At 43.4% G+C, this 286,013-nt stretch overlaps 3 protein-coding genes across 23 annotated transcripts; 2 read left to right on the forward strand and 1 right to left on the reverse strand.

Moving 5' to 3' along the window:
• The first annotated feature begins 11,306 nt into the window (after nt 1–11,306).
• MLANA (melan-A) lies at nt 11,307–21,253 on the forward strand. 2 transcript variants are annotated; one of them, XM_007065625.4, is made up of 5 exons: nt 11,307–11,445; nt 12,753–12,851; nt 14,175–14,271; nt 19,828–19,929; nt 21,062–21,253. In XM_007065625.4, the coding sequence occupies exons 2-5, from the start codon at nt 12,778–12,780 to the stop codon at nt 21,134–21,136; spliced, it is 348 nt and encodes a 115-aa protein (XP_007065687.1). In that variant the 5' UTR covers nt 11,307–11,445; nt 12,753–12,777; the 3' UTR covers nt 21,137–21,253. The 2 variants fall into 2 exon arrangements, with proteins under 2 accessions (XP_007065687.1, XP_043403496.1); XM_043547561.1 differs by lacking the exon at nt 11,307–11,445 and adding an exon at nt 12,133–12,167.
• KIAA2026 (KIAA2026 ortholog) lies at nt 20,048–138,215 on the reverse strand. Of its 14 annotated transcripts, XM_037901904.2 has the most exons (9): nt 137,698–137,837; nt 137,282–137,389; nt 127,541–127,741; nt 109,619–111,060; nt 75,131–75,207; nt 59,288–59,377; nt 37,811–37,926; nt 36,085–36,272; nt 30,904–35,207 (listed from the first exon to the last, which is right to left on the reverse strand). In XM_037901904.2, the coding sequence occupies exons 3-9, from the start codon at nt 127,591–127,593 to the stop codon at nt 31,558–31,560; spliced, it is 5,616 nt and encodes a 1,871-aa protein (XP_037757832.1). In that variant the 5' UTR covers nt 127,594–127,741; nt 137,282–137,389; nt 137,698–137,837; the 3' UTR covers nt 30,904–31,557. The 14 variants fall into 14 exon arrangements, 8 of the variants coding, with proteins under 8 accessions (XP_037757837.1, XP_037757832.1, XP_037757830.1 ...); XM_037901902.2 differs by lacking the exon at nt 137,282–137,389 and having other exon boundaries at nt 137,698–138,215; XM_037901903.2 differs by lacking the exons at nt 127,541–127,741; nt 137,282–137,389 and having other exon boundaries at nt 137,698–138,215.
• LOC114020138 lies at nt 138,187–224,838 on the forward strand. Of its 7 annotated transcripts, none has more exons than XM_043547559.1 (8): nt 138,187–138,526; nt 144,197–144,331; nt 201,820–202,041; nt 210,035–210,157; nt 212,314–212,361; nt 214,209–214,321; nt 215,832–215,924; nt 219,164–221,296. In XM_043547559.1, the coding sequence occupies exons 1-8, from the start codon at nt 138,187–138,189 to the stop codon at nt 219,347–219,349; spliced, it is 1,260 nt and encodes a 419-aa protein (XP_043403494.1). In that variant the 3' UTR covers nt 219,350–221,296. The 7 variants fall into 7 exon arrangements, with proteins under 7 accessions (XP_043403494.1, XP_027680862.2, XP_027680861.2 ...); XM_027825061.3 differs by lacking the exon at nt 138,187–138,526 and adding an exon at nt 139,389–140,525; XM_027825060.3 differs by lacking the exon at nt 138,187–138,526 and adding an exon at nt 139,389–140,241.
• Nucleotides 224,839–286,013: the final 61,175 nt, after the last annotated feature.

The following is a 286,013-nucleotide window of genomic DNA, read 5'->3' on the forward strand; positions in this document are numbered from 1 at the left end:
GCACCCACCATTTTTTTCCCCCGTGGGTGCTTGTGCTCCAGCCCCAGAGCACCCATGAAGTCAGCACCTATGGTACCTCTAGCCTTTCTTCTGCTCCAAGGGTTTTCTCAAAAATCATAGCAGCTGTAGCTTCCTACCGCTACTGTCTAGGAATAATACAGTCTTTCCTTACCTCGATGACTGGCTCCTCAAAGGCCGGTCTTATCAGGAAGTACAATTGGCAGTTCAAACAAGAATTTTGCTTTTCCGCAGTCTAGAACTACAAATAAATCTCAATAAATTGACCTGTACCCTTACACAGCAAATACTTTTTATAGAAGTGTTTCTGGATTCAATGATGGGCAGAGCTTATGTCCCTCCTAAAGGGTTCCTTGCTCTAAAGAACCTTATTCAAAGAATGCAGCTCTGTCCTTGAGTCCCAGCAAGTACATGTCTGCAGCTTCTGGGGGATAGGGCAGCTTGTGTTTTTATAACACAGAACAGCAATTTACATCTTCAGTGTTTCCAGGGGTGGCTCAGGACAGTTCATGTACACAAACAAACACAATCTGAACAAACTGGTGTCTATACCCAGACAGTTCTACAATCATTCACCTGGTAGAATGATCCTTTCAACATTTGTGCAGGAATCCTGTTTATCCAGAATCTCCTTACAATCATGATAATATCGGATGCATGTCTCCTTGGGTGGGGAGCAGGTTTGGGTCCTCACGCAGCCCAAGGCAAATGGTCACAACAAGAACAGTGCACTTGCACATCAATCTGCTAGAATTGAGGGCACTCAGAAATGTTTGCTTCCACTTTCTTCCCCTAATCAAAAGCAAGTCAATCAAGATCATGATAGACAACGTAGCTTGTATATATTACATCAATCATCACGGAGGAGCATATTCCCCCTCACTCTACACAGAAGCAATAAAGTTTTGGAATTGGCACATAGGCAACCAGAGAGTCATTTCGGTTTCTTACCTTCTGGGTATACAAAACAGCCTGGCATATATCCTCAGCAGACCCTTTTTTCCCTAAATTATGAATGGAAGTTGGACTTGAGTCCTCAACAAAATATTCCTAGCTCGGGGGTTTCCTGAGGTCAACCTTTTCACCACTGCAGCCAACATGAAATGCAGAAAATTCTGTTTCAGAGGAGGAACACAATCTCTAGGAGATGTGTCATAAATATAAAGGGAAGGGTAAACCTCTTTAAAATCCCTCCTGGCCAGAGGAAAACTCCTCTCACCTGTAAAGGGTTAAGAAGCTAAAGGTAACCTCGCTGGCACCTGACCAAAATGACCAAGGAGGAGACAAGATACTTTCAAAAGCTGGGAGGAGGGAGAGAAACAAAGGGTCTCTGTCTGTCTATATGCTGCTTTTGTCAGGGATAGAACAGGAATGGAGTCTTAGAACTTTTAGTAAGTAATCTAGCTAGGTATGCGTTAGATTATGATTTCTTTAAATGGCTGAGAAAAGAATTGTGCTGAATAGAATAACTATTTCTGTCTGTGTATCTTTTTTGTAACTTAAGGTTTTGCCTAGAGGGATTCTCTGTGTTTTGAATCTAATTACCCTGTAAGGTATCTACCATCCTGAGTTTACAGAGGGGATTTCTTTTACTTCTATTTACTCCTATTTCTATTAAAATCTTCTTGTAAGAAAACTGAATGCTTTTTCATTGTTCTCAGATCCAAGGGTTTGGGTCTGTGGTCACCTATGCAAATTGGTGAGGCTTTTTTCCATACCTTGTCCAGGAAGCGGGGTGCAAGGTTTTGGGAAGTATTTGGGGAGAAAGACGTTTCCAAAGAGCTCTTCCCCAGTAACCAGTATTTGTTTGGTGGTGGTAGCGGCCAATCCAAGAACAAAGGGTGGAATATTTTGTACCTTGGGGAAGTTTTGACCTAAGCTGGTAAAGATAAGCTTAGGAGGTTTTCATGCAGGTCCCCACATCTGTACCCTACCGTTCAGACTGGGGGAGGAACCATGCATGTCAAGGTTCCTCCCCCACTCTGAACGCTAGGGTACAGATGTGGGGACCTGCATGAAAACCTCCTAAGCTTATCTTTACCAGCTTAGGTCAAAACTTCCCCAAGGTACAAAATATTCCACCCTTTGTCCTTGGATTGGCCGCTACCACCACCAAACAAATACTGGTTACTGGGGAAGAGCTCTTTGGAAACGTCTTTCTCCCCAAATACTTCCCAAAACCTCGCACCCCGCTTCCTGAACAAGGTATGGAAAAAAGCCTCACCAATTTGCATAGGTGACCACAGACCCAAACCCTTGGATCTGAGAACAATGAAAAAGCATTCAGTTTTCTTACAAGAAGATTTTAATAGAAATAGGAGTAAATAGAAGTAAAAGAAATCCCCTCTGTAAACTCAGGATGGTAGATACCTTACAGGGTAATTAGATTCAAAACACAGAGAATCCCTCTAGGCAAAACCTTAAGTTACAAAAAAGATACACAGACAGAAATAGTTATTCTATTCAGCACAATTCTTTTCTCAGCCATTTAAAGAAATCATAATCTAACGCATACCTAGCTAGATTACTTACTAAAAGTTCTAAGACTCCATTCCTGTTCTATCCCTGACAAAAGCAGCATATAGACAGACAGAGACCCTTTGTTTCTCTCCCTCCTCCCAGCTTTTGAAAGTATCTTGTCTCCTCCTTGGTCATTTTGGTCAGGTGCCAGCGAGGTTACCTTTAGCTTCTTAACCCTTTACAGGTGAGAGGAGTTTTCCTCTGGCCAGGAGGGATTTTAAAGAGGTTTACCCTTCCCTTTATATTTATGACAAGATGCCTCTCTCATTACATGGACAAAGTTTTTGGTCTTTTTTAATGCATATCCACCAACTCCATTTTTTTTTTAAAGTTCTCAACAAGATCAAGTAGGACCAGACCAGGATCATTTTGATTGCACCAACTTGGCCAACACAGGTTTGGTCTCCTTATCTCAGACTCACTCCTCACCCTCCATGGCAGCTCCCCAGAAATTCTTGACTACTATCTGAGAATGCTGGTGGAACACTTCATCACAATCTGAATGTTCTGAAACTTTAGTGTGGCTTCTCAGTAGTTCTCGGGGCTACAGGCATCCTGTTTAATAGGAATACAATACGTCCTGTTAAATAGCAAGAAGGAATCAAGACTCTTACCTCCAGAAATGGAGAAGATATCATCTTTGGTGTAACTGTCATCATCCACCTGTCCAGATGTCTCTTTCCACAATCTTGGATTACCTGTTGGAACTGAAAACTTCAGATCTCTCTCTGAATTCCATCAAGGTTCACTTAGCATCAATAACAGTGCACTCACCAGTAGATGGTTTCTCAATTTTTGCTCATCCCACCACACTGAGGTTCCTGAAAGATCTTATGAGCCTTTCCCCACAGATTAGGGATACTACTCTACTTTGGGATCTCAGCTTTGTTCTTAATGGTCTCATAAAACTGCCTTTTGAGTTGGACTAGCTGTGTGCTCTCTGTGCTCTCCATTTACTGTGTTCTCCAAGGAGAAGATATCATTACGACTCCATCCAAAAATTTTACATTAGATTTCTTCTGAGTTTCATATTAATGAGACAAGTCACCTTCTAGTTTTGATCTTCCTCAAACTAGCCAATAATTTAGGTAAGGAAATATTTTAATTCCTAGATGGGCCACTACTGTCAGGAATTAGGGCTTGCAGCTGAGCCTGGGACCAGCTAGTTCCATCCCCAAGTAAGCAACAAAGGACTCTCAGCTGAATCCCAGTTGGCTTGCAGCAGAAGCACCTGACTGGCCAGATCTCCTGATTGGCTAGAGGAACCAACAGATGTGCTCTTAAGCCCCGCACAGAAGGTCAATGGCTGCTCAATGCTTATACCCACAGCTGCAATTGCTCCTATCTTATTCCAAGCCTTGCTCCAGTCCACTCCAAACATGCTCCCCTGCTCATTGCCTGACTCCTGGTTCGTGACTCCGGCTATGCCCACTAGACCTTGCAGCCCACTGCTCCATCCACTAGGACCAGCTGCCCATACCTTGCTTCATGACAACTACCAGTGTCATACGTTTTGCAAATACCCATGGGGCTGAAGAGAGACCAAAGGACAGCTTTGTATATGGTTTGTTATACACTGTTAACTATGAACTGAAGAAACTGTTTATGGCCAGAATATATTGCCACATGAAAAGAGGCATCCTGTAGGTCAAGAGCAGCATACCAATTTCCAGGGAAGGGATAATAGAAGCAACAGTGATCATCATTAACTTGATTTTCTTAATAAATCTGTTAAGCATTCTGAAGTACAGAATGAGTCAAAGACCACCTCTCTTTTTTGGGAATCAAGAAATAGCGGGAATAGAAACTTTTCCCTCTGTGGTTGATAAGGAACTTCTTCTATTGCTCCCAGTTTTAACAGAGAATGTACTTCTTAAAACAGTCTTGTGAGATGGGTCCCTGAAAAGGAACATGAGAGTATGTTGGAGAAAGAGAGGGAGGTAAATTGGATAACATATCCCTTCTTTACTGTGCTAAGTACCCAACTGTCCAATGTAATCTCTGTTGATGCACTGTAAAAGAGAGAGAGGCATGTTCCAAATGAGGGAAGGGGTATCTGAATGCAAAAGATGAAACAGGGTTGGTATGTTGTCTTGACAGATATATTAAAACACCTGTTTCAAAGTTACTGAAGACTGGTGAGAAGGACCTGCTACAGACGATGCCGGTGGACAATGTTTAGAAGACCTCCATATAGAGGCCTCTGCTGATAGTAGGGTGTGTACCATGTTTGAGGCTTAAACTGTTTCCTCTTTGCTCCGGAAGTGTAAACACCCAGCAAACAAAAGGGTTGCATGAGAATCTTTCAACATGTGCATCATGTTGGTGGTCTTCTGAGAGAACAGTGTAGCACCCCTTCACATGGTAAATCGCCTATTGCAGCAATTCTCCAACTCTGGGTCGGGACCCCAAAGTGGGTCATGACCCCATTTTAATGGGGTCGCCAGGGCTGGCATTAAACTTGCCAGAGCCCGAGCCCCGCCACCTGGGGTCAAAGACCAAGGGCTTCAGCCCTGAGTAGTGGGGCTCAGGTTACAGGCTCCCTGCCTGGGGCTGAAGCCCTTGTGCTTGGGCTTTGGCCCCTTGCATCCAGGGCAGTGGGGCTTGAGTTCTGGCCCACCCCCACACCCGGGGCAGTGGGACTCAGGCAGGCTCAGGCTTCAGTCCCCCTCCTGGGGTCATGTAGTAATTTTTGTTGTCAGAAGGGGGTCACAGTGCAATAAAGTTTGAGAACCCCTGTTCTATTGTATTTTGCAGCAGTCTTGGAATGCTGAAGGCTTGAAACCAAGAAGAGCATCTCATTGAAATGTGATGCAGTATCTGACATGTCAATCGCTGCTTTGAAAGAAGTGCAAATAGTGAGATGACCTTTTGAGGGAATGGCCAAGAATTGATCTTCGTATTTCTTGGGCAGTTTGTTAGTGAATTCTGAAATTGCTGACTAGTTAATAAAAGTATATTTTGACAACAATGCCAGATAATTTGATACTCTCATGGTGGTATATGCCTTTCTGCTATACACATCCAATCTCTGATAATATTTATCTTTCAGGGTAGCTTTGGAGTGAGGCTGCCTCAAATGCTCGTTAGATGCTGTGACCACTAAGAAGTCTGGAATTGGAAGGGTAAAGAAACACTCAGTCTTGCTGAGGAACCTGGTTGCATCTGTCCACCCATTTGTCAGTGGGTGGGTTGGAGGCAGGTATCTGCCAAAGGGTCTTCATAGCTTCCAGTAAGGCATTGTTAATGGGAAGGGCAACCTTGCAGGAGCAGGAGTTTGCAGTATGTCTAATAATTTGTTCAGATTGTCTGGCACAATTTTTGCTTGTATTTCCAAAGACACTGCTACTCTCCTAACCACCTTACCTTAGACCTTTAGTTTATCCTATGCCCATGGGGCACTCCAGTTCCTCAACTGACTGACCGCTCACTAGTTGTGGTATTTCAGTCACCAGGTGATGGCAGCACATTCAATATCTTCTGTCACTGTCTTTGGCCAGTTCTTCCTTGGCCATCCTCACTTTCTCTTTCCTGCCTTGGGTACCCACTTCAATGCTTGTTTAGCATGCCTCCCATCTTTCATACGATGTACACATCCCAACGGCCTGAGCCTTCTTTCTTTGATGATATTTTTCTAACATATCTTGTCCTACCAGCTTTCTTACTCTCACATTTGTTTTGTCTTTCCATGAAATGTGTAATATCTTCCTCAGCCTACTGTGATGGGCAGCCTCTAGTCGCTCTTTTGTTATCCACTGTCATTGGCCAAGTCTCTGCTCCATATAGTAGCATGCTCACTACAGTGGTATAATGGTCTGATCTGACCTTTGGTTTAGTATGGAGACCTCTGTTTGACCAGATGCTGTTCATCCTTCCAAAAATGGTGTTTGCTTTTCCTAATCTTGTATGAATATCTTTATTACAGGCACCTTCAAATGTTATCATACTCCCCAGTAGCAGAACTCTTCTAACTGTTTATTTTCTTTTCCCCCACATACACTTTTGCATCTGTTGTCCAGTTTCCTACTTTCATAATCTTGATTTTCTCTTCATTTACTTTCAATTCAATTCTTGCTGCATCCTGTTCTACCTCTCAAGTAAGGGAAATTATCCCATTCCATGTCACTTAGTAAAGCAATGTCATCAGCAAAGACAATGAGAGCCTGAAAAACTTAAAAATCCTCAGGAGGAGGCAACGGGGACTTTGGAGACAGCCGCACTCAGAGAAGAGGAAGAAAAACTGGGGGTCAGGGGACATCTACACGTCCCTCCCTAGTCTCCTCTTCTTATGTGTGTTCCAGTAAAGAGGGAAACTGTGAGCCTAGATGTGTGTCATCTCTGGGCACTACAGGGGCAGGAGAAGATGACTTTATCCTGGATTTAGTCACTAATGATGGCCTAGACATTCTAGAAGCAGGCCAACAAGCCCAATAAGGCTAGGGAGCACAGTCCCATAGTGGAGGGCACCAAACTGAAGCATCCTTAGAATAAAGACCTTGCTCTAGAGTTTGGGCATCTCTAGAACATTGACAGTATGGAGACCTAAATGACCTTGTTGGAGATACGGGTTTGCCACAGTGAGAGTAAGAAGAGAAGCTATAACTCTTCTCAGTAAAAGGAGGAGTCCCAGTAGACAGCGGGGCAGGTTTTGGCACTGGAGGACACCTGGGGTATTCTCAGAGGAACTGAAGTCAACAGTGTAGCTGCTGGTTGCAGTGGATGAGGCAGTCAAAATGCAGACAAATGGGCCAACATTCGTGGTGCCAGAGGAGCTGATGCTGTATATATTGATGAAGTGGATGGAATTGCCGGTGCTGTGGTAACTGTAGTTGCCAGTGCCAGTGGTGCCACAGATATTGTGAACAGAGAATCCAACAAAGGATTGTCCAGGAGAGGAGGGAGAGAGAGAGAGAAGGGATTTTGCTGTGAAGAATGCCTGCAACGTCAATGGCCCAATAGCAGAGGCAAGTGCTCAGCCACTAAAGCTAGCACTGCTGGACCTGGCAGTGACAGTGACAACAATCTCCCTGGTATGTGTGATGACACCAGCCTTGACAGCTCCTCTGCTACCAGAATCGATAGTGCCACCTCTGATACGGTCAGTGAGTGTCAGTGCTTACAACCAGACCTCTCCTCAGCGCTGGAGGAGCTTTCAGAGCTTTTTCTGTGAGGGGACTTCAAATGTTGATCAGTCTCCGAGGACAAAGAGGGTTTTGAGGAGGCCACTGGAGATGAAGATGAACAACATTTCTCACCTGATTTTGGCTTAGAAACTGGGACTGTCAGAGGGGCACTTCTCGTGGACAAACTCTCCACTGTCTCATGGTTGGGGGTAGTTTCTGAAGAGGGACACCTTGTCTTCTCAAAAAGAGGTTCCTTGAGGTGGAAATCCCTCTTATTTTTTGTTCTTGTTGGGAAGCAGGCACAAATAGGATATTTGTCCCTCACATACCCCTCACCTAAGCAGATTAGGCAACGTTTGTGCCTGTCGCTGACAGGGATCACAGTCCTGCAAGTGGCATGCTGTTTGAAACCTGGGGATTTCTGCATATTAACCCCACTAATTAGTAACTAGCTTTCTCTAACTAAACTAACACTAAGCTACAACTATATACAGAAGGAGAATTTATCTAAGACTGGTTAATGGAGTGTTGAGGAGCTGCAACTCTCACCATGGGCAGCAAGACGGAACTGAAATGGAGGCAGTGATCTTGCCCTGATTATGCCCTCAGCTTGGTGCACAAAGGGAGCAGGGGCACATGTGTTGCCTTCTGATATGGTTGGAAAAAGTTTCCAAGTCAAATGCACATACAACTACACTTCAGGTGTCATTGGCATAGTGTAAGTACCAGAATCCATACCCCCCACCCCCTCAATAAGGCCTCAGTCCTGTATGGGGAGCTGCCCTAATCTAATATTAGCTGGCTATCTGTTGGGCATTGCTGTAGCACAATGCACTTCAATAATGCCACTCTTCACTCTTTACATATCCCTGTGCTGGAAGCTGCAGTGAGGTGCCACAGGATCTGGCTATGACAGCTCAATATCCACTGAAGAGTCCCCCACCCTTGGGAGGCAGGATCCTTAATTGGGGGAGATCTGGCTGCTTTTTGGCCACTTTGTGGCAGCCAAGTAGCACAAAGGGACCAGAATGTAGCCGAGAATCTGTTGCTATTTTTTCCTAAAAACAATGAAACTCTTCTGGTAGGGACAGACTAATGGTAAATACCCTTTGTAAAATTAACAACTCAATCCTGCACAGTGCTGGGGAGTGCTTCCTCGGAGATTCCAAGTGCCTTGAGTTTGAACTGAAATTATGGTGTATCAGGCACACTCAGCACCTCACAGGAGGCACCAAACACCTTGCATTATCAGGTCCCAAGTAAACATTCCTATTTCTTCCTTACCTTGTTGTGGATCTTAAGTTTCAGTGAAAACACAAACAAAAATCACAAGACCTCATCCTAGAGAGATGAAATGACCCTACGAATAACATAAAGACAATGGGTCCACTGTTTAAAAGGTTAGACACCTTTTCAGTGACACAGAAAGCATTCATTCTCCACCTATGGATGGTCAGGATTTGGCAGACTCTCACAATAGTTTGCCAGAGGCTAATGGATGTCAAAAAAGGTCTGGATTGTTGTTTTCTGAACATATTTTAAAATGTTTCTTTCCAAAATGTGATCAGGAGAGAGCTGAATCTCTAGCTCATAGAATGTCTTTAGAAATGTAATGTAGCTGGTGAGGTGGCCAACTTCTGGGCACAACTCCCTCAAGCTGTGGGTCTTTGCCGGTACATTTCTGCCACACCGAGGAGGTCCAGCATAGTAGTGACTTCAGTCCTTTCAGGTTGTTCAAAGGTAATCAGGAAGAAACACACTATTGAAAACTGGTCATCCCACAAACCTTCAGTAGGGCCCCTCCCTGCTATTCAGCACTTGTTTCCAAAACAATCTCTGCTTCCCCTGATTCCCTTCTGATTCTGGCTGTTCCTTCCAGGATGGTTGTCCCGGCTGGCCAGTGACCTCCATCTCAGGGCTGCAACCAGGCTTCTCTTCCACCATGAGACACATGGAGCTGTGTCCTCCCTACTCGTCAACCCTGGACAAGGCTAGGCCCTCTCCTTTTATCTCTTCTCCCCACATTTGAAGTTGAATGCAGGTGTAGCAGAGCAAGGCAAGGGGGTCCACAGACTTTCCCTAACCCTTTCACTGCCAGTGTGGAGCCGGTCAGCTTCCTTAACCCCCTCTCTGCTGGTGTAGGGCCTCTCTGCCCCAACACAGTAATGCTTACAGAGTCTGCGCTTGGTGTTTTAATGATCTCACTGGTATAAATTGGGAGCAATGCCACTGAAGTCAATACAGATACACCGGTTTGACAACAGTATAAATGAGAACATGACTGTGTGTTTCACCTTAACAACTGTTCTACCCCTTAACAGCAGCATTATGCCTCTGTCTTATAAGGCATTATTTGCACATTTTTTTCTATTCATTGCTATTAACGTCAGCCCATTAGCCAAAGGCAAGATAAAAATACACTGGGTTTTGTTATCACATGGTTTTTTTCATGACTGTTGGCACCGATGAAGAAGAAAAAAACATATCTGTTATTTAGCCTTCTTCTAGCAGTGAAACATTTGTTCAAGGGTGGAGAAAATCCATGTAAAGAATTATATGAAATCTGCCATTATATAAAGTTGGGAAGTGGGAAAGATTGAATTTGAGGCCTTACAAACTTGATATTAGCTCTTTAATGCTATACACAGATCTAAAACCTGATCCTGCAATCCTTTCACATTCAAAACTCACACAGGAGTACAAGTGTAACATGCAGAGGAACCACTGCAAGATCAGATAATTATATAGCAGACATTTATTCAAAAGGGGCCAATTCTGCTCTTAGTTACTGTGTGACCCCACTGGATTTGTTTTATTGTTATGGCTCCAGAAAAGAGGATTTCTTAAGTCCCATGGGATAATGGAAATGTTTAAACAAATAAGGCCCTGTCCACACTGGGAGCAGAACCATGCTAGCTTCAAATGTTTGCCCAGAGGAAAGATGTTTTCCAAAAGTAATGAGTCCTAAACACACTCGTGACTATATTAGGAAATATCCAATGCACTGGTACCAACAGTGGAGGAAGCTGTAGTGTAGAGAAGGTTCAGGTGTTTTTACCACCATTTTATCTAATAAGGCAAAAACAGGGGAAAACACAGAGCAGAAGAAATGTCTTGCTCTCCTGAACCCCACACTAACTAAATCATAATGTAGTAGTTATGGCTTAGGTGGTTTCTTTTTACTAGAGCGCTTGCTTACTTACCAGTACCAAATGAGCTACATTGGTGTAAGGGCTCTTTACACTGGTATAACTGCATACACATGAGGGATTTGCACCTATTTAACTATACAGTATCAGTTTCTAAACTGATGTGGCTATAGTGGTCCAAAAACTGTGTGTAGATAAACTTTCAATTAAACTGGTGCAAAAACTTTGTGTAGACAGGCACTAACTCTGAAACAAAAGCAATATAAACAGTTTTAAACAGGTACAAGTGTGTCCACACTTGGAGTTTTCACTGATTTAGGTAAATTGGTGCAAAACCTGTGTGTGGCCCAGCCCTATGCAGTGTATGGGAGAGCATGGAAAAGTAATAGATCTTGTAGCTGTTTACCGAAAAAGATGGGGGGGGGGGCAGGGAGAGAGAAGAAGAAAGGGAAAAAGCTGTCTCTGCTTGGCCTCTTTCATGCTAATTAAAGAAATCAAAGGCTGCACCATTTGGAATTTAAACTCGTGATAGTCATGAGTGTAGAGACCAAAAAAAAAAAAAAAGATTAAGTGCTAGAGAAAAAAGCTGCCTATGCGTCCACCGAGCAGGCAGAGAGTGTGGATCTGCGAAGAAGGTGAGGCTTGCATGCTTTGTATTCTGCTAGAATTTCCCCGTTTTATTTTAAAACTAAGTTTCAGAAGAGGTTTACTGGCTCATTCTGAACTCTCTGAAAAAGTTATTTAATTCGGTCTGATCTGTTTCTAAAAGGGTCATTTTGTCTTAATTGAATTTGGTGAGAGATTATTTTGGGAATATACAGTAGAATTTGCTCTTCTGCTATTTAACTGAGACCAATGTATTTCCTTATGTCTTTTTCTGTGGTTGTGTCAGATAAATTAGATTTAAACTGTTCTGTCTGATCAGATTTGGATGGTTAATTTCCCTCAGGAACCTAAACTAATGGCAATTAAGCATGCACAGATAGCAAATATAAATTGGTGCAGCTCTCTCCAAATCAATGGAGCTGTGCCAGTTTATGCTAGCTAAGGGGTTTATCTAGACATAGACCACTCCAGTGGCTGTAGCACTCCAGTGAAGACACTACCTATGCTGACAGGAGGGGTTCTCCTGCCAGGAAAGGTAATCCATCTCCCCTGCAGGCAGGCTGGGTCAACGGGAAAATTATTCCATCCGCCTAGTGCTGTCTACACCGGGGGTTTGGTAGGTTTAACTGTGTCACTTGTGGTCTGGATTTTTCACCTCCCAGAGTGACATAATTATACCGACCTTATTTCCTAGTGTAAACCGGCCTAAGTATCTGGCTTTGGTTGTTTAAAGGGAATAGAAACAAACACTGTAAGTAAAATATTCACCTTCTCTTTCATCTACTTCTCCCCTACCTCACCCTTAGATAAAGTGCATTATTAACAGATTATTCCTGTTCTCTAAATGGCTTTCTTAAGAACCGATCATTTGGTCATGAATTTACAACAAACAAACAAAAAATGTATGAGTGGTCTAAAGAACAGAGGTCTCCTCCTACATTGTCTTCAGGGCTGGTTTCAAAATACAGTGGCTTTACCTTGGGTTGAAAGGAAAACCCATTCTCATTCTTGAGAAATTTTATTTCAGAACCCTGTAAATATCTAAAGAGAACAAGCCAAATCCTTCTTTCAGTCACTGTGCAAACCCAGAGTAGCTCCACTAAAGTTGGTGGAGTTATACTGATGCAAACCCAAAGTTATGGCAGTGTAACTGACAGCTGAATTTGATCCAATGTGTTTTGTTCTTATTAAGTTACCACAGCCTTGTGTGTAAATGGAGCTATCTTTTTCTAAAAATATTTAAAAGAAACCCAAACTCTCTTTCTTCTGATAATGGAAATGGTGATAATGTATTATGCCTTAGGAGTATTGTAATGGATTACTCTTGTCCTTGTAGGTGTGACCAAAACCAGTCTTACAAAATGCCCAAAGGAGACCACCAAACAGATGGCATCTTCAGCAGAGGGAAGCGATATACTTATCTTGCAGCACAAGAGTAAGTATAAAACAAAACCCATGACAGCTTCAAAGCTAGTGAAAAGAATTGCATTCAAATTCAGATGTGCCATTCTCTGAAAGCCCACTTATAAATGACTCAACTGAGAGGTTTTCCTCTATCCTGGGAACAGAATTTTACAAAGTAGGATTTTTCTTCCAGGTTGCAACAAAGAAAACAGAACCCAAGATAAATTAATCAGAATTTCTGTGTTCGGGGAAAGTAACAAGGCCTTATAAAGATGAATAAAATCTCACAATTCTTTTGTCTCCTGGCTTCTTTAAATGGTACTAGAATCCTAACCGTCTTGAATCCTGTTCATAGAATGGGAAAAGACAGATGTATGTCTACATATACTGTTAAGCCCATGGTCCCCAAACACAATGTAACTCAAAATTCCCACCCTCTAACCACACAGTTCTTTTGCTTAGTGTGTCATGGTACATGACACAAGTTAGGAAATTGTCTGTGCACAGTTTACAGTCTTCTTACCTCTTTTCTGAAGTTGGGTAATCATTTATAAACCCAGTAATCCTTGTGTCTCTGGCATTTGCTATAACATGGTAGATGTTGGACAGAGGTCCCAGTGTTCTTTGCCTGAAGAGATTCAACTAATAAAAATGGGGTGTGTCTCCACAAGTGAGGCATTTCATTGCTTACATAGCTTCCCCATTATGGGAATGCTTTTTTCAGGGATTGGGGTGCGTTCTATAAGTGGTGGTTCTTTGGAGACCAATATTTGAGGCAATGATTGCATTTTCCCAGTTGTTGAAATAGTCAAGCTTTTGGCAAGGACTTTAGCTAGGTCAGTTACAATGGGGAGGTTGGCAGGAATTAGAGACTTAGACAAGAATGTGTAGCTGCCAACTGGAGTGGGTTGAAGCTAAGAACAAATGTTTTGTCAAATTTTGCTGAAAGGTTTTGGCCAATTCTTTTTCTATGGTTCTCTAGTCCTCAAAAAAGTTGTTTAACATGAAATTCTGAAGGTCCAAAAGGCCCACAAATGAGTGGAAGTCTCATTCAGCGGGCCGGTTGTACAGTGTCCAGCAGGTGAGGTTGCTGTTCAATAGCTATTTTTATCTTTGATGGTCACCATGTGATGCCTCATACTCTGTATATCATCGAACCACTGCAGGATTACTCACTGCCCGGTGGTTCAAGAGCTCAACATATTAATAGTTTTATTTTTTAAAAGGCACAGTATAGTTCATTTGTGTTCTCATAGAAGCCTCTTGAAATTGCTGATAAATTTGAATGCTGTAAACACTTGTGCTAAACACACTCACTTATGGAAAAATTCATCTAGTTTTTCTTTTGCAACAGGGCTGCAGGTATTGGAATCCTTGTTGTGGTTCTTGCAGTTTTACTGATCATTGGCTGCTGGTATTACAAAAGGCGATGTGGCTATAAAAACCTCCGGGTAAGTGTGGCAACTCATATTCTGGCATAACATCATTATTATTACAGTAGTGCCTAGGGGACACAACCAAGATCAGGGCACTATTGACCGAGGCACTGTACAAACACATAATATGAGAGCTTTTAAAATAAGACAAAGGACGGGGGAGAGGAAACTAAGGCACAGGGAAGTGAAGTGACTTGTCCAAAAAAAAAAAATTAAAAAAAATATCCACACAGTAGATCAGTGGCAGAGCCAGGTGTAAAACCCTGTCCTGCAGACTTTCAGTCCAGTATGTTTTCAATTATATCATGCTGCCACTAATATATATTGAACACCCCCAGTCTGCTAAGCACTTTAATAGTTTTCATCTAAGTCTTTGATTTGGCTTAGAGGGAGAGACTAAGGGCTTGTCTACATTACCCGCTGGATCGATCCAGCGATCGATCCAGTGGGGGGACCAGGGGTCGATTTATTGCATCTAGTCTAGATGCAATAATCGACCACCGAGCACTCTCCTGTCGACTAGGATACTCCACCAGGGTGAGAGGCACAGGCAGAGTCAACGGGAGAGTGTCAGCCATCAACTTACCACAGTGAAGACACCATGGTAAGTAGACCTAAGTACGTCAACTTCAGCTACGTTATTCACATAGCTGAAGTTGCGTAATTTAGATTGATCCCCACTCCCATGTGTAGACCAGGCCTAAATAACAAATGGAGTGGGGGTAGGGAAGAGAAGGACAAGGGTTACAGTTACAAGCTTATGTGTTTAATATAGTGGTTAAACAGACACCACAGTGCACATGAACATGTAAAAGGTAACCTGCAAAGGGGGTGTCATAAAAATAAAGGGAAGGGTAATCACCTTTCTGTATACAGTGCTATAAAATCCCTCCTGGCCAGAGGCAAAACCTTTTCACCTGTAAAGGGTTAAGAAGCTAAGAACCTCGCTGGCACCTGATCAAAATGACCAATGAGGAGACAAGATACTTTCAAAGCTGGAGGTGGGGAAACAAAGGGCCTGTCTGTGTGATGCTTTTGCTGGGAACAGATCAGGAATGCAGACTCAGAACTTCTGTAAAGTTAGTAAGTAATCTAGCTAGAAATGCTTTAGATTTCCTTTTGTTTAATGGCTGGTAAAATACGCTGTTCTGCGTGGAATGTATATTCCTGTTTTTGTGTCTTTTTGTAACTTAAGGTTCTGCCTTGAGGGATTCTCTATGTTTTGAATCTGATTACCCTGTAAGGTATTTAACACCCTGATTTTACAGAGGTGATTCTTTTACCTTTTCTTTAATTAAAATTCTTTTTTAAGAACCTGATTGATTTTTCATTGTTCTTAAGATCCAAGGGTTTGGGTCTGTGGTCACCTGTACAAATTGGTGAGGATTTTTATCAAGCCTTCCCCAGGAAAGGGGGTGTAGGGCTTGGGGGGATATTTTGGGGGAAGACGTCTCCAAGTGGGCTCTTTCCCTGTTCTTTGTTTAACACGCTTGGTGGTGGCAGCATAGGGTTCAAGGACAAGGCAAATTTTGTACCTTGGGGAAGTTTTTACCCTAAACTGGTAAGAAAAAGCTTAGGGGGTCTTTCATGCAGGTCCCCACATCTGTACCCTAGAGTTCAGAGTGGGGAAGGAACCTTGACAGGGGGAAAATGAATTTGTGCTCTTGTGGGTTTCATGATTATGTATAAAGAAGATCTAAAAAGGTACTTGCCAAGAATTGCAAAGATACTATATTTGGAGTTCTGTCTTCTCTTAGTTGAGCCAGACAGTAATTTTGAATTTTTAACAATGAGAGCTTTTCTCCAAAATATTTTACTTAAATAGGTTGTGTACAATCTGAATAAAAATCTCCTCTCATCCCAATTAATTAGAAGTTGTACTTCATTACTTGTGGTATCATAATCCTATTATCTCTCCCCTCCAATGGGGCATAGTGTCTTCCAAAGTACACATGACCTGAATTTCTACAGTGTTAAAAACCCACCTTTGGAAAACAAAAACAAAAACAAACACTTTTCAGGCTCTCTTTATACATCACAGAAAATGCACAAAGTAATTTTTCCCTTTGAATCTCCCCTTTAAAAATGTTATTATGAAAATATAATTATGATGTTTGTGCTGTTTGTTGGGGGAGAAACTGGACAGAAGAAATGACAATGCAGGTCTGAAATAGGAATGGAAGAAGAGAGGGGAGAGACTTCCCTCTTAGAGGAGAGTCTATTATAGAGATTCTCTAGGTTTTAGTCAGGAGGAGAGGATGGAAAAGGATAAAGTATGGGCCAGATCAGATAAGAAACATTCACATAAAGAATCTGAAACATCAGAAAAGGGCAGACAAATAAACAGTGACAAGTTTTCAAAGTGCTTGTACACAAATGGTAGAAGTCTAAATAATAAGATGGGTGAACCAGAATGCTTCATGTTAAAGGAGGATATTGATATAGTAGGCATTACAGAAACCTGGTGGAGTGAGGACAATCAATGGGATACAATCATTCTGGGGTACAAAATATATCAGAAGGACAGAACAGGTTGTGCGGGGGGTGAGGGGGGGAAGGGCACTATATGTGAAAAAATGTAGAATCAAATGAAATAAAAATCTTAAATGAATCCACATGTTCCACAGAATCTCTATGGATAGTAATTCCATGCTCTAATAAGAATATAACAGTAGGGATCTATTATTGACCACCTGACCAGGACAGTGATAGTGATGATGAAATGCTAAGGGAGATTAGAGATGCTATCAAAATAAAGAACTCAATAATAGTGGGGGATTTCAATTATCCCCATATTGACTGCGTACATGTCAGGTCAAGATGAAATTCAGAGACAAAATTTCTCGATTCTTTAAATGACTGCTTCTTGGAACAGCTGGTACAGGAACCCACAAGGGGAGAGGCAACTCTCAATCTAGTCCTGAGTTGAGTACAGGATCTGGTCCAAGAGGTAACTAACAGGACCGCTTGGAAATAGTGACCATAATATAATAACATTTAACATTCCTGTGGTGGGAAGAAAACCTCAGCAGCCCAACATTTAATTTCAGAGAGGAGGTTAGGTAAACAGAAATTAAAAGGTACAGTGACTAGAATGAAATCCCTGCAAGTTGCATGGATGCTTTTCAAAGACACCATAATAGAGGCTCAACTTAAATGTATATCCCAAATTAAAAAAACACAGTAAAAGAACTAAAAAAGAGCCACCATGGTTTAACAACCATGTAAAAGAAGCAGTGAGAGATAAAAAGGCATCTTTTAAAAAGTGGAAGTCAAATCCTAATGATGTAAATAGAAAGGAGCATAAACACTGCCAAATTAAATGTAAAAATGTAATAAGAAAAGCGAAAAAGGAGTTTTAAGAACAGCTAGCCAAAAACTCAAAGGTAATAAAATGTTTTTTTAAGTACATCAGAAGCAGGAAGCCTGCTAACAATCAGTGGGGCCCCTGGACAATCGAGATACAAAAGGAGCACTTAAAGACGATAAAGTCATCGCAGAGAAACTAAATGAATTCTTTGCTTCAGTCTTCATGGCTGAGGATGTTAGGGAGATTCCCAAACCTGAGCTGTCTTTTGTAGGTGACAAATCTGAGGAACTGTCACAGATTGAAGTGACACGAGAGGAGGTTTTGGAATTAATTGAGAAACTTAGCAGTTACAAGTCACTGGGACCAGATGGCATTCACCCAAGAGTTCTGAAAGAACTCAAATGTGAAATTGTGAAACTATTAACTATGGTTTGTAACCTGTCCTTTAAATCAGCTACTGTACCCAATGACTGGAAGATAGCTAATGTAACGCCAATATTTAAGAAGGGCTCTAGAGGTGATCCTGGCAATTACAGACTGGTAAGTCTAACGTCAGTACCGGGCAAATTAGCTGAAACAATAGTAAAAAATCAAATTATCAGACACAGAGAAGAACATAAAATTGTTCCTCAAAAGTCAATATGGTTTCTGTAAAGGGAGATCACGTCTTACTAATCTATTAGAGTTCTTTGAGGGGGGGGTCAACAAACATGTGGACAAGGGGGATCCAGTGGACATAGTGCACTTAGATTTCCAGAAAGCCTTTGACAAGGTCCCTCACCAAAGGCTCTTATGTAAATTAAGTTGTCCTGGGATAAGAGGGAAGATCCTTTCATGGATTGGGAACTGGTTAAAAGACAGGGAACAAAGGGTAGGAATAAATGGTACATTTTCAGAATGGAGAGGGGTAACTAGTGGTGTTCCCCAGGGGTCAGTCCTAGGACCAATCCTATTCTACTTATTCATAACCGATCTGGAGAAAGGGGTAAACAGTGAGGTGACAAAGTTCGCAGATGATACTAAACTGCTCAAGACAGTTGAGACCAAAGCAGACTGAAGAACTTCAGAAAAGATCTCACAAAACTAAGTGATTGGGCAACAAAATGGCAAATGAAATTTCATGTGGATAAATGTAAAGTAATGCACATTGGAAAAAATAACCCCAATTATACATACAATATGATGGGGGCTAATTTAGCTACAACTAATCAGGAGAAAGATCTTGGAGTCATCGTGGATAGTTTTCTGAAGACGTGCACGCAGTGTGCAACAGCAGTCAAAAAAGCAAATGGGATGTTAGGATTCATTAAAAAAGGGATAGAGAATAAGACGCAGAATATCTTATTGCCCTTATATAAATCCATGGTACGCCCACATCTTGAATACTGCGTACAGATGTGGTCCCCTCATCTCAAAAAAGATCTACTGGCATTAGAAAAGGTTCAGAAAAAGGCAACTAAAATTATTAGGGGTTTGGAACGGGTCCCATATGAGGAGAGATTAAAGAGGCTAGGACTTTTCAGCTTGGAAAAGAGGAGACTAAGGGGGGTATATGATAGAGGTATATATAAAATCATGAGTGAATAAGGAAAAGTTACTTACTTGTTCCCATAATATAAGAACTAGGGGCCACCAAATGAAATTAATGGGCAGGAGGCTTAAAACAAATAAAAGGAAGTTCTTCACTCAGTGCACAGTCAACCTGTGGAACTCCTTGCCTGAGGAGGTTGTGAAGGCTAGGACTCTAACAGGGTTTAATAGAGAACTGGATAAATTCATGGAGGTTAAGTCTATTAATGGCTATTAGCCAGGATGGGTAAGGAATGGTGTCCCTAGCCTCTGTTTGTCAAAGGTGGAGATGGATGGCAGAAGAGAGATCACTTGATCATTACCTGTTAGGTTCACTCCCTCTGGGGCACCTGGCATTGGCCACTGTCAGTAGTATGGCCATTCTTATGTAGGAAGGAATGATTTTTAAAAGTAGGGGACATCAGAGAGAGGCATAGCAGCTGGGGGAGAACAGGATCCAATAGCAACAAGTTAGTACATCTTTGTCCTCATTTTTGATCATCCCATGATTGGACGTCTCTAAAGAGAGATCATGGATTGCATTAGCAGTGACAGAGTAACAAAGCTTGCACAATGCCTGCTGGCATTATATCCACATTCTTATTGACTTTCACACTTTAAGTGATACATTTATAGTCATACTCAAGGTTTCTTTTTCTGTCACTCTCTCACCTTTCCTTATTGTCTATCAGAGTAAAAGCTTGCATGCTGGCACTATGAGAAGAGCGGCAGGTGAAGATGCCCCACTGGATTGCAAAGCACTTTTACAGGAGTACAGCAACTTTAACTCTGTGGTAAGGTGAAGTCCAAGGTTTCATTTACTTACAACGTTTAGTGAATGCTGCAGTTAGTCGGTGAGATGACTGCTGGTGAAGTAGTAATGATGCACTTTTACCTCTGGTCAATGGTTTCTTTTCTGGATTTGCATTATCTAAGCTGGGTCTGCATCTTCCACATGTTGACCCAATCTGTTAAGAAAAGTACTCTCATGTAATTCTTGTAATGAAAGTGATTTGTGAAATCTAATATTAATAGCTTGTCTTAAAAAAAATTCTCTTCTTCCTCCTCGACTTTACGCTACTTTGATTTAGTTGCAACATGATCATTCCTATTTGATCTACTAGCTGTAATAAAATAGTTATATGCTACAATATCCTGCAATAGCAGGGTCTTCATGTCAACAGCTCTACCATTTTTACGGTGTGTGGGATTCCATAATCGGATATTGATTGTTTATGTGCTTCTGACACGCAGTACCAAAATCCACATACTAGCTAATTACCATAGCACTAATTGGGGTCCTCAGCATCAATCAGAACAGAAAGATGCATTATTGTAACCAATGAATGCCCATCCCCCCAAAATAGTTCAACTTCCAGAAAGTGAATATGAAGAGTTAAATATATTGAGTTATGATGGTGTGTAATTAATTTGAAGAAAGGAGAAAGGGTAATGAAATAATTTATGGTCAATATGCAATAAATATGCTGCTAAATATTGTTAATTTTGTAATAAGATATGTACTTACATCTGCCAAGACACTGTAATGTTTTATTATAAACTACCTGAAATATCAACAACATCTCCCTCCCCCACCTCCTCGAAAAAGCCTATCCTTAAAGTACTGCACATTTGTTCTTTGATAGCAGCCGCATGGACAAATGTCTCATCAAAAAATGAACTCAATCTTATGCACAACCAAGAAAGCAATGCTTAATTTTTTTTAAAATAAATTCACAATCAGTTGTTTCAGCTGTTCTGAACTACAGTATTATTTAAGGACAACCAAGTAATCCGATGTGAAATTCTTTAAGAGGAATACAGAGCCGGCTAGAAGATGAGACTATTTCAGCTTTAGTGTGGTTTGCTTGTCCCTCAATGCGTTCACTCTACTTAGCATCTTCACCCCATTTTTCATTCCCACAGGTACCTGATGCTCCACCAGCATATGACAAAATCTCCGCCGACCCATTGCCACCACCTTATTCACCAGGACGTTGAGTCAGTCTTAAACTCTAAGTACACAAATTGATTCTCTTTGTGCTTTTGCTTAAACTCATGTGCAAACCAAGCATTCTTTATGGGTAAACTGTAATAATAAAGTACACATTTCCATGACTAGTTGCTGACTGTTATTGCCTAGTTCAATTTGCCTTTCATCCACAGATGAAACAGATGAAAGGCTTTTGTATTTCTGCCCATTCCTAGATTATTTTTTCCCCAGCACTTGTAGTTGTGGGTGTATGGTGCAGTAGCTCATTGTGATGAAACAGGCTGGTTTGGTAAGGGGCAATTAATGGGGTGATAGAGAGATTGGCATTCCAAGGGGAAGACTTCAGGCTGTCACGATACAAACTTGCTTGCCCCTCCCTCTCACTAATGAGATGTGCGTGTGAACTTCTTCCCAATTAGTCAGGTTTCCATATACTCAGTCTCCCTATCCACCACCTTTCACATTTATGTGGGCCTAATTTACCCCCTCCATCAGTCACACTTGGGTACACTTGCATCACAAAGGACATCAATCAAGCTTGAGTGTACCCAATCCCTCCTGCTAAGGTTTGTAAGCACCTGGGGCTACCCCTTTTGCCCTCCCCCTACTGCCCCAAAATCAAGCTTGTGTGCTCATGTTCCACCAACCACCAGTTTTATGAGCACCGTGCGTCAAAATTTGAGTTGTCATGTGAATAAAGACTAAAAATTACCCTAAACCCAATAATTAAAAAGTATTTGAAAAACAAAAACAAAACAAAACTAGGCATTAGACCAGACCTAGTGAGGACCTACCTCTCCACCAAATCTTGGTATGTAGATGGTGTTCTGAAGAGCTGCTACTCAAGCAATGCCTAGGACAGATTTAAGCCAGACACTAAATCTGGAGATTTCTTATTTAAAAGTTTGTAAAAGAAGTCAAACAGCCACTACATTAAATGTTCAAATAGTATAAAAACAAATTGTGTGTGAATTCTCACCATGATTGTCAATCGGCCTTTAGGGGGAAAACGGGAACATATTCCCAACTGGAAATCCCTTTTCCAATGCAACCGAAAATAGGAGCTTCTGTACCTTCACAGTCAACAGCTGGTGCCACTGCAGAAGCTGTTGCTCATCTTCATCTCCGGGGTTCTCAGACAGTTCATGATGTGGGCCTAATCTTACCAAAATTGTTCTATGGACCATTTCCCCTCCCATTCGAGATCAGGCAACACCTCTGTGGCAGGTATAGCAAATGCTTACAAATAAAAGTAGTACTAGGAACGCATTTATAGTAATTTCAGTCCTGGGAATGTGGGATCTGCCAGTTCGCTGAAGACCACCATCAGGTCCTCCATGTGCCACCACCGATTTACACTTTACACTGATCTACCACTTCTGAAGTATGGATGATCTTATTAAATTATATCTTTAAATTAATGTATCATGAAAAGCCTGTATGTATGTGGATCCACCATGAGTTAACGGGGCTGTGTATTGTCACTTGTGGTCACTTTCACAAAAATACATATTCCTGACCAGCCATTGTACTGGACAGGCAACCTGGCTGAAGGCAAGTTAAAACAGTTGGCCTGTTTTGCACCGTCACTTGAGCCTCTGGGTCAATGAATTTGGGGTCCACCAGGGATTGGTGGATAGCTGACACCTGTGCTCCAGTGTCTATCCACGCAGTAACCTTCCTCCCACCCACACTCGCAGTTCCCCTTCGCTCTGGGGGTATTTGCGAAGCATCTGGGCCTGAAGGCTCTCGGTGGGACCCCAGGGTGATGAGTTGCAGTCGGCTGGTGCTCTTGGGGCAGTTGGCCTTCACATGCCCCAGCTCATTACATTTAAAGCATCACCCAGTTGACTGTGGGCCTGGGTGAGGTGGATAGTTGGAGAATAGGGTGATGGGACAAAAGGGCATTTGGGGGTCTCCCTGGCTGCATGGAGGGCTCCTCCTTGAGAGGTGGGGTCTTGGGCTGACCCTGATGGTGGGGTGTCATCTCGGGTCGCCCCTTCTGGTATCCCCACTGACTGCTACTAGCTTCCTCCTTCTCCGCCACTTCCATGCATTTGGTTCCCATCTGCCCAGCCTCAATTACAGTTTTGGGTTGCCCACCTAGGATGTACCTTTCTATTTCCTCAGGAACACCCTCTAAGACGTGCTCCATTTGCATGAGGAGAGACAGATCTTCCAGAGACTTAACACTTGCTCCCGATATCTAGGCATCCCAATTTTTTACAATCTGGTAGGCGTGTTGGGGAAATGTTTCCACCTTAGGGCTCTGAACCGCTGACGGGCACGCTCGGGGATCAGCCCCATCCCAGTTCTGGCCTTTTAAAACGTTCGGACTCATTCGTGTGTTCTTTAGGCATTTCAACTGCCACCTCTGCTAGGGGTCCGTTGAGTTGTGGCCTCAGCTCCACTATATACTGCTCTGCAGGGATGTTGTACCCAAGGCAGGCCCTTTCAAAATTTTCGAAGAAGGCCTCTGTATCATCGCCTACCTTCTCCAGCTTTAATGTTACAAGCAAAACAAAAGCACCTGGGGTTCGCACAGAGGACTCAACAAGCCAAAAAGAAATAAAAAGAGAAAAATTGAATTGCATCTTCCTACACATTTCCTGGTCCACTTACATATCTGGGGTCTCCCTCAGTTGGGAGAACAGACAAACAAAGGGAGAGTTTTCCCCACATTTTAAAAGGTTCTAGACAGGAGAGCCCTCACTTCCTTTTACCTGTGCATCACAGTGAGACTTTTTATCCCTTTACAGGTAAAGCAAGTAGAGACCAGCTATTAAAAGGGATGTTATAGCTAACTGTCTGGGTGTCCAGAAAAGAGAGCTACCTCCCCTGCTTCATTTAATCACAACAGCTTTATGAAAGGCCTTGCGGCTGCCGGCGGCCCGGCCCCGCTCCGGCCAACAAGAGTGACCAGGAAAGGTGAGCTATTACTAGCAGGAGAGCGAGGGGGGGGAGGGACCTTTTGTAGTGATAATCAAGGTGGGCCATTTCCAGCACTTTACAAGAACAGTAGGAGGGGAAATAAACAAGGGGAAATAGTTTTACTTTGTGTAATGACCCATCCACTCCCAGTCTTTATTCAAGCCTAAGTTAATTGTATCCAGTTTGCAAATTAATTCCAATTCAGCAGTCTCTCATTGGAGTCTGGTTTTGAAGATTTTTTGTTGAAGAATTGCCACTTTTAGGTCTGGAATCGAGTGACCAAAGAGACTGAAGTGTTCTCCGACTGGTTTTTGAATGTTACAATTCTTGACGTCTGATTTGTGTCCATTTATTCTTTTACATAGAGACCATTCAGTTTGGCCAATGTACATGGCAGAGGGGCACTGCTGGCACATGATGGCATATATCACACTGGTAGATGAGCAGGTGAATGAGCCTCTGATAGTGTGGCTGATGTGATTAGGCCCTTTGATGGTGTTCCCTGAATAGATATGTTGGCAATGGGCTATGTTGCAAGGATAGGTTCCTGGGTTAGTGTTTTTGTTGTGTGGTGTGTGGTTGCTGGTGAGTATTTGCTTCAGGTTGGGGGGCTGTCTGTAAGCAAGGACTGGCCTGTCTCCCAAGATCTATGAGAGTGATGGGTCATCCTTCAGGATAGATTGTAAATCCTTGATGATGCATTGGAGAGGTTTTAGTTGGGAGCTGAAGGTCATGGCTAGTGGCGTTCTGTTATTTTCTTTGTTGGGCCTGTCCTGTAGTAAGTAACTTCTGGGTACTCTTCTGGCTCTGTCAATCTGTTTCTTCACTTCAGCAGGTGGGTACTGTAGTTGTAAGAACGCTTGATAGAGATCTTGTAGGCGTTTGTCTCTGTCTGAGGGGTTGGAGCAAATGTGGTTGTATCGTACAGCTTGGCTGTAGACAATGGATTGTGTGGTGTGGTCTGGATGAAAGCTGGAGGCATGTAGGTCTCCTGCTGGTAATAGCTCACCTTTCCTGGTCACTCTTGTTACAGTCTGTATGGTAACACCCATTGTTTTATGTTCTCTGTGTATATACAATCTCCCCACTATATTTTCCATTGTATGCATCCGATGAAGTGAGCTGTAGCTCACGAAAGCTTATGCTCTAATAAATTTGTTAGTCTCTAAGGTGCCATAAGTACTCCTTTTCTTTTTACAAAGAGATTAGGTTCTTCTCTGCTCCTTTCTACAATTTAATTACATTTCCCAGTAGGCTTTTAGCTTGGTTACAAACACAATTAAGGTCCAATTTACACTACAAGTTAGAACCATGTCTGTGACAAAGGGCTCCCTCACTGGATTGTAATGGAAGGGTAACCAAGGCTTTAGTACCTCGCCTATATGCACATTTTTTGGTAACTCTTCCAACACTGCACTGCCCTGCAACTCCTGCAGGAGTTGCTATGGGCTACTGTTGCCAGGACATACGTGTTTAACGCACTGTGTTGTGAAGCTCTGTCCAGAGCAGGTCTGTATGACATGATGGTAAAAATGTTTGTAGTTGTTTTCTATGATAGCTGCTGCTGGTGCAACAGGAGATTTCCCTAAAAATGCTAGTGTAGGCACAGCTGGTTACAAATATATTGGAATACTTATAACTTCACCAGTGCAGCACAACATATGCTATTTCCTATCTACGTTGGTAGAGAAAACCTGTTCCTCTCAACCTGAGTTAAAGACCTCATCCTAGGTGTTGCAACTATTATAATCAAAGTTTGTAAAATGCCTGGTCATTTTGTGTGGGTGGAAGACTTTTTACAGGTGATGAATAGCTCAAGGGGCTTTCTGTAATGCTTTTTTACCTATTGTAGTCTAGGCACCTTTACCTCTTCATCACCACTACAGCTGAATTCCATCCTTCATTATTCCAGCAGAGTTTTTTATATGTAACTAAGAGAAAGGAAGTGATCTCTCTCTCTCTCCTGATTTCAGGTTCTAACTGATAAACACCAATAAAATACCAATTTATTTTTTATAAAGAGGAAATCTGTGTTTATTCAATGAACACCAGAAAAACACCTGATATGGTTACTTGTATCGAAGGGCTTGTCTACATGGAGCAGTAATGGGGACTACAAAGGTGCGATTTCTAAAGTGAACTGACATGTTGTGCATTAACTGATACGTCTAAATCCCACTGGTGCGCACTAAAGGTTCCCTAGTGTGCTTTAACACAGTACTGTTTGACACATGCTATGTTAAAGTGCGTTAGGGAACATCACAAAGAGATTACTCATTACAGTGCATACTATTGTAATGGGTAATGTATATAATATACATCTATACAAACAGAAATCCCCTGATTCTGGAACTGCTACATAAAACTCAAGAATTGCTAAAAATAACCCCCAAAATATGAAATTAATAAGGCCCCAAAACAGAATCCATAGCTATATAGCAAATGATCAAGAGTCCTTTTCCCCTTTATTTTTAGTTGCTCTAGGGAAGGTTGACTCTGGCTATCATCTCAGTTGTTAGAGAACAATGATGAAGAGAGGAACTGTATTCACAAAATTACTGAAATTACTCTTTGCCCAATTTTATCATTTAGTCATAAAGCTTATTAGGCAGTCAGTCAATCTCAGGTTATTTCAGTTATCAAACAGGACTTCAGATATGTGACTATACATTTCCAATAATTCTCTTTATAAAACAGGTTTCAGAGTAACAGCCGTGTTAGTCTGTATTCGTAAAAAGAAAAGGAGTACTTGTGGCACCTTAGAGACTAACCAGTTTATTTGAGCAAAGCTCATGCTCAAATAAACTGGTTAGTCTCTAAGGTGCCACAAGTACTCCTTTTCTTTTTATAAAACAGGACAGTCCACAAAAACTGCAGACTGCTATGTACTTCTCCAAACAAGCACATTTGCAAACACCTCCATTACAAGCTTATACTTGCCAAGTTATTTTTAATGTAGTCATTTGAAGTTTCATTGTAGTGAAAAATAAATCTGCAGAAAAATTCAAGCAGAACTAATTACTATGTAAACAGTATTTTTTAAAATCTGCTAATTGGGTTTCTCCAGTTTTCTTCCATATGGCATAAATCCTCCTATACCAGCAGGACAAAATAAAAGCTTGTGTGACATTCCCTCTTTAAAAGGAGGCTAAATCTGCTCTCTTAAATCCTCCCAAGCAGTAATGAAAGTCATTCTACTAAAAATCTACCAAAACAGTCTTCAGAAGAACAAAATCTTAGAAAGTCAACACCCAGTTCCACCAGCAAAATGAAAACAACATGCAACGAATGGGCTGGCATATGTGGTCTTGGAGAAATTAAATTATCAGATAAGAAATCACCATTCTACAATGTTCCTTTCTGCCTGTCCAGACATGAGGAACTTCACCTGCAGCACTCAGTTCCAGAACACAGTCAGTACCTAAATTTTTTTGAGTTGTACTAAAGTACAGCATGCAGGCCCCATCTCCAAATGGAGGCATCTGAAAAGGCAGCCACAAGCCTGTAATTGTAAAGGTAAGGCACACATGGTTGCTGCTTTCTACAATTCTGAAGAGGAAACAATCCATCTCAACTCAAGAAGCAGACAGCTCTTATAAAATAACACTTCACTGAAGGCAGGGCCTCTTTCTCCAGGAAGGGTAAACTTCCTTAATGCAACATCTTACTCAGTGAACTTGGAAGTCTTATGAGATTAATAAGCCTTTCTTGGGTGTAAAAAACGATAAACCATTGATCCGAATTCCTACTTTCCAGATTTCTTTTAGATAGATATAAAGAGTCCTCTTTATAGCAGGATTGAGATGGTGCTTTAATTTCTCATTTCAAGGTGCTAGACAAATTATGTTGAGAGAGAATTCTTGGGGCAAGTAGAAAGAGAGAAAACCATCTGGGGAAGAAACTGAGAAACAAGCTTGAGCCTTAACTTGATGAAAAACCAGGCTGAGATGGCTGCAGGATAGAGCTTGAAGCTTCCCACTCCCCTGGCTGTACAAATGACCCACAGAAAAGCAGTTTTAATCGTGAGAACTGAAGATATTTCTTAGGGGCTAGGGGTTTATAAGAAACGTGAGCGTGTTCAGCATCATGCTGGCGTTCCGAAGGTCTCATAGATGGTGAAAATTCAACTTTTAACATACTCTAAAGTAACTCCCTTTCTCCAGATGAGAGTTTATGAATGGACAAACTCCTTCCTTGTTTGATAAAGGCCTAATTAAACTCTCACTAATGTTAAGAAGAGTCTTTCCATTCCCTTCAATGGGCACTAGATCAAAGCCTAGTTGCCAGAAACACCCAGGACAGGATTGTAAAATTTAGGACAGTTCCAGCCAAATTTAGACTGCTGACAGCTTAGGCAGGGTGTAATGTGAAACTTTTCCCAGGATTCCTGCATGATTGCCTGAATGGTTTTAAGATGGGTCTGCTCCGAAAAGTGAATCTTAAAAATGGAATAAGGGTTTTTCCTGTTTATGATAACTCAATTTCTTAATCCAATATGATCAGTTTACAGACTCGGCCTGGGATCTTAGAGTCTTTGCAAAAGAAGGAATAGGTGTGTTAATGACAAGGCTAATGGCTGTAAAAAAAAGTAAAAGTGTGTTTTTCTCACCCATGTCAGCAGATACAACTTTGAATACACAGAGGAAGCAGATCTACTGTGTAGGTATATGACATTTTTTACAGTCACTTTTCATAGTCGAGCCAAATGTACTTTTCTGGTAGGCTTTGGGTCCCCCACGGTCCTCCCCAAATAGACATCCCCAAGTTACACAAACAGCTTAAAGGAGGATGTGAAAGACCCCAAAAGCAAATTGTCTGTCTGGTCAGTGTATTTCCCTTTTGAATGGAACTGGAAAGGACCCTGGGTAAATGAAAAAAGAAGGGCTGAACTTCTGGGATTTAGTTATCTAAACAAATATGGTGATTAGCATATCAAGAAATATGTATTTTATATAGCTCTTGTTCAGCCAGTGGCATCTTTAGTCAGAAGGAAGGAGGGAATCCTAGGAATTGTGGTGAACTAAAAGTTTTTGAGGGAAGATGATGGTAAAAGAAGCCAAATGCACTGGTATGAGATCCACACAACACTAGGGACAAGGGGAGAAAAGCACCTTGAATTTGAGAGAGGGGACTTCTTTTCTGATCTGGAGGAAGGTCAAATTCAAGAAAAGGATTAAAGAGGAGTCCAAAGTGAGCAGAACAAAAAGGCCTCCCCTAATGCAATCATACCTGGCACCTGAACTTGTTGTCAGAAGGGCATCTCATGGAAGCTGAAGTGTCTGCCAAGAGCTGAAGCACTCAAGAGACCTCTTCTCTAGAAGCATGAAGGGGTCCACACAACAAGCGGCACAGAAGGCATCATCTGATGAATTGATTCATCCCTGATCCACAGCTGGAGCTCCTTCTTCTCCTGTTTACTAGAGCAGTCAAGAGTTTCAAGAGCTTTACTTGCTTCAAGAGCTTTACTGTACCCATGCCTGTTACTTTCAGAAGAAAAGAAAATACTGGTCTAACGGAAGGGACACAGGAACTCACTACTGAGTATTCTTGATTTTGACTGGATGGCTATATGGTGATACATGGGAAGGAGAAGCAGTCCACTGGATTTGGATCGGTGGAGCCCTAGCCCAAGCAGAAACAAAAATCCATATGAGTTATATTCTATCCATGTTCGTTGTGCAGAACTTCATTTGATGGCATCCGATGTTATCTCAGCAAAGACTGTGGATATTAGATAGTCATATATTTGCATGTCCAAATAACTAAACATGCTGAAGGCTATATCAAAATTACATTAGTAAAAGTTAAGTTTATGTATTGTTTGGTCTGTTGTCCCACCCCCCAACCACATACTGATAAATATTCATATACATACAAAAATATATGAATCTGCTATAGGAAACAGGAAAAAATAGTTCATCATAAACACATGAAAGAAAAGATTTGACAGAAACATCATTTTGAAACTAATGAAAATTATTTCTTCTGCAACATCAAAGAGAGAAAGCAAAAGGTCAAAAATCACTTCATAGTGAGTAAGACTACGATTTAGTCACGGGTATTTTTAGTAAAAGTCACGGACAGGTCACAGGTGCTAAATCACTCACTAAATGTAATGCATATACACTGTAAAGAGGTGCATGTATAAATTGTTCTCCCACGATGCAATAGATACAGTTTTAAACTACTAAATCTTAGGTGCTGGGGACACTTCAGCGGACGCTGCTGCTAGGTGTGGGGGCGGTGCTCCGGCGGTCGCTGCTGCTCCTGAGGGGAGGGGTGGCCCAGGACCCTGCTGGGCTGCTGATCCGGGTTGGAGGTGGGGCAGCCAGTGGCCCTGCCATTGCTGTTCCTCTGGGCAGGAGGTGGCCCGGAGTCCCGCCACTGCTCCTTTGGGCGTGGGGAAGCCCAGGGGCCCTGCCGCCTCCACTCCTGCTCCAGGCAGGGGCGGCCCAGGGCGGCGGTGCTGTTCCCAGACGGCTGCTCTGGGGCAGCACCCAGGACCAGTTGCTTGGGTCAGCCACACCAGCCGCTGCAGCTGCGGAAGTCCTGGAGGTCCTGGAAAGTCACGGAATCAGTGACTTCCATGACCTTCGTGAAAGACTTGAAGCCTTAATAATGAGAGTTTCTTTGAAATATGAAATCTGTAAACAGGAAACCTGTTCCTAATTATTGAAATCCTATATGTAATGCAAATCACAGCTCAAAGCTTGGTGGCTTAAATAATTCTTTTTGGCAAAGTTCCACTCTGCAAGATTTTTCTGTATTAATGCATGTCTACTGTAAAGAGGTGCATGTATAAATTCTTCTCCCACTATGCAATAGATACAGTCTTAAAATACTGTCAAAACAAAGCAGTACAGCAACATGATTTATTACATGTTATTGTTGCTTAACAGTACACTGGTCCAAAATTACTAAAATACTTAAAAAACTATACATTATGTAAACAAAACATAAATAAGACAGCATAGTTCTTTGTACATATAGTTTAGTACAGATTGTTAGGGATCAGGAATATGTACAATTTTACACCATGGACTGGATTTTTACAATGCATAAATATATTTTTTTACAGAAACAAATCAAACAAAAATAAGATTTGACAAAAATAAAAAAGACACATATTGTTATAAACATGCCGTCTAATGGTTCAAATTGTAAAATGAAACATGTCAATGTAAATGTGCAAAATGCTAGATTCCTTTAAACTAAAATCAAATTTTACATTTTGCTATGTATATTAACAAGTTGGTCATTTTGACCATTTTATTAAATAACCCTTTGAAAGCTTAGCTTAGAGGGAAAACAAACAGATCCTCTCACATCTCCCACAAGCAAACTGAAAACAGCTGCAATCTAATATAAAGATTAGATTTAAATAAATCAACTACTTAAAGTATGTTTCAAACAGTGTAAGAAATGTTCAACAGTTATAATGATTTCCAAAGTCCAAAGAATGCCCCAAACATGTGAAATTGGCTCATTCACTCCAAATTCAGGATGCGGCTTTGTCAGATTTACCTAGGCCAGATGACTGAAAAGCAGGGAAGACATTAGTAGGATTTATGCTTTTGGACACTGCAATGGGTGACAGGGAAGAAGACAGAGAAGAAACCACCTTTGATGCTGGAGTATTTATAGCATTCAAAATGGCTCCTTCTGGGCTGACCAACAGTTTCTTGATAGATGTATCTAAGTGAAATACTGAAGTGCTACTTGGTAACTGAGAGTTACCAGCATTTATGGCAGGAACCAAAGAAGTTTTAGCTAAAACATTAACTGGAGGTTTTATCACTGAAGACATAGACAGTGTTGCTGTAGACGGTGGAGCGCTTGATTTAGCAGCAGTGTTTACTATCTGTGGTGTTGCATGTACGATGGGCAGAGTGTTTGCTGTCCCAAGAGAGTTCACAATTTTTGTAGAGCTTTTCAGAGGATGTTTTGATGTCTGCCAACTTAATGAATTACTTGGTGCTAGTGTGATGTTCTGGGAAATATGATTAACAAATGGTAGACCTCGAGCCCCTTGGCCATTGTTAATAAGTAAAGGAGGCCCATGTTTTGGATTAGCAGAGATGAGAAGAACATGGCTGCCTGCTCCAAGGCCTTGCGGTGGAACAATAAATCGAGTGCCATTAATCATGATGTGAGTTCCAGGTGCCAAAGGCGTACATGTGTTAATAACTATCTTCTGTTGAATACAAGTTTCATTCAACTGACCCATTGCCTGGCTAGTTACAGTTGGTGAAGCAGTAGCAGTCTGAATGACAGAGGCACCTGGAGCACAAGAGTAAGCATGAGCTGGTTTTGTTAAACTAGGAGGTATCTGCTGGCATGGGAGAGAAGCAAAGTTGGAAAAACTAATTATTTTACCTGTAGTTGGTGAAGCAAATGGCAATACATTTTGAGGTTTGTGAAAGTTTGCATTAGTTGGCACTGCAGCTGAAATTCCTGGTGACTGAAATTGTACCAGTGTGGGGGGCTGTCCTTTTGGAAGGGGCAGACATTGTGCAGCAGCTGGAACTGCTGTCAAGCGAGGAACTGTTTGAATGACTTTAGTGGAGGCTGCCACAGGTCCAGGCAAGGTAACTGGAAACTGCAAAGCAGACGGTACACTTTGAGAAGATACTCTTGGTTGTGTAGTTGAAATAAGAACAGATGAAGCAAGATGTCCTGTTTTCACAGTTGATATGGCCATAGTATTTCCAATATTTGATGTACATAGTCGACTAGTTACAACTGGCCTTATTGTTGAAGAAGTGTCATTTCCACTAACCAAAACAGTGGGTTGTGTCCCAACAGAAGTCCCACTTGGTGTCACTGAAACTGAATCTAAACATGCATTTGCTGTTGTTACTATAAAAGCTTTTGCTGCAACACTTATAGATTCATTAACAGATGTAATACTTTGATTCACAAAACCTGAACATCCTGGAACCAAACTACCACTTGTTGACAAAGGCAAAATAAAACCCTTGCTGTTTACGTCATCTATTCCTTTGGGAGCTGCAGACTTCAGTATGTTAATTGGTGGAACATGCTGTGTATTGCCTGTGCTATTTACAATGGCTTGACCTATGTTTAGTCCAATTTTAACATCTTTTATTTGAGACACAGTAGGTGATGAACTTGCTTTTATTGGTGCTCCCATTGTAGATGGAATTAGAAGTAACTGAGGTTGTTCTGGGGTGTTAACATATGTTTTGCTTATGGAGGAAGGCAGGGCCTGTTTTAATGATTCTGCAACTAGACTGGCATTTGATGGACTACTGGGAATTGGAGTATTAATGAAAACCAATTTTTGGGCACTAACACCAGTGGATGTTGGTGTAGGTATTATATTTACTCCTGTAGCTCCACAAGGAGAAAGAATAGGTGGATTTGTGACCAACATAAGTTTTTGAATTGGAGTACCACGGATCACATCTCCATTTGTTGCTGTAGCAGTCTCAGGTTGTGTAACAGGATATTTTTTAGTTTTAATATCAACCTGTTGCTGTGTTGAAGGAGTCTGGGTAACGTCTGTGCTACTTTGTTCAATATTTCCTGAAGAAATGCTAACTACATTAACAGTACCGTTTGGAGTTGCTGGCACCAAAGTGCTAGTTGATGAAATGGAGGACAAGAAAGTAGGAGATGATACCTGTTGAGTTTTCTCTATTACTTGATCCAAACTGCCACTAGTGGGAAGCTGCCCTAATGGAAATTTGAGATTTTTCCCTATTATCTGGTTTAAGCCTGCAGGAATGGCTGGAATGGTAACAGAAGATGTTGTTGAGGGGGCAAACCCAGAAACAAAAGACTGACCAAACAGTGGGAGACTAGATGCGGCCGTCGCTACAGATGAAAAAGTAGAGGTTGACAACGTAGTGGATTTTGGAACCAAAAATGCCTGAAGCTGAGGTGCATAAGTGAAAACTGAATTTGGAGATAAAGTATTAGGTGAAATCTGGTCTGGGTTTGTCTGTACTTTAACAATTCCAGTGTTCCCCCCTCGTGTTGTGACAAGAATGGACTGCGATTCTCTTATACACACTGTTTTCAGCTCCTGTTTAGCTTCACAGGAGTCACTAGCCTGCTGTGGTGCTAGACTGTGAATGGAACAAGTAGTATTTGCAGATCCACTTAGTGTTGTTGCTGATGCCAAAGGCTGACCTAATGTGGAAACAGTGGATGAAGGTAAAGGTACAGAGAATGTGTCAGGTGAAACCGTAGTCTTCGTTTTGCCAGCTTCACTTTGGCTAATTTTAACTGCTGATGCTAGTAAGTTACTTGTTGCAGTTACAGAGGACAAAGGTTGTGGTCTGTTCACTGGACTAGTCACTTGTGACAAATGTGTAACACTCTTGTTAAAAACTGTACAAGACAGTTGAGTGGTAGCATTTACAGTTGGGTTTACAAGAACAGGTGCTAAAGAATCGTTAACATGTGCTGCCTGTGGGAAAGATGTACAGTGCAGCTTTGCCACAGCTTTTCCTTCTTTGTGTTGTATGAGAAAATTTTGGGGTAAAATAAGAACTTGCTGCATGACTTTTTCTCCTGTTTTAGGGTCAATCACAGGCTGCATTTGAATCTTCACTGAGCTGTTATGGACATCTATTGGTACACAATGGCCACTTGGCATTTTGTATACCATTTGTAAAGGACTCTTTGAATTGGTCTGGCAGGGCAATGCTGGCTTTAGTGGGGATGATTCCACAGATGACATAACTGCCTTTTCAGAAGCAAATGTGTCCCTACCCATAGGGGGTGTCAGCTGATTTGTTAAGGTCACTTTGTTCCCAGTATTCTTAGCAAGCAAAGCCTGGATGGGTTTGGTCCCTTTCAGAAAGTTTGATACTGACATTGCAGAATCTGTCAGGGCAAATGATTCTGGAGATGATAGCTCGCTTTGTTTCAGTTCACTCAAACAACTGTTAGTCTGCATCTCACTTTTGGCACTCTGGACTGTAGCCTCACTTGTGCTTAATTTAGCTTTCTTCCTTGGTGAAAGGTCTTTTGTGCTATCATCCAGGGAACTATTTTGCTTGGACTGACGTTTAATAGATCTGGATAGTGTCTTCTGTATTTCTTTAGAAGTCAATTCTTTCTTCAGTAGCCTGCTCCTTCCTGCAGGAAAATCCATTTCTAACAGTTTCATTTCATCTGCAGAAAGAATTAAACAAGTAATTGTAAATATACCACAAGTTAAATGTTTGCAACTGACACAGCTATATGATAGTTTATTAGCGTTTAGCTAAAAGCAATGCAGTAGTTTATAAGTATGCTGTCATGTAAAGAATAGTTTCTGATGTGATGACAGTACTAATCATCCCATTAACTACATGCTTAAACATAATTTTAAAAAACCATAATAACTTAGCCTCGAGCCAATTTACATTTCAAATCCTATTGAGGAGGCATAGAATTTCATTTAAAAAATTCATTAAGTCCCAAATTTGTATTTATGAAGGCATTAAATTACAACATTCTAAGTGACAGCATAGTTTCCAGGATTTGATGTTACAATGCTTTAATTTAAAGCAAATTCATGAATTAAAAATAGAAACCCAGAAGTTTTTATACAAAACCAATAGATAGTTATGGCTCCACTGCCTTTCATCCCAATTCATCCCAACTATTTAAAGAGCACAGGGAAAATGCTAGGGATGGATCAGGAGTAGAAGGGTACATGCCCATAACACTGAGGGCAACAGGAATTTGTGGTGTTGTGCTATCCATAGACAGCCCTGTAGTAGATGCTGTCAGTTCTAAGCTCTAATTCACGTTGGGTGCCATTTCAGCACCCACCACAGGCCAGAATCCAGAGGGTACAAATGTAGCACAAAGCCACCTTTGCCCACCCTTTCTCTCAGCTCTGCTTCCAAGAAGGTCAGCACAGAATCTAGACCAATATAATTCACCATAGTAAAAATGACATGTAATACACAGCTACAATCAAAAAACCACAACACCAAGCACAGGAAAACTGTAGGCCTTGTAGCACGTCCATATGGTCACTAAATCCCAGCTAAGGGCTTACCAAACTCTGAACGATCTTTTTGCAGGATCTCCAGATGCTCTGCAGTTTCTGAAGATTTACTGGCTACTGCATTGAAAGATTCTTTTCCATTATCAACTTCACCTTCTTCATTACCCCACAGTTCTCTGGCAAATTTATCATGGTCTGGCTGTCTTTTGAAATCATCATAGTCCTTCTTCAGTCGAGACCTTGAACAGAATATCAGACATAATGACTAACTTCTGCACTCTATTTTAAATATTTTATTAAGGAAATACTTAACTGTTCATACTTGTACCTATACTTACTGCCCAAAAACTTAATTAACATAGTTAAGATTCCCTAGCACAGGCTTGTGCCCTTCCAAACTGAGCACAGTGACTAAACTTAATCCTCTGAAAACCAGGAAATACAGATCTAAGGTAACGGCTCCCTTCTTGCCACAACCAAAATTCTGTCCCCCTGGAGCTGGCAATAGGTACTGGGACCAAATCAAATCTGACCTATTGCTAACAGTATCTGCCACTTTTTGTGTTGTATCCAACACAATTCTATGCCATCATTCCTTTTCATACTCTCTCAGAGACCTTCACTGTATTAGGTGCAGCTGTATTGGTTCAGGAATCAGTTGCAGCAAGTTCCCTGAGCTCACCCTGACATCTGAGTTGAGGCACAGCTGCAGCTAGAGACATGAGGGATCTCTGCTTTTGGTCTGTGTTATATACTAGCTCCAATTAGATGATCATAATGTTTTCTCTTGGCTCTAAAAATCTAAGAATGCCTGAAAGAATTTTTAAAATGTCTCAAGTCTCAGGGCTGCTAGAACAGCTGCTATTTACCTTCAGTGCCTGATATTCCACTAGGTATGTCAATAAGATGGGACCATAAGAGTGCTTCACCCCATTTTAACATAATTTTACATATTCTCAATGCCCACCAGAATTCCACATCTGTCCTAGCATTCACACACTACCAGACACTCTCTTTGTCCTCTGTTCTGCACTACTGCTCTGAGAAGTTCTACAGTTTGTTGGAATATATCAAAGTGAATCAGAAGGATAAGACATCGGTAACTGAAGGTGATGACCGAGAGGGAATCCTTAGTACAAGGTGTTAACAACTAGCAAGTCTTTGGAGATTTGTCTAGAACAGGTAAAGTGGTCAAGTGTAATTTACAGAGCTGGAAAGACCTATTAACAACATTTTAAATACAGCTTCCTTGATGTGGATCTTGGTGCTGATCTGCAGCTGATGTCAAATCTGACACCAGCTGAGGTCAGTCCAATCAGGTAATCTCAGTTTTGTGCAAATCAGTGCCAAAGTTTGAGCAACAAGTGGGTGCAGAAAAATTTGTAAGAACAGGAACATTTTATTCACAGTTAAAAGGTGTTGTATCTCAGGACCCCTGGGTCCAAATGAATCCAACTTTGCATAATTAACTCTACTCTGGACATTGACTTGGCAGAGTAATTCTAAAAACAATTGGAGTATGCATGGGAATTTTAGGGCATTTTGAAAAATCAGTTGTTAAACAGAAAGCTCTGCTTAATCTTATCTATGGAGTCGTTAGCACTCCTGCATAACATTAAAACATCTAGCTCTTTAAACTGAAATACTGTCTATACCTCACACATAACCTTAAAGGATTGTTGTTACTAGGATGTTAGCATCAATTATTACTTTAAAAAATGTAACTTTTGTGTTTTGTTCATCTCTCTCACATTGTTCCAAAGAGTACCCCATTTACCTATTTCTCTGAAAAGCCTTCATTAGTTTTGGTTCCCATGGTAACAATTCATTTAGCAGTCGTACCAATGTACAGTGCAATTCCTTTACTGCTTGTTTCCGATGGTACCATCTTCCCTGCAAACATAAAAACATTTATTTATTATTGCATTATAGCTACATCTAATAAATATATTAATCTGACACCAATGTCAGTGTACTTCCATGCAACATATAAAAAAGAAAATACAAAACTAAACATATATTACATTTGACTTTATCAATGCAGTCCAGTCTCAGCTTTAGTAAGGCAAACTCTAATCTTATTTAGAATACTTTTATTGAAAACAAACCCAGAAACAAAATCCTCATAAATAAAGGTCTCTTACCAAAATGTTTACTTTTTCAGGGACTAAGGTCCACTCCTGCAAACATTTAAACATGTGCTTAACTTTACTTCCATGAGTAACTTTAAACATGTGAGATAATCCCATTGGGCTCAAAGGGACTAGACTCAAATGTGTAAAGTTTCATGTATAAATGTTTACAAGATTAGGACTTAAAATTGTATTACAGCAAACCTAAACACTATTTTTAATTAGAGGTACATATTTTATGAATTATCAGATTGAAATAGACACTTTACAAAAAGAAAAGATATTTTATAATTTTCAAGACTATAAACTTCCCAGAAAATTACTTTTGGGGCTAACGTGTCTTACAATTGTATTTTATCCAAAGGCGAGTTTCTTGGGAAAGTTCTATACGTGGTGAGATTAATCATGATTCATGTTTTTAATTGCACAATTTATCGTGATTCATGTTTTTAATTGCTTGACATCCCTAGAAAAATTGTAAAAATCTGTCACAAAAAGAAAGTGCTCCTCCTTTTATTTTCTGATAACTCAGATATATCCCAGGTATAGAAGGTTTCAGAGTAGCAGCCGTGTTAGTCTGTATTCGCAAAAAGAAAAGGAGTACTAGTGGCACCTTGAGCATAAGCTTTCGTGAGCTACAGCTCACTTCATCGGATGCATGCTCAAATAAATTGATTAGTCTCTAAGGTGCCACTAGTACTCCTTTTCTTTTTGTGAATACAGACTAACACGGCTGCTACTCTGAAACCTTCTATACCTGGGATATATCTGAGTTATCAGAAAATAAAAGGAGGAGCACTTTCTTTCTGTGACAGATTTTTACAATTTTTCTAGGGATGTCAAGCAATTAAAAACATGAATCACGATAAATCGTGCAATTAAAAACATGAATCATGATTAATCTCACTATTAAACAATAATAGCATACCATTTATTTAAATATTTTTGGATGTTTCTACATTTTAAAATATACTGATTTCAATTATAATACAGAATACAAAGTGTACAGTGCTCAGTTTATATTTATTTTTTATTACAAGTATTTGCATTGTAAAAAAACAAAAGAAATAGTATTTTTTAATTCACCTAATATAAGTACTGTAGTGCAATCTCTTTATCATGAAAGTTGAACTTACAAATGAAGAATTATGTACAAAAAAACTGCATTCAAAAATAAAACAATGTAAAATTTTCGAGCCTGTAAGTCCACTCAGTTCTACTTCTTGTTCAGCCAATCGTGCAGACAAACAAGTTTGTTTACATTTGCAAGAGATAATGCAGCCCACTTCTTGTTTCCAATGTCACCTGAAAGTGAGAACAGGCGTTTGCATGGCACTGTTGTAGCCGGTGTCGCAAGATATTTAAGTGCCAGATGCGCTAAAGATTTGTATGTCCCTTCATGCTTCAACTGCCATTCCAGGGGACATGCGTCCATGCTGATGATGGGTTCTGCTCGATAACAATACAAAGCAGTGCGGACTGACACACGTTCATTTTCATTATCTGAGTCAGATGCCACCTGCAGAAGGTTGATTTTCTTTTTTGGTGGTTCGGGTTCTGGAGTTTCCGCATTGGAGTGTTGCGCTTTTAAGACTTCTGAAAACATGCTCCACACCCCATCCCTCTCAGACTTTGGAAGGCTCTTCAGATTCTTAAACCTTGGGTCAAGTGCTGTAGCTGTCTTTAGAAATCTCACATTGGTACCTTCTTTGCATTTTGTCAAATCTGCAGTGAAAGTGTTCTTAAAATGAACATGTGCTAGGTCATCATCCGAGACAGCTATAACATGAAATATATGGCAGAATCCGGGTAAAACAGAGCAGGGGACATACAGTTCTCCCCCAAGGAGTTCAGTCACAAATTTAATTAACGCATCATTTTTTTAACAAGCGTCATCATGGAAGCATGTCCGCTGGAATGGTGGCCGAAGCATGATGGGGCATACGAATGTTTAGTATATCTGACATGTAAATATCTTGCAATGCCAGCTACAAAAGTGTCATGCAAATGCCTGTTCTCACTTTCTGGTGACATTGTAAATAAGAAGAGGGCAGCATTATCGCTCGTAAATGTAAACAAACTTATTTGTCTTAGTAATTGGCTAAACAAGAAGTCGGACTGAGTGGATTTGTAGGCTCTGCAGTTTTACTTTGTTTTGTTTCTGAGTGAAGTTATGTAACCAAAAAAAATCTACATTTGTAAGTTGCACTTTCATGACAAAGCAATTGCACTACAGTACTTGTATGAGGTGAACTGAAAAATACTACTTCTTTTACTATTTTTACAGTGCAAATATTTATAATAAAAATAATATATACTAATTTCAATTACAACACAGAATACAATATATATGAAAATATAGAAAAATATCCAACATATTTAATACATTTCAATTGGTATTCTATTAACAGTGCGATTAAAACTGATTAATCACGATTAATTTTTTTGAGTTAACTGCGATTAATCGACAGCCGTAATTTTTCCAGTTAGATAACTCAAAAACGGTTTTCTTTTCCAAACTGAACCTTAGTTTGTATAATCCTCCACGAAGAATGCATGTTAAACAGAGTAATGTGCATGTACACTACATTATTTTCCTTACTAGTTATTTAAGTGGGCATCGATTGTGATTATTAAAAAAAATTAGTAATTTAACACTATACATTTACATGGCACTTTACAAAGCAGGACATATATGCTTCATATATATTTGCCACAAGAGCTTAATTATTGAGGTAGTCATAAAAATGAGTCTGGATATCCACACTCTGCCCTCATACTTTTGCCACCTCACTAAGTTCAGTGTACTAGAGGAACGAACTGGACTCAGTGGGCCAAATCCTAGATTCGCTCTTGCCATAGATGATGTTGAGACAGGGAAAGACGGCATGGTTCTGCTGCAAAAACAGGGAGAGGAGTTGGTGGGAACTCATCTCCACATTTGATCTGCACCCTTAGTTTGCTGCAGAGCTCTGCTCTATAAGGGCTACCTGTACCCCAGAACGCATGGAATTTTTGCAAGAAGCGTTGCATTAGGGCCTGAAGTTACAGCCCTTCAAGAGTCTGCAGTAGTTTCCATGGCTTGTTGGAAAGATTCCTTTCCACCCATCCCCAGGAGACTTCCCCAGTGCACAGCATGATCACTCAGGTTGCTAGCTTGTTTGAAAACAGTCCACTGTTTTTACTATGATGTGCAATCATTTGCATTTTATACAGCAGAATGAATGACTACTTATTGCTTATTCTTTAATTAAAATTACAAAAAACAAGGTTCTTGAATGAAAAGCTATACATTAATGCCAAATTATGATGAAGATTTAACACACAGAAAAGTCAGGAAATTATGTGTTTTAATTCCCTCATGTGTAAATTGGTCACATTGCTCATATTATATATTGAAGTAAAAAACTGTCAACAGATACTATAATAAAAAGTTATATATGTGCAATATAGCCTAATTAGAATCCTGCTATTGGTTACTCATAAGAGTAGTCAATAGAACTATTTACAGTAGAAAACAATTAGTTTGAGCAGATTTATTTCATTTTAAAGAGTATATTTAAAATTCCACATAGAGAATTACAGACATAAATGCATTTGTATATCATATAGTACTACTGGAATACATAAAATGGATAATACTGAAAACAAAACATTAAAATAAGTAAACAGAATCTGACTGACTTCAGGACACTGAGATATTGTACATGTCTTCAATTCAGCACAGATTAAGACACATAAAAGTAAGATAAAGATGATGGATTAATATGTGAAATGTAGCTTGGGTGGAACAAAGAATGAAGGAATAAACGGATTTTTTTGAGACTCTTTTACCTCTAGAGATGACTGATACTCTGATTTGGGCAGGGAAAGTAGAATTTATCTTAGGTGGATTGGGCCACTGAATAAACTTTAAAGTAAAAAGCTGTAGAATGTGCTGACCAAATTGGCACAAGCATAGGCTTTAGTGTAAGAATGGACTACGAGCTTTTATTAGATTAAAATCACCTGAGGAGGGAACATCAGATGTGTAGAGGTCACATTCCTCTAATTTAAAAAGCAAGATGGGAAATTCTAATTTCAATTTCTTAAGAAAATTCATGTCATCCAGATTAAAATCTCTGGACAATTCCACATTCTGTTTGTTTTCCCAATCATTTCTGTGCGACTATGATACAAAATATCATGGCTTATTTGAAATGTAATTATGTTCTTGAATCCCAACTGTTCATTTTTCTCAGGATCCTGGAGTACAGCTGTTGGAGCTAAACCTACTGGTATTAATGCATAATGACAAGTAGAATAGAATGTGCAGAGTACTCTTTCCTCACATATGTTTAAAGCACACAGTAGATAAGAAAAAAAGGTACAAGGCCATTTGTTTTACTGGGCCAGGTTTTTTATCAGTGCAGTTCAATGTAGCTTTCAAGACAGAGAGTGCGATTTGTGAGAAGACCCTTTGTGGAATAAATGATCTGTTAGCAAACTTCAGACATAAAACTAGTCAAAAACAATGAAAATAGAAAACATGTTTTCTGAGGTACATTACAAACCCCAGCATTTTACTTCCTACACAAGTGCAAAATAACCAGGACTCTATTTCACACCTATGATAGAACATATAGCCTTGTATTCTTTATTACAGAGAAAACTAAATCACAGTTAAAGACAGGGATCGGATTGGGTCAGCTCATGGTATTACGCCTATATAAGCAATTCCTTGGTGGCCCACTAGTTTCTACAGAAATTCAGCATTCATTTAAAAATAATTATTTCTAGTCCCTGTTGTCTCAAAGATAATGTTCTGAATGTGACTTGATGCAGTGCCGAATCTACAGACAAATGGAATGAAAAATTACTGTTACAACCAAATGCTGCTCTTCTTCCGTGGGCACAGAAAGGGCCAAATGCAGTGGACCAATTATGATTCTACTGCACAAAGAAAGAGGGTTTGGCTGCTCAGGGAACTCTACAGAAGCGGTTTCATGGAGTGACTAATAAATCTGTCACTTTATGATTCCATGCACAACTCCTTCCCTCAATGAGGGGCATATTGTGATAAACAAAGTGGGGGAATAGCTCCCTTTGATGGTCACCCACAGCCAGGCTAAACAGGCCTCCACACCTAACTCCATTCCTGAGCCTCCTACAGGAACCCAGCCAGAGGTGTTGAAACCAGACCCCAGACCAGAGTCTATGACAGAGTCTATAACGGATCCAATTCCTGGGACCCAGCCCAAACCAGTCCAAGGATCGGAACTGGTAGAGCAGTCAGCACCAGCGCCCATGCTTGCAACCCCATCAGAGTCAGGGAGCCAGCACCAAGGGGTGCCACAGAGCCTGCACCCGCAGCAGCAGCTAAACCGGCACAAGAGGCTCAACCGGAGCCTGAAATAGCATCTAGTGCACCAGCGGAGAGTGGTTCACAGTCAACAGAAAAACCTGCATCACTTCCAGGGGGACCAAGCCCAAGTCCACAACCCAGCGAGGAACTAATGTCTCCAGCATCAAGGGAGCAGTTCCAGGCAGAGCAGGAAGCGGATGAGAGAATCAAGGGAGCTTGCACAGCAGAATGGAGTGACCCATCGCCTCTCAGCTCTTCTAATAGGTCCAGGTTTGTTATAGAAGGAGGACTCTTATACAAGGAGACTCCTTCTGGTGGCACAAGGAGGACTGGCATCCTCAGACAGTTGGTAGTTCCAACGAAGTACAGGGAAAAGCTCTTGAGCTTAGCCCACGACCACCCTAGTGGCCATGCTGAGGTGAACAGGACCAAAAACCGTTTGGGGGTGTCCTTCCACTGGGAGGGAATGGGCAAGGATGTTTCTACCTATGTCCAGTCTTGTGAGGTGTGCCAGAGGGTGGGAAAGCCCCAAGACCAGGTCAAGGCCCCTCTCCAGCCACTCCCTATCATTGAGGTTCCATTTCAGCATGTAGCTGTGAATATTCTGGGTCCTTTTCCTAAGAAGACACCCAGAGGAAAGCTATACATTCTGATCTTCATGGATTTTGCTACCCGATGGCTGGAAGCAGTAGCTCCAAGCAATACCAGGGCTAAAAGCCTGAGCCAGGCATTGACAGACATTTTTGCCAAGGTAGGCTGGCCCTCTGACATCCCTATGGATTTGGGAACTAACTTCCTGGCAGAGACCATGAAACATCTTTGGGAAGCTCATGGGGTGAACCACTAGGTGGCCACCCCTTACCACCATCAAACAAATGGCCTAGTGGAGAAATATAAAGGGACTTTGGGGGCCATGATACGTAAATTTGGGAACGAGCACTCCAATGACTGGTACGATATCACAGTCTGGGATTTTCACCATTTGAACTCGTTTATGGCCATGAAGTTAAGGGACCATTACAACTGGTGAAGCAGCAATGGGAGGAGGTTACATCTTCTCCAGGAACTAACATTTTGGACTTTGTAACCAACCTACAAAACACCCTCAAAGACTCTCTAGCCCAGTGGCTCTCAAACTTTTTTTTTACTGGTGACCCCTTTCACAGAGCAAACCTCTGAATGTGACCCACACCCCTTATAAATTAAAAACATTTTTTATATATTTAACACCATTATAAATGCTGGAGGCAAAACGGGGTTTGGGGTGGAGGTTGACAGCTCACGACCCCCCATGTAATAGCCTCGCGACCACCTCAGGGGTCCTGACCCCCAATTTGAGAACCCCTACTCTAGCTCTTGCTCGAGAAAACCTACAGGATGCTCAACAAGAGCAAAAGGCCTGGTATGATAAACATGCCAGAGAGCGTTCCTTCAGAGCAGGTGACCAAGTCACAGTCCTGAAAGCACTCTAGGCCAATAAGATGGAAGCGTTGTGGGAGGGGCCATTTATGGTCCGAGAGCACCTGGGAACTGTTAATTACCTCTTGGCATTCCCAGACCCTACCCTAAAACCTAAACTATACCATGTTAATTCTCTAAAGCCCTTTTATTCCCGAAAAATCAAGGATCTCCAGTTTACCACCCAGGAGAGAGACAATGCTGAGTGGCCTGAAGGAGTACACTATGAAGGAAAAAGCAATGGTGGTGTGGAAGAGGCGAGCCTTTCCATGACCTTTGGACATAAGCAGTGACAGCAAATCCAGGAGCTGTGCACCAGCTTCGCGCCAATGTTTTCAGCCACCCCAGGACGGACAGAATGGGTGTACCACTCCAGTGACGCAGGTGATGCTCGCCCAATTAGAGCCCAACCCTACCGGATGGCTCCTCAAGCCAAAACTGCAATAGAAAGGGAGACCAAGGACATGTTACATATGGGTGTAATCTGCCCCTCTGAAAGTGCATGAGCCTTTTCAGTGGTTCTGGTTCCCAAATCAGACTGGGAAATCCGTTTTTGTGCGGACTATCGTAAACTAAATGCTATAACTTGCTTAGAAAACTATCCAATGCCATGCAGAGATAAACTATTGGAGAAACTGGGACGTGCCCAGTTCATCTCCACCTTAGACTTAACTAAGGGGTCCTGGCAAGTGCTGCTAGATGACCCAGCCAAGGAAAGGTCAGCCTTCATCACCCATGTAGGGCTGTATGAATTTAATGTGCTCCCTTTTGGACTGCGAAATGCGCCCGCCACCTTCCACAGACGGGTAGATAACCTTCTGGATAGATTTGGGGAATTTGCAGTTGCCTACCTCAACAGTGTGGCTATATTCTCAGATTCACGGGCAGAACACCTGGAACACCTCCAAGCTGTCTTCCAGCGCATAAGGAAGGTAGGATTAACCGTTAAGGCCAAAAAGTGTCAAATAGGCCTAACCTACCTTGGACCTACCTTGGACACCAGGTGAGTCAAGGTACTATCAACCCCCTACAGGCTAAGGTAAATGCTATCCAAAATTGGCCTGTCCTCACCAGTGGATTTATTGATGTTCACTAATAATAATCCTGGTGGATGCTCCATCACTGACCATTTTTAAATCAAGATTTAAAAGCTCTGCTGTGGGAATTATTTTGGGGCAGTTCCGTGGCCTGTGTTATGCAGGAGGTCAAACTCACTCGATGATCACAATGGTCCCTTCTGGCCTTGGAATCTATGAATGAATAAGCAGGTCCAATCCTTCTTGGGCTTGGCCGGGTATTACCGACGATTTGTACCACACTACAGCCAAATTGCTACCCCTCTGACAGACCTGACCAGGAAAAAACAGTCAAATGCAGTTCCGTGGACTGACAAGTGTCAGAAAGCCTTTAACCAGGTTAAGGTGGCCCTTATGCCTGACCCTGTACTGAGGGCCCCGGACTTCGACCAACTGTTCATCATAACCACAGATGCGTCCGAGCGTAGAGTAGGAGCAGTTTTAATGCAGGAAGGACCAGATCAACAATTCCATCCTGTCGTGTTTCTCCACAAAAAACTTTCTGAGAGGGAAAGCCACTGGTCAGTCTCAGAAAAAGAATGTTACACCATTGTGTATGCTCTGGAGAAGCTACGCCCATACATTTGGGGATGGTGGTTCCACCTGTAGACTGACAATGCTGCACTGAAGCGGCTTCACATAGTCAAAAAAACTAACAAAAAAACTTCTTCGGTGGAGTTTAGCTCTTCAAGACTTTGATTTTGAAATACAACACATTTCAGGAGCCTCTAACAAAGTGGCCGATGCACTCTCTTGGGAAGGTTTCCCAGAATCAGCTGCGTAAAAATGTCCCTGCATTCTAAGTCATTGTAGTCCTTGAAATGTAAAAAGTACTGTTTAGTTCTTCATGTAATTATTAGTAACATTAGAGGTGCATGTATCTTATTAACTCTGTTTTCTAAGCCTCCAGGAAGAAATCTCAGCTGACCTGAGCTAGGCTAGACAGCACCGTATGTGATTTGGGGGGCATGTAACAAATAAAGTGGGGGGATAGCTCCCTTTGATGGACACCCAGCCAGCCAGTTAGCTGTAAAATCCCTCTTGATAGCTGTTCTTTACTTGCTTTACCTGTAAAGGGTTAAAAAGTCCCCGAGGTAAAGAAAAAAAAAAGTGGGCACCTGACGAAAAGAGCCAATGGGAAGGCTAGAACTTTTAAAAATTGGGAAAGAAACTTTCTCTGTCTGTTGTTCTCTGGGCTGCAGGGACATGGAGCAGCAACGCTATAAGCAGAAATGCTGAGTCAGGTTTGAACCAGGTATGAAAAAGTATCTTCCAAACCTAGAAGAAATTATTTGGACAGGGAATGTTTATTTAGACACAATCAGGTTTATTTCTTATTTTGGCTTGTGGATCTCCTCTGTGCTAACCCCTTATGCCTTTGTTTGCTTGAAACCAGTGGCGTATCTAGGTGGAGCGAACAGGACACAAGAAAAGGTGCCACCCACTTGTACTCGCCAAGCGGCGCTCCGGGTTCTCGGCGGCACTGAAGGCCCCCGCCGCAGAAATGCTGCCGAGAACCTGGAGCGAATGAAGGCCCCCGCCGAGGACCCAAAGCATGTGAAGGCCTCTGCCGAGAACCCGAAGAGCGTGAAGGCCCCCACTGCCGAGGAGCTGGAACGCGTGAAGGCCCCCGCCGCCGAAGACCCGGAGCGCTACCAGGTGAGTAAAAATTAAAAAAGGAGCCTATAAATTAAAAAGGCGCCACTTGTGCTCAGAGGGGGAGCAGCCGCCCCCGCCCCCCCTCCCGGCTATGCTACTGCTTGTAACCTTTAAGATGAACCCCCAAGAAAGCTAGTTTGGGTGCTTAATTTTTGGAATTGCTCTTTTAAAATCTAGCAAAAGCCTAAGTTCTAGATGTATTTTGTTCCTTTTTGTTTTTAATAAAATTTACCTTTTTGAAGAACAGGATTGAATTTTTGGTGTCCCAAGAGGTTTGTGCATGTGCTGTTTGATTAGCTGCTGGCAACAGCTAATTTTCTTTGTTGTTGTTTTTTCTCAGCTCTTCCCCGGAGGTGGGGTGAATGGGCTTGAGGGTACCCCACAGGGAGGAATTCCCAAGTGTTCCTTCCTGAGTTCAAGGGGTTTTTTTGCATTTGGGTGGTGCCAGCGTTTACCAAGCCAAGGTCAGAGAAAAGTTGTAACCTTGGGAGTTTAATACAAACCTGGAGTGGCAAATACTAATTTTTAGAATCCTTGCAGGCCCCCAGCTTCTGCACTCGGAGTGCCAGAGTGGGGATTTAGCCTTGACAGATGGGTATATGGGTTTCAACATTACCAAATCCTATGGGTTGTATTAGTGGAAGTGGAGATGCTCCACATCAAGCCACTGTACTGGAGGGGTAAGGATCCTTTCCCCCAAACACTTTTTGAGCAGAGGTCCAACATTTATTCTTAAGAGAAATATGAACTCTTACAATTTGTTTCCTTGAGCTTACTGTAGAGCATGAATATAACACTTTACAATCAACATTCTTAACTATTTCTCTGCTGATCATTTTAACATAAATATCAGCAACTTTGGGATTGTAGGCAGAGCTTTAAACTGGGGCAGAGCTGGAAGAGAGTACCAATACGACTGCTTTTCTCCCCAGTGTGACTCCTAATTATAGGTAGTGGCAAAAAATTAGTATTTTTGTTCTGGTAGCAATAAGTTATGATATTTGGACTTTTGAACAAATGATCAAATATTTGTATAAAAGAAAGTGTAAAATCTGCTCTTTATTGGTGGTTTATAACTATATTAAACAAAAGGAAAATACCATTTACAATTATGTGCTGAATGTTCCCATATGACTATGGTTAGAGAGACAGTCAACAAATTCTGAACTTAAAACTTACCTTTTTAAAAAAAAATTAGGATTCCGACATCCAGAGCAGCCATGGAATGCTGACTCCGCTCTCCGTGATGCCCCAGCATACACTAGTCTGATAATGGCATACTCATCATGGAACCCCAAAGCAGACTGGAGCCAGGATATGTATACAGGGGGTAAGGACTAAACTTTTATTTTTTAAATAAACACACACACACAACCACAATATTATGCAGTTTTATAAGATTTTTAAAAATTCTTATTTTATATCCTACGGGACATAAAATAAAGAATATTAGGAATCTTACAAAACCATGCAATATTGTTCAAAAAGGGTGGTGGTGGAAGGAGAAAACTTACCTTACCCTTATAGGCCTGCTCCATTCTGCAGCGGGGTTCGGTGGAATGTGTGACATCACCAGTCTACCGTGTTCTAGTGATGTTACACGGAGAGGGAGCTGGTGAACTGCAGCTGCTTTGGACATCAGACACCTAAAGAAAAAAATTGGTAACTTTTAAGTTCAGAATGTTTTGAATGCCCTTCTTACCTTAGTTACGGGCAAAATCCTACAACAATTCTTACTCAGTCCCACTGGCTTCAACAGGCATTCTGAGTGACTAAAAATGCAGGATTTGACCTTATGGGGGCATTCAAAATATAAAACACAGGTGCTTCCATTTTAGTTAACAAGAAAAGTGGCTGCATGTCAATGACATGCATTTTAATGTCTGCAACATAATTTCCAAATAAAAATTATGTATAAAATATGTGGCTTTAGTTGTCATCTGAGGAACAGAACTGGAAACAAACAAAAATCTGTGAACGGTCTTTCATATTCAGAAAGGAGAACTTCTAAAAAACTCATTGCACATCTCTGCATTAATTATATAGTTAAGAATTTATTCTGTGGCTATGGAATTGGCAGGGAAATGATCAGACTTCAGCTCAATATGCTTCTTTAAAAATATCTGGTTGGGACTTCAAGACGTGCAGGGAGAGCCTAGAAAACCAAGCTGTTCCTACAAATGAGGCCTCAGCCTTTCAGTGGCTGTCTACTAATATTAACAGTACTTCCTTTAACAGAAAATAAGACTTAATTTCTAATACAAAATAAAAATAATTTGTTTCTCTTAGCTCTCATGCACTCTCTTAACAGGCAAATGTGCCAGACTACAATAAAAAACTTCTGTAGATCCTCACATAATGGTTAACTGTTCTTTTCCCCATCAGTGGCACAGCCCAATTTTACCTGGTTAGTTACAACAATGTTCTCCACATAACAGAATCCTGAGAAGAGTACAACTACCAACAAAGTGATTGCTGGACTATCTGGAACAACCAAACCTCAACAGTGATCTCCTCAGTGAAGATAGCGCTATACATCCAGAGGTTCTCAAACTTCATTGCACTATGACCCACTTCTGATAACAAAATTACTACATGACCCCAGGAGGGGGACCGAAGCCTGAGTCTGCCTGAGCCCCGCCATCCCAGGCCACTGAGGGGAGGAGGGGAAGAGTCAAAGACTAAGCCACACTGTGGGGGAGCAACACCCAAGCCCCATCACCGAGGGCTGGGAGGTGTGGGGGGAAAAGCCCAAAGGCTTCTACCCCAGCTGGGGGGCCTGTAACCTGAGCCCTGCCACCCAGTGCTGAAGCTCTCAGGTTTTGGCCCCAGGAGGTGGGACTCAGGCTTTGGCTTCGGTCTCAGGACCCAGCAAGTCTTAACACCAGCCATGGCGACCCCATTAAATTAGGGTCGCGACCTACTTTGGTGTCCCAACCCACAGTTTGAGAACAGCTGCATGAGACCTTTGCTATACTAAATCCTTAAACAACTACTGCCAATTATGTTTTATCATGAAAGATCAACAAGCTAATATACTTTCAGAAATCATGCAAAATACAACTGATTACATCAGCACTTTTCTTTCAGAAATTGGTCTTAAAAAACAGTATCAATGAAAATAAAGAAATCTTGTTTCTGTTTTCAGAATACTGAGGCATCACAAAATGAAAGCAAATTAGCAATAAGACTTCTAGCTGCTGATAATGTATGTCTTCATTTTGTGGTTTAGTCTTTCTTACAATATGCCTAATCAGAGAGATACTGTCAGCCCATTCAGCCAAGTGTTCTACTTTCCCTTACGGAAACAAAAATTATCATTTCATTAGCTAATTTACAGCATCTTATATTTTAAAGAAAATTTGGAAAAGCTTAATTCAAAAATAGCAGACATTTTTTCTACTCTCAGTATGAGCTCTGTAAATTTTATAAGCCAGTGGCTCTCAACCTTTCCAGACTCCTGTATCCCTTTCAGAAATCTGATTTGTCTTGCGTACCCCCAAGTTTCACCTACTTGCTTACAAAATCAAACACCAAAATACAAAAAAGTGTCACAACACACTATCACCGAAAAATTGCTTTCTTTCTCATTTTTACCATATAATCCTAAAATAAATCAATTGGAATATAAATATTGCACTTACATTTCTGTGTAGTATATAGAGCAGTATAAACAAGTCATTGTCTATATGAAATTTTAGTTTGTATTGACTTTGCTAGTGCTTTTTATGTAGCTTGCTGTAAAACTAGGCAAATATCTAGCTGAGCTGATGTACCCGCTGGAAGATCTCTATGCACCCCTGGTTGAGAACCACTGTTATAAACTAACCTGAGACAGTAAGATTCTTCAACACTGGACTAGTCATTTGTTGCTCTCTGTCAAAAGAAGCTCCTGGTTTTTACCAACATTCATTTTCTTAACACATTACAACATATACTATATGCCATCTCTTGAAGATTTACAGGGTTTTCCTTTATAGATACTAACAAACCTGTTAAATTCCCTTCCAGTAGTTGAATCTTCCACCCTCTTAACTGCTGATAACCAAACATTTCCCTACCTCTTTTCATGCCAATATTTTAAAGAAAAGTTAGATATTTAATTATAACTACTGCTGATGTTTGGATATGTTGTCTTAACTACTTTTGAAGATTAATATATACCTTCAGATACATAAGGCACTTTAGAACAGGTGTGGGCAAACTATGGCCCATGGGCCATATCCAGCCCTTCAGATGTTTTAATCCAGCCCTCAAGCTCCCGTTGGTGAGCGGGGTTGGGGGCTTGCCCTGCTCTGGCACTCCAGTCAGGGAGCAGGGTTGGGGGCTTGCCCCACTCTGTGTGTGCCGTGGCTCCGCACAGCTCCCAGAAACAGCGGCATGTCCCCCCTCCGGCTCCTACACATAGGGGCAGCCAGGGGTCTCTGCACACTGCCCCTGCCCCAAGCACTGCCCCCTCAACTCCCAATGGCTGGGAACCATGGCCAGTGGGAGCTGTAGCAGTGGCACTTACATACGGGGCAGTGTGCAGAGCTGCCTGGCTGTGATTCCACATAGGAGCCGGAGAGGGGACATGCTGCTGCTTCCGGGACATGCTGCTGTAAGCGCCACCTGGAGCCTGCCCCCTGACTCCCTTCCATATCCCAACCCCCTGCCCCAGCCTGATCCCCCTCCTGCCCCAGCCTGATCCCCCTCCTGCCCTCCTAACCCCTTGATCCCAGCCCAGAGCACCCTTCTGCACCCCCAACCCCACTGCAGAGCCCACACCCCCAGCCGGAGCCCCTCACCTCCCTCCCTGCACCCCAACCCTCTGTCCCAGCCCAGAGTCCCCTCCCGCACCCTGAACTCCTCATTTCTGACCCCACCCCAGAGCCTGCATCCCCTCTCACACCCAACCCCAATTTCATGAGCATTCATGGCCAGCCATACAATTTCCATACTCACATGTGGCCCTTGGGCCAAAAAGTTTGCCCACTCCCGAATAAGAGGTTTCTATAGATACATTAGGATATGTCTGTACTGCAATAAAATACCTGTGGCTGGCCCATGTCAGCTGAAAACAAAATGGTGCTTATTGCTAATGTATCTGAGTGCGTCTCAGACATTAACTAGGGATAGATCTGTATGTACAGTGCTGTAGCAGTAGGGTTGCCAGGTTTCTGGTGTTTGACCAGAATGCCTGGTCAAAAAGGGACCCTGGAGGCTCCCGTCAGCTCTAGATGTAGAGTGAAAATAAAATGTTTCAAGGGTGTGATAATTTTTACAGTTTTTTTTATTCTAATGGAAAGTGAGTTGCATGTATAAATCCCTGTACATTAAGAGGAAAACATATTCCTTACTCTCCACCACAATGTAACCCAAAAGCAAGCCCAGATTTTGCCCTTTGTGGTTCTACTTTGTTAGTAGATCATCTTAATTTTCAGTTTGTTACAGCCTGCTATTTTTAAGAGGGATAAAAGTCCATTCACCTTTCCAACTATTTACTTTTCCATATTTATCTCAGGCAATAGCTTTACCTATCTTTTAAGTTTCACAAATAATACAGAAGAAAATTAAGAAATATAACAGGCAACTCCTTATGGCAGTGTTTCTCAAAGTATTGTGCATGTATGACTGGCAACATGTACCACAATCAATAGGTTTATCAAAACGAGAACCTGCTATAACTACATTGACCAAATATTATGGAGGTGGTACTCAAAGAACAACTGTGTTTCATAGGTTATAAATGTTATGACCTAACATGTAATACACAGCTCACAAAAGTAAATCAAAGAGAATGAAACTAAGAGGCAACTGAATGACAACAAAAGTATTCTGACCGCACATTCATAAAAAACAAGCAACAATTCCACGTGTGCTGAATGAGAAGACTCCATAGGCTTCCTTAGTTTATCAGTTAGGGAGCTTCAGTGAATTCACTAAAATTTTGGTAGGACCCCAATCAATTATTTAGGATTCCAAGAATTTCAGCAAGCAAGATGTAGCAAGTTAGTTACAAAACGGAATGTCTTCCCCTCTGTAAAATTTGGTTACTTAAATGTTCCATGTATAAGTGTGATAATACATGGCCTGGTGCTGGAATCAGAGAGGTAGGAAACCCAGTGGTTCTGCTTTTCCCAGTCCTCTCTTCTGGACAGAAACTAGTTATTGTAAATGGACCTGAATTCTGAACACCACATGCTTTACATTAACTGGCCAAAGTAAAATCACAAAATCTACATCAGTCATGTCTGCCCTTTTCATCCTGAGGGACAAACATAGTTTCTGAAAGCTCAAGGGGGCAAAATCAATATTTTGAGGCAGGTGCTTTGCCCTATTCTACTCCCTTTATACCACTCAGACAAAGAAAGTGAGGAGAAACCACCCACTAGCCTCAACCTGGAGATTCCCCTGGAGCTACAGCTAGTATAGCCAGCTCCTGTGCCTCCCTTTTTACATCCCCTGGCACAAAGTGTGTGTTGGAAGTGAGAAGAGGAAATGGGTGGAGTGCACTGTGCTCTTGCTATCCCTAGCTGATGTATGGTCCCTCCTAGAAGATACTGCCAGCTAGCATGAGTCAAAAGCAGCCTCAGGATGCACCAACCTGGGCTGGGGCAGAGAATTAGGGAGCTGTAACTGGTTGATAGTTTTCAGCTTCTCCTCTTTTTACCCTCTCTGGGGCTGCCCTGGCCTATGTGGGGAAGGGGAGCCAACATCCTTTGCTAGCTACTCCCCTAGGCTCAAGCTGATTTGTTCAAGTTCCTTTTCCTGCATCTCTTTGACTCCCACAGCCCAGCAAGAAAGCAAGCAATGAATTAGCCAGATTTATTCCCTGCAGTGCAACAGGTAAGCTAGTAGGGGAGCTGCTGGCCAGCTGCAGCAGGGAAAGGACAGCAGCTGCTCAGGGAGCATCTAGCTCACATCAGAGGTACTGCTGTGAAGGGCTGGGGCAGCAAGGAAAGTGGTGCGCAGCAATTTGGCAGGATGCAGCGATGGGGCTGATTCAACTCCAGTTTAAAAATGAATGGAGTAGCTCATTTGCAATTCATAATCAAATACACATTTTCTTCCTAACAGGTCATCCTCAAAGGCCACATGTTGGACACCAATGATCTATGCCATTAGGCTGCTACAAATCTAGCAGTAATCAGGAGATTGATCTTCTTCTGCACAGTTTTTCTTGATGGAAGAACATTACCCACGACTAAAGCAAAAGATATTAAATTGTACAGAGGAGTCTAGGATCAAGCTGCTTGATATATCCAGACACAGAATGAGTGAAAAACTTTTTCAATAGGTCCATTGTTTTCATTATTGCAGGCGCCGCTGATAGTAACACTGATAGCTAAATTAAGGTTGCCTAACACTTTCCATTATACAAACCCATTTTCAGTTGCTTATAATTTTGTAACACTTAAAAGCATAAGGGCTGAAATTTTCCATGCCACAAGTCTAACTCAGGCTGAACTGTCTTGGAAATTTCAGATACAATTGTTTAGCCATTTCAGAAAATGACATCTGAGTAAAATATGCTGTTTTTCCTATGTTAAAGAAATCTTACAACTGTTTAATTAAGAGGCTCTGGCACCTCCATGTTTTTGAGCAGGGACTTGAAACTTGGCAGCACAGTTACCTTAGTATCAAGGATGTGCTTATTTGCTATTCCTGTGAAAATCCACCCAAATCTGACCAAACTACAAGACTCTAAAAACTGTAGTTTGCATGTGCTCAGAAGTATGCTAGCTTAGCAACTAAATTCTCTGAAGATTTACTCTGCACTGAGCATGCTCCATCTCCTTACAGTTCCTAAGTGCTGACAGGGGGTCAGTTACTAGGAGTACTGAGAGTAGGAGTACTGTCTCTCCTGTGTTCTGAATGCTCCTGTCACTAGCACCCAAGCAGCAAGGAGAGGGAAGATGTATGAATGTATTGATGTATGTATGAAGTATGTAAATATGAAGAAAGAAGTCTGGAATGACTAAATATCAGGAATAAAAATCCCTGGCCTAGTTAGGCTCTGGCATCAATTCTGCAGTTTCTAAGAAGTTAACTTCTTCTGATAACAGTCTCTCATGAAAAAAATCTCTTAAGATATGAGGAAGCTGGTTTTGAACTAGAGGGTGTGCTCCTCCCATCATCAGATAAACTCAAGAACTCTCTGGTCCTAAGAAACATTTCCAAATCTGGCAAAAATGAGGACAGATGGTCCCTAAATGGAAGAATAAGGGTAAGGCTACCAAAGTCCTCTGGTAAATCTTCATACTAGCATTTTAGCCAGCATTACAAAAACCTGATGGCCCTGAGACCAATCAAAAAGATTGTTTATGCCTCCAATAGCCCTTATCTTTTCCAGCTCACTAGCCCTAGATCCTTCGTAAGACTGGAATCCACCTAAGGAGGAAAAGCAACTGATGGAATTGGCCCTTCTGATACACCTTTTCTTCCCTTCAAATAGCAGGCCTATCACCTTTGCCTGCATCTTTATTGACAGACCAGAATTTCATAGTTGTGTGCCTACAAGCAGCATTGATTACAACCAAAAAGAAGTGAGTAGACAAAATCCTAATATTTACAAAAAGCAGTAACCTGCACAACTATGGACTACGCAACACGCTGTAGCAGTGACCAAGTTTTAACAGAGTAAGATAAGAAAAATCTAACTAAATTTAATACAACAACTACACAGGGAGAGAGTTATATTACATGACAGAACAGATTAGTGTAGAGAAACTGAGGGATGACTTGTGGGTAGGAGATTTTATACACTGTTTTAAAACAATGGGTTTGAGGGACATACATCCTCCCCCCAGCAATGTTTCTCTGTGGCAGGAAAAAAACTCCTACAGTGGGGATCAGCAGGGGGAATGTCATGAAGGAGAGAGAAATTCCAGTTGCTTCAAAGGGGTCATAACTCCAAAAAAAGGCCTCTGATAATTCGCTTCTTCCAATGATCCTGCAAGAAGAGTTTCAGTGTCACTCTTTGGACTGCCACACAGAGGGAGGCAAAAACAAAACAGGCCTCAAGAAGAGTACAGCTCATCCCAAGACCATCAGATATAAAAAGCTACTGAACTTTTTTTGGGCAACAAATTAAAAGAGTTTGTTCTAAACTATCAAGACGTGATAACACGCAATATAACATAGGAACTGACATACCATATCAGACAATGGTTCAGGTAGTGCAGTGTGCTGTCTCTGAGAGAACTAGATGTTTTAGAGGAAGTTGCAAGAAACCTCATGGCAAACACTTATGGAATTGCCTCCCAAAAAGGGAATGTTATTCTTAGGGTTTATCCACAGGAAGACTTAGTGGCACTAGCCTGCCATGCAATAACTGTCTCTGTAGATTCTGCTACTGCATATTAGAAGTCCAATAGTACACTTTGACCTACGCACTACAGAACTTTTAGTGCGTGGTAACAGGGTTCACAAGGCCAGTTAGTGCATAGCAGGCCAGTGTGCTGTAGATTTACACTCCAGCTTGCCACTCACTAAGTTTCCATGTGGATAATCCCTTAACTTCTGTCAGACAGAGACTGGCCCATTACCTGAAGAATTAAAATTTATATCAATTCTATTTTTTAAATTTCTTATCTAATTTAACTGTGGATGTTACAACTGTGCCGGTCTTATTAGCAACATAAATCTATTTGACGCCTCCTAACCTCTTAGTTGCAATGACATCTCCTGGCAATAAACTCCACAGGTTAATCATGTGTTGTAAAGAATTACTTCCTTTTATCAGTTTTAAATTTGTTGCCTTATGATTTCACTGAATATCTTTTTGTTCTCGCATAATGAAAAAGAGTAAACAGAGCATATGATTTACCTTTTCTATCGCATTATTTCGTATCATTTCCGCTATTGTTTATTAATTCCCCGTTTAGTAATCTCCTCTTTAAATGAAACTAAATGCAGTCCCAGTCTTTTCATGTTCTTAAATTTTTATTTTATTTTTATGTAACATTTACATTGCTGTAGTCCCTAGAGACCAACCGGATCAGGTCCTCATTATGGCAGACCTTTACAAACATATGGAATGTGATGGTCCCTCCCTCAGAAAGCTTTACATGGAAGTCTTTTCCTGACTCTGTGCATTATTTGTATCGGTACTCCCCAGGATTTATGCTATATTCTTTTAGAGACAGGGCGACCAGAACCGGGCATATATAAAGGCATTGTTACATTTCAGCTTAATGAGCAATTATGAAAAATTTAGATATTTACATACCCTTCTAAAAGCCTTGCTGTTATTAGATAATCCATTATAGGAGGAACATCAGCAGAATTCACATATAGCTATTAATCTGTACTGGTGTACATAGATATTACTTCTATATTACTAATCTCTGCCATTCTGGTAAACCTCTCTCGCATTATTAGTCTTGAAACCAAGCTGCAGTCCTGCAGCTGCAAAATAATTTCAAATGGGGTCCATAACTCCGCTTTGAGTGTTGTTCTAGGCATCATTCTGAATTTTTAAAGTAAAGTCTCTATTTTTCATAGTCCAGGTTAACATTTAATACCTCTTCCATTTCTCTAAACCTACCAAATCCACTTTTTTTCTTTTTTTTGCAAATAGAATATTTGTTGTATCAATAACCTAAGGGGACCTGAACATATGTCTTCAAGCACCTAAAGCAATATAGGCTGAATAGCCTGATTTTCCTTCTAAAATACAGAGACAAAGTCATTTAAAATTGTTAGGCATTTCCGTGGCATTTTTAAGAACTCTATCGATCACAGTTGCCATAGATGAAACTTTTATCAAGAGGCGGAAAGGAGAACAGAGATCAATAGTAGAAGGGGTTTGAGCCAGAGAGTCAAGAAAACAAATGGGTTCCACCACTTATGCTTTTAAAAACATTCATCTTGGTGGGAGACTCTCCCTCTTTGCCACCGCACCCAATATCTGCTGGATTCTTTGGTCCAATGGGTCTGATTTTGGCTTCTTGGCAACAGAGTCTTGGGTTATGTGGCCCAATGTCCGCTAGGTATGAATCTGTCCCTCAATCCCCACTCCAAGGCCAGATGGAATGATCGTGATGCGTTGCCTCCCGTGAATGAACACTTCAGCAGCTGACTATAAATACAAAAGTCAGGCTAAGCTGAATCTGACTACAGATTTGTGGAAGGGGAGGAGTCAGACATCAGCATAGACATTATGTGGCTACATCACAGGGCCCTGTGTAACCATGTATGTGGCTGGAAATCTAAGCATGACCACAAATATGTGAGGATTCCATACACTGAAGTAGTATCAGAATGTGGCCCCAAGAAAAGGTGCTCACAGAATAAGTACAAATAAACCTACTCTGTCTAAGGTACTATTGCCCTGCCCAAGCTTTACTGAATCAAAACCATGAAAAAATATTTAGATTGCTATATACTTATTAATTTCACTGATTCTTGACAGTAATTGTGAACTGAACACTAATATAAAGATATGATGGAAATAAAAAATAAAATCTTTCTAGCTAGTTAACTCTAGAGGCTTCCATACAGCTACTCGTAAGACACACATTCTAACAATTGACAGGCTCCAGAAAATAACTGGAACAATTTTATACCCATAAAAAAGAAAGTTTTTGAACATCACATACCGATTTCTTTCTAATGTTCTCCAGATCTTTGAGTTCATTCTCGATTTTTGTGATTAATTCCCTGAGTTCATCAAGATTAGTGCAAATAAGCTAAAAACAAACAAACAAACAAACAAACAAAAAAAGACTTGGTAATGCATCATTTAAAAACACACACTGAAGTTAAAAAAAAACTCATCTAAAAACACATTTTAATGCTTAAGTTTACCACTTGATCTTTTCTTCACTTCTGCAATTAATATATAACAAACAAGGAAAAAATCCCCATAACTTTTAGAGAAAAATCTTATTAGACAGACGTCAGTCTTCAAGCTTACATAAAGATGGAGTAGCTGAAATTTTGATACCGCTGGCTGCGTCTCCATATGTTCTTACATAATTTACACTTCCCCGCTTGTAAATGCCTGCGTCAGAGTCCAGGTACTTTCTAAAAGACAAACTTGCAGTGCAGAATGACACAGATCAGGAAACTTGCCCTAGTTTTAACTGTGCCTCTGAATACCTTTATGCATGCTCCAAACGATTCCTTAGCACTGAGCTGCAATTGAGCTAGTAAGGTCATTACACCTTATTTTTGTTTGTTTATACAAAGTACCAGTAAATAAGTGTAACTATCATTTAAAATAGAAAGTCAACAAAAGACAATGGGTCAAATTCAGCCTTGGTATAAGGAAGTACAATTTCACTGATTTTAATTGAGTTGCACATGTTTACACCAGACACCTATGAAAGGTAATCCAGAAAACACGGCTGTTTTCACAAAGTAACATGATTTGAACAAAAATAAAGCACTCAATATATCGTCACCGAATATTCTGTATACATTCCTGTTACTAATTTCTTCAACAGATGGCTTGTTTTCTTAATATTTCCTTTCAGACTCTGGCTGTTAACTTCCTGATTAACTGAGCTTGTCTACATTAAAGAGGCTGTGCGCTGCTGAAGTGGCTCTGTAGATACCACCGACACCAATGGGAGGGATTCTCCCACTGGCAGAGGGAACCCGCCTCTCCAAGAGGCAGTAGCTTGCGCTGTCTACATGGGGATTTAGGTAGGTTTAACTATGCTGCTAATTAGCGTGGATTATTCACATCCTAATGTAGTTAAACCAACCTAATTTTCTAGTGTAGACCAGGCCTATGAACACAAACATAATGTGAGCAACTAGCAGAAGAATTCTGGTTTACTAACATTTATGTCAACAATAGGCTTTTAATCTAGAAACCATAAAACTATAATTTTTTTACTCATATAATTGAATTTTAAGAACTCTAGGTCTTGGTGGAGGGGGTGTGTGTGTAAGATATCAGCTGACAACAACTTTTTTCCAGAGGCTATAACCCAGCACGGTTGGTCACTGGATTTAAAATATCAAAATAAGTGATACCAAAAAACATTCAAGTCTGTCTTCAAAATGTTCACTAACGATTACAAACATAATTAAATCTTTTAACAACAGAACACAAAATAAAAAATGACAGAAGACAAATACTAATATTTATGGCAAATCATCAAATTATTCTAACGCACTCTGATTTCAGTTGTTTTAACCCAGGAAATTTTACAATGGGAACAAGTTAAAATAAAATTTATGTACACTGATTTGACTATTTTAGGCTCCAAGTGTCCATATGCCTACTTTCTCCAATACAATTTTTTGTTGTTGTTTCTGATACTTCCCTTCTCCAATTCTATTTTTTTAAAATAGCTTTGTTAATAAAATACAGCATAGACTCTTTTGTCAAGATACCGAGGTTTAAAAGACAGCTAATGCATATAGGCAATAATTACTTTCCATAACATTTTACTGAAAAAAGAGAATTTTTATACACACTTCAGTGGGTCTTTTTAAGAAAGTGGAATAACTCTAACTTTATTAAACAAAGTAGAAATGAAAGAATAAGTGAGCAAATGATCAAGCTATCTTAGGCTTTTTCAAAGTATTCCTTTTTTACTGCAAAAACAAAAAGTATATGTTTGCACAATCTGCTCTTCAGGTAGCTAGCAGCATGAACTATTCTTAAGTTGCCCAACTCTTCCCATTATAAAACTATTTTCAGTTGCTCATAACTTGGCCAAAACTTGAACCATTTGGGCTGAAGTTTCCAATGCCAGGTTTCTGCCTCAGGCTGATGATTTTTTTTTAAGTTTCAACAAAAAGGGTCCAACCATTTCCACAAATGAAAATAGGGAAAATACATTGTTTGGCCCATGCTGAACAAATTAACACAACTGTTTTGTATAAAACTTTGGCACCTCCATGGTTGGGAGCAACAGCTTGAAATTTGGCAAGGAGATTACTTGGAGGAAGATGGACTGTGAGGGAGAAGGGATAACTGGAACTCAGATCAGGAAGTTAGAACTGGGTGGGCATGGAGACTGGAAAAGGGAAAAGTTACCCACAGTTGGAGACTGGGATTAGCTAGATGAGGACACTGGGATGAGGAGCTGTGGAGTTGAGAAAACAGACTGGAATGATGACTGGATGAGGGGAATGGGGCAGAAAAGGTCAGGCTTAGGGAGAACAGGAGCAGAAGGGTCTGTGACTACTAGAGGGCACTCCCCTTTAGAACCTGGAATGGAACCCAAGATTTCTGAGTCTCACCATTACTCAGCTGTCTGAAAATATCTGTGGAACCCATTGGCAAAGTGTGCATCTAATCCCCATCTAGTGCTAGTCCACGTAGAGGATGACAACCTACTACAGCTACTACTACCACCACCAGTTACTATACTAGCTCAAGTAGTGAAGATCTGTGCTGTGGATCCAGGGATGAAAGTAACTTAAAGGACTTACCAGTACTTCTGGGTTGGCTCTGGGCCCCCGGAAGGTGCGGGGCCTCGGGCAGAAGGGGTGGGGCTGGGGCCAGATTCCCCCAGCCAGCTCTTCAGCAACTGCTAGACCCATGCCACCTGGGGCTCCAGTGGTGATTTAAAGGGCCTGGGGCTCCGGCCGCTGCCAGGAGCCCCGGGCTCTTTTAAATTGCTGGGCCCCAGGGCAGCTTCCCCTTCCCCTCTCATCAGAGGCCCTGCCAGCATGGTGCTTAAAGTGCCGTGGCAGCACTTTAATGAAGGCCATGTACCGGCCCATACCGGGAGCCACTTACTTACTGGTACGGCGTACCAGCCCCGTACTGGCTTACTTTCACCTCTGTGTGGATCTAAAGAGAAGGTTACTCACCTTGCAGAACTGAGGTTCTTCGAGATGTGTGTCCCTGTGGGTGTTCCACTCCAGGTGACAGTGCATCCTGGTGCTGTTGATTGGAGATCTTCGGTAGCAGTGCCTGATCGGGACGCACGTGCTCAGCTGCTGTCTCACAGCATCATTAGAGTCTGCCTGAGCACGCACGTCCCGCACCCCCCTCAGTTCCTTCTCTACCGTAGAGATATCAGAATAGTACTCCAAAGTAGAGGGGAGGAGGGTGGGTAGTGGAACACCCACAGGGACACACATCTCAAAGAACCTCAGTTACTGCAAGGTGAGTAACCTTCTCTTCTTCTTCTTTGAGTGCTGTCCCTGTGGATGCTCCACTCCAGGTGAATGTGAAGCAGTTGGTTGGTGGGACTTTGGAGTTGCAGCAGTGACAACTGTAGACAGTACTGTGTGGCCTACTATGGTGTCTGCCGTGGTATCCTGTGTGATAGCATAATGTTTGGCAAATGTGTGGTCAGATGTCCATGTGGCCACTTGGCAGATGTCAGTAATAGGTACGTTATGGAGGAAGGCAACGGATGTTGACATTGCCCGAGTAGAATGAGTTCTGATGCCCTCAGATGGTTGGGCATTCTGAGTTCGATAACAGGATCTGATGCAGTCAGAGATCCACTTGGAAGGTCGTTGCTTAGAGATGGCCACCCATTCGATCTGTCGGTAGTGGAGACAAATAGCTGAGGGGATTTACGAAATATTTTAGTCCTGTCTAGATAAAAGGCGATTGCCAGTCTGACGTCGAGGGTATGTAGTGCCACTTCTTGTGGAGCCTTATCAGGTTTGGGATAGAATGCAGGTAATTATATTGGTTGATTAAGATGGAAGGTAGACACCACCTTAGGGAGAAATTTAGGGTGGGATCGCAAGGCAACCTTATCTTTAGAGAAGGTTGTGTAGGGAGGGTAGGCCATCAGGCAATTATTTCCCTACTCTTCTCGATGACGTTACGGCAACTAGGAAAGCTATCTTCATAGATATCAAAGACCACAAAGGGCTCGAAGACCAGCTAAGGGCTCGAAGACCACAAAGAACTAGGTTGAGATTCCAGGTGGCTGCCGGTGGCTGAATCTCAGGGTAGAGATTTTGCAGGCCCGTGAGAAAGCGTTTTATTGTGGGGTGGGCAAAAAGTGAATATCCGTCCAGTAAGTCACGGAAGGTGGTAAGGGTCACGAGGTGTACTCTCATGGAGCTGAGCAAGAGCCGGTTATGTTTTAGTTTCAAAAGGTAGTCTAGGATGTTAGGGAGGGTCATGGCATGGAACGTCAAGCGTTTATGGGAGCACCAGACAGAGAAGCATTTCCACTTTTGCAGGTAAGTCTTACAAGTGGAGTCTCTTCTACTGTGCAGGAGGACATACGGGACCTGCTCAGAACAGGCTAGTTCGTGGGTTTGGAACCATGAAGGAACCACGCCATCAGATGAAGTTTCTGGAGCTGCGGATGAAGAAGTTGGCCCTTGTCCTGAGACGGCAGATCTGGTCTGTTGGGGAGAGTCCTTGGAGGACGGATGGACATGCATAGCAGGTAAGGGTACCATGTCTGTCTGGGCCAAGCCAGGGCAATAAGTATGACCTGGGCCTTGTTGTTTCTGATCTTGCAGAGAACCATGTGTATCAGAGGGATCAGTGGAAAAGTGTACACAAGTGAGTTGTTCCACAGGATGAGGAACATGTCTCCTAAAGATGCAGTACCAAGTCCCACTCTGGAGCAAAGTAGGTGACATTTGCGATTCTGGGTTGTGGCAAAGAGGTCTATCGACTGGGTGCCACAGCGGGAGAAGAGCTGTCGTAGTATCATGGGATGTAATTCTCATTCATGTTCCTCGGAGAAGTGTCTGCTGAGTGTGTTGGCAGTAGTGTTGTGACAGCCGGGTAGGTATGAAGCGGTATTTTCTATGTGGTGTTGTATGCACCAATACCTAACCGGATGGCCTCCATACATAGGGAGCGCGATTGTGCTCCCCGCTGTCTGTTGATGTAAAACATACATGCTATATTGTCCATTAGGACCTGGATGGATTTGTTCTTTACAAGGGGGAGGAAGTGAAGACAAGCATGTGTGACTGCTCTGAGCTCTAGGAGATGTATGTGCAGACACGTCTCTGACAGGGACCAACGGCCCTGTGCCCTGTGTCCCCACAGGTGCGCTCCCCAACCGATCAGGGAAGTGTCCGTGGTGAGCATGAGTGTCGGGGAGCGTTGCTGGAAGGGAACGCCCATGCATAGGTTGTCTGATTTTGTCCACCATTGTAGGGAGGCTAATACGTTCGCTGGAAGAGTTAGCATCATGCAGAACGTGTGTCTGCTGGGTTTGTAGTTGGAGTTTAGCTAACCCTGAAGACATCTCATGTGCAGCCTGGCATACTTGACCACGAAGGTGGTGGCTGCCATGTGGCCAAGAAGCTGTAGGCAAATACTTGCTTGTATCCTGGGGTGAACGGAAAGCATGTATGTGAGATGTGTAATAGCTAGGAATCTGTTGTGTGGGAGCGAGGCTCTGGTTTGAATTGAGTCCAGGTGAGCTCCGATGAATTTGATCCGCTGTGTGGGTGTCACGGTGGATTTTTGAAAGTTTATTTGTAGATATAAACTGTGGAAGAGGGAGATGGTGAAATGGGTAGCTTGTAATGTCTCGTATGAGCTGCCTTTGATGAGGCAGTAGTCTAGGTAGGAGGAAAGTATAATCCCGTGCCTGCAGAGGTGGGCCACAACTATGGCTAGGGTCTTGGAGAATACCCTCGGTGCTGTGGAGAGTCCCAGTGGGAAGACCCTGTACTGGAAATGGTTGTGTCCGAGTGTGAATCGCAGGAAGCATCTGTGTGCTGGATGAATGGATATGTGAAAATAGGTGTCCTGTAGGTCAAGAGCTGTGAACCAGTCCCCTTGTTCCAGCGTGGGTATTATTGGGCCCATGTGACCATCTTGAATTTCTGGACACGTACAAATTTCTTCAGTCGGCATAGGTCTAGTATAGGTCTTCATCCCCCGCCCTTCTTTTGGGTCAGAAAGTAGTGGGAGTAGAACCCTTTTCCTCAATATTGTGTCGGCATAGGTTCCATTGCACCTATCTGTAGAAGATGAGCCACTTCTATGCGAAGTAGGTGCTCGCGAGAGCGGTCCCTGAAGAGGGACGGGGTAGGAGGAAGGGTGGGCGGGTAGCATAGAAAAGGGATGGAGTAATCTGACTGAACTATTTCCAGGACCCAACGGTCCTGTGTGACCTGCTGCCAAGCATGGTGGAAAACCTGGAGGTGGTGGCCAAATGGGCAAATAAGCAGTGGAGTCAAGGGGTGGTCGCTCAAACCCTCAACCAACACTTCAAAATTGCTATTTGTTTCCCGATGGGTGGGAGGTAGCTGGTTGAGCCTGGTTTTGTCTGCACCTAGGAGGTTTAGCATGATTCCTGGCTATATCATATGGTCTGGGCTGGGGCCGGTGATATTGTTGTGTGTGTGGCCTCTGATAAGGTTGATACCGTTGTCTCCTGGGGAGGGACAAGTATATGCCCAGTGTGCACAGGGTTGCTCTAGAGTCTTTCATAGTGTGAAGGACTTCGTCTGCCTTTTGGAAAAAAGCTTATCTTTATCAAAAGGTAGGTCCTCCACTTTGGTCTGCGGGTCTTTAGGGATACCGGATGCAGACAGCCAGGAAGATCTGCACATAACCACTGCAGTTGCGGTAGTGCGGGCTGCTGTGTCTGCCATGTCCACAGATGCTTCTAGGGCCATCCTGGACACCAATTGGCCCTTTGACAAGAACTGACTTAAAGTCTGCTCTCCTGTCCTCGGGGATACAGGAGGTAAAATCAAAGAGCTTACTGTAATTGTCGAAGTCGTAACTTGCAAATAGCGCTGAATAGTTTCTGATTCTGAATTGCAAAGTGGAGGAGGTATAAACCTTGCAGCCCAAGAGGTCAAGGAGTTTGAGGTCCTTGTCTTGCAGGGTGGGTCGGTATTGTGGCTGTTTTGTCCTGTGTGTCGCTGTACCCACTACAAGAGAATTCGGTTGTGGATGAGAAAATAAGAAGTCTTTAGCAGGAACATAGTATTTACGTTCAGCCTTTTTGCAAGTTGGTGGGATAGAGGCTGGGGTCTGCCAGAGGGTACCAGCTGGTTCTAGGAGCACTTCATTTATGGGGAGCGTGATCTTTGAGGGCACAGAGGGTTGGAGGATTTTGAGGAGTCTGTGTTGTGACTCCTGGACCTCCACTACAGGGATGTCCTGGCTGAGTGCCACCCTTTTGAAAAGTTCCTGGAATTTCTTAAAGTTGTCCACATTTTGTGGAGGAGGAGGCGTGAGGGCTCCGTCTGGAGCTGATGGAGAGTTAGGAGTCAGTGAATCAGGGTATGGTTCATAGCTCACCTCTTTGGGGGGGGGGCGGGGGCGGCTTCAGGCGATCTAGATGAAGATGGAGCTGGAGACAGAGGCACAGAATAAGCTCGTGGTCTGGTGGAAGAGTCATGAGGATGAGTGGCAGGAAGAGCCGGCCAAGGGTACAACTGAGGCCAAGGCATAGGATAAGAGAAGTGAGGTCCCGCCCACGGGGGACGAAGTAGAGAAACTGAGGCTGGTGCTTGTGAGCCATGTCCTGAGGTATAAATGGTTCTGGTGGAGGAGGAGAGGCAGGCTGGGAGAACTCTGCCCGCTGCTGCATATTGGGCTCGCTGTCAGTGAAGGTAGCCAGGTCAGGTGGGGAGAGCGGCTGGTCAAACAGTAAGCACTGGTGTCAAGGAGCGGGGAGTCAGGCTTAGGGGCCACTGAGATGTGGTCCTGATTTAAGAATTGCTGCTGCTCCCTGGGCTGTGATCCAGCTGAGCGAGATATGTGATCAGAAGCACGTTGACTTCCGCTTTGCTTTTGTGGGTACCGCGGGCTACAAACCGTGGGCTGTTTGTAGGCACCCTGCAGGTCTGCTCCTGCTTCTGGAATGATAGGCAGGCTCAGTGCCAACGTTCTTGTTGACACCAGGGCAGAATGCACTGTCGGCACCAGATCTATTTTTGGTGCCAAGGGGACCGGTGCCGAGGAGACCTTCCTGCTACGGGAAATCGGGTCCCTGCCTCTGTGTTCCGCGGGAGCTGTGGCTGAGGTGCTGGGATGGTTGGAGGCGCCTGTCTTCGGCGCTGTCAGCACTGAGGGTAAGGATCTCACAGGAGACCCTTTACCCTTTTGAAAGTCTCTGCAAGGAGACAGTTGGGCTTCCTGCCTCTTCGCCTGAGAGGGTGAAGCCATGCTCCCAAATAGTTCCGACCTGGCCGGGAAGCATGAGGGAGAGGGTTTGCTATTGCCCGTCTCCATAGGCAGCTGTAGGGATTTCTCCATCAGGAGCATTTTCAGCCACAGGTCTCTGCCACGACGAGGCCCTGGTTTTCAGGCTGGTATAATGGACACACTTGGCAGGGACGTGTGTCTCGTCGAGGCACTTCACACAGCGTGAGTGTCCAGCAGACCATGGCATAGGCTCCTGACAGGAGTCACATTTCTTAAATCCTGAAGACCCTGGCATTATTGCACTAGGAATGCTTGGGTAGAGTGTCTCAATTGGAGACAAACTTGAGGAAAAGAATAAAGTTTTTTGTTTTTTTTTTAAACTAATTAACTATTCTAAAGGAAGGGAAATAACTGGGACATTTCTAACTAACTATTTCTATGTCTTTGTACTTACTTCCTTTAGTGACCAGGGAAGAGGATCAGAACTGTCCCGAGTCCTGTCTTCAGCCGAGGACGGTTGAGAAGGAACTGAGGGGGGTGTGGGACGTGCACGCTCAGGCAGACTAATGATGCCGCAAGACAGCAGCTGAGCACGTGCATCCCAACCAGGCACTGCTACCAAAGATCTCCAATCAACACCTCCAGGATGCACCGTCACCTGGAGTGGAGCACCTACAGGGACAGCACTCGAAGGAGAAGTTTCCAACCCTGCTGATGAACCATGTGGGTATCAATATGGTTCCACATGATTAATTCTATTTTTTCAGTTTTCTTTTTAAAAACCTAGGAAATTACACACAAAAAAAACATGTTTAAGGAACACTGAGGTTCCAAATTCAACCATTCAAAAATTAAGAAATGCCATCATTAAGATTGTCCATGCAGCCTCCTTGTGCATATGCACTATGATACAGTTTTTAATTCCCTGATCATGTACTATCTCTTTCACAGGATTCCTGCATCATTCAATGTACAGGATGTACTGTGTTCTCAGGATGAATCAGAGTTATGTAGTGAAGGAGGCTGTAATACCCCTATCTCATTTGTTGCAGAAGTTGAAAGATGTGCAGTGAATGAGGCAAGGAATTGCAGGAAGAGAAAAGATGGTCTCGTGATTAAGGCATGAATGTTACCCTAGAGAACTGGATTCTATCCATGCCTCTGCTGCAGAGTTCTTATGTGATGCTAGTCAAGTCACTTCATCCAAACTTTTCACAGATGTTCACTAACTGTGTGTTCTTGGATGCCCAAACTGAGACCCTGGGGATTGATATACAGAAATACTGAGCATTTATAGCTGCACGCGAAGTCAATGGGAGATGTGCTTTGAATATATAAAGGGCTGTATAAAGCGAAGTAGTCTGAAAAATCATATCTTAGGTGTCAAGTTAGGCACCCAAAGTGGATACTTTTGATTTTAATCTCTAGGTATCTCAGTAAAATTGGGATTATACCATCCCCTCATCTCACAGGTGTACTGAGAAGGTAAATTAGTTAATGCTTGTGAAGCACTCAGATACTATAGTAATAAATGCCTTTAAAAGTCCATGAAAATATCAGTAATTCTGTATTCACAACAGGATTTAAAGAATGTGCAGTAAATAAAGCCTGAGGCTACACACTGAATGAGGATACAACAAAATATTGAAAAGCAGCTCAGTCAGTGAACACCATCAATTCTGTGCACTGAATGAAAACAGGATTCTATGGAGGGAAAAAGTATGTGATGATGTAATTATAGACTGTATCATGATGTATAAGCGCAAGGAGGAAGAATTAAGGTTGCACAGGCTACTTTAATTTTGAAATTTCCTACATTTTGGGTACTTGACTGCATAAACAGCATAAACATCACCGCAGCATTCTCTTTAAAAAAACCTCAGGTGGAAGGGCTAGTAGGCTTAATTCAGTGTTTCATTTTTTGTGATAATATTGCATTTTAAGTTGTTGCAAAGTTTTTGCCACTCAGCTTAAGGGAAAATGCCACTAATGAAACCAGAATACCTATGTTTTGATTCATGTTGTCACATCCTCATAGCTAATTGCTGGTTCTTTTTCAAGAGAGGCATGTAAAACAACACACTTTCTACTACTAAATATTTTGAACAAGAAAAAGAATGTGGGAAAAAAGCTGTGCCCCTTATGGTTTTTGCAGGTGGTGACTGAAGATAAAATTTGGGTCTTTCAGGCACCTGGTCTGCAAATATTTATGTATGTGCTGAAACTTTAAGCGGTGTGAATAGGTCCACTGAAGTCTATGCACACTGAAGTTAAGTATGTACGTAATTTGGATTTGGGATTTGGGTTGGTTAACATATATGGGCCTGATTTTCAGAAGTGTTGACCAATTACTGTGGCACTCTGTACCTCAAAGCAGCACCCTGGAACCCACATATTCACGCCATGTAAGGTTTCATATGAAAGGTCATGATCTGCTGAAACCCATTTTTCTGCCAAAATATGTATATCATTAGTGTATATGAAGTTATGAGATTTTTCTGTATGGTTGTTACTGAAATATGCTATAAGTTTGCTCGTGACATACAGAGGAGGTGACTGTGACATTATATAATTAAAATATGACCATGTAGATCAGCGGTGGGCAAACTTTTTGGCCTGAGGACCATATCGGGTTTCGGAAATTGTATGGAGGGCCAGTTAGGGGAGGCTGTGCCTCCCCAAACAGCCAGGTATGGCCCGGCCCCCGCTCCCTCACCCTGCTTCTCAACCCTGAACGGCCCCCCCTGGGACTCCTGCCCCATCCAAGCTCCCCTGTTTCCTGACAGCCCCCCCGGGACCCCTGCCCCATCCACCGCTCCACCCCCACACTCCCTGTCCCCTGACTGCCCCCAGAACCCTTGCCCCTGACTGCCCCCCACCGCCCCATCCAACCCCCCATCTCCTTCCTGACTGCCCCCATTCAACCCCCTGGTCCCCACACTCTGACAGCTCTGACCCCATCCACACCCCCGCCCCCTGACCACCACCTTGAACTCTCCTGTCCTCTGTCCAACCTCCCCTGCTCCCTGCCCCCTTACCGCGCTGCCTGGAGCACCGGTGGCTGGCGACACGGCTACACCAGGACAGGCAGCCATGCCACGCAGCACAGAGCACGGGGTCAGGCCGGGCTCTGCGGCTGCGCTGCCCCAGGAGCTCGCAGAACATTGAGCTGGCAGCGCAGTGAGGTGAGGCTGCAAGGGAGGGGGAACAGCGGGGGAGGGTCCGGGGGCTAGCCTCCCCGGCCGGGAGCTCAAGAGCTGGACAGGAGGTGGGATGTGGCCCGCGGGCCGTAGTTTGCCCACCTCTGATGTAGATCATTGTTGCTACCACTGTTATATAATTGCAACACATCTTATACAAAGTGTGTCAAGTAAGGTGTTTATGGAAAGGTTCTGATTTGTTGATTATGATTATACTATTTGTATGCATGTATCATTTTGTATTTGAAGTTATGAGTATTGGCTGTATACCTATATTTCAGATACGTTTGCTCCTGTGGTAACACTCATAAGGTATTTATCCTGCACTTCTTGAAGGGACTATACAAGTTAAATGGCTCATCAAGGAACACTTAACTCACAATGGACCATGGAAGATGCCCATCCACACCTGATGGACTTCTAACTAGAGTACCAGTAATGGCTTCTGCTATGACTGAGTGACAACATGCATGGATATGTGACTTGCCCTTGTGACTCCAAACACCATCTTGTTACCTGTAATGTTCCACAGTGAGAACAATGGGTTTCCCTTCAATTGCCAAAAGCTATAAAAGGCCCTGGAAATATCTCCATTTTACATCTTTCCTGCTCAATCCTCTGAACTATGAACTTATGCTAATGGGAGCATTCTAACCAAAGGACTGAGGACCTTCCAATGATTTGGAATCAACCAGAGACTTAACAAGCCAGCAGTTTATTCCATCACTGCTACAAGACTGATCCAAGGACTTGGCAATTATTGTGTGTATTTGATTTCTTTAACCAATTTTAACTCTCACCTCTCTTTCTTTCTTTCTTTCTTTCTTTCTTATAAATAAACCTTTAGATTTTAGATACTAAAGGATTGGTAACAGCGTGATTATTGGGTAAGATCTGAGTTACATATTGACCTGGGTATGTGGCTGGTCCTTTGGGATCAGAAGAACCCTTTTGTTTGATTAAATGGGTTTTAAATAATGATTCATCTTTAAGTCTAGGGTCTGGGTGTTGAATCCAAGACTGGAATGTTTAAAGAGACTGCTTTTTTGACTTATTGTTAGCCAGTGTGGTGACCCAGAAATTTACTTTTGTTGCTGGTTTGTTATATCTTATGGGAGAATAACCAGCGGTTTTGGGGGGGTGTCTGCCCTATTTCTCAGCAGTTTGTCCTGAATTTGGTATTTTCAGTTGTGACCCACGGAGGCATGGTGACAATGACCTCCGCCCAGCTAGGGTTGCCAGGCATCCGGTTTCCGACCGGAAGGCCCAGTCGAAAAGGAACCCTGGTGGCTCCAGTTAGCACTGCTGACTGGGCTGCTAAAAGTCTGGTTAGTGGCGCGGCGGGGCTAAGGCAGGCTCTCTGGCTCCACGCAGCTCCCGGAAGTAGCTGGCATATCTGGCTCCTAGGTGCAGGGGCGGTCGTGGTGGCTCCATACACTGCCCCTGCCCTGAGCTCTGGCTCTGTAGCTGTGGGGGCAGCGCCTGTGGGCGCAGGCAGCATGAAGAGCCCCCTGGCTCCTCTGCCTAGGAACCAGAGCCTGGGACATACTGGCCACTTCCAGGAGCTGTGCAGAGCTGGTCCTATGTTCTTAAAATAAAAAATATTTTATACAAAAAATTGTGTAATGGAAGGTGAACATATTTTATTTACATGAGAAAACAATGTCTCCTTCCTGTTTAAGCTATTTAACTATTGTAATTTCTCTGAAACAAAATTATTCAAGCACAATTTTTACTAGAGTAATTATGAATTTAGGACTCTTGCTCTAAAAGTTGTTGAAAAAAATGGGACATGCAATATCTAACTTTGAATCTCATGATTTATGGCATGTCAAATTTGCTTTATCAGATCTTAATATTCAGAATTCATAAAAGCATGTTAAATAATTGACTTCTATTTATATGCACTATTATGAGAAAACAGCTGAATGCATTCCCCTGCCTACTCTGCTCTTGAAGCTTTTAATTTTTTTTTTAAATCAGCCCTGAGCTCAAATCTTATAAAACAAGTACTGTAACAATCCAGAGCAAATCTTTTCAGGCAAATTAAAAACTTCGTTTATTTCAAACTAATGATAAGAAGATTTATCACTTACACTGTTAAGAAAAATTGAGTTGGCAAATCATTACAGATGAGGATTTATGTTCACTGACTTGAAAGTGTCTTTATGTTCTGTTCTTCATTCTTTTAAATTATATTTACATGTCTGGCAGTAAATTTTATGAAATCTGTGATTTCATACTCACTTTGGTATTAAAACTATGAAGAGAGAGCAGTGAAACTGGGAAACATTTTCTCATGTTGTTCCTCCTCATGGTATTCCCTCCAACTTGATGTTAGAATTATGCTTGAAATATTTACCAATATGTATTTGTAATGTATAGTTTGGGTACTTGTTTGTATTTTGGGCAGGTTGTGGCTTTTACAAGGTATGAATAATAATTTGCTCAGCCACTGAGATTCTTTTTAAAGCATCTCCCCAATAAGATCTATCCTGATAAAATAAAGTTCAATAAATAATACTGTAATTCCTATGTCCACATTATGGTTTTGTACAGCTTGAAGTGTTTCTATATTGCCAGATATGTCTCACGTATATTAAGCAACTTCTGAAAAAAATTCTGAACTTTATGTATTTATTTTACAATAGATCTATGTGCAAGGATAACAATACTCTTATGATTATCAAAGTGCCTCACTTTGCATATTTCATACCCTAAAAACAGGATTGCAGAGCCTCACTTAATTAAAAGACTACCACTATATTAATGAAATGCTATAAATATTTCTTAAGTACATATTTAGAGCACAGGGCACCAAGAGAGCATTATAAAGGCACACTTTACCCTGCCATATCCAAAAACTTTAGCAGTATTTCCACTATACCTCCTTTCATATGTACGTATTCTTGGACAGGACTCCTCTTTTTCAGCCCTGCCTGCATACTGATATTAAAAAAAGATTTCCTAGTAAGGTTGTACTGCCAGTATTGACAGGTCATAACTTAGTTAAAATAGTTTTAAAACTCATTGGGGCTCCACATTATCTGGAAGACATTTTAGATAACTTATGTCTTGTCTACACTGGAATCAAAACTTGACTAGCTGAAACCGTTTTTAAAAAACAATAGCGCAGGCAGGGCCTTATTAATATTTAATTGTGAATTAATATACATGTGGATAATGTGCCAAGAAAATATAATTTTTGTGACATACTTGACATACTCCCCCCCCCGCCCCGGACTTTTATCAGTACCCTTTCCTCCTCCATAATCTAACACTTCTACACATGCTAGTTGCAATTCTAGTACCTAATACTAGGAGCATAACAAAAATGTTTAGATATAGGTAGTGATCTAGCATCTAGGGTTAGTTACTAGGCATTACCATTTAGAAATTCTATCTGTGACCCCTTCTGGGACACTGCATCTTCACAGAAGAAATGGTTCTATTTGTGGGTTTTCCAGAATGATTATAACTTACGTAAGGCCTTAGTGCTAAGAATACTATTGATGCCTTTCTTTAGGTAAGAGATATAAAAGAGTAAAAAGACAGTCTTGTAGTTACAGGAGCACTCCAATCCAAGTGAACATGCATACATAAATCATGATCTATAATAGAAATGCTGAAAGACTTTAGCTGTAGTAGCACAAGAAAACAACACTATTATAGTTAGCATTCTCTTTGAGCTCTCCAGTCTAAAGTTCATGTACAGATAAGAGTTAAAACTTAAAAAAAAAAAAGATTTCACAAGTCTGGCTTTTTTCAGACTCAGAGTAAATCAAGCAAGGTCTCCCTTATACAAGGATATGCAGTGTCACACAACATGTAAAAATGCAACTAATTATACCCATGGAAACTACAGGTTTGTTAATATGTACACAGTATTACCTGTTACATGAATCACTATTAGTTTTTCAAAGCATGTTCTGTATTTTTTCCTTGACAATCTTACTTAAGTATCTCTTGGCAACACTATGTAAGGCTGTACATAATTAAATATATATGAAAACATTTACTGCTACAAAAAGCAGCACACACATTTGAGAATTCTATCAGATTAATTCTTTGGATCTGCTTGTCTGTGGTGGGAAGAAAATAAGAAAGTCACTCCTCATTAATTGCAAGCATAACTTCTAGAGTCACAGCCAATTGCAGTAGGAGATACATGCTCTAAAGACATTTAGATTTCAAGTATATAGAACAAAAATGGAGACATTTACCTGAAATTCTGGCACCGTAGGCTTTGTGACAGCTTTCCTCTTCTTTGTAATTGCTTTTTTAGATATGGATTTTTTTCCTTGTAAGATTAAAAGAGAAAAGCTTCATAATGCTGTTTATTGCACTTCATTAATAAAACCAAATTACATACAACCTTGAAAGTTAAATTATAACTAACAGATGGCTGATGGTGAGTCATGTAAACATAATGAATCAGAACCAGACTCAGCAAAAGCAAACATTAAACTACAAGTACTTGTGTGCGGGGCAGCCTTATTTCAACAATGAACAAAACCACTATAAATGCCAACACACACCAAATGAAAATTAAGGTATTACTGCAAGAACATCAGTAAACTATGAAAGAAACATTCACACTACCATTGTGAAGGGGGGGGGGGGAAATCCATAATTTAAACCAGAAACATAAATCAAAAAACAAAACAAAAAAAACTTACCTACAAAAACTCTTCTCTGATGTTAGTATCCCACATTGATCCACACAGTAGGCCTGGGGCCCTGGCGTGTGATATTAAGTGTGCTCTCAGAGCACAAGTAATTTCTAGAAATCACCTCATGGATACACTGGAGTTACCATACCAGAAGAGACCACTGCTCAGTCTAGTCTAGCAACCTGTACCTGGCAGCAGCCAAAACCTAATCTTGCTTTAGAATAAGGCAAACACATTCCCCACAATGCATTTCCTGCCCAACTGCACAATGTAATGATATGGAAGAAAAATTCCTATTCAACTTTAAAGGCAATCAGTTTACCCTTGAAATATCAGGGATAATATTCCTTGTAACCTCTCAATCTAACAAAATAGCTATAAATGTTACATGTGGGCAAGATACTCAGGGCTAAATTTCTTTATTTCTACAATCACACACAACTGTACATATTTAACATCTCTGACCTCTTCATTTGCACTCTAACCATTAATCCATCTCTGCCAAGACTACTATTACTATTCCAAACCTCAGAGTAATTTCAAAAAGCTGCAAATGAACAAAAATAACCAAATAATTTAAGAACAACCTACCACATAAAGTTCCCTTTTCCCCCCTCTAGTATGGATCAGGTAAAAAATTACCAAATTCTTCTCATTGACTTGCCTGGAGTAAGTGTTTCGGGTTTTATTGTGAGGTGATTAAAATTTCATTACCCATATTTTGGTCCATATTTTTCCAAATTTGGTTTGATAAATTTTAATTACTATTTTAGTGTGCAATATGCTTTGCAGTACAAATACAAAGATATGGCTCCTGTTACGATGTATCCAGAACAGCATAGAAAATAATAGTGAAAATATTATTTATATATATCAATGATAAATTGTCACCTGGAATACTCTGTTAGGGAATATTCTGTTCTCATCACATTATTTCAAAAAAGATATAGCAGAAACAGAAGTGGTCTAGAGATGGGAGACAAAAATAATTGTGGACGTGGAAAGACTTCCATCTGAGAAGCAGCTGAAAACTGCTGGGATATTATAATTTAAAAAGAACATGAATAAAAGAGGACATGACAGACGAACACAGAATAATTAACAGTATAAACAAAGACTAAGCACTCCTACTTGCTATAGCAACATATGAACAAGGGGACATTCAATTAAACTGAAAGGTGACAAATTACACAACTATTAAAAGGAAATCCTTTTTTTCAAAACACATAAAGAATATGTGGAATTCATTGTCACAATGTCTCATCGTGGCCAATTGCTTAATAGGATTCAAAAACAGATTACACATTTATATGGATAATGAGAACATCTACAGTTACATAAAAATTATATATATTTTAATATGAGGGATTTATAAACCTTGTGGAATCACAGAAATGTAACACTAGAGGGACCTCAAGAGGTCATCTAATCCAGTCCCCTGCACTTAGGCAGGACTAAGTATTATCTAGACCATCCCTGTTAGTCTAACTTCTTCTTAAAAACCTCCAATGACAGCCATTGCACAAACTCCCTAGGTAATTTGTTCCAGTGTTTAACTACCCTTACAGCTAAGAAGTTGTTCCTAATGTCTAACATAAACCTCCCTTGATAAAATTTAAACCCATTACTTCTTGTCGTGTCCTCAATGGATAAGGAAAACAATTTATTATCTTCCTGACAACCTTTTATGTAACTGAAGACTGTTATCATGTCCCCCTCAGTCTTTTCTTCTCCAGACTAAACAAATCCAATTTATAAATCTTTCCTCATCGGTCATGTTTTCTAGATCTTTAATTAATTTTGTTGCATTCCTGTGGACTTTCTCCAATTTGTCCACATCTTTCCCAAAGCGTGGTGCCCAAAACTGAACACATTACTCCAGTTGAGGCCTTATCAGTGCTGAGTAGAGTGGAAGAATTATTTCTTGTGTCTTGCTTACAAGACTCCTGCTAATACATCCCAGAATGATGTTTGCTTTTTTTGCAACATTATTACATTGTTACCTCAGATTTAGTTTGTGATCCACTATAACCCCCAGATCCTCCTCTGTAGTACTTGTTTCTAGGTAATCATTTCCCATTTTGTATTTGTGCAACTGATTATTCCTTCTTAAGCAGAGTACTCTTCATTTGTCCTTACTGAATTTTATCCTATTTATTTATTTATGTCCAGATCATTTTGAATTCTAATCCTATCCCCCAAAGTGCTTGCAACCTCTCCAAGCTTGTATTGACCACAGACTTCCATAGCGTATTCTCTATGCCATTATCCCAATTTATGAAGATGTCTAGAACTGGACCCAGGACAAATCCCTGTGGGACCCTATGATGGGTCCCCCCCAGGGTGCCACCTGGAACTGGTGTACCGCTGAGCCCCCTGACCCACCAGCCTGGGCTCCCTCTCACACTGTACTGCTATGACAAGCTGCAAAGCCCTCCAGCCTGCACTTTCACCAGCATACATACAGGTAGGGACACACCCAGCTGCAGTTGGGGCTCTCTGCAGGCTCTCTGACCAGCCCCTGCATAGGAAGGCCACAGCTAAGGCAACTCCCAGCTCCCAGGCACGCACCCCCTCTTGAGTATAAACCCAAAATTATACCGTCTTGTGTTGCAAGGGGAACTGTACAGCTTAAACTCATAAAGTTTGCCCCCTCCCTCAATGTGGAGAGGAATATGCAACAGCATTTACCTCTTCAGCTAAGATTCCCATACACTTCACTCCAACTCACTGGTTAGATAAAGCAAAAACAAGTTTATTAACTAAAAAAGATAGGTTTTAAGTGATTATAAGGTATAGCAAACAGATAAGGAGATTACATAGCAAATAAAAAATGCAAACTAATCTTAATATACTAAATAGATTGCATACGAATTAGCAGATTCTCGCCCTAAGAGATGATACAAGCAGGCTGCAGATTCTTTAGGGGGCAAGCTGCACTTGCTTTACAGCTTGGAATCCCCAGGTGTTTCATTCACAGGCTACAAATCCCTTTAGCTTCGGCCCAGCACTTCCCCAAGTTCAGTTGTTCCTCAGGGGTTTCCAGGAGTCTTCTTCTGTGGGGAGTGAAGAACCCCAGATGATATCACTCCTTGCCTTATATAGCTTTTGCATATGGAGGGAACCTTTTGTTTCAAAGCTTGGTTCCCAGACCAGTCTGGGGAAAAATACTAACATCCCAAGATGGAGTCCAGCATCATGTGGTCTGATCACATGTCCTTGTAGATTCATAGCAGCCATTATTCACAGGCTGTTTGGAGTGTTCTCAGGAAGGCTTATATGGGAGATAAGCTTCTTAATGGCCCATTGCCATGAATAGGCCCTTCCCCACCCACTGTCTACACCAGTGGTTCCCAAACTTGTTCCGCCGCTTGTGCAGGGAAAGCCCCTGCCAAGCCGGTTTGTTTACCTGCCGCGTCCACAGGTTCAGCCAATCACGGCTCCCACTGGCCGCGGTTCACTGCTCCAGGCCAATGGGGGATGCTGAAAGCGGCAGCCAGTACGTCCCTCGGCCCGCGCCACTTCCAGCAGCTCCCATTGGCCTGGAGCAGCAAACCACAGCCAGTGGGAGCCGCGATCGGCCAAACCTTTGGACGCGGCAGGTAAACAAACCGGCCCGGCCCAGCAGGGGCTTTCCCTGCACAAGCAGTGGAACAAGTTTGGGAACCACGGATCTAGACTGAAAGCATCTTGTGTACTGGATATTACCCGGGTTTAACGACATTTGAAATACAGATACATAGTCAATATGCATAACTTTTCCAATGACACCTCACATGACTTCTCTTGCATAAAATCAGGGTGGATAAAAATCAATGATCTTTTATATTTAAATCGGATTTTTTTTTGATAAAATGGTTTTTGAGGAAAAAACCTATCTAAAGAGAGTTTTAATTAAGATACATTATAGCTCAAAGATATCTCATCATGGAATAGGGATTATAAATTCTAATTCTATAGTATGAGACAATATATTCATGTAATGTTTAAGAAAAGTTTTGTAAATGAGTTCCAATAGTTCATGGATTAATTTTACGGCGTTCCAGGAGCTTCTGTATGGATTATTTAGGTTAATCTTTCTATCTACCCAATGGGACTCAGTGCTCAGTCTAGAAGATACCATCAGAGATGCTTAGTTTTGCAGTTCTCAAACTGTAGATTTGTGTCTCCAGAGATAACATGCTTGTTAACAGCAAAAATGTTTTAAATAAATAAATAATACAGAGAGGTGAGAAATAACAGACCTCAACCCTACTGTCCCTCTGCAATTTGTGTACACACAGTCAATCTCTTACCTCTCTCTAAAAGTGCAAAGTTTCAAAAAGTTCAATGAATAGAAGATTGTTGGGGGTGGAATACATGTGGACAAGGAGAAGAAGTCTGAAGATAAATGTGAGAAGGGAAGGACAGGTAGTAGAAACAAAAGTGAAACTGTTTGAGCAGCATATTCCAGAAATCTTGAGGTCTTTCTGAGTGTAGCCTTCATTGATTTGAGATCTACTATACCTTCTCTCACTAGAAGGGAAAACCTATAATGGCAGCAGGCTGTAAAGAGACCCAGTTTGGGAATATTTTAATGAAGTTCCTCTACCTGTGGGTAAGACAGGCATGCATGCAAAATGCAAACAGTGCAACAAAGAAATGCAAGGCCTGGTTGCCCGAACGAAACAATATCATGAGAAGTGTTCCTTCTCAGGAGGAAGCTGCGTTGAAGATGATTCATAGATACTAAGGTCAGAAGGGACCATTATGATCATCTAGTTCAACCTCCTGCACAACGCAGGCCACAGAATCTCACCCACCCACTCCTGCAAAAAACCTCTCACCTATGTCTGAGCTACTGAAGTCCTCAAATCGTGATTTAAAGGCTTCAAGGAGCAGAGAATCCTCCAGCAAGTGACCCGTGCTCCATGCTACAGAGGAAGGCGAAAAACCTCCAGGGCCTCTTCCAATCTGCCCTGGAGGAAAATTCCTTCCCGACCCCAAATATGGCAATCAGCTAAACCCTGAGCATATGGGCAAGATTCACCAGCCAGATACCCAGGAAAGAATTTTCTGTAGTAACTCAGATCCCACTCGATCTAATATCCCATCACAGGCCATTGGGCCTATTTACCATGAATATTTAAAGATCAATTAATTGCCAAAATCATGTTATCCCATCAGACCATCTCCTCCATAAACTTTTCGAGTTTAATCTTAAAGCCAGATAGGTCTTTTGCCCCCACTGCTTCCCTTGGAAGGCTATTCCAAAACTTCACTCCTCTGATGGTTAGAAACCTTCATCTAATTTCAAGTCTAAACTTCCCAATGACCAGTTTATATCCATTTGTTCTTGTGTCCACATTGGTACTGAGCTTAAATAATTCCTCTCCCTCTCCGGTATTCATCCCTCTGATATATTTATAGAGAGCAATCATATCTCCCCCAACCTTCTTTTAGTTAGGCTAAACAAGCCAAGCTCCTTCAGTCTCCTTTCATAAGACAAGTTTTCTATTCCTCGGATCATCCTAGTAGCCCTTATCTGTACCTGTTCCAGTTTGAATTCATCCTTCTTAAACATGGGAGACCAGAACTGCACAAAGTATTCCAGATGAGGTCTCACCAGCGCCTTGTATAACGGTACTAAAACCTCCTTATCTCTACTGGAAGATGATGAAAGGAACGTGTCTGAACATGCAGGATCTTCAGGTTGGTAAACTTTTTTATTTCATACTTCTTTATTAAGGACTGCCTGTATTCCTTCTGGACTATTCTTGAATTCTCATGTTTGAGCAAAAAATATAGTTGGTACTATCTTTTTAAATGCAGTTGTGATAAAAAATGAAGAGCAGATCTTCCTTTCACAATTTCACCTTTAAAGTAGTATTGAGTGTCAGTGAATGCAATGAGTAATACTAAATGAGCAGTATGGTAACAATAATTAAATAACTACATTGACTTATTTTGTTTAGGAGAATCCACCCTCAATATACAGGATTCTAAAGACTATCCACCTTCAAGATCACCATCATTTTCTATAGTTTCAGAGTTATCTGCCAATGATAGTGTTTCAGTCACATCATGTATGTCATATAGCCACAGAATATCACCTGTAGCAAAAAGAAAAAAAAATCATCATCCAGAAACAACCATAGATAAGTTTGTTATAAGACCCAGCAGATTACAAAACGAGGTAATTGATGAAAAAATTGCCTGGTTTGTTTATGCAACAATCTCTCCTTTCTGTATGATTGAGAACCCACACTTCATTAACTTGGTTAAGTCATTAAGACCAGGATACAGTTCACCCAACAGAGCAGATGTTGCAGGCAAATTGCTGGATAAAGTGTATGAAAGAGAAACTGAGCAGTGTGCAAAAGGTCTAGAGGGTAAAATTGTTAACCCGAGTCTTGATGGGGGTAGCAATGTCCACGATGATCCTGTTGTATGTGCTTGTGTGACAACAGAAGAAGGGAATGTCTTCCTTACAGAAACAATTGATACATCAGGAAATGCACAAACAGCAGAATACTTACAAGTAGTAGCAGTAAAAGCCATAACAAACTGTGAAAAAATATTCAAATGTCTAGTACACAGCTTGGTCACAGACAATGCTGCAAATGTATCCAAGATGAGAAGAAATTATTTAGAAGAGAGTGAAGAGAGTCTCAAGCTAATAGCATACGGTTGCAGTGCTTATTTGATGCACCTCCTAGCCAAAGACTTCAGTGTTCCAGAAATAAAGGCTAATGCTGTTGAAATTTCAAAATACTTCCATAACAACCACTTTGCAGCAACTGCTCTGAAAAAAGTGGGAGAAACCAAGCTAACACTCCCACAAGACGTGTGATGGAACTCAGTAGTGGACTGTTTTGAGAACTATATCAAGAACTGGCCTAATCTGATGACAGTTTGTGAACAAAATCGTGAAAAAATAGATGGAACGGTCACAGCCAAAGTTCTCAACATTGGGCGTAAGAGAAATGTTGAACACATGCTGAGTACCCTGAAGCCTAGTTCTGCAGCCTTGAACAAAATGCAGGGAAATAGCTGTTTTATTGCTGACACTGTTGAAATCTGGAAGGAACTCAGTGAGATCTTAAAAAGAGAAATATGCAATGACAGAGTTAAATTACAAGCATTAAAAAACTGAATGGGACAAGCACTGTCACCAGCTCATTTTCTTACAGTGATTCTCAATACTCGGTACCAGGGTCAAACCTTAACTGCTGAAGAAGAGGAGTGGACTATGACATGGACATCCAGCAACCATCCCTCCATAATGGCAACTATAATAAACTTCTGAACTAAGGGTGAACCATTCAAGAAATACATGTTTGCGGATGATGTTTTAAAGAAAGTCACACCAGTGAACTGGTGGAAGTCACTTAAGCACTTGAATTCAGAGACTGCTGAAGTGACAATCTCACTTTTAACAGCAGTAGCTTCTTCTGCTGGTGTAGAAAGAATATTTTCTTCCTTTGGGCTAATTCATTCCAAATTGAGAAATCGTTTGGGACCTGAAAAAGCAGGAAAGCTTGTTTTTCTTTTCCAGATTATGAACAAACAGGAAAATGAAGGTGAAGACGACTGAGTTAGCTGCAGAAGCCAATATTTTAAGTTTCTCATGTTGACCTGGCTGACATAGTTGATTTCTGTTGTTGTTGTTTTTTTAAATATTTCATTTAACTATTTTAGTTAAAAACAATTTTAACAAAAACAAACCTGATTTTTAAAAACTTGAATGTTTAACTAAATTCAGGTTTCAGAGTAGCAGCCGTGTTAGTCTGTATCCACAAAAAGAAAAGGAGTACTTGTGGCACCTTAGAGACTAACAAATTTATTTGAGCATAAGCTTTCGTGAGCTACAGCTCACGTAGCTCACGAAAGCTTATGCTCAAATAAATTTGTTAGTCTCTAAGGTGCCATAAGTACTCCTTTTCTTTTAACTAAATTTAAAATGTTGAATATTTGTTTTGTTAAAATATTATGTTTGCTGTTGAAGAAAAAAATCCGAAATACATAACATTGTTGTTTTAGTTAAATAAAACAATTTAAATGTCTGTCTGGTGATGTTCTCCTCCTAATACACTATGGCAAGAAAATCCTCCAAATATTAATGATTAACCTGTTGAACTGGAGATAGTTCACCTCCCAATGATTTCATAAATATCTGCTTCAATTACCTTTGGGAAATGAAATAACCAAATAATCATTCATTTTCTGATATAGCGTAAAACTAATCTGAAAAGTTTTCAAAATAAATCACTTTAAAAATGTACAGTGTATACCCTCTAAAAATGAAACCTACATCTATCTCTGAGTTGTGAAGAATATGTATTAAGGTTAAAACAACCAACAAGAATGCACTTTTATGTAGAAATCCATGATTAAATCGAGTCTTCCTGATTAGATTTAAATCAATTTGATTTAAATCAAATCAACCCTGCATAAAATGCATCATAATTATGTCATAATCATATCATATCATCTCTGTGAAGAATATGGGGTGCAATGTCACAGACCCCACCCATTATTGCCTTCCACCTTGACTGTGAACCACTAACAATTACTCTGAGTACGGTTTTCCAACCAGTTGTTCACCCACCTTATAATAGCTTTGTCTAAGCTATATTTCCCTAATTCACTTATGAGAAAGTCATGTGAGACACTATCAAAAGCCTTACTAAAGTCAAGATTTATCACATCTACTGCTTTCCGCTTTCCCCTCCTCACCACCCCCTGCCATCCACAAGGCTTGTTGCCCTGTCAAGGAAGGATATTAGGGTAGTCTGACATGATTTATTCTTGACAGATCCATATAGAATGTTACTTATAACTTATATCTTCTAGGTGCTTACAAACTGATTGACTGATTATTTGCTCAATTATCTTTCAGGGTACCGAAGTTAAGCTGATTGGTCTATAATTCCCTGGGTTGTCTTATTTGCCTTTTTATAAACAGGTACAATATTTGCTCTCTTCCTGTCCTATGGGATCTCTCCTGTCCTCCACAAGTTCTCAACAATAATCACTAATGGCTCAGAGCTCTCATCACACTGTTAAGTATTCTAGGATGTATTTTGTCAATCCCTACTGACTTGAAAACATATAAGTTGTCTTAGGCTATGGCTACACTACAGCCTATGTCAGCATAACTTATGTCGCTCGGGGGTGAATAAACCACTCCCCGGAGCAACAGAAATTACACCGATATAACCACTCGTGTGAACAGTACTATGTCAGCAGAAATGCTTCTCCCACCAACATAGCTTCTGCCACTGGCTGAGGTGGGGGTTTTTTTAATGCCGATGGGAGAGCTCTCTCCAGTCGGAATAGAGCGTCTTCACCGGACAGCTGCGTTGCTGCAGCACTGTATGTATAGACATGGCCTAATTAATTCTTAACTTAGTCTTCCCTATTTTAGCCTCAGATCCTACCCCATTTACACTGATGTTCACGATGGTAGTCATCTGATCACTGCTCACCTTTTTAGTGAAAACTGAAAGAAAAAAAAGGCATTTAATACTTCAGCCATTGCTACATAGTCTGTCATTATCTTTCCTTCCTCATTGAGTAATGGGCCTACCCTATCTTTGATCTTCCTCTTGCTTCTAATGTATTTGTAAAATGTTTTCTTGTTACTCTTTATGTCCTCAGCTAGTTTAGTCTCGTTTTGTGCCTTAGCCTCTCTAATTTTGTCCCTACATGCTTGTGTTGTTTTTTTTATATTCACCTTTCATAATTTGACCTAGTTTCCACTTTTTGTATGACTCTTTTTTTATTTTTATTTTTTTTTGAGTTTCCAGTCATTGAAGATCTCCTGGTTAAGCCAGGTGGTCTCTTATTGTACTTTCTGTCTTTCCTATGCATTGGAATACTTTGCTCTTGTGCCCTTAATAATGTCTATTTAAAACACTGCCAACTCTCCTGAACTCTTTTTTCCCTTAAACTTGCTTCCCACGGGATCTTACCTATCAATTCTCTGAGTTTGCTAAAGTCTGCCTTCCTGAAATCCATTGCCTTTATTGTGCTGTTTTTCCTCCTGCCATTCCTTAGAATTATGAACATTATCATTTCACAATCACCTTCACCCACACTGCCTTCCACCTTCAAATTCTCAACCAATTCCTCATTTGTCAGAATGAAATCTAGAACATCCTTTCCCCTAGCCACTTTCTCCAATTGCTGTAATAAAAAGTTGTCTCCAATGCATTCCAAGAGCTTGTTTGATAATCTGTGCCTTGCAGTATTATTTTCCCAATAGATATATGGGTAGTTAAGTCCCCCATCACCATCAAGTCCCGTACTTTGGATGATTTTGTTAGTTGTTTAAAAAAAGCTTCATCCATCTCTTCTTCTGGTTAGATGGTCTACAGGAGACCCTTAATCAACATCACCCTTGTTTTCTACCCCTTTCATCCTTACCCAGAGACTTGCAGCACCTCTGCCTCCCACTTCTATCTGAACCTCAGAGCAAACATATACATCTTTGATATATAAGCAAAGGGTTCCTCCTTTTTTTCCCTGCCTGCCCTTCCTGAATAAGCTGTACCCTTCTATACCAATATTCCAGTCATATAAACTATCCCACCAAGTCTATGTGATGCCAGTTATGTAATACTTGTGATTATTCACTAGTCTCTCTAGTTCTTCCTGTTCTTGCATTGGTATACAGACATATAAGATGTTCATTAGATCTGCCCTCTATATTCTCTCATCTCTCTTTTGTCCCTGCTGTGATTGCCCATGTTGCTCCCAGATTCCGATCCTTCACCTAGGTCTCCATGGGCTCCTGTCTCCTGCTCCTGTCAAACCTAGTTTAAAGCCCACCTCACTAGGTTATCCAGTCTATATCCAAAGATACTCTTCCTCTTCCTTGATAGGTGGACCTCATCTCTGCTCAACAGTCTTTCTTGAAACAGCATCCAAAATTGAAAAAGCCAAAGCCCTCATGGTGACACCACCTGCACAGCCATGCATGCACCTCTAGATGTGCCTGTCTCTGCCTGAGACCTTACCCTTAGCCGGAAGGATCAATGAGAACTCCACCTGCACCTCCAACTCCTTCATCCTCATTCCCAAAGCCCTGTAGTCACTTCTGATTGGCTCAGGATCATACCTTGCATTATCATTAGTACCCACATGGATGAGCACCATGGAGTAATAGTCAGAGGGCCAGAAGATCCTCAGCAATCCTTCTGTAATGTTTTGGATATGGGCCCTGGCAGCAGCATACCTCCCAGAATGCCATGTCAGGCCAGCAGATGGATGCCTCTGTTCCACTTAGAAGGGATTCATCAAACCTTGCCTTTGTTTCCTCTTGGGAGCAGTGGCTGCAATCCCCCCAACCTTGGGGGGTACACAGCTTCTTCTCCTCCACCTTCAGGAAAAATTCCTTATGCCTTATTGTCAGGGCAGCATCCTGTCTCTATGGATGGTAGGTTGGCAGCAGGGTAGAGCACTGCCTGCTGCCAGAAGTAACCAGCAGCCTGCTTCCTCAACCTTTGAAGGAGCCATTTCCTCCTCCAGCTGAATTGCTTCCTCAACCTTGGAGGACTCTGCATGCATATTTTCAATGAATTCCTCATGTGCACAGATGCTCCTCAACCTAGCCACTTCCTCCTGTAGCTCTCCCATCTGCTTCCTGAGAGATTCTACCATTAGGTGCCTCTCACTCTGGTGGTCTCCCCAGCCTGGTTATCTATATGACAAGGAAATGCAGGCCATGGATGCTTCTGGGCAGAAGCATCCACGGTCGGGTTCTGTGTCTGTCTGTGCTGGTGGAGTAGCCAGGAGCAATGTTGGCATTGGCAACGTGGCCTTTCCAAACCATGGTGATTTTATTCTTTCTCCCTCCTACCAACGCCCTCGCAAACTCCCCTGTTCGCTAGTTCCCATAGTCTCTCTCTTCTAGGTCAGCCCTGTCCCCTCTAACACACAGGAGAAAGGTGATCAAGGATCAAAGGACAGGAGGCTAGAAACTTGCTAGTGCACTCTCAGCTAGCAGGCTTCTGGCCCCCACTCCCACACAGCTCTCAAACACACAATCCACAACAGACCATGTAACCACACTATAAACTTTAAGCAAGTCAAAAGAAAAACGAAACAGACAAACTCACCCAAGAATTAGTCCTCTCTCCTTTTTCACCAGGGATTCTCCCTCATGCTTCTGGATATCTGGATATATGCCAACCAACAACTGATAGAGGAAAATTCTTCCTGACAAGTTTAATGAGCCGTTTATTATGTAATTGCCCACTGTACAGTTTCTTGCACCTTCCTCAGTAGCAAACAATAATGGCCACTGTCAGAGACAGGATACTGGACTAAACAGACCACTGGTGTGATCTATTAAAGCTATTCCTAGATCTGAAATTGCACATGCTGAATTTATAGCTACGTTTTAGGAGTCTTACATTACCAAAAGTAGAACTTTGGCTGGCACCTCACCCACCCACCCACAGATATGAAGAGGAGAAATTTTCAAAAGCACAAAGGGCACACAACTCCCACTGAAAATCAGTAGTTAGCATGTTCTCATCAGGAAATTTCCAGGACCAGAAGGGTTTCCCTCAAATTTTTATAAAAATATAGACATTTTAAAAAACCCTAAATATTCTGGATATTCTCCCATAGAATGAAGATAGCACTTCTCTTATTTATCTTTCAAAAAGATAATCCAAGCCTGGGCTGTAGAGTATAGCAGCCCATTTTACTGATTAACATAAAGCCCAATCCTCTGAAATGATGCAACTTGAATGCTGCATACATTATCTAATATACTTAGAAAAAACAGTATTGGAGAATGAAAGATACGCTAACCAAAAGCACAATGAGATTTCTGATATACTGACACTGAGCTAAAAAGGCTTAGCACCCTGCTGTACCCCTTTCCCTTGACATGGAAGGACTGAATAACATGTTCTGGGGTTTCTGAACTATTAATTGGGTTACTCCTCATGTTTCTTTTAAATTAAAACATGTCATGTATGTTCTCTCTTTATTTTATATTTTAGCAGCTATTAAACTGGTTGCTAAAATCTAGATATATGTACATTGAAGGAGTGACTTTTGGCAATTTGCAAAGATTATGCTATAGTTCCCAAACCATAATATTTCAATCTCATGTGTTATAGAAATAATTGAAGATTACTCTAATTTTGAATCCAAAAAAACTGATTTGCTGATATTCAACCCAATGCTGTATAGGGCTTGCCTTCAAGCCATTGTTGCAATGTGACCTCTCTTGGCAATCTGACAAAATTAAAAATGTGGACATTATGATCACTGATGAATAGAGTAACATTGTGAAAGAGAACTTCCTACCCTATTTGATAAGGGCATAAAGCGATAAGAAAGATATGTTTTTATGAGAGAAGCACATGAATACTATTAAAGTGAATAAAAAGACTTAAAAAAAAAATCTACCTAATTAACATGTTGCCTTGTCAATCTCTGAATCAGTCTCTAAAAAGGAAGATAGGTTGTTTATTCATTTCTTTATGGGGCAGAAAGAGATCCTGGATGGCCCTTAACAACATCAACCTCTTCTAGCTCTAGGTGACTTTAACCTACTTGAGCCTAATCCCAGGCTCTCTATTACATTTAATCTGAGGCTACCCATGAAATGCCAAGTGAACTACACCAAACCACTCTAAGATTAAGTCTGTCAAATCCAGTTTCCCTTCAGTACATTTTTACCTGAAATCCATACTAAAAGATCCAACTTTATCATGCACACTTGTAGAAGACTAAGGGTTTCAGCTATAACTACTAAATTTTATGTAAAACTCCCTTTTACTTTAATCCACGTTTGTTTCAGAAAAAAATATCTTCTAGAGTGGGAGTTCTCAACCTTTTTCTTTGTGAGGTTCCCTCCCAAACATGCTATAAAAACTCCACGGCCCACCTGTGCCACCAAAAGTGTTTTTCTGAATACAAAAGCCAAGGCCAACATCAGTGGGTAGCAAGCAGGGCAATTGTCCAGGACCCCACAAAACTCAGTTGCTCAGGCTTCAGCTTCATGCTCCAGGCCCAAGCGGGGAAGCAGGACTCCAAGGGCTTCAGCTCTAAGTCCCAGTGAGTCTAACCATGGCCCTGCTTGGCGGACCCCCTAAAATCTGTTCATGGCTTCCCGGGGGCTGCGGACCCCCAGTTGAAAATAGCTGTTCTAAAGAGCATTGTTTGCTTCAAGCACTTAGACACTGGATGACATAAATACAGGGGTTGGACAAAAAACAGGAGCTAGAATTTACTTTGAGAAACTGACCTAAAAAAATCCCTTAGAAACTGATTAGAATATTATCACTGATAGTAAAATATCAAAGGAAATGCTCTTCTATCTAAAGCTATTCAATATTCTATAAGATTTACTGAACCCCCACTTCAGTACAGAACAAGGGATTATTACCCAAAGACAAATGTTTGGGATGTGGTTAATTATAGGTGGGGCTGGCAGCAACACCTATTGCTAAGGTTGTCCAACACTTGCCATTACCAGACTCTGTTTTCAATTGTTTATAAAACTTTGTTCAACTTTAACCACTTGGGCTGAGGCAGTGGGTTGGGAGCGGAAGGGGGTGAGGGCTCCGGCTGGTGGTACAGGCTTTGGGGTAGGGCCAGAAATGAGGGGTTCAGGGTGCAGGAGAGGGCTCTGGCCTGGGGCAGGAGGTTGGCATAGGGGTGTAGGAACTCTGGCTGGAGGTGCAGACTCTGGGGTGGGGCTGGGGATGAGGGGTTTGGAGTGTAGGAAGGTGCTCTGGGCTGGAATCAAGGGGTTCGGTGGGCGGGAGGGGGGATCAGGGCTGGGGCAGAGAAGTGGAGGGGTGAGAGCTCCGGCTGGGGGTGTGGGCTCTGGAATGGGGATGAGGGGTTTGAGGTACAGGAGGGTGCTCCAGGCTGCGACTGAGGGGTTTGGAGGACAGAAGGTGGATTAGTGCTGGGGCAGGGCGAGCGGCACGGGAGGTGGTACAGGCTCCAGGCAGCACTTACCTGAGGCAGCTCCTGGAAGCAGCAGCATGTCCCCGCACCCAGCTCCTATGCGGAGGGGCGGCCAGATGTCTCTGCGCGCTGCCCGGTCCGCAGGTGTCGCCCCGCAGCTCCCATTGGCGATGGGTTCCCAGCCAACGGGAGCTGCAGAGCTGGTGCTTAGGGTGGGGGCAGAGCACGGAGCCCCCTGGTTGCCCCTACACCTAGGAGCGGGACGGGAGGACATGCTGCTGCTTCCAGGAGCCGTGCAGAGCCAAGGCAGGCAGGGAGCCTGAATTAGCCCCGCTGCGCCGCCGACCGGACTTTAACAGCCCCGTCAGCAGTGCTGACCGGATCCTCCAGGGTCCCTTTTTGACCGGGTGTTCCAGTCAAAAACCGGACACCTGTCAACCCTACTGCTACAGCGCTGTACGTACAGCTCTATCCCTAGTTAATGTCTGAGAAGCACTTAGATACATTAGCAATAAGCACCATTTTGTTTTCAGCTAACACGGGCCAGCCACAGGTATTTAACTGCAGTACAGACATATCCTAATGTATCTACAGAAACCTCATAACTCGGGGTGGGCAAACTTTTTGGCCTGAGGATCACATCTGGGTATGGAAATTGTATGGCGGGCCATGAATGCTCATGAGATTGGGTTGGGGTGTTGGAGGGGGTACGGGCTCTGGGGTGGGGTCAGAAATGAGGAGTTCAGGGTGTGAGAGGGGACTCTGGGCTGGGACAGGGGGTTGGGTTGCAGGGGGGGAGGTGAGGGCTCTGGCTGGAGGTGCGGGCTCTGGGGTGGGGCTGGTGGTGCAGGAGGGTGCTCCAGGCTGGGACCACGGAGTTAGGAGGGCGGAAGGGGGACCAGGCAGGGGCAGGGGGTTGCGTATGGAAGGGGGTTGGGAGGCAGGCTCCAGGTGGCGCTTACCTCAAGCAGCTCCCAGAAGCAGCAGCATGTCCCCTCTCCGGCTCCTATGTGGAATCACAGTCAGGCAGCTCTGCACACTGTCCCGTATGCAGGCGCCACCACTGCAGCTCCCACTGGCCGTGGTTCCTGGCCAACGGGAGCTGCAGGGGCAGTGCTCAGGGCAGGGGCAGTGTGCATAGCCCCTGGCTGCCCCTATGTGTAGGAGCCGGAGGGGGGACATGCCGCTGCTTCTGGGAGCTGTGTGGAGCCACGGCACATGCAGAGTGGGGCAAGCCTCTAATACCATGGGACAGCCTTGCAATTGTGCTGTCAGAGCCAAGATGTTTAATTTGCAAATCACTCCTTGCATTACACACTTATTCAAACACAAGTGTATAAAAATTATATATGGTTTTTGTTTTAAATATCTGAAAAATGTAAACCAATGAGATGACTAGCAGACACATTATTTCAGTAGTGGTCAGACCAGTGCCAAATACAGAAGTAATATAACCTCCTTACTACTCCTATTCGATATTCATCTGTTCATGCACCCAAGGATAGCATCAGATCTTTCGGCTACAACCATAGGCACCGACTCCCTGGGTGCTCCGGGGCTGGAGCACACACGGAAAAAAAATAGGGGGTGCTCTGCACCCACCGGGATGACCAGCTGTTGGCAGCCAGGAATCAACTGTTTTGCGGGTGCCTCGACTTATGAGCTGTTTCCTAGGGGCAGCCTGCACGCAACTGCGATCAGCTTTTTGGTGGGCAGGCTTAGATCAGCTGTTTCTCACCTCCCTGCTCCCACAGGGGCTGAGTGAGTCTCACAAAAAAAAAAAAAAATCTTAAGGGTTAGGTGTGGGTGGGAGTGCTGGGCTATCAATAGCAGCACAGCCAGCCCCTACTCACCTAGGGTTGCCCCACACCTCTTGGGCTGATGGCCATGGCGTCTATGTATATGGTTGCTCCCTACCAGCCAGGCTCCACTCCAGCCACAGCAGGCATCAGGTGACCCAAGGGAGCCCAGCTAGGCTAGGGCTGGGTGCAGTGGTGGATTAGGGGGAGGAGAAGCCTCAACCCCGGCAGGAGCCACGCTGGGGAACAGAGGAGGAGCCCTGACCCCAGCAGGAGCTGCACTGTGAGGGATGGTGGGGGAGGAGAAACCCTAGACCCCGGCAGGAGCCGCACTGGGCGGGGGGCAGGGGAGAAGCCCTGGACCCAAGCAGGAGCCGCACTGGGGGAGGCGGGGGGAGAGAAGCCCCGGACCCCGGCAGGAGCTGCACTGGATGGGGGGCGGGGAGGAGAAGCCCCAGACCCTGCCAGAAGATGTGGGGCTGAAGTCCCCAGCTCGGGAGCCCCAGGCACCCTAGTGGCAGAAGCTGCAGGGCTGAAGCCCCAACCCCCTTCTGTGTGGAGCTGGCCTGAGCTCCTCTCTCCCCCATCCCTCCTGCATGGAGCTAGCTTTCAATCCCAGGCTGTGGAGAAATTCAGCCCAAATCTACCCACCTTTATATCTCCATTTCCCCCAACATTACACAGCCATGAATGGATTTAGCCTAGGAGGCAGGGTTAGCATTAGCCCCATTTGGCAGGTAGGATCTAGGGGACACAGAGGTGAAGTGACTTTTGCACGGCTAAGCAGGGAGTCTGTGGCAAAGCAGACCCAGAACACCTGAGCCCGAGGCCTGTGCCTTAACCACTAGGCAACCTTCCCACCCAAGGAGGGGGAACCTCCTCTGCCACTTTGAGTGTGTGGGTGGGAGCAGGCACTAGACAGAGCCACCAGGAATTGGGGAGGAGAGATGGAAAAAGGGACATGGGTGGGAAGCAAGAATGGGGAAACATCAGGAAGGGGAGCAAGGACTTAGAGAAGAAACAAGAGAAAGGGAAAGGGGCAGGGAGAGTGAAAGAAAGGGAGAGGAGAAAGGGGCAGGGAGAGGGGAAAGACTCTCCACTGCTTGTCCCTCTCATCCACCTTCTTCCCACAGCCAGCAGCGGCCCTCAGCTCCCAAACAGGACCTAAGCAGGTGTGAAGCCCAAAGTGAACATAATGTCTTTAAACTGGGACGTTAGTGAAGACAGCTTGTAGCTGAGTGTAATGATTTTAATATACTGTAATTCATGATAATGTAATGATATATTTCATTACTATTTTAATAATGATTACATTGTTAAGATGCCAATGATAGACACACATTCAATAACAGAATATGGAACAAGTGTATAAATATGCTGAACACTGCCAGTTTTGGGGGGAGGCTGAACCCACCCCCCCCAAACACATACACCTCGCCTTCAAGGCGGGAGAGGGCAGAAAGGAGTGAGCAGTGGATAGGAGATGCTCTGGGGAGAGGACTTAAGGGGAGGGGGCAGAGCAGGGGCAGGAAGAGGTGGACTGGGGCAGAGTGAGGGTAGGGCCTTGGGGAAGGGGGCAGAGCCGGGATGGGGCACCCACTGGCGAAACCGAAACTATGGCTACAACCTCACACTGGGAGCTCATGTTCAGCTATTATCCACCAGGACCCTCCCAAGTCTTTTTCCAGAGTCATAGCTTCTGTGTCCCCCATCCCATAAGTATGGCCTGCATTATTTGTTCCTAAATGTATGATTTTGCACGTGGCCATAATAAAATGGATATTGCTTGCTTGTGCCAAAGCTGACCAAGCGATCCAGATAGGTCACTGATCCAGAACAATCTTCTTCCTTATTTACCATTCCCACAATCTTTGTGTCATCTGCAAACTTTATCAGTAATGATTTTATGTTTTCTTCCAGGTCATTTGTAAAAATAACTAGCATAGGACCAGCACTAGAAGCACAACTGCTTCTTGATGATTCCCCATTTACATTTTGAAACCCTTCCAGTTTAATCCATTTAATGTGTGCCATGTTGATTTTGTATCATTCTAGTTTCTTAATCAAAATGTTGTGCAGTACCAAGCCAGAAGCTTTTCAGAAGTCTAAGCACAGGCAATCCTTGACTTTACGACGTTCAACTGACGACAAACAGCACTTAAGACGCTTCTGAATTGACACACTGATTCAACTTACAGCAGTTGGTTTCAACTTTACAACGCTTGGTCCCACAAGGGAGTGGGTTGCAGTTCTGAGTTACAACGTTTTGACTTACGACGCAATTTTCAGGAACCAATGACTGTGTCCTAAGTCTGAGGACTGCCTGTATATTACATCAACACAGCTATTTTTATCACCCAAACTTTATATCTCAAAGAGTTAGCTTCACAAGATTTACCTTCCCTAAATTCATGTTGACTGGCATTAATTTTATTACCTTTCTTTAATTCTTTATTAATCAAGACCCATATCAGCCATTCCATTATTTTGCCCAGGACTGATGTCAGGCTAACCGATGTATACGTATCCAGTTGGTCCCGTTTACCTTTTAAAAATATTGGCACCACATTAGCTTTCTTCCAATCCTTTGTAACTTCCCAGTGGTAACAATATTTTATTTTATTTGAGAGAATGAGACCAAAGCCCAACAAACGGGAAAAACAACAACAAAAATTCTTGTTGGACTACTAAATTTGAAGTCTGAGGTGCCTGTGGAGAAATCATCAGAATTCACTTTCCCCAGCCTGGAAACATCTAATTGCAGCTCTCTCTTTTCTCCAATAGACAGAGAGAGTTTTCCTTCCTTATTCTGGAGTAATATGTACTATATAAAGTTCCACTCGTCTCTTCTAAAACAAGGACCTTATTTTTTCTTAAGTTTTAGTGCTTAAATTACCATATTGACAGCCCTGGGGACTACTACACAAATCGGGCATTGGCAATAAGAGTACAAGTTTCCTCCGTAATGCCATGTCCATGGGCCTCCACTCTGACCTAGAAGAACACCTTTAAAATGCAAGAATATAGTGTAGTCCTATACTTGATATACCTTGACCTCTCTGCAGAGGTCCAGTAAGACATAGTAACAAGATAAATTTATAGCTAGTCTAAGCAAAAAAAATTTATCAAATACCCAAATAACTTCTACATTCTGTAGGTTTTATATTCTGATATTTTAATCCCTTCCTGAAAGCACTCTTTGATGAGCCAAATTTCCAGGTTTGAAAATGTACATTCTCACTCACTGAATAGATGAGATAGAGCTGACACTAGCCTGGAAGGGAACTTTATCAAGTGATGCACCACTAAAATAATATCTGATAATTAAATCATGTGTTTTTGAAAACCATGATTTATTTTAACAGGGACAATGGAGATCATATTTACCATTCTGACCTATTTTTAAGAAGACTACTTGTATTTGTAAGTTTCACAGTAAGCTGTCACTGATGCAATTCTCTCAAAATCTCTCACAATGGCAAATATAGTAAACATCCCAGAAAGATTTTTTTAACTGAGACTCTTTAACAATGCTCAAAACCTAGCTTTTGGAAAAGGTTTTTAGACAAAATGTTGCAAATGCTATTCACCTGTAACCTGTGAGGAATTCCTCTTGACTTGAAATTGTAATGGTTTACAAGATCTGGAACCTCTTATAATAACAAAGGGTGGGGTGAGGTGAAGGTCTGCTGCATAGAAAAATATGGTTTGAGACCTGAAGTCCAGAAAAGGAGGGACTAAAAACAGGAAGTGTCTTAAATCACGCTAATTTTTGCCATTAGCCATGGCAAAATACAGGCTTATCTACACTTAAAATGCTGCAGCTGAATTCTAGCACTATCTAACCAGGGGTTAGGTAGGTTTAACTGTGTCATTCAGGGGTGTGGATTTTTCACACCCCTGACCAACACAGTTACACCAACCTAATTTCTTAGTGTAGACTAGGTCTAAGGGTGAACTCATACAGCCACCTGGTCCTCAGGCCTCTTTAACTCCACGAATTCTAACATTTTCAACCAAATTCCATCAAAAAATTTGATTTGCCCTACCAGATCTTAAATTGAATTGTAAGCCTGAACTATCTGTTAACAGAAATAGTAACACCCAGTTACCTTTACAAGGGCATAGGACACACTTTATCCCCTCCTGTTGTTCCCTGAAGTTCAGAGGGCAACTGAAATCTCATATTTGTTAGGTGCTTATTTTTAAATGTAGACTATTCTATTCCCACCCAACAGCTCCTCATCTAGAAATACACAAGGTTCAGGAATCCAGCAAATCGCAAGACAGAGTGCACGTCAGGGGTTTCTGTGCTGACATGGTCTGCATCTGCCTTGTCTCAAAACAGCAGAGGTCTTACAACAAATGAATAATTAACTGACTCACAACACAGAATGATGTTAGCAAATAAAATGAAATCTCAGTGACACATATTTCTGAGGACATTGGTGCTGAATGACAAACACAGAGGCCTGATGCTTCAAGAACTCTGTTACAACTTAGAAAAATAAAGTGGTCCTACAGTATTTCATTATATGCTCATAACCTAGTTGACAGGCCTTTCTAAATCTAGACCAGTGGTTTTCAAACTTTTTTTTTGGAGACCCAGTTGAAAAAAACTGTTGATGCCTGCGACCGAATGGAGCTGCGGATGAGGGGTTTGGGGGGTGTGGGGCCTCTGGGCTGGGGCAACAGATTGGGCTGCGGGGGTGAGGGCTGCAGGGTGGGGCGGGAATGAGGGGTTCAGGGTGTGCTCTGGGCTTGGTGCAGGCTCTGGGGTGGGGATGGGGATGAGGGGTTTAGGGTGCAGGAGGGGGCTCCGGGTTTGAGGGGGCTCAGGGCTGGAACAGGGGGTTGGAATGTGGGAGGGGGTCAGGGCTCTAGGCTGGGGGTGCAGGCTCTGGGGTGGGGCTGGGGATGAAGGGTTTGGAGTGCAGGAAGGGGTTCGATGGGGGGCTCAGGCCTAGGGCAGGGGATTGGGGCGTGGACTTACCTCGGGCACTTCCCGGTCAGCAGCACACCGGGGGTGCTAAGGCAGGCTTCCTGCCTGTCCTGGCACCAAGGACTGCGCTGTGCCTCAGAAGCAGTCAGCTGCAGGTCCAGTTCCAAGGCAGAGGTGCGCAAGCAGCTCCGCGCAGCTCTCGCCTGCAGGCACCAGTAACCGGCCAATGGGAATGTGGAACCAATGCTTGGGGTGGGGGTAGCGCGTGGAGCCACATGGCCCCCCCACCTAGGAGCCGGATCTGCTGCTGGCCGCTTCTGGGGCACAGCGCAGTGTCAGAACAGGTAGGGACTACCCTGCCTTAGCTGGGCAGTACCACCAGCGGGACTTTTAATGGCCCAGTAGGTGGTGCTAACCAGAGTCACCATGATCCAGTGCCTTACATTCCGCAACCCACTATTGGGTTGTGACCCACAGTTTGAAAACCACTGATCTAGATGACATCTGATGCTATTGTAACAGAATTTTTACAACTCCGAGAACATAGTTGAGGATGTGGATGGAATTTATACTGAACACCACCAGATTAAGTACATACATGTTAAAAGGAATTAATACTTCAATCTCAGAGTCTGAATTCCATACCAAACACAAACCATCTTTATGTTCTACATAAGTATTTGCAATTTTGACTGCTGTCAGGGTTCCCTCCCCACTCTGAATCTGGGATACAGATGTGGGGACCCGCATGAAAGACCCACTAAGCTTTCTACCACCTCAGGTTCAAACTTCCCCAAGGCACAAATCCTTTCCTTGTCCTTCGACGATATTCCTGCCACCATCAAGTGATTTAGCCAAAGATTTAGGGAAAGGGCCACTTGCAGTCCCTGTTTCCCCAAAATATTCCCCCAAACCCCTTCACCCCCTTTCCCGGGGAGGCTTGAGAATAATATCCCCACCAATTGGTACAATGTGAGCACAGACCAAACTCCTTGGGTTTTAGGACACTGAAAATCAATCAGGTTCTTAAAAGAAGAATTTTATTTAAAAAAAAAAAAAGGTAAAAGAATCACACCTGCAAAAATCAGGATGGAAGGTACTTCTTACAGAGTAATAAAAAGATTTAAAACACAGAAGATTTCCCTATAGGATCAGATTCAAAGTTGCAAAAAAACCAGAAATAAAACTCACTCTTAGCACAGGGAAAATTCACAAGCTAAAACAAAAGATAATGTAACGCATTTCCTTGCCATTACTTACAATTTTTGTAATCTTAGATGCTCATTTCAGGTATGTTTTCAGGAGATATATTTCCTGCCTGGTCTCTCGCTCCCCATTCAGAATAGGGAACAACACAAAGAGAGCACACACAAAACCTACCCTCAGATTTGAAAGCATCTTCTTTCCTCATTGGCCCTTTTGGTCAGGTGCCAACTAGGTTATTTGAGCTTCTTACCCCATACAGGGAAAGATTCAGTACAGCTACCCAGGAGGGATTTTATGCTACCCGTAGCTGTATGTTTATGACAACTACAAAGAAGGGAGAAACAGTGAATACTCAGCAAGTGTATTAGTTTGAAGCTCTTAGAACATTATTACGAGGTTCAGGATTTATATCAAAGCTCCTTTGAAACAAATTATTTCAGGGAATCTCTTGCATTCTGACAGAGCTGCCACACTATCCCAGAATGGGCTTTCTACATCAATGAATCAGATTGACAAGAATCAAAATAACAATTATTTTAATCTCTACTTTAGCAGAGTTGTCACGGTACTGCACCTCTAATCTCTCCTGGTCTCTCTAAGCCCTTCTAGATCTCAAGCCACAGGAGCTGTCACCACTTAATGTGGATTCACACAACTGTCCCACACTCAGACCAGGCCCTGAGTTGCAGTCTCCTGTATGATATATTTTAGCCGGTCTGACTTGTGTGATTATTCGCGCTGTTAAACAATAATAGAATATCGTTTCTATAAATATTTTTGGATGTTCTCCACATTTTCAAAGATACTGATTTCAATTACAACACAGAATACAAAGTGTACAAAGCTCGCTTTATTTTTAATTATATTTTCACTGTAAAAATAAAAAACAGTATTTTTCATATACTGTAGTGCAATCTCTTGATCATGAAAGCTGAACTTACAAATGTAGAGTTATGTACAAAAAATAACTCCATTCAAAAATAAAATATAAAACTTTAGACCCTACAAGTCCACTCAGTCCTCCTTCTTGTTCAGCCAATCGCTCAGACAAACAAGTTTGTTTACATTTGCAGGAGTGTGACAGGGTGCTAAGCAGAAAACTGCTTAGCCAACCCTCTGTCACTCCAGCTCCAATTAAGGGAGGTGAATTGGAGCTGGGCAGACCACCTGGCCCTGATTGAGGAAGCTTGAACAGCTGCTGCCTCATCAAGTTGGGGCTGGATAAGAGCCCCAGGGGAAGGAAGGCCAAAAGAGGAAAGCTGCAGCAGAGGAAAGACAGTGAGGAGAAGCAGAGAGAGATAGCTTGCCCCCTCTCTCCTGCTGGTGGACTGCAAGAAGAGGACTACTTGTAGGTGGTGGGAGCACAGCCTGTAAATAAAAGCACCAGGTGGGCACTGCACCAAAAGGTCTCTTTGTGACTTTCTCAGCCCAGCGGGGGCAGGAGCCAGGAGGACCCTGCAGGGACACTGTTACAAGGAGATAATGCCCACTTCTTGTTTATGTCACCTGAAAGGGAGAACAGGTGTTTGCATGGCACTGTTGCCGGTGGTGTTGAAAGTTATTTATGTGCCAGATGTGCTAAAAATTCATATGTCCTTTCATGCTTCAACCACCACTCCAGAGGACATGCATCCATGCTGATGATGGGTTCTGCTCAATAACGATCCAAAGCAGTGCAGACCAATGCATGTTCATTTTCATCATCTGAGTCAGATCTCACTAGCAGAACGCTGATTTTCTTTTTTTGTGTGTGGTTTGGGTTCTATAGTTTCCGCATTGGAGTGTTGCTCTTTTAAGACTTCTGAAAGCATGCTCCACACTCCGTACCTCTCAGATTTTGGAAGGCACTTCAGATTCTTAAATCTTGGGTCAACTGCTGTAGTTATCTTTAGAAATCTCACACTGGTTCCTTCTCTGAGTTTTGTCAAATCTGCAGTGAAAGTGTTCTTAAAACAAACAACATGCTAGGTCATCATCCGAGACTGCTGTCACATGAAATATACGGCAGAATCCGGGTAAAACACAGAGCAGGAGATATCCAATTTGCCCCCAAGGAGTTCAGTCACAAATTTAATTAACGCATTATTTTTTTAACAACTGTCATCAGCATGGAAGTACGTCCTCTGGAATGGTGGCCAAAACATGAAGGGGCATACGAATGTTTAGCGCATCTGGCACGTAAACACCTTGCAATGCAGACTACAAAAGTACTATGTGAACATCTGTTCTCACTTTCAGGTGACATTGTCAATAAGAAGTGGACAGCATTATCTCCTGTAAATGTAAACAAACTTGTTTCTCTTAGCAATTGGCTGTGTAAGAAGTAGGACTGAGTGGACCTGTAAACTCTAAAGTTTTACATTGGTTTGTTTTTGAGTGCAGTTATGTAAGTGGGGGTGCAATATATGAGTGGGGACACAAGGCCACATGGGGGATGGAATGCAGGGACACATGAGTGGAAGGGATGGCTGAGTGGGGGTGCAAGGACACATGGGGACAAGAGGAGGGGGTGCAGGGCCACCTGGGTATGGGGGAGTAGGAATGGCTGAGTGGCGGTGCAAGGACGCATAGGGACAGGGGAGATGTGCCTGACTGAATGAGAGAGGCTCAGGGCCACCCAGGGTCTGCCTGGTGGAGGCTCCCTAACAATCCCTCTTCCATACTTCTCCCACCCACACGCAACAACCTTCCAAGTTCACATCCAGGCTCCTTCCCAGCTATTACTTCCCTCTTCCTCAGCTCCTACATTATCCCTGACTCCCCCAAGCCTTTTCACTGCTTCTGAGGAGTGCAGGAAACACATTTCTGTATTGTAGTTTAAATGAATTATTACTCAAGAGTTCTGTATTAATATGCCTAGTAAGAAATCTATTTGTCAAAAAACATTTCTTGAATCTTTTTTGCTGTCTGTATTGGTACAGACATAGATGCTGACAAGTATTTTGAAATAAATTACCAAAATAATTGAAATTGGCATGATTATATTGTGTTATTTTGACAAAATATGCAGTATTTTAAAATACTGTACACAGAATTTTTCATTTTGGCACAGAATTTCCCCAGGAGTAAACAAGCCATATCTGAGGCTCATTAAAGGGCTGACAGTCTGAAAGAGCTGTACCAGCAGATTTTACAGATCCACTCTGCATCTGCCTTTACCTACTATTCTCCATTCTTTCTGCCTTGAAGTAGCTACAAAATCTGCTGTGGCAGAGCATCCTGACTGCGTATCTTCACTTCAACAAACCTCGGGTGGTTCATCAGAAGCAGAGCTCTGCAAGGTAGATTTCACCCTACCCTCCCTCTCTCAAGCACCTCTAGTGTTGATGGGGTGAGAGGGATGCCAAATATCTCCTTCACAGTTTATTGTAACCTCTTCTCCCTCCCCTGTTGATGGGGTGAGAATGGGGTAAGTAAGGGCTGTTAGTGCTGGGAGCAGATGGAGAAGAGGGAGCCAGGGAGGTGAGCCTACCAGTGTTGGAAGCCCATGTATCTACCACTCTGGGCCATAAATCCTGAACGGGCTAGGGCAGAAACAGGACAATCTCTCATCTCATTCACTCAAGCTACCTTCCTGATCCTATATGTCCCTCATCATGGCCCGTGGTCATGTATTCCATATTGTGCCATATTCCTAAGGCTAAGGAGAAGGGGTTTTCTTACTGCTTTGAGATCCGTGTTTCATAGAACAGTATCTCCACAGCACCAGTTCCTCTGTTTATGAAGATGAGGATTTTCACCGTACAAGAGAACAAGCTGAGAAAAAATGTAGGTCACATTTCTCCCCAAACCCAGCTAGGATGATCCCTCCCGTCTTTTCCTTCCCTCTTCCCTGCCACGTCAAAATCTGGAATTTAACTTCAGTGAGTATCTCTTCCTCTATGTTTCTGTCAGACACTGGCTGGGGTGAATCTTTTTTTCTCTCTAGGTTCTTACATCAAACACATCAGTATGTGGATGCCTTGATTTGCTCTTGGCCTTGGTCTACACTAGGAGTTGAGGTCGAATTCACCAACGTTAAATCGATTTAACCCTGCACCCGTCCACACGACAAAGCAGGTTTTTTTTCGACTTAAAAGGCTCTTAAAATCGATTTCCTTACTCCACCCCCGACAAGGGGATTAGCACTGAAATCGGGCTTGCCGGGTCAAATTTGGGGTACTGTGGAGCAATTAGACAGTATTGGCCTCCAGGAGCTATGCCAGAGTGCTCCATTGTGACCGCTCTGGACAGCACTCTCAACTCAGATGCACTGGCCAGGTAGACAGGAAAAGGCCCGCGAACTTTTGAATTTCAATTTCCTGCTTGGCCAGCGCGGCAAGCTGCAGGTGAGTGCAGAGCTCATCAGCAGAGGTGACCATGCAGAGCTCATCAGCAGAGGTGACCATGATAGAGTCCCAGAATCGCAAAAGAGCTCCAGCATGGACCGAACGGGAGGTACAGGATCTGATCGCTGTATGCGGAGACGAATCCGTGCTACCAGAACTCCGTTCCAGTTTTCGAAATGCCAAAACCTTTGTCAAAATCTCCAAGGGCATGAAGGACAGAGGCCACAACAGGGACCCGAAGCAGTGCCGCGTGAAACTTAAGGAGCTGAGGCAAGCCTACCAGAAAACCAGAGAGGCAAACGGCCACTCCGGGTCAGAGCCCAAAACATGCCGCTTCTATGATGAGCTGCATGCCATTTTAGGGGGTTCAGCCACCACTACCCCAGCCATGTTGTTTGACTCCTTCAATGGAGATGGAGGCAACACAGAAGCAGGTTTTGGGGACAAGGAAGATGATGATTATGATGATGAAGTTGTGGATAGCTCACAGCAAGCAAGCGGAGAAACCGGTTTTCCCAACAGCCAGAAACTGTTTCTCACCCTGGACCTGGAGCCACTACCCCCCGAACCCACCCAAGGCTGCCTCCCGGACCCACCAGGCGGAGAAGCGACCTCTGGTGAGTGTACCTTTTAAAATAGTATACATGGTTTAAACACATGTTTAATGATTACTTGGCCCTGGCATTCGTGGCTGTCCTGGATGTACTCCCAAATCCTTTGCAAAAGGTTTCTGGGGAGGGCAGCCTTATTCTGTCCACCATGGTAGGACACTTTACCACTCCAGGCCAGTAGAACGTACTCAGGAATCATTGTAGAAGAAAGCATTGCAGTGTATGTTTGCTGGCGTTCAAACATCGGTTCTTTATCTCTCTGTGTTATCCTCAGGAGAGTGATATCATTCATGGTCACCTGGTTGAAATAGGGTGCTTTTCTTAAGGGGACACTCAGAGGTGCCTGTTCCTGCTGGGCTGTTTGCCTGTGGCTGAACAGAAATGTTCCCCGCTGTTAGCCACGGAAAGGGGGGAGGGGGGAGGAGCTAGCCACGTGGTGGGGGGAGGCAAAATGCAACCTTGGAATGAAAGCACATGTGCTATGTATGTAACATTAACAGCAAAGTTTACTGTGAAAGAGTGTACCCATTGTTCTATAAAATGTGTCTTTTTAAATACCACTGTCCCTTTTTTTTCTCCACCAGCTGCATGTGTTTCAAGGATCACAGGATCTTCTCCTTCCCAGAGGCTAGTGAAGATTAGAAGGCGAAAAAAACACACTCGCAATGAAATGTTCTCTGAGCTCATGCTGTCCTCCCACATTGACAGAGCACAGACGAATGTGTGGAGGCAGACAATGTCAGAGTGCAGGAAACCACAAAATGACCGGGAGGAGAGGTGGTGGGCTGAAAAGAGTAAGTGGCGGGCTGAAGAGAGGGCAGAAGCTGAAAGGTGGAGGCAGTGTGATGAGAGGAGGCAGGATTCAATGCTGAGGCTGCTGGAGGATCAAACTAATATGCTCCAGCGTATGGCTGAGCTGCAGGAAAGGCAGCTGGAGCACAGACCGCCGCTACAGCCCCTGTGTAACCAACCACCCTCCTCCCCAAGTTCCATAGCCTCCTCACTCAGACGCTCAAGAACGCGGCGGGGGGGCCTCCGGCCACCCAGCCGCTCCATCCCAGAGAATTGCCCAAGCAACACAAGGCTGGCATTCAATAAGTTTTAAAGTTTTAAACTTTTAAAGTGCTGTGTGGCCTTGTCCTTCCCTCCTCCACCACCCCTCCCGGTGCTTCTCTCCCCCACCACCCCTCCTGGGATACCTTGGCAGTTATCCCCCTATTTGTGTGATGAATTAATAAAGAATGCATGAACGTGAAGCAACAATTACTTTATTGCCTCTGCAAGCAGTGATCGAAGGGAGAGGGGAGGGTGGTTAGCTTACAGGGAAGTAGAGTGAACCAAGGGGCGGGGGGTTTCATCAAGGAGAAACAAACCAGAACTTTCACACCGTAGCCTGGCCAGTCATGAAACTGCTTTTCAAAGCTTCTCTGATGCGCACCGCGCCCTCCTGTGCTCTTCTAACCGCCCTGGTGTCTGGCTGCGCGTAATCAGCAGCCAGGCGATTTGCCTCAACCTCCCACACAGCCATAAACGTCTCCCCCTTACTCTCACAGATATTGTGGAGCGCACAGCAAGCAGTAATAACAGTGGGAATACTGGTTTCGCTGAGGTCTAAGCGAGTCAGTAAACTGCGCCAGCACGCTTTTAAACGTCCAAATGCACATTCTACCACCATTCTGCACTTGCTCAGCCTATAGTTGAACAGCTCCTGACTACTGTCCAGGCTGTCTGTGTATGGCTTCATGAACCACAGCATTAAGGGGTAGGCTGGGTCCCCAAGGATAACTATAGGCATTTCAACATCCCCAACGGTTATTTTCTGGTCTGGGAATAAAGTCCTTTCCTGCAGCTTTTGAAACAGACCAGAGTTCCTGAAGATGCGAGCATCATGTACCTTTCCCGGCCATCCCACGTTGATGTTGGTGAAACGTCCCTTGTGATCCACCAGTGCTTGCAGCACTATTGAAAAGTACCCCTTGCGGTTTATGTACTCGCCGGCTTGGTGCTCCGGTGCCAAGATAGGGATATGGGTTCCGTCTATGGCCCCACCACAGTTAGGGAATCCCATTGCAGCAAAGCCATCCACTATGACCTGCACATTTCCCAGGGTCACTACCCTTGATATCAGCAGATCTTTGATTGCATTGGCTACTTGCATCACAGCAGCTCCCACAGTAGATTTGCCCACTCCAAATTGATTCCTGACTGACCGGTAGCTGTCTGGCATTGCAAGCTTCCAGAGGGCTATTGCCACTCGCTTGTGAGCTGTGAGGGCTGCTCTCATCTTGGTATTCATGCGCTTCAGGGCAGGGGAAACCAAGTCACAAAGTTCCATGAAAGTGCCCTTACGCATGTGAAAGTTTCGCAGCCACTGGGAATCATCCCAGACCTACAACACTATGCAGTCCCACCAGTCTCTGCTTGTTTCCCGGGCCCAGAATCAGTGTTCCACCGCATGAACCTGTCTCATTAGCACCATGATGCCCACATTGCCAGGGCCCGTGCTTTGAGAGAAGTCTGTGTCCATGTCCTCATCAGTCTCGTCACCGCACTGACGTCGCCTACTCGCCCGGTTTCGCTTTGCCAGGTTCTGGTGCTGCATATACTGCTGGATAATGTGCTCCTAACTGCCAAACTGATCTGAGCAGGCTCCATGCTTGCCGTATGGCGTCTGCACAGAAAAAAGGCGTGGAACAATTGTCTGCCGTTGCTCTGACGGAGGGAGGGGCGACTGATGACATGGCTTACAGGGAATTAAAATCAACAAAGGGAGTGGCTTTACATCAGGGAGAAACAAAAACAACTGTCACACAGAATGGCTCCCTCAAGTATTGAACTCAAAACCTGGGTTTAGCAGGCCAATGCTCAACCCACTAAGCTATCCCTCCCTCTGGTATTTCAGGCAGGACTGTATCTCCATTAAAGTTTTCAAGGTGCCCCAACAGACCTCACCCAAACGACTGTCAGCCGTTGATTTCACAGAGGGAGGGAGGGAGGAGCAAATGAATACAAAACAAATCTGATCTATTTCTTGTTTTGATCCACTCCATCTATCTTTTACATCTTTGGCTGGCAGCAGGCGGTGCAGTAGGACTGCAAGCCATCCACATCTCCTGGCTGCTCGGTAGAAGATGGTGCAATCAGACTGCTAGCCATCCTCATCTCCTGCCTGCTCACCATAAGATGGTACAATAGGACTGCCTGCAGGACTAAAGAGAATGACCTGGTCGAGTTACTCCTAATTTAGTCCCTGTGCCCACGTCTGCCCAGGTGCTCCTGACCGACCTTACCGAGGCAGCCAGGAGCACCTTGGACACAATGAGGATGGTTTTCAGGCCTATTGCACCATCTGCTGCCACAAGGCAATGGGTTGCAGCTGCTGTGTAGCAATGTAGTACCGCGTCTGCCAGCACCCAGGAGACATACGGTGACAGTGAGCTGTGCGGGCTCCATGCTTGCCATGGTACGGCGTCTGCACAGGTAACTCAGGAAAAAAGGCGCGAAACGATTGTCTGCAATTGCTTTCACAGAGCAAGGGAGGGCCTGACGACATGTACCCAGAAGCACCCGTGACAATGTTTTTTGCCCCATCAGGCATTGGGATCTCAACCCAGAATTCCAATGGGCAGCGGAGACTGTGGGAACTGTGAGATAGCTACCCACAGTGCAACACTCCGGAAGTTGACGCTAGCCTTGGTACTGTGGAAGCACTCTGCCGAGTTAATTCATTTAATGCACTTACAGCATTTTGTGTGGGGGGACACACAATCGACTATATAAAAACGATTTCTAAAAAACCAACTTCTACAAATTCGACCTAATTTCGTAGTGTAGACATACCCTTAGTCTCTAGGTTCAATCAGGGCAAGGCTGTAGAGAAGTTTCATGTCTGTCTGAGGGTCTCAACTGTGGAAATTCCTCCTAGAAGAGGTCCACAGAGCACCTCACTCACTCTCTTTAGTGCAGGGGTCTCAAACACGCGGCCCATGAGCTGCATACGGCCTGCGGGGTTATTTCCTGCGGCCGCCAAGCTGTCCACCAAGCTCCCCGTGCCCCCCCTGGAGTTATGTCCTGTGGCCAGCCAGGCTCCCCTCCCTCCAGCAAGCCGCATCCCCGCTCCTCTGCCTACCTGCAGGCGCTTCCACCACCAAACAGCTGTTTGGCAGCGCTTAGCGCCTTCCAGGAGGGAGGGGGGAGGAGCAGGGAGCTGCATGCTCAGGGGAGGAGGCGGAGAAGAGGTGGGGCAGGGGCGGGGATTTGGGGAAGGGGTGGAATGGGGGCGGTGAAGGGGTGGGAAGAGGCAGGGCCTCATGGAAGGGGTGAAGTGAGGGCGGGGCCAGGGGCAGCGTGGGGGGCGGGTCAGTGATGCGGCCCTCGGGCCAATGTACTAGTCCTCATGTGGCCCTTTAGTGCATGCTAGAAGTTTCATGTACTTATGTACTTCAGCTGACCCATTCTTTTAGTCTTTGGATTCCTTCCTTGAGCTTTGTTTTTTTTTTTTTTAAATTAACTGTCTACCTTTTATCTATTCCTCTTACCAGTTCGAAACTGATCCTTTGGAGGTGTTCTGTTTTTTGGGGTTTTTTTTTTATGCAGCACATTGTACTCTTAGCTGATTTCGCTTTCGTATTTTTTGTATTTGTCTCCTTTGCATGGTACTCAGATGCCTTGTGATAAGCACATTATAAATGTATTACACAAACAAAACATATGGAGACTCTGTACACTCTCTCCCACATTCCCAACAGTCTCTTTGACACAGGAAATTCTGAAAAACTCTTAATGTGTGAGAGCATTCCCAAGACATCTGCTGGAGCCCACAATTTAAGAGTGGGAATCTATGAAGGGAAAGTGTAGATACTAAACTAGAATTACAGGGAAATGTATTTTTTAACAAATCATTTATATTCTTTAATATTTCCCTTGACGAATTCACCATAACAATTCCAGTGTGAAACTAGGATTCCTTACCACACAAGTGCAATTTGATATAAATAACCAGATACTTCCATTAGCTTACTGCTAGATTTACTACTTAGTTACAGAAGCTCATTTTATGACTAATATAATACAATTTCATTGCCCACTTTTTTTTTTAATTTGCAGCCTAGCATACTTATTTCTGTTATAACAGGCTCTCCCAATATAACATGCTTGGTACCCAAAATATACCTTAATAAAGATTAGTAGAAATAAAGAAGCCCTTAAAATAGAATCAAACAAATTACATCAACTGTCTGCAGACTCATCTGACAGCAGATCCTAGTTCATGAAGTTGCCTTAAGCAAGATAATGTTGTTTATGTTTTAAGCATTAAAATAAAATGAAAAGTTAGTATGTTACAAACATTGGGAATCAAATTACAACTATAGCAGCTAACACAGATGAGGAATTTGTGATAGTAAGATTTTTAATGCTCAATGCACTATATATAAGATATACAAAGTGAACAAACAGAAAATTGCAATTTTTCCCTGATCTCTCTTTTACAGTAATCAAGTAATCATATTAAAAATAGTATTACTTGTAACAATAGTTAGTTAAAAAAAATCAGAGAGAATAATTTTTAAGGGCCTGCTCCTGCTCCCTTTGAAGTCAATAGCACTATTTCCACTGATTTCAATGATGCAAGGTCAGGCACTTTTCTCAGCCCAACAATCTGAATGTTGAAAATGTAAAAAACTTTTCACTATGTACACATGGCAAAATAGTTTGTAAAATCATTTCTTTAAAATACAGTTGGTATTTCTGAGAGCACGGCTAGTGATGACCACCTTGCTAAAGAGTTTGACAAATATAAGTATAGCAGCACCATGTAAAACAGCTTATACAATTTATATCCTGTTTAAATACCACACTGCTATTTTACCTGTGGTAGGGAGCGTGTGGTATCTGTGCTCTACACGCCGCCCTAAGTGTAGATATAGCCTCAGATGCCTTTTGCGTCAAGTAAAAAGTCTCACAGCAAACTACACTGACTAGAGGCTACCCTGAAAACTGTACATGAATCATATTTTGTCAAGTTTTATCAATTGACGGACCTGCTCTGTGCATACCACATATTGGATGTGAAACTCTTCCATCTAAAATTAATATCAGAAACTTAAAAGGCATGATACTGTTCCCATTCACAAAATAAAATATAACAAATACAGCTACAAAGTCTATTTTAAGAACACGCCACTATCACCCTCTCTCTCACTTTTAGTATAATCAAATCAACTTACCAGATTTGTGCTTCTTGTGTTTTGCTTTCTTTTTGATGATAAACAACTTATTCTGGATCTCAGGTTTGTAAGTCTTGAATGGGTGAGGAAGAATCTCACGCTTTCTTTGCAGGTCATCACGTTTTCTCTGCAGATGTGCATTCAAAATGTCTTTCAGTTTCTTTTTTTTCTTTTTCTTCTTTTTTGCTCGCAACTTAGTAAGTTTTAGTTTCTTATTATTCCATAGTGAATTCTCCAGAAACATTTCTCTAGCAACTTTGTGGCAATTCATGTCTGGATTGTTGCTATGACTCCCATTCACATGCACTTGGCAGGTTTTAAGGGTATTTGTTTTTAATGGGCTGGGCTCAGTTTTTATTAGGGAAGCTTCATGACGTTTCTCTCCATTTTCTACAACCCTGATTTCTCCTGGGCTGAGAGGTTCCCCAAAGCCAACAATTTCTCCTGGACTAATTGGCTTCTCCTGGTTCTCTTTACAGCAGCCAGTTTTTTTTATGTCACAGGCTCTATGCATTTTAATTTCACAGTTGGGTTTCATTTCTTTTTCTGTGGTGATACTGAAACTATCCAAGTGAATTTTTGCTGGACAACAAATAAGAGAATCCATACTTTTCCCTGTTTCTATTTTACAATGAGGTAGCAGCTCTTCTCTACCACTAAATCTGACTTCCCCGTTGCTTTTGCTGACATACTCACATTTCACTTTCTCCAATTTAATCCGTGGTACTTTTTTTACTTTGATGGGTGGAGCTGGAAATGCAGGAGCTTGAAAAGGCTTCTGTTTGTAAATCCGTACATCAGCACCACAGAACTGTGGAAAATGAACATAGGCATTCTCCAAGAAATCATAACCAAGGATCACTTCCCTGCACTCATGGATAGGCTGCCCAAGCACAGCATCTTGAACATCTTTTTGTGTTTCATATACAAAGTCACAGAGGCCTTTTAGCAGCCATACTTTTTGGTAGAATGGGAGCTCATGAAATGGTGTTCCCTCCAAAGGATTAACTTCCCCAAGGACTTTAAAAAACTGGGGGCATAGCCCAAGCTTTTCTGCACAGCCATCAGGGTTGTCAGTTTGCCCTACAACAGTGTACCACTGTTGCACTTTCTGTCTAAGTGCTGCTTCCCAAGTCCTGTAAGGAAGAGTTGGTCTTCGATGCAAGGTAGATCTTCGATGAGGAGGACTTAACAAAGAAGTCATTATTTTGGATAAAAAAGCATTACACTGAGGCATTAGAAGACAACGTTCCAACTCATAGAAGACTATTTCAGGCAAGTTTAGAATTTGTTGTGCTAAACAAAGGAAATGACCAATAGCTGGAATTTCCCACATGGTCTCCATCCTTGTAGGTGCTGCTTCAGCTAAAAGTGACTTTTCCCATTCTTCTATTTCTTTCTGACTAGCTTCTTCTGCCTCTTTTCGTTCTTGCTCTCGTAGCCTATTGAAATAAAAGAAATGTCACAAAAATTAAGATATCTGATTTACCTTAAAAAATAGTGAAGGAGAAAAGTCAGAAATACAGAATGAAAAACCAATAGATTTTGTTTAAAGCAACAATAAACACGGCATGTAAAATCAGAATTCAGTTGGTCTTTAAGATGGATTACATAAAACATCAGTACTCAAAATGGGAACGTATAGGTGATTATATCTTACCTACACTTCTTACTGCTGCCACTTGGAAAAAGAGGTGAGGGGATGAGAAAATCTTGGCAGATACCATCAGGTGTTCCCCCAATAACAGCCCTTTTATCAGCAGACACTGTTTTCTCATCAAGTATCCAATTAAAATCCTATTCAACTGCATACCTGTTGAGACTTTACCTTCACACTGCTGTACTGTGACTTCGAACAGCTATCTTGTCTCTTGTTTTCATTTAACATCTTTCTGATTTATACACAAATATACACACTTAACAAAAGGTATTCTAGTGTATACATGCCCTTTTTCCATGTGTGTTTTTCTAATCAATGTGCAATGTGGGTTAAAAAGAGCAAATAAAATGTGAGGACGCATAAAGAATGAGATGGAAAATAACACTGAAAATATAATGATATTACATTTACAAATGGTATGCCCTCAGCTGGAATATTGTATTCAGTTCTGGTGCCACACCAAAAAGGATACAGCAGAAATAGTGCGTATTCACAGACAGGTGATATAAATAGAGACCTACCTAGAAAAATTTCGATAGGTTGAAAAGAGCAAAACTACTTTAAACAACACACTAATAAGAAGGAATTTGATAGATGTATACAAAATAATAACTAGTATAGAGAAGACAGACAGGGCACTTCTATTTACCTTTTTCATAATGCAAGTATATACGTACATTCAATAAAATGCAAAGGCAACACAATTAAAACTGATTGAAGGAAATGTTTTCACTACACACAAAACTGGCCTGAGGAACTAATTGCCACAAGATAGGATAGAGGCCAAAAGGTAGCAGATTTCAAAGAAGAACTGGACATATATATGAATAATGAGAACATCCAGAGTTTCATTAGTAAAGTTTTTTTTTTTTTTTTTTTAATTTGAATGGGGTATAAACCTTCTTGTTTGAGGGCATACACTAGACTAACTCATAGGTTTAGGAATAATTTTTCCCCACGGAAAAGTTATTCCATAACTGCCTACTACAGAGTTTCTTACACTTTCCCCCTGAAGCATCTGGTACTGACCATTGTCAGAAACAAGGATATTGAGCTAGCCCGATCTCTGGTCTGACCCAATATTGCAGTTCCTATTATCTTATTTATTTTCAAACTATTTGCCCCAATTCTCCCTCTTACACACAAATAAATTAATATGAAATATAAATTGAAAGGATAAACTCCTCCCAATTAAGCCAAAAGACCCTAACCAAACACAGACTTCTCCATTTGATGACAGAAAGCTATTAATGAGTACTAGCCTCTAAAACAGTGGTTCTTAACCTTTACTGCAGCCTGCACCCCTTTGGTTCTCAAAATATGTTCTCTGACCTCTTATCAAAAATCATTGAAGTAGGTCAGTTCTTTAAACCTAGATATATTTTTTGTTTGTATATTACAGTAATCGTTAAAAATATATAATGTTAATAAATACATAGTTTTGATGAAACAAAGTAGTTGTACTTAGGTGCCTGTGCTTAATTTGTGTTTTCGATGATTTACCTTCTAAAAAAATCTGGCATGTCTCGCACTCCCAGAAAGAGCATCTTGCACCCCCAGGGGGTATGTGCACCCCAGGTTAAGAACCACTGCTCTAAAATAGACATTACTCTGCCACTTTATACATTTTTATGTATATGTATTGCATTAATAGCCTAGTTTACATTGTATCTTTGTCGCAAAGAGGGAGTAATATACCACAGACCAGCACTTTTCACTGAGTGAGTGTGCTATATGTATTTATGAATGTGCAAGAACTACAGAGAAGTAGCCATGTGACATCAAAATGTAATTCCAATGAAAGTTTAATCTGACACAAATCATGAAGAAAGTCCAAATGGTTTGTAACTGAAACCCCAAGATGAAGTTTCCTAATACTATATTGTTGGGTATTTGTTATTTATTTACCTATTAAATGCAGAAAGATATATTAATGCAACACCAAAAAATTTAAATTAAAAATATCAGTAAATTCAAAAGTTGATGTTTCCACATCAGCGTTAATACAGCCACATTATACATATGAGGTCAAATCTTGCTTGCCTTACTTGGATGATTAAGTCCATTGAAGTAAACAGGACTACTTACATGAGTAGAGTGAGCTGTATCTCTCCTGCATTATATTTCAAGGTTAGCAATTACAGGCAGTCCCTGACTTTACGACGTTCGAATTACAACACTTACAACGTTTCTGAATTGACCCCCTGATTTGACTTACAACAACTGGTTTCGACTTTACAACCCTTGGTCCTGCAATGGAGTGTATTGTGGTTCCAAGTTATGACATTTCGACTTATGACGCAATTTTCAGGAACCAATTGTGTTGTAAGTCCAATGAGTGCCTCTATTAAGTTGTTAAATATATGCCATTAACAAACACACATGTACAAAGGTGTCCGAATTAATTGGGAACCTTCACGTCTACAGTTTCTAACTTTTGTCCACTGAAATGTTATACCTCAATATTGTATTAACATAGGATTTTTTCAGTTAATTTCCTGAGGGTGGGCAGTGGAATAGAAAAAAGAAAGTAAAAAAAGTGACAGGTTTCAGAGTAACAGCAGTGTTAGTCTGTATTCGCAAAACGAAAAGGAATACTTGTGGCACCATAGAGACTAACCAATTTATTTGAGCATAAGCTTTCGTGAGCTACAGCTCACTTCATCGGACGCATACTGTGGAAAGTGTAGAAGATCTTTTTATACACACAAAGCATGAAAAAATACCTCCCCCCACCCCACTCTCCTGCTGGTAATAGCTTATCTAAAGTGACCACTCTCCTTACAATGTGTATAATAATCAAGTTGGGCCATTTCCAGCACAAATCCAGGTTTCCCCCCCACACACGCACAAACCCACTCTCCTGTTAGTAATAGCAACCTGGATTTGTGCTGGAAATGGCCCAACTTGATTATCATATACATTGTAAAGAGAGTGATCACTTTAGATAAGCTATTACCAGCAGGAGAGTGAGGTGGGGGGAGGTATTTTTTCATGCTTTGTGTGTATAAAAAGATCTTCTACACTTTCCACAGTATGTGTCCGATGAAGTGAGCTGTAGCTCACGAAAGCTTATGCTCAAATAAATTGGTTAGTCTCTAAGGTGCCACAAGTACTCCTTTTCTTTTTAAAAAAAGTGAAGTGCTCCCATCCAAACACCCACTCAATTGCCACGCACTACTAAACCTCTCCTCCACCTGCGAGAAGCCTGCTGTTCCTTCGCAACTACATAAGGCGGCTTCCAAATGCCTTATTTCCAAATGCCTTAGGCAGCTAAATACTCTAACCTATGGTAATGTGTTTATTTGAATATACGAACTTTACACTGAAATAAATGTACAGGTAAGTTGTGTATATTAGAGCACTTGGGCTTAAAAAAAGGTAGGACCAAAAGGGTTTCTGCACCTTGGAGATGGGAGGGGAAGGGAATGGTCTGGTTTAGCAGATGGTGAAGGGGGCCAATCACTAAGAATAGCTATTAATAACCAAAACCAATCCTTAATTTATTAAAGATGTTGAAATTACAGCCAAAGATTGCATGCAGGCACACCCATGCAGAGTATAAATAATAAATTTGGCTATATAAATTTTTTTAGTATATCAGTAGGAAAAAGCACATTTAAGGTTTTTTTATTTTACTGTTGTGATTACTAGATTCAACAGAACTTTGAAAATATTTTTGAAAGTAATTAAAGTAATTAGTAAAACATTCATGCAATTAGTACTGCATTGGTGAAATGTATTGGCATCAATATTCCCTCAATTATTATTATTATAATTTTGTACTGAGGGGGCCACAAACTCCATTGAACATTACATTTTTGTCCTCCAGCCAAAAAAAAAAAAAAAAAAACCAAAGCGAGGGGTGAGCATGGGAGGGGGATTGTGTGTGTGCAGTGAGGGGTATGTATAGGAGGGGTTGTGTGTGTCTGAGCTACGGAGTGTTTAGGAGAGGTTCTGGGGGGCAGCCGGGAGAATAGGGTGTAGGGAGGGCTGCTCCAGGGTGGCTCCTCCCCAGTCTCACACACTAGTCTCTATTACCACCATTCATGATGTCCCAGAGGGAAATGATTTGCTATGCAGCAGCTGTCTTAGGAGCCTGGGAGAGGGAGGGACAGGGAGAGACAAACCCACACACCCCCCGCAAGTTCCCTGGGCCAGGGGTTTCAGACATGCCCACTGGGGACTCCCAGGAAGGGGGCTGGGCTGGAGCTCACTCCCCTGCTGCCTCTTGGCAGCAGCAACTGGACACGAACTACTGTGCAGACGAGATGTGGGTATGCGGTCAGGGGTGTGTGCTTCTGCCCCTCAGGCCACAGCTTTGGAACTTCCGCTAACCCAGGCCAGCACTACAGAGCCCAGACAGGCCCCATCTGAGCTCCTGCCCAAGGGGCATCCCAGAGCCACTACCTCCTCTTGGCTCAGCCAAGCATGACACAAAAACAGAAGGGCTTGCATTCCACTGCAGTAAGGAGAGAAGTCCAAACCCACCATCACGGGGGAGGGAACAAGCAGATTCTTAAAAGAGCCACACCACAGCCTTGCTGGGGCCACACAGAGGAGAAACGAGCAGTGTGATTTCTGATCTGCGCTGTATATATAAGATTCCTGCAGGGTTTACACGGAACTATGATGGGTTTTATTAAAACAAACTACAAAAAGTATGCCACCGTGTACTTGTTAGTGCAACGTTTATATTCTAATTCCACTAAACTATATCATTTTTGTCAAAATATTTTCCCTTTATTACTAAAAAAAATCCTAAAGACACCTTTGCTTACTGCTTGGCAAAAACCCACGAAACTAGTGTAAATTTTATTGTTTTTAAAACCTGTTCTTGAGAATGAATCTACATAATTTAATAAATATTTATTGCACACAGTCTTTCCATATTTTCCACCATTGCATGTTATCACACAATATTTTGCTGTGGCCATATTTTATCTCCAGTCTTGCATATCTAGTTTGGAAAGAAAAACATAAAATTAAAACATGATTTCAATACTTGGTGTGTGATTGTGTGTAAAGTAACATTTAAAAAGGAGTCTGTATTTTATATTTTTATTTGCAAATCACATTGGTAACAAAACACTGACATGATGAAATCACTGTAAAGAGTGGCTGCAACAAAACGATACTATTATCTGACAAATAAAAATATCTGATCCAAACATATTTCTCTGAATGACATGTCCGACAAACTGTCAAATAGATTTCCTCATCTTATATTGGAATCCTACATTCCTTAGACAAGCAAAAATTCCCACTGACTTCAACTGGATTTACACTGAATAAGGGCTCTAGCTGAATTTTAGCGGCCATATGAACTTGTCAACTCTGGGTCTTGCACCTATAGATTCCTCTTATGCTTTGTGTGGAGAGAGAACTTTCAAAATTTTAGCTATTTGAAATTAACATAAAAATAACTGCTGGATGGTAAACTGATCTGAAACAAATTAAGAAAGCAAAGCATTAAAACTCTATATGTGGAAAAAAATAATCACACTCTCCCTGAAAATTATTTACCTGATACTTTTAAAAGTAACAAAGTATAACAGAAAGCAATTAAAAAACTATTTATTTTTTTTCTGTTTATTTTGTGCACTTGATTGCACCTTCTGTAGAGTCAGCTAGTGCAGTGGTCCCCAACTTGGTGCCCACGGGTGCTATGGCACCCGCCAGGGCATTTATGCGTGCCTGCCTAGTGACACGGTGTGAAAGGTAATGCCCAGCAAGGGAGAGAAGCCGCGGCCCCGCACCTGCCGGGGACAGAGAACTCTGGGGCTGCAGGTGCTGGTGTTCTCTGTCCCCGGCAGGTGCGGGGCCACGGCCTCTCACTGGCTTCTCCCTGCGCTGCCCAGAACTGCCAAAAAAAAAAAAAAAGTGTCTCGGACTGCCACCGCCCAAACTGCCAAAGCGCAAAAAAACACCGCATCACGCCCGAACTGCTGAAACAGAAAAAAAAAAAAAACGCACTCAGACTCTGCCACCACAAGAATGGACGAAATGCCGCCCCTTAGCATGTGACGCCCCAAGCACGTACTTGCTCTGCTGGTGCCTGGAGCCAGCCCTGTGAGTATTCTTCCGCTGCACTCATACTGCTGTTTTCTTGTGCTTTGCGATTTATTATTGTTTTAACATTTTGCCCCAAAATGAGTGGTTCAAATAAAAGACAACGTACGCATTATTTAAATGCAGAGTGGGAAGAATCCCATTGTTTTATTGAAAATAAAGGGAAATATGTTTGCTTATTGTGCTGTGGTACTGTTGCAGTGCCAAAAAAACAATGTTGAACGCCATTTCCAAACTAATCACGGCTGTTTTGACATTAGACATCCATTTAAATCTGAGTTGAGAAAGAAGAAAATTAATCAACTCAAATCAAACCTATCTGCCCCGCAATCTGTTTTCACTAGACAAGTGGTAAAGTCTAAAAGTGCTACTATTGCTTCCTTTAAAATTGCTCATCTGCTTGCAAGAAGAAAAAACCCTTCGAAGATGGTGAATTGCTGAAGGAAGCATTTTTGACTGGTGCCGATTGCCTGTTTCAAGGATTTCCTAATAAACGTGAGATTTTGTCGGTAATACAAGACTTGCAGTTATCAGACAACACAGTTACGAGGAGGATACATGCAATTTCAAGTGACATGCAAACTCAGCTAAAGGATGACTTGGAAATATGTGACTGGTTTTCACAGCAGTTCAATGAGTCGACAGATATATCAGATACAGCGCAGTTGGCAGTTATGGTGAGGATGGTATTTCGTGACTTTACCATAAAAGAAGAGTTACTCAGATTATTGCCTATGACAGGGCAAACAAAGGGTGAGGACATCTGTAATTTATTCAAATCATATGCAACATCAATTAGTATGCCACTACACAAGCTGTCTGCAATCACCACTGATGGGGCACCAGCAATGATGGACAGCACCAATGGATTCATTGCACTCTGCAAGAAGAATGAATCCTTTCCGAACTTTATGTCCTATCATCGCATTATCCACCAAGAAGCTTTGTGCGTCAAAGTTCTTTCTTTTCAACACGTCATGAATGTCGTTGTTAAAATAATTAACACTATTCGAGCTAAACCTTTGCAACACCGACTTTTTAAGGCCCTGTTGGAAGATGTTGATGATAAACAATCTGATCTTATCTTGTACACAAAAGTATGATGGCTGAGCAAAGGTAAAGGTCTTGCATGTTTTTTAAGCCTAATTGAAGAGATCAAAGAATTTCTGAAGTCCACAGATCAGAACTTTGAGCAACTAGAAGACTCCAGCTGGTTAATGAACTTGGCTTTTCTTGCCGACATCACTGACAAATTGAACATTTTAAATCTTGAGCTCCAGGGAAAAGACAAACGTGGCTCAAATGATAGGTTCTGTAAAATCATTCAAAGCAAAACTGATCTTGTGGATGTCACATATGAAGACGAAGTCTCTCATACATTTCCCAAGTATGAAGAAAGTGGTATGTGACAGTGATTTTAACCCATCACCATTTGTTATCCACATTCAAACACTTCTAGAACAATCTGAAAAGAGATTTCAACAGTTCACCACCATTGAGCCTGTAGTTGCTTTTCTTGTGAATCCTTTTACTTGCCAAATAGAGGTAACAGAAATGGCTACATCAATTGTGAGTCTCATTCAAGAAAGAACAGAAGACGTGGAACGGGAGATTTTGGACCTTCAAAATGATATTGTTCTAAAATCCTGCGCAACAGATGAAAACTTTGACCGAAAAAAGTTTCCTGCCTTAAAAAATGTAGCATACAAAATAAAATCTTATTTCGGTTCCACTTATCTATGCAAAGTTCCGTTTTCAACAATGAACATCATAAAATCAAAATACAGATCTCGGCATACAGATGCCCATCTTGATGATTGCTTACAAATGGGAATATCATCCTACTCTCCCAACTACGAAAAATTGGCTGAAGAAATGCAGTGCCAAAAATCACATTGACTTTATTAGAAAAAAAAAACACACATGAATTAATGATACCTATTTTCCATTAAGTGCTGATGAGCGCATATGATTAACTTGTATTTAACTTTTTTTTAAAATGTTTGTTTATTTAAATCCAGATACAAGTAACAACACAAAGAATATTTTTTAATTAACCATAACTGGCTATCTATGTTAAAGTAAGAATAATAAATATATCTGGACCAGCAGTCAACAATGTTTTATATATAGGACTGAAATATTACTAGCCTCACTTTCTGCTTCAGCTAGTCTAAATTTTTCCAAAAAACTGTCCAATCAAAAATAATTTTACTTTTTTAAAAATAAATAAGATGAAAACTGTTACGGAGTTTTTACAAAATAAATCATAATTTTTTCTTACAGGTACATAAAAAAGAGCAAATTCACATGGTAAGGTGAAAGTAATTGCCGCATAATTTAATTAATACCTTTTACAAGTAAAATTACCTTTTTTATCTTATGGATTCATATATTATGTAATATTAATATATTATTTAATGTACAAATACAAAATAAGCCTTGAAAAATTTTGGCGCCCGCCACACTCTTCTGAAAACATGAATGTGCTATTGGCCACTAAAAGGTTGGGGACCACTGAGCTAGTTTAATGCATGGCCCTTAAACTGGTACATAGTGCAAGTTGGCACAACAAACATGTGCCATGCCCATGCCCCATGCATGTTATAGTTGTACAGAATACATTTTATTGGATGTTTGTTCTTTAAAAATACAAATTAGGAAATTATATTCAATATTACTACGTTAAACGTTGTTTATGTTGCTCAGTCAAGCACTCAATAGTTCTGAAATACTAGAATTATGATTGACCACACCACCTTAATTCCGCCACCTTGTTCACTTACCTTATGATATAGTCTTCAATTATATGATCAAATACAATATTACTCCAGAAGACCCCTGCCTCATTCAGTATACAGAAAGGACATGCGGGCTCAGATTTAAGATTGTCTGAGCAAACCTAATTCCGTCATTCCTGAACTTTTGAGTGCTTGATTTTGCAACCTAAATTATGTTCTCTTAACATAGGGTTGGTATGATGTTGCACCCCATAATGCTTTATGGGAATATGCTCATTAATGTATATATGACATAACTGGCATATGTTTTATGCTACATATGCCATGTAACATATCTCTATAAAGGTTATGATCTACTGCACATATTCATCCTATTTGTATGCATGTATCATTTTTGTATTCAAAGTTATGAATACTGGCTGTTTACTTGTTGATTTTAAGGCATTTGGTCCCCTTCTTTAGAAAGGAATGTGCAAGTTAAGTGCCCAATCAAGAAACACTTAAGCTGACAATAGACCTTGATAGACGCCAATCCACATCTGAGCTTTCCTGGCTATGTGGCTTGGCCTGTAAAGTTCTGAGTCATGCATGGACATGTGACTTGCCCATGTGACTCCAAAACTCCATTTTGTAGCTGTAATTCTGCACAGGTGGAGGAAGGGGTTTAGAGCCACAAGGAGACACTATATAAAGCCTTGGGAGACCCCCTCCATTTTGTCTTCAATTGGCTCAAGAGATATCCTCTCCACCCCAAAGGATCTCTGAAAGAAACTGGAACAAAGGACAGTAACCACAGGGTGTGTGAGTGATTGCTGGACCCAGACTAGGAGACTAGTCTGTAAAAGGAAGCTCACTGGAACACCTCTGAGGGTGAGGTTTTATCTGTATTCAGTTTTCCTAGTGGATTAGGCATAGACTTGCGTGTTTTCTTTGGTAATTTACTTTGTTCTGTCTGTTATCACTTGGAATCACTTAAATCCTACTTTTTGTATTTAATAAAATCACTTTTTACTCATTAAGCCATAATATGTATGGGGGGGGGGGGGCAAACAGCTGTGCATATCTCTCTATCAGTGTTATAGAGGGCGAACAATTTATGAGTTTACCCTGTATAACGCTTATACAGGGTAAAACTGATTGATTTGGGGTTTGGACCACATTGGGAGTTAGGTATCTGAGTGTGAGGGACAAGAACATTTCTTAAGTTGCTTTCAGTTAAGCCTGCAGTTTGTGGGACATGGTTCAGACCGAGGTCTGTGTTTGTAGCCGGCAAGCATGTCTGGCACAACCAGGCAGGGTTTTGGAGTCCCAAACTGGCAGGGAAGGCAGGGGCAGTAGTAGTCGTGGCACATCCGTTGGCAGCCCCAAGGGGGTTTCTGTGATCCAACCTGTCACAGTTGGGTTTTTTAAAAACAATTTTCTATAAAATAGCTAAAGGTCAGATTTTGAAAAAATACTAGGTGTCTAAAATGCAGACAGGTGCCTAGTGGGATTATTCCACTAGGTGCCTAAATACCTTTGAAAATCTGGCTCTACATCTCTAAACCCAGTTTTACAACTTTTATTCTTGTTAATTCTTAATTCAAGCAAGCTGTCAATGGGGTCTTACAAAGCTCCTACAACACGGAGCTGATAATCCACAGAATCAGGAAGATGGGGAAAACTGAACACAAGGAGACTAAAAAAAAAAAATGGTCAGAGGTTATTACATGTATATGCACAATTGAAAACAAAATATAAATTTGATGCTAATGTAACAAGAACACAAAATATCACTTTTAATAAAGTAAAATAAACTACTGTAAATAAACACATTCTATTAAAAATGTTCACATCCATTGGTTCTTCAAGGGTTTCTTTTCAGATTGGGTCCACACTGGTAAACATGCCACTCGGGGGGGGGGGGGGGGAATACATTTCTTGCCTGCTCATTTCTTTTCTTCCTCATGGCTTATCTGTGAATACATTCTAAGTGGGAAGTGACCAAAAAAAAAAAATCACTAAAAGGAATGGTAGTATTGTATGAATAACCTTAGAAAACAAGAGACACATCACAGTCTGGTGTACTCATCTCCCAAAAGATGCATTCAAAGACACTTGTAAAGGCAATTTGTAACATTATTCAAAATCACAAATGGAAAACCAAGCTGCTACTTTATATATTTCTTTCACTGAAGGAAAGGTTCTTACTGCCCAAAATAAGACTGAGTACATTAATGCCTGATTGAGTAGGATTATCCATAGATTATTATACTTCTGACATACAACATCTGATCCATCCTGTGATAACAGATTTTGACAATTTCATTCCTTTTACACCTTTAATGAAATGAAATAATCAGTAACAATGGCTAGCTGAATCCCCCTCGAGTAGACCCTGAGCATTCTTCAGGCATCCAGTTTTATACCATGAATGTTCCTTATTAGCATACTTAACATTGCATGGGGGGAAAGGGATGGCGAACTAATTTTCTGTGATCTGAAAAAGACTGATTAATCTTTTGGTAAAAATATCAATGATCTTTAATGTTATTAAATTGTTCTTAATGTAAGCAGAGTCAGAATGAGCTCTACCCTGACTTCTGGGGGTGAGCTGTGGAAAAGGACTTCAGAGGCTAACCTCATTTCCATGGGCACACCCACCCTGCCTAGCATGATGGGACTGCTTGCCCAAATGGTCACTTTGGCTGCTGTGGGATCCACGATCTCTTTGTTATTAGGGAAACAGAAGTAAAGTGGTGTTATTCTGGTTATGTGAATCCAGGACAGTAGAACTGTACTTAGCATTTTATGAGGGATTTACCCTCAACTAAGTAGCACTCGCTAGGCAAGGGACATGGGTTCCAAAACCCAGTGAATTGAGAGAGGCTGGGAATAGATATGTGTACCTGGTTGTATGGGCCCCAAACAGCACTTTGACCCCTCCTCTCTCCAGGGTCTAACAACAAAGCTAATTTTGACTCCATTAGGATAATCTTGTCACATGCTGCAGAGCTGAAATCACTAACTCCTAGGTCTAAGCCTTCCACCTACTCTGGGCTAGTAGTTCTGAGTGTGCCATCACTAAGGTTCCCCTACTAATAGTGAAATCATTAAGAGCTGAAAGCTGTGTTAAGTGGAAGGGGAGGCTGAAGACATTTTGGTGAGCAGTGAGAGGAATGGCTAGCAGGACAGCTGGCGGAGAGGCGTGGCTGGTGGTGAAGACTGCAGCAGAACCCCACAGAGAGGCATGGCAATCAGCCGGTGACCCAAGCAGTGGAGCGTGTAAGATGCCCCCATACCTCCCCCCCACTTTCACCCAGGCTGGGGGATACATGCTGCAGATGAACTTCTGAACTCTAGGGGCTGCACTGACCAAGGACAGAAACTGTGGGAGGGGTGCCTTTTAGGTTGCTGGACTTAAGACCCTGAGGGGAAAATGCCACTTGTTGGATCATATTAAAGAAGTTCTGTATTAAAATCACAAATGAGTTTGATTCCCCATAGTTTAAATTCCAGGGTATTACTAATTAAGAGGTCTCTTGGTTTTTGGTACTGTTTCTCTCCCTCTCTGTGTGAAACTTGCAAGCTGCTAATTGTGTTAGTACATGCTAAGACAGAGTCTGTTCTCAAAGCAATACTTTGTAACAACTACTCACACAGAGAGAGACTCAAAGCGATACTTTGTAACAACAGAAACAGCACCCAGAGACTCCCCGCCCTTTTGTTGTATTTATCTCGCTTTGTTAACAATTGTGATTAAAATAGAGATAGAGGATGTATGTGGATGGATGCTTGGTGTGGATAATAACTGAATGATCAGGGAGGTGCAGCCTAAGAATCCAGTGTCCATCGGCTGAAGAAGGCATCAAGTGGAAACAACCAGAGGACCCCCGGAGGGCAGACTGGAATCCACCCAACAGCCTCGAGGATGGGAGAACCAAAGAATAAGATAACATCTGGCAGCACGGAGCCATCAGGAATGTGCCATCTGCTGATTGATTCAGCAACAGCATGATGAAGCAATTCCCATAGACTGGCATAGGAAGAAATTCCTATAAAAATGGACTCTAGAAAGTGAGAACTTTGGGGTCTGATTTTGCAAACCAACTTCCAGGAGCATCAGATGAGCATCTGACAAGGCCCTGCTCCCTCCTCATGTCCAGGCCACCTGGGCAGCGGCTTGGCATGAGCAACTCTAAGGCTGGTAACTATGATAACAACCTTGCAGAACTTGTGTGTATATGAATGTGTGAATAAATATGAAATTGAATGGAATGTTATAGCTATAACTGCTTACTATGCTTCTTTCTGTATTCACAAATGTGGCATTTTGCCTTTTCCTCTTTAATAAGATCCTGCTTTTTATTTTATTGGTACAACACATTGCCAAACTTACTTGAGGGCGGATCTTTTGCTCATGGTTTGCGTTATGAATCCTGTTTGTGGTATTTCCCCAGATAATGCCACATTGTTTCCCTCCTCTTTAAAAGGCTTTTGCTACACTCAGACTCACTGCTTGCAAGAGGGGAAGTACTGCCTCTTAGAGGCACCCAGGGGGGTGGTACATAAGCGTCCCAGGTCACTGGGTAGGGGCTCGAGACGGTTTTGCATTGTGTTATTGAAAAGGAATCCCTAGATACTGCACCCAGCCCTTGCTGCTGCCAACTCTGACTGGCCGAAGGGTTACATTAAGATGAATTTTTAGCTTTAAACAAAGTATTTCCCATCTAGCACTTTTTCTTGATGTGATTGCTGTTTACATGGATAAGTAGCAGATGTGGCAATATCCTGGGAAAACCCTACTGAATTAAGTTTTAGTATCTTTGGAGTCCATCCTATTAAATGCAAAGATCATATATTATTGTGGATATGGATTACCAAAAAACTATAATGGGCTTCTGGAGGATAATACACGTGAAGTAGATTTCCTGGGAAATACCTAGAGGGAGTTGAATGCAAATTCCTTCCACCCCATCTTCAGTTAATCAAAAACCCAAAGTTTTTGATACTACACCCTGAAGAACGAACCATTTTCTGCTGGTTACCTGTTCCTGAAGGTTGAAAACAAAGCTCCAAGCTGCATGAACAAACAGGATGATCTGCTTGTTCTGAGCTAAAGCCGTTATTAACTAGTAACCACAGAAAAACTCCATGGTTTGAAGGACTGACTCCTACGAGAGCCCCTACTGGAGCTGGGGAAGGGTAGAATCGCTGGTAAGGTTATTAGCATGCATGCAGGTTTTATTTTTTTTAGTATTTTTTTTCTGTAGTGCTTTCATCTTTAGAGTTAGGTTGACATAAGGCAACTTACATTGACCTAACTCTGTAAGCGTCTACACTAAAATGTAGCTCCAACCGATAAGACTCACCCACTACATTTACTTAACTCCTCCTCCGCAAGAGGCGAAGCGCATAGGTTGATGTGGTTAGGTTGACTCAATGTCAGTGCAGACACTGAGTTGCTTAAATAGACTGTTGCTTCAGAAACCGTTCCACGAATGCCCTACACTGACAGTTAAATCAATCCAAGCACTCCTGGTGAGGCACTGCTGAGACAAAGAGCGTACTGTGGACATGCAGAAGCAATTTAATTACTCCAGTGGCTGTAGGTCGATGTAACTTAGGTCAACTTAATTTTGTAGTGTAGACTTGCCCTCAGATATTTAAGGCCCGAAACTGGTGTTTATAAACAAAACACCCCCATCAACCTTAACTACCCAAGAAGTTAGAGTCAGAGAATAGCCACTTGACACAGCATACTCTACTCCCAAGGAGGCAGAAATGGGGACTAAGCAACCACAGAAGTTAATGTGGTTTGATGTTTGAAGCTTCATTAGTTTCTCCTAATGGTGGTCCCCACTAAAAAGTCATATGCAATAGATGTGAGCCAATTCCAGCATAGATAACCTTAATGGTCATGCTGCCATTGAGGGATCTGGAGAAGAGAATTGGGAACTATGCAGAGGCATCATGAAGGTACATGAGCCAAGATCCTGCAGCTCTCCGGCCTAGTTCCTTTCCAATCTACTGTTTTCACATTTGGAGCAGAATGATAGCGCAGAAATAGGCTCCCTAAGAAGACTTCAGATTTAATAAGTATGTTCTCCCTTTCCTCTATTTTCTTTTAGTGGATACTATGACCTTGAACTACTACACATTATGACAAATGAAAAGGAGAACAAGCGATATGCCCTATCAACATACAGTCCTTTTAAGAATGATCCTCAAACATAGTTCACAGAGCCCCAGAACAGAAAAAGAATTCTGTGGGATAAGTTAGGGATTGATAGGAGACAGTCCATAAGTGGACCTCTTTCAAAATACGCCACAGAATGAAATATTTATTGAATACATTAAAACATCCTATACAGAACACACAAATGGACATACACACACCATACAGAGAGAATAAAAAAAAGGTGATTATATGCTATTGGTATCAGGATGAATATAACTTCTCAAAATGTATTTAATTAAGAAACAACATACTCTTCCATTATAAGGAATGTGTTGTTCTAGACTAAAAATTATATGTAGTATTTTATTTCTACAAACGTGGATTAAGAATGTTTCAAGTTACTTGTTTTCAGTACTTCAGTCGTGACTTCTTATAGTGACTGCTTATAGTCATACAAAAAAAAATGGTCATGGGGAAGTATGGTAAATCAGGATTCAGCAAACAAGGAATATGTCCATAGACTACTACATTCTGGCTTTCAAATGCTATTACAAATTTTCTGATGTTAAAATATCAGAAGTTTTAAAATTATTTACACCATTACGGTGTTTGGGAAATTTTCCAATAACAAAAGTGAATCAAGACTAACTAGAGTTTTGCGGATACCTTCTAATGGTAAAAGCGTGTGTAATTCATTGCACAGTCGCAGTAAAAAAAACCAAACAATTTCACACTATGGTCACAGTAACCTTGTGGACCCTGCTGTCACACATTAACAGTTTGTTAGTTCACTTTGATCTAGTTCTCTTTGAAATGGGACTAGAACAAGGTGAACTAATCAACTGTTAATGCACAGCAGCTGATCAAGGCAAACTTATGACCTGTTGTTGTGCAGCAGCAGGGTCTACATGAACAGCTTATTAGTAAGCACTGACCATCTGCCGTATATGAACTGTATGTTAGTTTACTTGGATCTGGCCCTTTTTCACTGAGAACTAGACTGATTCAAAACTAACAAATTGCTAATGTGTAGCCACAGGGTCCATATAAATGGTCACCATGACAGTGGTGACCTTTTAGAGTCAAGTCCAAATATATGGCAAAATTCATGGGTTCTGTGACAGTAGCAATCACCATGATGTAATTGCATTCTTAACTATATTGTAGTCCAGGGTTCAAAAGTGAACTCTGTATCACAAAACAATAGGTGATGTATTTGGTGTTCCAGAAGAGAAACATTTGAGAAATGGAAAGGCAAGACTACAAAAAAATTAACTTTTTCCTTTTACCTCTTTTCTTCTTTTGCTCTCTGTTGTTCTTCTTGTCTCAGAACCTGAACCATTATGGACTCAAAAATGCCTGTTGCCAAGCCTGCTAAACTGCGAGGTGTGGAACGACGCCTTGTTGAAGTGCATGCTGTTCCTTTCTCATCTTCCAACCCATAGTACCCTTTGGATGTTACTGCTATTGTTGTCTTCTCTCTCAAGTGCCTTGCAAGAAAAAATAGATCAATGCACAATAATTTTTCCTGACCAGCAGTAATCCACTACCTACACCTCTAAAATGTACAACTGGGTTAGGTCAGAAAAAACTGATATTGTTAGAGTGTCATTACGATCCTCAACTGAACTGCCAAATTCTTCAGAGATCAAACGACCACTCCTTTACAAAATATTAAACTTACATGCCAAGACCTACACTATTAAAAATGGTGAATAGCTATCTCCTAAATAAATAATAATTAGATTTTCAAAATTAATTTCTACATTATATATTTTGTAAACATCTAGACACACAAATATTATATACTTGAGCTCAGATAAGGCCATTTTCAGAACACACAAAAGCATTCTGAAACAAAAGATTTGTTGCAAACTCAACATGACAGATTGCCAAAATTTGAAATTTTAGATTACAAAATTGGGAATCTTAGACTTTGAAATATTTACAAAATGAAATAGCTGAAAACAAAAGAATAATCTTTTCTTGTTTTGGATCTCTCTCTTACACTGTGTTAGGAAACTCAAATGAAGTCATGAAGTTTAATGATAAAAAATACTTTTCACAACATTGTATTTTTATTCAATTAGTCATCATCTTAGATTGTCAAAAAATCAAGAAAAATTACACACACTTCCTGGGTTACAAAAGGTAAGAACCCAAACCACCACCAATTTCCCAGACTGGACCTAACAAAATAGAGAATGTCTTTCTCTACTACAAATGAATAGAGAAAATATATACACAAGATATTAGAATTGTTAAAGACTGAAGAGTTAGAGGTTGTTTTGTAATGAGTATTAACAGCAAAACAGAGAAAACAAGCTACAAGTTAATAAGACTAGGCAATTATATTTTGTAAGTTAAGATGTAAATAATAGTAATTCAGGTTGTAAAATTTTATGAAGGCAAAAAATACAGATATTGGCTGCCAACATATTTGAGGACCTTTTATTATTATTAATTTAATATATTCCCTAACATACTGGTGCAGAAGTTTTGAGCAAAAGAATGCACAAAAGGGCGCTATTGTCAACAACAACAAAAATCAAACTTCTCACATTCAGGTTCATAGGGTGTGCAAAAGCCACAATGCCATTCCAACATCACTCATCACACTCAGGATGAACAGGAGAGCAAGAAGCAAAATATAGGTATTTATATAACACTCATGTTAAAGCAATGTCTCCCCACTATCCCGGCCCGAACATGAAGCAATTAAAAGTGTAATCCTGGGAAGTGTCAAGAACGGAACATTCCCATCTGTACTTCTACACTACATTTACTTGTTCCTCTCCACTGTGAGCATAATAAAAAGATCCATATATTGGTCATTTATAGACAATACTGCAATTTACTCGGAGGATGTTGTTAAGGCCCACCTGCAAACAAACTGGATTAGCATGCAGCAGGCAACAACAGGGTACCGCTGGCTGATGCAATCACCATCACACAATGCTTCATAGTCTGCACTGGTTCCCAAATGCATTTCAGGTCCACTTCATGCCCTTGATTCTCATTTAAAATGCCCTAATTTTACTTTTTAGATTGCCATCTCTTTTTTAGGATGTAAGCTCTGCAGAGCAGGGAACTTGTCTTCCTATAGGTCTGTACAAAACCTAGTACATTCTAGGCCAGTGGTCACCAACTGGTTGATTGTGATCAACTGGTCGATCCTGGATGATCTCCAAGCAGGGCTGCCGCTCAGACAGGCTCCCTGCCTGCCCCGGCCCCACGCCGCTCCCGGAAGTGGCCACTGCGGCCCTAGGGGTCGTCCTCCACATGCTGCTCCTGCTTGTAAGCACTGCCCCCGCAGCTCCCATTGGCTGGGAATGGGGAGCCGTGGCCAATGGGATCTGCGGGGGCAGTGCTTGCAGAGAGGGGAATTGCATGGAGCCATGCGCCACCCGCCCCCTCCCCTACAGGGGAGCGTTGGCCCTTTCTGGGAGGGGCGTGGGGCCAAGGTAAGCAGGGAGCCTGCCTTAGTGGCAGCGACACTGCGCTGCCAACTGGGAGCCAAGGGAAGTAAATGCTGCCAGGTAGGAGGCCACACCCCAACCCCGTGCCCTGAGCCCCCTCTCGGAGCCAGCATCCTGAACCCCGATTTGTACCCTGAACTGCCTTCTGCACCCCAAGCTCCAGCCCTGAGCCCCGTCCCAGAGCCAGCACCCCATACCCCCTCCTTCACCCCAACACTCTGCCTCAGCCCTGACCCCCCTCCCAGAGCCAGCACCCTGTACTCCCTCCTGCACCCGAACACTCTGCCCCAGCCCAGAGCGGCCTACTGCACCCAAACTCCCTCCCAGAGCTTGCACCCCTCACCCCCTCCTGCACCCCAATCCCCTGCCCCAGAGCCACCTCCCGCACTGTGAACCCCTTAGCCCCAGCCCAGAGCCCACACCCCCCTCCTGAACCCCAACCCCCTACCCCAGCCTGGTGAAAGCGAGTGACGGTGGGAGAGAGCAAGTGAGGGAGAGAGACAGGGAGGAGCGAGTGGGGCGAGACTTTGGGGGAAGGGGTGGGGTAGATCCTCAGTTGCCCTTAAATTCAAAAAGTGATCCTGGGCTTAAAAAGGTTGGAGACCACTGTTCTAGGCACTGCTGTAACAAAAATAATTTATCAGAATGGTTGCCACTTGCTTTGCAACTCCCACCCCACTTGTTATCCTCAGTAGTAATCCTTTGGCTGCTGGAATCCAAATCTGAGCTCGGGAAATTTGGGACAAGACTATCCTTGGTGAGGAGCCCACGATTATGAAATGCATATATACAGGAGATAAAGCTGAGTCCAATTCTAACCATATTTAGAGTAGTCCCCCAAATTACTCAACACAAAAGGAATGAACCACCAACCCAATAAACTGGCATAAAAAGAGAAGAAAGATTAGCTCTACTTACTACAGGGTAAACATTGTGAGCAACAAAGGAATCATCAGCATTTGTTAATTTGCTCCCTACCCCAACCTTGCCAGAACTTCTGTAGTTTCACCACACAATGTACCATGAGAAAAACCATGTACATTTTGTGGCATAAAAAACAGGTATCATTCTTGAACAATAAATGGTAAAATGAAGGCTGTGCTGCACCATGGGATGTCTATCCAGAATACTGAGTGGTTAACTCTAACAAGCAGAGCTGCATGGACACAATGATTAGCAAGGAAAGTACCTTAATCTGGAATAACACAGTGGTGTGAACACACTTCAATTCAATGGAGTTAAACAGCTTCACTTACAGCAAACAAATTAATTGGATATAACATCCCCATATAGATGTGGCCTAAGAGCTTGTCTACGTGAGAAGCTATGATGACTTAATCAAAACTGAAGTTAAGCTAAGGCACATTAGTTTCAAAACTTTAGTTACTTCATCTTAACTTTCTGGACTGTCCCCATGTACACTAACTCTAATTATAGTCTGATCTAGAGTGGTGAAAGGAAGGAACAGAATTAGGTAGCAACTAGGCTGCCTGGCAATGAGATGAGTGCACAGGTGATTAACACAAGGTAATCTCTGATACTCCACCTTGCACAGGTGCTAGAATGCTTAGCAGAAAAGCAATCCAGCACCTACCGTTTGTATATATTTCACAGCCAATGCAGTACCAGAAGAAGGAACTAGTTATTAGATTTTTAACATCTTTAAATGCAGAGATGTGTGTATAATTTGAGTTGGGGATTGGATTACTGCCCACTGCCCTTATAAAAAGATTGTTCTTTAATCAAAAGTCATGCTTTCATACCCAAAGAATATTTTTACAACACATTGTGTGTTTAGGTTAAAAAACCTTTACTGCACAAGATCTTCACCACCTGTTTATCTGTATATTCACATGCCAGACAACTAGTAGGCAGCCTTCATTTTACCATTTATTGCTAAAGAATGATACCTGCTTTTTATGCCACAAATCTCAACAAAAATCCTTGTTAGTGTGATGGTACTGACAAGTTTTTTCCTCCTTGGTTGCAAATCTTATGAAAATTTTCATATTAAAGCAATATGAATTTTCTTCTTTTACCTTCTTTTGTGTTCCATTCAAATATCTTTTGCAGCTGTGCTGTTTTCTAATATTTTATGACCAGTTTCTTCTCACTTTTACCTGATTTTTTGGGGACAGGGGGCTTTTGTGTTGATTTTAAATGTTTTGTATTTCATCAAGTTCAGCTGAAGCTTTAAAATTATACACATTTTCATCAGCCCCTAACTCTTAAGGATATTAAACAGTATGGTACCTCATTTAGCCAGTTACTGAGTGATTGCCAGTATTCATTTATGTTCAGAAACAGAATTCAAGGTCAACAAATTCACTGCGTCAGTTTGTTTAGGAAGTGGTTTTCAGCGTATCTTTTAGATCTATAGAGAATTTGATTCTAAAATGCAACCTTATATACCAAAGGTTCCCAAAACATTTTTTGCTGAACCACTTTTCCAAGATTAGTGTTCCATGAGTACCCGCTTGTTTATAAGAAACAGATGGCCAAGGGGTCACCGATAGTCATGGGGGCTGGTATGTTGTGCCCCACACTTAGAAAACTTCTGTTACAGAGTCACCTCATTTCTTCACAGATATGAACTAATTTTTCTCTTTTTAGATGTCCCATATCTGACTGGAAAAGCCTTCTAACTGCGGAGAGCTAGACACAGTGCACCCCAAAACCAGTCTCCTGTGTTGTCTAAGGGGAGCTGCTTCAGATAATCACAAGCAACTAAGCCCCAATCCCACTAATGGCATTGGTGCAACCAAGTTCCCAAGCCAAGGGCTGAAATACACCAGTTAAAAAGCAAAAAGGTTTCTGGAGTAAATCATTGTCCCTGTAGTTGACCACCTTCCTACAAGCATTTCTTTCTACATGCTATTTTATCAATCCCAACCAAGCTGACTACAAAAATCCTGTACATATCCCTGCAGTTCAGTCCTGAAATATTTAATACAAAGATTCAACTTAGTGTCTGTTCATACCTGTGCTACTTTTAAAGAGTACAATACGTTAGAAGTTGGCATCTTTCACCACCCAGACAAAACATCTGATTATATTGGTGAGAACACCCTCAATGGGCTTTTTTATTACTTCATCTTCTTGTAAACCTCAGGTCCTATTCTCACACCATTCTCGTGTACACATCACTCAGGCTAGATGTAGTAATCTAAAGGCATTCTTCAATTCCTGTTCTAGAGATGCTCACAGTCCATTGCAGCAGGTGAGAAATCCAGGACTCAGCACTAGAAAAGTTTCTATATAGCTCTGTTAGAGTCTTCTGCTATATTTGCCATTTTGGATTAACTGGGTTCCTATTTTTTCATCAGCAGTTTAGAATATGAATTTAACTAGATGTTGCAGCTATACTTTTATAACAATTATAGAATTAGGTCCCTCTGAGAAATTACTAACGTCCAAGTCTTCACTTATTACCCATATTCAGCTTTCTTGAGGTTCAGTCATCATCATAACAACTCAGATGGCCTAATTTGAAGCTAATGTGATTACTCTTAGTACTAACACTACCTGTTTTTTCAAAATAGAGAAGTATAACATCCCTCATGATAAAACTCATTTGTTATCATTCCATTATTGTGACACTCTGTACCTCAAATTAGCATCCTGGAATGCCCATACTCACAGTGTCATATAACTAATATATGTTTTGTACAATGCATGCCTTGTGAGGTATCATTTTAAAAGTCTTGATCTGTTGAATCTTAATATCCTGTTGAATTGTATGTAATATCATTGTATGTTAAGTTATGAAGTATTGCTGTTTGTATTACTGAAATACTTTATGAGGTTGGGAGATGCCCACAGCTGGCCCTTCATAGGGACAAAGGAGCAACCATCACTGGCCAGACTGGGGTTAATGGCCCATCACGAAGAATCCACGATCCCAGAGAGGATACATATGCAATGGGGACTCCCCCAGGTCAGGGCAAGGATCTTTCTAGCAGCTGGAAGGAAGTATAAAAGAGATACAATGACATCACTTGGCCTCTTCCCTCCCCCCACCCCAAATCTCAACACCTGAAAGATCGTCTAGAAGACAAAGACTCTGAAATAGGAAGATTGGTCCCAGGCTGGAAGGGAGTTCAGTATGAGTATTGAGAAGTGTAAACTGCCTGTAACTTCTACCAGGGTGAGAGATTGTTTGATTCAAATTTTGCTTAGTCTGTTGAAGTTAAAATTTAGACTGAATTTCTAAGATAACCAACTTTGATCTCTATGCCTGCTACTTACAATCACTTAAAATCAGTCTGTTTTATATTTTACCTAAAACAGTGTGGTTTTGGCTGAAGTGCTTGGGGAATCTCAGCTCAGATTACAAAGGCTGGGGCAGGTCCACTTTCCTCTGAAGAAGTGGCAATCTTATTAATGAGCTTGCACTGTCCATGGGAGTCTTGAGCAGTGTAAGACGGTATATTCCTGGGGTGCAAGGCTGAGGTGATTGGCTGGTGCCTCTTTCTGTATGATTCATAAGTGTTTCAAGGAGCATTCATACAATTTAGCTAGGTGTGTGGCTCCAGATGCTAATGGCCGAGTGATTACAGCGCTTGAAGGGGTGTTTCTTCTTGTCACTGGCATAGCTTTGTGAGAGACAAGCCAGGCTACAGAGCTAAGGAGGCACAGTGGTCCCACAGTTCCAGATTGTACCCTGGGAATCCCTGTCACAATTATAAAGCCATTTGTAAAGGTATAACTGTGTAATCTGATTTGGTTAACGGGCCAAGCTTTGAAGGCCATACACTCAACTGGGTGGCATTTCTCTGTTTGTCTATCCACCTCAATGCCACATCTGATCAGTTTTAGGCATCAGTGGCCAGAAGCCTGGAAAAATCAGAAAACTGCAAGAGTGAAAATGGAGGATTCATCTCTGCAATTGCCTATAGATCAAACAAATGGCTGATGGCACTAATGCCTTCCAGCACAACAATACCTATATTTCTTCTATGCCCAGCATCCCAATACAGTTTAACCTTGAATGACGTATCTCCTAGACAAATAATAATGATAGGGGAAGGTGGGATGTGACCGTGTACTCAGCCCCTTTGCATGGGAGAACATGGGGCCCTGAAATAGCAGGAAGAGGGAATGGGAGTCATACAGAACCCCTGGTGAAGAGGAAACTGGGGACTCTTATGGGGTGAGGGGAGAATAGGGAGCACAAGAAGCCTCATGAATGGGAACCTATACAGAGACTTTGGCATGAGGGAATGGGAGGTGCACAGAGTTCCAGGCATAAGGGAAAAGATGAGGGGAAAGTTCCTGAAAGAGGCCAATGGGAGGATGGCACACAAGGACCTTTTGTGTTACAACAGAGGGATGCAAGAAGTCCCTGATGTCCAACGACCTCAGCCTGCAGAAGGTACAAAGTATGTTACACCCAAGTAATGATTTATTTACAAACCATTATTATTCTAAACCATCAATAAATCTGAAGCTAGTCCACACACACAGTCACCAGGAGCTATCCACTTGCACCTATCTGAACTAATACTTGTATTGCAGGAGACACCCATAGATGTTCCCACTAAGGACTGATTCATCTTCCACTGTCTGACCTGCCCAGCAGTTTCAGATACCGATTAGGAAGTCTAGCCTAAACTCTACTTTTGCTGATAAAGAAACTTCTGAGAATGTGAAATGAAGAGGACAAAAAATTATTATTAAATTAAATCACTTTCTTCAGTTGTCTTGACTAAAGAAAGATGCTACTAGGGATATATATGCCTATCAATATTAAAAAGAAATCTGCTAAGGATCTATATGGTTATCGATATCATTGTGTCTGTTTCTCCTCCTTAGATTAGGGACTTCGGAGTAGGTACTGAATCCTCCTCTGCTTTTGTGGCACCAACCACAAAATTTATGGACCAAATGAAGTGAGACAGGAGCAGCGGAAGCACCCTGAAAGTGGGGGGACCAGAGGCACCCGAATGGTGGCCCCGTCCTCACACCACCTCTTCCCTCACCTCCCCCCAAGGTCCCGCCCCACATCTTCCCCCCCCCAGCCCCCGAAGACCCTACCTCTCCACCCCATCCCCATCGCTTGCCCTTACATCCAGTAAAAAGTGCAGGGGCTATGGCACCATCCATTCCAGCACCCCTGAAGTGAGGTCTAATGCAAAGTTTTTATTTTGGTTCTATTCTTTGGCCCAGATCCACAAAGGGACTTAGGTATTGCAGCACCTAACTTTTAGGTACCCAGAAAAAAATCCATGGAACAACAATGGGAGCCACAAAACCTGATTTAGTTGCACCCTAGTCTCCCTACAAAATGCATAAGGAAAGACAGGCACCTAAGAATGAGATCACAAAAGTCAACATGCTAGGCAGAGTGTGCCTAAACTAGCCAACAGGAGACGCCACGGAGAGGGCACTCAATCTCTTCTGTTGAAGATGTTCCACTGCGTATAAATACTTAAGAGTCACTGGGACAGAGAAAGAGTGAGAGTGACTCTAACCCGGTGAAAAGGGCTTCCACCCAGAAGGTAGGAGACACAGGCTCTATTCCCCCTGCTCCAATTACTATCTAAAGTAGAACAGCTTCAACAGGAAAGACTGAGGGGGATTCACATCAGACTATCCTACTGTCCAGTGGCTGAGGCACTCTCCTGAGAGGTGGCAGATCCCTGTTCCAACCCTTTCTCCATCACAGTCCCATCAGGAACTGAACCGGGTCTCTCACATTGAGGTGAGAGCTCTAATCACCGGGATAAAAGATATGAAGTGAGCACCACCACTTCTCCCACCCCCAATTTTGGCTCCACCCCAAGACACCCTCCTGCTTGCCACTTCACCCTTGACCCCAGCCCAGGAAAGCAGATCCTCTTCCAGGAAGACTTGCACTGGGGGGGCCCCCAGGTGCTGGAGCCGTGCTGCCTGGCACTCACGCCACCTAGCACTGGTCTACGGAACCCGGCTCTCCAGGGCTGGGGCCCTGGAGCCTGGAGGCTCTGCGGCTGCCCACCCTGTGCTTCAGGGAGCTGGGGGCACTGGGACTGGGAGCGCTGGGACCGCAGCGCCCAGGGTTGCGGGTGCTTGGGTCACCCAGCAGTGGGGCCATGACACCCCGGGGCTGCAACACCCTGGGTTTGGGACCTAGAGGCACTGGGGTTGCAGCACCTGGCACTCAGGAGTTAGGGGCACTCAAGTGGGGCAGGCAAGGGCTGGGGCAGCATGGCTGGGGAAGCAAGGCCGGTGGGCACAAGGAGCAGGGAGGGGTTCGGGGTTCTGGTGGGAGCAGAAGAAGCAGGGAGGGTGGAGAGGCCTTGGGCTGAAGGGGCGGGCCCAGCCTCCCCCAAAGTTTTCGCACGCACAACCCATGGAATTTTTATAGCAGTAACGTAGGCACTGACTGAATTTAGGTGCCTATCACATTAGACAGCAGCCAGGCAGGGGTTTTGTAGATCGTAGTAGTGCCTAACATTGAAGGTTTATGGATCTTTATGGATCTTTAGCGATATCTGTAAGTAAAATAACATTAGAATGCTTATCACTGCATCCTAAGTGCCAAACAAAATTAAAAGATGCATCATCTACCTCTAGCAGTAAAGCTCTCCTTTCACAAGGAGTTTCTCCAGTGGCTGTGCACTCTTTCTTGGTTCTACCAGTATCAAATATCCAAGAGGAAGTAGCTTGAAGGCAATACTAAAATAAACAAATACATTTTTTAGCTGTCATTAAAGGTGAGAGGCTTGGGCTTAACCCCTCCTTCAGAAACAAGTTTCCTAAGCACAAAGCGTTGAGCCCTAGTGTGCATGTGGTTTTCATTACATATTTGGGTCACAAAAACAAACAATTTAAGGAAAGTGAGGCAGAAAGTGACTTTTCCCAGGAGTTAGTCCTCAAACCCTATAAGGCTCCCACACAGGAGTATACCCCATACCCACATAACTGGCACCTGTTAGAATCTCTTTGGTGTCTCAGGAAGACAGACAAGTGTTTGCTATACTTACCGGGACAGCAACGCCAGCTTCTGTTCTAGCATCATCTCCAGCTTCTGGGCCTGTTTGGAGAGCCAGTGATCCACTCCGTGCAACCGGTAACACGTCTCAAGCATTAGTCGAAAATCGGCGACGAAATCCGTGATCGCAGTGTACTGCCCACTGGAAAATCTCTCTTCCATCTTCAGCAGCCACATCCCGGCCGCTTGCTGTGGAAAGGAGTCGCTGCCGCTGCTACCTGCCAGGGAGGCCGTTCCTCCTTCCTCCGCGACCGCTGCCTGGGGCTTCAGAAAAGGAGCCGTCAGTGGCCGGTGTTTCTCCAGCAAAAAATCACACAGGATCCGGTAACCCTGCTGGAGCTCCGGGCTCAGGTTCTGCTGCCAGCGGTAGCGAGGGCTGCTGTCCCCCGCATTCTCCTCCTCTGGCTGCTGCTCGTTCTCCTCTGGCGGGCCGCCGACTGGAGCTGCAGCCTCTGAAGCATCTCCGGCGGCCGGAGACTCCATGTCCCCCTCCGGCCGCGCAAGGCTCATGCACCCCACACACGCTGGGCCCGGGTTCCGCTGCTACCCGCCGGCGACCGAGCCTGGGAGCGGACTCCTCAGCATCAGCCAGAGCCCCCTCAGGCCAGTCACTCAGCGGCCGGGCGGGAAGGCAGGCTCACCTGTGCACAGACACACCGCTCAGTCCGGCCCTATGCCTTGGGGGCCCGTCCGCCCTCGGTGCCAGCCGGAGGGAAGGTGCTGCCTGCTTCCGGCTGTCTCCCATTCACAGTTCACCGAGAAGTTGCCGCGGTCTGTACCCGCACCAGCCTCCCTCCCTGCCGGGGTCTCCGCCCGCCCTAGTAAGCGCCGAGGCAGCCGCTTTTGCTCTTTGTGCCTGGTTCCGTCGCCCGCCAAAGGGTCCGTGGCCTCCCCTCTCCCGGGTAACACGGGGGCTATGGCACATATCCGGGCATGTCTTCTGCCCGTATCGGCCTCCCTCCGTCGCGGCTCTGTCTTCCCCCAGCCAGCTACGCGGGAAGGGGAAACCGCCCCCGCCAGCAGCCGCTCGGGTCTGGCCGGGCTGACCCTACCTTGGCCCCGCGAGAGAGCCGAGCCGGCCCAGCTCTCCCCTGGGCCCGGCAGAGGCTGCTGCCCCGCTCCCAGGCTGTGTCAGCTCCCACGGGAGCTGGGGAAGCGGCCGCTCTCCGTGCCCGGCCCAGACTCCGCAGCCAAGCCCGGCCGGGGCCCCCTCTCCTCAGCCGCGAGTCGCACGGCGCCTCGGCCAGGCTGCGGGGCCTGGGTGCGCGGCGGCGGCCGGAGCGGAGCCCTGTCTCCGCCTGCAGCTGCCTGCGGGGACCGTGTCTGCGCTCCGGGAGCGGCTCACGGAGCGGCGGGGACCGGCCGAGCGTCCTGTCCCTCTACCCGCGGAAGGACATGGCGGCGGGCGGCGAGGCGGCGGCGGGCGCCGGCAGCGCTGTCAGTTAATGGCCGCGGAGGGCATCGGCTCGGCCCCCCGGGCAGGTTGGGAAGGGGCGAGAGAAAGAGAGGAGCCCCTCCAACACGCATGCGTAATGGCAGCGGCGGCCGCGAAATAGTGCGCTGGTTGTTTTGGATGCCAGCTGAGATGCCGTCATTAAACAGCGACTTATTGTGGGACGGAGTGCGAATCTCAGGCGCATGCGCAGTCTGGGGGCATTACCCACGGGTGGGTAAATCAGTGCGCATGCGCAATCTGAAGACGGCGCTGTGTGATGGCACTTGCCAGGGGAAGTGGGGCTGACCTCAACCTCAGGGTAGAGCAGCTTGGCATCAGCCAGGGTGCTGCTGGAGACAGGTGCACCAGAGCTACCCCTTGCTGAAGTGGTGGTGTTTGCAAGCTACGGGCCAGACGAGTATACTGCTGTCATCATTTTGCAGCTCAGCCACTGCAATGCCCTCTGCTCTGGCTTTGACAAATGCAGCCTTGGCCTGCTCGTCTCGCCTCAGCATGCTGCTGCATCGATCATTGTCGCTTTATATCCCTCCACGAGCTTCCCCCTTTACTAGCTCATCAAACGGAGCTGCTGCTGTTCACTGTCAAGGCCTGTCTCACCCCCAGCCCATCCTCTCTTGTTTGCTGTCAAAGCATCAGCACCCATTTCTGCTCAGCTTGCTAACTTTAATCTTCCACTTGTTGCATTCTCGAACAATTTTGTGCTTCACACTTTGTTCTATAATGGGCCTGAGAACAACAATATGGTCTGCAAACTATATCCGCGGTCTAAATCCTGCTTGTTTCTCTCTGTGTTGCAAGTCTATTTGTTTCTTCATACATTCCAAGATGATGTTGCACATGATTTTCCACGCATTAAGAGTAATCTGATTCCTCTCCAGTTTTTGCAGTTGGTGAGATCAGCCTTCTTTGGCTATTTTACAATACGGCCCTCCCTTCCTGTGGGTTGGGTTCTTTTCTCCATTCCATGTTCTATCCAAAAACACAAGGAAAGTCTGGAGGGTTGTTTTGTCACTTGTCTTGCAAGAGGAGATGCGGATTGGTTGGAAGGGAGATCAGGGTGTACGTCTTAAGCTGCATCAGGTAAGGGTACCAGGTCTGTCTCGGCCAAATAGGAGCAATCGTGAGCTCTGTACTTTTTTATTTTTAGCAGGACCTTCAGTAATAAAGGATTAGGTTTACATGTACTCCCAGTTCTAGTAGCTACTGAAGCACTCCTCTTTGAACATGCTGAACAGTCACCATTTTTTGAATCAGCAATCTGAAGGTTAGCTACAATTACAAGTGTGCTTGTAAAAGCATTTGATTTGATTTTGAGAAACTCCATGAGGAATGAGGAATGTCTATGCTGAAGTCAAGCTAAAAAGGTAAGTCATTTTGTGACTCTGTCAAAGGAACAAGGATTTCATGTTTGACAACCCGATACTAATTTGAGGACATGACTGTGCATTTTGAAAGTCTAATACATTATGATTACTTCTGGGGGAATTCTGCGCCACTGCACAATGCAGAATTTTGCAAAAATTAATGGGTTTTTGCACAGAATTTCCTCCCCCCCCACCCCAGAAATGGGCTGAAGTGCTACTGGCTGCCACTAGGGGCCGCTGGACCCGGCAGAGCACATAGAAGACACTGTCAGGGGGAGGGGGAGGGGGAGGGAGCTACAGGGTTTCTGGCAGCTGCGGTTCCCCACACGCCCTGAGGGAAGGAGGTGGCAGTGCGCAGGAAATGCCACACAAGCCTGGTGCTGAGCATCAGGCTGTTTCTCCCTCTGGATCCCTGGGCCCTGAGGAGTAGGGGGGTGGGTGTCTGGGCTGGGTGTCCTGAAGCTGAGGCTTGGGTGGGAGGGGTGCAGGTGTCTGCGCAAGGCGGGGCCATTTGACTGGGCTCTGGGGGAGAGGGGTTGTGGGTGTCTGCCCCCCCATCTAGGCTCTGGGGGCAGGAGGGGCAGCAAAGCAGTAACTGGGTTTCTTTAACTCTCTACTCCTGGGGGTATTTTTGTGTGTGTCTGTATTGTTACAGACATACTTGCTGACAGGTATTTTGAAATAAATTACCAAAATAATTGAAACTGGCGTGATTATGTAGTGTTATTTTTGACAAATAAAATGTGCAGAATTTTAAAATGTTGTGCGCAGAATTTTTAATTTTTTTATGCAGTATTCCCCCAGGAGTATATGATGTTAGGTTACCTGCTGCTGTCAAGGTTATAGGATCTCACCAACGCGGGGTTCAATTGCCAGTGATTTGAGTTTTATTGACGGAGATGGTTGTCACTCCACAATCAACAGGAGAGATTAGCGGGGGGGTGGGGTGGGAGGATCATCTGGGTGATACTAGGTCTGGCTCAGTCAGATGTCCTTGCGGGAATGGGTAGAGAAGACACTGCCACAGCGTAGGGAGTTTGATTTGTGTGCCAAGATATCAGCTGGACTGAGCTGGGAGCTGCAGTGGAGGGGTTTGATCCAGAGAACAGGTGGACTCAAGTGGCAGGTGAAGACCAACCCAGCAGCAATGAGGATGATGGTTCAGCCAAAAGGAATCAGAACCCAACCCTCTATTACTTTGCAGCACACACAGCATCAATGACTGCAGTAAATGATTAGTTCTTACTCCACAGGGAACAGAAAGGTTGGACAGGGGTTATTGGAACTATTAATTGGGTCAGAAAGCATTAATCTGTACATTTAGGCTGTGGAAAGAAGTTACTCACCTTGTGCAGTAATGATGGTTCTTAGAGATGTGTGTCCCTATGGGTGTTTCGCTGTAGGTGTGTCTGCGTCCCTGCACAGCTGATCAGAGAATTTTGGAAGTACTGTTTGTTGGGCCCACACATTTGCTATCTCGCCTCATGCTGCACCATGAGGCTAGCTAGCGCACATGACCTAACCGTCCTCAGTTCCTTCTCCACCACAGAGTCATAAACAAGAGCTCTGAAATAGAGGGGAGGAGGGAGGGTTGTGGAGCACCCATAGGGACACACATCTCGAAGAACCATTGTTACTGTACAAGGTGAGTAATTTTTTCTTCTTCTTCTTCAAGTAATGTCCCTATGGGTGCTCCGGGATAAGTGACACCTGAGCAGTACCCCTCCTGGACAGCTGGGGCTTCGGAATTGGCATAGATCACATGTGCCAGCAATGCCCCTCTGCCATGTACATTGGTCAAACTGGACAGTCTCTACGTAAAAGAATAAATGGACACAAATCAGATGTCAAGAATTATAACATTCATAAACCAGTCGGAGAACACTTCAATCTCTCTGGTAACGCAATCAGAGACATGAAGGTCGCTATCTTACAACAAAAAAACTTCAAATCCAGAGTCCAGCGAGAAACTGCTGAATTGGAATTCATTTGCAAATTGGATACTATTAATTTAGGCTTAAATAGAGACTGGGAGTGGCTAAGTCATTATGCAAGGTAGCCTATTTCCCCTTGTCCCCCCCCCCCCCCCCCCCGACGTTCTGGTTAAACTTGGATTTATGCTGGAAGTGGCCCACCTTGATTGTCATGCACAGTGTGGGGAGAGTGGTCAGTTTGGATGAGCTATTGCCAGCAGGAGAGTGAGTTTGTGTGTGTATGGGGGTGGGGGAATGAAAAAACCTGGATTTGTGCTGGAAATGGCCCACTTTGATTTTCATGCAGGTTGTAAGGAGAGTGGTCACTTTGGATAGGCTATTACCAGCAGGAGAGTGAGTTTGTGTGTGTGGTTTTTGGAGGGGGGTGAGAGAACCTGGATTTCTGCAGGAAATGGCCCACCTTGATTATCATACACATTGTGAAGACAGTGGTCACTTTGCATGGGCTATTACCAACAAGAGAGTGAGTTTGTCTGTGGGGGGGCGGAGGGTGAGAAAACTTGGATATGTGCTGGAAATGGCCCAACTTGATGATCACTTTAGATAAGCTATTACCAGCAGGAGAGTGGGGTGGGAGGAGGTATTGTTTCATGGTGTCTGTGTATATAATGTCTTCTGCAATTTCCACAGTATGCATCCGATGAAGTGAGCTGTAGCTCACGAAAGCTCATGCTCAAATAAATTGGTTAGTCTCTAAGGTGCCACAAGTTCTCCTTTTCTTTTTGCGAATACAGACTAACACGGCTGTTACTCTGAAACTTGTTTGGAAAGGTTTCAGAGTAACAGCCGTGTTAGTCTGTATTCGCAAAAAGAAAAGGAGTACTTGTGGCACCTTAGAGACTAACCAATTTATTTGAGCATAAGCTTTTGTGAGCTACAGCATCCGATGAAGTGAGCTGTAGCTCACAAAAGCTTATGCTCAAATAAATTGGTTAGTCTCTAAGGTGCCACAAGTACTCCTTTTCTTCTTGTTTGGAAAGAAAACTGCGTAATGGGGATGCGTCATCAAAGCTGCTATCGCCCCTATTCTTCTTGCTGAGGTAATTGCTATCAGGGAGGCCGTTTTCATTGATAGGTTAATGAACAGGTGGCCATGGGTTCAAAGGAGGGGGCCTAGTCAGCACTTTCAGAACCAGGTTTAGGTGCCACAAGGGGGTAGGACGTCGAGGTTGTGGGAAGATGTTTATTATACCCTTAAGGAACCTTTTAGTGGTTGGATGTGATAGTACTGAGTACCCCTCTATGGGTTGGTGAAACGCTGTGATAGCTGCTAGATGGACCCTGAGAGAGCTTAGGAGTAACCCCAATTTTTTAAGGGTCAGAGCATATTCCCAAAACTGTGGAAGATGCTGATACTGGAGCGATTTGTTGGGACGTGCACCAAATCTGAAACCTGGATCATTTCTGCAGAAAGTAAGTCATGTGGAGGACCTTCAACTGTGTAATAGAACCTTTTGTAATTCCCTTGAGTATGAACTTTCTAGGTGCTGGAACCATGCTTTGAGGTAGAGAATCCCCAAGTTGGGATGTAGGGTACACCTTTTGTCTTGCAAGAGGAGATGCGGATTGGTTGGAAGGGAGATCAAGGTATATGTCATAAGCTGTGTCAGGTAAGGGTACCAGGTCTGTCTCGGCCAAATAGGAGCAATCGTGAGCTCTGTACTTTTTTATTTTTAGCAGGACCTTCGGCAATAGAGGAAATGGGGGAAAGATGCAAAGAAGGTCCTTGTCCCAGGGGAGAAGAAGAGCATCACCAACAGAGTGCTATCCCATCCCCGCTCTGGAGCAGTAGAATTGATACTTCTTGTTCTGGTAAGTGGCAAACAGGTCTGTGGACGATGTTCACCATCATGTGAACAAGTCGTGGACTATTGGCGGGTGCATTTCCCCTTCATGATCATATGTGAAAATAGGCGGCACAAAATGGAGGCTGGGGGAGGCTAAGCCTCCCCAAACTTCACACCGTGGGGTGGGTGGGGGCAGTGACAGGTTTGGAGCCCCCTGGAAAAATCTCCCCCGCCACAGCCCTGGGGCTGGAGGAACTCTCGCTCCACACCACAGCCCCAGAGCTTTTCTGGTCTGAGGGCTGCAGCCGGGGGGAGTGAGCCTTGTAGGGGAAGAGGCAGAGTGGGGGTGGAAAAAGGGCAGGGCTGTGGGGGAAGGAGCAGAACAGGGACAGGGCTGTGGGCGGAATGGGGGGTGGGGCCATGGGGGAAGGGGCAGAATGGGTTGGGGCCATGGGCAGGGCCACTGGCAGAAGGGGCAGAACAGGGGAGGGGCTCCAGGCTCAGAGCTCCAGCCAGGGTAGAGAGAGCTCCACCGTGCTCCCAGCCAATGCTGAGAGCTTGACCCTGACCGCGGCTGAGCTCTCAACCCCCGCCTCGCCATGGTCCCAACTGAGCTCTCCGCAACCATGGGGGTGCTGAGAGCAGTAAGCAGGGGTCTGGCCTTGGCCCGAAGAAGCAGGTCAGGGAGCTAGGGTCCCCAAGGGGAAGTTTCACTCACCGCCAGGGTGCGGGAATTTGCAACTGAGCTTGTACAATATTGAGTGCCCGGGACATAAGCCACGGACAAGGTGACGTTGTGAAAGATGCACCAGTTCCATAGCCTCATTGCTTCCATACATAGGAAAAGTGACCTGGCCCCTTCCTGCCAGTTGATGTGGTACATGCAGGCAATGTTGTCTGTTCGGATCTTTGTATGTGATCCTGCTATCAGCTGGAGGAAATGGCCGCAGGCATTCCTGACTGCTCCCAGTTCAAGGAGATTGATGTGTAGAGAGATCTCCTCAGGTGATTATTTGCTTGGCGTTATGAGGCCGTTTAAATGTGTGCCCCATCCTATGAGTAGTACGTCAGTGGTAAGGAGCAACGATGGTGATGTGTGCAAGAAGGGGATCCCTTTGCATATATTGGCTGGGTTCTCCCACCAGTTCAAGGAGTTTTTGATCCTGATAGGTAGTGACAGGGGTTTGTCCGACTGTCTCTGTATGGTCTGTAAACTGAACTGAACCATAGTTGGAAGCATTGCATGTGGCGTCTGGCATGCGGTATCACAGCCGTGCCCACCATCATATGCCCCAGCACTTGGAGGCAGAGTCTGGCTGGTACATGAGGACTGCACTGAGCTGTGTCTATGAGTGAGACCAGGGATAGGAACCTGTGTTGAGGTAGGAAGGCTTTGGCCTATACAGTGTCCAGGTTGGCCCTTATGAATTCCAGCCATTGCACTGGCATAAGGGTTGATTTCTGGGTGTTGATCTGGAGGCCCAGTTCTGTAAACAAATGTATCATGGTGTCGATGGCTCAATCAGCCTCCTGGAGCAACTGCGCTCTGAGGAGACAATCATCCAGGTAAGGGTAGATCATTATCCCTTGTGAGCGTAAGTGAGCGGCTACCAGAGAGAGAACTTTGGAAAATACTCTCTGGGCCTCTCAGGGTTCCCTCCCCACTCTGAACTCTAGGGTACAGATGTGGGGACCCTCATGAAAGACCCGCTAAGCTTATTTCTACCAGGTTAGGTTAAAAATTTCCCCAAGGCACAAATTCCCTTCCTTGTCCTTGGACGATATTGCTGCCAGCACCAAGTGATTTAGACAAAAATTCAGGGAAGGGGCACTTGGAGCCCTATCCCCCCAAAATATCCCCCAAGCTCCTTCACTCCCTTTCTTGGAGAGGCTTGAGAATAATATACCAACCAATTGCCTTTAATATAAGTACAGACCAGACCCTTTATCTTTAGGACACTAAAATCAATCAGGTTCTTAAAAGAAGAACTTTATTATAAAGAAAAAAGTAAAAGAATCACACCTGCAAAATCAGGATGGAAGGTAACTTTACAGGGTAAATAAAAAGATTTAAAACGCAGAGGATTCCCTTCTGACTCTGCTTCCCAGTTACAAAACAGGAATGAAATTACCTCTTAGCATAGGGAAAATTCACAAGCTAAAACAAAAGATAATCTAACGCATTTCCTTGCCTTACTTACAATTTTTGTAATCTTAGATGAATCATTTAAGGTATGTTTTCAGGAGATGTTTTACCTACCTGGTCTCGCCCTCCATCCGGAGAGGGAACAAACAACCCCGCCCCCGATTTGTAAGCATCTTCTTTCCTTATTGGTCCTTTTGGTCAGGTGCCAACCACGTTATTTGAGCTTCTTAACCCCTTACAGGTAAAGATTCAGTACAGCTGCTCAGGAGGGATTTTATGCTACCCTTAGCTGTATGTTTATGACAGGACCAATGAGAGTCCGAAGGACTGTACTGGTAATGGTCGTGTCCCAGAGTGAATCTGAGAAATCGTCTGTGAGTCGGTAGTATTGAAATACGAAAGTCGGCAGCCTTTAGGTCGAGGGCCAAAAACCAGTCTCCCTGTTCCAATCATTGAATGATTGTTGATAAGATGATCATCTTGAACTTCTGAGCTTTGAGGAACTTGTTGAGAGCTCTGAGGTCCAGAATGGGTCTCTAACCTCCCTTTCTTTTGGGTATTAGGAAGTAACAAGAATAGAACCCCTTGCCTCATAGATGATGAGTTACTGGTTCTATAGCGCTTAATTTCAGGAGTCAGTCTATCTCCTGTCGCAGTAAACTCTCGTGAGAAGGGTTCCTGAAGAGGGACGGGGAAGGGTGTTGTGGAGGAGGTAGAGAGGTGAATTGGATGGAGTACCCAGATTGGACAATCTCTAGGACCCATCTGTCTGACATTGCAGAATGCTGCCAAGTGGTGGCCAAATAGGTGCATGGTCATAGATAGCAGTGGGGAGTGGTCTTGTGGTTTCTCAATCTGACCATCAAAAATGGTGCTTAGAGGCAGGGGCTGGGTTGAAGACTGTGGAATAAACGGCTTACGTTTTGGGAATTTTCCCCTTTTTCTTTGGGGTTCATAAATGGATCTGTGATGGGAATTAGGACAAATAAGGCCTGTGTTGGGATTGCGGGCTGAAAATCTCTTTTGTTCCAGTGTATAGATTCCCAGTGACCTGAGGGTGGCCCTAGAATCCTTCAAGGTGTGGAGGAAGGCATCTGTCTTCTCAACAAAGAGCCTCACACCCTCAAAGGGGAGGTCTTCCACCGTGGTCTGCACCTCCTTCTGGAATCCTGATAAGTGGAGCCAGGATACCCGTCTCATCACCACAGCTAGGGACATGGATCTGGCTGCCCTGTCAGTGGCATCAAGGGCCGAGTGATGTTTTTGCCACCAGTTGACCCTCCCAAAAGATGCCTTGAAGGATTCTCACCCTTCCGGCCGCTTACCAGTAAAGTCATTCTGTTTACTGTAATTCATGTAATCGTATTTGCTGTGAGAGCCTTGAGAATTTACAGCATCCAAGAATTGGGTGGCAGGTGGGAGAAAAGGAATTCTGATTCATTGGCGAGAACATAATATTTCTTGTCGGCAGGCTTGCACGTTGGGGCTACCGATGCCAGGATTTGCCACACTGTTGTAGCCGGGTCCCTCGTTGATTGGGAGGGTAGTTTTTGAGGAGGTGGTGTGTGTCTTTGACCTCCTCCAGTATGTGGAGGGTATCTGCTACTCTTTTTGCCAGCTCCTGGAACAGATGAAAATTGTCTGACATGGATGGGGGTAAGGGCATGACTGTTTTGTCTGGGGCAGAGGAGGATATGGCTTTAGGTGTTACCTCCTCCTCTGTGTCCCATTCTTGCTCCTCCGTTTCCCAAGGCTCTGAGGCCCTCGATGCTGTGGCTGAAGGAGCGTGCCTGGAGGGTTGTCAGGCAATGCTTAAAGCTCATGAGGCAGGCTGGCAGTGTGCTACCCAAGGGTCCCAGTATGGTTATTGCGGTGGCATAGCACCTGGTGGAGGTGCCCATGGATGGCTGTACCAAGATGGTGGTGGTGCCACCATCTGCTAGTACATTCCTGGACCCTCTTAGTAGTGGGTCCCATATGGAGCTTGGAAGGAGTACTGTGAAACCTCCTCAGGCTCACTATCCGACCCCTGACTTGACAGTGGAGGGCCGTGGCATGATTGCAGGGATATGCCCCTTGCCCAGCCAAGGCTCAGTGCCATGATCTCGGTACTGAGGGGTGGAGAACTGGGTGTCTCCGTCATGCCCAGGTCACTGGCCTGATGGAATTCCACCGATGCCAATTGTCGTGGTAGTGGTGCTGGGGAAGATGGAGACCTCATTTGTACCAACCTCTGCGGTGCTGGGTGGGCTATTGTCACTGGCAGTACCGATGTGGATTCGCGTACTGGGAGCGTCTCCTTAGGGTGTTTGCCCTTATCTCTCAGTATTGAAGATTCGGTGCCCATGGCCAAAGAGTCTGTGGGCCCATCAGTGGCACCGGATACTGACGATCGCTGTGAGGCATGGGTACCAGATTGTGGTCCCAGTGCCGGCAGTGCTGAGGATACCGAGTTAGATGGTGATCGCTTACGGCTATTCCTGGGCTCACTGAGGGGACTTCCCACTCTATTTTTTTACTTGTGGGAGGAGTCCTCTGTCTGTTTCGTTGTCCCACTGTTCTTCAAAGTTGAAGGCTGAGGGGAAGACTCATACCCACCGGAAAGTTGGGGTCAGAATACTGCCTCCATAAAGACGATTTTTTGGCAAAGCTCTCTGTCTTTGCGGGATCTTGGCTGGAGCTGCTGGAAGAGGGAGCACTTTTGTTGGATGTGGCCCTCGCCAAGGCAGCGGATGCACTTGGAATACTTGTCCGCAGCTGGGATTGCCTCACTTCAAGTGCATCTCTTCTTAAATCCCGAAGAGCTGGGCATACCCTTGTCCAGGGGGGTGTCCCGTCCCCCCCAGCACCGGTGGTTGACAAAGGAATGAAATCCTTCCTTCCTTCTTTTTTTTAGGCAACAGCCAAATAAAAGTAGAATGAGGAAAAGAAAAAAAGAGGCTTCAAAGGAAGCTAAAAATCGAAGTTCTCCGATCAGCAGCACAGGGATGCAGACACACCTACAGTGTAGCACCCATAGGGACACTACTCAAAGGCTACGTCTTCACTACTCGCCGGATCAGCGGGTAGTGATCAATCTATCAGAGATCGATTTATCGCATCTTGTCTAGATGTGATAACTCAATCTCCGAATCAACGCCAATACTCCACCTCGGCAGGAGGAGTAAGCGGAGTTGACGGGGGAGCCGCCCTGGTCAGCTCGCCACCGTGAGGACTGCTAGGTAAGTCGAACTAAGATACTTCGACTTCAGCTACGCAAATAGCGTAGCTGAAGTTGCATATCTTAGTTCGAACCCCCCGTCCCAGTGTAACCCAGGCCAAAGAAGAACACTGTATAACTGTTGGGGACTGTGCATTTGTAACTTCCTGTAGGGTTGCTCCCTGGTATTATCCCTTGATATGGACTGAGCACTTGCCCTACTTCAACAGAATTATCACTTTGTCGGGAGCACTGTCCATTTCTGGGGCTACTTCCGACCTCCCTGGGTCGCTGGGGTAGTTTCAGGTGGATGGGCTGGGACATGGGATCCCCTCAGTCAACACCAGGGTCTCCTGCCTGCCAAATATAGTATTTTGTCCAAAAGAAAACAGCACCAACTTAGTTCAGATTGTTTTATAAGGTACTTTTCATCTGTCCAAGGAAGAGTGAAGTGGCCACACATTTCACTGTAACTGAAAATCATTCACTTTCAAAAATAGGTTTTCTGATGCTAGAACATACATACATGAAAAATATTTCAAAGGTTCCCAGAATCATATCATGGTTCCTAGGTTCTCAGTAAGTTCACTCAGGGAATTAAATTTTATACTAGTCAAGCCAAAGCCAAAGGGCAGCCTGTTGGATAAGTTATAGAATCATAGAAATGTAGGACCGGAAGGGAGATTGAGAGGTCATCTAGGCAAGTCCTCTGAAATGAAGCAGGACCAAGTATACCTAGACCAGGCCTGACAGGTGTTTGTCTAATCTGTTCCAGTAATGGGGATTTCACAACCTCCCTTGGAAGCCTATTACATTGCTTAACTATCCTTGTAGCTAGAAAGTTTTTCCTAATATCTAACCAAAATCTTCCTTGATGCAAATGCAGTAAATTTCTTGTCCTACTTTCAGTGGAAATGGAGAACAATCACCATACTCTTTATAAAATACTTAAAGACTGTTATCAGGTTCCCTCTCAGTTTTCTTTGCTCAAGAAGTTTTATGTATGGTTTAACAAAATATTTCTAAGATGCCTATAATTTTGGAATCTAGAAATTGTCTTGATAATTTTGGTAGACCTTAGTTTGGGAAGAGCTTTTACTCCCTGCTGCATAATCCCTTTGCTCTTCTCAAAACAGCTGTGACTAGAGGACACATTGTGTAGTTCTTGGTGAGGGGAGGCTGTAGAGAGGTTAATCTAGTGTCTGTTTCAGTAGAGGCCTGTATAGCTGCAATAGGCAGTCTTCTGTTGGCACATTTCAGACACCACACACAGTCTCAGCCTCCTAGTCATGGACCCAGACCTCTTATCTCCACTCACACTAGTGATCCCAGTTTACTCACTTTACAGTTGTATAAGTGGCTACACAAGGTTAATGGTGATGGGAAATTAGACCGATGAAATTTTAAAGTTCAAGATTTGGTTCTTTCAAGGACTCTGTTTGTCAGGTATGCATATTGAAACACCTACCATATCTGTTGTATAGGTCTGATTCCTTCCTCCTGAGAACCCAGTCTTCGACAGCTGGACTCAGATCAGTTATTGCAAGATTGGGCTCCGTGTTCACTGGTGCATCTGAGGAAGCATGCAGCCTCTTTTCTATATCTGTCCCTGTGAGGGCACACATAGAAGGGACTGATATATCAATTATTCTGTGAAGATTTATTGAAAGAGACTCCTTCCAGTACTGCCCATCTCTAAAGGAGTATAGTATCATGACAATAGCTCAGAAACCACTTTGTCACTTACTGAAATTAGTGATGTAGCCTGAGACTCAGGAATGCATTTTTATAAATATAAATAAGTCTCAACAGCTTTTGTTGACCTCAGTACAGCCTTAATCACTATTGGCCATTCAGCATCCTAAAAAAGTCTCCATAGCTGTGAAGGCATCTATAATTACTTATAATTGTTTCACAAACAACAAGTCTGTCTCTTTTTCACCCCCATCTGTGCTGGCAGTTCCTCTTGTTCACCATGACCCCTTCCCTAGGAACTAAAACACAAGTTGCATTCTTAACCCTCTGCTCTCTTCTGTGTACCATATCTTCTTCTGACTGGTCATTACTTTTTCTTGTAAGGTTAACTACCACGCTTATGCTGATATTCAGCTATCCAGATCTTTCTCACCCCTTTAATGACACCCCCTGCTCACAGTGACCAAATAAATGTATAGTTTTGTCTCCACTTTCTTCAGATGCAGTAAGAGTCTCTAACATAGAGGTGATTCTTTAATACAAGAGTACAACTCAATCTCTTAAATTGCCTCCATTGTCCATAATCTTGGAGTTTATTCTTGACCCTGAACTTGCTTCTCCTACATCAGTAAATATACTGATAATTATTTCTTCCTTAGCCATTTGTAATGCTGCTTTGCTTACATCTACTGGAACTCTCTTCCATATAAGTACCTACCATACATTTAGGCAAAACCAAAAGTCTCCTGGCTTTGACACTATGAATTCATACACTATGGATTCCCAAGTCCTGGCTCTCCAGAAACACAGAATGCTACTTCTCAACTTCTCATGTATATGAAACAATGCAAACATATAATTCCATCCTCAAAGAACCCTGTAGTAAGATGAGGCCCTGAAACATAAACCCTTGATATCAGAGGCCCGGTATGAGGCCTGAGGCCTGAACTAAAGTAATGGTCAAGACTTTGCTGACATAAAGCAAAGTTAAGCTGTGAGCCACAGGCAGGCCTTGCTCACAGAAGTTGGCAAGAAGAAGGCTGCTAATTGGACGTATACACATATCTAAAGGGTATCAAGTACTAATAGGATAAACATATTCTAGGATGGTACCAGAACACTCCGATACTTGCACATTTCACACAGATAACAAGGAACAGGTTGACCCATCCTAAAGACAGGGGCAAAAGGGTAATATGCTGGATAGAGTTGTTTTGTTCGAACCAACATGTACAAGGTGAGAGGCGGCACCTTACTGCGTAGAGAGCTTGTACCTTGCTATCTAGAGGGGTTGCACCTCGATAAGTCAGGAGTGATGTGTAACTTGTTTGTACCTGCGTAAGAATGCATCCCTGGGGCGGTGTCTTTGTCCAGCCGAGGGGGCAGTGAAGTGTCCCACTACTGACTGAGCTGTGTCCATTGTCAGGGAGCACATGTACTAGCAGAACTGTAGACATCTAATCCGGGTAGCTAGAGACTGTGTTTCATTTTGGCAATAAACCTGGCCAGGTGCCTTCATACCTTATCGGAGTCTGTGGTCATTGGGGGTTCTCTCGGGGTCTACTGTCAGCTATTTGCAGAGCCGGGGCAGCACACAGGGGGAACACGCCCATGCAGCCAACTGTTCTCAACATTGAACGGAGCAGAGCACCACACCGGTGACCTCTGACAACAAACCCTACTGACTTCTCTTCCATTTCACATTCCAATTTACAAACTGTACCAATATGATCGATCTCTCTCTCTCTCTCAATATAAAGGAACAGCCGCCCTCAGCACAGTCCCAGTGATAAAAGAAACAGGCCAACTTCTTTCAGCCTAGCCCAGATTTAAAAAAAAAAAAAGGAAAAAAAGTTGAGTCTCAGCTTCCATCTGGCATATCTTCTCTGAGGAGCAAGGAAGTAAGTTTCAGAGATTTTCTTCCCTGACTCTAAACTAGTTCTTTACTTCAGGAACCCTGCTCCCTAGTTCCCAACCAAACAGGAAGAGGAGAGATTTTGTCCATTCAGAATCCCTCACTGTAACAATCTCATCACTTCTTATGATTTTTCAGCTGAGGCAGCACAACTGTAGACTCTACCTCCCCGCTGCATAATTGGCTCCAACTGTTTATTCCTTTCTCCAGGTTGACACCTCTCTCTGGAAGAGGCTTTACCTCTCCAACAAGTAAGAGGGTTCAACCTCTTCTAGGTTCAATTAATGATAGGGTATATACATCCCAGTACCATCCCGCCTAATTCAGCAATTACTTGCCTCCCTTATGCAATTCCTACCATCTGCAACAGGCTTCTTGTATCTTTCTCTTTCTGCCTTATCAGCTCTTCATCTCTTTTCAAGTATCTGCTGAAAACCCTTTTCTCCCCGCTTACCTACACTTCATTTTCCCTACTTCTGGCATCCTTACTGTCCCTGTTGTATATTTCTAATTCTATTTAGGTCAGTAAATATTAAATCCATAAAACTTGTGATACATCTGTCATAGGTGGAATATGATATGGAGTAAAGATTATTAACATCCTGGGTAGATACCAGCAGTGTGCTATTATCTAACTCAGAGTCCTGATGAGAGGGGCCTGGTTGCTTGTGAAACATGGAATGTGAAGGAGATTCATACTGGTGCTCTTGAAAGCATGTCACCTGTAATCAGTGGAAGCAGGAAGCTTCAGGAAGGAAAGTTTGAAGTAAATATGATTTAGCCATTTGCAAAACAAAAAATGGACAAGCTCAAATGAGTAAAGGGGGAAAAGAGACCTAACTTTACAACAACTTGAGAGAGTAATTCTAGATGGATGGAACCAGCTAACTCCAAGCATAAAACCTTAACGGAACTATAGGGATTGCTTTAGCTCCTGTGGTGTACTGAAATATCATGTCCTCCATCTCTGAGGTATTCTGTAAAAGATGGAACTAATTGCTGATGATTTGAGCTGAAAATGATTCATTGCCTCAATGAAAAGCTGCAGGGAGAGTGAAGATGTGGGTACAACTGCCATTCCTGAGGGACCATACAAAGATAAGGAGTGGGAAAGAGAAGCTGCTGAACCTACCCCTTTGCAGGATGATAAGGCAGGAGGAAGAATAGAAAGAGAAAGTCCCCAGAAGAGAGTTGAACCCCACACTGACCTGTGCCAACAGCTAGGAGGAATGCAAGTACTATCCCCCTTCTAGGGCTGCTCCCCACGTTCTTTAGCAACAGACTGAAATTCTGTAGCATAATTCCGAGTTTTATAATAAAATTCATAGAAAGGTTTTTAATAAAACAAACAAGATTTATTATTAATTTTAGTATTTCTGACTTGTTTCTTCCTGCCACAGAATTCAGTACTGTCTACAAGAGAAAACAGGAACACTTACTGTAGAATTTCAGTCTGGTGTGCTGCAGAAAAACACAGAAGGAGCTGCTCCTATTTCTGTGATCTTAAACACATATATGTGTTTTGTATTACTGCTTATATGTTATGTGACTCCATACCAAGATCCAACTTGGATGCATATACCCAATGGAAGAGTGAAATCTGAATTTCCTGTTTGTAGCAAGGGATAAAAGTTATCAGGTATAGTTAGGAATAAAGGTGAAAAATAAGAATTAATGTTGTAATACTGGGCCAACAGGCCTCAGGCTTGTAAGATATTTAGCTTAGCCAAACAAGGCCTCAGGCCTAAACAGAATCTCACATGAGTAGCTAACTGATAAGTGATCCTATATTAGTCACAGGAATAGAAGTGTTAACTGCTAATATTTAAGAAATACATATCGCAGTGTACCAGTTAAAGTCGTTTAGAGTATTTTGCAAACATAGAGTGTCTACAGTGTGCTAACCACAAGTTGTTATGGTGACTGGGTGATGTAAATGTTAAGAGTATAAAGGGAGATAATAAGAGTCTATGAAAACTGGAGCACCCAAAAAATAGTGCGTGATTCACAAAACTGGGTGACTGGGCAGCAAAATGGCAGATGAAATGCAATGTTGATAAATGCAAAGTAATGCACATTGGAAAACATAATCCCAACTATACATATAAAATGATGGGGGTCTAAATTAGCTGTTGCCACTCAAGAAAGAGATCTTGGAGTCATTGTGGATAGTTCTCTGAAAACATCCACTCAATGTGCAGCAGCAGTCAAAAAAGCAAACAGAATGTTTGGAATTATTAAGACGGGGATAGATAATAAGACAGAAAATATCATGTTGCCTCTATATAAATCCATGGTATGCCCACATCTTGAATACTGCATGCAGATGTGGTTGCCTCATCTCAAAAAAGGTATATTGGAATTGGAAAAGGTTCAGAAAAGGGCAACAGAAATTATTAGGAGTATGGAACGGCTGCCATGTGAGGAGAGATTAATATGACTAGGACTTTTCAGCTTGGAAAAGAGACGATAAAGGGGAGATATGCTAGAAGTCTATAAAATTGTGACTGCTGTAGAAAAAGTAAATAAGGAAGTGGTATTTACTCCTTCTCATAACACAAGAACTAGGGGTCACCAAATGAGATTAATAGGTAGCAGGTTTAAAACAAAAGGAAGTATTTTTTCACAAAACGCACAGTCAACCTGTGAAACTCCTTGCCAGAGGACGTTGTGAAGGCCAAGACTATAATAGGATTAAAAAAGTAACTAGATAAGTTCATGAAGGATAGGTCCATCAGTGGCAATTAGCCAGGATGGGCAGGGATGGTGTCCCTAGCCTCTGTTTGCCAGAAGCTGGGAATGGGCGAAAGGGGATGGATTACTTGATGATTACCTGTTCTGTACATTCCCTCTCAGGTACCTGGCATTGGCCACTGTCAGAAGACAGGATATTGGGCTAGAAGGACCTTTGGTCTGACCCAGTATGGCCGTTCTTATGGGTGTGGAAGTTCAAGTGAGAAAAAGGGGTTAAAGCCTTCCTAAATATGTATGAACCCATAGGGTGTCAGCATACCACATTATAAAAGTTCACACTTCACTCAGATACTTATCCATCCTATACTTATATAATCAATGTGTGATAAATAGATTTAAACTCCATAGGATTATAGATGAAATAGCATATGAATTGACCATAACCCCACATAATATGTTAAATGGATGATAAAATGAACTAACCTGGTTACACTGCCGTTCCTAGGTCTGGATATCTAAAGCGCACTCCCAGCTACAGAATGCCACCGTTCCATGGGATGTGCCACCCTTCCATGGGATGTGGGGCTCTACAGGCCATCCCTGTTTGAATTTCCTAATTTTAATGCACATAGAATGTCACAAATACCTTAATGCCATAACACTTTTTTTTGCTTTCATCCTTCCCGCCCTTTTTGTTTTAAAAGAGACAATTATGCAAGCATATAAATAAAATTTACTCCTGGACAACCAGAGGAAAAATAAGTAAGTAAAAAAAGTGTTCGGCAGCATAATAAATCCAGCTCTTAGTTGTGTTCTCTCTTCTAAAAACAAACAAAGACAAAAAAACACAAGCCAAAGAAACAACAAACCCACAAAAAAAACAAAACACACCCCATACACAGGATAAAAGAAGTGTATTTTGTGCTAAATGCAAAAAATCAAAACAAATATATTTTTTAATGCAATTTGTAAGTCTTACCACAGGAGAGTGATGTTGCATAAAGACCAAATCCTGGTTCCACTGAAGTTAAAGGCAGAATTCTCATCAATTTTAAACGAAACCAGGATGTGGCTCTTACAGCATAAAAACTACTAATGAAATATGAAACAAAGTGATAAGATACCGTTTGTTATACAGAGCCATGAGGGAAAGTATTTGTGACATGCCATGTCCAAGAAGGTGGTATGATATTTTAATACCACAAGTAAAGATCATCCAACTATCAGATTAAATATAATTTATAAATTTAATTCCTTCATAGGCCTTGTGTTAGCTTTCTATATAGGGATGAATTTCACCCATCATCTTTTCAATATGTCAGTATATATTGAGTGTGACTTTTTGGAAAATAAATGTCAGATCATGGTAAACTTTTTCAGCCTATAATTAAACTGAGGTTAAAAAATTCCTGAAGAATGTAACTGTTTAAAAATATTTCAGATCAGGCATTTAGGCATATTTCCATAGAAAATATAGCTGAAAGTATATTATATTTAAGACAATTTTCTACATTTTGGAGGGGAGGAAATATATTATGCTTCTACCTGTGAAGAAGAGGCAATCATTTCATTTTTGGTTTCAGAGTAGCTGCTGTGTTAGTCTGTATTCGCAAAAAGAAAAGGAGTACTTTATAAATTTGTTAGTCTCTAAGGTGCCACAAGTACTCCTTTTATTTTTGGTTGTTAAGATCCTTGTGGCAGTAAATGGAAAGATTAAGTTATAAGAAAGGTACATATTATAGTCCAGTAATATGAAACCCAGGATCTCCCTGTTGCTATTAGTTACATTTATCTTCAGGCACAGAATCATCAGCTGCATAAAACCTTTCAGTTGAGAAAAAATTGGAGCATAGATAAAGTATCACGTACCAACAATTATATTTCATGTTCTGAGTCCATTTGGAAGCTCAGCATAGCCATGAAATTAAATTTTAACCACATTAAAACTTTTCTATCATATGCAGAGGCTTTATCAGACAGATTTTTGTTGCCAGACTTCCTTCCACCACTTTAGAATTTTATATCTTTCCTATTCTATTTAGCATACATTAGCCTTTCTGACAAGTTATCTCCCGGTCTCCTTCTGCTACCTATTATTATGAGTCACACAGAAGGCATCAGCAGTGCCTCTTTGGTAGCTAGTACTTCATAATTTGTTTTTTTCAGATTTATTAAAGACCCTCCTAGCAAGCTGTCATGGTCAAAGTGAGTTTGAGGAGGAGCTCTCACTCCCTAGAAAATGCCTCATGCAGCTAGCAAAATATATTAGCCTCTCACAGCTAAACTCTGACCTTTTGCCTTCTCTTGGCAAAGGTGTTCTGAATTGAAAAATGAGAGTGTGAAAGACGGGTGGTCTGGCACCTTGTAACCAGATTGTTCTGGGCAGGTAGAACTCATTAGCCATGGTAGGCAGTCTACCTAGGAAAAGTGACTGATTTCAATTCAAGAAGGTCAGGGTTGACTAGCCAGTTTGTAAAAATTGCACCAATCACACATGGGTTCTTGTCTTCAGGGAGTGTATCACTACATACAAGGGTGTCCCCTGTAAGCAATGCACAACAGCTTTGCCTGATGGCTGTGGAAAGTGGGAAAAGGCTACCACATTCTGGGTACATGTAGTGAGAACTACATTTGGCTTCTGTGAACATGGGAACAATAATTGGGAAATCAAGAAGTAAAAGATGTTGAAAAGTAGTAAAGTGCCCATTGAATGTATACAAGAGACAAAATGGAAAGGGAGTCAAAAATCCATGAACATAATATAATGAGTCGACATAACAGTTTGCACTTCCCAAGGTTGACAAAGAGTGTTTTGCAACATCAGCGCTGTTCATTAGCTTCATCATAGCTTTGAAATTTCCTCTTATATCATGTTTATAAGATCTCTGAAATTCAGAAGCTAAATGTTGTGCTAAGTCTTCTGTGAAACAGACACCAGCTATACCATCGTCTGTGTTTGTGGCAAGAACACGATATATACCCCTATTTACTTCTATAACTGTCACAGAAAGCGATGCTCCATTCAAGCTTAAAAACCAACACATTGCTTTTCCCAGTGGGTGAATCTTGTCCAATTCCATATGCAAAGAGAGGTGCAGATGACTCATGAATTAATCTCAGAACATTAAATCCAGCTGCCCAAGCTACTTGCCCAAGGGCATTTTTCTGGTTCTCTCCAAACTCAAATGGTACAATCAGGGCTGGTGTAACCATGAGGCGAACTAGGCAGCCGCCTAGGGCACCAAGGTTTGGGGGCACCGAAAAGGGCTCCGGCAGGATGAGCGGCGACGAGCTCGCAGGTGGAAGGCGGCCGGGCGGAGGGGGGGTGGGCTTGGGGTCACCCCCCCATACTGATCACTCTCCCCCCACTTCTCTCCCTGCAGGTGCCAGCCCCGTGCCGGGGGGGAGGAAAGGCGGGGGGGCTGTGTGCTGGGGTGGGAAAAAGCGGAGGGAGGTTGAAGGGGGCTGCATGTCTGGCTGGGCGCTCTGAAGGGGGGGGTTGTGTGCCTGGCTGGGGGGGCTCTTTGTGTGCTGGGCTAGGCTTTGTGGGAGAGGTGGAGGACCAGCGGGCCAAGCCGGCCGAGGAGGGGGCTGTGGAGTGAGGCGGAGTGTGCTGGTTTGGGTTTTGGGGGTTGGTGGGAGGGACACTGTGTGCCTTGCCAGGCTCCGGGGAGAGGTACGGGGGTTGTGTGCCGGGGGGCTCTGGGGAGGGCTGTGATCCTGGGAGAGTGTCGGGGGTGGGTGGGATAAGCGCACTGCTTCACTACGGTACAAAGTGGCAATGACGTCATTTTTCTTGTCACATGCAGCCGTTACCCGTTCTGACAGGCTGTTTATAATGCTAAGTTTACTAGTTTTCGGAGGTTGTCGACTGAGGCTAACTATTTTTGTTGAGTTGTTTCAGATCTAAGACTCTGGCAATTGCTGCTACATCATTTCGCTAATAATTTGTGTCAATTGGTCTGTGAGTCCAGGGGGAGGGGAGAATGGGGAAAGGGGAAGGGCGGCGCAAGGTGGAAGTTTCGCCTAGGGCGCAAAATATCCTTGCACTGGCCCTGGCAGTAATAACCACATCATTGACATTGGAACCCAAAGCAGACTGAGCAATTTCTTTCATTTTACTGAATATGAGTTTTGCAACTTCTTCCGGGCAAACAAGTTTGTTATCTGTTTCATACTGGAGTTTTCCATTCTTCTCAGTGACTGGACATTTGCTTTCTGCAATATATTTCTCAGCTTGTGGGTCACCAGAGCTTCTCCCAAGAATCTTCTTTACTTTCACTACTGTGTTAGCAATATTTCTTCCTTTACTTTGTTTTGCTGTCAAACCAACAACCTCTTTGTTTTTTGAGTAAGCAACAACAGCTGGCGTGACTCTGTCACCTGCATCACTGGGAACCACATCTGCATGGCCATCCCCTGTATAACCTGTGTGCCACAAAAGCATCTTCCAGATGACTCAGGAGGAGTCAACATGGTTTTAGTAAACGGAAATCGTGCCTCACCATCTACTAGAATTCTTTGAGGGGGTCAACAAGCATGTGGACCAAGGGGATCCAGTGGATATAGTGTACTTAGATTTTCAGAAAGCCTTTGACAAGGTCCCTCACCAAAGGCTCTTATGCAAAGTAAGCTGTCACGGGATAAGAGGGAAGGTGCTCTCATTGATTGGTAACCAGTTAAAAGATAGGAAACAAAGGGTAGGTATAACTGGTCAGTTTTCAGAATGGAGAGAGGTAAATCGTGGTGTCCCCCAGGGGTCTGTTCTGGGACCAGTCCTATTCAACATATTCATAAATGATCTGGAAAAAGGGATAAACAGTGAGATGGCAAAATTTGCAGATGATACAAAATTACTAAAGGTAGTTAAGACCCAGGTAGACTGCGAAGAGCTACAAAAGGATCTCTCAAAACCGGGTGACTGGGCAACAAAATGGCAGATGAAATTTAATGCTGATAAATGCAAAGTAATGCCCATTGGAAAGCATAATCCCAACTATACATATAAAATGATGGGGTCTAATTTATCTGTTACCACTCAAGAAAGAGATCTTGGAGTCATTGTGGATAGTTCTCTGAAAACATCCACTCAATGTGCAGCGGCGGTCAGAAAAGCGAACAGAATGCTGGGAATCATTAAGAAAGGGATAGATAATAGATCAGAAAATATCATGTTGCCTCTATATAAATCCATAGTACGCCCACCTTTTGAATCCTGTGTGCAGATGTGGTCGCCCCATCTCAAAAAAGATATACTGGAATTGGAAAAGGTTCAGAAAAGGGCAACAAAAATTATTAGAGGGATGGAATGGCTTCCATATGAGGAGAGATTAATCAGACTCGGACTTTTCAGCTTGGAAAAGAGATGGCTAAGGGGAGATATGATTGAGGTCTATAAAATCATGACTGGCGTAGAGAAAATAAATAAGGAAGAGTTGTTTACCACCCTTAACACAAGAACTGAATGAAATGAAATGACCAAATGAAAATAGGCAGCAGGTTTAAAACAAATCAAAGGAAGTATTTCTTCACACAATGCACAGTCAACCTGTGGAACTCCTTGCCAGAGGATGTTGTGAAGGCCAAGACCATAACAGGTTTTTAAAAAGAACTAGATAAACTCATAGAGGATAGGTCCATCAATGGCTGTTAGCCAGGATGGGCAGGAATGGTGTCCCTAACCTCTGTTTGCCAGAAGCTGGGAATGAGCAACGGGATGGATCACTTGATGATTACCTGTTCTGTTCATTCCCTCTGAGGCACCTGGCACTGGCCACTGTTGGAAGACATGATACTGGGCTGGATGGACCTTTGGACTGATCCAGTCGGTCCACTCTTATGTTCTTATGTTCTCCTCCAGCATTTATAATAGTGTTAAATGTAAAAAAGTTTTTTCAATTTATAAGGGGGGTCGCATTCAGATGCTTGCTATGTGAAAGGGGTCACCAGTACAAATGTTTGAGAACCACTGGCCTATCCCCATGATACATCATACCCTCTGTTGTTCACGTGACCAGGATACATCAATTTTTATGACAAAGTAAAAGTTTTGGGCTGTGTGAGAGAAGATATTTATTTCATATGAGTCTACCATGTAATGACATTTAGTGCCAGTCTAGTGATGTTTTCTATAGAGTTAATCTAGTTGCATTTTTATTTCTCTTTCTTACTTTGGTAGTTGCCAGTAGACGATATTTTTCCATTTAAGACCTATGTCGTTGGGTTTAGAGACTGGTGCTAGGAGCAGTTAATTAGAGAATTTCATGCACAGAATTTTTTCACATGCTAATGTTTTTGCTGGCCTGGCAGCACAATACCTTTCAGCATGCATATGCTTTAGTTGTGCTGTGATTGGCATGTACTGGATTAAAATAGCATATACTTGCAATTTAAAAAAAAAAAAGGCCTGAATCTTTTAAATTAAAAATAAATGAGTTCTGGTTTTAAGAACATTTTAAAGAGAAATTCTTTACCAGATCTTGAACTCTGGTGTAGAGTTAACAACACCATAGTAAGAGTGAAGATTTTGTAATCTTTAGCCACTCTTACTTCAGAACTGGTTTAAGAAAAGAAACTATGATATGCACCAGGCAAAGACCCAAGGAGGAGAACTTGAATCTATCGTATTAGCTGGGAGTAATATTGTTGAATGCTCTTTTTATATAAAACAACAACAAATATTCAATTTGGTGTCAGTTTATGAGTGGACAATGTAGAGAACGTGGGGTGAAAGTATGATCATGGTTGCTGAAGCCAGTGAATAAATATGCTGCTACATTCAAAGCAAGCTGAAAGTATAGGGAAAGCCCTGCTAAAAGGGAGTTACAATAGTTGAGCCTTTTGATCATGGTCTGCTGTAACAGTTTTGTTAGGGGATAAATAAGGGTGCAGCTTGTTCTGTTTTTTAAATAAAAACTTAAACCACTTTCAAATAATGTCCAATCCATGGAGCAGTATCAAACCATGTCCTTTTCCAAGGAAAAAAATTGGCCAAGAGTGATGCAATAATTCTCAAACTGTTTCTCTGCTTCTGAATGAGTCTTTGTCCATAAACTAGGACACTGAGAAAGAGAGTCTCTTCACAGCAAAGGCTTTTACCTAGCAGAAAGACTCCTACTTTTACAGAGTGCAGTACAAGGTGACTCTGAAGCATGAAACTGGCAATATTATCCAGGTATTCTTCCGGATTAGGGACTGAACTTTCAGGTGTCAAAAGTGATTGCAAATGATTGCAATATCTGAGCCTTTAAACAAAGGAGAGGGGAGAATATCTCACACAGAGCGGAGTGCCATTTATAGGAGGAAATATTATAGCTGCTAAATACAGTACATAAGAACATAAGAATGACCATACTGGGTCAGACCAAAGCTCCATCCAGCCCAGTATCCTGACAGTGGCCAATGCTAGGTGCCCCAGACGGAGTGAACCTAACAGGTAATGATCTAGTGATCTCTCTCCTGCCATCCATCTCCACCCTCTGACAAACAGAGGCTAGGGACACCATTCCTTACCCATCCTGGCTAATTGCCATTAATGGACTTAACCTCCATGAATTTATCCAGTTCTCTTTTAAACCCTGTTACAGTCCTAGCCTTCACAGCCTCCTCAGGCAAGGAGTTGCACAGGTTGATTGTGCGCTGAGTGAAGAACTTCCTTTTATTTGTTTTAAACCTGCTACCCATTAATTTCATTTGGTGGCCCCTAGTTCTTGTATTGTGGGAACAAGTAAATAACTTTTCCTTATTCACTTTCTCCACACCACTCATGATTTTATATACCTCTATCATATCCTCCCCTTAGTCTCCGCTTTTCCAAGCTGAAAAGTCCTAGCCTCTTTAATCTCTCCTCATATGGGACCCGTTCCAAACCCCTAATCATTTTAGTTGCCCTTTTCCAAACCTTTTCTAATGCCAGTATATCTTTTCTGAGATGAGGGGACCACATCTGTACGCAGTATTCAAGATGTGGGCGTACCATGGATTTATATAAGGGCAAAAAGATATTGTATGTCTTACTCTCTATCCCTTTTTTAATTATTCCTAACATCCCGTTTGCTTGTTTGACTCCTGCTGCACACTGCGTGGATGTCTTCAGAGAACTATCCACGATGACGCCAAGATCTTTCTCCTGATTAGCTGTAGCTAAATTAGCCCCCATCATATTGTATGTATAATTGGGGTTATTTTTTCCAATGTGCATTACTTTACATTTATCCACATTAAATTTCATTTGCCATTTTGTTGCCCAATCGCTTAGTTCTGTGAGATCTTTTTGAAGTTCTTCAGTCTGCTTTGGTCTCAACTATCTTGAGCAGTTTAGTATCATCTGCAAACTTTGCCACCTCGCTGTTTACCCCTTTCTCCAGATCGTTTATGAATGGCTTGAATAGGATTGGTCCTAGGACTGACCCTTGGGGAACACCACTAGTTACCCCTCTCCATTCTGAAAATTTACCATTTATTCCTACCCTTTGTTCCCTGTCTTTTAACCAGTTCTCAATCCATTAAAGGATCTTCCCTCTTATCCCATGACAACTTAATTTACATAAGAGCCTTTGGTGAGGGACCTTGTCAAAGGCTTTCTGGAAGTCTAAGTACACTATGTCCACTGGATCCCCCTTGTCCACATGTTTGTTGACCCCCACAAAGAACTCTAATAGATTAGTAAGACACGATCTCCCTTTACAGAAACCATGTTGACTTTTGTGCAACAATTTTATGTTCTTCTATGTGTCTGACAATTTTATTCTTTACTATTGTTTCAACTAATTTGCCCGGTACTGACGTTAGACTTACTGGTCTGTAATTGCCAGGATGACCTCTAGAGCCCTTCTTAAATATTGGCATTACTTTAGCTATCTTCCGGTCATTGGGTACAGTAGCTGATTTAAAGGACAGGTTACAAACCATAGTTAATAGTTTCACAATTTCACATCTGAGTTCTTTCAGAACTCTTGGGTGAATGCCATTTGGTCCCGGTGACTTGTTACTGCTAAGTTTCTCAATTAATTCCAAAACCTCCTCTCGTGTCACTTCGATCTGTGACAATTCCTCAGATTTGTCACCTACAAAAGCTCAGGTTTGGGAATCTCCCTAACATCCTCAGCCATGAAGACTGAAGTAAAGAATTCATTTAGTTTCTCTGCAATGACTTTATCGTCTTTAAGTGTTCCTTTTGTATCTCGATCTTTCAGGGGCCCCCCTGGTTGTTTAGCAGGCTTCCTGCTTCTGATGTACTTAAAAAAAACATTTTGTTATTACCTTTTGAGTTTTTGGCTAGCTGTTCTTCAAACTCTTTTTTGACTTTTCTTATTACATTTTTACATTTAATTTGGCAGTGTTTATGCTCCTTTCTATTTACCTCATTAGGATTTGACTTCCACTTTTTAAAAGATGCCTTTTTATCTCTCACTGCTTCTTTTACATGGTTGTTAAGCCACGGTGGCTCTTTTTTAGTTCTTTTACTGTGTTTTTTAATTTGGGGTATACATTTAAGTTGAGCCTCTATTATGGTGTCTTTGAAAAATGTCCACGCAGCTTGCAGGGATTTCACTCTTATCACAGTACCTTTTAATTTCTGTTTAACTAACCTCCTCATTTTTGCATAGTTCCCCTTTCTGAAATTAAATGCCACAGTGTTGGGCTGTTGAGGTGTTCTTCCCACCACAGGAATGTTAAATGTTGTTATATTATGGTCACTATTTCCAAGCGGTCCTGTTATAGTTACCTCTCGGACCAGATCCTGCGCTCCACTCAAGACTAGATCGAGAGTTGCTTCTCCCCTTGTGGGTTCCTGTACCAGCTGCTCCAAGAAGCAGTCATTTAAAGTATCGAGAAATTTTGTCTCTGCATTTCATCCTGAGGTGACATGTACCCAGTCAATATGGGGATAACTGAAATCCCCCACTATTATTGAGTTCTTTCTTTTGATAGCCTCTCTAATCTCCCTTAGTATTTCATCGTCACTATCACTGTGCTGGTCAGGTGGTCGATAATAGATCCCTACTGTTATATTCTTATTAGATCATGGAATTACTATCCATAGAGATTCTATGGAACATGTGGATTCATTTAAGATTTTTATTTCACTTGATTCTGCAGTTTCTTTCACATATAGTGCCACTCCCCCTTCTCCCCTGCATGACCTGTTCTGTCCTTCTGATATATTTTGTACCCCGGAATGATTGTGTCCCATAGATTGTCCTCACTGCACCAGGTTTCTGTGATGCCTATTATATCAATATCCTCCTTTAACACGAGGCACTCTGGTTCACCCATCTTATTATTTAGACTTCTAGCATTTGTGTATAAGCACTTCAAACACTTGTCACTGTTTATTTGTCTGCCCTTTTCTGATGTGTCAGATTCTTTATGTGAATGTTTCTCGTCTGATCTTGCCCATACTTTATCCTCTTCCATCCTCTCCTCCTGACTAAAACCTAGAGAATCTCTATCAATAGACTCTCCTCTAAGAGAAGTCTCTGTCCGATCCACATGCGCCTCTGCAGCAATCGGCTTTCCCCCATCTCTTAGTTTAAAAACTGCTCTGCAACCTTTTTAATGTTAACTGCCAGCCGTCTGGATCCACTTTGGTTTAGGTGGAGCCCATCCTTCCTGTATAGGCTCCCCCTATACCAAAAGTTTCCCCAGTTCCTAATAAATCTAAACCCCCCCTCTCTACACCATTGTCTCATCCATGCATTGAAACTCTGAAGCTCTGCCTGCCTACCTGGCCCTGCGCGTGGAACTGGAAGCATTTCTGAGAATGCCACCATAGAGGTCCGGCATTTCATTCTCTTTCCTAGCAGCCTAAATTTGGCCTCCAGGACATCTCTCCTACCCTTTCCTATGTCATTGGTACCTACATGTACCACGACCACCAGCTCCTCCCCAGCACTACACATAAGTCTATCTAGATGCCTCGAGAGATCCGCAACCTTCGCACCAGGCAGGCAAGTCACCATACGATTCTCCCGATCATCACAGACCCATCTATCTATGTTTCTAATGATCGAATCTCCCATTACTAACACCTGCCTTTTCCTAATGACTGGAGTTCCCTCCCACAGAGAGGTAACGTCAGTGCAAGAGGATACCCCAACATCATCTGGAAGGAGGGTCCCAACGATGGGAAGGTTTCCCTCTGTTCCCGTTGACTGCTCTCCTTCTCTGGGCTTTTCATCCTCCTTAACAGCGCAGGGGCTGTCCGACCAGAGGTGGGACAAATCTACAGTGTCTCGGAAAGCCTCATCAACATACCTCTCTGCCTTCCTTAGCTCCTCCAGTTCCGCCACCCTGGCCTCCAAAGCCTGTACACGGTCTCTGAGGGCCAGGAGCTCCTTGCACTGAATGCACACATACGCCACCCGCCCATAGGGCAGGTAATCAAACGTGCTACACTGAGTGCAATAAACAGAATAGCTCCCACTTTGCTGCTGGGCTTCTGCCTGCATTTTCTCCTACAGTTACCTAGGTTAATGATAGGGTTTTTGTTAAGTCAAGGAGTTTTGATTATAGTTTAGTGTAAAGGTTTTAAAGAATGGCAAGTGTACCTCGCCCCCTTCCCACTCCCCTTCCACACTCCCTCTCCAACCTCCCTGTTAGCGGCCCCTGTTTGCAAAGCTCCCTGGTCGCTTGCTCACTGCTTTATAAAGCCCTGGCCTCCTTGATAGCCCCGCCCCCTGATGAAGGCTCAGCCAATGAACACAGGCTTCTAGATTTCAAACCTTGTTTAGAAGCTCACAGCTTTGGGAGAGATTCCTGGTTCTGAGGAGCTGTTGTATTAGCTGCTTACTACCGCATCTACTTGATATTATGGTGACAGGCACTTCAGAAATATTTACTGATATATTAGCCACCATATCCCAGATTCTGAAAAAGCAGGAATCTGCACTTACAGGAAGTGTGTAAAAACACCACATTGGGCTGTGGAGATCAAGGAGTAGTAAATAGATTTTATTTGCTCTACACAGTGTTTTTTGCTTTGGGAGGGAGAAATTGTCAAGCGGTGTGACAGCTATGACAGCACTCAGCCCGCCGCTTCCCGCAGCTCCCATTGGCCAGGAATGGCAAACTGCAGCCACTGGGAGCTGCAGGGGGGCTGTGCCTGCGGACAGTCAATGTAAACAAAAAGTCTCGCGGCCTGCCAGCGGATTACCCTGATGGGCCGCGTGCCAAAGGTTGCCGAACTCTGGCATTGTGAGAGGTAAACATACGCACCAATGACCAAGTTGCTGCCCTGCAGATCTCTTGTATAGGGACCTAGGCCAGGAACGCAGCTGACAAGGCTTATGCCCTTGTGGAATGTGCCATAAGAGTTGGGACTGGGACCTGGGCTAAGTTATAGTATGTGCAGATGCAGGATGTGATCCAGGAAGACATTCTTCGAGATGAGACCGGGAGTCCTTTCATCTGGTCTGCTACCACCAGAATAGTTGGTTTGACTTACTGAATGGTGTCGTGCGCTCGATGTAGAATGCTAGTGTTCTCCGAACATCCAGTGAGTGCAGCCTCTGCTCTTGGGTACTGGTGTGAGGCTTAAGATAGAAGACGGGTAGAAAAATGTCTTGACCAGTGTAGAATTGTGACACTACTTTGGGAAGGAAGGCTGGGTGAGGCCTGAGCTGCACCTTGTCCTTGTGAAAGACTGTGTAGGGTGGGCCGGAGATCAGAGCCTTTAATTCAGATGTCTGCCTGCCTGATGTCGTGGCTACCAGGAAGGACCCCTTCTATGACAAATAGAGCAGGGAGCAAGTTGCCAGTGGTTTAAAAGGGGGCTCCAGGAGCCTGGTGAGGACCAGGTTAAGGTCCCTTGCAGGAACCGGTCGCCTAATCTGTGGATATAGGCATTCCAAGCCCTTGAGGAAACGGCCTACCATGGGATTAGCGAACATGGAGCATCCAAACGTTCCCGGGTGGAAGGCTGAGATACCAGAAAGGTGCACCTTGATGGATGTCGCAGCTAGGCCCTGCTGTTTGAGATGCAGAAGATACTCCAGGATGAGTGGTATAGATGCCTGGAGTGGAGGTGTGTTGCCGGGCACACAAGCAAGTGAATCTCTTCCACTTGGCTAGAATCGTAGCCCTGGTGGAAGGTTTCCTGCTGCCAAGTAGAACCTCTCTTACCAGCTCCGAACATAGGAGCTCCATGGGGTTTAACCATGAAGCTTCCAGACCGTGAGGTGGAGGGACTAGAGGTCTGGGTGGTGGAGGCAACCGTGGTCCTGAGTGATCAGATCGGTTCAGAGTGGTAGCACGATCGGGGTGTCCACTGACAGCTCTAGAAGCGTGGTGTACCAATGTTGACGGGGGCCACGCTGGGGCCAGCAGAATCACCTCCACTTTGTCCCTGCAGATCTTGAGCAGCATCTTGTATACGAGTGGGACCAGTGGGAACACATACATGAGGCTGTCTCCCCAAGGTAGCAGAAACGCATCCATGATTGAATCCGGGCTGTGTTTCTGGGAGGAGCAGAACATTTGGGCACTTCCTGTTTCTCCAGGTGGTGAACAGGTCGACCTGGGGAAATCCCCACCTTTGGAAGATGGGGTGAAGAACATCTGGACAGACAGACCATTTGTGGTTGCAGAATGATCTGCTGAGGTGATCCACCAGCTCGTTCTGCGCTCCTGGGAGATAGGACGCCTCCAGGTGAATGGAGTGGGCTATGCAGAACTCCCATAGCTGGAGGGCTTCTCAACATAGGGGGAAGGAATGGGCTCCACCCTGCTTGTTGATGTAGAAAATAGCAGTGGTTTTGTCCGTCATCACTGCCACGGTTTGTCCAGCTGGGACTGGAAAGTTTAGCATGCTAGTCGCACTGCTCTGAGTTCCCTGATATTGATATGAAAGGAGAGCTTGTCCTGTGACCACAGGCCCTTTGTTCAGAGATCTCCCAGGTGTGCCCCCAACCCAAATCTGACACGTCCATTACTAGGGACAAGGAGGATGGTGCGCTGTTGAAGGGGACACCTTCACATACCATCTGAGGTTGAGCAACCACTGTAGGGACTCAAGTATGTGTCCTGGCACCATCACTACCAAGTCCAGCCTATCGCGCCCTGGTCGGTATGTCTGTGCGAGCCACGCTTGAAGGGGTCTGAGCCTCATTCTCACATGCCTGACTACATTCGTGCAGGCTGCCATGTGTCCCAGGAGACTCAGGCATCCCCTTGTGGTAGTGGTCAGGTACCGACTGAGGCTTTGAATAATGTCTGTCATGGCCTGGAAACGGGTCTCTGGCAGGAACGCCCTTGCCTGTACCAGGTCCAGCAGCACTCCGATGAATTCTGCTCTTTGGGTCAGTGATAAGGTTGGCTCGTTCACGTTGGGGACGAGTCCCAATCTCTGGAAAGTAGACCTGACCAATCATACATGAGACTCTACATGCTCCCTGGTTTGGCCCCTGAGCAGCCAGTCGTCTAGGTGGGGGTATACCTGCACCTGCCTCCTCCAGAGGAAGGCTGCTACAACCAACATGCACTTGGTGAATACTCGGGGGGCTGTCGACAGACCAAATGGGAGGACTGTGAACTGATAGTGTTTGTGGTTGAGCACAAACCAGAGAAAAGATCTGTGTGCAGGTCAAATGGCTATGTGAAAGTACGCGTCTTCATATCGAGGACAGTATACCAGTCTCCTGGATCCAAGGAAGGGATGATTGTGCTAAGGGAGACCATGTGGAACTTAAACTTTACCATGAACTGGTTGAGTCCTCGCAGGTCTAGAATGGGTCTGAGACTCCCCCACTTTGCCTTAGGGGTAAGGAAGTATCAGGAGTAGAATCCCTTCTACTCTGAGGAACCTCCTCCACTGCCCCTATGGTGAGGAGCACCTGCACCTCCTGGTTAAGGAGTTGTTCATGAGAGGTGTCCCTGAAGAGGGACAGGGAAGGGGGGTGGGAGGGTGGGGAGGAGCAGAATTGGAGAGAATATTCCACTTCTACCATGCGAAGAACCCAGCAGTTCGATGTTATTTGGGAACAAACACGTTAGAAGTGGGATAGAGGATTCAGAAAACATGGGTATGGATCCGACGGTGTGGTGGGTGCACCGTCCTTGGGCGCATCTTCAAAAGGCCTGTTTAGAGCCTGATGGAGGCTGAGATAGGCCATGACCTTGCCCTGAAGGGGATTGGAAGGTTTCTGCCTGCTATTCCTGCCCCTTCATCTATAAAAGTCCCTGCCTCAGCTGAGGAGGATATGAGCGTTGTTGTTGTGGTTGGGACTTAAAGTGCTTGCGTTGGGTTGCTGACATATTCATTCCCAGCGACTTCACGGTCGCTCTGGAGCCTTTCAAGCTGCGCAGCTTGGAGTCCGTCTGCTCCGAAAAGAGCCCCTTTCACTCCAAGGGAGGGTCCTGCAGGGTTTGCTGCACTTCCGGGGGTAGCCCAGATGCTTGAAGCCATGATGTTCTCCTCATGGCTATGCCTGAGGAGAGGGTATGGGCGGCCGAATCTGCTGAGTCTAGAGACGCCTGCAGAGAGGTCCACGCTACCACCTTCCCTTCCTCTATGATGGAGGAGAATTCAGCCCTAGAGTCCGCAGGGATCAGTTCTTTGAACTTGAACATGGAGGACCATGAATTGAAGTTATACCTACTGAGGATAGCTTTCTGGTTAGCAATCCTCAGCTGGAGGCCCCCGTGGCATAGACCTTTCTAGCAAATAGGTCCATCCGTTTTGACTCCTTAGATTTGGGGGCTGATCCTTGCTGTCCCTGACGCTCTTTCTTGTTGAGTGCCGACACTGCCAGAGAGCATGGCTGCAGGTGTGAGAATAAGTATTCATAGCCCTTGGAAGGGTCAAGGTATTTGCGCTCCACGTCCCTGGTGGTCGGCGGAATTGAGGCCGGGGTCTGCCATAGGATCTTTATATTGTTTTGAACAGTTTTGATCAAAGGCAGAGCTACCCGTGATGGACCTTTGGGAGTGAGAATATCCACCATGGGGTCCTCGGCCTCGACCACCTCCTCCGCTTGCAACCCCATGTTGCGGGCAATCTGCCTAAGGAGGTCCCTTATGGTCAATTGGAGGAGGGCCCGAAGCTGATGCCCCTGCCACAGCTTCATCAGGGGAAGAGGACGAGGTGGACAGAGGGTGTACCGGGTCCTCCTGCCCCTCCGGCTCCCTGACCTCCTCTTGGTCAGTGCAAGCCCCTGTGGCGGTTACATCCTGGGACGCTGTAGCCTGACTCTGCAGCTGGTCCCGTGTTGGGGTCGCCTCGGCCATGACTGAAGCCTGAAGGGGAGGTTGGGACAGAGTGACCTCGGATCCCCAAGGCATAGGCCTGTCCCTAGGAGAGTGGAGTAACTGGTCTTCTGAGACTACCAATCTCGACCCCCCCTTGAAAAGGTACCCTTGGCCTGATGGTAAGCCACTGCATCGGGGGTTGCCACTGTGGCTGCCAGGCCAGCAGCGCCCTCCTTTGTTGCCTCTCGGACCTATGTCGACTGCGCCTCGAGTAGTACAAGTCGGCATCAGAATCCGAGGAAGCAGATCCTGATCGCGAGGACCATGGTGGCACCAAGGGCCCATGCACCGACAACCAGTGCCACGAAGAAGCAGGAGACCGGTGCCGGGATGATCTCACTGGGGTGACCGGTGCCCGGGATCCGGCGATGGGGACCAATAGCGGGTATCCAGTGCCGGCGATCAAGAATGAAGGCCCGGTGCCACAGGTCAGTGCTGATCCTCTGATGTCACCGTGGATCGGTGATGGTCCTCTGCTGGCACTGGGGATTGGTGCCAGTCTGGCTTTGGTGCCAGGGAGGGAGAGTGTCATGTCGCCAGTGCTAGAGGGGCTCTTGTGTGGCTTGGTGCCAGGGAGCAGTGACACGGCGAAGGCGACTGAGAGCAGTGCCAAGTATGGTGCTGAGCCGGGGACTGCGAGTGCCGCATCATAGCGGGCTTGCCTCTAGACCAGTGATGTGCAATCTGCGGCCCACGGGCTGCACGCACCCCGTCAGGGTAATCCGCTGGTGGGCTGCCAGACAGTTTGTTTATATTTTCACGGCCGCCCGCAGCTCCCAGTGGCCGCAGTTCGCTGTACCCAACTAATGGAAGCTGCAGGAAGCAGTGCGGGCCACAGGGATGTGCTGGCCACCGCTATCCCTGGGTTCAGTGCCGGGGAGCACCAGTGCCAAGGGTCTCACGTGGTAGAGTCCTTCCTCAGCACCGTGTCACGTATGGATGCCGGAGCACTCCGTACACACGCACCTGGTGCCGGGTTCTGGCAGACTGCAGCCGGCTGTGGGTGGAAAGCGGGTTCCATTAACAGTTGTTTTAGTCGGAAATCACGCTACTTTTTGGTTCTTGGCTGAAAAGCCCTGCAGATTTTGCATCTTTCTGTTTGGTGCGCTTCCCCCAGACACTTTAGACAACAGTTGTGGGGATTACTGAGGGGCATAGGTTTATTACAAGCACTGTAGGGCTTAAAGCCTTGGGCTCACAGGATGCCCCGGAGCCCAGCGGGGGGTTAAGGATTGGGGAGAGACCCTACTCCCAACCTACTATCTAAACTATCTATACTAAATTAACTATAACACTAACTATAAACTGTAATGACTAACAGAAGAACACTAAGGGAGCACTTGCTGAGCAAGTGAGTACTGTTCCAATGGCCGTCATGGACGGTAAGAAGGAACTGAAGGGGGGTCGGGTCAGCAGGGTCATATATTGAGCACCATGAAGGTGCCACTCCAGGGGGCTCCACAGCCATCCCGACCGGAGCTGCTAAGGGAAAACTTTCTGACAACCGTGCATGCAGCACACACACAGCTGATCGGAATTGATATGAACAAGTACTCGAAGAAGAATAAAGGATAGTGACAGAGGCTTGTGGATAAAGAAATTAGTATGAAATTTGAGGATGAGGTTCTATGAAGGTTGAGCAACAACCAAACTGACCACAATAATATCAGTGAGGCTTAGGGGGAAATATCCAAATTTATTACAGAAAGTGCAGCTGTGTCCAAACCAATGGTGGGAAATTTCATGACACGGAAATGTGGTGTAGTCCAACGATGTGTAGGAGGCAATAAAGAATAACTAAATGTTTAAGCAATGGCAGAAAGTAAGAATGGTGGGAAGTTATGAGAAATGCAAGGTAAAGAAGATAGCCAAAAGAGCAGTTGTGGTGTTACTCACATAATTTAGGGCTCTCACCCTCTACCCTCCCTGGGCCCGGGATTCCAATGGCCCTCTACAGGTTAGCAGGACCTTTTCCCAATGAACAAGCCTTCACACAGTGAACATCCTTAAACATGTACATGTATGTATTATCAATTAATCAGCAGAATCCACCCACCAAGCATCTAATGGTCACCACTCCCAGTAAAGCAGCCAGACATCTTCCGATGGCCAATCAGGGTCATATCTCATCTAGGGCTCCAGCCTCTGCACAGTATGGTCATGCAGGGGTTAAGATTTCTAGCAGCTTTGGTCTTGAGCTGTGTCCCGGAGTTAGGTTCCAATGGGCCTCTCTGCTGACCTTCATTATATAGTTAAAATGAGAGTCCTTATTTACACCTTAACCAACTATTTTAATCAAACATAACTATACAGTAATGCTAACCAATCATAACACCTGTTGAGCTAAAACAATATTCCTAGCAACAGCACAACCTCATAATTTCTACTTATCAGCAAAAGCAACTTTTTACAAGAAATTAACACAGACATCCAGTAAGAAACTTGCAGAAACTCACGGTTAGCTGTCCATTCTCCCTGCCATTCCCATCAACCTGTGATTTTACTGAATCTATCCCTGTTGGTAAGCTGCAGCTGATACGTCTCTATCTGTCTAAGCAAAGGCCACATGGCGGCGGGTATAATAGGCTGGGGAAGGCTGTGCCTCCCCAAACAGTCCCTTGTGGCTCTGCCTACGCTCCGCCCTGAGGCCCCCTCCTGCTTGCCCTTCCCCCTTGGCCCCAGCCCAGGGAGGCTGCTCCTCTTCCAGGGAACCTGCTGGGACTGGGGTTAGGGCAGCTGGGACGTGAAGTGCTCGAGGCTTGGGCTGCCCAGTGCTGGGGGAGGTCCTGGTGCTGGGGCTGCACCACCCAGCGCTCCAGGGCTAGGGGCACTGGGGCCATGCAGCCCGACACTCTGGGGCTGGGGGCGGGGCCACACACCGGCCACCAGCCCACCCAGTGCTCCAGGACTGGGGGGGTGGAGGGAGCATGCACTACCCACCCTTGCCACCCACCCTCCTGCCTAGGGTTGCCAGGTGTCCTGGTTTTCAACCAGAACACCTGGTCAAAAAGGGGCCCTGGCAGCTCCAGTAAGCACCGCTGACTGGGCCGTTAAAAGTCTGGTTCGTGGCGCAGGTAGGCTCCCTACCCGGCTCTGCGAAACTCCTGAGAAGCTGCCCACATCTCCCTCTGGCTCCTAGGTGGAGGGATGGCCACAGGGGCTTTGCACGCTGCCCCTGCCCCCAGGAACCGCGGCCAATGGGAAATGAGGAAGCAGTGCCTGCAGGCACGGGCAGTGTGTAGAGCCACGTGGTCGCGCCTCCATCTAGGAGCTGGAGAGAGATGTCGGCAGCTTGCCGGGAGCTGCCTGAGATAAGCACTGCCCAGAGACCACAACCCAAATCCCCTTCTGCACTCCAACCCACTGCCCCAGCCCTGAGCCCCCTCCTTGTAGCCCATAGGATTATTTTGCTAGCTATTATATCCTACTAATCCAGCCAGCTGTATCAAATAATATGTTTCTTTTTCTGAAATTAATCTATTTCATTCTTATATTTTATCAGTATTAATTCCTTGAATTTAGAATGTGTTGAGGCATGTGTTTCCTAATAATAAGTTTTACTGAAATGCTAAAATGCAAGAAGCCTACCGGTCTGTAAGATCCGGTAAGATCTGCTATATAGCAAAAAGTATAATCAGTTAAGAATATGTCAGTATAAAAGCTGGCAACTTTTGGCACAGATAAGAATGGTCCCTGAACTTTGGGGAACCAAAGGGAGGAACTATCCACATCACTTAGCAGATTTATCCGGCATCTACAACCGGTTGGTAACCGCAGGGTACACCACAACTTGGAGGTCACCAAGAGAGCCTAGGTTGGCAGTTTTGGAGTGAGATAATCCTTATTAATATATTTAGAAAATAAGTGTCATAATCCACTAACTAACGTATAGGAGAAGGGTACCCATAAATTTCTTAGGGTACGGAAGTAAGCTAAGGGTACAGTAGGTTGGGCCTGAATTACATAGTCTCAGGATCCTATAAAATACCTTGTAAGGAAGAGTCAGGAGGTTCTTCTAGGCTCTTGGAACTCCTGAAGCTTCATTTTCTTGGAGTGCTTTTTTCAGTTTTCCTATATTCTGTAGACTATCTTCTATCGTACTATCAGCTCAGCTTGTGTAGTATAGTATAACTATTCAACATTCCTAACTATTGGGGAAGCCAGCACCATCGTGTTTTCGGGCATGCCAGGAGTGAGGCTGGTCCTTCACCTCCTATTACAGCTCCTCAAGAAAGGGTGTGAGTATGTTAGGTTAAGGTACTTATAATAGAAATGTTACCACCAGGAGTTTTTGAATTCTTTTACTGTTTTGGAGTTATAAGTTTCATAGCATTTACTGTTCTTATGTTAATTTCAATAAAGTTTTTAATCAATTTGGTATTGTCCTCAGTATATGTGTTCTTGCCAAGCACCCCGAGAGTCCTCTCCCAATATAGAACTCTCTGAGTTCTTGAACTCTGTAGTCTGAATTGGATAAGAACCTATAAATCTTCTGGTCAGATGCGATCAGTGGCGAGCCATAACAACTAACCCATCAAATTCAGGAAAACATCCTGCACCCCAAACCCCGACCCCACCCCAGAGCCCATACCCCCAGACGGAGCCCTCACCCCCTCTCGCATCCCAACCCCCTGCCCCAGCCCAGAGCCCCCTACTGCACCCCAAACCTCTCATCTCTGGCCCCACCCCAGAGCCTTCTCCTGCACCCCAAGCACCAGAGCTCACAGCCGGACCCCTCACCCCCTCACCCGCACTGCCCAAACCCAGTGAAAATGAGTGAGTGAGTGAGGGTGGGGGAGAGCGATTGACGGAGGGAGGGGGGAATGGAGTGAGCTGGGGGCGTGGCCTCAGAGAAGGGGCGGGGCAGGGGCGGGGCAAGGGTGTTTGGTTTTCTGCAAATAGAAAGTTGGCACCCCTACGGCTGCCTGGTGTTCGGAGGCTGATCGCTCCAGGGCTGGAGGTGCTTGGGCGGCCCAGGGCTTGGCGGGGGCTGGCAGCCTTGGGGGTCTCTCGGCTTTGTCAGGGGAAAGGAGCAGGAGGGGCAGGGCCTCAGGTGGAAAGGGTGGGCCGGGCCGGAGGCTAGCCTTCCCGAGCCCATGTTTCACCCACCGCCATGCAAGGCAGAATTCCCTTGACTCTAGTTTTTGATTCCAACTTATGGTGGCTGAGCATACAAGGTGGTTGCAGTTTATGCTAAGTCCGTACACAAGATGGCTGTGTGAGTCAAGTCCAGGCCTCTCGTTACAGTGGAAGCTAAGGGTCAGGCATTTAAAGCCTTTATATGCGTGTGACACTCTGTACCTCGGGGGAACACCCAGCACCCCCATGTTCATCCTTGTAAAATGATTGTGTGGTATCCAGTGAAAAATTTGTCCTGTCAGGTGTCTTTGGAAGGCTCATGATGCACTGAGCATGGTTGTTATAGGAATTGTTACAGTAATTTTATAGCTTATAATTTCATGTATATAGTTATGGGGATGAAAATGTATCCTCATGGCTTAAAGCAAGCCCAGGAAAAATCTCTCCAAGAACAGAGAGGCAGTTCACACCTCATCAGCGGAGGTATGGGACAAATCCAGCTCAGCCTCACAGGAACAAAGGACGCTGGCCTAGGCAGCAACAAAAGAATCTGTTAGACTCTCGAAGGAGTAACCCCCCTTCCTTTGGTCAGTTTGGAACTGTGATGAGGTAATGCTCACCTGACTCTGGGGGGGCAGGGGGCAAAGCCAAGAGGGAAGAAAGGACATGATAAAAGGGAGAGATGTTTGCCATGCTCTTCCTCTCTCTTCCACTGATGTCTACAGACACCACACCAACCGACTGAAGCACTGATCAAAGGGGAGAGCCTGGCTGAAGAGCAACCAGCCAGCCTGTGGTGAGAAGCATCTAAGTTTGTAAGGGCATTGGAAGTATTGAGATCAGCTTAGAATGCATTTTGCTTTTATTTCATTTGACCAAATCTGATTTATGTTTTGACTTAGAATCACTTAAAATCTATCTTTATAGTAATAAATCTGTTTGTTTATTCTACCTGAAACAGTGCGTTTGGTTTGAAGTGTGACAGAGACTCCCCTTGGGATAACAAGCCTGGTACATATCAATTTCTTTATTAAATTATGAACTCATATAAGCTTACAGCGTCCAGCGGGCATAACTGGACACTGCAAGACAGAGGTTCCCAGGGTTGTGTCTGGGACCGGAGATATTGGCTAGTGTCATTCGGTTGCAAGTAGCTGGGAGCAGCTTACATGCCAGAGACTGTGCGTGAACAGCCCAGGAGTGGGGGTTCTCACAGCAGAGCAGGGTAAGGCTGGCTCCCAGAGACAGGGATTGGAGTGACCTAGCAGATCACTGGTCCAGATAACACCAGAGGGGAACGTCACAATGCGGTACTACTACCAGCTGCAACTGTTTTATGTGAGCAGAGCTCACTAAAGGTCCCAGTTGTCTTGCCTGTGGAAAACAAAGATCAGGCCCCAGAAGCAGTTCTGGTCATTTGAGCAGCAGGTAGAGTAAAAGCAGTAGCTGGACCTAGCCACAGCAGGCAGAGCAAAGTGTCATCAGATTCACTCACAGAATTCACAGCTTCTAAACAGGAGGGCAGCAGACCAAACAGCAGATTGAAACCAGTTGCGTGTACTACAGTGGGAGAAGGGGAATTCACAGCAGTTTAGTTTATGTTATGCCCAATTTACTGCATGTTCCTTTTGTTGATATAAATAGCAAGAAATGTCTCCCTCTTTTTGGATTTTGCTGTACAAAACAGATCCTATACAGAGATCTTGTGTATCTCTGATGTGTGGAGAAAACAGGAGTTCCACGTGGATTCTGGCTGACCTCTCCATTTTCTCTCACACTACTCCTCCCCTTCCTGCCATTACTCATACTGTGTTCCCGTTAGGGAGACAGTGTACTTATTACTAATGTCTTCTATTTCTTAAGAAGAGCATCACTGCCAGTGAGTTATGTTAGCTAACTGTGACCAGAGTTCTAGGGTAGAGCCAGCTGTGGTCACTCAATTAGGATGAACTGCAAAGAATGGGGCAGACAGTCCCCATAAAGCTGATGGATATTCCAATACAAGATTTACCAAGACAGCATAAAACAGCTTCTTTATTACCTTACTGGATACTCATAAATCCAGACAACACAGTTCCTTTAAAGTGATCCAGCCTCAGGCCTCCATCCAGGTATCCACGTCAAATACGATGAAAATTTCTGTAAATCTTATTTCATCGTATAAAAGAAAAGGTTCTGCTAATCCCAAAGGATCGGACACATTACCTCCCAGGTTAACGAATGTTCAGATCTTACCCAAATACACGCTACAGCCAATTCTTATTAACTAAAATCTAAAGGTTTATTTATAAAAATAAAGAAAAGGTGAGAGTTCAAATTGGTTAAAGGAATCAATTACACACTAATGGCAAAGTTCTTGGCTCAGGCTTGTAGCAGTGATGGAATAAACTGCTGGCTTACATCAAGTCTACAGCCACATGTACAGCCACAGCTTGGATGGGTCATTCCGTCCTTTGTTCAGAGCTTCAGTTTGTAGCAAAGTTCCTCCAGAGGTAAGAAGCAGGATTGAAGACCAAATGGAGAAGATGCAGCTGCCTTTTATAGTCTCTTGCCATGTGGCCTGTGATTCCTTTGTTTCAAACACAAGCTGCCCAGCACATGGTTTAGAAGTCTTGGAGTTCTTTTAAGAGAAATGCCCCTGCATGCCTTGCTGAGTCATAAGGTGTATCTGCTTTCCCTCAGTGGGTCAGTTGTATAGCTGATGGTCCTTAATGGGCCATCAAGCAGACTAGGCCGTGCTGATGCCAAACTGTCTGGGGTGTTACCCAGAAGCATAGCATGAGTTTGAAATACAGACGTATCTATAACTCATAATACAAAGGTGATACAAACATATAAACAAGATTATCATATCTGGCAAATTATGACATCTTTGCAAATATCTTACATGGCATATCTGGTTGATTACTTTGTGGGCATTACCCCAGGAGCAAACATTTGAAATCCAGGGATAGAGCTGTCAAGGTTCCTTCCCCACTCTGAACTCTGGGGTACAGATGTGGGGACCTGCATGAAAGATCCCCTAAGCTTATTTTTACCAGCTTAGGTTAAAAACTTTCCAAAGGCACAAACTTTGCCTTGTCCTTGAACAGTATGCTGCCACCACCAAGTGATTTAGACAAAGAACAAGGAAAGGACCACTTGGAGTTCCTAGTTCCCCAAAATATTCCCCCAAGCCCTTACACGCCCTTTCCTGGGGAGGCTTGAGAATAAACAAGATGAGCACAAACCAGCCTTGGATTTTTAAGACCCAAAAAACCCAATCAGATTCTTAAAAATCAGAACTTTATTAGAAGAACAAAAAAAAGATAAGAGAACAACTCTGTAAGATCAGAATGGAAGATAATCTTATAGGCAGTCAGATTCAAAACATAGAGAATCCCTCTAGGCAAAATCTGAAGTTACAAAAAGACACAAAAACAGGAATACACATTTCCTCCAGCACAGCGAATTTACAAGCCAAAACAAAGAAAACCTAACGCATTTTCTAGCTAGATTACTTACTAACTTTACAGGAGTTGGAGGGCTTGCATCCTTGATCTGTTCTCGGCAAAGGTATCACACAGACAGACAAAAGCTTTTTTCCTCCACTCCAGATTTGAAAGTATCATGTCCTCTCATTGGTCATTTTGGGTCAGGTGCCAGTGAGGTTACCTTAGCTTCTCAACCCTTTACAGGTGAAAAGATTTTGCCTCTGGCCAGGAAGGATTTTATAGCACTTTAAATACAAAAATGACACATGCATACAGATAGCATAATCATAACCAGCAAAACATAATCTTTTTATAGACACCTCACTAGACAACCTTTGTACAATATTTGCTGCAAATATATAACAGTGGTTGCAAAAATGATCTATATGGTCATATTTTAATCAGATAATGTCACACTAACAAAACAGAAAAAGCACCTGTGTGCTCTGTCCTTTTAGAGCTTTTTCCTTGTTTAAAAATCAGACTCTAAATCAGTGGTTCCCAAACTGGGGTTCGCGAAATGTACCAGGGGGTTCTCAGAAAAAATTCTGTAATGGCGGACAGAGCTGTCGCTAGGGACCCCGGGCGTGCGGGGCAGCAGCTGGGACCCAGGTATGTGGGGCTGCAGCTGGAGCCCCGTAGCCATTGGGGCGGGCAGCTGGAGTCCCGTGGAGTGCAGGTCGGCAGCCCAGGCACCGAGCACCACGGCAGGCAGGGTGGCAGCCGGGACCCTGTCCTTGGCAGACTGGGGAAGTTGGGCAGCATGAGAGGCAGAGTGGGAGGGGGAGCCATGCTGTATCTGGGGGGGCCATCCAGGCTAATTTGACCCTGGCCCCGCACCCTCCTGATGGTGGAAGAAAAAGTATTTGTGCGCCAAATCAACCGGAACCAAGGTCATTGTACCCAATCTGGCGGAAACAACTCTCAGTTAGTCCATACTCCGTCATTCTCTGTAGCGTGCTGTTTTGCTCCAATGAGACGTGAGTGAATCGTCTCATTTTCTAGTTTGTTCTTTGTTAGCGTTCTCAGTGTGTTATTTTTATTTGAACTGTTGTGCACCCAATATGGACTTGTGGCTGAAAACGGAAAGTGTAAAGACACGAGAAAACAAACGTTCGACATCAGCTAGCGTTTCGTCAAGTCCAAAGTGTGGAAAATGTCAATGATCATGATGGTCCTGGAAAGTTGCTTATGAAGAAAAGAAAATAAGACAACGATTATATAAAAAATGGCTTTACATGCTGTGACAAAGTTCCTGCTCTGCCTTGGTGGGTCTTGTGCTTATTGGCGGATTTGCTCTCCTTGGAGCTTCACGGCAGCCCTCGGCCTGGCCGTTTTTCTGAATTCACAGTCCAGGTCAACTCCTCCTGTGTCTGACCAGGAGTTGGGAGGATTTGGGGGGAACCCGGGCCTGCCCTCTACTCCGGGTCCCAGCCCAGGGCCCTGTGGAATGCAGCTGTCTAGAGTGCCTCCTAGAACAGCTGTGCGACAGCTACAACTCCCTGGGCTACTTCCCCATGGCCTCCTCCCAACACCTTCTTTATCCTCACCATAGGACCTTCCTCCTGGTGTCTGATAATGCTTGTACACCTCAGGCCTCCAACAGTTTGAGTTCTCACTCTCAGCTCCTAGCGCCTCTTGCTCCCAGCTCCTCACATGCACACCACAAACTGAAGTGAGCTCCTTTTTTAAAAACCAGGTGCCCTGATTAGCCTGCCTTAATTGATTCTAGCAGCTTCTTGATTGGCTGCAGGTGTTCTAATCAGCCTGTCTTAATTGTCTCCAGCAGGTTCCTGATTGTTCTGGAACCTTCCCTGTTACCTTATCCAGGGGAAAAGGACCTGCTTAGTCTGGGGCTAATATATCTGCCTTCTATCACTCTCCTGTAGCCATCTGGCCCGACCCTGTCACAATGCATTCATGGGCAGCGAGTTCTACGGGCCTGTGGTGCCTGGGCACCAGGAATGTCTGGTACCCAGGTACCACAGGCCCGGCTCCAGCACTGTTTGAAGCTGGGTCTCTCCCTTCGCCCCGCCTTCCACCCCCGCCCCTGCCCCCCCGCTGTGCATCCCCCAGGCCATTTAAAACAGCCCAGGGCCCCCACTCATCACTGGCAGCGCAGCAGAGCTGAGCAGCTTCCTGCCTGCTCACTCCACGTGGCTGCCGGCCCCTCCCTGTGGCCCCTAGGCAGAGTGGGTCTGTGTCCCGCCCCAAACGCCCCTGCGGCCAATGGGAAGCTGCGGGGGCAGTGCCTGGGGAGTAGCAGCACATGGAGACTTCCAGTCCGCCCTACCTAGGAGCGCCAAGTAAGCGCCGCACCCCCCAATCCCCTCCCAGAGCCTGCACCCCCACCGCTTTCCCCCACCTCTTTCCTCCCAGAGCCTGCACCCCCACCCCTTTCCCTCCATCCCCCAAACTCCCTCCCAGAGCCTGCACCCCCTCTCTCCACACCCCCTCCTGCCCCCAAAGTCCCTCCCAGAGCCTGCAACCCCTCCCTCTGCCCCCCTTCCCATCCCCAAATTCCCTCCCAGAGCCTGCACCCCTCACCCCTCCTGCACCCCAGCCCCTCCCCCAGCCTGGAGCCTGCACCCAGTACCCAAACTCCATCCCAGAGCCTGCACCCCCACCCCCTTCCCACACACCCCCTCCTGCCCCCAAACTCCCTCCCAGAGCCTGCACCCCTCACCCCCTCCTACACCCCCACGCCTTGCCCCAGCCCGGAGCCTATACCCAAACTTCGTTCCAGAGCCTGCACCCTCCCTCTGCACCCTCTCCCATCCCCAAACTACCTCCCAGAGCCTGCACCCCCATCCCCAGCCCAGAGCCTGCACCCATACTCTGCCCCAGAGCCTGCACCCCTCCCCCCTTCCTGCACACCCACCCCCTGCCCTAGTCCGGAGCCTGCACCCAAACTCTGTGCCAGAGCCTGCACCCCCACCAAAATTATTATGAAGAACAAGTTTAAGCTTTGTTATAGTTGTGCGTTGTTTGCCTGGACTGCTCATGACCCGAACGCTTGTGGGAGGAACTCTTTATTTGAGTTGGCTTCTTAAATACATACCTTCATGCTGGTTCATGTCTGGTACTCCTTGATGAAAAATGTAGGAGCCTTGTCCTATAACAGCTTAACTGAAGTGATACGAGCTACAAAAGTGAAATCTTGGAAGACTGTTGCCATTTTCATAATGTAATGATAAATAATAATGTAATAATAAATAGTGTGCAATAAATGTGTCATTAAAAAAACCAAATTATTTCCAAGATCATTGCTTCTATAATTTATGCTCAGGTAAGGGAGAAAATCCCTGGAAATATTCATTTTTAGGAGGGGGTTTGCAAGATTTGATATTTTCATGAAAGGGGTTCACAGGTTGTTAAAGTTTGGGAACCACTGCTATATACTAAACCAATTTACCATGGTGCCATGGCGCCGGGCCCATGGTCCAAAGGGGGCCCAGCCCGCTCTTCTCCGCCCCCCAGCTCTCTCCTGTGGGGGCAGAAGCTTGATGCTTCCGGTTCCTGCTGCAGCAGGGCAGGCTCTGTCACCAGCCAAGCTCCTTCCCCGCCTCTTCCCACAGCGTGCTTCCTTCCTTCCCCGCTCCCTCTCCCTGCCGCTGATCAGCTGTTTGCCGGCAGGAGGGAGGGAGAAGAGCAGAGTCTCAGTATGCTCGCCGCTCCAGGGAGGAGGCGGGGATGGGGCCTTGGAGAAGGGGCTGGAATCGGGGCATACCCCCTCAAGCCCCCTGCCGTGAACACCCCACGACCCCAGCCCACACCCCCAGTCCTCTGCCCTGACCCCTGCATCCCTCTCACACACCCCCAGCCCCCTGCCCTGACCCATGCACCCCCCTCACACTTTCCCAGCTCCCTGCCCTGACTTTTGCACCCCCCACACATACCCAGCCCCCCCACACCCGATGCCCTGACTCCTGCACCCCCCACATATCCCCACCTGCATCCTGAGCACCAAACAGGAGCTCCTGCACACACACACATTCACACCTGCACACCTCACACCAAACAGAAGCTGCCCCAGGTAAGCGCTCCACACCCCAACCTCCTGAGCCCCCTCCCTCACCCTAGCTCCTGGCCAGACCCCGCACCTCAATGTTTTTTTTTTACAATATTTGGAAAGATCATTAAGTGTCCGTCGAGACCCTCCGTGATTTTCAAGTGGTCAGTGGAAAAATAAGTTAGACTACAAGAAAATCAAGGTACCACACTTTATTTTCATTTACTTGCTATTACTTATAGGAGGAGGAGAAAGAAAAAAAGAATGAAAAACAGGGGCAGGGGGAGATAAGAGAGAATGTTCTTTTTCTTGGCCTGGTCCCAAGGAGGGGCCCCAAAAATGAAGCTGAGCACAGGGCCGGGGGGCCCCACTAACTCTAAATCCACCACTGGCTGTCACGTCACCTGGGCTGTAGATACTGTGTCAGCTGATCCCCACAGTCTCCAACCTACCTGGGCAGTACAGCAAACATGGCCCTGTGGGAGGAGGGGCAGCTCAGTGCAGAGAGAGACAAAGAGAATGGGCTAGAACCAGGTAGGTACCCACTTTATGTGGGCAGAGGTGGGGAGGATTCTGTTTACCCCCTCCCCAGCTCTGTTGCCCTTGCAGTTTACCCCAGCCCCTCCCTTGCTCCATGGACCAATCCTAGCTCCAGCCCCATGTGCTTTTGCCCTCAGCCCCTTTTACAATCATTTCCCAGGGGGGCACACAAATATGTTTGGCGCCAGGCCCAAAAAAGTTAATCGGGCCCTGTAAACCCCAAATCTTGTTTGAAACATAAACCCTTGTATCAGAGGCACTGTATGAGGCCTAAGGCCTCAGCTAAAGTAATGGTCAAGACTTTGCTAACATAAAGCAAAGTTAAGCTGTGAGCCAGAGGCAGGCCCTGCTCACAGAACCTTTTTGATGCTGCAAAAAGATACATACCTAAAAGGTACTGGACACTAGATATCAGAACACTCCAATACTTGCACATTCCACACACATAACAAGGAACAAGCTTACCCATCCTAAAGACAGGGGCAAAAGGGTAATACGATGGATAGAGTTGTTCGAACCAACATGTGCAAGGTGAGAGGCAGCACCTTTCTGCATAGAGGGGTTGTACCTTGTGGGACGGGGCAAGGCCAGATGGCTATAGAAAAGTAGTGGGAGATAGATATATTAGCTCCAGGCTAAACAAATCCCTGGTACCAGGATAAGTGAAATGGCAGCTGCTCCAGGTCAATTAAGACACCTGGGGCCAATTAAGAACTTTCCAGAAGGCAGGGAGAAGGCTGGGTTGATTGGGACACCTGCAGCCAATCAGGGGCTGGCTGAAACTAGTTAAAAGCCTCCCAGTCAGTCAGGTGGGTGTGCATGTCAGGAGCTGTGGGAGGAAGTTGTGTTGTTGGAGAGGCTGAGTAGTACACACCATATCAGGCACAAGGAAGGAGGCCCTGAGGTAAGGGTGAAGTGGAGCTTGAGGAAGTGAGGGCTGCTATGGGGGAAGTAGCCCAGGGAATTGTACATGTTATGTTTCTGAAAGGTCAGCTACCATAGCTGATACTATTAGGGTCCCTGGGCTAGAGCCCGGAGTAGAGGGTGGGTCTAGGCTCCCCCCCGCACACCTTTGCCCCCTGATTAATCACTGAGACTGGGAGACAACAGAGACTGTGCAAGGAAGGATAACTTCTCCTCACCTCCCTCGCTGGCTTATGATGGAAATGGCTCAGTAGACTGTGACCCTTGTCTCTAGAGAGAGAAGGGTTACATGCAGGGTCACAGTGAGCCTCTGAGGCTAGCGAAATCTGCCAGGAAATGTGGTACCCATGGAGGCAAGGACAGAGCTTTGTCACACTTGTTACATAGAGGGGTTGCACCTCAATAAGTCGAGTGATGTGTAACTTGTTTGTACCCGTGTATAAGAATGCATCCCTGGGGTGGTGTCTTTGCCCAGCCTAGGGGGCAGTGGAGTGTCCCGCCACTGACTGAGCTGTGTCCATTGTCAGGGAGCACATACATACTAGCAGAACTGCAGACATCTAATCCAGGGAGCTAGAGACTGTTTTTCGTTTGGCAATAAACCTGGCCGGGTGCCTTCATACCTTATCGGAGTCTGTGGTCTTTGGTGGTTCTCTCGGGGTCTACTGTGTCAGCTATCTGCAGAGCCGGGGCAGCACACAGGGGGAACACACCCACGCAGCCTACTCTGATCAACATTGAACGGAGCAGAGCACCACACCGGTGGCATCTGACAACACAGCTTAATGTTAAACAATAACAGGGTCATGCTAACACCTTTAACATTTTGGGCCCCTATACTCCATCAAAATTAATACAAGAACTCCCTTGTTCAGGATCCTTTCCCTTCATGTCTGTGGTTTATGTATGGATCAAGCACAATCTGGCTCACAATAAGTAGGAAACAACTGTAATAACATTTGATATAGCTTTTAGAACTCAGAGAAATACACAAGCAGCTAGGCAGCATTATCTTTTACATTTTTTTCCTGTGTATTTTTAAGAAGGAATTGGAAGACTCTAGTACGATTGTTAGCATAGACATGATCACGTTGTGCAGGCCAAATCAATACAGTCATCAGCAATCTCTTCAAAGTTTATTAGTTGTAAAAGGCCAGATTCTATCCTCAGTTGTACCCAGACAACACCTCTGAAATCGAGGAAGTCAAATAGGTGTTAATGAGGCCAAAAGTGTGCCCAAATGCTTTAAAGTGAGGACAGACTACAGTTTTGAATGGCATACAATGCAAGAAAAGAAGAGCTTTATTGCTCAGCAATAAATCAAACTCATTAATGACAGTTTGGAAGTATTGTAAGCAGCAGATAGGACTAAAAATGAGTATGCTATAGCCTATATAGTACAATTGTAGTATCCTATGGAAACAAGAAAAGAAGCATGATAACAATGGATATTAGTTCTTAGAAAAACTGATCCTCAGAACTGCACATTCCAAGAAAAAAAATGCATTGATAGATATGCCATGTCAGACTTTGTCTGCTTCAGGAAGCTGCTGCAAAACAGTCCCTAAAACCAAATATAATTACTAACTTCACCACTTTGAAAAAAAACATGAAGTTGAAGAAATGTATCAGAGGAACTTTTGATGCCAAAACTTCATTGTCACAGCCTAATTTGTATGTTTGCATTGAATTAGGAGTTAGACAATATTTAATCTGCACTCCTTAAAATCCATTGGGATTAGACCCGAAAGATCAGAGCCAAACCCACACTTAACATTTTGGTTCTAAGTGAGATCCAAAATCTAAAGATGCCTGTTTTCCAGGTCCAAGTGAGCTGGAATCCAAGCTGGTAGAAATTTTATGAGATCAGCTGTTCTAGATTTCTACCATCTGTAGGGTTGCCAACTGTCTAATCACACAAACCCAAATACCCAAGCCCGCACCCCACCCCTTCTCTGAGCCCTTTCACCAGGCTGGGGCAGGGGGTTGGATTGTGGGAGGGGGTGTGGGCTGAGCTTGGGGCAGGGGAGGGAGTTTGGGTGCTGGAGGAGCTCAGGGCTGGGTCAGAGGGTATGGGAGGGAGTTTGGGGTGCTGGCTCCAGGAAGGGGCTGAGGGCTGGGACAGCGGCTTGGGGGGCAGGAGGGACTGAGGGATGTGGGCTCTGGCCAGGAGGCGCTTACCTTGGGCAGCAGCCCAGCAGGACTAAGGCAGGCTCCATGCACTGCTCCTGGAAGCGGCCAGCACATCCCTGTGGCCCCCTAGGAGGAGGCTCCACATGTTGCCCGTGCCCACAAGTACTGCCCCCACAGCTCCCATTGGCTGCAGTTGCCAAGTGCAGCCAATGGGAGTTGCGGAATCGGCACTTGGGGCGCAGGTGGAGACTCCCTGTCCCACCCCAGGACCCAGGGACGTGCCGGCCACTTCTGGGAATAGTGCAGGGCCAGGGCAGGGAGGGAGCCTGCCTTGGCTCCACTGTGCCGCTGGACTTTAAGCGCCTAAAATCTCCCTGTTTTGCTTCAGTAGCCTCCAGGAGATGGAGCCTGATTCCAGGAGATTCCTGGCGAAACCGGGAGGGTTGGCAACCCTAACCATTTGTGGACCAGCTCTTCCACCAACATAAAGCTGGCAAGGCATCGGAATCAAATTGTCCATATTTAGATGCTGTATTTTTGTGCTTTAAGTTTTGATTTTTTGCACTTATTTTCCCTCTTTTTTTTCATAAAGTGGGTGGTGCGTTGGCCATGCTCCTGTTATATTACTCTTTCACCCACTGAAAGGCTGTGAATCAGGCCCTAAAACTGTTGCATAATCTTTACAAAGTTTAACAGGCTACTCAAACTGCATTACTAGTATTGACCTTGTTTTCCTCATGTGTTTTTCTTTTTGTACTTACTGGAAGAAAGCCTTATTTCTAGCAGTTGGCCCTGTGGGCCTTTAGAAAAGTGTCTGGCACTAGCAAAACACTGGGCATTTCTTTCCACCATTTGGGTAGATCTACAATAATTGGAATGTGGAAAAGGTTGCCCTGTTTTGATCATTTCCAAACCCCATAGAGTCCTCTTGCACAAAGGCTATTTAACTGGACTTTTGTGGATGTGTGGGAGTATGAATGCAGCAATCACTCATGATTTCATCCTGTGAAAGGACTAGGTCCACATCCAACTTTTTTTCTTTTATGGTCTGGATCTCTGCCACATGTCCACCGAATAAATTGGCTGTAACTGAGCAATTGCTGAACCAAATTACTCCAGCCAAGGCATTAGCCAGCACAATAAGGTAAGCAAGGATAGGCTACAACAGGTTTCTAGAAGTGCTTCCGTTAAAATGGTTTATCAGACAGCAAGTTTAGAAACTAAAAATGATTCTATAACTGGCTTTAAAATGATTTTGTTTTAAGATTATTTTTCACTCTGAATTTCTTTCCCATTTTTAATCTGTGGATTTACTAAAGATTAACTAACTGCAAGATAATTCAGCTGATCAAGACTGTGCTTCAGGTTGGTATAGGTTCTATGTAATCTATTGTTTAATTGTAATATTTAAAGGCTTACATCAAACCCAAAGGAGTTACAGATCACCTTTGCTAAATAGGATTTTTTCAACTTGAGTATAAACTGCTCCTCAATCTCATTTAGTGAAAAATGCCTGTCCCGTCTCATGAAGAGATTTAGTTATGAAGTTACCTTGGGTTTATATATAGACTGAAATAACATTTGGATCATGTTGCATTGGAAGTGAGTTCCAAGGCTTTTAAATTCTGCTTTAATATACAGTATTCTATGTTAGTTTACAATAGAAATACTATCATTTTGTGTGTCGGGGAAATGGGAGCAGCTGCTCAGGGCAAAGGAGAACTGTAGTGGGGATAAGGAAAGCTGCATAATCTGGATCTGTCTTGTCCCCCTCCTTAGATGTGCTGCTGCAGATGCGGCGAATGCATCAGGCAAATTTTTCTAACGCTCTCTTCTTCTGGGATGACCCCGTTGAAATCAGTCAGGGGATCTGTTCAGATTTATTTGGCTGCAAAATCAAACACTTAGGCAGCCCAAGTTAACCTTCTTTGCTCCCTTGATACTCAGCTTATGTTAATATAAACAGAACAGCAGAGGTGGTTTTACTGCTCCTGGAGCAAACTATGTATCAGACTTCCCACCCTAAGCAGTACATAGTTCTCTGGTTAAGGTAGTGTGTGTGTACATCATGGTCTCTCTGAGAGGATTCGGGGTGGGGGAGCGGAGAGGAGAAGGGGAGGAAAAAAGGAGGAGAAAATGGACAGGAAGAACAAAATAACAAGGAAAAAAAGTGTGACAGAAAATAGAAGGCCAAAAAAATTACACAGGAAAAGAGACACAAAATAGATACAAAGGCTAATAAAAGCCAGGAGTAAGAGACAGAAAATAGAAAAATGCAGAGAAGGTGATAACTGCAGGGGGATGTCTTGGTGATAGTGGTGGGGAGATGGGGTTAAGAGTGTGCCCGTCAGTCTGTCTCAATGGGTCTGTGAGCAAGTCTAGTTCCAAAATCCTTGTCATAATCAACAAGAGCTCCTTTTACTACAGTTGTAAAAATGTTTTTTGGGGAAAAGACTTGGTTATTTATTCTACAAGGCCAACAAAAAATGAAGCTCCATCACACAAGCTTTCAGTTCCTCCAGATGCTTATTTAAACAAGGCTCACAACTCAATTAAACAAAAGTGCATGGATTTATAACAGTCTTTCAGTAATTAGGAGTAGTTTTTTCTCTTAGCAACAGCAGCAAATTTCCTAAGAAACTGTCCACTTTATATATTTACTTTTGAAAATTAGTTGCTGTCTCCTCAGGGAATACCTTTGGGTCCTAGTTTCTCACCATGGAGTCAGATGCTAACTTCTTTGACAGGGAGGTTGGGAAATATAAGTATCATGACTTTTTGAGTCCTGAATGGTGTGGGCCACTATTACAGTGGGGCTCCAAAACTAAGTTTGGGAGCCACTGTTCAATTGTATTAAAACATTTGGAACTATTCTAAGGGTAGCTCCAGTATGCTAGTGACTAAGGAGTATTGTTTTTGTAAATTTCTTCATAAGCACAAGTTAACAAGATTATTTGGAAATTCAGATGCAATGCAAATTTTAATCAAATGCATAAATTATGTGGAATGGTTTAATAATTTGGAAATGTGGGTGAATGTTATTGGTCAGAAACATTGTTTTGCTCAAAAATGGCATGTATGACAGTCAAACATTCCCAGGAAAGTTTTCGGATCCTACTCCTTGCAGGCTAACACTGTATACCTCTCTGAAAGTGGAAATATTATTGCTGTGAAGACAAAATACACTGTGTCTTGAACCCCACTTTAGGAATTTAGAGGGGGCAACCCAAGATAGCAGTAGTGTATTGGAAACAAGTTTAAATGAGTGTTTAACTGTACTATAATATCCTACTGGCTTCCATTATAATGTGATCACTAACAATGACAGTGCATAGTATGCAATTAACTAATTCCTCATATTTTCAGCTTTGAAAATTTTCAACTGCATTAATACAATTGAGTTAACTTAATCTGACTGAAAAGCCCCATAAACACACAGGCTAACATGTATGAAGCAGACAGACAAGGTGGGTGAGGGTAATATCTTTTATTTGACCTACTTTTGTTGATCAAATAAAAGATAAGAACATAAGAATGGCTCTCCTGGGTCAGACCAAAGGTCCATCTAGCCCAGTATCCTGTCTTCCAACAGTGGCCAATACCAGGTGCCCCAGAGGGAATGAACAGAACAGGTAATCATCAAGTGATCCATGCCCTGTCGCCCATTCCTACCTTCTGGCAAACAGAGGCTAGGGACACCATCCCTGCCCAGGCTGGCTAATAGCCATTGATGGACCTATTCTCCATGAACTTATCTAGTTCTTGGCCTTCACAACATCCTCTGGCAAAGAGTTCCACAGGTTGACTGTGTGCTGTGTGAAGAAATACTTCCTTTTATTTGTTTTAAACCTGCTGCCTATTAATTTCATTTGGTGACCCCTAGTTCTTGTGTTATGAGAAGTAGTACAAACCATTTCCTTATCTACTTTGTCCACACCAGTCATGATTTTATAGACCTCAATCATATCTCCCCTTAGCCATCTCTTTTACAAGCTGAAAAGTCCCAGTCTTATTATTTTTTCCTCATATGGAAGCCATCCCATCTGTTCAGATTTATTTGGCTGCAAGATTAAACACTTCAGTAGCCCAAGTTAATCTTTGCTCCCTTGATACTCAGTTTATATTAAAACAAACAAAACAGGGGCAGTTGGTTTTACTGCTCCTGGAGCAGTAAAATACCCCTAATCATTTTTGTTGCCCTTTTCTGAACCTTTTCTAATCCCAATATATCTCTTTTGAGATGGGGTGACTACATCTGCACACAGTGTTCAAGATGTGGGCATACCATGGATTTACATGGAGGAAATACAATATTTTCTGTCTTATTATCTATCCCTTTCTTAATTATTCCCAGCATTCTGTTCACTTTTTTGACTGCCGCTGCACATTGAGTGGATGTTTTCAGAGAATGATCCACAATGACTCCAAGATCTCTTTCTTGAGTGGTAACAGATAATTTAGACCCCATCATTTTATACGTATAGTTGGGATTATGCTTTCCAATGAGCATTACTTTGCATGTGTCAACACTGAATTTCATCTGCCATTTTGTTGCCCAGTCACCCAGTTTTGAGAGATCCTTTTGCAGCTCTTCGCAGTCTACGTGGGTTCAACTATCTTTAGTAATTTTGTATCATCTGCAAATTTTGCCACCTCACTGTTTACCCCTTTTTCCAGATCATTTATGAATATGTTGAATAGGACTGGTTCCAGAACAGACCCCTGGGGGACACCACGATTTACTTCTCTCCATTCTGAAAACTGACCAGTTATACCTACCCTTTGTTTCCTATCTTTTAACCAGTTACCAATCCACAAGAGCACCTTCCCTCTTATCCCATGGCAGCTTACTTTGCATAAGAGCCTTTGGTGAGGGATCTTGTCAAAGGCTTTCTGAAAATCTAAGTACACTATATCCACTGGATCCCGTTGGTCCACATGCTTGTTGACCCCCTCAAAGAATTCTGGTAAATTGGTAAGGCATGATTTCCCTTTACTAAAACCATGTTGACTCTTCCTCAACAAAAAGAAAAGGAGTTCTTGTGGCACCTTAGAGACTAACAAATTTATTTGAGCATAAGCTTTCGTAAGCTACAGCTCACTTCATCGGCTGCATCATCTGGCAAAGAATTGCATCTGATGAAGTGAGCTGTAGCTCACAAAAGCTTATGCTCAAATAAATGTTAGTCTCTAAGGTGCCACAAGTACTCCTTTTCTTTTTGCAAATACAGGCTAACACAGCTGCTACTCTGAGTCCTCAACAAAGTATGTCTGACAAGATATTACAACATCCACCCTGTCTCTCTAATATCCTGGGAAAACTACAACTATACTGCATACGTAATTGAATCAGGGATGATTTGAGAGTCCTGACTGCCTTCATCGGAGTAGTTCCAGAGCATCGCCCGGTGACTCAGTGACAACTGGTGGTAGCTCTGGGATCCCCATCCTGGGTCTCCGGTTATGAAGGACACCGGTCATAGCATAGGTGCAGGCAGATGAAGCAGCCTTACCTGCCCCAGAGGTCTCAGCCAAAGTCACACAGCCCTATTCCCACCACGAGATATTGGTGCAGCACACAGGGAAACCAAGGCACACACAAAAAAAGAAAAGGAGTACTTGTGGCACCTTAGAGACTAACCAATTTATTTGAGCAATTGGTTAGTCTCTAAGGTGCCACAAGTACTCCTTTTCTTTTTGCAAATACAGACTAACACGGTTGTTACTCTGAAACAAGGCACACACAGTATTCATGCAAAAATATTAAAACTCACATTGGCTCAACAGTAAGACTCACATACAACACAACAAGGGAAAATCCCCACTTAGTCACAATGTCCATGAAAGCAAAACACTGAAGTAGATCATGCAGAATCAACTTCAGATTATCAATTACATAAAACTGATGAGTTAAACCAGCAACCAGTCCCTCACCTGGAATAAGTAAGGTAGCCCTTCATCTTAAATTAATAAAAAAAATTAATCCAGTATGCAGATAGAATCACCACAACACAATCCTTCTTGCTTTTATGGCTGCAAAAATATCAATCAATTCTGTGAAGTCCAACTGCTTGCCAACTGGACTTTCAACAGAGCTAAAGCACTCAAGCTCTACTGCGGCATTTGAGACTGTAAATATGTCCTTATGGGCATTAACTTGGAGAAAGAGGGTTCAGCTAAAGCCATAGAGCGATGAGGTGTTAAGCCCACACATCAAGAAAAGGTCAGTACATGTCCGAGAAGCCAGATAGCCTGCCTATTTGCACAGGGAGGGTGGGCTAGCCCTAATTAGGGATAAACAGGGGTGGGGAGTTAGATGGGCCCGGGACGGGGGAGCCCGGGCTCCAGGAATATTCAGGGCCGGGGACTCTGCCCCACCAATGTTTGGAGCCGGGTCTCTCCCCCAGCCCCGCCTGGAGCGTCCCCCAGCTCCCGCCCGCCTGCGCGCCTCCCCCGGGCCCCAGAGCGTCCCGGCCTGGTTGAAAGCGGGCGGCTGCCCTGCCGCTCCGCGCTGCTCTCCCTCGCCTGAGCTGCCGGCCGCTGCGGGGCTGCAGCAGGGGAGCAGCGCCGGCGGCAGGCTGAGGCAGCTGGCTGCTGCTGCCGCAGCTGAGGAGCGGGAGGGGGCGCATGATTGGCAGCCCTCCGCTCCCCAGCACCCACCAGGAGGCAACACCAAGGGGGCTTCCAGCTGGGAGACGTCGGGACTGGACCGGACTCACCTGAGCAGCTGCTGGGGCTTGGGTGAGTGTCCGACCCTGTGATCCGCCCTCCCTCCCCCCTCCCCCCGCAGCCCACAGTCACCGCTCCTGTCCCATGCTGAGTAAGGGGCAGCCCCATCCCCCGTGAGGCTACGGTGACAGGCAGCAGGGGAGGAAGCCACATGTAATGGCAGCTGCCTCCCCCCCCCACCCCACTAGCACCCACCCACCACAGGGGAGGCGAGGGAGGGGGCGCCTTCCTGGACCTGAGCAGCTGGGGCTTGGGTGAGTGTTGTGACACCCTACCCTCCCCCCCCCCCCCCCGCCACGCAGCCACCACTCCTGCCCCACACTGGGCAAGGGGCAGCCCCATCCCCCACCCCCCAGTGAGGGGCAGCAGCAGGGGAGGAGGCCACATGTGATGGCAGCCTCCTCTCCCCCCCCCCCCCCGGGCACCCACCATAGCGGGAGGTGAGGGGGCTTCCTGGACCTGAGAGGGGCCCTAGGAGCATGTGCAGTGACAGTGGTGTGAGGTGAGCGTGCTGCCAGGGTGGGGTAGGGGGGAAAATGGGGATTCCTCCTCCGGAGGTGGGAGAGGGTTGGGGGGAGTTCTCCTCTCTGGCCCTAGCCCTGGGGCAGCCTGCCTGCACTTCAAGCTCGTCATCCCCAGCCCCATCCCACCACAAAGCCTGTGCCCCTAGCCAGAGCTGTCACCCCCTGCAGCGCAGCCCCAGCCCTGAGCCCCCTCCTGTACCCCAACCCCCTGCCCCCGCCCAGACCCCGCACACAAACTCTCTCCCAGAGCCTGTCCTCCGCACCCCTCCTCCTGCCCCAGCCTGTCCTCCGCACCCCAATTTCCTCCCAGAGCCTGTCCCCTGCACCCTAACTGCCTGCTCCAGCCCTGACCCCACACCCCAACTCTGCATAACCCTCTCACTCTCAGTCTCCAAGAAAAATGGGAAAAAGAACTTAGCCTTATCATGACAACAGAAACATGGGAATATCTGGCATAATGTGAAAGATTCTTCAAGTTCTTTATCCTTGCAATTCTTCCAGAACAAGATATTAAACAGGCCCTACTGGATTCCAGAACATTTGCTGAAAGCTAGATTGGCAACATACTGAATGTTGAGATGCAAACAGTCCCAAGCCAATCTTTCACACATCCTCTATACCTGTCAAAAAAGTGCATGTGTTTTGGAACACCATATTCAGTGCTCTCTCAAACTTTAACTGTTGCTATCTTTCCTTCTCCAAGCTCATGTATTTTAGGAATGAATGGGTAATACCAAAAAGAAAAGGAGTACTTGTGGCACCTTAGAGACTAACCAATTTATTTGAGCATAAGCTTTTGTGAGCTACAGCTCACTTCATCGGATGCATTCAGTGGAAAATACAGTGAGGAAATTTATATACACACAGAACATGAAAAAATGGGTGTTTATCATGCATACTGTATGGAGAGTGATCACTTAAGATGAGCTATTACCAGCAGGAGAGTGGGGGGGGAGGGGGGAGAGAAAACCCTTTGTAGCGATAATCAAGGTGGGCCACTTCCAGCAGTTAACAAGAACGTCTGAGGAATGGGGGGGGGGGGGGATTAAACAAGGGGAAATAGTTTTACTTTGTGTAATGACTCAACCACTCCCAGTCTCTATTCAAGCCTAAGTTAATTGTATCCAGTTTGCAAATTAATTCCAATTCAGCAGTCTCTCGTTGGAGTCTGTTTCTGAAGTCTTTTTGTTGAAGAATTGCAACTTTTAGGTCTGTAATCGAGTGACCAGAGAGATTGAAGTGTTCTCCGACTGGTTTATGAATGTTATAATTCTTGACATCTGATTTGTCTCCATTTATTCTTTTACGTAGAGACTGTCCAGTTTGACCAACGTACATGGCAGAGGGGCACTGCTGGCACATGATGGCATATATCACATTGGTAGATGTGCAGGTGAACGAGCCTCTGATAGTGTGGCTGATGTGATTAGGCCCTATGATGGTGTCCCCTGAATAGATATGTGGGCACAGTTGGCAACGGGCTTTGTTGCAAGGACAGGTTCCTGGGTTAGTGGTTCTGTTGTGGGGTGAGTGGTTGCTGGTGAGCATTTGCTTCAGGTTGGGGGGCTGTCTGTAGGCAAGGACTGGCCTGTCTCCCAAGATTTGTGAGAGCGATGGGTCGTCCTTCAGGATAGGTTGTAGATCCTTGATGATGAGTTGGAGAGGTTTTAGTTGGGGGCTGAAGGTGATGGCTAGTGGCGTTCTGTTATTTTCTTTGTTGGGCCTGTCCTGTAGTAGGTGACTTCTGGGTACTCTTCTGGCTCTATCAATCTGTTTCTTCTCTTCAGCAGGTGGGTATTGTAGTTGTAAGAATGCTTGATAGAGATCTTTAGGCGTTTGTCTGAGGGGTTGGAGCAAATGCGGTTGTATCGTACAGCTTGGCTGTAGACAATGGATCGTGTGGTGTGGTCTGGGTGAAAGCTGGAGGCATGTAGGTAGGAATAGAGGTCAGTAGGTTTCGGTATAGGGTGGTGTTTATGTGACCATTGCTAATTAGCACTGTAGTGTCCAGGAAGTGGATCTCTTGTGTGGACTGGTCCAGGCTGAGGTTGATGGTGGGATGGAAATTGTTGAAATCATGGTGGAATTCCTCAAGGGCTTCTTTTCCATGGGTCCAGATGATGAAGATGTCATCAATATAGCGCAAGTAGAGTAGGGACATTAGGGGACGAGAGCTGAGGAATCGTTGTTCTAAGTCAGCCATAAAAATGTTGGCATACTTTGGGGCCATGCGGGTACCCATAGCAGTGCCGCTGATTTGAAGGTATACATTGTCCCCAAATGTGAAATAGTTATGGGTGAGGATAAAGTCACAAAGTTCAGCCACCAGGTTTGCCGTGACATTATCGGGGATAGTGTTCCTGACGGCTTGTAGTCCGTCTTTGTGTGGAATGTTGGTGTAGAGGGCTTCTACATCCATAGTGGCCAGGATGGTGTTTTCAGGAAGATCACCAATGGATTGTAGTTTCCTCAGGAAGTCAGTGGTGTCTCGAAGATAGCTGGGAGTGCTGGTAGCGTAGGGCCTGAGGAGGGAGTCTACATAGCCAGACAATCCTGCTGTCAGGGTGCCAATGCCTGAGATGATGGGGCGCCCAGGATTTCCAGGTTTATGGATCTTGGGTAGCAGATAGAATATCCCAGGTCGGGGTTCCAGGGGTGTGTCTGTGCGGATTTGTTCTTGCGCTTTTTCAGGGAGTTTCTTGAGCAAATGCTGTAGTTTCTTTTGGTAACCCTCTGATCCCACTGAGGGTTAATGGCTTGTAGAAAGTGGTGTTGGAGAGCTGCCGCGCAGCCTCTTGTTCATATTCCGACCTATTCATGATGACACAGCACCTCCTTTGTCAGCCTTTTTGATTATGATGTCAGAGTTGTTTCTGAGGCTGTGGATGGCATTGTGTTCTGCACGGCTGAGGTTATGGGGCAAGTGATGCTGCTTTTCCACAATTTCAGCCCGTGCACGTCAGCGGAAGTACTCTATGTAGAAGTCCAATCTGTTATTTCGACCTTCAGGAGGAGTCCACCTAGAATCCTTCTTTTTGTAGTGTTGGTAGGAAGGTCTCCGGATTAGTATGTTGTTCGGAGGTGTGTTGGAAATATTCCTTGAGTCGGAGACGTCGAAAATAGGATTCTAGGTCACCACAGAACTGTATCATGTTCGTGGGGGTGGAGGGGCAGAAGGACAGGCCCCGAGATAGGACAGATTCTTCTACTGGGCTAAGAGTATAGTTGGATAGATTAACAATATTGCTGGGTGGGTTAGGGAACCATTGCTGTGGCCTCTTGTAGTTAACATTAAGAAGTTACAGTAAATTTTTAGTGGCCAAAAGAGTTAATTTGAGAAAATGGAAATCTGCAATTCCTCTCTCTCACACAGATTGGCTTAGTGAGCTCTCTTCTGTTGCAGCAATAGAAAAAATGACTTGGCCTAATAGAAATGCTTGGGAAAAAATGAGGATGTCTGGTCACCTGAACCTGCTGCATACTTTTGCAGTTTAGTATATATTAGTCCCTGATATTCCTAGGGTATGTTCTCATTTTATCTGTTTAGTCACTTTAATAATTGATACCTTGCACCACCACTATGGGTTCAGGGTTTGTTTTGTTTCAGGTTTTACAAATGAACATTGAATTTTGTTATTTATATGGTATTTCATTTAGTTTTGTTTATTTTATATACAAACAATATCACCTTGATCAATTGGGCCATCATCCCTCACCGACAGAGCGCAATCACAACACCCCATTCGTGTTGTTGTAGCCAGTCCTTCAGCCACCCACTGGCCAAGCTGTCAGTGGCACTGGACAGCTGATTGGCATAGCACAGCACAGCCCAGAACCCCTGAGCTCAAGCAATCTGCCAGCCTTAGCCTCCCAAGTAGCTGGGATTACAGGTGTGCGCCACAGCACCCAACACAAAAAATATCAATAAGGTTAAAAAAATGGAGCTTGAAAGTTCATGGGGATGTGGCCACATTGGATCTTGCCCATTCTGTCTTGTGATGAGGTTGCTTTGGACTTCTTCTTGGACACTTTATAAGGAAGCTGAGCTGATACATTCATCATCACCATCATCTTCATGCCAAATAGGAACAGATGGTCATTTAAATTGTCATTGTTTACCTCTCCCAATTTTAGAAGTTGCAGACATGCTCCTCTCTTGTTCAGTAAGACTCTCTTTTAGTGCAGATAGTATACTTTCCAGGCACAGCATTTGCTGTTCTGGCCAATGCTGTGTGAGGCTTAACACTCATCAAGTGGTTTTGTCTATCGATACACAATCCTTACCACTGGGGCAGGTAAGTAAGCATTATTTATCACCAATTTATATATAGGAAAATGAAACTAAGGTCTGGATTTTGCCACTGAATCACATTACATACTTCGCTCTTCAGGAAACCACATTGGCTACAGCATTGTGGCCATGGATGCACTAAATCCTAAATAATCTCTTTCCTTCTGTACCTAGGACAAAAAGCCACCTAGGCTTGCTGATGTTGCATAGTAACAACTCTGGTAACCTGCCATTTTCACTTTTCAGCCCCAACAGACACTTCTGCTTTTTGGATGGCAGTATGGTTGATAGTTTCCAATATTACAGTTAATGAATGCCACCTCACCCCTTACCAACATGATGCCGTGCTTGGTGCCACCAGGGTGGTGCCAGCAGTATACTTCCCTATATACTGTCTGGGATGTTTTCAGTCTGACTCCTAAAACTGAATTTGAGTAATCTACTGCAATACTTCATGCTGGACTTCATGCTAGAATGCATGTCAGCTCTGATGTAATAGGCTCCATGGTAACCACTGATCTCTCAGATTTTAATCCAGACAAGTTTGATTTTACTATTTAGTAGGGCTGTCGATTAATCACATTAATTAACTCATGCAATTAACTCAGAAAAATTAATTGTGATTAAAAAAATTAAATGTGATTAATCGCACTGTTAAACAATAGAATACCAATTGAAATTTATTAAATATTTTGGATGTTTTTCTACATTTTCATATATATCCATTTCAATTACAACACAGAATACAAAGTATACAGTGATCATTTTATATTATTTTGATTACAAATATTTGCAGTGTAAAAATGATAAACAAAAAGAGTGTTTTTCAGTTCACCTCATACAAGTACTGTAGTGCAATCTCTTTATCATGAAAGTTGAATTTACAAATGTAGAATTATGTACAAAAAAATCTGCATTCAAAAATAAAACAGTGTAAAACTTTAGAGCCTACAACTCCACTCAGTCCAACTTCTTGTTCATCCAACCGCTAAGAGAAACAAGTTTGTTTACATTTACAGGAGATAATGCTGTCCACTTCTTATTTACAATGTCACCTGAAAGTGAGAACAGGCGTTCACGTGGCACAATTGTAGCTGGTGTTGCAAGATATTCACGTGCCAGATGCACTAAAGATTCATATGTCCTTTCATGCTTCAACCACCATTCCAGAGGACACGCGTCTATGCTGATGATGGGTTCTGCTCGATAACGATCCAAAGCAGTGCTGACCGATGCGTGTTCAACTTCATTATCTGAGTTAGATGCCACCAGCAGAAGGCTGATTTTCTTTTTTGGTGGTTTGGATTCTGTAGTTTCCACATCAGTGTGTCGCTCTTTTAAGACTTCAAAAAGAAAGCATGCTCCGCACCTCGTCTCTCTCAGATTTTGGAAGGTACTTCAGATTCTTAAATCTTGGGTTGAGTGCTGTGACTATCTTTAGAAATTTCACATTGGTATCTTCTTTGCATTTTTATCAAATTTGCAGTAAAAGTGTTCTTAAAATGAATATGTGCTGGGTCATCATCCGAGACTGCTATCACATGCAATATATGGCAGAATGTGGGTAAAACAAAGCAGGAGACATACAATTCTCCCCCAAGGAGTTCAGTCACAAATTTAATTAACACATTATTTTTTTAACAAGCGTCATCAGCATGGAAGCGTTCCTCTGGAACGATGGCCGAATCATGAAGAGGCACATGAATCTTTAGCGCATCTGGCACTTAAATATCTTGAGTCACCAGCTACAACAGTAGAAAATATAAGCAAGCAACAATTTACTAAATTTACCCCAGCTTTATCTCAATTGTTAAGACTTGAGAAGTCAATATGTTAACAATCTTTGCAACATAAAAACTGGTTCTAATCTCTAATGCAAAGTATTGTGACTGAACTATCATTTATATTTAGGACTAGAAGAGAGTTTCAAGACAGATTACCAGGATTTTCCAGTGTCTTCAACAATGATATTGCGCTCAAGATTCCAAAAGCCTTCTGAGGTGAAGATTAGAAAACGACAAATAAGGTGTGGTAAAAATAAACAGAAAAAATCAACTGCATCTCGGATACCAGTGGACCAGGAAACTACACGTAAATATCAAAACCTAAAGAAATCATCAAGTAAATGTGAAGGTAAACTTTTCTTTACTATAACTAAAGCGTGTGCCTGAGAGAGGTAATGTGCAAAGCAAAATTCAGGACTGAATTCAGTACTGAAATTTGGGCTGAATGGCCTCAGAAAACAGGCTGAGAAGGACATTCAGCACAGAAATACATAAGAACGGCCATACTGGCTCAGACCAAAGGTCCATCCAGCACAGTATCCTGTCTTCCAACAGTGGCCAATACAGGTGCCCCAGAGCGAATGAACAGAACAGGTAATCATCAAGTGATCCATGCCCTGTCGCCCATTCCCACCTTCAGGCAAACAGAGGCTAGGGACACCATCACTGCCCATCCTGGCTAATAGCCATTGATGGACCTATCCTCTATGAACTTATCTAGTTCTTTTTTGAACCCTGTTATAGTCTTGGCCTTCACAACATCCTCTGGCAAAAAGTTCCACAGGTTGACTGTGTGAAGAAATACTTCATTTTGTTTGTTTTAAATCTGCTGCCTATTAATTTCATTTGGTGACTCCTAGTTCTTGTGTTATGAGGAGTAAATAACACTTCCTTATTTACTTTCTCCATATCAGTCATGATTTTATAGACCTCAATCATATATGCTCCCTTAGTCATCTCTTTTCCAAGCTGAAAAGTCCCAGTTTTATTAATCTCTCCTCATACCAAATCCATTCCATACCCCTAATCATTTTTGTTGCCCTTTTCTGAACCTTTTCCAATTCCAATATATCTTTTTTGAGATGGGGCGACCACATCTGCACACAGTGTTCAAGATGTGGGCATGTTATGCTTATAAGAAGCACACGGGATCTTTTATAGGGGGAAAAGGCAATACGCCGTGTTTATTGAAGATACAACAATTAGCATATACATTCAATCACACCACGCACACACACAAACACACTGTCCCACCAGTCGATGTTACAGTTACCAGTCCAGAGTCTGGATCAACCTAGTGGCCAGCTAGGTTGATCACTGGTAGGGAGGAGCTGGGTTCCGCTGGTCGCAACACGATGCTCCGGGGAAGTCTTAGCAGGACGAACCCAAAGTTTCACGGCAAGGCACCCTGTTTATATAGTGATTTTCCTTCACTGTGACCAATGAGTTTTGCACCATTATGCTGTAATCAATTGTAATTTGACGAGTGCTTGTTTTCTTAAATTGTCCTTCTCATTCTTTATCACAGCTATGTTGTCCCCATTGATAGGTGCCTGTCTCATCTTTAGAGTCGTCAGTCTGCCCTCCTCTGACATTTCAATAGGGACATGTTGTGCCTCCTGGCGCCCTTGCGTTTGTTTCTGGTTCCTCCCTCGTACATCTGGCTCAGCGATGGCCTTCACACTTATCTCTTAACACACACATTCCTCATTCACACACAAAACAAAATTAATTTACACAGAACATTTTGAACAGGAACATCAAATTGCAATGCAAAAGAAAAACAATCCTTGCATTCTTTTACTTATTTTAAAATGCTAAACCTACAACAAATTGGTGTCCCTCTTAGGTCTGTTACTGCCTTTGAAATCAGCACAGACACAGATTCTGGCTGATGCATCTTTACCAAATGACCCATTAGGCCATTCCTTTCTGCCATTCAAAAAGGGTGGCTGGCAGAATATGATCAAATCATACACCAATACATTTAATACATGTGTAACGATGCTGGCTTTGGTGGGACACAACTGAGAGCGCCAATTCAGGACAAATTGCTTAAAGCAGGGTAGTTACAGCCCAAGGCTGGGGTTTTTCCACCTCTAAGGCAAACCAAACCAGCCAGACACAGAGGACTTTGGTTTTACCCCACTGGCTAACCACAAGTCACACAAGCAATTCCGTTAGACACTCCAGTTTCCCAGTATCCCCACAAGTGCCACTCGTAATGGGGACAAATGGTTATGAAAACCAATACCCCTGTCATAAATATAAAGGGAAGGCTAACCACCTTTCTGTATACAGTGCTATAAAATCCCTCCTGGCCAGATGCAAAACACTTTCACCTGTACAGGGTTAAGAAGCTAAGATAACCTCACTGGCACCTGACCTAAAATGACCAATGAGAGGACAAGATACTTTCATATCTGGAGTGGGGGGGACAAAGGGTTGGTCTGTCTGTGTGATGCTTTTGCCGGGAACAGATCAGGAATGCAGACTTACAACTCCTGTTAAGTTTGCTCAGATTTGTCCTCTAAAAAGAATGGCTCAGGTGTGGGAATCTTCCTTATATCCTCTGCAGTGAAGACTGACTCAAAGAATTCATTTAGTTTCTCCGCAACTGCCTTATTGTCCTTCAGTGCTCCTTTAGATCTTGATCATCCAGTGGCCCCGCTGGTTGTTTAGCAGGCTTCCTGCTTCTGATGTACTTAGAATTTTTTTTTAATTACTTTTTGAGTCTTTTGGCTAGCTGTTCAAATTCTTTTTTTGGCTTTCCTAATCATATTTGTACACTTAATTTGCCAGAGTTTACGCTCCTGTTTTCCTCCCTAGGATTTAACTTCCACTTTTTAAAGGATACCTTCTTGCCTCTCAGTACTTCTTCTACTTTGTTTAGCCACGGTGGCTCTTTTTTTAGTTATTTTACTGTGTTGTTTTTAATTTGGGGTATACATTTAAGTTGAGCCTCTATTATGGTGTCTTTAAAAAGTTTCCATGCAGGTTGCAGGGATTTCACTTTTGGTGCTGTACCTTTTGAATTTCTGTTTAACTAACCTCCTCATTTTTGCATAGTTCACCTTTCTGAAATTAAATGCCGCCGTGTTGGGCTGTTGAGGTGTTCTTCCCACCACAGGAATGTTAAATGTAATTATATTATGGTCACTATTACCAAGCAGTCCAGCTATATTCACCTCTTGGACCAGATCCTATTTAAGTATCTGGAGCAGCCTAAAAATGACCGGTTCCAGCAACAAACATTTCCCTACACACACCAAAACAAAGCTCACTACTAAAACAACAAGTCTAAATGCACTTCCTGTCATATCAGTGTCCTGAGACCTCTCCCAGAACCAAAAGTAGAACTTGAAATGTCTAGAGCAGGTCAATTCCTTGTGGGAAGAGAAGTGACGGAGGCAGGCACTCACCATATGCTTTCCTAGTCTGTTTATTCACTATGTGTGTACTCAGTTCCTGTTTACCCTAAACAAAGAGGGTAGAAGCATCAGCAAAGGTTCCCAGAAACAATTGTACCTTCACAACTCCAGCAAAAACAGAAGTTTCATTATAGTTAAATCAGTGTATAATTGGAGTAATGCCGTGGTGAATCCAACCCAGTATTCTCAGCACAATTCGTTAATTCCCACTGCATTTCTGGATCCCCTGAAAGTTTCCTGTTTCTACCCTGTTCCTTCAGTTGCATTATGTTCTGGCCAGAGCACTGAAAAATCAATGTTACCTTATGGTACTCATTTACTCTTCATCTTGTGCTGGCTCTGAAGTTACATTTTGTCCAACTTAGTAACACCCCCTTCCTTCTGTATTCCAAAGCATTAAGTCAAGCCCAAGAAGATGCTGCTTAATTCACCCAACCTCGTATTCAATGCCATGGTCCCCCTACACATTAGATATCATTCTCCTGATGTCTCATGGCACAGGAGATCTATTCAGTATAGGGTATGATACAGGACAGATGAGACTTAGTGCCTCTGTCATGAAATGTCTGACTGTCTTGGGGCTGTGTTTAGTATAGACTCGGCCAGTAGTGAGTAAACAAACATCTTACCTTACTAGAGGGTGAGAAAATGCTAGTCACAGACCAGCTGTAAAATCAATAGAGCTCTAAGGTATGTACACAAACTCTTCACAGACCTCTACCCCTTTTTAGTTTGGGTTTTAATATTGGAAACCTATTTTAAAAACTACTTTCCCATTGATTAATGGGATTGGCCCCAGTATTTTCAATCAGTGCTTGCACTCTCCTTTCTGGACGTTATTCTCATTTGTCTGATGTGCTGAGTATCAATATACCCCAAAAGAAAGGTATGACGAGAGACTGAAAGAAGTGTGCATGTTGGACTTTGTTTAGAAATGTAATACATTTCTTTCCCCTGATGCTGGCTGTGTGTATGTCTCTTCATCCTTAATTGACCTTCAAGTCAAGGAGAGCTGGCTGTATTTCAAGGAATCCCTGTTGAGGTTACAGGGACAAACCATCCCGATGAGTCGAAAGAAGAGTAAATATGGCAGGCGACCAGCTTGGCTTAATGGTGAAATCCTAGCGGATCTTAAACATAAAAAAGAAGCTTACAAGAAGTGGAAGGTTGGACATATGACCAGGGAAGAGTATAAAAATATTGCTCGGGCATGTAGGAAAGATATCAGGAGGGCCAAATCGCACCTGGAGCTGCAGCTAGCAAGAGATGTCAAGAGTAACAAGAAGGGTTTCTTCAGGTATGTTGGCAACAAGAAGAAAGCCAAGGAAAGTGTGGGCCCCTTACTGAATGAGGGAGGCAACCTAGTGACAGAGGATGTGGAAAAAGCTAATGTACTCAATGCTTTTTTTGCCTCTGTTTTCACTAACAAGGTCAGCTCCCAGACTGCTGTGCTGGGCATCACAAAATGGGGAAGAGATGGCCAGCCCTCTGTAGAGATAGAGGTGGTTAGGGACTATTTAGAAAAGCTGGACGTGCACAAGTCCATGGGGCCGGACGAATTGCATCCGAGAGTGCTGAAGGAATTGGCGGCTGTGATTGCAGAGCCCTTGGCCATTATCTTTGAAAACTCGTGGCGAACGGGGGAAGTCCCGGATGACTGGAAAAAGGCTAATGTAGTGCCCATCTTTAAAAAAGGGAAGAAGGAGGATCCTGGGAACTACAGGCCAGTCAGCCTCACCTCAGTCCCTGGAAAAATCATGGAGCAGGTCCTCAAAGAATCAATCCTGAAGCACTTACATGAGAGGAAAGTGATCAGGAACAGTCAGCATGGATTCACCAAGGGAAGGTCATGCCTGACTAATCTAATCGCCTTTTATGATGAGATTACTGGTTCTGTGGATGAAGGGAAAGCAGTGGATGTATTGTTTCTTGACTTTAGCAAAGCTTTTGACACGGTCTCCCACAGCATTCTTGTCAGCAAGTTAAGGAAGTATGGGCTGGATGAATGCACTATAAGGTGGGTAGAAAGCTGGCTAGATTGTCGGGCTCAACGGGTAGTGATCAATGGCTCCATGTCTAGTTGGCAGCCGGTGTCAAGTGGAGTGCCCCAGGGGTCGGTCCTGGGGCCGGTTTTGTTCAATATCTTCATAAATGATCTGGAGGATGGTGTGGATTGCACTCTCAGCAAATTTGCGGATGATACTAAACTGGGAGGAGTGGTAGATACGCTGGAGGGGAGGGATAGGATACAGAAGGACCTAGACAAATTGGAGGATTGGGCCAAAAGAAATCTGATGAGGTTCAATAAGGATAAGTGCAGGGTCCTGCACTTAGGATGGAAGAATCCAATGCACCGCTACAGACTAGGGACCGAATGGCTAGGCAGCAGTTCTGCGGAAAAGGACCTAGGGGTGACAGTGGACGAGAAGCTGGATATGAGTCAGCAGTGTGCCCTTGTTGCCAAGAAGGCCAATGGCATTTTGGGATGTATAAGTAGGGGCATAGCGAGCAGATCGAGGGACGTGATCGTTCCCCTCTATTCGACACTGGTGAGGCCTCATCTGGAGTACTGTGTCCAGTTTTGGGCCCCACACTACAAGAAGGATGTGGATAAATTGGAGAGAGTCCAGCGAAGGGCAACAAAAATGATTAGGGGTCTAGAGCACATGAGTTATGAGGAGAGGCTGAGGGAGCTGGGATTGTTTAGTCTGCAGAAGAGAAGAATGAGGGGGGATTTGATAGCTGCTTTCAACTACCTGAAAGGGGGTTCCAAAGAGGATGGCTCTAGACTGTTCTCAATGGTAGCAGATGACAGAACGAGGAGTAATGGTCTCAAGTTGCAATGGGGGAGGTTTAGATTGGATATTAGGAAAAACTTTTTCACTAAGAGGGTGGTGAAACACTGGAATGCGTTACCTAGGGAGGTGGTAGAATCTCCTTCCTTAGAGGTTTTTAAGGTCAGGCTTGACAAAGCCCTGGCTGGGATGATTTAACTGGGACTTGGTCCTGCTTTGAGCAGGGGGTTGGACTAGATGACCTTCTGGGGTCCCTTCCAACCCTGATATTCTATGATTCTGTGATTCTATGAAGTCACCAAGGTGTGAAACTCTGAGGAGGGTAATCAAGTAAAGCACACGCTCTGTGAACTGTTCTGCCTTTTGAGCAGTTTCAGCCATACCTCTATGCTCTTGCCAGTTTCCAGTTTGACCTACTATATCATTGATGCCTCAGATTGAGGATAATCGGGTTTTCCTTGCCATGATCCATTGCATTCTGCTCCTTTCTCTCTTTAAAATAACTGTTTGATTCTAATACTTATTTGCAAAAAGAACAGGAGTACTTGTGGCACAAGTACGCCTTTTCTTTCTGTGGATACAGACTAACATGGTGGCTACTCTGAAACCTAACATTTATTTGTATCCTATTCCCAGGACTAGGGCTTCCTAGGTAAGTGCTACAAGGAAAGGTATTTGAATTCTAGGAAGATTTGGGGTCTTTCACCGGTGGTGGTTGGTCCCCAAAATAAGTGCTGGAGCTGCAGGTAACACCCCAGGCCACTACTTTGCAGATGGATCTTATTTTCAAAGTGCAAAACTGGAGCACTAGGCTCAGGAGGCTACAGGGATGTGTTTTGCTGCAATGGGAAAATGGGAAGAAAGGATAGGTGGTCTCTCTTTCTAGCTCACCTCCTCTCTCTTTCAGAATGGAAAACTGGGACACTTCTCAGGGAAACACAAGGTGGAAGAAAATAGTTCTGTATCCCTCCCTGACCCCTTTGCTGTTTTCTAAATCCAAACCTCTCCCTATCCAATCTAGCTCTTACTTTACTGTCTCTCACCCCAACACACCTGACCAGTTCACCCACACACTCATTCACCAACGGACTCCATTCCACCTGGGATTCAACCCTACTAATGCAACCTCTTTATGCCTCATGCTCCCCAAACTAGGGTGACCAGATGTCCCGATTTGATAGGGACAGTCCCAATTTTTGGGTCTTTTTCTTATATAGGCTCCTATTACCCCATCCCGATTTTTCACATTTGCTGTCTAGTCACCCTACCCAAATCACATCAGCTTCCTGCAACACAGTTATCCACCAGCCCCTTGGGCCTTCAACCTTTGCACAGCTGACACTCGGAGGCTTAGGACACACACACACACACACAAACTTTCAGGACGAGAAACATTCTCCCACCTCCTTCCTGACACCCATCACAACCACCAGGCTCAGAGCCTTCCACATACTTGTTCGCTTCGGAAAAGCTGGAACAGAGTAGGGTTTGCCAACCCTCCAGGATTGTCCTGGACTCTCCAGGAATGAAAGATCAACATTCAATTAAAGATTATGTCATGTGAGAAAATCTCTAGGAATTCGTTCAACTAAAGTTGGCAACTGTAGAGCAGACAGTCATGCTCTGTGCCTCCTCCCACTTTGCCCCTGCAACCTGTATGCTGCAGCACCAGGTGTCTCCCAACATACTCTGGGATAGCCTCTGGGATTGGAGTAGCTCCAGTATCTCCAGTAGCCTGCAATGGCTGCAGGTGGTTCTGCACCCTGAGGTACATCAGCCATTCTATACTGTTGTGTGACATTATTGGTGGGGCTTAGCCCCTACTGACAAGCCATTTCTGTCTTTTACTATTTCCTACAGGTGGTGAATTTAAAACTAAAGTTAGCATTGGGTTTGGTTTTGTCATTACAAAGGCAAAAAAAGATGACTGAAGTTTAGTCAAACCCAAAATCATAGCTGCCTGAGCCTACTCTGTTACATTCATGTTGCCTGTGGTTGTATTTTAAGACTTTGTTTAGTTTTTCCACTTTTCGGGGTTGCCATAGGAATATTCTGTTAGGTAACCTTTCTATTTTTCTGTGACCAGCAAAACTAACTGAAATTCATTTGTGACTAGCATACCAACACTATGACAGAAAGAAATGTTACATACTGACAAGGGACTCAAAAACGCTGCGTTTTGATTTAGACGAGTATGGTCATTGTAAAATATCAATTGAGGATTCACAATCCACTGAAGGTACTGTTTCTCTTTCTATATCAAAATAATATATATTGTCTAACGGGACACTTCCATGTATTTCCATGTACTTGCTTTCACTTACTCTGTATTATCAGTCAGCATTAGAAACATTTGATCCCACTAGTATGATGCTTTGGTAGTTACAGAACAAAAACAACTAGTACAGGCTTAAAGTAAGAACAGTATAATTTTAAATGAAAAGTAGATTATCTTGTTTATTGGCCACTAGAGTAAAAGCATGTTTGTTTCTCCCCCCTCCACCTACTGGATTGCAATCATTTGGGAAGACTGCAGAGAGAAATAAAAGGAGATACAGAAACTTTGATGTGCGGCCATATTTAACTCCTTCCTGACCTGTGACTGGGCTTCTCTAATCAATGCACAAAAATGACACCCCAGCTAGCATTCAAAGAATAGCTACTAGACATTTTGGGGGAGGAAATGGTAGAGGGAGAAAATACAAATAATGATTGAGTTGAGCAGCCCCAATGTGTTGAAGGGAATGGAAGCACTGGTTGCGCTATGTGTGCCTCTAATGTGCTTCACAGGTTAAAAGCAGTAAATACTCAAGACTCCTTTTATTTTACCTTTTTCCTAGGGTAAAACAACCCTCCCCCTGAATGTTTATCCGTTTTGAGGGGTTAAATATAGAGCTAAATGCTACCCTCGACTTCCATGGACAGAGAGGAGCTTACAATCCTAGATCATGGCGGAGGAGGTGTGGAATGGGAATTTGACAGGGTTCCAGAATTGGGATGAGTTTGGGAGGAAGCTGTTCTTCGCTGTATGCCCTCCCCTCCTCAAACTGCAGATCTATACAGTGCAAGACACTGTAGACTTAGGGCCAGCACGTCACCTGAGGTAATTGAGCATAACTCCTCCCTCATGGGAGCTATGTCAATTTACTGCAGCTGAGGATCTGTATCTGATCCTACCTCTGTACAGCAGAAGGCCCCCATTGTCGGGGATCTAGAGGCAGCTGGCAGTTGAAGAATCAGCAATCCCTGCATAGTTAGGGTTAAGTTGTGTCTCCTAGCTACAGCTCTACAATGTCTACTAGAGCTGCACCACTGCAACAGAAGCTCTAAGAGGCATCCAAGTTCACAGGAAGCAGACCTGCTGCACCATGATGGAGAAGGGAGCAGCATGTGCTCCCCTCCACACTGACCGGGTCTGCCACTGCAGAGAGAGGAGCCACAGACTTTTGGAGGGGCTGGTGCAAAGTTTGTAACTCTGAACAGCTGGAGGAGCACAGTGTTGCAACTGTGGCCAGGCCCGGAGTGGGGAATGCAAGGTGGGGCACAAGCTACCTTCCTACCATTATACACTCACATAAGAGTTAGTCACAATTTGTCCCCTTATTACTAGACTGGTGCTTAAAATTCAGATTAGTCTCACACTGCACTACTGACCTCTATCTTCAAGGATTTATTCTGTTATAAAAGAAAATGAATAAATACAATTGTCATACTCTCCTCCTCCCCAATACAGATATCAGGACAAAAATGGTACACAACTCCATTTAGGTAGGCCTACACTTAAGGCAGCATATAGAGTACAGACACTGTATGCCCAGCTAGAACATCAGGGTAGATGGTGAGGCACTGCTTAAGCTAGTGGAGAAAGACCAGGACCTTAGGGTATACATGGCTGCCTACATGCCTAAGGAGGGCTTCCCACCTCTACATTACTTTTAGCAACGTAGTGTCCTACTACCTCCCTGCTGCCAGAGCCCTTCCCCAGAGCCCTTCCCCACTGCAATGAAATGCTCCAGCAGTGGAGAAAGGCTGTGGCAAGGGGGAGGCAGTGGGAAAAGGCCAGCAGCTCCCTACTGCTGAGCCTTTCCCCCACTGCCTTTCCCCTGCCAGAGCCTTTCACTGCTGCATGCAGATACACACTGCAGCCTCGGCACAGCCTGCCTTTTCATTGGCCTGTGTAACTACACCTACTCTGCAAGTGGTTGATAAGGCCATTGTAAGTGTATATGAATTCAAAACCGTGGTTAAGAATTAGAAGGAAATGAAGCCTGACTCCTATTGTTACTGAATATTCCAGGAAAACTGAATGTAGAGTTTTTGCAGAATACTTTTAAAAAATCTTCTTAGTTTGCATCCTATGTATGTTTAATTGCAAAAATATTCTTTATATTTTAGATATTGCATGGTTAGACATATTCACAAGCAACAAACTGAATAACTGTGGTAAGATTTTGGTTACTGTGGCCCTGAGAGCAAAACTATATTTGTTTATGTTAGAGTTTTGGTTTTGAAAAGGTTTTTGATGGACCTTTAAGGGAAATACAGAGGGTTAGTAATGCAACAAGAAGGTGTTGCTGATCTTAGAGATTCCTGTCTATCTTAAGGTTTTCTATAATGCTCATCAGTGTAGTAACAAAGCACTGCTAAGACTAACATTAATATTCAGAACATTAATAATATTTAGCACTTATATAGCACTATACAAATATTAGTTACCAAAACATGCTCGTTAGGTAAGGAAGTCCTTATTAAACCCACTTTATAGGTGGGCTAAGAGAGTTTGAATGATTTAATTCCAGCATTCAATGAGGCAGTGGTATATTTACAACAAGTTCTTGGCTTCCAAGCTCATGCTCAAGCTTCAAACATATTCAAAGGTGATATATAAATTAGACTCCCTTAGATCTACTTACACCAGAATACCAATGTGTATGGGAGTCTTAGGTGGTGTTACAAACATTTGGGCAGCTGGAAGAGGACGAAAAGTGAGGATTAAAGCAGGAGATGGCTTCCTTTAACTTACATCCTCCTATCATCTGCTTTTATTGCTACATTTCTCTCTCCTGGCCTGTAGGAATGTGAATTAGTCTTATGGCTTCCTTACATGCAGTTGAACTCATTGATGTGCAATTTGCACATCACTTCTGAATTTGGCCCATCGAGTGAAAGGGTATAACACAAGGATAAAGAACTTGAAATATCTTGCACATTACAGGGGATATCCTCCCAGGTTTCAAATTAGTATAATTTACCTGCTGAGGTACAACTAAATGGTGTACTTTATACCTTCTTCTTGCAGATTTAGTCCATCTAAATGCCATTATCTTTATTTAGATGTACTTGCATATAAATAGACTGTGCTAGAACGTGCCCCGCAGCCTACCAAGGATTTTAGAGGGATTCCATGTAGTTTAAATACCCAGAAGGCTGACTCAGACATAATTCCTTCCAGGGGTCTCCCATAGAGTGCACACCAGCCAGTCAGAGGTACATTGGATGGCACAAAGGATGAATTTGGTCCACTGACTCCAACTGGTTTTTAAAGAGTACAAAGCTCTCCAGAACAACAACAAAAAAATCTCTTTAATTGCAGTGACTTGTAGAACTTGTAAAGGTATGGGGATACTATGGGGACGGACATATTCTAAACAGAAAAAATACTGCCTGACCTGGTTGGACTTAGCCATACTCTATTTACTACAGGAATTCCTTTTAAAGAAAGAACTGTATTATTTGTGGGACCCCTATTTGGTAATTCCTGCAGCTGGCCTATCAACAACCCTCATTTCAGTCTACCATTTCATATAGATTGGTAGAAGGTATTCTTGGTTCATATCCTTTCTGCTTATGATCCTTATTTATTAGTTTTCCCAGTTTTTTAACCTAAATCTTGTTTTTGGTCTTGAGATGGCCAACAGAAATGGATATTTTTCACTTACTGTTAGAATTAGTTAAAACTTTGCACTGCCCTATTATTTTCCTCGATTTTATGCTGTTTAGAGAATGTCATTTCAAATAGGAGTCAATCCAACCATCCCATGAATGACTCAGAATCCATGGTGTACACATCATTCATTTTTATAAGGAGGATATAAAGCCATGGTTGTTATATATGCTTTTGGTAGACCCCAAAGTACTTTACAAAGGTGGTCAATATCTGGAGTGCTTAGGCGTGTTACTATTCTTGTGTCTATCAGTATACAGTGAAAACTGAATATTGCCTCTGCAGAAGATTTTCTAGTTATGTTTCAATTCACAAAAAGAGTCTGTATTTTAAATTTATACTTTAGCTCCAGTGGCCAGAAACGGAATTAAACGTTGTAAAAATTTGGTGACCATGACCCAGCGATCAAAAAATAACTTTCTCCTATTGGGCAAGAATAAGAAACAACTGTACCTGAAGGTAAGAAGTAGTATATTTGCCCCTCATCTTTTCATCAAACCGTCTTTGCCTTTCTTCATCCTTTTTCAGTTTTCCCAAGTCCCTTTCTGCTCCCGTTAAAGGAAATCAGAGCTCAGCTGCTCTGAGCCTCCTATCTCTTTCACTGCTACTCTTGGTAATGTATTTTAAATCTCAGAGCACACTTATGTATATATGGCATGCTCTGAGATTTAGAATACAAAGTGCATACAAAGCATCGAGTAAGCTAGAAAGCAAATGTTAGTACTTCGTAGCACATCATTAGAGCCCAGTGTGGGAAGCTAGGTTCTAGCTTCCTGTAGAGAGGGAGAGATTGCTGCAACAGGAAGTGATGTGCAGGAAGAGAAGGGAGGAAAAGAGGCATAAGGTACTCCATGTGAAAGAGGACGGCTTGGGAGTGGAATTCTCTTCTCAGGACAAACTGGAGTTTCAATATTCAGACAGGAATATTGATCTAAGAAAAGAAACCACAGATCTGTGTGCTAACATGCTTTTAAATACTCTTACCCTGTGTAATTAGAATTTTTTGTTTTTGTTTTGTTCTCCAAGCCATTGAGGGTTTGTCTAGATTAGGGAAAGCAATCAAGGTTTGGTTACCCTAGTGTTATAAGATAACAACTTTAACCTTGAGTTAACTGGTTCTGATTGACTCCAGGAGGATGTCTAAGATGGATCTCAACCAACTAAATTGAGGCAAAAAGGTGTCAACAGGTATGTATGCTATGGGAAACAGGATCGCTAACCCTGACTGCTTTTCTTAGTGTAGGCAAACCCTGTGTCACTTCCTCATGTTAAATTTGAAAAACCATTTTTTGTTTCTTTTTAATTTACAATTCACTTTCTATGGAAAGCATTTTGTGAGAGAATGAGTAAAGGCATTCCTATTAAAATACAGGAGAGCAAGCACTTAGAAGGGATTTACCTGATTCAGAGATTAAATGCCAAACAATTTTTTTTGTCTGAAATGGGTACTACAGAATCTAGAAAGATTTGAACCTTGTGCTCCAACTGTGGTCACTGGTAAATTAACTGTTTTGAAGTTCCAGATCATAACTCAGCATTCCCTGACATGGTTCCAGCTTTCAATTAATATGTTTTAAGTTTCTCAAAACTGACAACCTTAGAAAGTCCATGGGCCCTATTCTCCTCCAGTAGGATATAAACATTTTCCTTGGGCTCAATGGGCATAATTAGATCCCCATGGCTGTAACATACTATGGGAATATAATAAAAACATGATTCAGTCCCATCTATGCTGCAAGATGAATTATGTTTTGAACCAAGTTGAGGAACTATCTTATTGTAACTGGTCTCCACCCAGTTCATTCTGCAGTATAGGTGGTCACTAAGTCTCTTAAAAATTCTTTAAATTTCCCATAAGAGGGATTGGAATAGTTTTGTTTAGAATTAGTCAGGCATTGACGGTACAACCCATGGTTAATACAATTCAGAATAGGAAGGGAAACACCAATTTTGGTGGCTGTCTTCACAGGTCTTGAATCCAAATGGTAAGACAATGGAGGGTCATATGGTGAAAGAAGACAGCATGGAAGTGATTACAGGTGGAGCTCCTGACCCCAGGCAGGTATGTGGCCAGCCAAATGTGTGTGGTGTGTGTACACACCTATGCAGTGGGTGGAACTGTACAAGGGGCACAACCCTGATGCTTCAATCCCATTTGCTACAAATGATATCATTTACATTTCACCAATTATCTGTACTCCTATTCTTTCTGATTTTTAACATTAAGTGAAAGAGTAATGATGTCTCACCTCTGAATTGGTGGTCATCTTCTAGGAGTGCATCCATCAGTTCAGAGTCAATCTTTAGGCTTAGACGAGAACATAGAAGATACAGAGAAGTTTCTCCACAGTTGTCATAAATATAAAGGGAAGGTTAACCACCTTTCTGTATACAGTGCTATAAAACCCCTCCTGGCCAGAGGCAAAATCCTTTCACCTGTAAAGGGTTAAGAAGCTAAGATAACCTCACTGGCACCTGACCAAAATGACCAATGAGGAGACAAGATACTTTCAAATCTGAAGTGGGTGGGGGGGAACAAAGGGTTCGTCTGTCTGTGTGATGCTTTTACTGGGAACAGATCAGGAATGCAGCCTTACAACTGTTAGTTAGTAAGTAATCTAGCTAGAAATGCGTTAGATTTCCTTTTGTTTAATGGCTGGTAAAATAAGCTGTGCTGGATGGAATGTATATTCCTGTTTTTGTGTCTTTTTGTAACTTAAGGTTTTGCCTAGAGGGATTCTCTAGGTTTTGAATCTGATTTCCCTGTAAGGTATTTACCATCCTGATTTTTACAGAGGTGATTCTTTTACCTTTTCTTTAATTAAAATTCTTCTTTTAAGAACCTGATTGATTTTTCATTGTTTCTTAAGATCCAAGGGTTTGAGTCTGTGTCCACCTGTACAAATTGGTGAGGATTTTTATCAAGTCTTCCCCAGGAAAGGGGGGGGTGTAGGGCTTGGGGGGATATTTTGGGGGAAGATGTTTCCAAGTAGGCTCTTTCCCTGTTCTTTGTTAACACGCTTGGTGGTGGCAGCATACGGTTCAAGGACAAGGCAAAATTTGTACCTTGGGGAAGTTTTTAACCTAAGCTGGTAAGAATAAGCTTAGCAGGTCTTTCGTGCAGGTCCCCACATCTGTACCCTAGAGTTCAGAGTGGGGAAGGAACCTTGACAACAGTAATTCCAGAGGACTGCGGTTGGGCAAGCCCAGACATGTGAGCCAGCAGAGACTTCCAGTACAAAAGCTAAAGTCCACATCACAGCTGGAACAGAAAGAAGAAAAGGGAGGGGACTCTGGCCTGATGGATATACCTCTATGAGAAGACCAACTTACAGGGAAGGCAAAACTGTCCCATTCTCAAGAGCAATGCACTCACCTGAAGTCAGAACTACTGGGAAATAACAAGCAGTAGACCCAGAAAAGGGAGGTTGATAGACACCAAACATAAACCAGAAATTCAGAATGAACTACTCCACTGCAAGACCTTGAGACTTAAATCTGTATCAGTAGAAGACTATGAAACAACATGGTAATGTCTTGTGAATGTATGAACAGGCAATTGGGTGTCAGCTTACCACATTTCAGTGTAGAAAGTCTCGTTTTTAACTGGCCTGTAGGTAGAAATGGATAATGGATATTTTGTGGGCACACAAAAATACATTAGTATGATGGCTTTGACATATTTTCTCTGAACAGACATCCTAATCCAGTGGAAAATGGAAGTTTCAGACAATTTAGTTTATTCTCAAAAGCATTTATATTATGGTAGCACCCTAAGGCACAACAGGTTAACTTAATGGTCTTCAAATTTAAATTGACAAGGTGGTCTTTTATTGGACCAACTTCGATTGGCAAAAAAGACAAGCTTTTGAGCTACACAGTCCTTTTTCAGGTCTAGGCAAATTTAAATGTCAGTCTCTCCACTTAAAGGCAATAAGTTTCAAACTGCATGGGTTCAGGTACAGAACTGATCCCAGAAAAGTTGATCTGGAGAAATTGGAAAAAAACCAAGATGGACAGTTGCCATTTCTAACAAGTGAAGGAGCATGTCTCCTAAGCCAGAAAGGAGTGATAACTTTGACTCGATCTCTCTTGATCTTTCTGGTAACCTGAGAAAACAGAGGAACAGCAGGAAAGGTTGGTTGTGTTTTGTTTATTTCCTCCCCTCTATTTTAAGATGTTCCTGGGAGCACTTTCTCTTTCTAGGACAGAAGTCCTAGAAAATAGTTTCCTTTGCATTTCTGGAACAAGTCTCTGAATCAGAGACAGAGTAAAAAGTGAAGTCCAAGGAGCAGAGGGTGAGAAAAATTTCCCTTTCTGAGAAGGACAAAGCTTTCAGAGGTCTGAAGTCTCTTTGACAATTTTAAGAGTTATCTACTACACTTTAATTTGCTTCTCCACTGGTGTAGATAAGAAATGCCAGGTCAGGATGATCTTAGTCAGAGGGAACTGTTCCCAAGGGAACTACATGGGGTAAAACCAGGGCAGTTGGGATCTCATGGCATGTAGTATAGGGCCAGCCAATTCCAATAATACAGGGTGTCCAATCTGATAGTAGACCCCAGCGTTGCGAGAATGGAGGGTGTTTACAAGGATTGTCTTAAAGGAGTGGGGATGGGAAACCTGAGAGGACTCACTGGAACCAGAGCCTGGAATAGTATGCCATCAGACACTGTGTGTGGTTGGGGGAGGGAGATTGCCAAATCCATACCTGTGTGTTGCTCTTTGTCTTGCTCCTTCTCTTCTCAATGTTATGGTATCAAAAGCATTAAGGGAGGGGTAAGTCTGGCAGTGGTAGGTGTAGCATATGAGTCCCATCTGAGAAGGAGAACTCACTGATGCCGGTGGCATGGTCTTCACCTCTCTTAGAACTTTGGCCTGAAATTAGCAGCTGGAGGCAGTTCTTGAAGGCAGCAGAGGAAGGAAGAGAAGGTAAGAAAAGAATAAGATGAAAACCAGAAAGGGTCTTGAGCAAAGAAATGGCCCTGAGGAAAAATGTTGCTGCTCTTAATGGTGGCAGAAGAGTGCTTTAGGTGTTTGGGCCTACCCAGCTCCAGTGCCTTGGATACCTGGCAGGAAAGTTTTTTCACCGCTATCTCTGTATTGTCCTAAAGGTGAGCAGGTCTTCCCTGAGGTTCAGACTCTGCACTGACAGACGCACTTCACCTGACAAAGGGAAAAATATTACATTTTTTAAAAATGAAATAAGTTAGCAGCATTTCCATTTTAACTTTTCATGGCAGATATCTTTTAGAAACACAGGCCTTACTATACATGCATCACTTTGTGTGTTTTTCGTAGTTGACTGAACAAGACAACCAGCTGTTCATCATGCATAACAACCAAGAAGATTCAGTTAGGTTTCAGTGTTATAAGGATCAGAACTACTACCTTCATGTGAATAAGGACTCCGTTGATCTATGCAAGATGGAAGAAACTGATGGTGATACAGGAAAAGACTTCTATTTCAAGGTGGCATATGTGTGATACATAGTTCCCTAGGCCTTGCAATGTCTCAAGTATGTACGAAGCCCCTAAAATGAGCCAACACAAAATAGAAATGAAGGGAGATTGAGATCATGTGGGGATCAAGTTCCTTAGTTTTGTATAAAGTTTTTCGATAGTCTCTGTTTCGAGATTCACTATTTTTAATGTCTGAGAGAGATCAGTTTGTGTTTTAAATATACTTTACCTGAGTGACATATGTAACTTAAAGGGGGGATGGCTAGCAGTGTTTTAGAAAAAAGCAATTTCTTGGTAACTTTTTTTCTTGACTTTATAATTTAAAGGAGGCTGATTTGGGAAGTGGGAAACACAACAGCAGAGACCCCAAGATAGGAAGCGAGAATCACAGAAAAGATAAAATAGAAAACACTTTTAATATTACATTTTGTAATAAGAAAATTTGTTTCTTAAATGTCCCACATCAATTCACCTGAAAAACATGGAGAGAAATAATTATTCAGCAGCCACTACATGTACGTGAATATGTGTGCACTATGTACTTACTTTACTGAGGCTTTGCTGCAGTAGCCATTCTGCTCCCACCCTGGAGATCTGAAAAAAAAGAGCATAAGGACAGAGGGCTAGTAGTTAAAGGCTAACAGCAAAGCTATTCCACCTTCTTTACCACCCCCCAAGTAAACCCATTTGCATCTTCAGGCTGCTCCAGCCCCAATTCTTCATCTTTCCACCCCCCACCAAAAAAACCAACGGCATGGCCTGAGAATCCCACTGCATTAGCGGGAAGAAGGCAGATTGGACATCATGGAAGGGTGTGCTCCTTGTGAACTTTGGTCTGGTCAACTCCTAACTCTGAATCCTAGAGGGAAATACAATAGAGAAGGAAATCTTTAGCTCAGGTACAGAACAAAGTACAAAACAGTACAAACAAAAATTGAAATAAGTGTCTGAATAAATGAATTCAAAGAATAAACTCACGCTTCTTACCTTGGGCTTGCAGCAGGCCTTGTGCAGGACAGAGCCATCTGAAATAGGCAAAGGAACAAACCAAAAATATGAAGGGGTTGATCTAGACATCAAGGCTCTGATTCTCCATTTCCCAGCACCTTACTTCATTATTTACCCATGTAAAGTGGGTGTAAAACACTACCATTTGATTTCATAACCTCTTAAACTCATTTTGCTCTGGTGTAAATGACTACACAACAGTGAACCAGGCCTTAAATATCAGACATTACACAACTACTCCAGGGTACTATACCTGGAACTGCAGGTTTGGTGAAACAATGCACAGGTCCCACAACATTTGCAGAGAGTGTTCTGTGTGGATATAGTACACTGTGTGCACCTGGAACAGGAAACCTAATGTGGACACTCAATTGTACTAGGCTAAGTTGCAATCAAGCAATTCTCTAGTAGGCTTCAAAGTTGCGTGAGACCATGCAAGAAGAGAAACAGAACTTAATTTTCACACATCGCCATGCATAATGCTACTGCTGGGCTAACATCTCTTATACTCTTTAAATAGTAAGAATGTGTGCAAAGTTGTGAAGAAACCTAACAACTTTTGCTGCTCAATAAACAAGAGATTCTGACATAACCCCTTCATTTTGACTAAAAATTCTTATGGATCCAGGTATCTGATCAGACACCATTTAAATCAGTAAAAGACAGCCATTGACTTCAATGTGCATTGCACTGGATCTTAATGATTTGAAATCTCCATTGGATGAAACAGACTTGAGTGACTTTGATAAATAGAACTATCTGTTATGTTGCTCACCCATTAATTAAACTAAATGTCATTACACAACAGTATCTCACAATACATTTATTTTGAGAAAGAGGGCAGGAGAACAAAGACCCTAATTCAGTTTGAATATTTGAAAAGTGCTTCCAAGTGCAGGTATTTTGGATTCATTCTGTGCTTCTGGAGCAGGGGTGGGCAACCTTTTTGGCCAGAGGGCCACATCGTGGTTGCAAAACTGTATGGAGGGCCAGGTAGGGAAGGCTGTGCCTCCCCACACAGCCTGGCCCCTGCCCTCTATCCACCCCCTCGACTTCCCACCCCCTGACTGCCTGCCTCAGAACCTCCAGCCTATCCAGCTCCCCTGCTCCTTGTCCCCTAACTGCCCCCACCCCAGGACCCCACCCCCTATCCAACCCCCCTCTCCCCCCCCCCCCCCCAAGCCCCTTTCAGAATGCAGCCCTGCGAACATGGGCGGAGGACTCAGGAGGAGCAGGGGCAACTGCGCAGCCGGAGAGAAGCGGCGGTTTCTCCTTCAAAGCACTGCTTCTCTCTGGCCGGCTGCACAGCCGGCTGCTGCTCCTCTAGAGTCCTCCACCTGCGTTTGCAGCACTCCCATCACCCACACCTCCCGCCTGCTCTCCTGAGGCTGTAGGTGAGCCTCCATCCCTGCTCTCCCCTGCCCCCACAGTGCAGCCCCCCCCACCCTGTGGGGAGTGCACCAGTGCTGAGCTGCCCGAGTGCCTGGCCCTGGGGCCCCCTGTTGTTGGGGGACCTGTGTCAGGGCACCTGTGTTTACGGGTAAATCTGCCCCTGAGTCGTGCCGCCTGGCCGGAGCCAGCCACACCGCCATGCTGCCCGGCAGGAGCTCGCAGCCCCGCCACCCAGAGCGCTGACGGCACGGTGAGCTGAGGCTGCCAGGGAGGGCTGGGGGCTAGCCTCCCCGGCTGGGAGTTCAAGGGCCGGGTAGGATGGTCCTGGGGGCTGGATGTGTCCCATGGGCCGTAGTTTGCCCACCTCTGCTCTAGACCCTGTTGTGCCACTGATTAAGATTAGCAATATGATGGTCCTATTCATGTAAAAAACACTCTCTCTAGTGGCTAAATTCCTGGAACTGATCCTTCACTGGTTTTAGGATGAAGCCGGTAGTGAGTTGAAGTCACTGGAAAGATTCTTCCTGACTTCTGTGGCCTTCGGACTGGGCCTGTAGTAAAAGTGTGAATTGTGGTGCCACATGTACAGTATATAGTTATTTTGCACTTGGATTGTTTACATGCACAGCTTCATTTTTTCACTCTCTCCTATTTCAAATTAGGGCTGTCAAACAGTTAAAAAAATTAAACAATAGAATACCATTTATTTTAAATATTTTTGGTTGTTTACTACATTTTCAAATATGTTAATTTCAATTACAACACAGTGTACAGTGCTTAGTTTATATTTATTTTTATTACAAATATTTGCACTGTAAAAAAAATATTTTTCAATTCACCTCATACAAATATCATGAAAGTTGAACTTATAAATGTAGAATTATGTACAAAAAAACCTGCATTCAAAAATAAAACAATGTAAAATTTTAGAGCCTTCAAGTCCACTTGTCCTACTTCTTGGTCAGCCAATCACTCAGACAAACAAGGTTGATTACAATTTGCAGGAGATAATGCTGCCTGCTTCTTGTTTACAATGTCACCTGAAAGTGAGAACAGGTATTTGCATGGCACTGTTGTAGCTGGCTTTGCAAGATATTTACGTGCCAAATGTGCTAAAGATTCATATGTCCCTTCATGCTTCAACCACCATTCCAGAGGACATACTTCCATGCTGCTGATGGGTTCTGCTTGATAATGATCCAAAGCAGTGTGGACTGACGTGTTCATTTTCATCATCTGAGTCAAATACCACCAGCAAAAGGTTGATTTTCTTTTTTGGTGGTTCGGGTTCTGTAGTTTCCACATCAGAGTGTTACTCTTTTAAGACTTCTCAAAGCATGCTCCACACCTCTTTCCTCTCAGATTTTGGGTGGCACTTCAGATTCTTAAACCTTGGGTATAGTGCTGTAGCTATTTTTAGAAGTCTTACATTGGTACCTTGTTTGCGTTTTGTCAAATCTGCTGTGAAAGTGTTCTTAAAACAAACAGACTGCTAAAACATGAAATATATGCAGAATGCGGGTAAAACAGAGCAGGAGACATACAGTTCTCAGCCCCCCCCGCCACCAGGAGTACAGTCACAAATTTAATTGACGCATTATTTTTTAAACAAGCATCATCAGCATGGAAGCATGTCCTCTGGAATGGTGGCTGAAGCATGAAACGGGCACACAAATGTTTAGCATATCTGGCATGTAAAAACCTTGCAATACTAGCTACAAAAGTGCCATTCCAACGTCTGTTCTCGCTTTGAGATGATATTGTAAATAAGAAGAAGCAGGCAGCAGTATCTCCTGTCAATGTAAACAAACTTGTTTGTCTTATTTCAGAGTAGCAGCCGTGTTAGTCTGTATTCGCAAAAAGAATAGGAGTACTTGTGGCACCTTAGAGACTAACCAATTTATTTGAGCATAAGCTTTCGTGAGCTACAGCTCACTTCATCGGATGCATTCAGTGGAAAAAAAACTGAATGCATCCGATGAAGTGAGCTGTAGCTCATGAAAGCTTATGCTCAGATAAATTTGTTAGTCTCTAAGGTGCCACAAGTCCTCCTTTTCTTTTTGTTTGTCTTAGCGATTGACAGAATAAGAAGTAGGACTGAGTGGACTTGTAGTTTTTGCAGAAGTAGGACTGAGTGGTCTTTATAGTTTTACACTTTTGTTTTTGAGTGCAGTTATGTTACCAAAAAAAATCTGCATTTGTAGGTTACACTTTCACAATAAAGAGATTGCACTTCAGTACTCGTATGAGGTGAACTGAAAAATACTATTTCTTTTATCATTTTTACAGTGCATATATTTGTAATAAAAAATAATATAAAGTGAGCACTGTGCATTTTGTATTGTAATTGAAGTCAATATTGAAAATGTAGAAAAACATCCAAAGTATTTTTAAAAACTTCAATTGGTATTCTATTGTTATAAGTGTAATTAATTGCAATTAATTTTTTTGAGTTAATCGTGTAAATTAACTGTGATTAATTGACAGCCCTACTTCAAATATTTAACAAAGGCCTTTTCTTTTTAAATCACATTTTATGTTTAAGGAAATAAACAAGTATAAAACACAGCATTGATAGTTCCTGTGAGGATTTAGATAGATATTGGTTTTGGACATTGTAATTTCACTTATAACCTTCCAGAAAACACAGAGCAAATGGTAAATTCATTAACATAATCTGTAAACAGAATTCATAGAAAAATAGGTGAATTGCTGAAATCTGATCTAATTTATGTATGTAAAAAATGTGAACCAACACTTTCAAAAGTGCCCAGTGATTCTGAGGGCCTAACTTGATTTACTTAGGGTCTGATTTTTCAGATGTGTTGAGGCAGAGCACATGTGAAAATCGGGTAGCTCAAGTTAGGCAACCAGAATTAATGGGAACTTTTGAAAATTTAAGCCCTAACATTTAGCAGTATGAAAAATATATATTTTATGCATTCAGTAGTTAAATAGAGATGTAAAATTTCATATAATTCTGAAAATATTATTGGTAGACCTGTAACAATGTGATATACAACATTTTACTTTGCATGTACTATTACAAACAGATATTTGGTATAAAGTTTGTCATCTAAATCAAAGGTTTTTAATAAACTGGGCACCTTTCATAAGTGTATTGGAACTTCATTTTAAATGCAGGGCCATCCTTAGGATTTATGGGACCCTACGCAGTATTATTAAACTGGTGCCCCTATGCCCGACGGCAGCCCGGGCTCACAGCCCCGCAGGGGAGGGACGAGGCAGCAAAGGATTCCGAGCCGCCCGGCCCACCTCACAGCAGTGGAGAGTCACAGTTCCCTGTAGAGACCCCCGTATCCTCTCCCTCATGCAGAATGTGCAGCGCTGGCACATTCGGCTCTGTGAATATGGCCCCTGCCTAAGGAGACTGCAGTGCGCACTGGGTGGGCAGGAGCCGACCTGTTCTTACCTGCTGTCATGGGCAGTGGGTGAAGCTGCCGCTTTGGAGAGGCTAGCTCCCCAGCCCACCTGTGGCCCTGCCCATACTCCACCCCTGCTCTGCCCAGACCCCACCCTCTCTTCATTGTCTCCCTCCTCCTCCCCGATCACCCACTTCCAGTCAAATTCCTGAACCCAAATGAAGCAAATGACATTTGAAAAAAACACTCTTCTGCAATTTCTTTCTAAAGAAAATGGAGCATGTTTTCCACTGCATGCCAGAAGGTGAAGACTGGACATGCAGAACGTACCTAATTAAAAGCACTAAATTCGGGAATAAAAAATGTCAGTCACAGGTTTTTTTATATACCCTGAAGTTTGTCAGAAATTTATTTGCAAAAACTTTGTACTTAAGGCAAGTCAGCTGTCCTGCTGAATACAACATTAAATATTATGGAATACATGATGCAGCTCTTCTCTGTTTTACATTTTCTTAATCGGTATTTCTAAGCTGATTTTATATTTTAAATACTCTCTTAAGCCTTCATAAAGTAATCATTCCAGATTACTACATATTTAACTCACTGAAACAACAACATTATTTTAAATTAATGAGTCACAGAGGTTTAGTGTATTCATAACAATGTTCATTACTTTTAGAAAAAGGGAACACTAATTTACTTTGTGTGATCTCCATAAAAATAGACGTTTATGAAATTTCACCAACTTTAAAAAATAGGTTTCCAAAGATTTTTAGACATAACAAAGGATTTTATATCTTACTAAGGTACTGATTTTGCTAGACGGTTCTCTTAAAACTAGTTAATCAAATAATCAGAAGTAAAGAAAGGGAAACTCATTTGTCCAGCTATCTGGTAGGAAAGGAGTGTTGTCCCTTTAAGGGCTCTCTTCAAGGATTTTTGAGAGATGTGATTTTATCATCTTCAGCAACACACTAATGAAATATTTTTAAAGCAAGTTTTAAACTAAGGTCCTGTAGACTAACATGTTCTCAGTAAATATTAGAGTAATGCACAACTGTTTTTGTCAGTAAATTCAGAAACTGACAGTATATACCTGAAAAAAGAAAAGGAGTACTTGTGGCACCTTAGAGACTAACCAATTTATTTGAGCATGAGCTTTCGTGAGCTACAGCTCACTTCATCGGAGGCATACTGTGGAAACTGCAGAAGACATTATATACACAGAGACCATGAAACAATACCTCCTTCCACCCCACTCTCCTGCTGGTAATAGCTTATCTAAAGTGATCATCAAGTTGGGCCATTTCCAGCACAAATCCAGGTTTTCTCACCCCCCCCCCCCACATGGGGGTGGGGGGGGTGAGAAAACCTGGATTTGTGCTGGAAATGGCCCACCTTGATTATCATGCACATTGTAGGGGGAGTGGTCACTTTGGATAAGTTATTACCAGCAGGAGAGTGAGTTTGTGTGTGTGGTTTTTGGAGGGGGGTGGGGGGGTGAGAAAACCTGGATTTGTGCTGGAAATGGCCCACCTTGATTATCATACACATTATAAAGAGAGTGGTCACTTTGGATGGGCTATTACCAGCAGGAGAGTGAGTTTGTGTGTGTGGTTTTTGGAGGGGGGTGGGGGAGGGTGAGAAAACCTGGATTTGTGCTGGAAATGGCCCAACTTGGTGATCACTTTAGATAAGCTATTACCAGCAGGAGAGTGGGGTGGGAGGAGGTATTGTTTCATGGTCTCTGTGTATATAATGTCTTCTGCAGTTTCCACAGTATGCATCCGATGAAGTGAGCTGTAGCTCACAAAAGCTCATGCTCAAATAAATTGGTTAGTCTCTAAGGTGCCACAAGTCCTCCTTTTCTTTTTGCGAATACAGACTAACACGGCTGTTACTCTGAAACCAGTATATACCTGGGGGTTGGCAAATGCCTGTTAAATGGCTTCATTACCACTTGAAGGGCTCTTTAACAGTTTCAGTGTTGTGCTAATAGGCCTGGCAGGCTGGAAGGCTTTTACATTTTTAAGTTACTAGATCCCCTCCGGAGTAAGAGTCACCTGGCTGCAACAGCTAGCTGTGGGAGCCTGCAGGAAGGGTCGGAACAGGGATAGGAAGAGGTGGCAGGGTGGACATTAAGACCCAGGGGTGCCCCACATTTTCGGATGCGCTATGCAGCCACGTATGATGTGTATGCCTAAGGATGGCCCTGTTTAAATGTCATGTAAGCAAACACATGAAGTTTCTAATTTTATGTAAGATGCTGTCAGGTATTCTGACAAAACTAGTAATTGACTTGTTATTCTTGTTAGAGGTAATTAGTCATTATGATCTTTACAGTACACTTGTAACTAAAGCATGCTGGAACAAAGAAAAAAGAATAAGAAGTGAATTGGAAAAGGTGTTCTAAAGCCAAATCATCATTTACCATCAAGGCTTTAATTCTTACTTTGATAATTACTTTCTCAAAAGCAAAATAACTATGCCACTGAGAAAAAGGTCTCTTCCCAGTAACAGGCAGCAACTTTTGGAGAGATCCAGATTTTTTCATTCATGGAGAGGAATGATGTAAACCCACTCCATTATATCGACAGGTTTCAGAGTAACAGCCATGTTAGTCTGTATTCGCAAAAAGAAAAGGAGTACTTGTGACACCTTAGAGACTAACCAATTTATTTGAGCATAAGCTTTCGTGAGCTACAGCTCACGTCATCATCCGATGACGTGAGCTGTAGCTCACGAAAGCTTATGCTCAAATAAATTGGTTAGTCTCTAAGGTGCCACAAATACTCCTTTTCTTTTTCCATTATATTGATTCACTGTAAAAAGATCACGCAATGTGGTAGGGAATCACTACATTCAAGCCTCTGTTTAACTGGAAAGGATTAATGTGATCTAGTATTTAGAGCAGGAGCCTGGCAGTCAGGTCTGCTAGAGTCTGTCCCTTAGTCTGCCACTGATTTCATGCACAAGTTTCTTCACCATTTTCTGCTTCAATTTCAAAGTAGGGATTCTCAAATATTGTTGGCAAGTTATATACAAACTTAATTGAGGCCCCCATTCAGCAAAACTCTTAAAGCATATGTTTGACTCCATTGGGACAATTTTAAGCAAGTGCTTAAGTTTTTTGTGGAACAGAGACATACATCTGAGTGTTTCTGGAATAACATTAATAACCAAATATGTTTTTTAAAGGTATACAGTGTATACCATTCAAGTTTTAAGTTTTACTTTCAGATTTATTATGCTTAAACATGAGAGGCAATGAGAAGACTGAGACACTGTTTTAAACCTATTTCCATTTGGATGAAAGTTTTGGTTTAAATGGAAAATGCTAGTGATTTCAAAAAGCCCATAATCATGCAAACTCATACAAAAATAAAGCTTTTCTCTCCCTATTAACATACTATATGACAAAGAATGGTACAACATATTTATTCCATGAAGGCTACAATCATAGGCGCCGACTTCTAATGGCGCCGATGGGTGCTCAACCCCACCTCTGTCCCCAGCCCAGCTTCGCCCCGATTCCACCCCTCCAACCCCCATTCCAATCCCTTCCCCAGAGTCCCTGCCCCAACTCCGCCCCCTCCCTGCCCCTATTCCGACTCCTTCCCCAAATCCCCACCCCAGCTCTGCCTCTTCCCCACCTCCTCCTGTTATACCAATAAAATAAAAACCAGCAGGATCTTATTAAAGGGGAAAAGGCAAAATACCACATTTATTGTCAATACAGAAAGAATCATAGTAAGCAGTTAGTTATAGCTATAACATTCTATTCAATCTCATATTTATTCACACATTCATTCATACACACACACAGGTTCTGTAAGGTTGTTATCATAGTTACCAGCCTTAGAGTTGCTCATGCCAAGCCACCGCCCAGGTGGCCTGGACATGAGGAGGGAGCAGGGCCTTGTCAGATGCTCATCTGATGCTCCTGGAAGTTGGTTTGCAAAATCAGACCCCAAAGTTCTCACTTTCTAGAATCCATTTTTATAGGAATTTCTTCCTATGCCAGTCTATGGGAATTGCTTCATCATGCTGTTCCTGAATCAAACAGCAGATGGCACATTCCTGACGGCTCCGTGCTGCCAGAAGTTATCTTGTTCTTTGATTCTCCCATTCTTGAGGCTGTTCGGTGGATTCCAGTCTGCCCTCCGGGGTTCCTCTGGTTATTTCCACTTGACGCCTTCTTCAGCCGATGGACACTGGATTCTTAGGCTGGCACCTCCCTGATCATTCAGTTATTATCCACACCAAGCATCCATCCACATACATCCTCTATCTCTATTTTAATCACAATTGTTAACAAAGCAAGATGAATACAACAAAAGGGCGAGGAGTCTCTGGGTGCTGTTTCTGTTGTTACAGAGTATTGCTTTGAGACTCTCTCTGTGCGAGTAGTTGTTGTTACAAAGAATTGCTTTGAGAACAGACTCTGTCTTGGCATGTACTAACACAATTAGCAGCTTGCAAATTTCACACATAGCGGGAGAGAAACAGTACCAAAAACCAAGAGACCTCTTAATTAGTAATACCGTGGAATTTAAACTATGGGGAATCAAACTCATTTGTGATTTTAATACAGAACTTCTTTAATATGATCCAACACTCCCCTGACCGTGCCACATCCCCGCTCCTCCCCTCTCCCTCCTGGAGCTTGCTACAGCTGTTTGGCGGCAGCAAGCGCTGGGAGGGAGGGAGGAGCGGGGTCATGGTGCGCTCAGGGGAGGAGGCAGAGGCGGCGGCAGAGGAGGTGAGACAGGGGGACAGGGCGGGGAGCTTGGCTAATTTTTCCCTGTGGGTGCTCCAGCCCTGGAACAGCCATGGAGTAGGCACCTATGGCTGCAATCTTCCCTATACAGATGGAAAAGTGCTTACCTTACATTCCTTTTTATAGGAAAAAGTATTCTATGCTGAGTATTGCTTTTGGTTAAGCTTCAACATGTATTAAAATATAGTTTTGTTTTGTTTGTTTTATCAGGACAGGTAGACCAGGATTTGTACAGGATGAAAGATAGTGTGCACTCCCAATTCTCTGAGAATATGTACCTGATGGATATTGTTCCCATATTCTGTCCTCCAAGACTAGGTGGGAGGAGGTTTCCACTCTAGCTAGCACCTCTATTCATTTTGACTCCCAAGTCACAGTCAAGAGTAACTAATAGGCATGTTAAGTAACCATCTTACGGTGTAGTCCTGAGGGTTGTAATGCTTCTTGCTGTATTTTGAGATGCTTCATACAAAAAGAATTCTGATGTATTACAAACACTTAATATGAATAATATAAATATTAATTACCAAAAACACACAACTCAGACATAAAATATACCTGAATAGCTGCTTCCTTAGGGCCATATAGGAAAAGGTAACAGCTTCCAGCATATCAGGCAAAATTCTTTGAAAAAATATGAGTCTTTCTCTAGCATGATTGGGTGGATTTGAGGGAAACACCTACAAGCTTTACTTTTTTTCAAATCATACAAAATTACTACAGTCTAGAATACATAAATGAGACTTTTCAGGTGAAAAATAAGAATTCTTCCTCTTTTCAAACACAAAGACATATTTGTGTAGGCCTAGGCAAAGAAGAGATGTTACATGGCTACAGCAGTCCAATGAGAACTCTCCCATCCTTGTTCCTTTTATATTTTTTAAATGATCATGCCACAAATGAACAAAAATATTACAGTATACCAAGAATGAACAAAAATAAATAAAAAGGTTCAATCCTGCAAACACATACTACTGAACATTGCCCTTCTGACTTCACACGAACAGGCACTATAATCAGTAGAAGTATTTTCAGGATTGGGCCCAATCAAGCAAAAACTTATTCAATGTAGAGCAAAAGCATGAGTACTGAAAAATTCCCCCGATCCTGAAAAGAAGCAGCTACCTCCAAGTAAACAAGTGATTAAAACATAGAAAATAATTTGAAGATGTTTTTCATATTAACAAAAGGATTATTTTTAAAATCGGACATTTGTAAGTGCAGTACACTCTTCCAGATCAGGAGTTTTAATGTGACACACATTTTAGCTTCTGGTCTCATAAAATTGTCTTTGTTCATAGTAGGGCTGTCAAGCGATTAAAAAAATTAATTGCAATTAATTGTGCGATTAATTACGCTGTTAAACAATAATAGAATACCATTTACATGAATATTTTTGGATGTTTTCACATTTTCAAATACATTGATTTCAATTACAACAGATAATACAGTGTACAGTGATCACTTTATATTTATTTTTTATTATAAATATTTGCACTGTAAAAATAAAATAATATTTTTCAATTCATTTAATACAAATGTAGAGTTATGTACAAAAGATAACTGCATTCAAAAATAAAACAATGTAAAACTGTAGAGCCTACAACTCCACTCAGTCCTGCTTCTTGTTCAGCCAATCGTTCAGACATAGAAGTTTGTTTACATTTGCAGAAGATAATGCCACCCGCTTCTTGTTTACAAAGTCACCTGAAAGTGAAAATGGGCCTTTGTATGGCACTGTTGTAGCAGGCATTGCAAGATACTTACATGCCAGATATGCTAAAGATTCATATGTCCCTTTGCTTCAACCACCACTCCAGAGGACGTGTCCATGCTGATGATGGGTTCTGCTCGATAATGATCCAAAGCAGTGCAGACCAAAGCATGTTCGTTTTCATCATCTGAGTCAGATGCCGCCAGCAGAAGGTCGATTTTCTTTTTTGGTGGTTCGGGTTCTGTAGTTCCCACATGAGAGTGTTGCTCTTATACAGGGCCAGCCTTAAGAGACATGGCACTCTGGGCAAACTTGTATTTTGGCAGCCCCACCCCCATCACTCCTGACCCCCACGGGCTCCCTGGGCTTTCCCGGCCACATCACCTCTGGGCCCCACTGCCTCCCCCAGTGTTTAATTTGTATTGAAAGAGATGCCAGAGCTCAGCCCCAGCATAAATTAAGCACTGGCAGGGTGTCCTGATACTGGCGGGTGCTGGCTGGGCGCCCAACTCTGAAGGCAACACCACCGCCAGCAGCAGCACAGAAATAAGGGTGGCATGGTATATAGCAGGGGTGGGAAAACTACGGCCTGTGGGCCGGATCCAGCCTGCGAGCTGTTTAATGCCGGCCAGCGAGCTCCTGCTGGAGAGTGGGGTCAGAGGCTGCACCAAAAGGTGCAGCCCTGCTCCGGCCGGGGTCCTGGGTCGAGGCCGCACCACCCAGCTTGGCCCCGCTCCAGCACTCTAGCCAGGGCACAGGATCGGGGCTGCACCATGTGACTCCCGGAAGCTGCGGCGTAGCCCCGGTCCGGATCCTACGTGCTCTAATGGTCCCCTCTGGTGCTCCAACGGGAGCTACAGGGGCAGTGCCTGCAGATGGGGCAGCATGCAGAGCCACCTGGCCGTGCCTCTGCATAGGAGCTGGAGAAGGACCATACCACTGCTTCTGGGAGCTGCTTGAGGTAAGCACCATTCAGAGCCTGCACCCCTGAGCCTCTCCCCAAACCCGATCCCACTCCCGCTCTCCAAACCCCTTGATCCCAGCCCGGAGCACCCTCCTGCACCCCAAACCTCTCATCCCCAGCCCCACTCCAGAGCCCAAACCCCCAGCTGGAACCTGCACCCCTTCCCCCACCCCTGCCCCAGCCCTGATCCCCCTCTCCCACCTCCGAACCTCTTGGTCCCAGCCCAGAGCACCCTTCTACACCCCAAACTCCTCATCCCCAGGTCCTCCCCAGAGCCCGCACCCCCAACCAGAGTGCTCACCCCCTCCCACACCCCAACCCCAATTTTGTGAGGATTCATGGCCCGCCATACAATTTCTATTCCCCGATGTGGCCCTTGGCCAAAAAGTTTGCCCACTCCTTGTATATAGTGTACTGCCAACCTTACTTCTGTGCTGCAGGCTTGTGGTGCCTGGTGCTTGGCTTGTGGCTCAAGACGAGCTTCGCACTGTCACAGGAGCTGCATCTTGCCAGAGCCCACGGCCCTCCTGCAGCCATCTGACCACTCCTGGCTCACTGGGGCGGATTTTCAGGGGTGGGAGGAAACTTTAACCATGATTCCAGGGACTATTTAGGCACCTGAAAACTCTAGGGCTTTAGCAGATAATTTAGGAATTAGCTGATGGGAACAATCTAACTGTTATATAAAGAAAGAAAAAATATATACAAACTCCAATTAAAGCCATGTTTAAAGTTTATATGTAAATTTAGAACAATCAGGAGATAATACAGCAAGATATTCCTGATCCCAAACCTTGAGGTATCAATTCTGGAGCTTTAACACAGATATCAGAAACACGTTTGATACTTTGTATACTATCTTTAGTAGCGATAAATATAATCTGCTTACTTTCTCTAACAGGCATATGAATGTTTAATGTATCTGGCACGTAAATACCTTGCAATGCCGGCTACAAAAGTGCCATGCAAACGTCTGTTCTCACTTTCAGGTGACATTGTAAATAAGAAGCAGGCAGCATTATCTCCATAAATGTAAACAAACTTGTTTCTCTTAGCAATTGGCTGCACAAGAAATAGGACTGAGTGGACTTGTAGGCTCTAAAGTTTTACATTGTTTTGGATTTGAGTGCAGTTTATATACATATCAAATATATATTTGAGTGCAGTTTATATACATGTAAAATATATATTTGAGTGCAGTTTTATAAAAATCTACATGTGTAAGTTGCGCTTTCACGATAAAGAGATTGCACTACAGTACTTGTCTGAGGTGAACTGAAAAATACTATTTCTTTTCTCATTTTTACAGTGCAAATAATTGTAATAATAATATAAAGTGAGCACTGTACACTTTGTATTCTGTGTTGTAATTGAAATTAAAATATCTGAAAATGTAGAAAAACATCCAAAATATTTAATAAATTTCAATTGGTATCTATTGTTTAACAGTGCGATTAAAACTGTGATTAATTGCTATTAATTTTTTAATCACGATTCATTTTTCAGTTAATCGTGTGCATTAACTGCGATTGACAGTCCCTTGTTCATATTTCTAAAACATACAGACTATAATGTAAGCACATTCCATTGTATAAAGCACTGAATTCTGCACATCCATGTGTAACACCTATTACAAAATCCGTTGTCAACAGAAAAAATGACTAAATCATGTATTTATGAAAGAAAACAATGCACAGTAGAAATAAGTTATTCCAATAATGTTACAAAATCATCATCTAATATACCTAGTGAAATAAATCAGGTAATACTGTACATGTGAGTTGTGTATATGGTTACAGGGATGGTCAATATGGCTAATGAATAGGTTTTCCTTCACAGGTATCAAAATTCTGGCCCACTGGCTGGGTACATTCTACTTGATCAGTTTAAAATTGTATTGTAATTCAGCCCACCAGCAAGTGCCACAAACAATACTAGCACTTCAGTGCTTTGCATGTACCGGCTGGCTACAAAGTGAAAGTTACTAGGATTTTATTACTCTAGTCAGGTTCTCTAAATAGCGTGCTGTAAGGCAAATTCTGTTTTCAGAGCAAATGCACTCAAGAACTGTTGAGGAAAGCTGACTAAAATGCTGGTTAATGTCCCTCTTCAGCTGTTCCATTGGTAAGTGCACTTCTGCTGTCTTGCAGACACCAAACATGAGGGAGGGGTTGGAAAAAAGGGACTCAAAAAGCAGGAGAGAAAAATGTAAATAATCTGACAAAATTGAGTGAAAAGGGGAAAATGTGAAGAGAGAGGACAGAAACTGAGCAGTCATCAAGAACAAATGCGGAGAGGATGAAATACAAGCAAGGATTGAATGAAGGGGAGAGGCTTCTCAAATTTATTATCTGTGTTCTCAAAGGCAGCCTCAGGAGGTGTGTCTGTGTGGATTTGTTCTTGTGCTTTTTCAGGTCCGCACAGACACACCCCTGGAACCCCGACCTGGGGTATTCTATCTGCTACCCAAGATCCATAAACCTGGAAATCCTGGACGCCCCATCATCTCAGGCATTGGCACCCTGACAGCAGGATTGTCTGGCTATGTAGACTCCCTCCTCAGGCCCTACTCTACCAGCACTCCCAGCTATCTTCGAGACACCACTGACTTCCTGAGGAAACTACAATCCATCGGTGATCTTCCTGAAAACACCATCCTGGCCACTATGGATGTAGAAGCCCTCTACACCAACATTCCACACAAAGATGGACTACAAGCCGTCAGGAACACTATCCCCGATAATGTCACGGCAAACCTGGTGGCTGAACTTTGTGACTTTCTCCTCACCCATAACTATTTCACATTTGGGGAGAATGTATACCTTCAAATCAGTGGCACTGCTATGGGTACCTGCATGGCCCCACAGTATGCCAACATTTTTATGGCTGACTTAGAACAATGCTTCCTCAGCTCTCATCCCCTAATGTCCCTACTCTACTTGCGCTATATTGATGACATCTTCATCATCTGGACCCATGGAAAAGAAGCCCTTGAGGAATTCCACCAAGATTTCAACAATTTCCATCCCACCATCAACCTCAGCCTGGACCAGTCCACACAAGAGATCCACTTCCTGGACACTACGATGCTAATAAGCGATGGTTACATAAACACCACCCTATACCGGAAACCTACTGACCGCTATTCCTACCTACATGCCTCCAGCTTTCACCCAGACCACACCACATGATCCATTGTCTACAGCCAAGCTGTACGATACAACCGCATCTGCTCCAACCCCTCAGACAGAGACAAACACCTACAAGATCTCTATCAAGAATTCTTACAACTACAATACCCACCTGCTGAAGTGAAGAAACAGATTGACAGAGCCAGAAGAGTGCCCAGAAGTCACCTACTACAGGACAGGCCCAACAAAGAAAATAACAGAATGCCAGTAGCCATCACCTTCAGCCCCCAACTAAAACCTCTCCAACGCATCATCATGGATCTACAACCTATCCTGAAGGACGACCCATCGCTCTCACAAATCTTGGGAGACAGGCCAGTCCTTGCCTACAGACAGCCCCCCAACCTGAAGCAAATACTCACCAGCAACCACACACCACACCACAGAACCACTAACCCAGGAACCTATCCTTGCAACAAAGCCTGTTGCTAACTGTATCCACATATCTATTCAGGGAACACCATCATAGGGCCTAATCACATCAGCCACACTGTCAGAGGCTCGTTCACCTGCACATCTACCAATGTGATATATGCCATCATGTGCCAGCAATGCCCCTCTGCCATGTACATTGGTCAAACTGGACAGTCTCTACGTAAAAGAATAAATGGACACGAATCAGATGTCAAGAATCATAACATTCATAAACCAGTCGGAGAACACTTCAATCTCTCTGGTCACTCGATCTCTGACCTAAATGTCGCAATATTACAACAAAAAGACTTCAAAAACAGACTCCAACGAGAGACAGCTGCAGCGGCACAGGAGCTAGCAAACAGAGCTGTAAACAGGGGAGTTTGAGTGGGAGTTCTGTTGGAGGAGAAGGTATTTGTATTTGGTTTTGGTTTTGTAGTATTTGTATGTGTAGGGGCTTTGTGCTGGGAGAGAAGCTGAGCCCTGATTAGGGGGTGGGGCTTCTCTGACTAGGGGTCCTAAAAGGTAGCCAGCTAGTCAGGCAGTGGCACAGGAGTTAGCAAACAGAGCTGTAAACAGTGGAGGTTGAGTGGGAGTTTGAAAGGGGAGTTTGTCTTGGGGTGCTTGTTTGGGGTGTGTTCTTTTTGTTCTGTGGGTGGTGGTGTTTTGGGTGTGGTTTGTGTTTCCCAGATTAATAGGATTTAGGTGGGAAGGCTATGACAGATACAGAGGCAGCAGTGGGAGTGACCCATGTCGTGGAAGACACAATGAGGATGACTGGATGTGGAAGCTGTGGTATGTACATGATCCTGGAGGGGGCACCTGGTAAGTTTTGTCTGTATGAAATGCCATCTGATAGAGCTGATGGAGGAAAAGATCCGAGGTTTGGAGATGCAGGTGGAAAGTCTAGTAGAGTTTAGGAAGGGGTTTGAGCAGATTATGGAGCAAAGACATGAGGAATCTGAAGGGAAAAGCTCAGACTTGCAGATGGAAGCAGGACTGGGGAATTCTGAGGGGAGACTGGGTGAGGAAAGTGGTCAGTGGAAGCATGTGACTAAAAGAACCAGGCAGAGGAAAAGACGGGCTAGTGAGGGAGAAATAGAGCTCAAGAATAGGTTTGCAGAATTGGAAAATGAAGAAGGAGCTCAGCAGGTAGTCACTGAAGGTGGAAGGACAAGGAAGAAGAGAAGAGCAGCTAGTCCTATAGGAAAAGGGCAAGAGTTAATGGAGACTACACCAAATATGAGCCCCAGGAGGATACAGGATGGGTTAAAGAGGATTACAAGGGAGAATAGGAATGGAAAGAACTTGCAGCCAGAGAGAACAGGGGATAGACTGGAGAATAGCACCGTCACCAGGAAAAGGCAGGTCTATGTGATTGGGGACTCTTTACTGAGAAGAATAGATAGGCCTGTAACCAGAGCTGATCCAGAGAATAGGAGGGTGTGCTGTCTTCCAGGTGCTAAGATATGGGATGTAGACCTGAGGTTGAAAAGGATTCTAAAGGGAGCAGGAAAGAATCCCCTAATTATCCTTCATGTGGGAACAAATGATATGGCTAGATTCTCGCTGGAAAGTATTAAGGGAGACTATGCTAGGCTGGGGAAGACGCTTAAGGAAATCGAGGCTCAGGTGATCTTTAGTGGGATTCTGCCTGTTCCTAGAGAAGGGCAACAAAGGTGTGACAAGATTATGACTATCAACAGATGGCTTAGGCAGTGGTGCTATAAGGAGGGCTTTGGGATGTATGGCCACTGGGAGGCATTCATGGACAGAGGACAGTTCTCTCGGGATGGACTTCATCTGAGTAGGGAAGGAAATAGACTTCTAGGATGGAGGCTGGCACAACTGATTAAAAGAGCTTTAAACTAGGAATTTGGGGGAGATGGTTGGGAGATGTCCAGGTAATCTCCACGCCAGATTTTAGCATTGAGAGGAAAAAAAACTAAGTAAGAGAGGATACAGCCGTGGGTAGGAGGAAGGGCAGTGTAGATATCAGTCTAATAGGTTATACTGGCTGTAGAATGACCGTGCCTAATAGGGTACAGAATGTGAGTGAGGCCAAACAGCAAAAATTAAGATGTTTGTACACCAATGCGAGGAGCCTAGGTAACAAAATGGAGGAACTAGAGCTACTGGTGCAGGAAGTGAAACCAGATATTATAGGGATAACAGAAACAAGGTGGAATAGTAGTCGTGACTGGACTATAGGTATTGAAGGGTATGTGCTGTTTAGGAAAGACCGAAATAAAGGTAAAGGTGGTGGAGTAGCATTGTATATCAATGATGAGGTAGAATGTAAAGAAATAAGAAGCGATGAAATGGATAAGACTGAGTCCGTCTGGGCAAAAATTAAACTGGGGAAGAAAACTATTAGAGCCTCCCCTGGGATAGTGCTTGGGGTGTGCTATAGACCGCCGGGATTAATTTGGATATGGATAGAGCCCTTTTTAATGTTTTTAATAAAGTAAATACTAATGGAAACTGTGTGATCATGGGAGACTTTAACTTCCCAGATATAGCCTGGAGGACGAGTGCTAGTAATAATAATAGGGCTCAGATTTTCCTAGATGCGATAGCTGATGGATTCCTTCATCAAGTAGTTGATGAACCGACTAGAGGGGATGCCATTTTAGATTTGGTTTTGGTGAGTAGTGAGGACCTCATAGAAGAAATGGTTGTAGGGGATAATCTTGGCTCAAGTGATCATGAGTTAATTGAGTTCACACTGAACAGAAGGATTAACAAAAATAAATCTGCAACTAGGGTTTTTGATTTCAAAAGGGCTGACTTTCAAAAATTAAGGAAATTAGTTAGGGAAGTGGATTGGACTGAAGAATTTATGGATCTAAAGGTAGAGGAGGCCTGGGATTATTTTAAATCAAAGCTGCAGAAGCTATCGGAAGACTGCATCCCAAGAAAGGGGGAAAAAATTCATAGGCAGGAGCTGTAGACCAAGCTGGATGAGCAAGCATCTCGGAGAGGTGATTAAGAAAAAGCAGAAAGCATACAGGTAGTGGAAGAAGGGAGGGATCAGCAAGGAAAGCTACCTTATTGAGGTCAGAACATGTAGGGATAAAGTGAGACAGGCTAAAAGTCAAGTAGAGTTGGACCTTGCAAAGGGAATTAAAACCAATAGTAAAAGGTTCTATAGCCATATAAATAAGAAGAAAACAAAGAAAGAAGAAGTGGGACCGCTAAACACTGAGGATGGAGTGGAGGTCAAGGATAATCTAGGCATGGCCCAATATCTAAACAAATACTTTGCCTCAGTCTTTAATAAGACTAAAGAGGATCTTAGGGATAATGGTAGCATGACAAATGGGAATGAGGATATGGAGGTAGATATTACCATATCTGAGGTAGAAGAGAAACTCAAACAGCTTAATGGGACTAAATCGGGGGGCCTAGATAATCTTCATCCAAGAATATTAAAGGAATTGGCACATGAAATTGCAAGCCATTAGCAAGAATTTTTAATGAATCTGTGAACTCAGGGGTCGTACCGTATGATTGGAGAACTGCTAACATAGTTCCTACTTTTAAGAAAGGGAAAAAAAGTGATCCAGGTAAATATAGGCCTGTTAGTTTGACATCTGTAGTATGCAAGGTCGTGGAAAAAAAATTTTGAGGGAGAAGGTAGTTAAGGACATTGAAGTCAATGGTAAATGGGACAAAATACAACATGGTTTTACAAACGGTAGATTGTGCCAAACCAACCTGAGCTCCTTCTTTGAGAAAGTAACAGATATTTTAGACAAAGGAAATGCAGTGGATCTAATTTACCTAGATTTCAGTAAGGCATTTGATACCGTGCCACATGGGGAATTAGTTAAATTGGATAAGATGGGGATCAACAGAAAAACTGAAAGGTGGATAAGGAATTGGTTAAAGGGGAGACTACAATGGGTCCTACTGAAAGGTGAACTGTCAGGCCTGAGGGAGGTTACCAGTGGAGTTCCTCAAGGATTGGTTTTGGGACCAATCTTTTTATTACTGACCTCGGCACAAAAAGTGGGAGTGTGCTAATAAAGTTTGCAGATGATATAAAGCTGGGAGGTATTGCCAATTTAGAGAAGGACAGGGATATCCTACAGGAGGATCTGGATGACCTTGTAAACTGGAGTAATAGTAATAGGATGAAATTTAATAGTGAGAAGTGTAAGGTCATGCATTTAGGGATTAATAACAAGAATTTTAGTTATAAGCTAGGGACGCATCAATTAGAAGTAACGGAGGAGGAAAAGGACCTTGGAGTATTGGTTGATCATAGGATGACAATGAGCTGCCAATGTGATATGGCCATGAAAAAAGCTAATGTGGTCTTGGGATGCATCAGGAGAGGTATTTCCAGTAGGGATAAGGAGGTTTTAGTACCGTTATACAAGGCACTGGTGAGATCTCACCTGGAATACTGTGTGCAGTTCTGGTCTCCCATGTTTAAGAAGGATGAATTCAAACTGGAACCAGTACAGAGAAGGGCTACTAGGATGATCCGAGGAATGGAAAACTTGTCTTATGAAAGGAGACTCAAGGAGCTTGGCTTGTTTAGCCTAACTAAAAGAAGGTTGAGGGGAGATATGATTGCTCTCTATAAATATATCAGAGGGATAAATACCGGAGAGGGAGATGAATTATTTAAGCTCAGTACCAATGTGGACACAAGAACAAATGGATATAAACTGGCCACCAGGAAATTTAGACTAGAAATTAGACGAACGTTTCTAACCATCATAGGAGTGAAGTTTTGGAATAGCCTTCCAAGGGAAGCGGGGGGGGCAAAAGATCTATCTGGCTTTAAGATTAAACTCGATAAATTTATGGAGGAGATGGTATGATGGGATAACATGGTTTTGGTAATTAAATATTCATGGTAAATAGGCCCAATGGCCTGTGATGGGATATTAGATGGGGTGGGATCTGAGTTACCAAGGAAAGAATTATCTGTAGTATCTGGTTGATGAATCTTGCCCATATGCTCAGGGTTTAGCTGATCGCCATATTTGGGGTCGGGAAGGAATTTTCCTCCAGGGCAGATTGGAAGAGGCCCTGGAGGTTTTTCGTCTTCCTCCATAGGATGGGGCATGGGTCACTTGCTGGAGGATTCTCTGCTCCTTGAAGTCTTTAAACTACGATTTGAGGACTTCAATAGCACAGATATAGGTGTGAGGGTTTTTGCAGGAGTGGAGGGTGAAATTCTGTGGCCTGCGTTGTGCAGGAGGTCAGACTAGATCATAATGGTCCCTTCTGACCTAAATATCTATGAATCTATGACTGCTAAATTGGAATTAATTTGCAAACTGGATACAATTAATTCAGGCTTGAATAGAGACTGGGAATGGATGAGTCATTTCACAAAGTAAAACTATTTCCCCATGTTTATTCCCCCCCCCCCCCCCACTGTTCCTCAGACGTTCTTGTTAACTGCTGGAAATGGCCCACCTTTATCACTACAAAAGGTTTTCTTTCCCCCCGCCCCCGCTCTCCTGCTGGTAATAGCTCATCTTAAGTGATCACTCTCCTTACAGTGTGTATGATAACACCCATTTTTTCATGTTCTGTGTGTATATAAATCTCCTCACTGTATTTTCCACTGAATGCATCCGATGAAGTGAGCTGTAGCTCACGAAAGCTTATGCTCAAATAAATTGGTTAGTCTCTGTCAAAGTCAGATTCAGGACTCACATAATTTGTCAGACCACTCTGTTTATTAGCAAAATGCTTTGCCAATGCACCCAGATGTGAGCCCCTCTCTGAGACTAAAGATAACTTAATTTATACAGCTAAGCCAAAGCCAATTTAACATAAAAGAGACAAAAGGAAGCAGAAACTGACAAATATACATACATATCTTATTTGCATTCTAACGTTTACCAATCTCCTAGCTCAGTAGGAGCTCTAAGTTAATTAGTTTGAGGACCCATTGTCTCACACGCCTTAATGTTTCTCTTCCTGACAACTATATTTCAACAAACCCTTCAAGTAGCATTTCTTTAATGAATTATAATTTCAATATAATTCATTCTACTTTCACATCTCTGAGGTGCCACTAGTACTCCTTTTCTTTTTGCGAATACAGACTAACACGGCTGCTACTCTGAAACCTATTGGTAGAAAGTTACTAACACAGCTTCCTGCTCTGAGTTGCTTTTTTGCTTCACTTTCAGCTGTGACTTCTAAATGTCAACCAGTTCTACATCAACAGGGATCTACAACTGAAATGTATAGTATTTGAGAAGACTATGGACCCTGATATCTGGACTAAGAGTTCAAAATGGAACCTTTCAACGTGAAAGTCATTGAAAAGGAAATGTTATATATCATATACATTTATCTACTAATAATAGTATTGTGCAAGTATAGAACGCTTTTCATTCAAAGACATCTTCACAAACAATTAGGCAAGCCTCACTACACTGAGGCAAGCATTAGCACCCTTTATAGATACAGAAACTCAGGCACAGAGAGATTAAGCTACTTTCCCAAAGTCACACATGAGTAAATGGTTTCAGAGTAGCAGCCGTGTTAGTCTGTATTCGCAAAAAGAAAAGGAGTACTTGTGGCACCTTCGAGACTAACAAATTTATTAGAGCATAAGCTTTCGTGAGCTACAGCTCACTTCATCCGATGAACATGGCTGCTACTCTGAAATCTAATAAATTTGTTAGTCTCTAAGGTGCCACAAGTACTCCTTTTCTTTTTATGAGTAAATGGCAATCAGTAACAGAACCCAGAATTCCTGATACCCAGTCCTGTCCTAATTACTAGAGAATACTTCTTCCCTGTATCTGAGTCTTTCAGAACACTTATGTTAATGTAATAACTGCCTAATAAAGTAAAAATAAGGGCTAACATTGGCATCCTGATCCTATAACTTCTGTTTTAGACATGTTCTCAGGAGAACATGATCTCATCTCTCTGCTAAGAAGCAGATTTCAAGATGTCACAATCTCAGTTTCTTTCAATACAAGTGATTGTTCCAAGGATACATAACTGCTTCTTACCAGCAGAGTGTCAAAATTCAATGACTCTGGTAAAGAAGAAGGGCTGGAGGCATTGCAGGGGCTGGCCAGTAAACATTTATATGGCACTGAAAAGAGCTTGAAGTTAAAATTAATGTCAGTGTCAACCATAACAGTTGCCAGGGCCAGCTCTAGGATTTTTGCTGCTCCAAGCAAAAATATTTTTGGCTGCCCCCGTGTTTTTCTCGTGCCCCCCTGCCCCCGGCTCCTCCTCAACTCTGCCCCTGCCCCAGATCCCCGCCTCCTCCCCCAGACGTGCTGCATTTCCCCCCACCCATTGCTTCCTGCGGCTCCCCCCCGCAACCCCCAGTCCTAGCTCACCTCCGCTCCGCCTGCTCCCCTGAACATGCCACCGCTCTACTTCTTCCCCCTCCTTCTCAGGCGAGGGAGAAGCAGCACGTGCAGTGGAGCAGGTGGAGCGGAGGTGAGCGGGGGAGTGCAGGAAATAACGGGGGGGGGGGGTTAGAGGAACCGCTCCCCGCCCCAGCTCGCCTCCGCTCCACCACGCCGCCTCCCCCCCAGGCTTGCTGCGCCAAACAACTGTTTTGCGCGCACCAAGTTGGTGGGGGGGGGAGAGAAGCGGAGTGGCGGTGGCATGCTCAGGGGAGCAGGCAGAGGCGGAGCGGAGGCAAGCTGGGACAGCGGGAGAACATTTCTAGGGGTGGCAGGGCCGGCGCTGGAAAGCCACCCCTAGAAATGTGCTGCCCCAAGCACCTGCTTGTTTTGCTGGTGCCTAGAGCTGGCCCTGACAGTTGCTCAATAATTTTGGCAACTAGATCTCACAAAAAGGTAATGTGTACACAGTACAAAAATCAATGCCTGTAGCATGGGTTAAATAAATACAATATATTTAGGGTCAGATGAAGCCCGTGTTCAGCAGTGAATCCGCAGCCGCACAAAAGAAAGTGATGAGGTGCACAGTTGATGGCTGCCATTCTGCCTTCTGCTACAATAAAGTAAGGCTGGTTGGGTTGCCACATTTAGGAAGAACATTAAGAATTCCGGAATGGGAAGAAGAGAAGAGGTCATCCCAAGGAGGAAAAATCCATCTGGTGCAGAGGAAAATGCTAGGCTGGAAGGAAGAATCCATTCAAAAGGGACTGAAGTTTTGGGCTGGACTAAACTGTTTAGTTTAAATTCACTCTGGTCTCATGGGACAGCTGAAAAGAGTCCTGGATTGTCTTCTTTTTCATTCCATGTGTTCTGTACTATTTATGTCCAATGTAGTGTTATCTTTCTCTGTAGAAAAAATTTTAAAATACTTATTCATACATAATACATAAAATACTTATTTCAACAACAGTTGCTGTACCATCCAGAGTCATGTACATGCATCCTCCAGTTCTCATCATGTTTTTTCATGATTTACAGCTTCCCCACATTTCCCTGGATATACACTGTACTTCAAAGTACACTGGCTGGATGAAGAAATGCCACAGTCAATGAGTTATTCCATAGCCTGAGAATTGTGAAAGAAGAATGTGGTTGCAGGCATCATTTTATAGACAATTATGTTGTTATAACACACTGTAATAATAATACACAACATTTTTGGAGCACCTCATAGGGTCAAATCTCTGTAGAATTATTAAATATTAATCCTCACAACACTCTTGTGAGGTCAGTAGGTAAATATTACTATCTTCATTTTAAAAATGGGGTGACTGAGGCAGAAAAGTGAAGTGACTTGTCCAAGGCCAAACAATAAATCACTGGCAGAGCTAGGATTAGAACTCATGCCCTCACAAGCAGAGCTCATTTCTCCAGTACTGTAGTAAAATCTGCTGCAGTATTTCTAATATCCATACACTATCCTTTTGAGTTTGAATAATACTCTGGAATAAGGAAATTACAACTGTTACAGCTTTTATTGCCATCAGGAAAAATAGCTTTTTAGGATTTTTGGCTATTTTGAGCTACTCTAGGTATAAAATAGATACTGAGACTTACCTACATGAAGATAATATTTTGACAGAACAGTAAAAACTGCACACAGAACTTGTATGATAGATAGATAAGGAAATATTTCATGGCCTTTCTTACCAATGGTCTAGTCATTCTGATATTATAGAAATAAAAATAATGAAAATAGCCTAATAACAATTGTCATACTCATGCTGGGAAAATGTACAGTTCTAAATTCTCCAGAACAGATACTGATATTTTGGAATTAATGTGGGCATGCTTTACACTATAGTTATCAGTTCTCTAATAATACTAATGAATAATAAAGCTAATGCATATCCAGATAGTCACTGACACCAAAAAACACAGATATAATAGATCAAATTCATACCTGGAGTAAGTCCATTGTTCGGCCCCATAACACATTAATAGTACATTATGTCACTACATTACTTAGATTTGGCCATCACAAGCGACTAGTTATGCACTAAAATGATAATTTGCAAGTGATTTACGTTAAAGTAATTTTATTGCAAAGTTTATTGGGTACATTATTTGAGTACAGACAAAGGCCATATATTTGGAGGGAGATAGATGGGGCAGAGAAAAGCTATAAACCTGGAAGAAATAAAAGTAGGTAGATATTTCTCTGCTGAATTGCAAAGCTCAGATCTTGAGTGAAATCCTGGCCCTATTGGAATTAGTGAGTTTTGCCATAGACTTCAATGGGGCCAGAATTTCACCCCTCAACTAGCATTAGGATACTACTGCATTTTGTGCTACTCCTGCTCTTATCCAAGTAGGAGAACATTTTAGACGTAGTAGTATCTCCTACTAAACAAAATGCAGAGGTAAATCACAGGTACCTAAGATTAAAAAAAAAAAAAAAAAGAGGTTTAGGAAATACTACCGGTCTCTGTACCAAATGCTTGGTCCAGGACCCAAAGGAGTGGGGCTGGGCTAGGGGAAGAAAAGTGTGTCTGTGCTATTTTTCCACTCACCTGATCCTGGTCCAGGCTGGGGGTATGCTTTGCCCCAGCTGTATCTTAGAGAAGCTTTACGGGTTTCAGAGTAGCAGCCGTGTTAGTCTGTATCCGCAAAAAGAAAAGGAGTACTTGTGGCACCTTAGAGACTAACAAATTTACTTGAGCATAAGCTTTCGTGAGCTACAGCTCACTTCATCGGATGCATGCAGTGGAAAATACAGTGGGGAGATTTTATATACACAGAGAACATGAAACAATGGGTGTTACCATACACACTGTAACGAGAGTGATCAGGTAAGGTGAGCTATTACCAGCAGGAGAGCGGGGGCGGAGGGGACCTTTTGTAGTGATAATCAAGGTGGGCCATTTCCAGCAGTTGACAAATGTGTGAGAAACGGGGGTGGGTAGGGGGTAGGGGAATAAACATGGGGAAATAGTTTTATTTTGTTTCAGAGTAGCAGCCGTGTTAGTCTGTATCCGTAAAAAGAAAAGGGATGAAGTGAGCTGTAGCTCACGAAAACTTATGCTCTAATAAATTTGTTAGTCTCTAAGGTGCCACAAGTACTCCTTTAGTTTTATTTTGTGTAATGACACATTCACTCCCAGTCTTTATTCAAGCCTAAATTAATTGTATCCAGTTTGCAAATTAATCCCGATTCCAAAAACAGACTCCAACGAGAGACTGCTGAATTGGAATTAATTTGCAAACTGGATACAATTAACTTAGGCTTGAATAAAGACTGGGAGTGGATGTGTCATTACATAAAGTAAAACTATTTCCCCATGTTAATTCCCCCCCTCCCCCACTGTTCCTCACACGTTCTTGTCAACTGCTGGAAATGGCCTACCTTGATTATTACTACAAAAGGTTCCCCCTCCCCCACTCTCCTGCTGGTAATAGCTCACCTTACCTGATCACTCTTGTTACAGTGTGTATGGCAACATCCATTGTTTCATGTTCTCTGTGTATATAAAATCTCCCCACTGTATTTTCCACTGCATGCATCCAATGAAGTGAGCTGTAGCTCATGAAAGCTTATGCTCAAATAAATTTATTAGTCTCTAAGGTGCCACAAGTACTCCTTTTCTTTTTACAGAAGCTTTGTGGTTACCCTCAATTATGCCACTAGGAAGGGTCTCCTAAGGACCATTCCACTAGCTAGGGATTGTATGGATTCATGTGTAGGATGGGGATCTTGGTTAGAGTCCCCTGTTGTTTGCATCAGTCTGTCACACAGCAATGGGAGAGAAAAAATCATTTTAAAAGATAGGAAAATGTAATTGTAAAACCACAAAATTTGGGAGAAGGAAGTCAGGGGCAGAGGCAAAATCTGAAAGTGCTTTTAACACGTTTGAAATTGACTAGATTTCAAGTAGATTTGTCCCTTAATCTGAAATATGATTAGGGTTGTCAACACTTCAGGATTGACCTGGCGTTTTTAAAGATTATGTTATATGATGAAACCTCCAGGAATATGTCCAACCAAAACTGACAATCCTAAATATGATCTAACAGACTGAAAATGTAATCTAGGAACAGCATAATGCCTGTCAGTGGTTATATGTGATTTAGGAATGTAATTACCAGACAATATACAGTAACTTTTTATGTAGCATCTGCATTCTTTCATATAGTGTACCAACACTTTACAGTGATAGAATAGAAAGAGAATGATTTACAGTACTGAGAATGCAGTGATTCTCATGCAAGTTTAAACTAGTGTAAATGGTGGATTCTCTGTAACTTGAAGTCTTTAAATCATGATTTGAGGACTTCAGTAACTCAGCCAGAGGTTACAGGTCTATTACAGGAGTGGGTTGGTGATGTTCTGTGGTCTGCAATGTTAAGATTAGATGATCATGAGGGTCCCTTCTGGACTTACAGTCTATGAGCCTATGAGCAGGCAGAAGGGGAAAATGATGTATGGAGATGAAACAAAAGAAAAAAAATGATGAAAGTTAAAAGCAGACAATGATGCAAATATGCTTTCCTGTTTTATGGATTAATTACGGGGAGACAAGACATGTAGTACACAGTTCTGTGGGAAGAGTGAAGAGCAACAAAAGAAAAAGGAGAATGGGCATTTCATGAAATGTCATCTTACCTTTCAGCCTTTCCATTTTACGATTATATATAAGATAGAGATTCAGAAGTACCTGGCTAAATTTCTCTCCGATATCTCAGGAGGAAGAATTGATGTGTAACTGAGAACTTGAGTTGATCTTTACGTTTTCTTGATCTACAAGAAAATCTATAATTATGCAAACCCACCTGTAAAAAATGGATTTTATTGTATGTCTGTCTGAGAGCACACCGTGAAGATGTTTTATAGCAGGTGGATGAGCGAATATATGTGTATAGAAGAAAACTCAAAAGCTGAGCTGAGCTGCACGCTAGGCATTCCTTCCTCTCACTCTTCATTGAAGAAAAATGGAAAACAAATTAAACACAAAAAGGGGAGCAGGAAGTAGGAAGGCAACGCACATACCACGCATCACAGTAGGTTGATTAATGTTAATGTGTATTAAGGGATCAGCTTTCCAAAATGGAGAACATGCTTCAGTGAGTTCTTTAAGTAGGAGGCAGTTCTTAGGAAGTTTTCTTCCTCATCCCACCTGTGTCATGTGACTTGGCAGCTGGGTTGGGCATATAAGAAGCCAATAAGGAAAAAAGAAATGCATCGTGTACTAAGATTAATAAGAGAGCCTGTTGCCCTTAAATATGAAAACAATTTCTGCTCTGTGAGCCAAGCGTTTGAATGAGTAGAGACAGATAAGCAGTGCTTACCTTCCAAGAAAGCCCAGATGATTGATCATTAGATAGTACTATAAATTCACACCTGATAAAAAAGTTAAATTAAGTATACAAATGAATTTTACCATCAGCAACATTATAACCTATGCAAATTATATATGGATGAACCAGTTTGGGCCAGATAAGAACCAGTTCATATTTTTGTCTCTACCCATATTACAAAAACATCAAAGCACTCAGTTTTGATTCTGAGTTACATAACTGAAAATTTCAGGTTTCAGAGTAATAGCCATGTTAGTCTGTATTCGCAAAAAGAAAAGGAGTACTTGTGGCACCTTAGAGACTAACCAATTTATTTGAGCATAAGCTTTTGGGAGCTACAGCTCACTTCATCGGATGCAAATGTGCCATTCAAAGAATACGTTTTTCTTTGGCTGAAGATATTCTGTGATTTTAATTCCAGTCAGCCTCAGAAAGCAAGGATTCTTCAAAGCTGTCAACATGTTCTGTAGTTTTGGATTTACAGAGGGTTGGAAGTAGGAAAGGGTGTAACAGGAATTGTTTTTCATGTACTGTCTGTTATTCCAAGTTTCAGCAACAAACAATCCAAATGTTTTCTCTCATTTCTGAGAAATACTCAGAGCCTCTATGGTTTTTCCATTAACTGGCTTCTTTATTGCCAAAACTGTAATACTTGTTTGCTACCCAAATTTGACACAGACACAGGAACACACACTCTCAGGATCTGCCTCAGACTACTTGTACTACTTCTTGTTGACTAGTCAAGTGTATCTTGATACTCATGACTAGGTAGCTCCACAGTGTATTACTTTGCCCACCTCACCACAGATCTGCAGCAGCTGAGCGGGAAATAGACAGTTCTGCCTGCTGCTCTATTAAGCTTAGAGCCTCCAAGGCTGCTGGACCCATACTATTGAGTAGAATGCTACACAGAAAAGGCCTAAGTTTCAGAGGTGCTGAACTCCTACAGTTCCTATTGACTTTAATTTGCATAAACCCATAAACTCTAAGCAAACCATATAGGTTAGTATTTGTTCATGAACTGAAGCCAGCTATACCTGCTTTGCACCAATCATGGAGTCCCACCATACCAGGGGACTCTTCAGCTGGTTGTTAAAGCCAGCACTATAGGACCTTAGGGCTGCCAAAGCAGTGCAAAGGGGCTGGAGTGGGTCTCTGGACTGAGCCTAAAGTTTGAGGCCTAGAGCACATAGTGACTTTTAAACTCATCTGATGCTTATATATGCTACATGATAATACTCTGTAAAATGGATTACTTTAGTAATAACACTTTGCACTTCTACAACACCTTTTGTGTAAAGATCTCAAAACACTTTACCAATGTTAATACATGAAGCCTCCTAACTCTTCTGTAGGTAAGTATGTTATGGTTTCTCTTCAGAGCAGTGTGGCCTAATAAATAGAGCACTGGACTGGGATTTATGAAATCTAGGTTCTGCTCCTGGCTCTGCCACTGGCCTGATGGGTGACACTGCACAGGTCACATCACTTCTGTGCCTCAGTTTCCCCATCTGTGAAATGGGTCTAGGGATACTTACCTTCTTTGTAAAGTGCTTTGACCTATGCAAAGGAAAAGTGTTACATACGAGATAGGTATTATTATATTGTTATTATTTTAATTTGCCAGTGGGGAAACTCAAGCATAGGGTCACAAAGGATGCCTGTGGCTAATATTTCCTTTAAAAAAAATCATTATATTCGTGAACTGTACAATTAGCATAAAACATTTTATTCCACATGGCCAAATCCCCTAGAATCCAAAGAGGACTTTCATGCATCAAGACAGGTTAGCTTAAGCCTTTGTGTTAACATACCCTGAATTTATTTTGTGCTAGTATGGAAATGTAAAATATATTCTAGCATGTAGTGAGGTGGAGTGGCCTCCCTCCAAGCAGAAGAGTGAGGGACCACTACACTCCCCCTGGTGAGTGGAGCTAAATCCACCCTGACTCACTGGAAGTCCTGGGGTGGGACAGGAAGTACAAAAGGAGAGCCCCGGAGCTCAGTTGGGGCTGGAGCACCAGAGGGAGCAGATGGCTCTTCCAGGAAGCTGGGATCTCAACAGGATCCCGGACTAGGTTTCGAGTGGAGCTGTGCCCTGCAGCCAGAGGAGACAGATGAGTGTCTCAAGGATCTGCCAGGACCGCCATCAGATGAATGCCCTGAGGACCTGTGGGGACTGCTGGCGGCCGAGTACCCTGAGAAGACAGAGAACCTTTGGACTACAGAGCCCTAAACCCAGACTGTGGTAGGATGTAGCCCAAGGGAACCAGACTCTGGCCCGGTTCTGCTGCTGGAGTGTGAGTCAGCATGTTGCGATGGGATTCCCCAATGACCTCGTGGTGGAACACTCCACCACTATTAGGGCCCTGGGCTGGGATCTGGTGGAGTCAGGAGGGGTCCCTTACCATTGTTCCCTCTAAACTGTGCGCATGTGTGCGCGCACACAGATCCTAAACCCTGCACACACAGCAAAACACCGCACGCACAAAAATTTACACAGAAGAAATGCAAAAATTAGAGGGAACACTGCCCCTTACCCCTGCCACTCCACACCTGGGTTGGCAGCCTCCCCACCTTTAGGCCCAGAAGCCTGTGTTTATCAGCCATCCACTAGAGTAAGAACTTCCATCTGTTTGGTGTCCCGCCCTGCCTGAGGGTCTGGTCCCCTAGACTCCTTTGCTACTCTGCCCTGACTGCAGGCCAGAGCTATAGACTGTTTGTGCTCTGCCCCGCCTAGGGGGCTCGAGCTCCCTTATAGACTGTTAAGTACTGTTGGCTCCAGCCAGAAGGTGCTGGGCTATAGACCGGGGTCCCCAACGCGGTGCCCGCAGGCGCAGTGGCGCCCACCGGGGCAGTTGTGTGCACCTGCAGGACACCGTGCCGCCGAAATGCCGCTGCGGAGCGCGGCCGATGGAGAAACACCAGCCGAAATGCTGCCGAGAAACAGCACCACTTCTCGGTGGCATTTCGGCGGCAACACTTCTTTCCGCTGCTGCTTCTTGGTGGCATTTTGGCGGCGGGGCGTTTGGCGCCCACCACAGTCTTTTGGGAATAGGAATGTGCTATTCCCACGAAAGGTTGGGGACCACTGCTATAGTCGGTTTGTGGCATCCCTCCCCACATGAGAGTGAGGGACCACGACATAACAATTATCCTGTTTACAATCCATGGACAAGATTCTCTGCTGTTCCCAGGACCTGCACAGCAGACGATGGACACAGTTGTGGCTTGACACTACTCTAACATGTGCTGGCTGGTAAGAGCCCCCAAAGGAGCCTGTCTTCCAGCAGAAAATGGTTGAACCACAGTAATACTCCGCCACACCCCTTTCTCCCAGCAGCTACTTGGAGGGTGGCATACAAGATGGCTATGGCAGCACTGTGCCAGCTGAGAGCTCCTCCATGCTGAGGTAATTCTTAGCTCTGATCTGGCCAGTTTATTGTCCCCATTCACCATTTGAGGAAACTGAAAGAACTGTACAGGGGGAGAGAATCAGGCCCTATTTTCCTAGCTAGCAGTTTAACTTCTTTAATAGAATTGTTCATACAGTAACTTTGAAACTTGTAACATACTAATATATGTAATATTGTAAAAAATGAAAGGACAATAATCTACCAGAACAGAAAGTACATTTTCAATGTTTGTTTCCTTATCTTCTCCAATCTGCAAACCCAATTTCTTAAACTTCCATGTCCTTTAAGCTCTGTTATTGTCCTTTAAACACAGAAATTTCTTCATCAATCCCCAAAACTTTACAAATAGGTGAGAGAAGTATTGGTTTTGGATTACTTCCTCACAGCTCTCAATTAAGTCAATACAGAGGGTCTATTTGTTGATCTTTCTTCTCCTCCAACACATAAAAACCCAACTTTGGCAACAGATTGTTCTTCTGGTCAATACTACGAAGAAATGAATAAAAAGAGAAAAACAAGCAGCAAGGAGGCCAGAGGACAGAGTTATTATGAGAAAATAAAGTACTAGTAAGTACATTTTCCATTTGGTTTTGGTTAGCAGGAAATGTGGCATACAATATGTACTATATTAGGTGGTGAAAGCCTTACTTCTTGCTGAAGCTTGAATTGTTTGCCACCATCAATTATAGTAACTGCTCAGGGGAATTAAATGCATGTTATTGTTCTTACTTTCTTGACGTTTGATTTAAAAAGTAAAACTCTTGAAGAAAGTACTTCTTAATAAAAATATATTAAAATAAGGAACTTTTATATTGGCCTAAGCAGAAAGAAAAAACAGGGCAGGTAAATGAATGATTAAGAAGTGACGGATGATGATGGGGTGTAATGGGTTAGGAACCGGGGATTGTGTAAATATAAAAACGAGCAGTGGGAACTTACACTTGTTTCTTGTCTTAAAAATCTCTCGACTGCTCGACGATGCCTTTCTAGAGGACCCGGAGGCCCTGGACAGCGTTGCATCAAGCAGCGAAGATGAACTGGGCCCACCTTGTTTTTGCTCAACGCCGATACAAATTGTTGAAGAGGACTCCGAGGATGATGGCTATGAGGAGGCTTGGCATGGAACTAACTGAGCCAGTGCCACATCGTGAGCATAAAAAAGTTATGCGGACTATTGTACGCGTTGCTGTTTATGCTGTCCTTAATCACTGCCTTAGGAAATAGCTTTCTGAAGATTGTGAGAGCTGTGTCATAGATACACCAGCCCAACAGCACCATGACTGTGAGACTTGGACTTCAGTGGATATAAACTGCAAGCTCCAGGGCCTGCGTGCTGAGCTGTGTTTGGAAAGCTTATTTAACACTATTATTGCCATAGGTTATGCTATGCAATGTCTTTGCCTCACCCAAGAACATTTAGCGCAAGGGGTGACTTTGATAAATGCTGTACCATTCAAAGGAGACCCTGACTGTGTTTTAAAGAAAATGACCAAATGGGAAGATGCCTGCTTACAGAGTTATATTGACTGTCTAGTCTGCACAAAAAGTTACAGAACCCTGCTTAAGAAAAAGACTATTTGTAAGAAATCTAAAAAGTATTAAGTTAGAGAATGGTGAGGGGACAAACATGCAATATAAAACTTGGTAGCTGTAAATTAAAAAAAAAAAAAAAAGAACTATTGAAAAGGGCTTTGTGACTATCTATGTTTCTGTCAGAAGGCCTTTGGCCCTTAAGTGAGCTAAAAGTTTAATGACAGGTTTCAGAGTAACAGCCGTGTTAGTCTGTATTCGCAAAAAGAAAAGGAGTACTTGTGGCACCTTAGAGACTAACCAATTTATTTGAGCATGAAGCATCTTGGTTTGTTTTCAAGGAGCTGAATGTCTCTTAAATAAAAAATAAATTGTTTGTGAGAACCTAGCTCTTGTGTTTTTGTGTAAAAGAGACCCATTTACAGCAAAAAGCTGAAATGTATGTTGTGGGAGGGAAAAATATTCCTACAAATGTGTTTACAATAAAACAAACAAAAAACAAACAAACTAGGGATGGTTCAGACATGTGTTTGAGTACAATAGAGCCAACTTATCCTGTTGAACTGAATGGTTTTAACCACACCCCCACTGAATAGCCAGGGTGACTGTGATTACTCACCCTTGTTGCCATAGGGTTAAATTTGATGGGTGTGGACCCACAGAAAGGGAGGTGGGTGGGTGAGGATGGTGAGTTCTGATTAATATGAAATGAAATAAAACCTCAGGAATTCGCAGATGCTATTGGACAATTTAAATAGAACCCCAGGAGTTGGTGGAAAGCTATTGGACTGTTTAAATCCGACCCAGGAGTTGGTTGAATGCTATGGGTCACTCTTTCTAGAAAACACCCTCCACCCCAAACTTTAAACATGAAAGAAACATGTTTAAAAAAAAAAAAAGCCCCAGGACATTCATTGATATCTTCAAAGGGCCCCCACTGCAAGGCTGTGGTATTGCAATCACGCAAACACAACTCCAGTTCCTCAGTGGCCGCCACCACACCAAGCCCTGAGAAAACTGAGAGTGAAAATGTCCACATTCACAAACCTGGAGCACAAGCTCTAGGGGTTGTGAATAAAAAACCAAGGACTGACAAACCATTCTCCCAGCACCATAAGCTCGTCACAGCTCCCCCATATTCTAGTATTTGGGAAAAGTATGATGCTTCATTCAGAAAACTGATGGACGCTGTATCCTCGGGGGTTCTAAAAGAACAGTATTCTAAAAAGATTTGGGGAAAATATGACGCTTCGTTCAGAAAACTGGTGGTTGTTGTATCCTCAGGGGGTCTAAAAGAAAGGAGGACTGGAAAGCACATCAAAAATGCAAAAGGTCTGGCAGGTGACTTTTTGAAAAATACTTCAATTTTTCCAAAAGGTGGCTCTGAGCAGGGGTGACTAGCTGTGGAAAGGGGCCTGGGTAAAAAGGGCAACCTCAAGGATACACATCAGCTCAGGTGTAAACAAAAGGCGGGGACAGCTCTTGGGGGATAAACAGACGGCTGCCAAAAAGTTCCAGGCCAGGGTTGCTGTAAAAATTTTTTAAAAGGCTAAACAGGTTATGAGGAAAAAAACCAAAACAAGATGCCCCCTACTGGAGGCTCTCAAACTGGCTCGTCTGAAAATGGGGAGCCGGAACCCAACTCTCACACAGAGTCTGATTTAGAAAATTCCCCAGAGGGCTCTCTAGATGGGTCCCCGTCTACTCCTGATGACCCTCACGGAGGCCCCTCAGAGTCTGACTCTCAGATAGCCTCTGATGTAGAAGATGCTGCTGATGGTCCCATAGAGGAACCCCCAAGTAACCCTGAAAATGCAGAGGTGTATATCGAGAGAGCGAGAAGCTGGCAACATGAATTACCTAGATTTGGGGGGGTCGGTGTATTGTGAGGAATTTCGTTTTGTCAATCTTGAGCGAATAAATTCAGCTCAGCAGGTTGTTGAAGCCATACACAGGGGGATACAGTTACTTCTCGATGACGTTAATGGTAGGGTAGGCCCTGAGGATTATGTTCAGTTATGTTTAGAGAGCTGAAATTTAACTAACCCTTTATTTTCAGTCAGAACAACTAGGGATGAACTGTCTGCTGAGGATTTCTTATATCAGACCTCAAAGCTGCTACAGAGCAATAGAGAGTTGCATATTGATGGGATGTTGCGCCTTGTTGTGATAGTGGTAAAAAAAGAGAGGTGGGGGCGCGCGCGTAGAGTTTTAAATTCTATCCTCAGCAGTCAAATCACCCATAAAAAGAGACCATGTTTATTAGACCTGACTTACACCAGTACCAATCTATGTTTTGCGGGTGGACTCTTGGCCGTTATGTCCGACCGTAAACCTACGGACGCGGAATTGTTAGCGGGGGTGAGAAAGTTGCATGAGAAACTGGGGCAGTCAGATCAAAAAAAGGTTGTGCTCAGTGATGTAGCAACGTTTGAACAGCATTTATGAGTCAACATACAGGTGGTGCTGTATGCTATGAAAGGCAGAGGGTTTTTTTTTAAAACAAGGGGCCCAGTGTACCCCAAGACTTTTTTCATCTTGTTGCACAATGAGCATTACTATGGGGTTCTGGATGTGAAAAAGTTGTTTGGTGTGAAAAATTATTGTGAGTTTTGCCACACAGTGTACAGTCACAACCACTCTTGCAGGTATCGTTGCTGCCTCTGTTTGAGCATAACGTGCTCAGACAGCATGGGTGTGCAGCTGAGGTGTCCTAGCTGTAGACTGTATTGTTGGTCCAAAGAGTGTTTAGACAGGCATGTCGACTGTGCATCGAAAAAACAAGTCAAATGCCTGTCTAAAATGTTGTGCGATAAGTGTCAGTCTTATGTGGACAAGTGGCACAGGTGTAAAGGGAGGCGCTGTAAGCAGTGTCAAGGTTTGATCGCTGGTGATGTAGACAGCCACCTCTGTTTTGTGGATAGCATTAGAAAGCCCGAATCATCAGAAAAGTATATTTTTTATGATTTTGAATGCACGCAGAAGACTGGGTTGCACATGCCCAATTAAATTTTTGCTTGCTATGTTCCTAAAGCCAGAAAAATCCTGGGAATTTAAGGGTGACGAGTGTCTTTCTATGTTTGTTAAGACCTTTATTGGCAAAGAGTTCCGGGACTACACGTTCCTAGCACACAATTCCAAAGGTTATGATGCGTAATTCATCGTTAGACAGTTACTGAAGGAAAAGATGTGCACAGAACTAATCACTCAGGATAGTAAACTAATGTGTTTGGAAGTTAAGGCCCTGGGCATTTGTTTTATAGACTTTAAACTTCTTGCCCATGAAGCTTAGCAAGCTCCCACAGGCGATAGGGTTTCAAGGGTGCAAGAGATATTTTCCACATTTTTTTAACACTTTAGAAAAATCAAAATTACGTGGGGCCTATGCCCAGTGTGGAGCACTGTGGTGTGGAAAGTATGATGCCCAGGGAGAAAGCAGAGTTTCTCAACTGGTATCGGGACCACAGATACGAGATGTTTGACTTGCAGAAAGAGCTTGCGTATTACTGTCAGCAGGATGTCAAAATTTTGAGACAGGCTTGTATCCTATACAGAAAAGAGATTATGAAAATGACAGAGATGGGAGATATAGTAGAGAAAGAACTTGATAAATTCACTGAGATAAAACTGAGTATAGATCCATTCCGGTACATAATGCTGGCATCTGTCTGCATGGCTATGTACAGGTTTATGTTTTTGGAGCCTAACACGGTAGCTCTTCTCCCTCCAGACAACTATCACAGGCAGAAAAAAGAGATATTTGACCCCATCTATTCAGTGGCTGTTGTATACCTCTCACAAAGAAAATATACAAGTACAGCATGCTTTACAGGGTGGGGAACTACAGGTAAGCCCCTACTTTTTAGACGGTTATGCCAATGTTGACAGGGTATGCAAGTTGAGTTTAACGGGTGTTTTTTCCACGGCTGTGTCACCTGTTATTGTGAAAAAGCACAAAATCCTATGACGGGGACAACTTTAGGGTTTCTTTATTACAAGATGCAGCTCAAGACCGACTATCTGAAAAGACTTGGTTTTGTAGTAAGGACTCCCTGGGAGCACGAGTGGGAGGTGATGTAAGAAACAGACAGGGAGCTTGCAGATTTTTTTAAACCGAGCCCAGTTTCCCCAGCCTCTCATACCTAGGGATGCTCTTTTTGGTGGGGAGGACAAATGCTATCCGCCTGTATTAAAAACCTAACCGTGGGGAAGAAATCCACTATTATGATTTTACCAGCCTGTATCCTTTCGTAAAAAAACCCAAAGAATACACTATCAGATACCCCGATATAGTTTGAGACAAATTTGGACCCCTTGCAAATTATTTTGGAATTGCAAAAGTTAAAGTGTACCCCCCCGCAAGGCCTCTTTTTCCCATTGTTACCTGTCAGAGTGGATGGCAAGCTTATGTTCCCGCTATACTGAACCTGTGCGGAAACCGAGCAGTGGGAGACATGCACCCATACTGACAAGGAGAGGGCTATCCTGGGGACTTGGTGCACGGTGGAATTGAACGTGGCCATAGCGAAGGGGTACGCAGTGGCTAAAATCTATGAAATCTGGCATTTTAATGAAAAATCTGATGAACTCTTTTCAGAGTACATAAAATTACACCTCCGCCAGAAACAAGACAGGGTATCCCAGCTGGTGCACAGACGAAGAAAAACAAAATAAGTACGTCAACAATTTCTACCAGAAAGACAGCATGGGTTTATGCCAACACAATCAGGTCGAACCCTGCTAAACTCCAAATCGATAAACTGTTTTTAAATTCTCTGTGGGATAAATTTGGCCAAAGAACAAACATACCCAACGCCAGCATCGTGAGAGACCCTGACGAACTCTCAGTACCTGTTTCCCCCCAATTACAAGGCTTCATCCTGCGAGTTTATCGATGATAAAACCGCGTGTGTGTCTTGGAAGCACGCAAAAGACCGTTATTCTGTCTCTGGCAATACCAACATCTTCATAGCCTGTTTCACCACCGCTTATGCCCGCTTAGAACTATACAACCTCTTAGACAGGTTGCAAGAGCGGTGCCTGTACCACGACACTGACTCTGTGATATTTGTGAAAAGAGAGTGTGACTGGAATCCCCCTCTGGGGAATGATTTAGGGGACCTCACGAGCGAGATCCCACCAGATCAACACATCACCGAGTTTGTGTTGGCAGACCCGAAAACATATGGGTATAAGCTGTCAGGAGGAAAGGCCTGTATGAAAGTCAAAGCAAACTGTGAAAAGATCAACTTTGACAGTTTGAAAGATCTAGTCCTGGACTATTGCACGGGCCTGCGAGAAAACACCTCAAAAAAGAGAGGTGCAGCAGCCCTCTATCGAAAGGAACAAAAATCAGTGGCAAATAGAGGCAAAAACCCTTAAGAAAACACAGAGTCGTTTACAACAAGAGGGTCCTAAGAGAAGGGTTTAAAACCCTGCCCTACGGCTTTTAAAAATGGATACGAGGTGGAAACATCCCTTTTCTGCAATTCTCGCGGGGCCTAGCAACTGCGGGAAAAGTTACTTTATAAAAAATGTGTTGGATAATGCCAAACAAACACTGTCTGTTATGCTTGAGAATATTGTGTGGTGTTACAGTTGTTGGCAACCTCTGTATAAAGAGCTACTCTGTAAATATCCCTTTATCAATTTTGCGGAGGGGCTGCCTGATGCTTTTGACGATGACTGTTTGTTTCCTACCAATAAAGTAAATATGATTATCATAGACGATCTGATGAACTCTGCTTGTGAAAGTGAAGAAATCAAGAAAGCCTTTACCAAGTACGTGCATCACAGAAACCTGAGCATTATGTATATAGTTCAAAACATATTTTGTCAGGGAAAAAAGAGTCGCACAATTAACCTAAACACGAAGTACATGGTTCTGTTAAAAAACTCCAGGGATAAATTACAAATTGCTACGCTCACTCGGCAAATGTACCCCGGCAAAGCTCAATTCTTTCTAGAAGCTTTTGAGGATGCTACCTAAAGACCTTCTGGCTACCTGGTGGTGTATTTAAATGCTTCCACACCAGAAGCTTATAGACTAAGAACTGATCTTTTCCCTCCAGACTGGCCAGCGGTTTATACTTTGAAAAGAACAGCAGCTGGGTATAAAAAAAGAGATGAATTATTGGCAGGCCCCTTTTTAACAGCCGGGGTTGCTGACCGAAAACATGTCTAGCTGCGTGAAGAGAAACCTGGTCCTTTTAAAATTACTTAGCAAATTGTCCCCGCAGCAAAGGAGGGCTATACTCTGTTCAGCCTCTGACGATTTAGTAGTGCTCAATACCTTTAAAGGAAACGTGCCTTTGACACAAAATCAAGCGTGTGTGCTGAAAGAGAGACGTGCGTCCTCAGGTGAAGGATGCAAAAATGGCTTTTTCTCTCTCCTTATATCTTCCCAAAGTTAATTGGCCCTGCTTCAAAAGCAGGAAGGCTTATTGGGTGGTGCAGTCTCCATCCTCTGTTGAGTCTGTTAAGTAGTCATCTTTCCCCACTTGCTCTCCTGAGGCTTTGTTTACTTTGCATGTACATGTACTTTTCTTAGTCCTTGGTCATACCTTACTTTGGAGACACATTCAAGCAGGCAGAACTACATTCCTTTGTCTGGAACAGGTGTCGCTTTCCAACACACCTTATACATACACCAAAAAATGATTTTCAGGACAAGTGTGTTACCAGTTTGTAGATGATACCTTACATGACACCTTTTAGATACAGATTATGGCAACAGAGTGTTAGGAGTAGTGAGTATGTCAGCCTGTCAAGAGTTGCTGACACAGAACAGTGAACCACCAACAGGCCTCCATGTCACAGCTGCACAACACAGTTTGGATCTTACCTAAAAAGATGGAGGAACCAGGAAGGTTTCACCATGATCAGCTGACCTGATGCTGAATACAACTTCTCTTTGTCTATGTTGACCACAAAGATATTCGTTGTGCTGTCTAATTCAGCTGTTTTTAAATAGGATAAAAACATGTCTAAAGTACACAAGGGATTTTTAGGGCACAATAGCTGGTGAACATGTAATATGGCATATTGCAGCAATTCCAAAACTGTATTGGTTCATGTGCTGCCACCTTAAATAAATTTATGTTCCAAGTACCATATGCAATTTTTTTGTACACATTTGTGTTACACCTCAATAGGTTTAAATTAAGGATTTCTGACCTCTATAGTAAAATAAATGAATATGAAAGTCTAAAATGTTCCATTATAACATCCTTTCAAGAACATCTTATGTTTTCAGACAGTGAATCAAAAGGAAATACAATGAAGTAGCCATTATTATTATTAATGTCTTGTGTTATTCAAATTATAAGAAATAATTAAATATGTCATAAATGACATCTTGTTATATTCTTGGAATGCTGCTAAACTAATGTCAATGGCTTGACTTTTTGATTTGTCTAATTTAAATTCAAAGTTTCTGCTAATTCTATGTGGATTATTATTGAACCTGAGCCAAAGTTCATATTGTTACAAAACATTAAATATCTTGGAGAACGAACAACTAAAACAAAACAAAAAAGAGAGAATGATGTACTTGCTTCACAGCACATTGTTAATTTATGTCAGGTGAGATATTTGTGAGATTCAGCTGAAGATCCAATTCTTTATGGAGTTTCATCCTATACTTGTTTTAATAGTGATCAGGACAGACAAACCAGTCTTGCATAGTATGTAGCACTAAGGGCACCAAAAATTTCAAAGTTCTATTTGATATCAGGGCAAACTCCTCTCTCCTTATCAGCCAAAGGTCACTGAGCTCTACTTTGTTGAGTTTGACCTTGAATCCACCATCACATGATAGTTCAATAAATTCTTCCTTTTCCTTTGCTGAAAAGCCATCTGACAATCTTCTATTGAAAATGGGTCCCTGACCCAATTCTCAATTGCTATGCTGTTGGGAAAGTATTCATTAAACTTGGTGATCAAATTCAGGCAATGATCTCTATGTCAACAACGAGGTCAGGATGAAGAATTTTCAATTAGGACATTTTCCAAGGCAGGGAGTGATTGGCAATTTCCCTTTTCTCTTTCTTGTGCTATAAAAAAAGGTTACTTACCTGCACAGTAACTGTTATATACTGACCACATATATATATTTTCCACTCTTGATGTGCGCGCACCCAGCCACTCAAGCTGGTGACTTTTGGTTGGCAGTATCTAATAGGATGGCACATGTGTCCTCAGGCCTTCAACCAAGGGCTGCTTCAACTGACTCTCAGTTACTTTGCCACCAAAATCTTACTTATAATACTCTCTAATAGATGGAATGGAGGACAGGTCATGGAATATATATATGTGGACAATACATCTCAAAAAACAACAATTACTGTACTGGTAAGTAATCCTTTCTTTCTCCTTCAAGTGACTGTCCACATATATATTCCATTCTTTGTACTCCCAACCAGTACCCAGGATGAAGGTGGGGATGAAAAGTCTATTTCAACAGTGACTGAAGAACTATCTTTCCAAAGTTTGCACTGGCTCTGGAGGCTTCCATGGAGGCATAATGTTTAGTGAATGTATAACCATGTAGCATCTCTACAAAAGTTCTGTATGGGAACATTACTCAGCCATGGATGTGGCCAGAGCTCTAGTTGCATTTGCAATAATTTTTGATGATGGTGTATCATTAGCTAAGTCATAACAAGTTCTGATGCAGAAAGATCCAACTGGATATTTTCTGGGCTGAGACAGAATGACCCTTCATTTTTTCTGCACAAGCCACAAAGAGACTTGAAAAAAAACTCTAAAATGTTTCGTTCTGTCCAAGTATAAGGAGAGTATCCTATGGATATCCAGTGAGTCCTGCTTTTCTTCATCTTTGTAAGCATACAGTTTCAGAAAAAAAATATCAGAAGATGTATGACTTGATTTAGGTGGAATTTTGACACCATCTTTGACAGGAATTTTGAATGAGGCTGTGTCATAAATATAAAGGGAAGGGTAACCACCTTTCTGTATTCAGTGCTATAAAATCCCTCCTGGCTAGAGGCAAAACCCTTTCACCTGTTAAGGGTTAAGAAGCTAAGGTAACTCCGCTGGCACCTGACCCAAAATGGCCAGTGAGGGGACAAGATTCTTTCAAATCTGGAGGGGGGCAACAAAGGTTTTGGTCTGTCTGTGTGATGCTTTTGCTGGGAACAGATCAGGAATGCAGACTTACTTACTAGCTTAACAGGAGTTGTAAGTAATCTAGCTAGAAAATGCGAGAGATTTACCAGCCATTAAACAAAAGGAAAATAAACTATGCTGGATGGAATGTATATTCCTGTTTTTGTGTATTTTTATAACTTAAGGTTTTGCCTAGAGGCAAATGTTTTGAATCTGATTAACCTGTAAGGTATTTACCATCCTGATTTTACAGAGGTGATTCTTTTACCTTTTCTTTAATTAAAATTCTTCTTTTAAGAACCTGATTGATTTTTCATTGTTCTTAAGATTCAAGGGTTTGGGTCTGTGTTCACCTGTACAAATTGGTGAGGACTTTTATCAAGCCTTCCCCAGGAAAGGGGGTGTAGGGCTTAGGGGGGTATTTTGGGGGAAGATGTCTCCAAGTGGGCTCTTTCCTGTTCTTTATTTAAAAACGCTTGGTGGTGGCAGCATACAGTTCAAGGACAAGGCAAAGTTTGTACCTTGGGGAAGTTTTTAACCTAAGCTGGTAAGAATAAGCTTAGGGGGTCTTTCATGCAGGTCCCCACATCTGTACCCTAGAGTTCAGAGTGGGGAAGGAATCTTGACAGGCTGTAATGAGGTCTGGTCCTTATAGAAGACCATATATGGAGGTCCTGCCATCAGAGCATCCAGTAAGGCATAGAAGAGTAAGCATAAGGGGATGGAGGCCAATGTGGAGGACCAAGGACGTATGTCCTTAGTAAGGGACTTGTGCCTGTGGTGGTACGATTCAGCTCTAGAGTCTTGTCCAGGGGTAAGAGGGGGGGACAAAAATCTGGATTCCTGAAATCTAGGCAGAGAAGCCTCAACTGGATCAGTACTGCACCACTTATGAGGTAATTTTTCAGCTGATATACAGTGTTCAGTTCTCACAGGTGTCCAAGGAACCCTTCTTGTGTGTTCAGTTATCCTTATACTCCAAAAACACAGAGGTTTTAGGGCTTCAAGATGGGCCTGGGGATGGAGCTCAGCACCTCTTTTCCACGGAAGTTTTGTGGTACTTCTTTCCTCTGTTAGAGGCAGAATATTTCAGCAAAAGACCGATGAAGAAATCACTGTCAGACTACTTCTGGAGGAGGCATGCTGCAACAGTTGGGAAGTGGGCGGCCAGACCTATCAGTCAGAGCCAAGGTCCATAGTCATGAGCCAGAGTCAAGGATCAACTGAATCAGGACACCAGGATGTCAGAAGCAGAGACAAATTGGAGATCAGAACCATGAGTTGGGAACCAGAGGCAGGTCAGGTCAGGATACCAGGAGGTCAGAGGGAGGAGAAAACTGAAGGTCAAGAACCTCATGTCTGATGCCAGGAGTCAAGCTGACTTGGGATGCCAGAAGATCAAGCTGAGGAACCAGGAATGGGTAGTAGGTAGCAGGAGTGGGTAGCAGAAAGCACAAGGCATGCAGTTCAAAGCAGGGTGGAGCCCAACTGTTCAGACAGCTTCCTGTTCCTGCTGTTGGCTTAAGTAGGGCCAGCGGTCCAATCAGCCACTCTGGAACTCTGCCAGTTGGACTTCAGGGGCAGACCCTGACAATGGAGCTGGGCTTTGTGGCTGCCAGGTGGAGGGTTGGCTGCTCCCATGAACCTTGCAAAACTGTATTTGAGACACATACTCCAACTGGTCAGTCCCAGGCTGGCCAGGATCAGAGGCTGAGAGTATTGACCTCTCCATGAGGTGTATCTTGAGTCAGGACTCTCTAGATATTTGAGTCTACTCAGAGAAGGATTTGCATACAGCACATCTATCAGTGATTCCAAAGCATATTCCAAAGCAGATGAGGCACCTCATCTGCCTGTAATTGAGTTGCATAACTATCCTGCATGATGGGAAGTTCCTGAAGCCTGGGAATTTATGCACAGCCACTTGATACCATACTACCACTTGAGGAGTCAAGCAAAAGAAAACAGTCTCCAACCCCCCCCCCCCAAAAAAAACCCCTGTCAAAAATACAAAAATAACTAACATCCTAACATTCCCATGCCTCACTCCATACCCCTGCCTCTACCTTCTGTGATGTGTCTCCAAGGAGATGCAGTGCAGAATCTAGCCCTTAGATTGTATTACACTGGTTGTTTTCTACTAAAATCACCCAGCAGGGTCCTAAAATGCCTTAATAGTATCTGAAATGGATGTTAGATTTCTACAATTTATTCAATAACCCTTAGGAAACTTGTTTAAACACCACTCTTCTTATCTCAAGTGGCTTCCTTATATATTAGGATACAAAGCAAGTTTTTTAAAGTCACAAGATAAACAATAAGAGAAAAGGACTATTAAGGTCAAAGCTCACAATTATTGTCTTACAAATCCTTCCACCTTAGTTCAAGTCCCTGCCCATATAAAAGGTGCACAGATGTCTGAGTACTGTTTTATTAACTACAGTCTGGCCTATATAACTTTTCACTCTCACTTTTTTATCTTCTGTAGAACCTTGGGTTACATTTATCAGAGAAGCTCCAGGATCCTTTTTACAAAACATTCCCTGCTTTATAGATTTGTTATCTCTGATGACTGGTTTGTAATTAGCACAAAAATTCCTGATAGCGCCTGGCAGGTGGACTGTGAAGAGAGGTTCTGAAGATAGATTATATATAGGACTGATTCAAAGCCCCATTCAAGTCAATTGGAGTCTTTTCATTTACTTTAATTGGCTTTGGCTCAAGCCCTAAGGTAACTAAGGGTACATCTACACGGCAAGCAGAAACCTGTATCAGTGAGTCTCAGAGCCAGGGTCGACATACATGTACTCATGGGGCTGATGCTATAGCACTGAAAAGAGCTGTGTAGATATTCAGGCTTGTGTTCCAAATCCTAGGGACGGGATGGGCTTCACAGCCTAAGCCTGAATGTCTAAGCAGCTATTTTTAGTCCCACAGTGTGAGCCCAAGTCTGTAGATCTGGGTCTGCTGCCACAGGTTTCTGTTTGCCATGCAGGTGTACCTAAAGGGTCCAGTCCTGAAGCTCTTACTCAACCAAAACTCCTACTTAAGTCAGGAGACAGAGGTTTTAGGGCTTTGAACCAAAAGGTAATTCAAAAGAATACTGATTTACACCCTGTGCATCTCCATAGAGATTGCAGATAATGTAGATCAGACCTAAATTGAGCCCAATATGTTCAGAAAGAAGCAAGAAAGAAAATGTTTTCGTTCCCAGAGAAAAATAACTTAGATTAGGAGGAAAAAGAAGGGAGAGGAAGAGAATTATTTGGAGAACATGTGGTTTCTGAAATATAGTTACAGTCTGACCATCCAGATGTGTCAGTGTGTGTGCGCATGTGGATTTTGGAGAAGTACCCTTTTTGCTGAAACTCAAGATAAGTGCCCCTGTTAATTTACAAAGCTTCTCCCCCCACAACATTTGTTTTGCAAAAGGTGATGAACTTGAGTTTGATTTTCTATTTTCCAAAGAATTTTTTTTTTTTTTTTTTTAAAAATGAGGGTGGCTTGTCACATAGAGGATTGATATGCTCCCGTGACTGAGACGATTAGATACACGGTAACTTTACAGTGGAATTATACCTGGCCTATACCGGCTACTTCAGAGGAAGGCAATGCCTCCTGCAGTTTGCTTAGCCACTTGTGTAATACTATATCATGAAGGTAGAGGGGGAATATCTTTCTGTCTCCTAACAGACATTTAATTTATATCTGAAAGTTAAGACTTGCAAGGCCTCAGAATTTTGATCCTAGCTTGAGTAATTGCAGATGTCCCTCTTATTCACACATGTGATATGCAGTAGATTGGTGTCTCTATGTGTCTTGTTTATGGCGTTTGGGTTACACTGTGGTATAGCAAAAAAGGAAATTTTACAAATTTAAAATTAATATGAAGTATCACAGCCTCCCAAAAGGCAAGGCAGAAATGTTCTTGCTGGACTAATGTTTCATTTGTTTGCCCTATGCTTTTTTTTTTTTTTTTTTTTTAAGTTACCTGCAAATACATATCTGCCTCAGTCACATAAAAATTCTCACTAGATTAGTATTTCACTGTTTTATACTATATTTTTCTCTTTCAGTAAGTCAGCTGTTTTTTTCTTCTGGTTGAGGGGCCAAAGTATAACAAAAAACACACAAGTGAACACACATAGTGTCTGTCTCACCTTTTATATGATTGTGCAGGCTTGCAATAGGAGCAGACTGATCCATCTTCTATTAACATCAATGGAAAGACACATATTTTGTCCAGTAGTAAAAAAAATTAACACCTAGTACTCCCAGCCTTCACAATATCCTGTGACATGGGCTAAAATTTACATACACATATATGCACAAACACATTGGACTAGATTCTCCCCTGCATCTGAGCTCTCCTTAACATAGAATGGGGGACCTCAGAGTCAGTCACTACTCCCTGAATCTGGGGTTTGATCTACTCTAACTTACCCCAAAGGCTGAAGTAACTAAGGATTTATTTTTGTGGAGAGTTTCCCTCCTTCAGAGGAATTCTTCGCTTGCTGTTTGTGGCCAGGATCCAGACCATTTATGCTATCTGAATGGTACAAAGGGATTAAATGGTAACAGAGAATCTGTCTTAAGTGCAAATCTCAACACAAATCCAGCAGTTGCTATCCATCACAGTATACACACAATATAACAAGGGTGGCCAAACTGTGGCTCGTGAGCCGCATGCGGCTCTTTTACAGTTAAAGTGTGGCCCCCTCCCATTCTCTGCCTACCAGACTGGAGGGGGAGAGCTTAGGGCTTCTGCCCTGCGATGGGGTGGTGGGACTAGGGGTTCTGCCAGAGACAACTGGTGCCTGCTGAGAGCGGGGGGCACAATTTAAAGGTTTGGACCCCCCCCCACCCAACAGCTTCAGTCATGTCCCCCAGACTCCCCCCTTACCCTCAGTGGTCCCTCACACCTGGGAGCTGCAGATAGCTCTCTGTGGAGAGGCAGTGGGAAACAGCTGGGAGCTGCAGGGAGGGGCTGCTGCTTTAGCTTGGCAGGGAGAGGCAGCAGCAAAAGCAGTGGCTATCACTGCCGTTTACCATTGCCTCTCCCCACAGCCGCAGCTCCCAGCTTGCTGCTCCAGCAGTTGCTGTGCAGGGAGGCATCTGGGCAGCACCATGTGATCAAGCAGGGCTAGCAAACCCTGGCAAAAATCTGGAGGGGCACATGACCCCCTTACCTCCCCATGTTGTCTCTGGCTGCTGTCCAGCAGGGAGTGGGGTCTTGGGACTTGAGCCCGGCAGTGCATGCCTGCCAAGTCTCAGGGCTTCAGCAGGAGCAAGGCTTCAGCCCCAAACCCCAACAGGCACCTCCCTCAGGACTGAAGCCTCAAGACCCTCCTCCCTTAAAGGCTGAAGCCCGAAGCCCTGGCAGGCACATCCTGCAGGGCCGAAGCCCCAAGACCGCCGTCCCCTCAAGGCTGAAGCCACAGCAGGCGTGCCCTGGCTTCCAAAATTCTGAAGATTGTCATATGTGGCTCAGAGGATAGTAAATTTGGCCACTCCTGCAATATAATATCCATTGTTAGGTTGCTAAAAGGCTTCTGTTAAAAGAGGGGAGGGATTTATGATGTTTGTTTGTTATTACTATTAGGGAGGGCTAGAATTATTGTAGCTTTAATTGCAAGTAAATTCATTAAAAAATTGTAAGATACAGCAACTTAAAAATAAGCCCTTCTTTGAATTTTTTAAAATATTCTCTTATTTTCTCATCCTTCTCTGAAAGATGTTAATTATCCATACACCCAAATTCTTGCATTGCCAAATTAATATAAACATTTATGCATGCAATATTTTTGAAGAATTTAGAAAATAGTTATTAGTCTTATTCACCATTAGTGACGGGGGCATTGGTCACCAAAATCACCATTTCAAATGTTCAATCTCAAAAGTTAACAGTGAACATTTTAAATGTGAGCACTTTGAGCAGCCCTGGCACCAGATACTAGTTGTAGAAGGGAAGTCCTGGACAGGCACTTGCAGAGCTATTAAAGTTTAAACCGCGTGGAAGACTTTGTATATTGTCACAAAGAATTTAAAAAACAGACGTAAAGAATATATTTGAAGTCCAACAGTAGCTTGATTTTTAGGTATAATAATCTTGGCAGTGTCCCTTTTAATTAAAGCAAAGACATTTTAACCTGTACTACTGGTCACTTGCTAATTGTAGACACCTGTCCTAATGATCAATGAACTCTCAAGACCCCGTCCGTCATTGCCTTATGGCCCTTATCCCTCTAGAGGAGGGGACATTCTGCTGAGCACAAAGCCAGCTCTGTGTCCCCTGCTCACAACAGAAGCCCTACTGCAGGGAATGTTTCGGGACATCCCCACACCCTGACTCTTCTGTTCTATTGCAACGTATATAAAAGCTACAGCAGTGGGGTGGTGGATGAGGGGGCTTAAGGCTGACCTAGTCTGGGCTGAGGGCCAAAGTGGTGGCTGGCACCAATCAGTCATTTAATTGAAACACATTTTTTAATGCAATGTATTCTTACATTATGAACAACAGTTCCTAATAAAACGATAAGACATACTAGTAAGGAAAATGGAAATACTGCCTTGGGACTTGTGAGGTGCATGTGTTAACCAAGTGAGCCCGGAACTCTCCCCTTCCTGGTGTACATGTGTAGAATATTTTTAACATAACTAATATATGGATTTGCCTCTCTTATTTGATGATGAGGTCTCAAACGTGCACTGTTGCGGGCTATAAATGTCCAATTGTCAAACCAGAATGTTTCTTGTAGTGGATTCTCTATTACTTGAAATTCCTAAATCAGAACTGGATGTCTTTCTAAAAGATATGCTCTATTCTCATCACACATTATTCAGCTTCATACTGGAATGAATGGGTAAAATTCTATGGCCTGTGTTATACAGGAGGTCAGACTAGGTAATAACAATGGCCCTTTCTGACCATAACCTAAATCTGCCCTGATTTAGATAATCAGTGTCCCTAGTCAGACTCTTGTCATTGGGCCTGATCCTGGAAACATATGTAATTTTACTCATGTGAGTAGTCCAGTTGAAATCAATGTGAATGCTCTCATGAGTTATTATTAATTAGGTTACTTATATGTTTGTGGGATTTAGTCCTTTGTTAGTATTCATCCTTTTCCTTATGATTGCTTCAGTGCATGGAAGGTGAATAGCAATGTATGAGTGACAAATTAGTTGTGGCTGAGATTGCAGTTCCATTGTAAACTCTTGTTTTCTGAGGTTTCTGACTGTGAAAAAACAATTATTTCTGGCCTTGGTACACAAAGTCGCACCCTGTAAATGATTTTTTCAATTCTTTTTAACAAATGGTCCAGCCATTGGGAATGTGTATTTCTAGCAGATTCAGAGTTGTTTTTTTGCTTGCGTAACTCAAAAATAGCTGTGTTTTAGAAAACCTAATTTGGCAAGCAAATGATCCTTACTGAGGACTAATCACTTCATGTATTAGGAATATACATTTAAATAACAAAAATATAATTGCTTGAAAAACTACAGTGTGCATTTCACTGTTTTTTCAGTTCTTAGCCAAATGAAATGAAAACTGCATTTAATATCAACGCAGAAACAGGAGATCTGATTTTTAGATGAATCAGTAAACAATTGAGGCCCTTTCTCTGACAGCTACAAACTAAAGTCTTGGTTCTACAAGGGACCCTACCTATGAGCATTACCTCAGTCCTATTTGGACTGAGCTTCAGCCAGTTAGCTCTCATCCATGCCACAATCTCCTTTAGACACTGAGCTAGACGATAATCAGGACTGGCTGGATCAGGAGAGAGACACATAGACCTGAGTGTCATCAGCCTACTGAAAACACTGCAGCCCATATCTTTAAACTAACCCTCCTAACAACTTCAATTACACATTGAACAGGACAGAAGCCAAGATAGATTCCTGCAGGAACTCCAAATAATAGCGCTTCAAATTAAGGTGAACAACCTCCACATATTACCACCCCAGAACGGTACCATCCATTATTGCAGTCTGCAGGTGAATTCACAACCTCTCATGAGCAAAGGTGTTGAAGGCTGCTGACAGATCTAACAGCATCAACATGGACACCTAATTTTATGCATGTGTTTAACGTTAATCCCACAGATTTCAGTGCACAAATATGTAAATCTTTTCAGGATCTAAATTAACAAAACTGCAACAGGTGAACAGATGAACATGTTAGGATTCTCTTAGGAAACGCTGTTGTTGTTACAGTATCTGTTACTTTGACTGGCTGATTTTGGCTTCAGGTCTAAATCATGGTGGACCCCTTCTCTTCAGGGCCTCACACCAGTTATCCTGGTTTCAGACTGAGAGTAACAGGAATACATTCCCTTATCTATACTAGATACCTACCCCATTCTCTTAAAGATGCCTTTGTTTAATTACTGGAGACAGTTAAAAATAAGACAGTTAAAAATTAATTCTGGATAGAGCTACTATACATATAACTTGAATATCCAGTGTTGATTTTTATAAATTCTTTCTTTGGTACTCCAGACAGATTAATATTTAGGATATCTGTGACAAATTCTTCTTTCAGTGCACAATCAGAACAAACAAGTTTTTGTGTATACAAACTACACAATTTGTGCTGGCATATCTAAGTTTTAGATGGCGGACATAAATTTAGATACCAGGTTGAGGCCACTTTGAAAATATGGCCCTTAATGTGCATGAAATTAGCTATATTAGGGGGGGCAAAAAAGATTTGTGTACTATCACTAGATCTCCATCCCAGGGTTCATGAAAAAACGGTTACCTACCTTCTCGTAACTGTTGTTCTTTGAGATGTGCTGCTCATATTCATTCCAATTAGGTGTGTGCACACCATATGCACTGTCACTGGAAGGTTTTTCCCCTAGCAGTACCCGTTGGGTCGGCTGTGGAGCCCCCTGGAGTCATGCCTTCATGACACCGCATGTTGGGTCCTGCCAACCTGCTGGCTCCCCAGTCCCTTCTTGCTGGATTACTCCGACGGGCGGGGGGAGTGGTTGGATTTGGAATGGATATGAGAAACACAACTCGAAAAAACAACAGTTACGAGAAGGAAGGTAACCATTTTTTCCTTCAAGTGCTTGCTCATATCGATTCCAATTAGGGGATTCCCAAGCTTTACCTAGGAGGTAGGATCGGAGTTCATGGAATCGCTGATTGACGTACTGCTCTGCTGAACGCTGCATCGTCCCTGGCATGCTGGGTGATAGTATAATGGGAAGTGAAGGTGTGGACCGAGGACCACATTGCTGCCCTAACAGATCTCCTGGATCGGGACCTAGGCCAGGAAGGTCACCGAAGATGCCTGAGCTCTGGTGGAATGCGCTGTCAGAACGGGGGCAGGGACCTTTGCTAGGTCGTAACATGCCCAGATATAGGACCTGATCCACGATGATATCCTTTGGGTGGACACTGGGAGGCCCTTCATCCTGTCCACCACTGTGACAAACAGCTGGTACAAACTTGCGGAACAGCTTAGTTCGTTCAATATAAAAGGCCAGTGCATGCCAAATGTCCAGGGAGTGGAGCCTCTGCTCGTAGCTATTGGCATGAGGCTTCGGGAAAAAAACTGGAAGGAATATTTCTTGGTTGGCGTGGAAGTTCCTCCCCACCTTCGGGAGGAACGCTGAGTGAGCTTGAAGTTGCACCTTGTCCTTGTAAAGGATGGTATAGGGAGGGTCGGATATGTGGGCCTTGAGCTCAGACACCCTCCTGGATGAATTTATCACGACCAGAAAAGCCACCTTATAAGACAGATAGAGTATTGAGCATGTCGGTAGGGGCTCGAATAGAGGCCCCATCAGTCTAGAGAGTACCAGGTTAAGGTCCCAAGCTGGGGTGGGCTGCCGGATTTGAGGATATAGTCTGTCTAACCCTTTAAGAAACAGTCGCATCATCGGATTAGCAAAGACGGAGCGGCCATGTTCTCCTGGGTGAAAGCCAAGACAACGGCCAAGTGAACCTTTATCAACGAGTGTGACAAGCTCTGCTGTGTCAATTTTAGCAGGTAGTCCAAGATAAAGGGAACAGACAATTGTGTCAGAGGGATATGGCTCTGCGAGCATCAAATCACAAATTTTTTCCACTTGGCTAAGTAGCTAGCTCTGGTCGATGGTGGAGAGACTTGAGATTGGGATGCTGGAAATGGCCATGATGTTGAGTAATAAAGGCCTGAAACTAACAGCTGGGGGATTGGACTATCCAGTGATAGCTCCAGTAGCATGGTGTACCAATTACTTGTGGGGGATTCTGAGTATCTGCAGAATTCATCTGCCTCACATAATTTTGTATTTTGCCACATAAAAAACATTTTGCCTAAGAAGTGATGCAGTTCCACCTTTTGCCCACCAGAGGCTGCTGTGGTGTCAGAACAGCCAACTGCGTTCATGCCGGCTGTTCTAGCGACACAGTGGCCACTGGTGGGCAAAAGGCCAAACTGCAGCACTTAAGCAAAATGTTTTTTAAGCGGGAAAAATACAAAATTCTATGGCCAGAAGTAGAGTTCATCACAGCATCCTGCCCACAGAGCCAGGTTAGGACAGAGTTGGGCACACAGTGCTGCTGGAGTATGTGTGTCACAGACCAGGGTTCAGACTGGCTAGTGGGGGGGTGGTGGTGGGGGATAGACTGGAGCATGGACTTAGGAGCTAGTGGTGTGACAGCGTTGAGCCTGGGGATGGGGGGTGCAGAGACCCATGGGGATGAGGGGTACGGGGACAGGGGCAGATGTGCCTGACTGAATGGGAGAGAGTTGGGGTCAGCCAGGGTCTGCCTGGGGGAGGCTTCCCAACACCATAACAATCTTTCCCCCCCACAAAGAAAAACCTCCCACACACACCCAACACCCTCCAGCTTCACTCCTAGGCTCCTTCGCTCTTCCGTTACCCCTGATTCCCCAAGCCTTTGCACTGCTTCTGACAGATGCAGGAAATACAGTTCTGTATTGTAATTTAAATGAATTACACAAAGTTCTGTATTAATATGTCTAGTAAGGAATCTATTTGTCAAAAAAAAAATCAGATTTTTTTTTTTTGGTCTGTATTGTTACAGACATACTTGCTGACAGATATTTTGAAATAAATTACCAAAATAATTGTAACTGGCATGATTATATTGTTATTTTGACAAATACAATATGCCGAATTTTGCAGACTTTTCAAATATTGTGTGCAGAATTTTTAATTTTTTGCCGCACAATTCCCCCAAGAGTAACCAATGCTGATGTGGCCAGGCTGGTGCCACCAAGATCATGGAGGCTCTGTCACTCCAGATCTTGAGGAGGACCTTGTGAATGAGCGGAATAGGAGGGAACGTGTAGAAGAGGTGGTCCTTCCATGGAAGAAGAAATGCATCTTCCAGTGAACCCAGGCTGTGGTTTAAGAAGGAGCAGAATCACAGGAACTTCCTGTTGTCCTTGTGGCAAACAAGTTGATCTGGGGAACTCCCCACCAGTGGAAGATATTATTTATTACGTCCGGGAGAATGGACCACTCATGATTGTGAAAAGACCTGCTGAGATGGTCCACTAGCTTGTTCTGAGATCTAGGGAGATATAACACTCGATACTCCTGGAAGCGTCCTATGTATAACTCCCAGAGATTGAGGGCTTCCTGAAATAGGGGAGAGGAGCGTGCTCCCTCTGTCTGCTGATATAAAACATCACTGTTGTATTGTCTGTCAGGACTGATATGAATTTGCCCTCCAGGTGAGGCCAAAAGATCTGACACGCCAGATGAACCACTCTCAGCTCCCTGATGTTGATGTGAAGCAGCACCTCCTCTGGAAACCAGAGGCCCTGAGTTCTGTGCTCTCCGAGGTGTGTCTCCCACCCCATGGTTGAGGCATCGGTGGCCAGACATAATGAGGGGCAAGGTTTGGAGAAGGCACCCCTCCACACACCATGTGAGGGTCGAGCCACCACTGAAGAGACTCGAGAACCCACGGTGGAAGAATGACTACTTTGTCACGGCTCTCTCTGCTTGGTCGATACACAGATGCTAGCCAAGCCTGGAAAGGTCTGAGTCTTGCATATTGCACCACATATCTGCAAGATGCCATGTGACCCAGGAATTTCAAGCAACTCCTTGCCGTGGTTGTAGGGAATCGTCTGAGGTCTTGTATGATGTCGTGACTGGCCTGAAAGCAGGACTGAGGTAGGAAAGCTCTTGCCTGTCTTGAGTCTAGCTCCACCCCATGAACTCCATTCTCTGATTAGAGGCGAGTGTTGACTTTTGAATGTTTAGGAGGAGTCAATGAGTCGAAGGTGGATCTTATCAGACTGATCGGTTGATTCATTTGTGTCCTGGACTGGCCCTTCACTAGCCAGTTGTCAAGGTATGGAAACACCTGAACCTGCCTTTTCCGCAGGAAGGCAGTCATGACTCACATGCATTTGGTGAACACCCTAGGTGCCAATGACAGGCTGAACAGTAGCATTGTGAATTGGTAATGCGTGCCTCCCACTACAAACCTTAGGAAGTGCCTGTGGGGCAGAATTATGGAAATGTGGACACATGCATCCTTCAAGTTGAGAGGGGCATACCAATCTCCTGGATCCAGGGATGGGATAATAGCGGCCAAAGAGACCATGCAAAACTTTAGTTTCTTCATGAGGTTGTTGAGGTTGCGCAGGTCCAAGATGGGACTGAGGCCCTCCTTTGCTTTTGGTATTAGGAAATACTGGGAGTAAAACCCCTTGCCCCTGAGCTCCAGCAGAACCTCCTTCACAGCTCCTACTGATAGGAGGCTTTGTACCTCCTGCATAAGGAGTTGCTTGTGAGAAGGGCCCCTGAAGAGGGATGGGGAAGGGAGGTGAGGGGGGCTGAAGAGAATTGGAGAGAGTATCCCATTTCTACCCAATGGTCTGAGTTAATTTGGGACCATGCCCAGTAGAAATGGAACAGATGTGCCGAAAAGGGGAAAGAAGGATCCAGTTGACTGGTTGGTATGTCGCCCTCGGGTGCATCCTCAAAAGGTCTGCCTAGGGCCTGGTGCCTAAACGACGCAGATCCCCAGTTATTCGGCATTTGGGGTTGGTGACAGTGGTTCTGATTTCTGGGTCGCCTGCGATTATGGTCCTGTCGGGGCTGGCTCTGGTATGGCCGTGGCGTGTGAGGAGGCCTAAATTGTCTATGCTGGGTGGCCGGAGTGTGCAGCCCCAGCAATCCTAGAGTGGCTCGGGAGTCTTTTAAGCTATGGCATTTCAAGTCCATCATTTCTGAGATTAGTGTAGCGCCCTCGAATGGGAGATCCTGGATTGTCTGTTGGATCTCCACGGGGAGGCCCCAGGCATACAGCCAGGAGCAATGGCGCATCACGATACCCAAGGACATGGGGCACATTGCAGAGTCTGCCGAGTCCAGCACGTCTTACAGTGATATTCTGGCGACTGTCTTACCCTCATCCACCAGGACCGAGAATTCAGAGTTAGCGTCCACTGGGACAAGGTCCAAGGATTTGGACATTGCGTCCCATGATTTAAAGTTATATCGGCTAAGGATCACCTACTGGTTTACAAGGCGAAGCTGGAGCCCTCCGGTGGAGTATATCTTCCTCCCGAAGAGGTCCAGCTTCTTTGTGTCCTTAGCTCTAGAGGTAGGCCACTGCTGACCTTGCCTCTCAGAAGAATGGCCATACTGGGTCAGAATGGCCAAAGGTCCATCCAGCCCAGTATCCTGTCTATCGACAGTGGCCAATGCCAGGTGCCCCAGACGGAGTGAACCTAACAGGTAATGATCAAGTGATCTCCCTCCTGCCATCCAGCTCAACCCTCTGACAAATAGAGGCTAGGGACACCATTCCTTACCCATTCTGGCTAATAGCCATTTATGGACTTAACCTCCATGAATTTACCTAGTTCTCTTTTAAACCCTGTTACAGTCCTAGCCTTCACAACATCCTCAGGCAAGGAGTTCCACAGGTTGACTGTGTGCTGTGTGAAGAACTTCCTCTTATTTGTTTTAAACCTGCTACCCATTAATTTCATTTGGTGGCCCCTAGTTCTTGTATTATGGGAACAAGTAAATAACTTTTCCTTCTTCACTTTCTCCACACCACTCATGATTTTATATACCTCTATCATATACCCCCCTTAGTCTACTCTTTTCCAAGCTGAAAAGTCCTAGCCTCTTTAATCTCTCCTCATATGGGACCCGTTCCAAACCCCTAATCATTTTAGTTGCCCTTTTCCAAACCTTTTCTAATGCCAGTTTATCTTTTTTGAGATGAGGGGACCACATCTGTATGCAGTATTCAAGATATGGGTGTACCATGGATTTATATAAGAGCAAAAAGATATCGTATGTCTTACTCTCTATCCCTTTTTTAATGATTCCTAACATCCCGTTTGATTTTTTGACTGCTGTTGCACACTGCGTGGACATCTTCAGAGAACTATCCACGATGACTCCAAGATCTTTCTCCTGAATAGTTGTAGCTAAATTAGTCCCCATCATATTGTATGTATAGTTGGGGTTATTTTTTCCAATGTGCATTACTTTACATTTATCCACATGAAATTTCATTTGCCATTTTGTTGCCCAATCACTTAGTTTTGTGAGATCTTTTTTGAAGTTCTTCACAGTCTGCTTTGGTCTTAACTGTCTGCTTTGGTCTTAACTTCCCTCTAGTTAACAGCCACTACCACCAATGAGTCGGGGGGTGGGGGTGGAGAGAGGGGTGAACAAATATTTGTTCACCCTTTGAGGGAACGAACTATTTCCTCTTGACCCCCTTAGCTGTAGGGGCTAGAGAGGCCGGCATTTGCCAGAAGGTCTTTGTGTTCTCCTGAATAATTTTAAATCAGGGGAAGAGCCACCTGCGTAGGCCCCGTGGGGGATAAAATGTCCACCATTGGGTCTCACACCTTGGTGACCTCTTCCATCTGTATCCCCAGATTCTGAGCGACCTACCTCAGGAGTTCAAGGTGGGCTCTACTGTCAGGAGGAGGCAGCCCCAAGGAGGTTCCTGACATTGCCTCATCTGGTGACGATGACAAGGAACCCTGAGCCAGGGAGGGTCTGTCCTGCCCATCCAGCTCTTCAAACTGCTATGGCTCCACCCCCAAATCAGTGTCCACCTCGGTGCCAGTTGCGGTACTGGTCATGGTGCTGGTCGCCGTGCCTTCTGCAGCGCTGGTTGTAGTGCCCATGCCGGGTGCGGTGCCAGGCCTGGTGCCGTTCCTGGGCACAGTACCAGGCACGGTACCGGTGGTAGTCACACTAGCAGTGGCTGATGCCCGAGAGGGGTCCCTGGTCCTAGACGCAGTCCTTCCCTTGGATGTGACAGAAAAGGAGCACCAGGAGACGGACCCCTGGGACTGATGGTATGGCCCACTGGGTCCAGAAGGGCCACTGTGCCAGCATCTGGGCTGGTACCTGCCCCTGTGTTGGCCACAGCACGGAGGGAAGGTCTGCGTCATCCCCGCAGTCTGTGAATGCCGACGGCTACGGTGTCAGCTCCTCTGGGACACAGAGGAGTCTACCACAGATTCGGACTCCAAGGAGTCTGAGCATGGAGACCACAGCAATGCCATGCCCAACGGGTGCTGGGAATATGGAGGTCGGCACCGAGTCATAGCAGGCTTGCCCTTGGACTGCACCAGTGGTCTCTGTGGTTCCTTGGGCATCGGGGCCAGTGAACTCTCATGCTGGTTGGGAGAGTGCAGACTGGTCAGGGCTATATGGTTTGAGGCCACCTCGAAAGTCTCCAGTGTGGAAGGAATGTCCAAGTCTTCCACCTGGGTCTTCTCTGGTGGCACTGGACTCAATGACCCCTGCTAAGGGCCCCGAGTTGACAGTGCTGGCTGTTGAGCCAGAGGGGAGAGGTGGCCTGGCAGAGGTCACACTCCCTGGCAGAGGGTGGCTCCCGTTCTGTTGCTTGAGAGGGGGAGCGCCACCTGTCAGTCTTCCTGTACTTCTTCCTTAGCACAGGTGACTGTGATTGGTGCCGCGATTGCTCCCATACAGCAGACTTCAGTGCCAGGGAGTGCTGGTGCCTAGGGTCTCTGACCCCAGAGCCCTTCCTTGGTGCCGCATCCTGTATTGAAGCCGGTGCGCTGCACACTGATGCCAAGGAGCCTGGTGCCATGTCCATGAGGCTCAACTCAGACTGAGGGCACAGAGCTGCTTCCATTAGCAGCAGCTTCAATCTATGGTCCCTTTCTTTTTTGTGTGGGGGCAAAAACTCCTGCAGAACTTGCTCCTGTCCGTTTGGTGAGACTCCCCCATGCACTTTAGACCAGCCATGTGTGGGTCTCCCTTAGGCAGTCTTTTGGCAAACCCCACATGGTTTAAATCCCGGGGTCTGAGGCATACCCCGGGCCCAGGAGAGGGAAGAGGAAACAGGGTTTGTGGGGGGGGGGGGGGGAGAACCCCCAGTAACCCAAGTTCAAATACCTAAACTAACTGTAAAATTTTACAACTCTCTCTTCAACTATTTACAGAAACTATGCTAGAGGATCGCTCATGAAGACGAGAGACTAAATGTTCCAACTGTCACTGGCTGTAAGAAGGAACTGGAGAGGCAGCGGGTCGGCAGGGCCCTATATGTGGTGCCATGAAGGTGTGTCTCCAGGGGCTTCACAGCCTACCTGGCGGGTACTGCAAGGGGAAAAGCCTTCTGGCACACACCTAATTGGAATCGATATGAGAAAGCACTCGAAGAAGAATCTGAGTTTCTGAGAGGTGAAGGTAACAATGTAGCCACAGTGTATCTTGTTTAATGTGGCTATTTAAATGATTATTTTCTTATTTACCTTTTTCTTAAAGAGATTCCAGCAAAGATGGTAAATAAAGTAGGTTCTTCTTTGCCTCACTGGCAGTGGGAATGATTGCAGGAGATTCTTGTTAAGTAGAAGAAAAGGGTATTGGAACAAATCTATTTCAGCCCACCCTACGGCAGCTCTTACATGTCCTGGAGAAATAGGTAAGACTGGCACTGGATGTCAGTATTACCCAGATAATTACAGTTACATTAATGTTTCTACTATAAATCTGTTTTTGGAGGTTTATTATTTTGCAATAAAGATTCATACTGAACTTAAATTTTCCACATGTTTCAGGAGAAAAAAAAGTGTTTTTAATATTTAAAAAATACTTTAGCAAGGACTTGTTGATATTAACAGGAGTGTTTCCACTGACTAAAATGGGAACTAAACTAGGTCCCAAGTTATTTTAGAAACAGAAATGAGAGTAAAAAAAGCCTCTTTAATGAGTTGCTCTATGCAATTTTGCAGGCTCTAGGACTCTAATCTAAACTAGACATTTGGAGTAATGTTTTAAAACAATTGAAAAATGGATGCTCAGAAGATAGTGTGATGCTGGCAGAAGAGATTCCTGCTCTTGCCAAGGCTTTAGGCCTCAGTTGAGCACTGACAAATTCATTGCTAGAAACCAGTCTGTTTCACTTGTTTGTTAGTATGATTAAGATGGTAATTTAACATATAACAATGTGTTTAGTGTTTAAACCTTATGAAATGCTTGTAATTTGCTACATGCATTACTTTCACTTACAATTTCTTTATCACATGTTATAAGGTACTATTTAAGTTTTTGTTTTGTGACTTTAAAAAAAAGTGTTTGCACTGAAACTGAACCCAGTCAGGAGGGATTGTCTTCTGCCCATCAAGATGGCCTATCAAAACTAAATGGGCCATTGTAGGACATCACAATACAAAGACTTCGTTAATTGCCCCTTATTCCTATGAAGGGACTACATGCAAAAGGGCTCATCCCATCAGCTTGAATTCTGGAAAAAGTAAATAAAAACAGCTGATAAGAAAATGTTTAATTTCTTCTGCTATTTGGACTTTTATAGGGCCGAGCTACAAAAGAGAAGAGGTACCCTGGGTCAACTTGGGTAAAAGACATTCAGAATTGACAGATTACTAAAACTGTCATCTTTTGGATGACTGTAACTCATTTGTATGCATATACTTGCCTGATTTAACCTTGTAATAACTCTCTCATTTTTTTTTTCTTAGCCCTGAGGTTAGCAACCACTGTTGTGAGCCACTCCAGACAGCATGACAGGTAGTTATTACGCATGCCCAGTAAGTAGTAAAATTGGATGTAGGGTTCAGTTACCCCCCCCCCCCCCCAGTATAAAACTGTTAAAATTAAAGATGACCTATAGATTTGCTAGTCGTGCAGATTCAGTAGGATTGTTTCATTGGTTGGAGGATTTTTATCAAATCTTAAATCAAGATGGATGCTTTAGAAATGCTCCACTGATTTTAAATTAGCTTTTCTATCAAATCTTGATTCTGATGCAATACTAATTCTCAATTGAAACTAATAGAAGATTTCTATCACATACAACTAACTTAAGCAACGAGTCCTGCGGCACCTTATAGACTAACAGACGTATTGGAGCATAAGCTTTCGTGGGTGAATACCCACTTCGTCGGATGCATGTAGTGGAAATTTCCAGAGGCAGGTATAAATATGCAAGCAAGAATCAGGCTAGGGATAATGAGGTTAGTTTAATCAGGGAGGATGAGGCCCTCTTCTAGCAGCTGAGGTGTGAACACCAAGGGAGGAGAAACTGCTTTTGTAGTTGGCTAGCCATTCACAGTCTTTGTTTAATCCTCAGCTGGTGGTGTCAAATTTGCAAATGAACTGAAGCTCAGCAGTTTCTCTTTGAAGTCTGGTCCTGAAGTTTTTTTGCTGCAGGATTTAGGATTCACTGGAAAAGTTCCTGCAAAACCAATGGAGGATTTGACTCACAATACTTTTAACAACTTTACATGAGCTGCTTCCAGTAGCTAACACTTCAGAATAAGGTATGTAATCCTCACAATACATTCAACCAGTAGTGCAATGCTGCCATGGCAATGGTGAAGGTTCCTGCCTGGACCCCATCAGCTATCAGTTCTGTTCTGAAGGAAGAGATGCAGTATCTGAACAAAAATTTTTACTGTGGGAATACCACATATTCAGACTGGTATAAAATATGTATTTTAAAAGAAATTATCCTTAAAAGTCAACACTAACATTCTCTCTACATCCTATAAATGTTTAGTATGAATAATACACTAATGCTTTGTCACAATAGCTCAATGTTTAGTTTCAATAGGGCTCCATTAATTAGTATTACTATTTATTTGCAAACCTATAAACACTTTACAGAATTACAAACTACTGTGAAAAAGTGGCCAATGTTCACATGGTGGGTCCTTTGCTTTTCTTGCAGGGGTGGGTGGGGTGGGACTAAGACACCTCCCTTTTCCCCTACTCTTGGGTGCCAAAGGCCCCGCTAGTGGCCCAGGAAGGTGGTAGAGGAGGGAAGCAGGGGAGGGGTCTGGATTTGTTCCTCACTCTGAGTCCCAGCCCCTCTTAACCCCTGCAGGTTTCTTACCCTCTTCCTCCTTGGGTGGGGTTACCTTCAGTCCTTAGATGCAGGGGGGAGGGAGTCTCCCTTACTTAGGTTCTCTGGTCTTTCAACTCTCACAACACCCCTCCAAGCTCCAGTCTTCTCTCCTTCCTCCTCCTCCCCTGACTGCCTGAAGCAGGGGGTTTTTATTAGGTTCCTGACAGGGCCTTGATTGACTACAGGTGCTCCAATTAACCTGTAGCAACCCTCCCTAGTCTACAGGGAACCATGCCTTAATTAGCCTAGGGCTTATATATTTCCCCTCGACCATTCTACCACTGCTCCTTGGCCCTCCTGTATCACACTACATATTAAAATTCACTTTAACTCTCAAAAAAATGCAGCCACATGTGGGAAACAAGATAGCGATATCCTTAATTTCACTCAACTGAGTGATATGCTAACTATGTATTTTATGACCAAACCATGACCTAGACAAGAAAAATGCACAAAGTGCCAAGAAACTTCATGAGCTTCAACTGGCAGAGTTTTGCACAAATCATTCTGTTGTGGAGAGAAAGATGTAAGAGTAGCTGTGAGGAAATCAGGACATTCACAGAGGGTAGATGTGTTTCCTCAGAAGCCCCAGTGCCCCAGTGCTATTCCCTGGATCAGCCCCCCTCCCACACACCATGACAAGGTTCTGAGGGCAGAGTATAATTTTCAATAACATAATGCAGACAGTACTATCCTTTACAGGGAAATCCTTGTAGATTTGGAGGGTAATGATATTGTGGAGAGTGCTTCTCCCTTGGCCCCGCCTCCTCCCTGCTATACCACTTTAAAAAACTTAGGAACCCCAAATGTACAGGAGTTGCTTACAGATGTATCTGTGAGTTAGAGAAAGGAGGACTTCATGGAGCTAAAGCTCAAACATATCCTCCCCTCACCACTGACAACAAAAGTCTGATTTCTGTACTTGAAGCCGGGCGAATGAACTGACCCTTAATGACTCTTAACCCCTAAACTTAATGTTACTTCCATCTATTTCTTAAGTGGTTATTAACAGATCTTTAAATGGATGACCTTATTTTTCTATAATAGGCTGTTATCATGTATAGAAAATGTTTATCTATACTCTAATTTACTATAATTACTATAATCAACACAATGATTTTACTCACAAGTTAGGCCTCTTGATATAAGGGAATCATCTAAAGGATCTATGTGCCATTACATTTGTAAATAAATCTTGAAAGACAATACAGCACCACACATGTGTAAATAGGACTGGGGCCGCAGAATGTATCTGAATGCTAAAATAAAATGATTAAAATCTTGGATAGGCTTCTGAGTTATCACAATGCAATCAGGTTTGTTTATTTCTTGTAATATGTTTTTCAGTGATACCTTCATTGTAGTAAATAGTGCCAGAGACCATTAAAAATTAAGCAAATGGGTCTTAACAACCATACACAGATAAGAAACTGTTATTTTCTGAGCTATTAGTCAATTTTAAGATTGACACCTAAAAAACTAAAATTGACATCCTTATTCACTCTACAGTTAATTAGGTGATTTTTAAAAGAAATGAAAAGCACACTTGGTTAAATTAATTCTTAGTGTAACTCCAATGAAATTAATGTACACAAGGGAATAATTTGGCAATTTGACTCAGTTTTAGTTAAACGTTTATTAAATGATAGTGCCCTTATTTTATGTCTCCCTATCTTTGTGCATTGTCTGATACAACTACTGCATCTTGTTTTAGGCTTGGTCTACACTAGCAACTTACGTTGGCATAACTATGTTTCTCAGGGGTGTGGAAAATCCACACCCATGAGCCACAGTTATACTGAGCTAACCCCCGGTGTAGACAGGGCTTCTCCTGTCAACCTAGCTACCACCTCTCATGGAGGTGGAGTACCTACAGCGACAGAAAAAGCTCTCCTGTTGGTGTAGGTAGCTGGTGCAGCTGGGCCGCTGGAGCACTGTAAGTGTAGACCAGCCCTTAGTCTAGGGCTCTCCTTACTTTCACTGAGTAGCACCTTGTTCCTTGGTAGTCCACTTGATTTCAACCTAAGTAAGGGTGGCAGAATCTGGCTCATAGACTATAATCTTTGCAAGACAGGAACTGTGTCTCACTGTATGTTTATATAGCCTCTTGTTACTACTTTGTTATTCAAAAGCAGTCACTTCTCTATTCCCTGGGCCCTTACTTAAGGGCAGCTCTTCTCACTCCATTCACTGTCATTCTGAAGGGCATGGAATCAACTCGCTCCAACATTTCAGCCCTTCTTGTCTCAATAGCAGCAGAGAGGAAAAGTATATTGTTCCATGTATATCCATTATATATACAGCTGCAGGAGGACACATGTAATGGTGGCTTCTCTTCACAGGCACATCAAAAATACGGAAGGACCACAGGACCAGATGATTGTCAAAACCAGGACCCCTATCATAGTTCTCCTCACGTGATGCAAGAAACAGTCAGCTCTACATAAGTAACACACAAGTATTATTACAAATGCTTGGTGCATCTCTGCAACAAGTGTTTACTTTTACTAGGCTTGATTCTGATCTCTCTTAAACCAGTGTAAATTAAGATTAACTTCAATGTAGTCAAAGGGCCTGATCATTCACACACGTCAGTTTTACACTGGTGTAAGTACATTGGTTTTAAGGGTGTTAAGTATCTGCCAATGTAAACATTTTTGTACAAAATTTAGCTGCTGAGCAGTTCTGTGCACATGCCAGTGGATTTTAGGTTTACTTTTTGGGGGGGGGGGGGGCAGTTTCCCACAGAAAGGAAGGGGGGGAAGCAAAAAAACCCTAAAATACACCAGAATGTTTGCAGTGGCTCTCAGACCTACATCTTGTTTGAAAAAAATCTTTACATCCCTTATAAAGATTTTGTCCCCCTCTCCCTCTCTCTTCCCCCAAGGCTCCCTTATAATTGTCCCCCTTCTCTACAATGGCTCCATGTTCTACCTCAACAGCTCACATTTTCTCCTTTTGCTCTTTCCTTCTGTTAACCCTGTGTCCTCTTAGGCCTCCATCCTTCTATCTCTCCACTCTTGTGTCCCCAGGGCTCATCTATGGCTTCTTTTGTCTGCTCCCATGACTCTGCACATTTTCTCCATCTCTCCCTCTGTCTAACCCCTCAGTGTCTGTCCCCAGCATTACCCAGAAGAGAGTAGAGGCTCCTGCTTGGTGTGAGTCTGTCTGGTTATATGCTCTCCCCTGCTGCTCTCACAGGCCTGTAGCTAGACAAACAAAAATGGAGAGTCTGTGAGATGTTGTAGTGAGGCAATTATTATTTAAATCAGGGATCCTTTCTTGGGAAATTGTAAGATAGGAAGTACAATTTCCTACATTTTTGAAGATTTCAGAAAAAGTTTTAGACACAAATCAAACGACAACAAATTACATTTACTTAACATTCTAGATTAACTTGCCATTGGCAAATTATAGACGATTAAGACACCAATAAGAGTGCACCAAAACCCCTGTGCTCCAGAAGCACTCATGCTGTTCTTAGCAGTCAAAATGTTACATAGAGAGAAAGAGGAAGAATATAACTGAGGAAAACACAATATGTTTGAAATTTGTTTTAAGTGTTTAAAAGAAATTTGTTCAGTAAAATACAGAAAAATCAAGCATTTGTGTACACACACACACACACACACACTCTGTCTCTCTCTCTCAAAACCAGCCTATACTTTTCTTAGTAGGTAATGCAA

The sequence above is a fragment of the Chelonia mydas genome, chromosome 5, assembly GCF_015237465.2.
Source record: "Chelonia mydas isolate rCheMyd1 chromosome 5, rCheMyd1.pri.v2, whole genome shotgun sequence".
Taxonomy (NCBI): Eukaryota; Metazoa; Chordata; order Testudines; family Cheloniidae; genus Chelonia; species Chelonia mydas.

Bases quoted from the DNA above. Each gene is read 5' to 3' on its own strand.
- MLANA (XM_007065625.4), top strand. From the start codon at position 12,778: ATGCCCAAAGGAGACCACCAAACAGATGGCATCTTCAGCAGAGGGAAG. The intron at 12,852-14,174 runs GTAAGTATAAAA...CTTTTGCAACAG, and splicing joins ACTTATCTTGCAGCACAAGA to GGCTGCAGGTATTGGAATCC. The intron at 19,930-21,061 runs GTAAGGTGAAGT...TCATTCCCACAG, and splicing joins ACAGCAACTTTAACTCTGTG to GTACCTGATGCTCCACCAGC.
- LOC114020138 (XM_043547559.1), top strand. From the start codon at position 138,187: ATGTCCCCCTCCGGCCGCGCAAGGCTCATGCACCCCACACACGCTGGG. The intron at 210,158-212,313 runs GTACTGTTTCTC...TTTATATTTTAG, and splicing joins GGATTCACAATCCACTGAAG to ATATTGCATGGTTAGACATA. The intron at 215,925-219,163 runs GTATGTGGCCAG...TGTTTTTCGTAG, and splicing joins GAGCTCCTGACCCCAGGCAG to TTGACTGAACAAGACAACCA.
- KIAA2026 (XM_037901902.2), bottom strand. From the start codon at position 138,215: ATGAGCCTTGCGCGGCCGGAGGGGGACATGGAGTCTCCGGCCGCCGGA. The intron at 75,208-109,618 runs GTAAGTTGATTT...TAATCTTACAAG, and splicing joins ACACAAGAAGCACAAATCTG to GAAAAAAATCCATATCTAAA. The intron at 37,927-59,287 runs GTATGTGATGTT...TTATGTTTGCAG, and splicing joins AGAACATTAGAAAGAAATCG to GGAAGATGGTACCATCGGAA.